This window comes from Ammospiza caudacuta, chromosome 3 (genome assembly GCF_027887145.1).
Source record: "Ammospiza caudacuta isolate bAmmCau1 chromosome 3, bAmmCau1.pri, whole genome shotgun sequence".
Lineage (NCBI taxonomy): Eukaryota > Metazoa > Chordata > Aves > Passeriformes > Passerellidae > Ammospiza > Ammospiza caudacuta.
This window is the reverse complement of record NC_080595.1, coordinates 72,503,015-72,786,979: the sequence shown is the minus strand read 5'-3', so window position 1 is coordinate 72,786,979 and position 283,965 is coordinate 72,503,015. Positions and strand designations below refer to the sequence as shown.

Sequence of the window (283,965 nt, the reverse complement as noted above, 5' to 3'; positions counted from 1 at the left end):
CCCCAAGTAACCTCTCAAGCCTGGTACAAACTCTGCCCAAGAGGCATTTGCAGAAAACAGGCTTCCTCCTGGCAAACCTGCCTTCACGTGGAGCAAAAGTGGAGAGGTTGTCCCCTTCACCTCCTGCCAACCTCTCTGGCCAGACCAAACTCAAAACCCCAAGGGAAAAGATTCAACTGGTGTGTTGCAACATCCTTCCTCTGTTTTTGCCAATCCTATTTCTCAGTCTGTTGGCTAAGGTCCAGGATAATATCTCAAGGAAACCCCAGTTCCATGGGGAAGAATAGGAGAGATGCAAACAGTTTTGAAAACACTTTTTTACATTATTTTGTAGTTTTGTGGGCATCTTAAATGAAATTCAACCACCCATGAAATGAAAATAACCCAAGGGAAAATGTTAGTAAAGGGCTTGCCAATATATCCCATGAGGACTACAACATGTTAAACATGCTGCTACTAAAAGGAACAGAGGTATAGATGCCAAAGTCTGGGTTTCGCTGGTTTGTCAGTAGGATTTAATTCAACTCAAACTTAGTGCCCATTGAGGGTGTCCAGTTCCCAGTTCCAGAAAAGTTTGACTTCTGAAGCTCTGCTTCTTGCAGTAGTCTCTGTAGGTTTGGGTCTCCACAGTTCTTATCTATAAAAATCCTGGCAGTTCATGGGGGAATGGTTTTCTAGCATTTTATTCCATCACATCTCTCAAGAATGTAGTGTAGGATTAAGGCAAATCTATGATATATTTCCAGAGCAGTTTGCATTTAGCAGTGCAATGTATGTGTATGTGCAATACTTACACAGGTACACCTTCCCCTAAAGGTGTGTGCTGGACAAAGGGCAGAAGCACAGGGCTCTCCCAGCCCTGCCACTGGAAGGAGCCCAGTGGGACAGACACAGGGACAGGGCTCCAGCAGCTGCATCCAGGGAAGGACAGCTTTCTGTGACACTGGCAGCTCAGGGACCTGCCGTGGAGCAAGCTGGGGACCATGGGCATGCAGGTCAGATGTAAAGGAGCAAACTGCTGGCATTAAAAGAGCTCCTGCTCTTTATTTGGCATCCAGAAAGGGCCTATGATACTGGGAGGGGTGGATCAGAGATCTGTGGAGCCCTACTTTTTCATGCTGATTGAAGGGGACTGCATTAATAGGGCTGCTGAATGTTGATAAGGGCTGCTATAGTGAGAGAAGCCAACTGATCTGATAAGACATGTATTTTTGTGTTATGTTTCCAGCCATTTAATAGCATTGGGTGGGGGTGGGGTGAACAGGAGCAAAAGTTGGGTTAAAAGATGTCCTTCATGTTAGAGAAACCTATTTGAACTTGCTTTCCTGTAGTTTAAATGGAAAACTGGGTTAAATTAGTTCTGATAAAGCACTAACTGCATGAATTATTGTTCATAGGCAGGAAAAGTGCAAATTTCTATCACTATTCTGCCCATGCATCCTTTTGGGTTTGGGGTGGTTTTTTATCACCCACAGGACAGTACTTGAAGCCTTTCCCAAATAATAGCATCAATTGCAAGAACCTGCATGTGAGGATTCTGCATTGCCACCAGCCCAGGGACAAGGATGCCAAATTTGCTTTCATTGTGGATGATTTGGTTAATCTTTTATTGAGTCCATGACAGGCTATTGAACTGTCTCGGACATGGCTTCTGTGTTTCAGAGACCCAAGGTGGTTTTTTACCCAGTCCCTCCCCTTTCCCTCTGACCCTGCAATTCCAGACAGTTTTCAAGGATGGCAGCTTTTGCTGACAGCCAGGACTTGTCGGGGCACAGAGTGGAGGGACTGGATTGCACTTGGACCAGAATGAAAGCTATTTCAAATGGTGCCACTCAACCCCCCAGGGCTGGGACCTCCCATCATTTCTGGGTGTGCAGGCTTGGAAGCCAGGAATTGGGCTTGGGAGCCAGGATTTGCCCTTGGAGCAGGCATGTCCCTTGATCCTCTGCCGTGGGGAGCAGACACCCAGTGAACCCATGTGCACTTCCCTGACCTCTGCCAGCACCCCTAACTGCTCTGCTAATGCCTTCCTGTGCAGACCAGGAAAGGGCAGCTTTTGCATGAAAACTCTCAGGAACTGGTGATTGCAGAGATCCTCAGTCCTGCTGTGCTTGACCAAGAACAGGCAATGGTTCCAAGAGCTGCTGTAGGAGTGTCTCACCTTGTACCACTTGCTTGTGTAGAAAACCAAGCTTGAACAAATCTTGAGCTGGCCTGAGTGCCTTTGGAGAAGATGAGATTCATTAATTTGTCTCCTGTTGCCTGGAGCCCTCAGGAGTGGGGTCTGGGTCTTTCCATGACCTTTCCCGAGCCTTACCTGAAGCACTTGAATGTGCTGGCAGCTGGAGTTTTTCCATCCAGAGGCTGTGGTAGTGTGGGCATGTGGCAGCACAGGTGAGGAGCACACAAAGGGCATTGCCAGAGGGAGAGGGAAGGGCACCATCTCTGAGCTCTGGTCTTCTCAATGAACCCCAGGACCCTCCATTAGAGGGCGGTGACCTGCTCCTGAAACTTCAGTGAAGCAGCTCCCTTTGTAGGACTCACCACCCTGCTCTGATGTATCTTGACCTACATTCAGATCTAGGTGTCCTGGTGGGTGCCTCATGGTGCCACATTTGTCTCTGGATGGGATCTGTCTCTGTCCCTGCAGACACCTCTGCCCTCTCAGCCTGCAGTTGAGGTATTTACATGATTTTTACAACAGTGCAGTGTGCTTGTAGAGGCAAGGCAATTTTTCCTCCTTGCAGAGGCAGTTCTGGGTCTTTCTGGCAGCTTTCTGTCTGGGCTCACAGGGTCATTAATGCTGTTAGTGGTTGTAAAATTACTGTACCCATTCCTAATATCAGTTGACTTTGGCCTTGAGAGACGGTGCTACCCTTTACACTTTAGCATTTCACAAAGACTTCAAATGCTGGCACAGAGGGCTGGGCATGAACTAATCTGGGCAGCAAGTTACAGGTTGCTTCACTTAAACTTTTCCACGTGTTGACTTCAGGATCATAGTTACTGTGTGACTCCACTGATGTAAATGGGAGAGTTCATTTTCCCCCTGCACTTGTGACTGAGCTTGAAAAATTAGTTCCTCTGAAAGCCAGTGTGTTTCAGCATTTGCTAAAGTGAACCTTTCCTTCCAGGCAAGTGGAGTACTGGGCTAAGGCTGAGCTTTGTGATTCAATCCTACAACTTGCAGCCACTCCTCACCCTTGGCATGAGGTCGAGGTGACACAAGGTACAGATCATTTCCTTCAAATAAAAAGCAACATGTTCTTCTAAGAAGGCCTGAAATATCCATGGTCCGAAAGCTCCTTCAGGAATATCATTCATGGTGCCTGTTTTGGGGTAGGGGTGTCAGGTAGACATATCCCATACATTTTAATCTGCACAACGTGCATGTTTCTTTCTATGATCCTTCACCCAGAACTGTATTTTAATGTTACAACTGAAGACACATATTTAATTATTGTGGTGCCTGTAAGAAACTCCAGGCTCCTCTGAAGTCCTCTGACAATGCAAAGTATTTCACAATGTATGCAGAGGTAATTTGCATGGAGAATCAATATGCTAATTATTGCTGATTGTTTTGGCGTGTTTCTTGGCTCTTTGTCCCAGGGTGTACAGCCATGTATGGTCCCAATTCCTCTGTGAGGTGTAAGATCTGCCTTGGCTCTGCCACAGTCACAGGACTTGCTAAAAGAGATGCAAACCAAAGAAGACTGGCACAGCTTGTACTGTCTTATCCAGTCTAGCTTCATTCTGTCAGGGAACAGCAATTAAATTAGATGAAGAAATTAGGGAGCTTTTGTCTAGCTGGTGAGTTAAATAAATATTGATTAAAATAAAATGATTGCTAAGCAGATGAGTCAAAATAACCACCATACCAATTCGTATGTTTATATAAAGCCAAGTGGTGAGGGAATACAAGTGTCAAATATAGGCCCAGAGATGTTCTCCTTCTTCATTTTATTTATTTCAAAGATGGTTGTGCTCTGACTCAGGGACCAGGAATAGTTGTGCCAGGCTCTGTGCTGCCTCAGAACACAAAGATGAACTTTGCCTCTTGGCTTTGTTGGCAGCCTGAGGCTCTTTGGCATGCTGGGACCAGGTACACAGGAGGAACATGAGAAACAGGAGGACACTGTGGAAACTGTACCAACACAGGGCACGCACAGCCTGTGCTGCACACCTTTGGGCCACTGAGTTTCTGACAGATAACACCGTGGTGGGGCTGTGAGCCACCCAGGACAGCAGCCCAAACTGTCCTGGGAGCTTGGGAAAAGCCTCCAGAAAACACCATGGCTCTCTGCTGGACCTGTTAGCTCCCAATTGCTGCACAGTAACCAATGGCTGAGCTACCCAGGAAGAATTTCAATGCAAACTTGGATTACACTTCCAGTTTTGAAGTGCTTGCTTTAGGGGCTGTGGATATGTGTGGGGCACAGGGAAGGCTGGTGGAGAGGTGCTGTGGGTTGGGATAAGCAGTCATAAGAGAAGAATGTGGCTCTTTCCACAGCCTTACTGTCCCTGGATGCAACAAAAACAGTGCAAAAGGGACAGGTGTGCGCCTGAGAGCTCCCTGCTGTCCAGGTGTTCACAGCACGAATGAGCGTGGCTGGACTTCCTGCATTTGCCCAAATGTCCACTGCAAACTTTCTGTGATCACTTTTTGTGATCTGACAGATCACTGCTGTTTCCCCTCACCTGGGAAGAAGGCTGCTGGGTCACTGTTTTGCCAGCCAGCTCTAAGTTGCTGAGCCAGCAGCACACAGTCAAGCCTGACACCCCACCTGACCCAAGTTTGCTCCCCAAACCCTGATACTCACCTGCCAAGGCACAGAATGGCTCTGACATCCACCCTGCATGCGTGTTCCCTGGGACACATGGATTTGTTGTGGATCCCACACCTGGGGGCCCAGGCCAGGGGCTGGTGGTGGGTGATGCTGAGTCAGTCTTGCACCTTCTCCATGCTTACTCCCCACCTCCAGCATGAGGAAAATAGTTATTTACTGTCTCTCTACTGCAAAAATAAAAAGCAAGAGCAGGGAAGGGTTTATAATATATTTATATTCACTAATAATTTTCAGGTATACTTTTTCTAAGTCTCTGTGACGAAGAGCTAGGAGAAAAATATTTGTAAATGGTGCTACACTGAACCTCAGGCAACCATCAAAGCTTTCTTTTCACAAGTACTTCTAGTTTTACTTTATCAAGGATTACAAGGGCTTTCTGAGGCTAACAACAAGCCTTTTAATTTGAGCAAGCACATCTTCGGGGGGGTTTTCTGCCAAAAGTTGAGAGATTGTATACATGCAGGGTGAAGCTAACCTAGCGATGATCTGCCCTGCTGCTGGCTAATCTCTATTTTTTTTTTTTTTTTGGTCTCTGATTTGTTTTGGGTTTGTTTTACTGGAAAATTTCAGGGCTACATTGCTACATTTGTTAGGCTCATGTTCTAACACTTCATATTTTTGCTCTACATGTCAGCTTTTAATTTTCAAATCGCCAGCTACTATCAGGTAACTGAGGTTGACAGAGGTCTCTTTCTTTAGCTGTAACTTAGGAAGCAGAGGAAGAGCAGAGACTATTGAGAAGTCCTGCTGGAAATTTGGCAGGGTGCTGTTGCTGCTTTACCTGCAGTGATGAAGCTGGACCCCCACAGCCTCTGGAAAGCAGCTCTGCCAGCGGGACACGTCCGGCAGCCACTCTCACAGGTGAGCACAAAGGCTCACAGAGCAGAAATGCCTCCGGGCCCCGGCGTGTCAATAGGTCTGCTCAGCTATGCCGAGTTTAGTCATGCATTTTAAGTTTCTTCCTGAACCGGGGTCTTAATTCTTGTGCCATTTTACTGCAACAAAGAGGTCAGATTATTTATAGGTCGGTCGCCTTTGTGTGCACGGAGCTAGCAATGCCTTCAGTGCTCCAATTCCTGGGACTCTTTTTCCCTCCGGCTCTTGAGTGCCGGCTATTCCCTAATAATGCAATAGCAGTAATTATCCTATCGCCGGCCCGCGCAGCGCCCTGCATTAGCGCCTGCCTTACCCAGGGCACAGCGGGGCTGGCAGCCAGGTAAAACCCCTGTAATTTACAGCTCATCACAGAAGCCAGCCAGCCCACGGTCTTCCTGTTTTGCAAAGAGACAGACTTATCACCCAGACGCTGCTGCGATGGGTGCACTGGGAAGGCAGGAAGATAAACTGGCGCACACGCAAGCTCTGCCCCCATCTCTGTTTGTGTTCTCTGTTGTTTCATCCAGGCATGCAGTCAAGCAAAATCATCATGGCTCGATGCAACCAGGAGACAATATTGATGTGTTTTTGCTTCCCAGTAGACCCATGACATTTCACAATGTAATTGCTGTTTCGAATCCGGCCGCTGAGTGCGGAGTGAGAGACGTGAAGCTGGCCATGCCAGGGTGGCTCTGCTAAGCCCTGGATTCACATGGGAACAGCTCAGATGTTTTATGTGACTGGTGCCCTACAGCACCCTATAGGGTGTGCTGTAGGATGCACGGACTGACTTCATTTCTTTAGTCCTTGTCCAGTTTGATGACCAGAGGAGCACCTCTGCTATGCACACAGGCTGAGGGAGTTGGGGTTGCTCAGTCTGGAGAAGCAAAGGCTCTGGGGAGACCTTACAGGACCTTCCAGTGCCTAAAAGGGGTTACAAGTGATCTTTTTCGAGGAGATGAAGTGAAAGGACACTGGGAAATGGCTTTAAACTGGAAGAGGACAGGTTTAGATTCGATATCAGGAAGAAATTATTCCCTATGAGGGTGGTGAGACACTGGAACAGGTTGCCCAGAGAAGTTATGGAAACCCCATCCCTGGAAGTGTTCAAGACCAGGCTGGATGGGGCTGTGAGCAGTCTGGTCTAGTGGAAGGTGTCCCTGGCCACGGCAGAGGGTTGGAACCAGATGATGTCTAAGGTCCCTTCCAGCCCAAACCATTCTATGATTCTATGAAATTCTACATGACAGCACTTGTGGTGTGTCTGCTCTTGTGAGGAGATGTTTTCTTTTACTGCTAGGCTGACACATCCAGCAGGATTTGGAGGACAGCAGTATTTGATGAGGACAGATGAAATTAGGAGCAGATTTTGAAAGAATCACTGTTGACATTTATCCCAACCTCATGCAGGCAAGGCCAGACAGTCCTTTGTGCAGAGGGCGCAAACACACACACATCTGCGCTGGGGAGAACAGTCAAGCAAAACCTTCGCCAATACCCTTTGGGCTTGGCCTGCTGCTGTTCTTCAGGTAGTGAATAGCATTTTCTGACATGTTAGATCACCTCAGGATGATAAGCAAAAATTTACTAGCAAAGAAGTTTGTGGCAATGTTTTGCTGAGTAGCTTTGGCACTTCTGAGAGTCTCATGGCCTCTGAAACTCAGCAGGAGCAAAGCTGCAGGGTCACAAGCACACTTTCTCTTGACTCCTTCAGCTGCTGTTCATGTTTTTGGCTGAGATAAAAACTCTTTTGGTAATTATTCATATCTTCGTTCAGTGCTTTGGCAACCTGAGGAGCCTCCATTACTCAATGATGCTTCAAACTAGCAATGGTAGGGCCCAGATACCCTTGGATTTGACAGCCAACAAACATCTTCATCAGTGAAGTCATACAAGGAGATGTTGTTTTGATGTGCAATTAAGCTACTAGAGATCTAGTCACAGAGCAGAGCTTTGAACTAAGTAGCTCTTGCTGTTTGAAGCAAATGGGGAGAATAAACACAAATATGTGTGAGTCTGAGGCTCAGTTTGCCAGCGGGCAGGCTGACAAGTGGGGCAATGTTCCTCAGCAAAGCTGACTCGAGTGGAGAAAGTGGAGGCTTCTGTTCAGGGAAGGCACAGACAGGGGTGTGGAGGTGAGGCATCCTGCACCCTGCCTGCTCATTCCACATGACTGAGATGCTCAGTTCTCTGGTTAATTCTGGAGAGCCTTGCAGAAAGAAGAATTTATCATTTAGAGGCCATAGAAAAATATAGAAAATATTTTCATATAGAAAAATAGCAAGTGTAACCATCAGAAGCAAACCTGGACTGAAACTTGCAAAGCATTCCAGAAAAAAAAATGGGAAAAACTTCTTCAATGTAAGAAAGGAAGAAAAACAAAGTCAGACTATTGTGCAGTAAATGAAATTAGGATAATTTAGGCATGGCCTGCAATCAAAGGAGTATTTTACCTCTGCTCTGGTTTAAGGAAGACAAATCCTAGGGGTAAAAGAAGACTGGTTAATGGGAACAGGGATATGGAAATAGAATTGTTACTGTGCTCAAAGAGCAGGCGGCGTTCCTCTCGGGAAGGCAGGTCATGCCTGTCCAGGAGTTCTGGAAAGACCAGCATGAGAGGTGGCACATCTACTAGCAACTGTTTTTATAGATCTGACAAGTCAGAAAGGGACCCCGTGACTTCAGGATATCCATTACAACGTGTTCAGTGGGGCAGGGTTAAAAAATAATCCAGTAACATCGGCGCCCTTGTACTTCTGACCTCGCTGGTATGCGGGGCCTTGGAACGTGCCTTGAAGGTTAATTAAAAATGCAAAGGCACATCAAAAATGGCATGAAATGCAACTAAAGGCACATCCTGCCAGACTAACCTGATGGTTCTCTTTGATAAAACAATTATTTTTCCAGACAGGTGATATCTGCCAGATTTCCTTTATCTAGACTACTTTAATGTATTTGCTATGATGTCAAGTGAGAAACCACTGATGTTGCTGGAGACAAAATAGATTATTAGAGAAATTGTGTTGTTGGTTAGAGGAGGAGACAACGAGTGCTGAGGCTGGAGATCTCAGGTTAGGAGAAGTTGTCTGTGAGAGTTCTTCAAACAGGAGTTTTGGGACCAATTTTGTTTCACTGTTTGCCTTAATGGCACGCTCCTGGCCCATGTGAGCACTGTGCTGATGAAATGTGCTGCACAAAGCCATGAGGCACTGCTGGCATGGAGGTGGTTTGCGGGTCAGGAGGATGAGCAGGGCACCTGGAGAATGGCTGCAATAAAAGGAGGGTGACATTCAAGTAAAAGACAAAGAGTCATGCAGGTGAAAACTGATGTCAGAGGTGGCTTTTGCTATTAACAGAGAGTGAATCGGTTGGGAAAAGAACTGAGGAGAAAGAAAAATCAGCATTAGATACTCACAGGGGAGTTGTGTGCTGCCATCTTGATTTTGATGTTGCACCTAATTCCAACTAAGAAGAGAAAGTATTAGTGCCCAGATCAACTCTCCTCCCTTCCTACCCCTCTTTTTGGGAAAGATGTACTCACAGCAGAGCAGCAGAGATCTGCAAGGGAGACCAGGAGACCAGAGACCCTCTTTTCCACTTCCATGGGGAGTTACTGGAGCACATGCATGTGGTGGTGGGGATGGAGTTTGGTGAAACAGGCACCCTCCTGCTGTATCCAAGTGCTCCCCACTCCAGCCTAAGGCCAGCCCCCAATTGTTGCCAGCCAGTAGCACATCCACATCTATTTTCTTTGGATTAGGGTCAAAAGCAGCCCCTGGAACAGGAAGCTTTAAGTGGGGATGGGGGATAGAGAAAAGCTCAGTGGTGCCTCCCAGTGCTTTGGTACCAAATGAACCTGGGAGTCACATTCCACTCCCTGTCCTGGAGCTGCCAGCTCTCCCACCCCCACTCCCTGGCAGCTGAGCTGTAGCATCAGGGGTCTGACTCCAACACTGGCATTCTGTGAGGAGCAGTTGCAGTGGCATGCAATTGCATTTGTTTTAATGTTTTTCCTTAAAGCTTGGAAAAGCAATGAAAAAATGAATAAAAACAACTGCCTGTCTGCATGATTCATAGCCAAAGCAACCAACTATATCTTGCTCTGCCTAGCAATTACCAGAGTTTTCATACATGTGTTGTGGAGAAGGGAATTTGCAGGAGGGCTCCAGGTGAAGCCTAACCAAACAGGTAGGAGCAGAACCTGACCCTCTGGCTATGCCTCAGGCCTGTCAGGTATGGAGCAACCTGGGTCTGGAAGCCACATTGCTGCCTTTGCTGGAGATGCACTGGGAGAGGGGCTCTTGTGGTGAGCTGCCAGAAACCACCCAGCAAGTGGCCAAGAGATGGTTTCCAGCCCAGGTTTGTTGCCCCAATACTCCGGTCAGCAAGGGCAGCAGAAGTGCTTGGGGCTGCAGGGCCTTTCACAGAGGGACTGCAAGGTCACATTCCAGAACTCCTTCAGCTCCTCTAGGAGCTAATATTGTCTCCATCACTGCTGCCTTTCTAAAGAGAAAGGCAAGAATGTGAGAGAAGAGTGAGACAGAGAAGAGCTGGGTGCTCATGCAAACCTGCAAGAATTAAAAGTGGTGGCTCCCAATGGTTGTATAAGAGCCACACGGCATTTGCAGCCTTGGCAAAGCGGTCGGGCAAGCTCCGGCTCCTCTCGTGAGAACAGTCAGGAGCAGAGCAGGACTCTCCCACCAGGGAGCCCTGGCAGGCTCTTGATTCACACGTTGGTGTTGAGAAGCTAAATCAAATGCAATTATTAAACTGATTATTCATATTCCATTCTGTTCGCTGTGGGAAGACACTCCTTTTGGGTTTATGGGCCATACAGATTGTCAGAGTGAATCTAATTAGCAAGAGACATCCAAATTGGAACAATGACTGGTAATTGTTAATGATGCCAGTGTATATTATACCAGCTCAAATGAAATCTTGGGTTGCAAGCAACACTGAAAGGCAAAAGAACATTTACAGTTGTGCATAAAACACTACAAATCCTTACCTTGCTGCTCTCAGACGTGGTTGAGCTGAGCTTCCACCTGTACAACAGCAGTGCTTTGTGAAATTATTCCCAGTCACCACCAAAATAGGAATGAATGAGCTGCAGAGCTTTGGTAGGAGAGGTGGTCTGTGTCTGGGCTGAAAGTGACCCCTTGCTTTGCTTTCACCACCACAAACCTCAGCTGCCTAGAGAGCTGATTTAAAAGAACAGGAGCCTTTACACTTGCACAGTCTCTGGATTGTGTCTCCAGCCTGGGGGTCGGAGCATCCTGGGCCGCCAGCTGTTGGTGCTGCTCTTGGCATGCCTCTCCAGCTCCACCAAGCAAATGCGGGGCAGGCCGCCATCCAAATATTTTGGATTCAGTTTGGATGGTGAATTGTGCAATACACACAGGCACACACACAAAACCTATTTTGTTGTTTCTGCCAAAACAGGTGGCAGAAACAACAGGAGGTGGGCATGTGGACCTTTCCAACGGTACAGCGAGCTGTGCATCTGAGTTTGCTGAAATTATCCGGTCCAGAGCCTGCATTTTGGTCAGCAGACCCCAAAGCAGAGTGCTGGGGACTGGCACTCTCACTCTGTGGGAACTGCCGTGCTTGTAGCAGTCGTGGATTTGGTCCAACACTGAGCCTCAGCTCCCACATGGGATGGCCCTGATCCCATGCCTTGCTTCTCACTTTCTAGCCCTGAAAATGTTTCAGATGGGTTTTCAGTTCAAGACCTACTTATTCCTCGATGTTTTCTGGGTAGGATGTGTTTGTAAGAAGTGAACTGTATAGAAATGTTGTGAAAGATGGTTTAAGCTGCAACATTCTGGTTTTCAGAGGTTAAACACAAGTCAGGTGTCTTTTTGGCTATGCTATAAATGTGTATGTGATGGGAAGCCTGGACAGTTGAAACAATTTTTACTTATTCATCTTTCCAAATGTGTGTGGGCAAGACAACATGGTACAGAAAAAAATGCAGACTCTCCCTTGCAGTATTTACATTTTCTGTGTCCTGAAAGATGGGAGAAATAACAGACAAGGGTAGGAAGGAAAGTATAAGGAATAACATGAGTGATAATTGTACGACCAGAGCATTGGATAAGGCTTCTGTGTCCTCTTCCAGATTGTGGAAGCTGGCTGATAAATATCCATTCATTCACATGGTGTCAGTGTTGGAGATGAAGTAGAACATTCAGCTAAAATGAAAATATTTTAGTTAAAAGAGGAAAAATGTTTATATTAGCAGTTGCAGGACTTGAATGAAAACAAATAAAAGAGCTGGAAAATCTAATTCAGATCCTTTTGTTTTAAATAGCATTAAAGAGAGGTCTGACATGGTTGGTGTCCCTTAAAATTTCAACAACACTTTTTTTTTAATATAAGTTTGGCAAAATTGTTAAAAACACAAAGAAAAGAAATATTTCTTCTGTGTGGTCCTCTTCCTAATGCAGATTTGATTCATCATAATGTGTCCACTGAATGGCACTCAGTTTTGCCATGCACACGTGAGACTGAAAATTTAAAACCTGTGAAAGTACACAGTACATTTAATATATTTTAAAGATTTTTGTTTGAGTTTTTTTTCCCAATGACTTTGCATAGAAGTTTTTCCATGTAACTAAAATCATACTTAGAAATGTATTTTTCAAAGCTAAGAATGTCATCATCACTTCAATTTTGCCTTAAAAATAATGATGAGATTTGAATTTTCTATGCTTTTATTTCTTCAGGATTATAAACAGTGATTTTTTATTTCTCTTTGCTATTGAGATATGTCAAGGAATTTCAAAGGCAAACAAAATTTTGCCATTGAAAGCAAATTTCTTACACTGTCAGGCAACCCTTGTTTTAGACATTAGGACTGAATTTTTATTTTGCAAATTATTCAAGTAAGAGAAAGCATAAAAAAACCCAACTCAGTTATATTCCAACTCAGTTGAACAAGGCACCGTGGAGCCTGAGCTAGTGTAAAAGCTGGTCCAATTACGAGCAGGGGGTTGTACCATAGGAGGGCTCCAGAGGTCCCTTCCAACCCAAATTATTCTATGTTGCTAAAATAAAATATTTTAATGTCACAATTTTTATTTTTCCTAGACTTACATGAATTTAGACTTCTTCCAGATTTGAAGACTTTTTTTTCTTTAAATCTAAACTAGGCTCAGAGTTCATTCATCTTGTCATGATTATCAGTTAAAATAAATAAATCTATTACCTTCAACTAGAGGGACAGAAAATAATTAAAAATTACAACAAGACCTCTTGGTATCACTTTAAGAAGAGTGAACAAATGCTCAAGAGGAATCTTCACAAGCTGTTTTGCTAATTCACTTACTGTGTAAGAAGGCATAACAGAACCAGCCAGACATCCTGGATCATATTATAACCCAGCTTTTTTCTGTAACAGCTTCAATGAACTAACAAAAACCTTACATCTTTATTGCCCCAAACCATTGCACTGCAGCTAACTGAAACTGCCTGGTGTTTTAAATGTACTTGCATGGAGAAATCTCTGTAATAGGAGTTTCTCACTGGATATTATCAATTGATGGAACATTTAAGTACAAAAAGAGGAGAAGTGTGGCAGAGCAGGTTGAGGTGTGCTCCCCAGTACAGAGCTGGGCTCTCCTCTTGCCCACACTTAGGGAACGCACCATTCCATGTATACAGTCCCCAGAGGAGTCAAGCAGGAGGCAAATCTTATTTATTCTAGAATCCATGAACCTGCATAAGTAGAAATGGTTTGCTTTGTTAAGCCATAGATCAATCTTCCAAGCCTGTTTCTTTTAGCATGGCTCCTGTGGGTTTTCAGGAGCTAGAACTATCCCACCTGTGACTGAGAGTGACTTAGAGTGACTGTTTCTGTGTCTCAGGCACAGAGAGCTCTTATCAGAAGATGAAAAGACAAAAACTGCAATAACATTTATTGATTAAATGGCCTCTTCATTTTTCTTTTGAATTCAACACTATCCCAAGATGTCATCCAGTGTTGGTGTCCACTACTCCTTTTGGTCCACATGACTTCTCAATTCATTTGCTCTCCTATGGGCTGAGGTTCTGTCTTGTCTACAAGTACAGAACCAGAGGAGGAATTAGCAGGAAGAGAAAAAAACAGCAGCTATCCAGACAGGATAGGAGAAGTTGTGTTCCCAGCCTGTGAACATGGAAACCTGAGGGAGATTTGTACCAGACCAGGATGAGCTATACAGCATCAAAATTCCACACAAGTCCTAACACCTAATGTCTACTGTTGGACATTTGTTCATCTCCTGAAAAACATTGGTTAAAAAACCCCACACCAATACATTTTAACTTCATCTCCCTAATCCCTAATTATAAAATGAGATTATCAAAGAACAAAGAATTTGCCCTACTGTCTTTATGATGTACAATTTACATACTACCCCATCCTCCCAGTACAGTAATTTTAAAGGGCACTAAAATATGATAATAACAAGTATTATGCTTGCTGATGTATTATGAAATGTATCCCATTAGTCACTTTATATCTGAAAGGCAGAAAAAATTTCAACCTAGCAACAGAAAGGCTTTTAGGATTTAAAAAAATATTTGGCAGGCAGTGGGTGTGTTAAACTATGCCAGGAGGAACCCAATTGGAGGTTTCTAGAGACAACAGGAGCATAAATAAGTTGCCATCCATGTCGCCCACCACAGAGCTGGAAGAAAATTCAAAGCTTTGTAACCTGAAGGAGCAAAAGAAAAGCAAAGGACAGCCTGGTGGCAGCTGTGGCCTGGCTCTGGGATCCTTGGGAGGAACTGCTGCCCTCCAAAGCCACAGAGAGAAACACAGCAGCAGAAATTCCAGCTCACCTGAGCCCCACTGTGCCATGCTCCTGCTCGTCTTGTGGGCCACAATAAAGATACCTCAGTTCCTTAGCTCAGAAGAACTGATCCACTACCAAAAATGCTCAATTAATGATGGTGCTGATGAGACAGATTGAGAGATTCTTGCCAACACTTCTTTTTTCCCTCCTACATAGGAAAATTGCTAGCACTAGAGATTTTACTGAAAAGCAGAGCAAGCAGAACGCTTCAATTTTGGACACAAAGTAAGCCAGGCAAAGGACAAGAATTCTTCCTGCTCTTTATTTATATCAGTAACTACCTAGAAAAGTTTGGGGTTTTTTTTTTGCTATCATCTCTAACTTATTCTGGAGCAGAAATGTCCTTGATTGGCCAGGCAAAGGCTTTTCCTGTGAGAAAAGCGTTTTAATCACACTAAAATTTTCATTCAATCCTTTTTTGTTTGGACAAGGAGCTCTTTCAGCAGCAGAGGAGCATGCAGCCAGCAAGACTCCCTCTATAGCTCAAGACTGACCTGCTAAAGAGAAAAAGGCAGCAAAATTTCATTTCCCAGGTGTGTCCCAGCTCAGGACCAGGCAGTTCAGAAGGGAGACAGGGAACTTGTCCAGGCTTTATTGAAGATAAAAAATATCCCCCTGCCTCAGCAGGACACATACCTCAGCCACACAGTGCTATATTCCCTAACGTCATCCTAAAGTGTGAAAAATTGCTTTTTCCACTTTTGAAGGCACACTGCTTTAATGTCTGAACACAGCAAGTAAAATGAGCAAAATGAGTATCAACTGTTGGAGAGCATCGAGAGGAGTACCACCAAGATGATTAGAGGGATGGAGCACCTCTCCTGTGAGGAAAGGCTAGAAGAATTGGGATTTTTCGGCCTGGAAGAGAAGGCCTTGGGATGACCCAGTTGTGACCTTCCATCACCTAAAAGGAGCCTACAGGAAAGATGGAGAGAGACTATTTACTAGAGAATGTAGTGGCAGGATAAGAGGGATTGGGTTTTAACTGCAGAGAATAAATTTAGGTTAGGTACTAGGAAGAAATTCTTTACTGTGAGGGTGGTGAAACACTGGAATAGATCTCCCAGAGAAACTGTGGATGCCCCGTTCTTCAAAGTGTTCAAGGACAGGCTGGAGGGAGATGGAAGCGATTTGGTGTGGCGGAAGGTGCCCCTGCCCACAGCAGGGGGGTTGGAACTAAATGACCTTCAAGGTCCCTTCCAACCCAAACCATTCTGTGGATTTGTGATTCTGTTGAATGAGCATAATGAATGCGTGTCGCCCCTCAGCCCTGGAGAGAGCTGGCCTAATCAAGGACACTCTTTCTGCTGCACACTGCAGGCCAGCAGAGGAAGGAGGCCTGAGAAAGGACAAGCTACACCTGCAGGAGTCAATGTTCCTGCTCTCGGTGGGAGGGGAAGTTGTTTGCCTTATTTCACTGGCAGTGAGTGACAGTATTTGTGCCAAATCTTTGGGAAAGGCTCTATGCTGCACAAGAGGGCAGCAGGGTTTCTGAACGGAGTGTTTCACAACACCGGCAAACAAAGAAACACTGTCTGTGCCTCTTGCAACCTGGCCCCCAAATGCCAAGCACAAGTGGCCTGGTGGCACCCCCATGGAGGATGCCAGTGAGCAAACAGAGCTGGGCAGGGGAAAGGGGCTGCTGCTGGTTATCTGAGGAGCCTTCAGATGCTTCCTTTCTCATTCCTACTTACTAGAGAGGCTGCTGGGACTGATAAACCTCTGCCTGGAGTGAAACCCTGCCCACCTTTTATGTTAAACAGAACCCACTTTACTCTAGTTTGGAGACAAGTGGTAAGCAGTAATTTGAGGATATCTAAAATGGTGTGCACTTCCCTTCTGTTCAGCCCAGCCTTTGTGCTCCCTATCATGAATGAGGTAGGGCAAACAGAGCCAGACAAAACACGGGCTGAAACCTGCCATCAGAGCTCGGCCCCATCACACAACCAGTGCCAGAGGCTGGAATTCGATCCTGGGAGAGCTAATAATAACAACGCACAGCAAAGAGCAGAGTACCTTGCTGCTGTTGCTGAAAGCGTGAAAAATACCATCCTAATTTAGAGACTTATTATGGCATATTATGGCAGGGCATGCCAACAAACGTGGAACAAGCTAGAAGTGCTATGCTATGGTATGTACTCTTATTGCAATAATAATAATAATGATAGTAATAAAAATACCTGCTGAAAATACAGTTTAAAAAAAGGAAAGGACATTCTGCTACTTATTCAACAATAAAGAGGAAAACTATGAAATCCACAAAATACTCTCTCTTTAAAGTGGGCAAAAATTAATTAAAATGAGCCAAGTAACTTTTCTGCTTCTGAAAGCCTGTTAAATGCACCCTTGGCCTGAAGAAAATTTCACACAAATTATTCTAATCTTTTTTAGATTTGTTTTTCATTATTGTTAATATATCCATTTTGTAAAATTTGATTCTTAAAACCAGTAAAGCTCACACTCAAAGAAACATAGGAACTTCAAACCCTGGTGGCATTTCATAGCTTTCATTTTACCTGTATTTGAGAAAAAAAACCTAAAAACTCTAAGACCTTGCTGTGAGCTCAGGTAGGAAGCAGGGCTTGCACACATGTCAGAGGCAGCAGCACATGTGCAGGACCCCTCAGTTTTCTAGGCTGGCTTCTTGTGCTGCTCCAGCTGGGAAAGCAGAGGGGGGCTGAAGGTCTGCTGTTGGGTTGAAGTAGGATCTCAGCTTCAGGCAGCCTGAAATTCCTTGCTCCTCACTGCCCTCGGCTCCCAGCAAACCAGCAACAGGACAGGTGGAGAAACTCAGGCACACCACGGGGTTCCTGTCCTTGGCCATCCCTCAGGGCCACCACCGGCACTCTGCACCAGGGCTCCCCAGTGCCAAGCTGCATTCAGGCTGCTCTGCTTTTTCGCAGCGTCTCCTATAAAGCCACTGTAGTACAGGAGCAGGCAGCACCACCAGCACTGTCAGAGCTTTCCACATGCACCCTGGGAGGTGACCTGCATTTCATTTAACAGCAGCTTATAATTAATTATTATCTGGGGTTTCTTAGTGAAATACCAGAAAAATCCTAAATTTGGTTGGAAAAAGATCAGCCTTTTCTGTTTGCAGTTACTTGCAGGAGAGATTATTCTCAGGAGTTATAAACCATTCTCCGGCAAGGAAGGAGTGTTTGGGATTTCCAGCATTAATGCTCCTAAGAAATCATTTGGCTGTCACCAACATTATGTAAATAGATGGTTCATGTTTATACTCTACAAAATGCATTTACAAGAAAAAGGCTGACTAATTCGGAGGTCAGCTTCTAACTCAAGGTTAGTGCTCAACAGTTTTCTTCCCCTGCCAAATAAAACCACTAAAGGCTAAATTAAAACCATGTGCTCTAACTTACCTTTATGTAGTTACTGATATAAAGAGGGTGGAAGCAATTTTGCTGTCAAATTTAATGCCTCTGTCTAAGGAGTGAAGTAAAACATCCTACAGTAGCTTTTGCACAAGGACACACATCAAGGGTGCCTGACCTAGAACGTGTGAAGTGCTTGAGTACATGAAAGCCACCTTTCAGTGACCTGTCACTGTTACAGACTGGAGGCTTTGTTTCCCAGGAATACATTGAAATAAATAGCAATTTAATGAACAAATCATCTTGCTACAGGGAAAAAAAAAAGATCAGCATGAAGACATTTGACCCATACTATATGGTAATATTGAGATGGTTGCCAAATTTCTGAAAACTACCAGCTTCCAAAGTTTGTACCAGCATTTTATTCTCCCTTCTAGGCATTTGTTTATTACAGCTTAAATGTTATACAGTCTTTGAAATTTCACTTAAAATTGAAATGAAAACTCAACTCCACTCCTTTTTATTACCTTCTTTGGTGTAATTAACACTTTAAATTCATCCATCACTTAAAACATTTTTCCTGGAGAGAGTGCTCACCTGAGGACTTGAGCCAAAAGTTGGTGATGCTGTCCAACTTCTGCCAGACTATAATAGGGTGTGATGTTTCTGTTCAGCCCCATGAACATGCTCCCAAATGGCTGAAGGACTGAGGTCTGTCTGGCCCCATCTCTCAATCCCTCTAAGAAACATTTGGCCCAGGACTGTGGATGTGTGTCAGGGTGACAAAAACCCAAGCAGATGTAGCGCTTGTTGAGCGGTGGGACTGAGGTGTGCAGAGCCAGCCTGCTCAGGAGCTGCCCAGCTCCTTGGCTTCTGAGCTATGGACCCTGCTTGGGGTCATGTTGCCTCTCCTACAGATCCCAAACACTTCTGGTACTAAGAGCTGCAAAAGAAAATCTTTGGTTTATGAATGTGGCATTCATGTTTAGATGTGGCATTCATTTGTAGAGCCAGCCAGCTCAGAAAGGTTTCTTTCTGGCAAAATTATTGTTGTTATCAGACTTTGGAGTATAAAAGACAAGTTGGATTATGAAATAAATTAAAAAATGTTTGCACTTCATGGCCTCAGTAAAAGCAACCACTTAGTTTGTATTACAGAAGTTTGCATCTGTTCCACGGCATCAAAAATGTCACCTGTCCAGAGCTCGAGTTTCCCACCCAGTCCAGTTGTTATGAAACACTCGCACATCACAGTGGCCAAGTGCATACCACAGACTACAGGTGCTGAAGGAAATACAAATCACAGCCAACTGCAGGATGTGTGTCCAATTCAGTGAAGGCCAGGAAATAAAGAACATCCATTTATTTAACTGCACTGGGCAGGGACAGCATGGGCATATGGTGGCTGAATGCAGGCCTGCGTTTGCTGTGCTTTCCCTGGGTCAGGAGGGCGCCTCTGCCCTCACAGCTCTGCAAGGGTCCCTGCAGCCCACAGGCAGGGCAAGGGTGGATGTGTCAAATGAGTCTCCCAGGGGCTGGTGGTTTGTGTTACCTGGAGATGCACCCTGCTCCAAATAGAAATAACAGGGATGGCTCCAGGTTCAAGGCACTGGCTCAGAATGTGAAACCATTACTGAATGCATTCAGAGCAAAACAAAGATCTCACAACTACTATGAGAAGTGCTGAGTACTCACCCTCTCAAAAAGATTTCTCAGATGTTGAACCTCACATGTCTCTGCTGAAGTCTTATTTCCCAAACCCTTGTCTCATTTCAGGCTTTATGTTCATATTGCACCTTTAAACCAAATGAAGCCTAAGTTTCTTTGCAAAACTGAACTATCACTGAATGTAAAAAGATCCATTTTCAATATGTGCCCAGACTAGATGTGGTGACACCAGAACTGCTGCTACAGTCATCTCATATGCAAATGATTTGTCTCTAGAAATGGTGACCACAAGCTTTTATTGTAGGCTCAGTACTGTCTGTAGGTCAAGCACAGCATCCAGGGGTGGGACCCAGCACTGAAGGGGAATAATCAGAGGATTAATTATCTAACATTGAGCCTACATAACTTTAATAATTCCCATTCCATTAATTCTGTACCCAGATTCTGACCATGACTGTAGTGGTAACATGCCTTCCATGAGGCAGGATATGCTGCCTGAAAAGAAAGAGCTTTAGGTTTTTGGATTAAGTGGAGAAAGGGTTTTGAGTGGATCAGCCAAGATAGCAATAATTGTTATGAGGCTTAACGTAGCTTGTGCAGAAAATATTTCTCAATTGCTTATGGTGGATTGTCAGATGTAGGAGCAGGCAAATTGAGCAGACTGTGAAAATAATCCTAGCATAGCTTCCAACAACAGAAGTTAAACTTTTTTGTTGCTAAGTAATGTGAAATTACAAAAAGCAGTAATACCAGTTGCTTCAGTACCAACAAAAGCAAAATATACTGTTAGCTGCAGTTATTCATTATACATTATCTGATTAAAAGAACCTGATAAGTAGCATTTTCCAAGGCTTGCCCTTAGATAAAATGATGTTTTGGCAGAAAAGGTCTTCTGTATTGACACATATTGCATACTGAGAAAACATTTTTAGAAACTTTACTGAAGAGATCATATTTTTCCTGCTGCTCACTAAAGACTCACATCATATTAAAACACTTCCAAAGGTTTTTCATTATTTGAACAGGGACTGATCAGTTAATTTTCTGAGCCATTTCAATATGGTGATGCAGTAGTGATAGAAATTAAAAAAAAAAAATAAAACAATAAACTAGATTACAACCAAATTATTTGTATTTCAATATTGTCCTTAGTTGCAGATGCCAGATTTAACTCTGGGGGATGCCACTTTCTAAAAATTTAATGAAAAATGAGAATGAATGATTGCTGCCAGCTAACTGTTGAAATCATATATATTGCATACATCCATAATAGATGATCATTTAATCTTCATTTAATCTTGAAGGTTATGCTTAGCTTTCAATCATTTAGGAGGTTTAATCATCTCTCCAAATGTCAGAATTACCAACCTTTGTCAAACTTCAATTTATGGGAGCGATAAGGCAAGCCTTCACTTGGCAGTTTATCTCTATACCCTAAACTTGAAAGATCTTAAAATGTTTTCCAGCTAATAGAAGTTATTTTTGTACAGTAGTTAAGAATTGCTCAATTGTAATTTAAAAAATTCCTTAAGGATGAGTTAGACGGTGATGAAGGAAAGACGTTTTTGGTGACTGAATACTCCTTATCTTCATCTCACACTGTACTAAAAGTTTGACTGCTCTAATTTTCAAGCTATCTAATCTTTTATGTGCTAAAGCATATGAAATCATGCATTATTAGAAGTATGAATTACAAGAAGAGTTCATTTATTTGGTGTTCTATATACCCTTTATCTAAAAGGTATTATGTGGTTAGAATTTTTTCATTTGGTAATATTCATTAAGTCTCAAACTCTTCTTTCAGAGAACAAAATTGCTTCAACCTGATTGAGATATTTTATCTGGGGAAAAGACTTACTTTCATACAAAATCCATTATCATCAGTAAATGTTTTGATGCTTGTATTGGATGTGAATCCTGTGTATAAGGGATGTTCTTTACTGGGAGATCCATTCAAGTGAGTGCACAGGCCTCAGGAGTCTCCCACTGGAAAACAGCCACATATTCTTCCTTCAGAAATGTGAGTTTTTCAATTTCTTAGAACATGTGGAATGTGTTATATTCCTTTCACTGTTGCATCTGAGGCATGAGTGACTATTTTCTTTGTATACACATAGCTGGAAAGAGTGCAGCAATCTATTAAAAGCAAATTTTATTTAACGTTGAGCTTTCAATTTACATTATTTTCATTGTAGAAGTAAGGAGTTTTATCACTTGATTTTTTGTAAAGATATGATTATAGCACTAAGACAATGCATATAATTTTACCAATAAAGTGAAGCTCATCAGAGTGGAATGCCACAGTTGAGAGAAGGGACATTTCCACCTTGAAGAAAATCAGATGATGCTTGAAAGGCAAAATAGAGTTTCCCTGAAATGTCCTTTAAAATAATATTCCTAATTCCTACCTGAAATGGTGGCCAACCTGCCCAAGAGAGATGCTTTCAGGACAGACGAACTGTTCTACAATGAAAACACAGTGTGAGCCTGCAGTTGTGCTTTTTAGTTTTGTCCTAGTACTTGGGGATGTTTTTTGTTTTCAAGTGTCACTAAATCTTTCTCCCTGCCCCTCTGCTGCAAGATTAATTATTTTCTGTACAAGGGCCCTTCTTTCAAAGTCCTCCATTATTCTGTTTTCACCATACTGGGGAACTTATCCAAGTCAACAGAAAGGCAGCCTTTATCACAGAGAGGCTGTTCATGAAGTGGATGGTTTCATATATTGCTGGGAGAGAATTGCCTTAACATCGCTTATTCACACTGCTATGCCAGGTGCATCCACTTACATGGCTCAAAATGCTGCTACCACCACATCCTCTGCTGCCAAGACCATTATGTGCTCCGAGTGATGGAGCAAGAGGCAGGACTTAGATCTTCTCTGCTGGGAAGCGGAGGCAGAGAGACCGATCTTTGTGTCTCAAAAGAAAAAAAAAATCTGCTGTAGGGAGCCTTTTAACTCGCTGTGTCTCTGCCACTGTGAGCGCTTCGGAAGATGGGGAGGAAAATAGCAGGAGTTTAGAACAAGATTCTGCTCTGCATCACTGCCCCAAGATACTGTAAAGAGGACAAAGGGAAACTGGGATATAAATAGAGAATGACATTTTCCTTGCATTGTCCACAATGAATACATTTGTACATGAACAAAATCGTTGGAACGAGTCAACATGCATGCCTGATGCTGAAGAAAAGCTTGTTTGTGCTTAGTACATTGAAGACATTGTTCGAAAATAGTTCATCCTTTTGTAAATATTGCCTCAGCATTGGTGCCAGGGTCACTGCTGCTTTGCGCTATCAGCTGAATAAGTATCAGTCATGCACATACTGCTGGGAGAAATTTTAATACGGGCACCAGATTTAAAAGCAGAAAATTATCCTCTTAAGGACTGTCCCCTTCATTTGTAGTTAATACTCCCTGCTTTACTCTTAGTCTTCTTTCTTCAAAACTTACACGATTTTCTCCCAACTAAAGGGTGTTTCATATGTGCCACCAGGAAGTAAAACTTGCCCCATCTCTCAGGCTCTGCTAATGTGTGTACAGAAAGCAGATTTCCCTTTCTGACAAAACCCTGGTAGGAGGAAACCTTGCCTTTGCTTTTCATCTGCAGTGAAACAACTACAGGAGATACAGGCAACACTCACTCCCTCCTCGTGCAAAGTGGCTGAGGTCAGCTGAGCGGCGCCACGATGGAGATCTTGGCTCTTCAGTTTGTTTGCTGTTTTCTGGAAAGACATTTATGTGGCAACAATCCTTTTCTTTTCTCCAGAAATTTTGAGAATCCAGCAAAACAAATACTTGTACCACATGCAAAACCAAATCTACGAAATTAATACAGTATGTTCTGTATCCAGTGAAAGCTTCCTTGTATCCCTATGTAGAGGGCAAATATGATGAACAAGATACATCTGTATTCATCCCCATACCCAGATTTTTTGGCAAGATAAACCAAAAGCTGAAACTACAAAGTATGTAGGACCCTCTAGCATTTCATGCTAGCAACAAATACAGCTATCCCTATGATAAAGTGAAATAGATGAGGGGAAAGTGAACTAGTGATTAAAAAAAAAAAAAGATCAATGGAAAAGCTGAAAATTATACCTCTAAAAAATTCTATGATGTCCAAGCAATTTTGAAAATGTTTCTCTGCCCTAAATAAGGTATAGTTCAATTTCAAATAAGATGTGGTTGGAGCTATTGTATCAGGCTTACACAGTGTCTGAATATAATGATGCCACACATCCTGAAGATTACTATACTCTGCCACTCTGTGCTTCTATCTCTATGGCCATGCCCCAGGGTTAAAAAGGTTCAAATCCTCCAGGCATCTAGATTTTGCAGGTGGAAGTGGGAGTTTCATTGGGCTGACAAAACAGGGCCATCACATGTGTTTTTCTTGCAGCCTAGTTAAGTTGTATTGTGCTCACCCACCCTCACCTGGGCAAAAGGGCCAGGCACTCAATCTGCTCCTGGCTGGTAGGACAGGGCTGAGGGGACACGAGTCCTGCTCTCTGCTGGCTTGCTTGAAGACAGTGCACAGCTTCTGAGAGAACCCTCTGGGAAGGATGGTGGTGTAGCCTGGAAGCTAGGGAGGCTGGAACTCTTTAAGGTGCTCTTCAACCTGACCCATTCTACAATTCTATGATACATGATCATCCCAGCAATCCCATTTTTTCAGGTCTGTGTGCTTTAGTTCAACAGCTGCTTTTATGCATTTGACCTCTGCCTGCATTTATGGCACAGAAGCTGTGCTCTTCTGGCTGCTCCCAGCTCAGACTTGTTCTGTTACTCCCTTGATTACAGCTCTGGTGGGTCTTTGCCATGTTATTGCCTTTTGTTTTTTGACATGTTATCACAATAATAAAGTTTTCACATTGTCCTGTCTCCTAAAAATGGTTGAAATAATCTAAAGATCAAGGAGGAATGTCCAAAGACTATACTAATTAATTAATCATTGGAAAATTTACTTCATATCTTGTATTAATGATTTTTTACAAATTACTCCAACATATGTCCCTTCAGGTTTTCTGATAAATACCTTAATGAAAGCAATTTTTATGTTTTCTAATTCAGGTCTGCTATCCAGGAGCAGTATGGAGATAGTGAAATACTAGATAATTTCCTGCAAAACTGTTGCACTTACTTGTTTGTCCAGAAGTAGTATCACAGCACACCCCAAACTAAAACATCCATATGCTTTCACACATGTAGGAGTCAACTAACAATAGTAAAAAGTATATAATTGAAAAAAATAAAGGCAGGCCACTAAAATTCATGGTTCTTTATTATTACTATTACTTAAACCATTTGTGGTCACTGCACAAGATGATAAATGGATTTTTTTTATTTTAGATTGGTTCTGTAGGTTTTAGAACTAAAATGTTGAGAAGACTGCTCAAAACCAACTACACTAGCCAAATTGCTTTTGTTTGAGCTCTGGACACCTTGAGCTCTCATTTCAGTGTAGCTCTCTGCACGTTTTCCAGCACTGCACTGGGTCTAGGATTCCATCCTTCCTCTCTCAATGGTTCAAAAATAATAAGAAAACCTAGTAGTGAAAGTAAAACAAAATCCTTTTGCACTTAAATTATGTTGACTAGAAATGTGAATTTAAATCAGAATCCATCTCTATAGCAATCACTGCAGTGATTAGCTTTTGTATATGATAGAATTTCACAGACTTTTTGAGTAAAATTTGTAAATTTTATTCAAATAAATTGGAGTTAAAAAGTTCCTTCGGCGCAGCAGAAAAAAGTTCAAAAAATTGCCATTGTAGAAGTGAGGACTGATTATTCACAGTGGACTGAGTAATCAAGGAGACAGTATATACCTATCTTAACTAGGTATATCTTACCTCCCTAATTGCATTTTGCAGTGGGTATAGAGCCTCAACCTTCTTCCGTATTTCTTATAAGCAGAATGGAAGTTTATCCATATCTTCATAGGACAGAACGATAGCAAAGACATTGCAATACAATGGAATTACTTCAAAATATTGCTTCTCTCAGTATTGAGTGGTTCCTTGATAACCATGAATATAAATATTCAGGAGGAAGTACTGTCAACAAAGGAACATCATATCTTGTGCCCTGGGAGTGATTTAAAGTAAGCAATTTTATTAATAGGATTCCGGCAGTAGCCTATACAAGGTTTTACCACTGTCTTTAGATGACACTCTGACATCACAAACACAATATATTATTAATTAAAATTTGCTTTTAGCATCCAGGTGTCCCACTTCAGACCAGGGACCTTTCCTCTAGGCACTGTAAAAATTCATTAGAAATGTGTCTCAAAAGATTAAGATGAGTATCTGGCTACATCTTGGCCTTGATTGCAAAAGAGAACTGTCAAGCATCTTAATAACATATTTACTGGTGCTCAATTAGATGCTAGAGAAAAAAATTGATCACCACACTTAAAAGTATTTGCTGCTGCCTTACAGCAGTGAAAAATGTTACTATTCATCATGCATATGGCAGAACCCTTGGCTTAACACCAGTTCCTCCAATCACCCTCCACACCTTATGGAGGAGCTGCCAAGTGCATCCAACCCTGCTTCTCCTCAGCTCGTTTTCCATGTGTCCCTGAGCAGCTGTGACAGGGAAGGCTGTTGAAGTCTGAGAACAAAAGCCCCCAAAAAATGATGCCCTTCTGTCCGTCTGCAGGTTAATGGATCCAATGGTCTCTCTTGCTTATCAATGATTTTTAGCATGACATTGAACAACTGCTTTACCTTTATCAGTAGATTTGATATATGAGGATAAAAGAGGGGAAGAGAGGTGCAAATGAGGGTCACACTATGATCAGACTATTCTACATACTCACCTTCATCAACCCTTATCATGTTACCAGTAGTGCCATAGCTATCTCCTCTTATGTTGAATTTTTTTACTTTTGGCTTTTCTGAAGGTGGGGGAGAAGCCTGTGAAGCAAACTATTGTTTCCTTTAGTGCAGTGGGTTTTGTTTGTTTGTCTGATACTGGCTTTCTAGCTTTGATTTTGCAATGTTTTTTAAACACAGGCGTTGCCATGCCTTTTTGCTAAAGGCAGACAGACCAAAGAAACACGTGCAGCACTTAGAAAGTGGTAGAAGAGTTTCACGCAGCACCACAATAATGAGATTTTTTTTTTTTTAAGATTTTGTTCCCTGTCCCTTTCTTTGCAATTCCTAATGTTTTGCATGCTTTTTGAACCACTGCCAAGCTATGCATTGATGTTTTTGTGGCAGCATTTATTGGAGCCCCACGAGGCTGCTCTGGAGGGGTAGGAGCCAGCCAAGATCCCTCTGTGTATCACAGGGCATTTATCCACAGCAAGGCTCATCTGCTGTTTTCTTGCTCAGTCACTCTGCTTTGTGGCCTTGTTCCTCATGCTCTCCTCATGCTGACAGTAATCTCTGTATTCTTGCCCCTTCACAGAACATTTCTGAGCATGCTGGTGAAGGGACTCTGCTACTGCACTCCCATCACCACAAGAAGTGACCATTTATTTCTGACCTTTGCTTCCTCTCTTTCCTGTGATGTTTGTCCACATGAGAGGCTGCCTCTTTGTCCATGCAGCTTAAGATTTTTGAGAGCCTCTGGTAAAAGATGTCAAATGTCTTTCTTTAATTCCTTTTAAGCGTGTTGACCAGATCTCCCGTCCACATGGAGGGATTTGTGAGGCATCTCCTCCCTCTGCAAAAGCTACCTGTTTCTTCCCCTGGGTCATGCTGGTTTTCTTCAAAATACTTTTTTGATACAGTTAATATGGTTTTATATATATATTTGGCCAGCTAGATGTCATTTTCTGGTTTCTCTATTTGGGCATAACTTCAGGTTTTTAAACGATGCTTTTAAACTTGTAGCAACCCTGACCAAGTTGGTTAGCTATGTTCACATTCTTTTTAAGACTTTATAAAAGCTCCAAGATATGATCAGGCCTGGGCTGGACTAGAAATGAAGTGTGAAAGTCTTGGAGGAGTAAATTGCAGGATTTAGAGGCTCTTTTATCTATGGTCTTCTCAGCTATATGCTGAAGACTCCATGAAAACCCACGTTTTCCTACTGTCTCTGTGAGTGAGCTTCTTCGGGAATCCTTTAGATAGAGGTGAAATGGCAAAAAAAAATTTTTGTTCTGGGTTTCTTTATTTCTGGGTGAGCAAACTTGGTCCTTGAATCCAAGCCCAAGAGCAGTCACCTCAACTAAGATTTCAGAAGTAAAGAAAGTTTAACAGGAGGAAAAATTGGGACTGCCCATCAAAAACTTGGATACAAGGATGCGTGGGATAAAACTGGGTAAATAGAAAAAAAAATATAAACACTACAAAGCTTTCCTAATAATAGATTATGGCACACTAGCCAGACATTTACAAAAAATGCACCAAATCCTATTTTCTACATCAAGGAAGTGAGCTGACCTAATCTGACTTTATTTCAGGAAAACATTTGTTAGTACGCTACTTGAAAAAAAATAAACTGAGGAAGATAGCAGTTGCTAAATTAACTCTAAATACGAATAAAAGCTTGCAAAGTAGTTTGGTAGGGAAAGTCTCAAGCTAGCAGAAAGTTTATAGTGAACTTCCTTAAAGAATGATCTCAGACAGATATTATTAGTTATTTTCACTGACTACTTTAAATTAGGAATGATCAACTGAGGATTCAAAGCTGGGGCACTGCCTGCACAAAGTGGGGCTGGAATATTCTATAACAACGGGCATGAGAGTCATTGTACATGATAAGCTTGACTCAGTACTCTGGAACTCTGCCTATGCCAAACTTAGGAAAAATTCTTCAGTATGGTATTTTCACTATAAAGACAAATCAAGTGGTCAAGTTTCTTAGTTGTTCTGCAGGCACAGAAGTAAAATATATAAAATAAAATTGCTATATAAAAACGCCACAATACAAAGGCCATGTAATCAGTTCTAAGGCAAGGCAAAAAGAAAAGAAAAAAAAAGAAAACAGATTTTTGCTTGTTTAATTAGAGACAGTCATGTTGTCAGCTAACTTCCACAAACACAACAACAAAAATCCTCCAGATTCTTCTATTAAAAAAGGCAAAGAAGAATATTCTTATTTTTAGATGTTATTCAAGAGTGCCACACAATCCATTCCTCCTTCAATTTCACAGGCATCACCTGTAAACTGGAGATTAACCTAAAAGATCAATAGAAACAATATAATGAGACACTAAGTCCATTCCTCTGTTGTTCCTGTAAAAATATTTCAGAATTTGGTCTCTTGCTCCCAGAGCTGTCAAATGAAGCCAGTGCAGAACAGCAAGTGAGAAGTGCTGTACAAACTCTGGAAGGCTTACCTGAGCTAACACACTATGATGTGCTGGAGTAACCTAATCCTAGAGACAGCTCTGTTCCATGAGCCAAGCCGGCTCCCCTGCAGTGCCCTGTGCTGCATCGTGTGCCTGTGCCAGCTCACGTCCATAGTCGTGCAAAGTGCAGAGATTCCCAAACAAATCTGGACATGCTGGAATTCAGGGGAAGCCCGTGGCTTGTATGAAAGTGATGACACCCTTTCATAAAAAAGCCTTTTGACACCCTTGTCATGCAATACCAGTATGATAGTGCAAAGGTCAAGGTCACAAGCTAGGAATGAAGAATGTTTGCTGTCATTATTCATGAAAAAGGATAAGTTGGGTGTTTCAGTCAATCCTTACAGCTTTTGAGATACAGAGAGCAGGTAGCTTCAATATTAAAATAAATATATTAAAAATCAAAATATTAGTTGTTTTGTATCCAGGAGGCATGGGAAGATATTAATGCCACCATAAGAGGCAGTGGCAACATCTCGTCTGGGTCACTGTGCTTACTTCTAACCCTGCAGATTAAAAGAGATTTCCTGCAAGTGGAGGTAAAAAGGAGGGTTAGAAGGACCATCAGTGAAAAGCACCCTTGTCTGTGACAGGCACGGCACAGCTGGTTTGGCTGAACTCAGGCCGAGCAGGTTTCGGCAGTAAACTGAAAAACTCAAGGGAGGACAGACAGGAACAGACTTTATATTTGGGTGAGAGAAATGCTCTTTAAACTAAAGTGAAGACCTTGCAGAATGTGAGAGGTTCAGCTGGTCACGATACACACGACCTGAAATCTTTAACCACACAGAGGAACAGAAAAAACAGAGGCAAGCTGGTGGCAGGGGTAGCTTCAAGATGGAGTCCAGTGTCTCTGCATGTTAAGTTGGAGAGTGCAACACAGCTGCCTGCGATAGAGAGGATCAAGCCCCACAGTAGAGGAGGTCTTCTCCAGCCCTGCCCACTTTGTCAAGGACAAAGCTGGCTATGAAAGCTCTGATTTCAAAACACGTATCAAATTTACCCATTTGTCACTGGCCAGTTTATCACCACCCTCTATCGTATATTCAATAGTGTTACACAAGAGTGTAAATTAATGTGAAGTGCAATACTCCTAATTATTACAGTTGGGGAGCAAATGGGGCCATGCATATGCAAATATCTAATTAGTCACATTGTGGTTGTCTGTCTGTGGAAATACCCTGTGTGACTATGAAATCATACTGCCTGCTTTGGCTTATACAATGATGTGTGTTGCTGCGACTCTTGCATAAGGAGAATTAGTCCTTCTGTTTTAATAATACTGCACCATTCTGCTCAATTCTGAGCCCTTAATCTTGCATCACAGTGAAACACTGTAACAGCAACACATAATTGTCTATTTTTCCAATTTTCTATTTTGTAAAATGCTAGTTCCTGACCTCTGCTGAATGTATACAGTGGCCTACCTTGACACAATATTAGATTAATCTTAACTAAAAAGAGTTTCAGTGCAGCTGTAATAGAAAAAAGAATATGACTTCACCTACCCAGGAATTTCAGGTTTCGGTCTTCTATTCTCAGAAGAATGTTATCGTTTCACTATGACACATTTGTAGTTTCGTGACTTCTGTTTGTTTTAGCCTGAGATGACCTTATTAGTTCCTTCTATCCCCTCCAGTTTTGGTGGGGTCCCAAGTGCCTCCTTAGTGGTATTGCAAAAGGAAATCCCCATAAACCACATAAATCCCTAAAAAAAGCTGATGGCAGAACGGAGCAGATCTCCGTTTGGGCAGGCAGCGTCCTCCCCTTGCGCAGCGCTGCCACGGGTGTCGATTGCAGCCCTGCAGAGACGGAGGATGGCACAGCAGCCCGCAGGCTCTGCTTGCTCTCCAGGACTGAAAGGACACCCTCATCTAGAGCACTTTGTCTGTATTTGCTCAATTTTAAGACACCTCTTTGCTGGGATTTCCAGGGCAACATCATCATTGTGGTGCTTCTGTAATTTACAGATAAAGGGTGACAGAAATGTGGTTTGGAGGACTCGGCACGATATAGGGTTATGTTCACTAAGGGTGGCAAGATATCTGCCTTTCTGCTCAATTTGTAGGGCTAACTGGTTTCTGAATTATCATTACTTTGAGGAGCGTCAGCAATGCATTGATTAAAAAAAATGTGTTTCTGTGGTTCTAAAAACACCTCTACCTTTTCTCCAGAATACAATAATTTCTTATCTTACTGCTTCTACACAGCAATTTAGATTCCTCCTAATTACTACCTAATTTTATGGTAAATTTCACCTCCTTCCCCCTCTCCCAAAATGCAGACATGTATATTCTTATGTACATACGCATACCTCATTAAAATTATTTCAGCCTAAGCGTGAATACTACGAACCAAAACTTTGGCATCCCCGCTACAGTGAAAGATGACTGCCACCTATGGGTAAGAGCTCACGTTAACATATTTAGATAAAATTTTAATATTATTCTTTTTAGTTAATTCAGTTTGTAATTATCTACCAGAACAGAGTTCTGATTCATTTGCTTATATTTTGTCAACAACCATCACTGAAAATCATCCTCTCAAAGTTAGGTGTTAAACCACCTCCCTTACAAAGGAGCATCAGCTTTACGAGTAAAAAAATGGGGTACGACGCTCTTATTTTTCTTTTTCTAAATAATGACTACATAGAAGTGCTCTAATTCCCTATCCCAAGAAAAAAGACTTATTGCTATGCAGCTAGGTACAGCATATTAGATAAAGCTGTATTGAATGACGACTATAAAGTTTAGCCGTCTCAAGGTTTTAATATTTTGCTTGCTGTTTCTTTTACTAAATACATACAACTAGCTTAGCTGTGCAGTTCCATGAAAATGTGTGCATAATCAGTAAGTCATAGTAATTTTCTTTTCAAAATTTTTCATTTTTCATAGTAAAATGAAAGCTAAGTGGGGGAAGGGAGGCAGTAGAAAAATGTATGTCCCGATTACGTAAGCCTCAATTTTTCTGATAATCAATCTGTGCAGCATTTACCTAGAAAACTCAAAAGAAAATACAGACTGGAAAGCCAAATTTATCATATCAAAAATACTTTTCTCCGATTCAGTTTTCAGGTATTTAAAAGCAAACAGCCTGACAATTCTGTATATCTGACTACCAAAGAGAAAAGCGCTCAATTACGGCTGCTATACTGTGGTAAGCTGCATTAAAACGGACATTACAACCTCTTTCTCAGAAATACCATACATAAAAATTGCTGGAAGTCTAGCAAATTGACGCATGTATTTCAGTTTGGGAAAAAATTCATTTTGCTCCGGTAAACAGAAGCTAATTGTAGTCATTATATTTCTCCCTTTCGGGGCTGGGACACAGTATTTCTGAAGGAAGAGAGTCGAACTTAACAAAAGAGAAAATGATATTAAAAGAGAGAGCAACTAATACAAACGAAGTCCAATACTGATTTTTTTAAAAATTAGTCTTTTAAAGTAATCTTAGTCCCGGGCCTTCTCATTCGTATTGTACTTTACTAAATATGATAATTGGCCTATCTAAAAAACCCAAAATCAATATTACACTAGTGCTTACCTCCTCCATTTGCACTAAATAAAACTAATACTAAACCTACATAATAAACTTGCAAAATACTGTAAAAGTGGTCAGTAAATGTTGCTCAAATATCTGAGGTTCACAGATCACCATTTCATGCTTGCTTTCCAACGGCGTCGGTACCCTTTATAATTTACATAATTCAGATGCAGTAAAATCTTTGTGCTTCACAGATAAAACCGTCTTCTAGGTAAAGTCACTGCTCCACAGTAACATAATAGTGGTGTATTTTCCTGATGTATTTTAGGCCAAAAATAGCATTCTTCAATTTACTTCCTTGTGTCCACTTTGGACTGTCACCGGTCCAGTAACACTTCCCTGTATTTTCAAACCACAGTTTAAACTTAAACCACTTAGTCTCCTTTGATGGGAACTTCATATCAGACAGAAATTACTCCTTAGCACGTTTGATGAATCCAGCTTAAAATAAAACATCAGAACTGCATGAACATCTGTGACAAATGACTTGTCTCAGTCATCCTGCTCCTTCTTATTTAATCTCCCACTGGAGTACAATTTCATAGGTACACTGTTTTACAGTGCAGACCTCCTCCCACGAACCTACTGCTTGCCAAAGGAATTTAAAAAAAATATTTTCCATGTGTCATACCAAAATCTGAAGTAGGAAAATGGAAATAAACAAATAAGCTAGTACCTCAAATTTACAAAAGCAACAAAAAGGTAAAGAAATGTAGAAATGCAATAAAGGATTGTTAAACTAATCGATCTGCTAATGGAATATGAAACAAACCCTCCTTTCCTGGTGACACATCGCTGAGTTACTACCGGTATATCACACAAGTAAAAAGAAGAGAAAATATTTTTAAGTATAGTCAGTATGACAAATTTTGAGATATTCCTATTTCAGTCTCTTTAAAACCATGGCCATCTTAAAAGACAGCATACTCGACAAGATCTCCATGATATTGGAAAACCCAGACAGGTTTTTCCTGATTTTTTTGCCGCCAATGATCTCTGTGTTTTACAGAGGGAAAAAAATTTCCACAAATCAGGCAGCATTCTTAATTCCCTGAAGTGCTTGCTGTTAATTTTATACCTTTACAGAATGACGAGTAAAATTCCACTTTCAAAGTAAAGAACTACAGAGCGTCATATCATAGCTTTACAAATTATACTTTCTGTTCTATATAGATGTCTTATCATTTTCACTTGAATGCTGCTTATACTGTATAACACAGATTTTACTTTAAATAATAGTACTTAATGCCTATATGCATTTTTTGTTACCTAACAGCTTTGCTAGATTGGTCATGGATTTTTTACTGTGCTATGTATTTTTTCAGTACTTAGTTATATGCCTGCATTCTCCAACAGACATTCAAAATATTACTGCATTCTGACCTATTCCACTGTTTTGACACTGAAGCGCATTAAGATACTCATAATGTGCTTATAGAGGCAACTAAACAAAAAAACAAGTTATGTTCTGATGCTCTGGAATGAACGGGACTTTATTCTAATGGGGGAAAACCTGTTTGTTTGTAATAACTTAGTTTGTAGCTGAAAAAGAGAGCAACACACCTGGAATCACCTCACTGAAAATTCCAGAAGGAACTTCACAAAAAGTCTGCAGTTACCTTGTTTTTTAAGTAACCATGCAGAGCTGACAGCTATTAGCAGCAGCAAGGACTTGCATAACGAGGACTTGAAGGAAGGCTTAGTACTATCCATGCCGGAGTGATTTAAAGAGAATGAAGGCACGTATTTCTTTATGATGCATTATGTAACAACAGAGAGGGCAATGTGAGGCATTAAAAAACTGCAGGACCCACACTTGATCTCATCCTTGTTATTTATCAGACAAATATTTAATAGTGCTTCTAGCAGAAGGCTTATGAAACACCAAGCACAGGAATGTTATCCGGTATAAAATAGTTTGAATGTTTTAGGTGACGTATTCTATGTTTTGTATGTCTTTATGAAAATGTAATAGGCTCTATAATTCATCTGCTTCAAACTTCTGCAATACATGCAATCTCAGATAAAAATGTCAAAATCAGTGATAGCTGGACCTTCTGGTTCACATTAGTGTGAAGAGAAAACTGCTGTTGAACTGACACATTGATAGATTACAAGTTCTGCTGAAGAATAGCTAAAAATGGTGATTCAATCTTGTCGCTACTATATAAGAAGAATAACAGAAGTGGTGATAATACTCATGATATCCTGTCTTTCATCAAAATCCTAAAGGGTATTGGTGCATTGAACACATTCTCTTCCTGAGAGCTTCTGGTTCCAAAAAAAATACCTGTGTAAGTAAATGAAACTAAATAGGCCTATTAAAAACCAGGATCACTTTGTGCCCTAAATTTATTTAAACATTGATCTAAATAGCAGATTGTAAAAAGACTTTTTTTTTCGGGGGGGGGGGGTCCTCTCTCTTTCTCTCTGTTTTGTTTTTTTTTTTTCCTTTTACAGTAGAGATGCTGGTCTTGTAATGACGAAATGGAGAGCTAGGAGGATTATGAAACACAAGGAACATGAAGGGCAAATCTGACTGAAAGAGAGGGAGAATATTATTCCAATTATTTAAAACTTCACTGGGTCTCTTTACTAACTTAAATCAATACAGGTCCCCAGAAATCTATATGGTAATAATACAGATGCATCCAAGATGCATGTAAGGTAATGCGGATCATCATCTTCTGTTAGGACAGTAAATAAAAACACTTGTATAATCATCTTTTCTGAACAGCTCCCTAATCTTTAGATATGCAAAAGAGAACTTTTAAATGAGGCACCTTAAGTGCTTCTGCTATTCTACCCCTGGTCCTCTGTTATCTGAAACTTGCGTGGTCATTAATGCTGAAGTGAAGTCAGGTTTAAACACTGACTTCTGTCCCTCAGTGCTTCATACTTCCCTGTGCTGCTGCAAATCACCATGGAAGGCTCAAGATGGAGGGAATGGGGCCTGGGTGGCTTGTGCCTTCCTCCCACAAAGATCACAAAATGCTCCCGGCGCTTACTTCCGACGCATCCAAGGAGTTCTGCAACAACAGAAGGGGAAACAAGGCTTCACAGTCCTCATCTTCCACTGACAGGAATAACAGGTAAGGAGAAGGAGGAAACAGAAACATGGGGGGAGGACGGGGGTAACGATTTCATCTTAGAGGCTCCCCTTTTCAAGGGGAAAGAAACCTTGACACAAACTTCATTATATCACAGAGATGTAGACAGGTAGGCACCTCAGATTCTGATAAGTCGGTGGGTTAGTTTCAGGGAGAGATTAGGCATTGATTTGATTTTTAGTTTTACATTTACCCGGGCCTCTACAGCAAGAATTTGCAGCTTCTCCTGCAATAATTAATGTTTCATGTTGCATAGGAATTTCTGATTACATAAAAAAATCCCCTCTCCAACAAAACTGTAACTTAAGCTGTGTTCTTAATTTGATGATGGATGGGGAAGAAAAGCAGCAAGGCAGAAAGTTTATCACCCTACACTAAAATGTAGGGAAAACCAGAAACCAAAATCAAATTTAAAAAAACCAAAAAGGTCTCAGCCTCGGTACGTGTTTTTCCTACAATTCTTATACATGCATTTGCCTTTTGAGTATGCAGGTCGACATCTTTAGGATATTCAAGCAATGCATTAACACACTGTAGATACGGGAAAGAAATAAGTCAGAAATATTTGTAGAGTGTGAAGCAGTAAACAGTAACCAAGAAGAAATGTTTTACGTAATGCTATCATGGCTTGACAGCTGAGTAGATTTATACCATGTTTTCCAGCTAGTAAGCTTGGAAACAAGTGAAATGGGTTAAATTTTCTGAGTTTGGAATGCAACTGATTTATGTTTGTTCCACAGTGCTACGCAGCTCTTAAATGCAGGAGCTCCTGCGGATGAAAGTCTGCTTTTAGGACAGGCCCCGCAGAGCCAGGCTGCGGCACGGCAGGGAGAAGCCCAGGTAATTCTGGCGGGGCAGGGGCTGGCGATGCAGGGCGCAGCAGGTACCCAGCCATCCTGCCAGCCCGCCTTACGTAAGGACTTCATTTTCGTCCTCCTGCATCTCGCCGCCGCGCAGGGCACGGCGGAGGAGGCTATTCCATCTCCCCGTGCAGCCCCATCCCCTGTGCCAGGCCCAATGACCGCATCCTCGCATGGTTTCATTTTTTAATTAATTTTTTTTCCTCCTCTCCAAACAGCACATCTACACAGTGGCGTTTACCTACTCGCTCGCGCCGTGGCTGCCACGCAGCCTATCTGGGCGGCCGGCTGGCACAGCCCGCGGTCACCGGAGCGATGCCGAAGAGGAAACTCCGGGTCCCTCTCCGGGCGAGGGGCGCGCTGCGGGCCGGCTCCGGGCGGGCAGCTCTCCCTCCTCGGCGGCGGCGGGTGTGCTCCGCTCTGCGGCCAGCGGCGGGCAGCGTCCATTGCAGCTCGGCGGGTCCGCGTCCGGAGTCCAGGGGCTCCGGCAGCCAGCGGGGAACCAGCCCCCGCTCCCCTAAACACCGCTGGCCAGGTGCGTTTATTGCTCATCCCGTCCTCTTCCCACAAATCCACCGTCTGCGGCCGCCGAGCGCCAGCGGCAGCCCGGCCGGCCCCCGAGTCACCACCGATCGCTCTCCCCTCTCGCTCTCGCTCTCTCTCTCTCTTTCCCTCTCGTTTCAAGCTCTCCCCGAGGAGGAAACAGCACGGCGGGGCCGCTCGTCCTGCATTTCACCGCCCGGGAGCCGCTGCCGCCGCCGCCGGAGCGCTCAAAACAAAGCGGAGAACAGTCACTTTCCACACTGTTCCCTTCCCTCCCCGCGCCGAGTAACGCGGCTGGCTAGGGGAGCTCGCCTACCAGGGATGAAAACCAAGGGGGGGCGAAGGCAGCAGAACCCACCCAGCCCGCCCGGAGCCCCCCGGCTGCTCCCCGTTCCCGGCGCATCCCGGCGCACCTGACAGCCCGCCGCGCGCGCTGTATTTCCCTCCCTTAGCGACAGGGGAGGCGCGCGCCGGCCGCGGCCCCGCCATTGGCGGAGCGCAGCGGCGCGGCGCGGCTATTGGCTGCGGCGGCGGCCAATGGGGCGCGCTGTATCCGGGCGGCAGCGGCTGCGGAGCTATTTAAATCCTGCCCGGTGATGTCAGCGTGGGCCGCGCGGGGGGAGCGGCGGCGCCCGCGCCTGTCAGGCCGCGTTAGGAGCAGCGCGGCCGCCGCCCCCCTCCCTCCCTCCGCAGGGAGCGGGGCGGGAGAGCCCGGCAGGGCCCGGCGCACCTGCACGGCCGGCCCCGCCTCACGGGACCCGCAGCGCCCCGCTGCCCTCCCCGCTGAGGTGCCGCGGTGTCGCTCCTGAAGGGTGCGGGTTAATCCCGGGGTGCCGGGTGCGCTCTCTGGTTGCGCGGGTGTCGCGCTAAGCCCTCGCTCGCGGGGAAAGCAGAAGGGCAACTCTTGGCGCTGAAAACACTTCTGCCAGCTGTTCGGGGCGAGGTACCCTCACTGTACTGCATCCGTACTCTGTGGCCTCGGTGACACTGAGCCCCTCAGCTCAGTGTCACTGAGGACATTGAGGGGCCGGAATGAGTCCAGAGAAGGGCAGTGAAGCTGGTGAAGGGTCTGGAGCACAAGTCCTGTGAGCAGCAGCTGAGGGAGCTGGGGGTGTTTAGCCTGGAGAAAAGGAGGCTCAGGGAGGCCTTACTGCTCTCTACAGCCACCTCTCAAGAGGGTGTGGGCAGATAGGGTCGGTCTCTTCTCCCAGGCAACCAGTGGCAAGACAGGAGGACACAGCCTCAAGCTGTGCCCGGGGAGGTTCAGACAGAGTGATGAATTTCTTCACAGAAGCAGTGATTAGACTTTGAAATGGACTGCTAAGGGACATGGTGGAATCACTGCCTCTGGAACTGTGATGGGAACTTACCCATGATGTGACCGAAATGCAGGCATCTCGCTTTTCACAAAGGTGTGTCATCCATGATGAGAACACACAGCTGCAGGATTTTCTCAGTTTGCAGATGGATGTGTGCTGTGACCATAGCTTCTTGGCCCATATAGCTACAGGCATTTTGGTTGCCCAAAAATGTGTGTTAAGCTATGTGGCTGCAGAAGGAGTTATGGTGAGGTGACAGGTGGAAGTGGTTCCCTAAAAGCAATTCTGTGGTATGGTTAAAGTAAACACAGAGGAGGTCACTGAATATTGTTGATGCCAAATATTTGTCATGAGGACATTAGGACCAAAGGCCAGGAGGAAGGAGGCTGTCCCTGAAAGCGTGTTTGTTTCTTTGCCGTGGCAGGGTATGGCAACAGAGGTAGGGGACAGCAGAAGGCTGATCATGGAGGTGGCTTCTGTGAGGTTAGGGATGGCATATCATAACTTGGGGTCCTCAAGATGAATCTGGTAGTTTAAGGACATTCTTCCACTGAGAGTCAGATGGAAGAATGCAAGAACCTCTTTCAGGAACTGACTCCATGTGCCCTTTCAGTCCCATTGGCATTTCCTTGTTTTCCCTATTTGGGAGGCTGCTTGGAATAAAGATTAACTCACTCCACTCAGTGTGTTGTTTATGTATTGTATTTGTCCATCAATGCCACCATACTCCAGATTTTGTGTGAGTTACCAGCAAGGTTCAGGAATAATATTTTTTGTTGTTTTGACTGCACTTTTGCCCCCTGGTTCCCAGCTCTGTTACTTCCAGGGTGACTTGGGGATGTGTTGCCTTCCTCTAAAATATCAAATTAGCATTAGCAAGAGATGAAAAGCTGGACAGAGGTGTTCATGATGGCCCTGCTCCTGACACATGCATGTTGCTCAAATGCTTAGAACTAGTGATGAGATCTGACTTGAGAAGAAATTTTTCTCTAATGTGGCCTGTTGCATTTGAGGTAAAAAAAAAAAAAAAAGGGTAATGGGAAGCATTCACCCCACTCAGCAAGATGGAATGTGGTTAATTTTGTAAGAGAAACTTGGGTATTATGGGGACAAGAACTTTTGGACAGAGGCTTCACCCTAGAGCAGTGTAAACCTTAAATCTGTTGGCAGGGGAGTGGGGTGGAAGAGGTTAATATATGTAGTGAAAGACAAATGTATATTCCTGAACTTCACAGCTATGGCATAAACTTACAGGGGCAGAAAGGAATGTGAAGAGTTCATCTCATCTATCCCATGATTTTACTTCCATAAAGCAGGATCCAGTCTCCCCATCTCTTTCCTGATAAATACCCAAATTATGCAAATATCTTTAGGGATGAAACTTGATAACCTCCCCGTGCATTTCTTTGAGAGCTCTGCTTTCCTTAGCTTAGGACAGTCTAGTTCTCTTTTTTATGACCCTGAAAGACTGCAGTCCCTGACTCTTCCTCACTTAGGTCCACACATCTGCTTAAGAAAGGTCGGAGAAAAAGGCCAGTAGTTATGTCAACATTTCCTCACGGTTTTATTTTTTTTTTCTTCCTAAACAAGTATGGTGAATTAACAGAATTAATGTCAGGTGAAATTTGCAGCCCTGGGAAAGTAGCACACGCTGCAGGGGAAGATGGATGGATGGTGATGAAATGATGACATCAGCTCTAAAGCAAAAGGTAGGGACAGCTGGGTGCAGCTCCACTGAAAAAAGGGAAAAAAAACCCTCAAAAATCAACCTGCAAATTTAAGCATGCTTGAGGAGAGGGATGCTGAATGATGAGCAATAGAATGCTATTGTAAATTATACTCACCAGGTATTACAGTGTGCAGCAGTACCTCAGCTTCAGAGTTTTGAAGGGTGTACAAAGATCACTGCTAGAGCTGGGTAAACACAGACATGGAGAAAGTAGGAGGCAAGTGAGTAGCTGAAGCTCAGATGAGGCAGAACTCATCTGGAAATCCTTCCCCAGTCTCGACACTGCTTCTTCCTGGCCAGTCTTTAGAAATCATTCCTGCTCCAGACCAGTGATACATAATGCTGTAGTTTTTCCTGTTAAGAACACATTCTGCAGAAGGGTCTATAACACGGTGTAGGATTCAGCTGAATTCAGGCTACAAGATGGGGTCACTGCAGTCCTCTGCTTTAAAACATCACCGATAAAAATCTTATTTTAAATGTTCTGGTCAGGACTAGTGAAGCTTTTCAATTTTTAAATGTGTTTTGTGTGGAAAATCCCTCTGTTAAATAATTAGCAAGTGCTCTGAGCATTACTGCATATTTTATATTTCATCTGCCTGGAAGAAATGGACAGTTCTGTTGCTATAGATTAACTGCAATTTATTTTGTAATACTCTGGCTGCTGGAAGAGAGAGACTTCTTATTTCTTCTTATTTCTTTTGCATCCAATTACTCAAGGAATGGAGCTGGACAGAAGAGGGGTTTAAACATACCTTTTCTTCTATTCCCAGTCCCAGGGGACATTCGAGTTTACAAAAAAAATCTGCACAAGCAGTAAATGTGAAAAACAGAGACTGAGTGGTTCAGCAGTACAAAGAATCCCAGTGCTGGATCTTATTTTCTTGGCAGGCATTGGCTAGGATGGCTTGTTTATTTTGCCTTTTACATAGCCTTATTCCACATTTTAGTGTAAATTTTCCTCAGGCAGAAAAAAAAAATCATTGCTGTTGCATGAATTAGTCTGAGGTACCAATGGACACTAATTGTGTTTAAAAGGAAGAATTCAGCATAAAAAGCTGTTCAGATTTAACCTTTTCCTCTCAGAAGTGGTGTTACAAACTATTCTCTTAATGGAATGAAGGATAAGATCACCTTTCAAGTAATTTTGATTATCAGATCCGTGTTCTGAGGCTCTTTGAATGGGAGGTTGTGTCAGAAGTGTGGCCCTGGCTCTGCTGTGGGCATTTCTGTACATCTCACTGCTGTTGCAGCCTTGGTGTGACAGAGTGGCAACTGTCACATCTCTTTTCCTAGAAAGTTGTTTTGTCCCATCTTCAAGACAAACTTTGAATTCTGAGATAATTTTATATCCCTAGCACTGCAATGGGCATCACCATTCCTGAAGGAAAAAGTGCTTCAATTTTCATGTGGGTTGGACCCAACAGCCCTCCTGGCAGTCTGTGGGAGCCTTTAGTCTGCCAGAAGATGCAGATGTGGGTTCCTCAGCCTGAAGGAATTGGTGTGGATTACAGAACACAGATGAATTTTGATTAAACCAATGTGCCTACAACACACAGAAGCTCTCTAAGAGTATAAGCGAACTTCCTAGTCTCCTCCCCTGGTGTAGCACCAATAGCTCAAGTCTCTAAGCAGACCTCTGCTTAATTTGACAGGCACTGCATGGGTGGCTGCTCCAGTTTGGTTGGTAAGCTGTGTTATACAAAAGTGATCACCTGTGTGTGCTGTCTCTGCACTGAGTACCACTGCAGCTCAGTCCTGCATGTTGCCCACATTAGTTTCTCCCGTGGTGTTGCCTGGTTAGCACTTGCAGCAAGCATCCTGTGAAGCCTTTAGAAAAGTCTCTTCCAGCTTGCTGGAACACACAGGATGCTGTTGACCATCATGGAGTATAGGGAATGTTTGCAGTGGTACTCAGTGGTCTGTCAAGGACCAGGTTCCGAGTCAGGCCAATGAGGACTGCAGGGAAGAATCAAGGGCTTGGATAAAACTAATCCTCCATTCTGGCCATCAGACTGGGGAAATGAATGTTTCCTTGCAGCCCTGCTGCAGCTTGTGCATTCTCTTCTGTCTCCAAAACACTGCTGAGACTGATGCCAATGAAAATAACAGGCAGAAACATTTTTAACATTTATGCTGCTCATTTGCAATTCAAGTATGGTGAACTCTTGTGTGCTGAAAAGCAGGGAGCAGAACAGAATGGACCAATCTGTTTATGAAGACTGCAGAAGTTATTTACCAGCTCTGAGATTTAGAGAATTGTTTTAATGTTATTGATCAGCATTTCCAAAATGGTGTGGAACTGTAGCTTTCCTGTTGTGATAAAACTGAATTACTACAATCTTGATGCTTTGTTAGTAGGTTGGCTCCACATATCAAAAGGCATGGGACACCAAAGAAGGCTGTAAGAATGTGTTCAAAATAAATTAAGGGGGAATTCTATGGTACAATGTTCGTAAAGAGGTGAAAAATTTTAATTTATTCTTTCACAAAACTTACCTCTATTGTATACAATAAAGTCTATTTTTAAGTATTGGCTTGTTTGAGCAACTACTTTTAGATTTGGGATGAAGTATAATGTGATATATCATGTCAGTGGGCATTATTAATCTCTGCATAATTTTCCATAAAGGGTATGAAACTTTAGAGAAATGTCCTTTTACAATCCCCTATAATGAAGGAGGAAGCTTGTCGGCTGATTTGCCCAGTATGTGGATTATTTTTGTTTTTAAGAGTTAGCTGTCACATTTCACTGTGGTCTTTCTTTTCCTCACAATCCTGAAAAATAGATTATTCAATCACTAGCATAAAATTTTAAGTCCATAGATGACTCTTGCAGTAAATACCAGTGTGACATTTAATATAAATTCTTGCCTAAAAATATCTGCAATAATCTTAGATCCTATAGGTATACATATGTATGTATTGGTACTACAGGATGATGTAGTTGGGGGTTGAGCACCATGTTCCAAAAAAGCAAAGCCATGTAAACTACTCATCACCTCTTCATCATCTGAGCATATGCAGACACCTACCATTTTTGTGACACTGTTTTAATCCTATGTGGAATGTCTTCATGAAGGCAGCTGCATTTTTAGCATACATGGAAGATTACCGAGCTCAGCACAGAGCTATTTCCAGTCAAGAATGCAAAACAGCAGAGATGGTTATTGTCCACTTCTTTCCTAATGGGCATATATTTAGAGGATAGAGGACTTGGTGAGGAAATCAGACTTTCAGCACCATCAGACAACAATTCCCACTTATTTCATGACAGATTTCATCCTAGTGGCATGAGTGGAATTGTGACGCATCCTCTTCCATGGTTTTCAGAGTTGATTTATAGTCTCTACCATGCTTGCACGGGACTGTTTTCCTTTCTATAACCACTCAAAATGCTATTCTCCACTAGTTTCTGTGGAATTTGAGGTTTGTAGTGAGGAAAGGGATAATTTTAACACAAGAACTGAAATTGTGTCTGACTCTTGAGTAGATAGAGAAGAATATCTCTGGTGCTATTTCCATATCTCTTTAATTTCTAAGATAAAAAATATATATCTATTCTCTGCTACCAGGTTCTCTTGCATCCTTTAAATAACTGCTCTGTTAGGAGCTTTAAAGCACACAGTGCTTTTCAATTCATTCAATTCAGCAGGAGGGAGAAGCATGCATCAAATTTAAGGACCCGAATGGAATCATCAGCCACTCACAAGGCAAGAAAGCATTTACAGCTTCTTGTCCTGGGCAATACAGAGCACTGAGAAGCTACTGGGTTAACTTGTCCCACCCAACACAGAGCAGAAGCCCCTGGAGTGAATCCAGCATTACTTAACTATGAGCTGTGTCCATGTGTTTGACTGGTGTGTTGTTTTGGTTTTGTTTTTCCACAGGAATCATAACTTGTTTGCACAAACAATCCCTCGTCCATAATGAATACACATACCAGGATTTATAACAGATAAATTAAATGAGATGTGCTCAGGGGACAGCAAAGCATGCAGTAGTAGAAAGGGAAAGAAGTACCCTTTTCATTCTGCCTGATAAGAATGATCACTCAGAGCAGGATATAATTTTAATTTCTAAGTTATCCAAATACCCACATCAAAAAAGGAAAACAAAGAGAAAGCAGGCCATTATGGGCACATTGGTATCACAAGTGCTTTGGTATCTTGCTCTTGTGTTGCATTCAATATCTGATTGTACAGCATACAGCACCAAAGCACACAGCATTTATAAAGATGTCATTAAAGAATATGACAGTCTAGGCTGCAGGAGGCAGAAAGAAAAAACCTGTTTCCACTTAATCATTTGTCTGAATCTTACATGACTTTTTCCAGGCCAAGAAAAACAAGGACTGTTAAACAAGTGGCAAGTGAGATGCTGCTCAAAGAGAGGGGTGCAAGTCTATATGGCATCATTAAAAAATGAGAGCCAAGAAGTTGTGATCTGCTGCAGACAGCTGAGGGCGTGTGTTACTCTTCAAATGAATTTAGGTAAATTTAATTTATCAGTAAATCAGCTATGATAAGATGCTGGAGAGGGATAACCAGGTTATAGGTGTGGGTGGGAATAATGAACCCAGCAAAACAAGCTGGTTGGGTATGTGGAGAAGTGCGTTGCTGGACCATCCTGTGAGATGCTTCTTCTAGCTGAAGTATCGTATATAAACTTGTGTCACATGCTGATGATCAGGCAGAATTCAAACGCTGAAAAGTCTGAGCTGTGGCAGTCTCTGGCTTTGTGTGATTGCCAAAAAACTCCAGCGTGGAACACTTGGTAGCATCTTAACCTCTTGTTTCTGCTTGTAATTATTACATGGTGCTGTTTCATGGCAATTTTGAGGTTATTTGAAGGACTCTGGAGAAGGGAGCCTGAATGGCATATGGCATTGGAATGGACCCAGAAACTGCTGGAAGATGCAAGAGGATTCACAGGGGAGAAGTGCAGAGGGCAATGGAGAGAAGGCAAAGTGAACAAGCATGGAGTGCAAAGAATGAACACAGAGGTACCATTATTTACCATTATGGTGTAGTTTAGGATGTTACCTAGGGCTGCTTGGACCTGTGGGAAGCTGAAGAGTGCTCCTTGCTTAGCATGGCAGACCTGCTTGTCTAATTATTTTATCTGTGGTATTTCTAGAATACAAGTCATGTGCAAGCTGTACTGCAATGGGGAGATAAGCAATAAAGGCAATTGATTGTCTGGATCTGCAGATGCTGATTCCTGAGGTCCCTCATAATCTGGTATGTGCCCAGCAGGAGAGGAGGAAGTGTAGCAAAGAAGAGTCATAATGCACTTGGTTCCATGGTTCAAACAGCTACAGCTGTCAAACAATAGTGGTTCTTGTTTTGGAGTTAGCTTGGGTTAAAACTCTTCAGGCCTACTTGCCTGGGGCAAGCCTCCAGGCTACAATGCTGTTAAGAATTCACAGCTTAAATCTCCTTGGCAGCAGTTGGCATTTTTCAGCTTTTGTGGCAGTGGAGCACATTCTTGGGAATGGTAAGGGAAATCTCAGGTGGTGTTTGGGAGACACCTGGGAGATACCTGTAAGGTTAGGGAGGAAATCTGTGAGAAGCCAGCAGTATGTCATGGGCCTGTGGTAGACCTGCAATGAAGGGCAGGCTTTGCTCAGTTTCTTTCCCTTTTCTCAATATGTTCTCATCTTTTCCTCCTCAGGTGTGGCTCCTCATTTTCTTGGGAGATTGGAGTTTCTGAAGCCCACAACTGTCTACTTCCCACCTTATAGCTGTCTTCGTCTATCAAGTCAATTGTACCATGAAAAAGCCTTCTTTGTGGCTTTTTCTGTAGCCTCTAATTCTTCTCTGCTGAAAAGAAGAGGATGCTGGTGTGGCTCCTGTTACAGAGCAAAGAGGAGGCAAAGGTTGAGTGGGGATTATTAAGGCCAGAACAGCAGGTTCTGTATCCCAAGGCACAGTGCCTTACAGTCTTCAGCTGCCCCTGCTGAGCTGACCACACTCAAGTAGTACAACTGATGTCAGAGGCTCACAGTTCAATCTTCATTATACTGCTATGTAGTTGTCAGGAATTAACTTTTGTTGGGTAAAGCATGATCAGGCACATCTTATTAACTAAACATGACTGGTAGCAGTAGCAGAACTGACCTAATACGAAAACACTTGCCCAGTGACTCAATGGGCAATCAAGCAACACTGGAATGAAGAATGAACCTACAACCAGTAAAAATCATCCAACCTGAATGGTGCTCTCCACCTCATGAAACTCATCTACCTCAACCTGAAGGGCAGTAACAGAGCACTACCTTCAGGAATATCTGGGACCAAGCCTGTGTAGCTGGAACCAGCACAATTAATGCTGCTCCTCCCATCTATTGACAATCTCTGGTCCTGTCAGCAAGGAGAGGTGAAGTAGAGATAGCCACTCTTCTGTAACTTTGTAGTGTCCTTTGCATTATTAATCACTCTTTCATAGAGATAATGAATAGTCACGCTCCTTCCCACATATCCAATTATTGCACAATAATTAATGTGCAATTCAGCTCATCCTGACCTAAACTGCAAGATGCTGAAGTCTCTTGAGTCTGCTTAAGACTGTCTTGGAGGTTTCTAAACCAGGATCAATTAATGGTAGGTATTTTCTGCATGCTCTCTGCAAACTCCTGCCCCAGTTCCTGCCCTTTGCCTTTGAGGTCTGTTTTCCAGTGCAGTGGTGGTCAGGCAGTGGTGGCTCTTGGATACATCAGGACCATAGCTCAGTGGAAAGAGTCCTGATGGACACACTAGCCTCTTTTGTCTCTACACCTTTGTGTCTAAGTAGAGGTTAGGTTTATATAGCTTTGCATCTACTTTAAATGTGCAACATCCACTTGCTAACTGGATGTGTATGGAAGGAATAAAGCATTTTCCTCTTCATTCCAGATCTGTTTTCAGCCAAACTAAAATCTTGTCCAGTTGATGTATCTACTTCATGGATAATGTCCACTGTCTCTCAGCAAAAATAAGCCACAGCCGTATGTGTTTCCTGCTAGTTAAACTGACTTAAATGACTAATCATCTCTTCATTCATGTATTGGCTTTGGTCTTCTCAGGGTCCTCATAACCATGCAGAGTGTAAAACTGGATGATTACTCCACAAAGTTATCCCTAAAATAGTTCAGTCTTCTTCAACAACAGAAAGTTACCTGGATTTTATTAATGAATTATGAGTTTCAGTGTTGGGAGAAGCTCTTTGTTCTCTTTCCTGGTTTTCAATGAAGCTGGTTCCTATCTTTGCTCAGAATGCTTCCATAGTGGCTTGTCTATTTGAGTTTCAACTCATGCTTCAAAATGCTTTCTTCTTCACTAGTCTGAAGTCTGAATAGTCCTTCACAAAATGGTTATGTAGGACATTTTAAATATTATCCTTCCAGACACTCTCCAAAGCTATCTGTCATGACAGGCCTGTTGTGGCTGGAATTAAGTTGCAGACATTCCAGGATTTACACTCATCAAATGTCTTAGGTTGCAAATGCAAGATGTGGCCAGGGGTGTGTATTCTATTGACATCTCTCAGAACCAGGTGGGTGGTTTACTTTATCTCTTCCACAACCTATCCTCCCTCGGGGAATATGTCTTCTGTTAGTGGGCCATTGAGGGTCACTGCATGACTGAAAAAATTGCATCATCCCATTGTGAGATGCTCTGTCCAGGGGGTGGAGCCAAACATTCCTACCTGGATATAATTAGAGATTTGGAATAGCTTTTGGAATTTCCTTTGGAAATCCAAAGGATTTCCTCTGGGAGTCCTTTTCCACTGGTTTCCCAGAGGAGCAGCCCTTTTTTCTACTGGATTTCCAGAGGAAGACCAAGCCCATCTACACCAGCACTGGACCTTCAGAGGAAAACTACACCCTTCTACAGAATCACTGCTTCAACAGAACCACATGCAACACTCCAGGAAGATTGCAGCCACCATTTAATCAGACTCCTACCAACACCCTGACCAACAAGGTGTCAAGTCATATTCTGTCAGTGTTGTTTTGTATTTCTGCTTTTTTAAAATTTTTTTCCTAATACAGAGCTGTTATTCCTACTCCCATATCTTTGCCTGAGAGCCCCTTAATTTCAAAATTATAATAATTCAGAGTGAGGGGATTTACATTTTCTATTTCAAGAGAGGCTCCTGCCTTCCTTAGCAGACATCTGTCTTTTCAAACCAAGACATCATAGTAGCTACTTCATAGATACCATCTCCTTCTACCTCTGCATCTACCTCTCCCTTTCCTAATAATTAAATTGCAAAATCTTTGTGACTGAGAATGTTGTCATGTTGCTCTCTATTTAGATGTCTATTACAATTGGCTCATCGTTCATGACTGGAATTCTTAGGTGGTAGTGAAATAAAAATTTAAAAAAATTAATTATGTATTCCTTCAAAAACACCATGTGTTTTAAGGGAATATTTTAGGATATTTGAATGGAATATTCCTGAAAATACAAAATGTCAGTGATTCAGGATTCTATCCATAACATGGTTTCTCTATCACTCCAATTGCCATGGAGTGCTTCTTTTTACCTTCTTTGTAAAGCCAATATTAAACACTTTTAGTGTTTATCTGGACTCTCACCACCAGACCATAAACTGGATCAACCTTCACTGTGGGAATGCAGTGATATTAGGACCGAGCAGTTTCAAAAGCTCAGCAACTGTGTATTCTTTTAGATACTTAAAGTAATAGATTTTCTAAGCTGTATAATCTCACCAGATTCTTAAAGGACACCATCTGTCTGTACCATCACAAAAGTCCAACTATGCCCTCCCCCTCCCAAAAAATGCAAGATGTTTTTTAATCATAAAATGTTGAATCTATTTTCACAATTCAAGAAATTTAACAATGTTTTTGAAGATGAAAGAGCACCAACAAAACTGAGAAATCAGATTGTGGGACTTTCCTCCCTAGACCTGATGGGAACAGAGAATTTGAACAATGCTTGTCCTCCTTTATTCCCTCGCCTCAGGAACACTGTTCTTCCTGTACTATGGACAAAAATCATATTACAGATCTCTCAATGTACTGTGGGAATAAGAGGGCAGGAAACAAAAGTTAAATATTTACAACTGACCAAATCCTGCTCTGTTTGTTTGTACCCATGACAGCAAAGGAGCCATTCTCTGAATGTTGTGTTCCTGGTCAGAGAGGCTTCCTATCCTCTCGGACACCATCACTCCATCTCCTTTCTCAACAGCACCATTAAATTGTGTGCTGGCATGGCATTCTGTGGAAATCCCTCATGCACATAAATGAGTGTAATGATAATGACAGCAAAGTGCCTCAAGCTGAAGTATCAGGATGCAGTTTCACAATTCGCCTACACTGCTCTCAGTCCATTTTGCCATATCCTTCCCCAGTGCCCCACACCTGCCAGCAGCAAAAGTGGTCCTACAATTACACACAGACTGATCAGCCACCCTATTTGGCAAAGCCAGCTGATTTTGGAGAGGGGAGAGTCTGTTTTGTGCTTAGGCAGGTCTCTTGCCCCCTACACAGCCCTCTGAGAGAGAGCACCAACACACAACAAGGGGGCAGGGGCAGGACGTAAGGGCATAAGGGCAGGACATAAGGTTGTCCATATCTTTAGCAGCAATGCAGATTACTTAAGTTGGTAAAATCTCCCATTAGAAAAGGCATTAGAACAGACTGGTAAAAAAGAATTTAGAAATTGCCAGGACTTGACAGTATCTATTCTTCAATTTCAGCATGGTTAAAATATGAAACTGCTCTATTGCTTTTTGTGGTGTATCACTTGAATTGGGTGCAGGAATTGAAGGTGAAGGGTTTGAGATATTTTTGGTAAGCATAGGCCAGCATGTCTGATTTCTGCACCAAGAAAATAAACTAAAACTGTAACCCAAACTAGAGCTAGTGTATACAGCGGGTGGATAGAATATGAAGAGTCAATATGGCTTTATCACAGGGAAGTTGTACTTCAAAAATCTATTCGAGTCCTTTATGCTGAGTGTATGAAAGTAAACAAGGACCTGAGAAGGGATTCAGTTAGGCTTTCAAAATACTGTTGACCAGGTCCCTCAGTAAAAGCTCATAAAAAAATAAGTTTGATAAAGCAAGAAACAAAATCTGTTGGTTATTAACTGTTTAAAAGCTGTGCTGCAATGGATAAAAATGCAAGTGTTTTCACAATAAAGATTTGTTACAATTTCACTGTTATTGGCTTTCATTACCCAGTGAAAAGATAAAGAATTCTATATAGTGATAAGCCTTACTGACTATAGGAAGTTCTTTAGGATACTAAAATCAAAAGCCAGCTGTAAGGTGTTGCAGGAGGACACCATGAATGAGAAAACAGCTAACAAAATTAGGTAAATTTTAGGTTAATTTTTTAATACAGACACATGGTTTCTAAACATCACTAACATTCAAGAAAGAGGCTATATAATAATTTTGACCAGTTTGATTAAAATAGTCACAGTTCAAAGGTAAACCATAAGGAAAGAAACTGAGATTAAGCAGGAAAACATTGTTAAAGCACTCTACTTTTCTCTATCTCATATTTTTCTAGGTTACAAGGAAGATCAAGAGGAATAATCAAAGGTGTGGAACATTTCCATCTGAGGAGATAGTAAATGAAAAGTAAACAGATCAAGATGTTTCTATTTGAAGAAAAGGTGATTGAGGGGATACTATGAAGGAAATCTATGAAATGGTGACTGGTATTAGGGCAGATAGAGAGCAATCACATTCTCACAATAAGAGAACTGAATGGGAGTCTATAAAATTGTCATTTGGCAGGTTCAAAACACAAGGAAGTAATTTTTTTTTCCATAAAATAGAATTGAATGTAGAATAAACTTGTTGTTATGGTAATAAAAATGAGAACGGGTTAAAAAAAGAATCAGAGCCCTCTTGGAGACAAACCTATTGAAGACTATTATGCAGTGATCTAGAAAGAAATCTCCAGCTTAGAATTGTTGGGAGCTACAGGATATACTCAGGAAAGAATTGTATGTCTAATGAGCTTTTCATAAGCATCCACAATTGGCCACTGTGGGGAAGAGGGAACTGAGCTACAAAGACCTCTGGTCTGTCCAAGTACAGACATTTTAACCTCTACTTTCCAAACACAGTAAATTACTTTAATGAGGCTTCTAATATCAGCCGCATAATGTGAGGTCAGCACAGGGAGGCAATATTTTAGATATTACATCTAACTCCATATTGCCTTGATTAACAGCTATGAAATATCCAAAGGGCATTATTCAGCATCATTCAAGTGGAACTGGTCTTATGCCATTGATGCAACAAACCTCTATATGAGACCAGAGCACATTCTCCTGGTAAACACCATGCCATATGTTTTTATCAGGCACTAATTTGGGGGAGAATTAATCTTTATAAAGTTATTATGTTAGAGTGTCCTAGTTATGTCAAAGTATAGAGCTGGGGGCTTCTTCATTTGTACAAATGTTGCTAAACCTTTAATTTCAGATTTTCATTCTGGTGGATAATAAAAAATGACTACTCACCAAACTTGGAGCATTAAATTGAGGCTGTGTTTTTGGCAGCTCATTGCAGAGGGATTAATATTACTGGAATAGCTTTGTTTCTCAGCAATACCTCCTTAAAAACAGCTTCCTCTGAACACATATTTCTCTTTTATTGAGAAAAGGAAATACAGTATTAGAAATCAATGTTTTTAAAGGGTAATTTAAAGAAATCTATCTTGGCAGATGCTGAAATATTTTCAATTTAAAACAAATAGTATTTCTGTCATCCAGTTGGATTTTTTAAATTAAACCATTACTCCTTGATAAGTTAATTACAAAACAGAAAGAGACTCAACCAATCTAAAAAAGCATATTGATGAAAGTATAGAGCACATGTCTAAAAGCTATTTTTACTGATTTATGGGTGAAATTTTACTTTTTATATGAAAAAACCTTGTCTCCAACGTCTTAAATCATAGGGAAAAATGCTCAATTTTTCACCCTATCACAACTAATGTTTTACATTGGTACACTGATGGACTATTGTTTTCCTGTGCTACCATCCATTATAAAAAGCGACAGCATCATAATTGAAATTATTTAAAATATGTTGCATTTAGATAATTCTTTACTTTGCTATAAATATGACTACAAAAGAAATGCTGCTACTGGAAATTGGTAGGATGAGCTACCAAAATGGAATTATTGCTCAGCAGGCCATATTCCTCTGAAGATAGGAAATGAAAAATATCAGAACTTCCTTTGAAATGCAGAAAGGTTAAAGGAATGGAAGGAACATTTTTTGTTGTGTCTGAGATGCAGAGAAGGGAAGCACAGAGTATGTTGCAACCATGGGTTGAAATGTCTCCAGGTCCATCAGCTGAATCCTGATCTCACCAAAATCCCTGACAAGTCTTTCAGCTGAGTGAAGTCACAATTTCACCCCAAAGATTTTGGGGTAAAAGGAAGTAAAACTCACAAAAAAAATTGCACAAAAAATTAGCTTCATAATCTCTGCCCATGGATGTCCCTGTAACTGTGATGCATGGCTGCATTTTGTTCTGCATTTTCCTACTGCTTCTTGCAGTAAGAACTTGCCAAGGTGCCAGTGGGAATCCTTCCGGATTAGTGCTGGGGTCTGAGCCAAGGCGTGGCAGGTATCAGTCTAAGAGCTTAACAAAATTAATAGTGGCAAGCCAGAACCCAAACTGAATGCCATCTATGAGTAATTTACCTGTACAGAAACTGTCCCACAGAGCTAACAGGTGTTGCTGTCCTAAAGTGAACGGGCAGATTTAGCATTTTCAGATACTGTAAAATTTTACAGAATTTCACAGAACTGGCTGGCTGGTGAAAAAGAACCTGACCAACTGCAGAACAATGGTAGAAATAACAAATCTGGGTTATGAGGGATTTTGTGTCCATGAAACTGTACAGTATCTGAAAAGGCTAAATTTGCTTGTCCACTTTGGGGCAGCAACATCTTGGGATAAGAAAATATTTGTCATATTATAAATACATTAAACAGTACTAGCCCTGGAATTGAACCTGGATGAACACTGCTGGTGACTGGTCACCAGCCAGTTTTAAGCACACCCCTTTAATAAAAATCCCTAGACTATTCAATACCAGGTGAAATCATAAGAAATTTTAACAGAAAAGTATTTGCAGAAGACTTCTATACTTCAAACACATAAAAGAAAAAAATAAAAAAGAGAAAGTATGGGACACAATAAAAACTCCAATTTTGAGTATATTGTCCACTGATAATTTTTAAAACCCAGAACTTTTGAAAAAACAGGCAATTTCTTTAATTACATGAGAAGTCTCCTTTATACAAGGCTTTTCATATCACTGCTCACATCAATACTATCTCAGAGATAACCGTAATCCATAAATTACAATACTGCTTGCTTTCCTAAATGTGGAGCAAAATTTAGGCAGACACTATGTCTTGTTTGTATATCTTCATCCCCTCCTTCTGATGAACAGCAATACAAGTACCACTGTAAAGTTTGTAACTTTATGCTGTTACATGCGACAAAGTAATGATCTTCACTCCTTCTATTTAAAGAGAAAACCTGTCAGGTGATGTTTGTTTTATCTTTACCTTACAAAGTGACATGGTCTAAGGACCCCTGAAGGACAGGCATGTCAGCTCTGCAGTTTTGATTTGGGATTGTTCCAGGTTAGATGACTTTTCAAATACCCCTAATTACCACTGTGGAACAGTTTGCATTTTGATATAAATTAAATCCCTGTCTGTAAGTGTGGACTTCTAATTTCCACAGAGGAAAAATAGAAGTCAGAAGTTCTATATGAAAAATAAACATAAGCTGCATTGAAAATTGGACTTTGGATCATTGTTCAATGGTTCACATTAACATGCATTAGGGAAGTTACTGTGAGCATGGTAGCAGCATTGTGAGTCCAGGTGCCAGTTCTGTCACTTGCTTGTGGCTTTTCAGAAGGAATTTCTTGTGTTGCTTCATGGTGCAGCAATGTGAAAGGTCAAGTGGGGAGTGTCATGGAAATTTTGTGTTAGGGACTGTGCCTGGCCTAGGAGAATGTGGCTGAGTCCATTATCAGGGATTTGACTCCTTCATTTATCACAGTTATTAATGTACCAGCTCAAAAGGTCAAGTGACTCACATGAGAATCTCACTTTTCATTTGAAGAAAAATGTGTCCTCAGCCTTGTGCTTATGGAGAAAAGATAAAAATGTAAATGTGCAAAGGCTTAAGAAGTAGAACGATACTTAAAAAAATCATTATAAGACACACTAAACATGAAGAGGTTTTGATCTGACGTTATGATCTGGGGGATGAATTCATGACTTTTGAGTCAGGGATAGGAAAGATTAAGACGGACAATAGAAAAAGGAGTAGAGCAATCTTCCAAAATACGCATTATTTAAAGAGCTATTCCCACATGTTTAAAACTTGAAATAATATTTTACTGTCTGCTGCTGTAGACTATGATCCTTCTGGCTGTTGTGTCACTTCAGTCAGCTGGAATTTTACTGACCAATCACTTGACATTTGTTGTTGCAAAGTAGATCCACAATAGCCACATCTGTCCATGCAGCACAGAATTGCTCTTCCACAAGGGCCTCAAGACCTGCTTCAGGGCTGGTGCCTCTCACCAATCAATTAAATACACTTATTTTTATTTTAAAAATGAACCCAGATTTTACATGAAATAGGGGAGAGCTGTGTGATGCAGTTTGCTGTGAGATAACTATCAATGGTCAGGCCTGAAGTAATGTTTTTAGAGTTTGTTCTATAGTGAAATGCTGGAACAAAAGGTGAGGTAGTTTAGTGAACTTTCAACTACTACAAAGAAGATCTAGTAGAAAGAAAAGAGGCTGAAGAACTCAACTGTGTGAGAACTCTTTGGGTAAAATTTTCACACTTGCCCCAACTCCAGCTTTTTGCAAGTGCCTAGTCTATTGGCACATCTCTAACTAGTCTGTTTCTGTAAGCATTCCTGCTCCATCTCTGAGTGTCCTGTCAAGAGCTTCTCACAGGCTTGATGATGGAAGCATGGGGTACAAGTCATGGTATCTTGCACAGTGAAGTGTTTTCGTATTAGCACTTGACATTGCTGGCTGAGTATGGAAGAGAGAACTTCTCTATCAAACTTGATGACTCCAAAATTCCCTTTTGATCAGCCAGAGGCTAGATTTTGAAGGGAAGGGCACAGCTGTTTCAAAAGTGAAGTTTAGTGGTTCTTCATAAATGCCTTCCATTTCACATCCTTTGATGTCAGGCAAAACCTCAATATCTCAGAAGTTTCCAAAAGTTGTTTACTAAAAATCACAAAATTAGAAAATTTTCCTTTAGTGATCATACATCCGTATTTTTCACTTTGAACTACTTCTATGTGGTTCAGCTTAATTTTTTTGGTTGATCTATCAGTTGCAGACTGATAACACCCTGGTGTCCAGTCATGGCCAGCTGGGTCTTAATAAGGTGAGATGATGTATAAATACACTTTGCAAAATGATGTTCTATCCCAGAGACAATTGTTGAAAACAATCCTAAAGACGATTGTAAACCTGAGAAAGGAAGAGGATTATCAGTCAATACACTACCATAAAACACAACAGACTGTCTTTAGCTTGGCAGAAAGTTACCTTTTGTCACATATTTGCAGCCTTAGGGTTGCAGCTGTACAATAAAAGATCCTTATTTGCTTCTTACATTTAATAATATTATTGTTCTACTTGCATCACAGCTGGAGAATGTTAGAAAGTATTTGGGAACCTACTGAACAAAACTCCTGCTTTTCCCTTGTGTGGGCTTGATCCAGGGGCAGTAAGTAGAGAGCTGAAAGGTAGAAAAGAATTCTCTGAAAAAGTTGTGTGATAAAAGAAGACAGCTAAGAGAAATACTGGAGCTTTTAAACCCCTCCCACTTAGCAATGCTGTTTCTTGCACCATCAGTTTCATCTGCTCCTCACATACTACCTATCCTACAAATACGTCTACCTTTCAGAATTACCCCAGCTTTGGATTGGAGGTAGCAGCAGCTGCAAGACCCCAGAGGGTGTGATTATCTGTCTCCTGTTGATTATGTTTAAACATATGCTAAACTGTAAAGGTCATTTTTCTAGCGTGACTCTGGAGTACACTTAATGATAGTTGTTACCAATTGACCTCCTGTACCTGATATAGATTAAACATCTTGGGCAGATTTTCATTGCTTGAATCTGTGCCAAATCCTTTTAATATGTGAAGGACTTGATCACTTTTAAACTGGTGATGTAGTACAAACAAGATTCAGTTTGATGCCAAGATGCCTGCTTGATTTTTGCAGTAAAGGAACAGAAATTCATAACCAGTATGGGAAGAGCAAAAGAAAATGTATCTGTGCAGATCTTTGTTGATAACCTAATCTGATTCCTCAGTACATCCTGCCTGGACAAGGTTGAGTGATGCTGCAGCAGCCAGCAGAACTACAGCCATGCTACCACATGTGATGAAAACACATTATCTGTGTCCATGGGTTATCATCAGAAGCATAAACCTCAGCTTTCAAAATAAGGGACATACTTCTTTAAGTATTCATATTGTGGAAATTAAAGCAAATTAGATCATGTTGTAGTGCTGGTTTTAGCAACTTTTACGTACTCTGCTTCCAGCATATTTAGACTTAGACACACCTGAAAAATCTCACTGAATCTACAGTATGGCTATTTTCAGGGGTTTCTTTCATGCTCCATTGGCTGTTAACATTTCACAGCATGTCACAACTGGCCATTCTGATTCTATTGAGTCTTGCTGAATGGGAATTTTTGTATCATTTAAGAGCAATTCATGGCACTGCCTATATTCTATATCACCTCCTTACAAATAGGGATGATGACAGGTGATGTCTCAAAAGATAAGTAATCTTCCACTACATACCCTCTGTCTACAGTGAGTTCTCTGGATGTTGTACATGAGGTTCACCAGGAAAATTCATCATGGCATGTTACCTACTTTATTTATCCATTCCACTTGATACACCTACTAAAAATAGCTGTTCTTAGATGAGTGAGTCTTGCCCTCTCACATGTGTCAGTCTGCAGGATCTAATTCTGTAGCTAATTTTACAAAACTGAAGAGTCATAAGATGAATGGGCTAAATGGGAAACTGTACCCTCCAGGAATATTTTGATGATTTAAAAATTTCTTAGGATACATGTCAATTAAAAGGAAAAAGGAACAGGAAGGATTCCATACACCCTTTCATGCTTATTTCCTCTTCTTCACTGTTGTTTCCCTTTTATTGTAAGCTTTCTGTCACTAAATCAATTTTGCCATTTTGTATATCTTTTGTTTTATCTCCTTGACTTTTGCATCTTTGTTGTGGTTTAATCTGGCAGGCAGATAACATCACACAGCCACTCACTCACTCACTCACTCACTCACTCACTCACTCACTCACTCACTCACTCACTCACGCGTCTTCCCTACCTCAGTGGGAATGTGGAGGAAGTTGCATAAGAAAAAAAAAAAAAATCATGGTCTGAGATAAAGACAGTTTCATAGGACAGAAAAAGAAAAAAAAATTTAAAAGAATATGCAAAACAAATGTTGCACAATGTAATTGCTCTCTACCGGCTGACTGATGCCCGGCCAGCTCCTGAGCTGCAGCCCCTGGCCACGTCTCCCCCTAGTTTATACACTGAGCATGACACTCTGTGGTGTAGAATGTTCCCTTTGCCAGTTCAGGTCACCTTGAGCAGTTGTGTCTCCTCCCAACCTCTTGTGCCCTCTGGCCTGCTTTCTGGTAGCCGTGGTGTGAGAAGCAGAAAAGGCCTTCCTTGACTTCATGTGGCAGCAACCAAAACATCCCCATGTTATCAACACCATTCTCATCCTAAATCCAAGCCACTGCACTGTGACAGTTACTAGGAAGAAAATCAACTTTATCCCAGCTGAAACTAGGGCAATGTTCTAAGTTACACTACTACTATGTGAGAAAATATTTCTACTTATTTCCAGGCATTCTCTGTATTTTTATTATTAATGACAATGAGATTGGCACCAAGTTCAGCATCAACCAATGGCTGATTAGTGGTCTTAGTATTTCTGATAAAAATGAGCAGATAACAGTCAAATTTTGAAGGACAGGGTAATGATTATAACATTTTGCACACATTTTGAGCTTTTGTTGATACTTTAAGTAGAGAAAGTAGATGGCTGAATTTAACAGCTTTTCACCACTAGAATGGTTTCCTTTACACCATGACTGGAAACTGCACTGACAGGAGACCACAGAAAAGCTTGCAAAACCTAAGCTTTAGGTTTAACATTGGCTTAACATTTAAGCCTGGTTTAACATTGACAATAAATGTCCTCTGCACTAAGACAGAAAGAATGGCACCAATTATGATTTGCTGAGCATAGGAACAAGGACAGAAGGAAAAACTAAGTCTTTCACCCAGTCTTTCTGTGCTCAGAGGCAGGTTGTAGAATGCAACAAATTATGAAAAACAGCAGCTGCAAAAATACTGAGCAGCCCAGCCTTTCTTCAGAGGCAGTGCTGAGCAGGTCAGCAAGGATGCAAACTGAGGTGGGTTTAGAACAAGTATGAAAAGAGTACATCTGCAACAGTCACAAGGTCGTGCAAATACCACTCAAGTATCCATGAATATTTGAACTGCAACTGCTGCCAGAAATTAAAGTAGTTTTTCTTTCAATGTAATTCTACAGGTAAAAATAAATTTTTGTACCGAGGATCGATCCCCACAGGAAAGTGTGTGTTCCAAAATTACAAAGAATGCCCTTTCCCATAGTTTATTTATCATGGAATAGAAGTGTCCACACAGGCAGCTTTACATTCATAATTATATTGTAAGATTTTTAGTGGTTCATTTTTTCAGTGAGTCAAGTCTTAAACTATTACTTGATGGAAAACCCCCCAGCCTTTGAGGAAAAACAGGAACAATATTGATATTGCTGTGCTCTGGAGACAGTACCCTTGTGTGCAAAATCCATTGTCCTCTTTGGGCAAATCTGTACCATCACACAAAGCACTGTCAGCAATGAAGCACTGTGATTAGCAATTTAGGAGAGAAATGTGATGCCATCAGAAAGGAACCCAAAGAAGCAACAAAGATGGTAGCCAGAAAATTATAAATCAGCAGTACTATTTCTAAAAATAATGGTTTCCAAACTTTTCCACAAGGCATTAACAGCTCTTTTAGGGATAATCTTTATTGCTTTGTAATGTACAAAGCAATAAACAGCTGCTGAGATTGATTAATAGCCAAAGCAAAGTTGAGGCATGTAATCAATCTAAAAAGCCATTTATTGTGAGTATACTACAAAGCAATAGAGATTATTGCTGTTGCACAACAAACCATAACAGAAAACACACACACAGACACACACAATCAAACAGTTGCTTTCTTTTCAAGGCTTGGAGTGCTATGCTGCCTTTTCCCTGAGTTTTTCTCCCTAACAAAGGCAGGCAACTGGCCTTACAGCAAACAATCTACTGGGAAAAGTAATGCTCTAAGAACTTCAGTGTTATCTAAAGGAGAAGTAATATTTATTCTTTTAGTTTTGTAGCTAGAAATACAAAATTCCACGGGTATTAATCTCGCCCTTGGTAGCAGTACTGTTACTGACTACTGAGAAAAACAAAAATTTAGCTTACCAGTCAAAAAATCATCTACTTCATGCAAATGCAGTGCTCTTTTAGAAATGAAGGCTATTTACTTTTATGGGGTATTTTTATGAATGGCTACTAAATCACTTCAGATTTTTTCAGAGTAACACTAAATAGAATAACGGGCTTTCAGCTCCAGTTATTTTCAGCAACTACCCCACCTCAATCTTTTAATGCAACTTTAGTACAGCTCTTAATATAGTTTGATTTTTACTTCCCTAGTCTTCCTGGGAGGCTGTTTCAGAATCTTATTTCTCTACTAGCTTTAAACTTTTTTAAAAATTGGCATTCTGATTTTTCCAGGAGAGATAATGCTCATTTGCTCCTGAGCATAAATAAAGTATAAATTGCTTTTTATCTTCTTTAAAGAGATGATATGAACAGAGTCTCTCACCCTTCCCTTGGGCAGAATAAACAAGCTGTGCCACTGTAGCTTTATGGCATGATAGGCTTGTCCCTGGATGAGTCTCACCACCCTCCTGGACACTCATCCCAGTCTCAGTCTCTCTCTCCTGAATGTGGATGCTCTAGATGGCACGGAGCTGCAGGGGGACTCCCAACACTGCCTCCTCCTGTGGAGTGACACACACTCACTACAGCTACTGGAAATATCTCACCCAGCAGACCCAAGGATCAAATTTGCCTTTTCCACATCCCCTTAACATTTGAAGCAAGTGGTTAACTTGCACTTCCAGGCACAACTCGCTTATTTCTGCTTCTGAACTGATGACCTTGCAGCTTATGACAGAAATTTGTATTAGTACAGAAGGGCACAAGCTTGCAATTTGCACTATTAAGTTTCAGTCCATTTTTATTACTCTAGTTTCTCAAGGTTATTCAGGTCTTCCTGTATCATATTGCCATCCCTTTCCTTATTAACTATGTCTCCCACTTCCGTGTCATCAGCAAATTTTATTAACAAACTCCATCTTCCTATTCTAAGGTAATGAATAAAAATATGACTGAAGAGGTATCCTTGAGGAACTCTTGGTAAAATACCACTCAAAGTCAGGTACCACAACAGTAGGAACTGAATTCTCCAATTTCACATTTACAGGAAATGCAATTCAGCTCAATGAAAGTTAATTCACTAGGGTCCTAGTGGATCTAACCTTTCCAAACGGTTATCTTCACAAATCTGAAACTATTTCATATCTGCAATTACCAAAAATTTAATAACACCTACTTAAAATAATAGAATAAGGATTTTCATAAATATGTGTACCTACTTCTTTACAGATACAAAAATTTGGAGTATAAGAATTGCACTCATGATGTACTGGTCCCTTTGGTTGTTTCTAAGCATTTGACTCTGGTAGTTAAAACAATGGCTTTAAAGCTGTTATTGCCTTAGCAGCCAATTTTGCCATTTATCCAGCCTTATATTTAATTTTTATTACCTTTGTACTATTCCTGCAAGTCACAACTTCCCTGAAGAAGATGATTCCAAACTTGAGATGACATTCTCCATGAATTCCTTTTCTCTGTGGTTCTGAAATTTCAAATTTCCTCTTTCAGGAAATGCTGGACCTACATTCATGACATTCATGACATTCTTAGCCCTTCTTTACTTTTTATCTTTTTTTTTCTTTTGTTCCTGCTGATATTTGCAAAGGGATTGTCACTGAAGTACAGGACCTTTTGTCAAAAATTTTGGAGGAAATTCCCACTTGCAGCAGCCAAACTGAAGTTCTTACCTATCTCAGCTGTGTCTAACCCTACACCTGTGCTCAGGAGGCATCCCAAGGCTGTGCACACCACTGCTGCTGCTGCTGGCCTTGTTTGAGCTAGAAAGTTCTAGTGGCAGAAGTTCTGCTGGCATGTGCCACTGACACAGCTGTTTTGGCAGGATGGGTTCACATCTGGCTATTTTTTGAAGATGCCCTTTGTCCTCAGATCATCAGGCTTTTATCAGCAAGAGAAATCTGGTGGGAGGTTAACTCAGAGTACCTTGTGCCACATTTTGTAGATTGCTTTCTGGTAATTCTTTGCAGCATGTTGTGGAGTTGCACTGTGTACTGTGAGGTACAATGTCCCATCCTAAAGTCTGAGTAAATATTGGGTCAGATTTAAAAATGCTTTTCTATCTTGTACAATAAAGTATTTTTATATATGTTGTTTCTTCATATTGCAGATTTTTCAGTGCCAGAACCCCAGACTGCATCCAACAGCAGAGCTCTCTTGCTCATTTAAGACAGATGAAAGAATTCTTTTATATCCAGAGAGGAGCTTAAAATATTGGGTACTGTGGGCAAGTGGGACATAGAGACAAAGAATGATAGCTAACTATTTGCTGTGAGTATTTGCTGAACTACAAGAACAAATTGTAGTTTTGAGACACACTGTAAACATTCTATGAGGGAAAATTTCAGGGTTGGATGTAAAGTTTGTGTTATCCTCACAGCACATTCACTCTGTGTTAAGGGATGCTTAAAGCAAAGACAGTGGGGAAATAGGTGGTGCCAGCATTCTGGAAAGCTGTGCCAGTCTGGGCATTTTGGCATTATTTGAGGTGCTCAGACTCCAGTAAGATTCACAAAATTAACTATTTCCTGCTGCACAATCTTTTCATGCTGGGTAATGTAGTGGAAATCAGAGATGAACTTGATACAATGAGCTTTGCTGATTGTGGTGGAACAGCAAATAAGGTTTATGTCCAATTTGGTCCCATCTTATTTTGAATACATAAAATAAAAGCAGTGCTTCTCAGTGGTGATCTCTCTGGAGAGTATTTTATATCAATGCTGTTTGTGAGAAAGCCCATGCTTTCCTTCCCATCTATACTGTTGTCAGTAATAGAGCTACAAAGCCAACCCTGGCAGCAAAGACAAGGCAGATTTGCCTGGCAAGGTGTTTGTGAAAACAAAACCACTGTAACTGGACAAAAATAACACCAACCCACAAATCTTTAATTTATCAGTCTCCTGCAAAACACATGAAGGGTCTCATAGGGTCCCTCAATTTCAACGGAGTTTCATCCTGTTTCCTGAATTCAACACAGGGGCAGTGGCAGTGTTTTGTATGTTTCCATAACATTTCCAGATATTAGAGACAAGTGGATTCCTTAGAGGAGCTATCACACATGTAGAATATACAGATGGATGGAAAACATATAGAGCTTAGGGACCATATGTAGGCATGGAACCTGCTGGGTATGTGCATAACCACACGTGTAAGGCAAGTTCCAAACAATGAGTGTGGCATGCTATGGACCTGCAGCACCTGTGGCCTGCATGCAGCCTCTGTATACATGGAAACAGGCTGAGAGAGTTGGGGTTGTTCAGCCAGTAGAAGAGAAGGCTCTGGGGAGACCTTATAGCACTTTCCAGTACCTAAAGAGGGCTACAAGAAATCTGGAGAGGGTCTTTTTACAAGGGTATATAGAGACAGGATAAGGGGGAATGGCTTTAAACTGGAAGAGGACAGGTTTAGATTAGATATCAGGAAGAAATTCTTTGCTGTGAGGGTGGTGAGACACAGGTTGCTCAGAGAAGTTGTGGGTGCCCCATCCCTGGGAGTGATCAAGGCCAGGCTGGATGGGGCTTGGAGCAATCTGGTCTAGTGGAAGGTGTCCCTGCCCATTGCAGGGACTTGGAACTAGATGATCTTTAAGGTCCTTTCCAACCCAAACCATCCTATGATCCTATGATTTTTTGAACTTTGGCTGGAAACTAATATTTCAGCAATCTTAACATGCCCTCCCATCAGATACAGTTTGACAGGAGAATCTGTTTGGAGGAAAGGCAAGGAATGCTGCTGTAGGTACCTTGAGAAAGCAAGTAAGTTCACCATGTTAATGCACCAGCTCTATTCAGTCAATCCTCTTACTCATTTAGCTCCTTAATGGGTTCTGTGTCTCAACAGTTTTGACTTTATCCACATCTCTGTGCCCAAAAATCCCTTCCAATTTAGTCAGTTCTTGGTATTCTTCACCACAGGCTTCTGTGAATTTTAAGTGCAGTGTCTGAGCTCAGTATGCCCCATAATGAATGTACAGCCATTGGAAGTTGTGCACAACAAAATGCTCATAAAAGAAACACTAAACTTAAGGTTGTGTCTTCTGAGAAAAAAAAAAAGCGCTTTCTTTTTCACCTTTCACTGGTTCTTAACTTGCTCTTTAGGCTGTACATTGGATTGCAACCTTCAATGACTTTCACATTTTCCTTCCAAATTTATTTATTCATCAAGAAAGGCTGTTTCTCCAATATTTCTTCCTGCCTGGCCCAAAGAAATTTGGGTCTTAAATTGACAAGGAGCACCCTTAGTCGTGGGGAGTTCTGTTTGTCTAGCTGTTTCAAAAGGCAGAGTAGAGGAAAATCAAGCATTTCACTAACATGCCAGGGATTTCCAGTCACTGGCAGAGGCAGTAGAAATATCAGGAAATCAATGAAAGCAATCACTGATGTAGGGACAATTGCATAGTGGGTGTGCAGCTGGTAGATTGCTCACAGTGCTTAGTTAGCTGGTACAAGAAGTCTTTGCATGCTGTGTGTCAGCACAAACAGGGGTACAACTGAAGTGTATTTCACTTGGGAAGCTGGTGTTAACTTCACTGGGAAATCTCAGCTTTTCACTGGAGGGTTGAGCACTGAGCATGGAGGCAACCAATTGCTGCTCAGAGAGAAGGGTAAGGGGCAGAGTTTGTAGGATGCAGTGGTCAAACCACACTAAGCAATGCAAGGTAGAGAGTGATCATGGCATTTTCCAAAATCTAAATTTTCAGCCAAATCTGAATAAGAATTTAAGAAATTTTTAAAGATGTACATCTATCACAGAATATTTAGGGTTTGAAAAAAAATCTCTGGAGATCATCTAGTCCAACCCTCTTGCTCAAAGCAGTTAACTAAAGAAGGTCCTTCAGGGACTTTTTCAATAAAATTTTTAATATCACCAAAGATGGAAACCATACAAGCTCTATGAACAACCTGTTTTAGTGTTTAAGATATTTAGAGATAACCATTCTCATCACAGGAATATGTTCAATGATTAAATGGAGTTCCATATATTTCAATTTGTGCCTTCTTTCTCTTGTTCTTTCACTGTGCACCACCAAGAAGTCTGTCTCCATCTTCTTTGCACCCTTCCTTCAGAAACACACAGATAAGTTCCCACCAGAGCCTCCTCTTCTCCAGGCTGAACAGTCCCAGCTCTCTCAGCCTTTTCTCATGCTAAAGATGCTTCATTCCCTTAGTCACCTTAGTGGCCCTTCTCCAGACTCCCGTATGTCCCTGTTGTACTGGGGACACCATGACTGGACCCAGTGCTGCAGCTGTGGCCTCACTGGTGCTGCACAGAAGGAAAGGATCACTTTTGTCTATCTCCTGGCAGTGCTTTTCCTAATGCAGCCCAAGAGGCTGTTGGCCCCCTCTGCAGCAAGTGGCACATTGCTGGTTCAACTTTTGTCAGCTGGCATCCCCAGGTCCTTTTCTGCCAAGCTCCTTTCCATCTAGCTGGTCCCCAACATGTACTGGTGCATGGGGTTATTCCTCTTGAGGTGCAGGACTTCACATTTCCCTTTGTTTTGCTTCTTGAGATCCCCCTTGGCCCAGTTCTCCAGCTTGTTTGGGTCCCTCTGAATGGCAGCACAACCATCTGATGTACCAGTCACTCCATCCAGTTTTATATCATCTGTAAACTTGCCAAGGGCGCACCCTGAGGATGAGTGGTCCCCAGCTGCATTTTGTGTGGCCAATCTCAACCCTTTGAGCCCTGCAGTTCTGCCAAATTTAGGTTCAGCTCCATATCCATCTTAATAGCCCATGCTTCATCAGTTTGTCTGTCAGGGTGTAATGGGAGACAATGAAAAGCCTTACTTAAGATAAACAGCATACACAGCTCTCCCTTTATCCACCAACTAATCATCCCATCATACACCCAGCACTCTTTCCTGTGACAGATTTCCCTGCTGCATGGAATGGAGGTCTTCATAAACTTGCTTTATTAAGACTTATTAGGCCACTTGATATAGGAGTTGCTTCTAACTGCTATAAAATGAACAGCTCCACCTGCCTTTGTAATGATCTACAAGTGATACAAAACATTGAGCTTATTTAACAGCACATACCAGATGGTTTATGCAAGGTTGAATATGACAGGAAGATTTTTGTCCAGATTGGGGGTGGAGGTGTTTTATTTTGAAAAAGAGGAAAGAAATACAGATAAATGGGGGCTGCATTGCCTCTTATGTCGCTCAAATTGCACTGGAGGCTGCTTTTACAGGTCAGCAGCTAGAAGCAGCAAATGTGGTCAGTGAACACTCGGCGGGTAAAGTGCTTAACACTGTTAACTAATTCTGAATTGCACTGAAATACAGGCTTGGTATGTTTGGATATTCAGGTAAGTTTCATCTCTAGACAGATTTAAGTTAGCCAGAACAAAACCTGAGACTGGATACCAGCACAAAATCCCTTTCATGATTTTCAAATCAAACAAATTTTTTTTTAAAAAGCAATTTGAATGAATATGACATAACTGAATATTTCCCATTGAATATGTTTTCATTAGTGAGGCAGAAATGTTCAGAACACATTGCTTTTATCTTGGCAATCACTTCACCAATACTAGCTACCTAGACCTCAACTTATAGGCTTTGATGATATTTCCATCCTAAAGCACTGTTACTGCAAACAAGATTTAATTATGTACCTGCATTTAAAAGAGGTGCTGAGAGAGTTCCTTCAATAAAAAGCACAGGATGGAAAGGATTTAAGTGAGAAAGTTATAACAATTGATACATAGCAGAGAGATCACAAAAGAAATATTTGCTATAATTGCCAAAACTCAGAAAATGAATAAAATTTAACTCTTCAATTTGATGACCTAGAAAATAGAGAGGAGAAATAATGTGCATATGAAAAGGATTAAAGAAGAAGCCAAGAAAGGAGGCTTAGTGGGTTTAACTGGGCGGATTTAAAAAATTTTTAAAGAATGATAACGGTAAAAAGAAATTCAAACTGGCTTTAGCAGGAAACAGATCTACACAATTTTCTGTGAAACTTCCCTTGTATTATTTCAATAAAAGAAAGGTTCAGAACAAAGTAACAGAAAATGAGCTAACTGTGAATGATCTGAAAATAGCATACATACATGCACGCACACACATTCTTTTGGCTTTTAAAGAAGAATATACAGAGAAAAGCGGGTACAATAATAACAAGGTTTTCATTACTTCTGAGGTATTGAACTTGGCTGCCAAAGAAAGAGGACTAGATGCCTAATAATTAGAGATAAAGTAGAAGCTAGCAGAGATAATGGCATGTGTTATGTAAACCAGGTAGCATTACACACGGAGATCTTTTTACTGCTATCATAATGCCTGTCAGAATCAAAAAACTGGAAGAGGGTATTTTCCTAGAAGAGAGTGGCATAACAAAGCTTATCATAAAAATCAGAAAGACAAATTAAATTTAAAACATCCACAAGGTTCTTATGTAGCAAACATGAAAAAGTAAAAGTTACGTTAGCAAGTGATTAGTAATAGGAACTTCAAGCTAGTAAGAGATTTATAGATATTTACATATAAATATATATATTGAGGATGAATTTATTTGGGGAGTGCTTTCAGATATATCTGAAGTATATAATAAAGGAACAAAGGAAGCAGTTTGGTCAGATGGAGCTGTATTTGTTGTGTTTTTCTATTATTCGCAGAGGTAACAACTACCCTCCTGCAGCAGTTTTTAGATAAATTTCAAAATGCATTCAGAGATAGTGAACAAAGGCAGTCACAAGCAACCCACTTGCCACAAAAGGCCTGTCTTTGCTGTTATTACATGTCTGGAGATTTTCTGATACAGGCTGTGATCACATTACTTATTGCAATAGCAGGAGGCTGCGGGGAGCTGTTCAGGAAGCGTCTGGTTCACGTGGCCAACATATCCAAACCTGGAGGTGGATGCATTTTTGTTGAGACCTTGGCAGGAGGCAGCCTGGGGAAGTCACTGCAAGTGACTCCTTTGTGCCACTCCCACAAAGCCATCCGGCCTGTGGGACCCATGTGTGTGAAGCTCTGCTACAGCCAATGTGAAAATGTCCATCCTTTGGCCTTCCAGGGAACAGGAGGCAAGCCAGAGATGTGACAGCACTTCTGCCCTGCCAGGGAACCACTAATGTGAGCAATCCAACCTTCCCTGCCTGACCAGAGTGACCCAGGCACAGGACAGCAGTTTGTGGCTGCTGCTACACCATGTCTGTGACCCTGTTTTTTTACTTTGGAAAACTTTTAATGTCTCAATTTACGACCAGCAAATCTGAGCTCAGAGAGAAGGTATTACAATGATGCTGACACCCAAAGAGTCAGAAATAGCCAGCAATTCACCCAGAGAGTTACAGAGAATGAGAAGAGGGTTGGGAAACAGTCTTGCCTTATCAGTGAAACAGGCATCATAGCTTTACAGGACTGACCCTGAACAGAGGCTCACCGGGGCTTTTATCCAACAGTCTGGGGTTATCCTGTGAGTGTTCACCTCCTGCTGTGTCACCTGTCAGTCTATTGTCACTTGCTGTGTCTTTTGTCACCTGTCTGGCCACAGGTCCCCTGCCCTTTATAATGCAAGGACTCAGTGCCAGTTCACAGCCTCTTGATTCCAGCCATGGTGGAGACTCAACCACCACTGGCCACCAACTCCAGAATCCCACCAACTCAAAAGAAGAGAAAGATTGAGCATGAGGACTAATTAGCATAAGAAGCAAGAAAATCGTTAAACCAATAAAGGTTAAATACCAACAGGAGAATTTTTCAATGAACTGTGATTTGCTTGCTAAAATGTATATTTAGTGTAATTGAAATGGACTGCCTATGGCAGTGGTGAAGTCACTGACCCTAGGAGTAGTTTAAGGAAAGACAGGACATGACACTTAGTGCCACGGTCTAGTTGGCATGGTGATGTTCAGTCATAGGTTGGACTCGATGATCTCAGAAGTCTTTTCCAAGTCAACCGATTCTGTGATTCTGTAAATTTTTGAGAATCTGAGTTGATTTGTGTAACACTTTCACCTTGCACCCTGCACAGAACAAAAAACACCTCCTGTCTAAACCGGGCCCCGTGTCTGTGTTTAGCGTCCCTAAATTGGCAACAACAGCAGGTCACCCCAGTAACTTCTGCCAGCCGCGCCCTGGCTTGTGCCAGCCGCCACCACGCTGTCCATGAACGCGGGCCAGCACTGCCCACGGGGACAGCTCTGCATCAGGAACGCAGAGTGCTGCGGGACAGCGCCGCGGCAGGAGGGGCACGCCATCCTTGGGATACGTGCACGCCATCCCTGAGATCGGGGCTCGCCATCCCTGGGATCCGGGCACGCCATCCCCGGGATCCGAGCACGCCATCCCCGGGATCCGAGCACGCCATCCCTGGGATCTGAGCTCGCCATCCCTGGGATCTGAGCTCGCCATCCCTGGGATCTGGGCTCGCCATCCCTGGGATCTGAGCTCGCCATCCCTGGGATCTGGTCTCGCCATCCCTGGGATCTGGTCTCGCCATCCCTGGGATCTGCGCTCGCCATCCCTGCCCGGCAGCGGCCGCGCCGCGCACGCGCCCGCAGGTGCTGGCGCGTGCGCCCCGGGGTGCCCGGGCGGCCCCGCGTACGGTTGCTATGGGAACGGCGGGCGGCCGAGCGAGGCTGGGCCCTGCGGAGGCGCCGGCGGGTCCCGACCGAGTCCCCCGGGCAGCGCCCGGTGCCCCCGCCGGCCGTAGCGCTCGTCCCTGGGGGTGCCGCCTGGCCGGGCGGGGGCGAAGGGCCGGACTGTGCGGTAAGTCGGGCGGGAGGCTTTGAAAAGCGGCCCGAGACTGGTAATCCCCGTGCCGCTTCCCGGCAGCTTTGCCGTGCTCGGGAGGGAGGCGCGACTGCCGGGTGTGGGTTGGGACAGCGTTTACTCCACAGGTGCTGCTTATTTGGGGGCTTCCTCTGGGACGTGTTGTCCCACGGCTGCCCTGGAAACCTCACTCCGCTGAGAACTCATCTCTCTTAATTTCGTTCTTTTTTCTCTTTGATAGCGATTTCTCTGCGTCAAAATTTCGCCGGTGTGAAAGTGCATCAGTTGTGATTGGTAAGTTTCTGTTAATGAGAGCTATGTCTAATATTAGCTGTTGTTTACATCTGAAAGGAGGGTGTAGTGAGGTGGGGCCCAGCTCTTCTACCCTGCCTGCAGTGAAAGGACAGGAGGAAATGGCCTTAAGCTGAGACGGGGAGATGCAGATTAGGTATTAGAAAAAGAAAATTCACTGTAAGGATGGCCATGCACTGGAATAGGTTGACCAGGAAGGTGATGGAGTCACCAGCCTTGGGCGTGTTTAGGAGGATCTGGCAGTAGTTGATGGGGTTATGGGGGTTACAGGGGCAGTGCAGGGTTGGCTTTGGACTTGATGATTTTAAAGGCCTCTTCCAACCTCAGTGATTCTGGGACTTTTACTAAACCTGTACCTGTGTGCTAACTGTTGTAGAGATTTGCTGGGGCAGACAGAACATGGATTTGGATGTCAGAGAGCAGAATGTTCATAGCCTGAATACAGGGCTTTTCCTCACTGTACTTAGTGATTGCAAATACACCCACTCTGCACCCTAGCAATTAAAGGACACTGGTCTTGAGATGGAAGAGAATGGCAGAGGCAGTGTGAGATGGCAGAGCCAATGTGGTGCCATATCTGATGTAGTCAGCCATGCTTCTCAAATCTTGATTGAACTGAGATAAGAGCTGTGACAGTACAGCTGTCTCACTTCTGGACAATGCTGGGACTAATGTGTGGATCCTGTACTGCTCTCTACTGCTTAAAAATCTTCCTGTGCAGCAAAGACCAGACTTCTGGAGTAAACAACTGGGGAATAAAGACAAGAGCCCAAGTATGGCTTTTCAGACACTGCTGTGGACACTCTCCTACCTCCCAGCAGAGAGTCAGAGAGGAGCTCTTCACTTGTGCAAATTAAAGGCTACTTGGGAAATGGTGACAGTAGTGAGGGACAAGATCTGTGTGTACCAGTGATGCTGTCCCCATTGACGCTGCAGTCTTCCCTCTATCTGTTTCCTGCTGGGACTGGGGAGCAAAATTACAGAATCACAGAATGTGCTGAGTTGGAAGGGACTCTCAAGGATCATGAAGTCCAGCTCCTGGCCCTGCACAGGACCATTGCCATCTGTATCAGACATAAGGTCTACAGAGAAGACCTTCTAAAAATTCTGGCTCCCAGTAGCTGGGGGAATGGGGAATGATAGCCTACCTTGCTTTTCCCAGTGTGAACTGACTGTAGAAGTTTTTCTAAACAGACAGGTGCAGTGGAACTCCTTACTCCTTACTGTTTTTTTAATCACTGTTTTATTAATTGTAATAGAGGGAAGAGTAAGGAGCATAGAGAACAAAATTCAGTCACAGTGAAAACAAGTAATATATTAGTATTAATATATTACTTGTATTAAGTTAATATTAAAAACACTGATACTCTCAGGCTTTTGATCTGTTCCTGAGTTTTTTTCAATTACGCATCATTTAGTGAAAGAGTTGGTGCAGTTCTCCTTACCCAGTTTTACATTGGGTGTGCAACAATGACAGACACTACCAGAATGGGCAAGCTCTCAAAGAAAGAAGAAGCAGCTGAAAAAGTTAGACTGCAGAACAGTAAGAATTGAACTAAGAAACTAAGAATATAAGATTATTTTTTACTCCATAGTTTAGAAATAACCCAGATGATGGTGTCTGATCTACTGTCAGTTCATTGTCATAAACTGTGTAAGAGAATAGAAGTTACCAGATGGTCTGAGTCACAGTGCAGAAACATATTTTTGTTTTTAGGTAAGTTTGAAAGCAGAAGAGGAATTTTGCATGGTGTAAGACTCACGATGAGTTTGCTGTAAAATGACAAGGATGATACCTACAGAGAACTGCACCATGATAGTGATGGTTGTGGGTACAGGGCGTGATGGAGCAAGTCTGTCACTGCCCACTGCATTTCCCAGAAACTACAGCAGGACAGAATGCTGATTGGAAGTTTGGGTTTATAACTTACATTAGTGTTGTCTTTCTTTGCCTGTGCTTGGGGTTGGGGAGTCGCTTCTTTCAGAGGAAAAAAATGGATTGCCTGTTCTTCTTTGTCTCTGCTTATCAGTTGCTGATAACTGTGCTTCAGTTACTGATAATGATGCCTCTGACATATTAGTAAGCTGCCCTTTATAAGCTCAATAATATCAGGTTTTTCCTAAGTTGGAAAAACCTGTCTCTTTGCAGCATATTGTTGAATTCCTGTTTTGGCTGTGGTGTTTCACAAGTAACCAAGTGTCAAGAAACAGATTTTCTATGGAATTGTAGAGGACCACATTTGGCCCATGAAGCACAATGATGTATTTTAGCATCCTGTAAAAAAAACGACGGTAGATCCTCCATGACAGATGCTTTCTGGTTTTCAGTATTTTTCTACAGAACTGAAGAATAGAGAGAAAATGCATTATCAGTGGACTTTATTTCCCACTATTTCAGCACTGTCTAGGATTTACTGTGGTAGCATAACCAGTGATGAATTAATAGTTTGTAATTTAAAACTAACATAATACTTTGTGCCATTCACATATATTTTCCAGTGTTCTTCCTGTGCAGTACTTTGCAGAGGAATGCAAGCTTCAAAGACTGAAAACAGAAGAAAAGCAGAACCATTCTACTGGCTGTCAGTGGCAAAGCCTAGGACCAGTTCTGAGATTGTAAATGAAGCCAGAGATGCTCTACAAACAGTAAAAACTCCAAGACCATTCACACCTACAGATGAACAAAGGAAAGTTTCTGGGTCTCAATCCTCACGTTGTCCTCAAAATAGACGCCCTGTACTTTTTAGGTACTGTGGCTTTAAGATGTTTTTAAATATCCTTTAGCAGCAAGAGATTTGATTCTCTAATTATGCTTCCGGTGGTTATTTTCCCTGTGTTAATCTGTATTCCTAATCACATCCTTTGCCTTCTTCTAATGATCTTTACTGTTGGTGTTAATCTACATTTCAGGAAGTTTCTCTGGATTAGGGCTACCAGAGGCAGTCACTACACTAGTTTTTTATGTGCAGAATAGCATAAGAAAATAGTCTGTTACTTACCTTTTCTTGAGACAATTGAATGCTTTTAATTGAGATAGTCTTCAGCTTTTTTCCTAGAATGTGTGAAAGCTTGCTTGTTTCCTATAACCAATGTGCTAGATTTTTTTTCAGAGCCTTTTGTGATCTTTTAAATGTGAAATTTTAGGTCCTGCAGTTTGAAATGCTCATTTTCAAACAAAGTTTTACTAGCTCAAAATTATTTCTAGGTGGAGTTTTGTTACCATGATGTGCTCTTGTCACTTTTCCTTTCTTCCCTTTCCCCATATTCATTGGCAAAGGGAAGAAGCATGCAATTAAAAAAAACAGCTGATCATACATCTCTGGATCTGTTTTATTCTAACTGTGTTTCATTTCTTCATTAGTCTTGATACATCCAGTTCTGATTCATCTGAATCAAGACCGAATTCTGGTGTTCGTCTAAGTCCACTGACTCATGTAAGTACTCTGGAAATAACTCCTGCAGTACTGATATAAAATTATGTGTCTTGGTAGTGTTAGGAAAACACATGGTTTAAAGACATTTGGGAAAAGTGGAGGCTTGTTGTAACATTAGTCTGAGACTTTTTAAGTCAGTTCTCCTCCAAAAGAAACTGGAAAATAATTTAAACTACTTACATATTGCCGTTTTGCTTTATGATTCAAAGTGACATTAACAAGAATTGGAGGACTGATACTTGAGTCAGCTTTCTTTCAGTGTAAGTTTACTAAAATAGGTGAAGTTCATGAGCATGAACATGTGCCAGCAGTGTGCCCTGGCTTTAGGAAAGTGATTGATGGTATCTGGGGCTGCATTAGGAGGAGTGTTGGCAGCAGCTTGAGGGAAATGATCCTTCCCCTCTACTCAACACTGTTGAGGCCACACCTGGAGTGCTGTATGCAGTTCTGGGCTCCACAGTATGAGAAAGACATGGAGCAACTGGAGAGAATCTGATGAATGGCCCCAAAGGCAATGAAGGGACAGGGAGAGGTGAGAATGTTCAGCCTGGAGAAGACCAAGGGAGGACCTTATTCATGGATGTAAATACCTGAAGTGTGGGTGCAAAGAGGATGAGACCAGCCTCTTTGCAGTGACTGGACCAGAGGCAGAGGGCACAAACTGGGACACAGGAGGTTTCCTCTGAACCTCAGGAAACAGTTTTCCCGCTGTGAAGTGACGAGGCCTTGGCATAGGTTGCTCAGAGATCTTCAAAAGCTTCTTGGGCATGGTCCTGGGCAACTGAGGTTAGGTGGCTGTAGTTGAGTACAGGGCTTGGACCTCCAGAGGTCCTTTCTTCCCTCATCTATTCTGTGGTTCTGTGAATAGTAATTTGAAGGGAGCTAGGTTGCTTTTTATTTGGCTTACATTTCTATAAAATGTCATGATTGTAGTTTTATTTCTAAACAGATAGAGGTCCTTTAAGAACCACTTTTCTCCCTCTGTGAAAGCTGTGAATTGTTTTCAATTTATAAGTGTATCTGCTCTTTCACAGTTTTTTTTTATATTTGGTCTTTAAATATAAGATAAAGTCACGACTATTTGTTTAGTACCAAAGATAACAGAGCTTGCTATAGCAATTAAGTGTGCTTGCTGAATACATTGCTTTTTCCAGACAGAAACCTTTAGGAAATTCTTTAGGAAATTAGAGGAAATAACCAAGAAAATTTATATTTAGTAATTTGGATAAGGGGTTGTATTTACATGAATCAAGTTTAAAAATTCTGAGCATACTTCTATTTAGATTAAGTATATCTACATTTGGATTTAAGAACTGTTTGGATTTAACTGGTGTTAAATTTTTATGTGTTTTGTCAGAGTGGAAAAAAAATTAGAGTAAACTACAGACCCATGCAAAACCTGCTTTTTTTTTTTTTGCTTTATCAATGGATATAAGTTAATACACTGTAAATTAAGAGTCCATATTAATTATGATGGTTGTAAGTAGTCAGTCTCACCTGCTGGCTCTTTAATACTATGGAGAGCTCTGAAGTATTGGCTGGAGACTTTTTAGTGGATTCTTTATTTTAAGGAAATTGGTATTGATATTAGAGGTCAGTACTTTATGTAGGTCAGGGGCACAACAAGTGCTTGACACTAGAGATTCAGGGACTTGTTCACCTCCTCTAAGATGCAAGACACTGACATAAAACTAGGACTTTCATGTTTCTGGATCTGCATGATTTGTCTCAGTGTGACAGAAAGTAGTACATGTGATGTGAACATATTTGGAGTGCTTTGGAGATACTGTTTTAATGTTCAAAAGCAAATCAAAGAACAGATGTATCTCTAGAATTGTTAGCAATAGTCATTGGCACAATATTTTCTTTGATAAATAAGCTTGCTGCAGATGTAGTCCTTACGAGGACTAAATAATCCTGAGTTCTACTCAAGCTAGGTTTTGTTTTCTGCACTCCTGAATGTTGGCTTTCTGTGATAATAATGGTATAGATATCTGGTTTGTTTGGTGGAATGGTATCAGTAGATTCAGGATATGAAAATTTCTTAATGAGCAAGCCAGTGTAACTTCTGCTTTATTTTGAACTTAGCCCTTTGTTGGAAGTTGTGTGGGTTTGGTTTTTTTTATTTTTTACTTAAATGAAAATTAAATTATCTGTGCTTTTGTTTAAAAGTCTTCTTTATTTTTGTCACAGAAACCAGTAGTAATCATTTCTGAAAAAAAAGATGAAGTTTCTTCTGTTTTCCATCCAACACCTCCTGCTGATGCTGCAGAGCTTAGAAAAGTCAGCAGAGCTTGCAAAGGCTTATTTAGAGCAACTTCTCTGAAAAATTTATTTTCTGCTAAGGTGGTTCCTCTGGATCAGAGTAAGAATGTTTTGATACATACTATTTGCTATAAAGATTACTGCATGATGGGTTTTAATATTGGTAATTACACGAATTATTAATACATTAAAGGATTTGTGTGTCCTTTCAGTGTGAATTCTGGAAGTATTTAAATGGGTTTAAGGCAGTTTTGAAACTCTGGTTTCCCAAAATGATGCTGGCATGCACTACTGAAAATGAGTTGAAAACTGCTCAGGTGCCTCTTCTTCCTGTAGGTTTCCAAGTAATGGAATTTTACTGAAAGTTGTCATCAGTGAGTAAAATTAACCTTAAATGCTGATATGCTTGAAGAGATAATGAGATGCCATCATGTAAGGAGATTCCCTGATGGATTATTGAGCCTAAAAGGAGGAATAAAAAGGAATTATATGTCTTGACAGGCCTCCAACTGCATCGTATTTGTTGTTATGAGTTTCATTAGTGTAGGTTTAATAAAGTTCACCAAATGTGGGATTTAAAAGTAATTTTCCTGAAGATGGGAAATGGCGTCTTGGCTTCATGCATGTTGGCTTATAATGAAGTGTGCTGGGACTTTGTCTTTATTTCAGAAGATTGATTTATAATGACAGTTCTTACATTGTCCAGAATTGTTACTTTTCATTATAAACTGAATATTTCACTTTTTACGTACTAAAGTTTACTTCATTTTTATGTATTTATTCTATAAATATACCTTTATATAATGTGTCACTTCATATAGCCTTAATAAGCTGATGTTACTAATTGAAGAAGTTGAGAAGCTGGTGTATTTGTAACCTGCCTTGGACTCTTCCCTTTTGGTATCATGCAAATGTTATGTGAGGGGTTTTATTTGTGGAGGTTCTTCTTGTATGTACATAGAAGCTACAGGATTAACAGCTATCTTTTTCCTGAGTTCCTTCATAATATTCAGCTCCTGAAATACAATGACTTTTTTTCACCAGGTACAATCCACCTATTTGCAAAAGGGAAATCATGGAGATGAAATATTAAAACTTCAAACACAACCCCAAAAGACTTTAAGAAATACTGTTCATAAGAAGACACTGACTACCTTACTCCTAATAGTCTTAAGCTTTCTCAGCTTTTAAATTGATACAAGCAAATTTTGATAATGTAACACGACAAGCAGCAATTAATAACACTTGAACATAATGTGTTCTCTTTGACTGTTTCAGATGAAATGAAACTTGATTTTGAAGAGCCAGCTATGATGATGAATAGTCTTGACAGAAGTAATAATAACTGCTTAGCAGAACAAAAGTTGTACACATCATTTAATGATGAGAGTAGACAATTAATTTGTAATGAACATACCAGCAGATCAGGAAGTGAAGACTCCATGGAAGGGACACCAGGAAACTTTTCACTTCAGCTGCAAGGAGAAAGGTCAGCATTGGTCAAGTATGGTAATGTGCATCTTCCAGGATACTCAATTGTGCAATATCAAAATGCTTAAAATTAATGGTATCTGATGATAACATTACATGTGCTTCAAAATGAAACTGTGTTTAGATTATTAGAAAAATTTACGTTTCTTCTTTTAGGAAGTTTCGACATTCAAAAGACTAATTTGTAAAATCTTGGTGGTAGAAATTTATTTGATATGATTGTTTGATCATTAACATTTCAAAACCAAGTCTTCTAGTCACGGTTTGTAAAATCCTCAAGTTTAAATTTAATGTGCTTGCTTTTTTAGTTTACTCCTGTTGTTTTAAGGTGCTATGCCATCTTCACTTAGCTTGACAGATGAGTAGAGCCATGCTTTCAGTTCAGATATGTGATCATACACCAAAACCAGGCTAAAACTCTTTAGCAATAGAAGCAGAATTTTTTTTGTGACTTTTAATTTTTAGTTCTTTTTTTTTTTTTGCATGACCAAGTAGGTGTAAGGGATTAATGAGACTCACATGCCTGCAGTCTGTTTTTACTGGACCTGGAATATCATATCCATTCTTTAATTCATAATCAACTATTTTGTTTTTCTTTTCATTTAGATGTGAATTCTTGCACAGGGAGCAGTAGCCCTGTGGCACTGTGGGTAGTTGGTGTATCAGTTGCTGCATTAGCAGTCACATGAACAGCTGTTTTGTGCTAATAACATTGACAGATCTGGCAGTCTCAGCAACAAAGAATGAAAAACACTTTATTTTCAAAACACATCCTTGTAAAACTTGTTCACTATTAAAAAGACATATTTGCCAGTACGTATCTTCTTTCTAGCATGTTTGTATGTTTAGGGAAAAGCTATTTCTCTGGATATTCTTAAGCACCTTTGATATTAAGACTCTGTTCTTAATTTTATAAAATGAAAGGCTTTTCATTTACTAACTTGATGATAGCACTGAATAGTTTAAGAGAATGTTGTCCATTGAGGCTCTTACAGTAAATGATGCATAACAGAGCTATCATAGGACTCCTTTATATTAAACTGTAAGCAGGATTTTAAAAAAAGACAGATTCTAAAAGAATGAAGATTTGTTGTAGCAAAGAAAAAACTCCATGAGTGTGGAGGAAGAATGAGAAAATAAGAGTAGAGATGAAAAATGTTAGTGAAAAAAAAGAAAAGTTAAGGACCAAAGAGAATACTTTACTGCAATATAATTTTCTTTCTTTAAAATCAGTGATCTAATAACTTCTTAGATAAAGACTAGTTGGATTATCATACTACATCAATTACTGTAGTTGAATTTTATTTAATAAAGGTGTGGCGTGAAGTACTTCAGTGTTGCAGTGGAGATGGATAGTTGCTTTTGTGGAATATGCATCCTGCTGTTCAGTTCTGCTTTCTGTTTGGGTTGCTGTTTTGGTTGATGGTGTCCAAATGCCTCTGACAGGAAAGAGTCAGTTGATACTTTTGCTAATTCAAAAGAATCACTTTCTTTCTCAGTCATAATTTTAAAACTTGCATGTATAATTGAACAGCTAACCCATTAGGCATGCTTCCTGTCTGTTCAAAATTGTACACTTCTCCTTCTAAGAACAAGAGCTCTGCAAATTTTTGGTTTTGCATTTTTGTTACTGATGCTTTTTGCAACCATGAGTCTCATACATCAGTTAAATTAGATCTCAAATTACTGGCCTTAACATAATACAAAAAATTGCTTTCCGGTATTGTTCTGACTAGTTCTCTCCAAAATGGTAGAAAAATATAACATTCCTCCATCTGTCTGTGTTGGATGCAAGATGTGTGTTTTTAAATAGCCCATTTTTACCTCTCCTGTGAGTCCTTTTCTGTGTACTCAAGTCAGAGCTGGTTTTTGCCAATGCTTAGGAAGTGAAGCTTCCTGACACCATTTAGGTGCTCATTTGGCTTAGAGCACCATGTATATCTGCAGTGCTGCAAGATGCACAAGTATAATACAAAATGCTTTCCCTTTAGCCACAGACAAAGGTCTCTCATCTGGATCAGCCCAAGCAGTTCAGGCCATCATGTGATGGGATGGGTGTGGATAATCTCAGCTGCTCTCATACATTTTATCTTCTTGCTAAGACCAAAGAGCACATTGGTCCAGTGTTTGTGTATGATACTCCACAAGTCAGGCAGACCTTGTTCTGTGTGCTTGGGTGAGTTCAGAGATGTCATTCTTCATCTGACGTGGCAGTTGAAAGGTACCACAAACCTCGCCTTCCGTATAGTTTGTTGAGTTTGGTCTTCATGATAGTTGTATGTAAAAGGCTCCAGAACCATAGAGGGGCCATTGCAGTGAGAGATTTGGCATTCTTTCTCAGTAGAACATGTTTATTAGATGATTGTAAGGTTAGATTGCATCTGGTTCTGTATCATAAATACTTGAGGTATCTTGTATAGGGTTACAAGGTATTTTCTATTTAAAGTACATCGCATTCAGGAGTAACAGGATGAAAGCTTAAAGGAATGTCAAATCTTTTATTATCTAGTGTCCTGTCATTTTCTATATGAAGCAGGTGTCAGCCTCAATTCTGTATTGCAGTGACTTAAAACCCTTAAAGGAATTAAGCAAGGGGATTGTAGATGTAGTACACTTCATACAGGGGGAAGCATGGGTATCCTACTCCCCTTTCCCTACAGTTCCTGTACATGTCCTGAAATAACTTTCCTGATTAAACCTTTTTTCTGCTAATGAGGAAACAGTAGAGCATGACAAAATAGCATGGCAGATTCCTGCCATTAGTGCTATTATATTTATTTTAAAGACAAGGGAGGTATTCTATTCCAGCAAGAGACTTGATCACTTTCTGTCTCACATTCTTTTGTTGTCCCACAGACTGAAGAACAGAATAAGCAGTGTTAATGAAATCACAACTGCCTTGTAAAGGTACTGGGGGAAAAAAAGAAAATGACCTTTTGAGGGAAAAAGCCATTTGCCATTTTGTTTGCAATACTGTTTTCCGAATAACATTCCAGATGTAATAGAATAGGTATATTAATTGAAGCAGATTGAATTTATTGACATGTTGCCTCAGGAAAGCTAGGAACAATTTCTGGCAATCATAAGGAAGCTCAGTTTTGTTTACATCTTCCTCTAACCATTGTGCCTTGCCATCTATTGTGATTGCTATAAAAGTGAAATTTCTAAAATGTTTTCTGCATTCATATATTTCAAGAGAAGTGTCAACAGGGATGGCAGATTTGCTGATGAAGAGCAACAGTTTCCTGGGTGTGAAAGAATGATGATTTTTTTTTTTCTACTCCAATTTCTCAATATTCTGAAAGCTTAGATGTCATTCCAGAACTTCTTAAAAGCAGAGGTGCCTTGGGTGAGGAAGAGTTGGGAGGCAAACAGTTCATTCCCAAGTGGCTTGTTCTTTTTTAATAAGCGAGTTTTATAAAGAGCTACAAAAGGATTAGCAGGTACTGTAAAGGAGATATACTGTGCTCTGTTTTCTCTCACCATTTCTCTCTTTATTGAATGCCTGTTTTACAGTATCCTTGAAATATATTCTTCTTCCATGAGAATAGTTTCTCCTTCTTGTGCTTTTTTTAGAGTTTTGGAATATTTCAATAGAAAATGATAAAAGCAAAGGATTAAATGATAAAGTGAATCATATATTCATAGAATAGGGTGGGTCGGAGGGACCGCTGGAAATTACTTCTCTCTGGTTGCTTAAACTACCTTCACATCTGTGCTCAAAATATACATTCTTTTTCTCCTCAAAGAAGAGGATTTCCACAGAGGAGAGAAATTTTTTTTCTTGAGGGAAACACCCATTCTGTTTTGTTCTGGATTATGTTTCTGAAATGATATGGTGTGGCTATTGGTTTGAAGTATGGTGTAGCTGACTCTCCAGATTTTTTTCAGTATTTTTATATTTTTATATTTTTTAAAATTATGTATATTGACAACTTTTGGAATTCTCATAAAGACAGGGAAACAGGAAATCAACATGCTCCCAATTAATCTTTATCTATTGCTGCCTCAGTTCCACTGCCTATTTGGATAACTGATTTTGAGTGGTGGGAAATCCTTCATAGGTGAAGCTTTCTACAATGTTTTCCAGATTGTGACACCTACCCTTTCAAGAAGGTGCCTGGTTTGGTATAGGGTTAAGGGATACTGAGAGAACACTGGGGAAGAAGAATTCTTTATTTCTGAACATGTTACAGACTTCTAAAGAAAAGGGCAAGAGGTAACTTTTATCTCTAGTCTCTTAGATCACGAAAGAGACAGTGAAGTTTAGGCCCCTTTTTACCCTGTACTCTAAAGAGTCTTTCCACTCTAGCACTTAGATTCAGGTCAATATAATTGGTCTCCAGATCTGGGAGATCTAGGTCTTGAGAGTCCTTAATACCAATTGAATTGCAATTCTGGAATGGGAAAGTGTGCCATGCAAAGGGTAGAGAAGAAATGTCAGTTCAGTCTAGGTAGACCTGTAGTAACAATGGATTTAAATTTATTTTCTGTTTAGAAATGCAGTGTGTATTCAAGATTCAAGTTAGGAAGATGATGAGGGTGTGGTTTTCAGACTCAAATATATTTAGGCTAATGTTGTAGATATTTTTTATGGTTAGAATTAGACTGTCAGTTGTCTGGTTGCCTAAAGATACTCTGCCCAAATAGATACTGTTAATATTTTCAATATTAGACAGAATATGCAAAGACTATGAAGAATAAAAAGGATAAGGATTGAAGTTTTTCATCAACCTTGATTATTATTTAAGTCATACTGTTTAACATGTGCATGAGGTTCTCCATCAACAGCCTGGGTAAATAAGAAATGCTGTATTTTTTATCGCTGGAGTTGTCATAAGAAATGAGTGAGCTATTCCCATGATTGTGTTTACAGGATTGTTATTTACTCATCTTTAGGATGACTCAGAGAGTTGGTCTATTTGTCAATATATTTTTACAAATTATGTTGTCTTTCTACTAGTTATATTTTCTCATATCAGTGGTATCAGTTATGCACTTGATTATAGTTTTCACTCCCTTTGTTTCTTTCATTTTCTTGTTATGTTCCTTATAACCCTCTGCAGTTCCTGAAATAATTTCAGGACATCTATATTACCAGGTTTTAAATTATTTTCATGCTTTTGAGAAGTTTTGTGGATGAGAAGTAAAACTGACTCAAATTGTGTGTAATTGGCTTAATACTTTATTTTATATCTCTTTTAGCTGTCTGCCAGTAATTTTGTCTCCATTGTTTTTTTGAAAAAGAAAATAGTATTTAAAAATTGAGCTATTATACTGGTTTTTTTTTTTTTTCTTTGAGGCTTATTTCCAGATTCTGTTTATCTGTCTTGTTTGTCCCTCAGATGACATCACAGAATGGAAGATTCTGTGGTAACTGAGTAAAATAGGGACAGATTCTCTTAAGTGGCTCAGTGAAGGTCAATTCTTTGTCTAAAAGGATAGAGTGCTTTTCAAGTGCTAAGTTATGGTCAGGAAGGAATCAGTTAGTTTGCAATAAAAAACATATTCCTTACTATTCAAATAATGAAAGGCAATACCAGAAACTAATTCTGATGTCCTTCTGGCAACATGAAATATCTGGATAGTATAATGAAATTGGAATAAAGGGATTAATGAGAAATGCAAATGTTAATTGGTGTGTGGAAAAATTAATTTCTGTGAGAGTAAATGAAAAAACTAAATACTAATTTTTCTCATTTTGCCAAAAGCTAAAAACACTTCCTACTAGTTGCTTTGGCAAAAATACTGGAATGTTGTTTATACTTCCTTTCAAAGTCTACAGGGCAATGTCTTGTTGTTAACATCAGTAATTTTGGTTTAGAGTTAGAGCTCTAGTTTCTTGATCACTAAACACGTACAGCAGTGGAATCATGGTAGCAGGGGATTGTGTTCTGAAACAGTGGCTCCAGAACTTTAGCACAAAAGCATTGTGTAAATGAACCTGCTCTGAGAAGATCCATAGCAGTTTCACTTGCTGCAGCTCCACATCTGACTCCTCCCCTTCTTCACCTTGGGCCCCTTGCACCGCTTTGTCCCTTGCTGCTGACTCAGGATTTGCTCCATTGTCCTTAGTACCCTAATTCCCAGGATCACCATTAGCTCCTTTAACTTTCCCTGGAGCTGCTGTTGTTCTTTTGGAGACAGCTGCTGAGATAGGCTGTGCCCTGATAAACTTGCTCTAGAGCCCTACGTATCTTTGCATGGTGCTCCACAGTGCTCCTGCCAAGAGATCTCTTGGGCTGTTCATGAGACCACAGTTCTGAATAATTTTTTTTAAAGTGCTGACAGTCAGTAGGTAAAGAACCCATTGGCTGATATACCAGAGGGTTGTCCAGAGGAGCCTCAGCAGGCTGGAGAAATGGTTTGACAGGAACATGATGCAGTTTAACAAAGACAAGTGCAAAGTCCTGCATCTGGGCATGAACAACCCCGGGCACTGTTATATACTGGGAGCGATCCAGCTGGGAGGCAGCTTTGCAGAAAAACACCTAGAGGTCCTGATGTACAAGTTCAGGATAAAAGCTCAGGATGGGAGAGACCTCAGAAGATGATCTGGCCTGATCTTTTGTGGAAAAGAGAGTAGATGAGATTTTCCAGCAAGCTGTTCATTTGTGTCTTGAAAACCTCCACTACACCTTTGCTGCTGGGACCAGCTCCAGGCTCCCCAATGCAATAGAGATGTTGAAATTACTGGAGGGAATCCAGCTGCTAAAATGTGAAGGAATCTTTTGTATAAGGAAAGGCTGAGAGATCTGGAACTGTTTACCGTGGAGAAGAGAAGGCTTGGCAGGAGTTTTTATCAAGATCATTCAATACATGGAGGGAGGGTTAGGGTGCATTGTAGCACCATCATTGACTGTGGGACAAGAGCTCTTCTCCCCCATGGCAAGCACTCAAAACAGGAAAAACTATTTACCTGTGATGGTTCTTTTTAAGGATTTATTGGTTGTATATACTTCCACAACACCTCCTTCCAGCTTTTCCCTATGTAGTCCATACAGAATTGTGAAACTTCGGTTGAAAGAGAAGCACTCAGCTGCTTAAATAGCCAAATGATCTTTACCAATATAAGGCATGCCATCCTGGACAGTGCTAGCAATAAACCCAGATTACAGTGTAAATGTGTAGTCACACTCTGAATATACAGGTGAGTAAAATCTCAAATAACATTATTTCTAAATGGCCTGTCTGTTTATGGATTATCCAGTCATGGGAACCAAATTCTGAACGAGTCTGGAAGAACACCTTTGTGCCTAGTAGTCATTTTGATACATCTGGCTTGCCTGGATGGGCCCCCAAAATCTGCTTAGCATTGCTTGAAATCTGTTCTTCCTTACACTTAGTAAAATGTCTTGATTTTTGGGTGTAGATACACCATGTCTGGCTTTCCAATGCACACAATGTATGTTGGTAAAATGAGATGTTCAGTGCTTGCATTTATGTATAAACAGTCTGCATCTGCTGCAGTGCCTGCACTGTTTTTAGAGCTTTGTGAAAAGTTAGAAGTTGCTCTCCTAGACTTTTGCAGACCTGAAAACATTGATATGTCATGGATCCAAAATAATTTTGTAAAAATTTCAGCCACATTTTTGGCTTTTAAATAAACTAGAAAAAGGAATTTTGTGGGAGCTGAAGGGGATGTAATGAAGGAAAATACAGTGGGGAGAAACTGAATGACTCTGAGGAGAAAGTGGAAGAAAAAAGATTTGTTTACCTTATCAAAATAAAGACCAAATATAAAAGGGCTCTAAGGTTAAACAAACTATCTGGAGCTTAGATTTGCTTCTGAGGAAGTAACTTGAAGATAAGAATGGTGGTTCTATAGATATAGAAAGGGCTCTGCAGTTACAGATGTGTAGAAATCATGTACCCATAATTAGAGTTTTTCGGCTTAATAAAAAGGGCATGTTTAAAAATGGAAAAGAAATCTGTTTCCAGACATCAGATTGTGTCTACAGTCTAGGGTTTTCTTACAGCATTTACTCAGGGCATGCTATGCACAGTCTGTGTGTTAGTAGCTCTATGCCTTTTTAAGAATCTGTTCAGGTTCTAGTTTACATGGGATATTCCCAATTCCTGTCTCTACTTTAGGAGAGAGTCCATAGATCTATTTTGCATGGGTACAAAAGGAGAGGCTCATAACATCTGGATGAGCAAACTTGTGTGAGGCCTTGGCACTTGCAGAAGGAGATACTATGGTGCTTATGATGTTTTCCATCCCTGCTGTCCTAATTTTTTTCTCATTCCCCTTTATTCCTGCTCTTCCCTTTGAAAAGTAACCTGTATATTTTTCATTCTTTATTACGCTATCTCAATTACTGTGCTCCTCTGTTCTTCTCCCACTTTGTTATCTAGTTTTGCCTCCCAAAGCTGTGAGGATATATAAGATGTTACAGGATGCTTTGAGGAGGATACAGGATACTGTGAGGAGAGGGTAATGTCAAGAGGGAATGTCTTGAAGCTGGACAATTCAGAAAAGATGGTCATGTTCTCTTTTTGTTCTAGTTGAGCTTTGCTACCTTGCTGACCACAGGTGCTTGATAGATACAATTCTGTAGAGAAGCATTAACTTGTTAGTGTTAGACCATATGTCCTTCTTAACTGGTAACTAAATAATCAGGGGTACCAGCCATACATCTCTACCAATAATTAATTAAACAAAGGAGTGAGCCTCTGGCTTGGTGTCTATCTCCAGTGTCATAGGTTATATCAATACAATGAAACTATTTTTAATTACCTTCCTATTTTTAATACACACAGGTAGTCTGCTTATCTGTGCCCTGTGCTCAGGCATTTGTCAAGGAAAATATCACCTTTCCTGGGCCAAAATTGTAGCAGGGGTGATGGTAAGGGTCTAAATCTGTGGGATAGTGTGAGACAAAATTCAGGCCCAATGCCTGGATTTTGGGTAGGGAGGTAGTCAGATTCTCAGATGTTTAAGGTGCAGTATGAGGAAGGAGCCTAAGCACTGTTCCTTCATTGGGACCTTACTTTCACATTTGTGATTCAAACCTTGCTGTTGTGTGCAGCTTCTTTGGAGATTACTAGTTCAATTCTTTGCCTCTGGGATATAGTTCATAGAAATGTAGTTTTCCCTGGAATACCATGGAAGGGTGAGAGTTTGCAGGTGTACTATAAGCAAGAGGCTCAAGGCAAGAACAAGCAAGTAAATTTCTAAACATGCAGAATTGCTTCATAAATGCAACTTTCACTTAATTATCCATTCTTTCACCAGAGGAAAATACTGAACACGTGTTGGGTCTGAGCAGTGGGCTGCTGCTGAGCAGCACTCCACAGCATCAGTCCTGTCTCTCCAACTGCAGCCTGGCACCGGTAGGCTTAGGGTGGGCAAGGTGTTTTGCGGGGACATAACCAGGACAGCTAGACAAAAGGGATTCCATAGTGTATGATGTCTGCTCAGCAGTGAAAGTTAAGACAAAAGAAGTGAGGGGGTGTTTATTATTATGAGGTTTGTCCTCCAGAGCAATCAGTGCATGCTCAAGCCCTACTTCCTTGGAAATGGCTGGACATTGCTTTTGGTGGGAAGTTGAGCATAAATCTTTTGTTTTTCTTTCCTTCTGCAAGTGGCCTTTGCTTTTGTTTTATTAAACTGTTTTTGTCTTGGCCCGTGGGTTTTTCGCCATCTTGTTTCTACCCTTGGTCCTGCTGAGGGGGGGAGTGAAAAGAGTGGTGTGATTGGGCACCTGACATCTGTCCTAGGTCAACCCACCTCACCACACTACTCCAGTACTGGCTCACTATCTTTTTGGAAGTCCTCACACTCTGTGTACATTTAAGAGAGCAGTGTTCTTCATTGATGCTACTATTATTTCTTTTATATGAGAAGGACAAAAATGATCCAGTTGCCAAGTTCCTTTTCTTCTGTAAATCATCAGAGCCTCTGTCAGTTGATTTCTTGATGAGGCCCTTATCAGACGATCAGATTTCTGCCAATTGACTTTGTTTCCAAGGCAACCACTCTCTTGACAAGCCAATTCCCTTCAATAGTAGGTGACTTATTTTTTATAATAGGTTGATCATATTTTAACTGCATTGTTCTTAATAAGGTACTTCTATTTAAATTTCAATCCTAAATGAAAATGCAAAGATAACAAACCAAAAGGCTGTGTAACTAAAATGAAGTTGACAGAGTGGTAAAGACACGTAAAGGGATTTTATAATCTCTCACCGAATTCCTAAATTGTACATATTCCCTAAAGATAAGCCTGCCCATGAACCATTCCCAATTATATAGGTATTCAGTGTATTCATTTTCTGAAAATAATGGAAGTTTGGGTGACTTATGAGGATGTTTCCCAAAAGCATACATGGTTCTACTGCTGGTATTCACAGAACAATTTGCTTTCCTACTAATTTAAGTCTCTAAACTGGTGATACTGGTGTTGATACTGGTGTTTAAAAAACAACAGATTCCAGCCCAACTTCTTTTCATGCACAATTGACATGATCTTACTCTACATCTCACACATGTGGTGTTTCTCTCTGGTAAGTTAACTCATCCTTTGCTTCAGTGGCTTTTTATATTAATTTGCTTTTGCTTCCAACAAAACTCATAGGATTGTCTTTGTTGAGTTTCTTGGATTCACCCTGGATTTACCTTTTCAGGGAAGAGGCACAGAGAGGATATAGTTACAAAACACTTTCTCTGAGGAAAGCAAATTCTAACATCTGTATTCATATAGGCATGTAGTATCATCATGCCTACACACACAATTCTGAAGGTACTGATTTCTGAAGGTAGCTATGTTTACTATACGGTGACTGAAGTTTTTCTCTTGCTTATCTAGTATGTTTTCAAGTTGTAGTCTTGATTTCACAGATGGCTGAAACTTGTAGAAATGTTTCTGAAACTTTTAAAGTTTGTAGGACCAGGCATTCACAGAAATGGAATCAAATTTTTATTTCTACCAATACATTGAACTGTCTGTAATGTGTGCACTAAGCTCCTTCTTTCTTAGACATGTCAGACAATTTTAGAGACGCAAACACTTGCCTTTTGTATTTTATAAAGTAGTACTTCCTCAGAGGAGTAGAAATTGCTATATGTGAGTTGAAATAATTTCAAGATAGTTTGTGTAAGCATTTGGATTTTGGAGCACTTAAATCCTCATGCTGTAAAAATAAAGCACTGTTCATTCTTAGCCATAATGAAGCAACTGGTCCTCTGTGATGTGATTGCTTGGGAAATTTCTCACTGACCACAGTGAGCTATCCAGTCCTTTTTGCAGGGAACTGATCTTGCAAGAGCTTTGTCTTTTATTTTGTCTCCATCTGCTGATAGGATAACTTACATCTTCTGTCTGGACTGACAGACAGGATTTAGGCACCAATCCAGCAAACTACTTAAACAACAGTTTAGTTTTAAGCCTTAGAATAACTAAATTACTTGGTTAAAAAAAAATGAAGTAACATTGCTAGCACACTACTGTCATCTTTAGAATGGAGTTCGGGAGATTAGGTTATATTGGTACATGAACTTTAAATGGAATAAGAAGTGTTAAATTAAACATACATTGAGAATAGAAAACATAGATTAAGACTTTCCTCTTTAGTACAGGAGAAAAGATTCCAGTTTGATAGCAGGGAGTCTACATCTTGTATATTTCTTTTAGATCAGTGCTGCTTGAGTGTGTAGCTAGGCAAACTATTTATTTATAATAAATAAATAAATTTATTATAGATGTATGTAGTAGTTTCCTCTGTCCAAAGAAAGACTGACCATAAAATCAGCAGGAATTATGGCATTACTTTGTAAAACAATAGAAATGGCAACATACCTGTTGTTGTACTGACAGAACTAGTAATCACTACACAGTTATCAATAATTCACTGGCACACCCAGAAATTCTAATATATGCTTTAAAGGTGTTTGTTTCTTTGAAAGATCTTCTCGTTAAATATTATAAAAGCAATAATCCTGTCAGAAAAAAAAAAAACTGTCCTTGTGAATGGATGAACTTATATTTTTAAGGTAATTGAGTTTTATATTAATTTAATGAAGCTGATGGTAAAATAGAAATCGTCTCTTTCTGAATTTAGTTTGGTTCATCTTTCATTTTATTGAGCTAGCAGAAGTGCTTCGTTTTTGTGTTCCATAATGGTGACCTCTTGTGGTGTGAATATGTCAGTATTTCTGAAGGAGCTTTCTGTAATACATATGGGCGGAGGTTGTATTTACATGTAACTTTTAATGAACAGCTAACTTACTAACTTAGTAAAATAACATCATCTTTTCCAATTAGTTATTAATATGCATAACTCAATGCATGTGAAAGAGCAAGCATTTTGAGCACAATTTTCTGGTAATGCTTTTGTGTGTTCATACTGCATCTTTTAGTGACCAGATAGAAGAGCCTGGCAAAAAGTCATCACAGCTGAGGACTTCAGGCCAGAAGAGAAGAGTAACAGGTACAAGGGATTTCATCTCCATTCAAAAAATGTGAAATGCAGTCAAATAGAATTAATGTAATTCTTGTGATTTGCCAGTTTTGTTCTTTATTATTCACTGAACAATATTTTTTGGTTTTCTAGATATATTGGATTTTCTTACTGTTCTTAGTGAAGAGAAACAATATTCAAGAGATCTTCACTCTAAATATCTCTTGGTATTTTCTATTTGCTTTTCCCATATCTAGGCTTAAGAATCTGCCAATCCATTAATACCTTATTTGCCCATCACTTTTTGTAATCTGTCACAGTTGCACAGAAACTAATAAAATTATGCCAGCCTGTATTATCTGAAGAAACAGATTTTGGATTGCTCTGTAGGGATGTATTTTGCTAATTTTACATAACAGACTTTAATAATATTTCCTCATAGCTGGCGCATTTCATACATCACAAGTGCATATTTGAGAGTCTGGTATGGAAACCTGAACTTTCTACTGTGCTGTTATTGTGCTTTATTACTATTTTTCTGGAAATGAGAAATTCTATTATTCTAGATCATTCTGGCAAAAGGTGTACTGTGCTCTGCTCTTATTTCTTTCTGAGGAGCAGAGAGTAATTACCATGTCATGCAAGTTAGTACACTTACAAGCCTTTTAATTTGTTTGTGCTATTTTACTGGTGTTACTGAAAATATAAAGTGTGTTTTTAGGATTGTTTCTTTTTAAGTCTACATTTTTAACATTATGTAGCTTCCTTAGTTTGTGCCTGCTTCATCTTTTGTCCCACAGTAAAGAAGGGGATGGCACCAAGAATTCTCCATCATTTCTTCTCTACAATGGGATTCTGGGTGGAGTGTTCACTTACAAATTATTTCTATTTTCTGATATGAATTGTGTTTATGCTTTGACATTTTAGACAGGAGGTAGACTGTTTTAATATTGATCTATTCGTGGCCACTCAGTATTCAGTGCAAAGGCTAAACATTATAAGTCAGGCAGTACTCAGCTTTTCAAAGCTCAGTGTTGCTAAGGCTCTTGTATTTACATGCTAAAAACAGCAACCAATAAATGTAGACTGATTAGTGATTTTTTTTTTGACCAGAATGCAAAGCAGCAGTTAAGACCTATGAAAAACGGAGACAACCAACTTGAAATTGCTGCATTTTTTTGCCTTGACTATTTTTTCTGTTGAATTGTGGTTTGCTCTGTTAGAAAGTTCTGGACAGCTTCTGCAATATTTTAAATGTAGCTAGTACCCTAACTTTTCATCAGCAGCTTAAAAAATCTCCGAGGACTGAGACACGATTTAGTAATGTTGCTTTACTTTAGAGTCGTGTATTGTCTTGTCATTCTCACTTGTTTAGTAAAAGCTGATTATCTTCTTTTTTATTTAGGTATAAGAGATAATTAAATTTAGATATAAGGGATACCTTATTTAGATATAAGGTATAATTATTTTTTTTAATTATGCCATTATGACTTTCAGTTTGCTGTATTCTTCTGATGAACAAGTGAAGCAGAGCAGTACAAAAAAGCATCTGTTCTTTTCATTCTGAACTGAAAATTAAATGGATTTGGTAATTTTTTTTAAAGTGAGAAGTTTGTCTCTATCTGCAAATGCATGCCCCAAGTTTTCTATTTCTTGACTAATGAAGTTAAGTATATGTGTAGTTAAAAAGTCAGTTCCATCTTTCAGTTTAGGAGAGGAAGCTACAGATAGAAAATAAAAGAAATAATTGAGTCAACATGTGGGTTTTGTGGCAGGAAGGAAGTGTGCACACTACTGTAGTGTTCTTATTTCAGCTGTACTTTTACATTATCCAGAGCAGAATTTTCACTTCATTGCAAACACTGCATAGTGTTTTATGAATTATGCCACTCATCAATTTAAATAAGATGGTCAGCTCATTTGATCTTGAAAATAAAAATGCCATGCAAAATAATAAGAAGAATAATATTTGCTAATAATATGCACTTTTATATATAATATGTATATATCAAATATAGTGTATTACTTTTTAATCTTTTGAAATAGGTATATTTGATAGATTAATTGTGTGTAAGATGTAGGTAGACAGTTAATATAGACCAAACAACTAGTCTTTTGGTTATTTTCTAAAGAGCAAGTTTTTAAAATACGAAGTTTTAAATTGTTTTACTGTTCCAAGTAATGCCAGTAGGCAGTCACTGTTTTAAGGTCTGAGATACTGTTCTTGTGATGCAAACCTCTTATTATTGGTGTTCTCAGGTAGTATAGTAGTTTTTGTGTTCCTTCATATTTCTGTTAGGAATTCACATTGTCCTTTAAATGCAAGAGCTAGTAATGAACAACAGGAGACATTTTCAGACAAATCCATGACTTAAAGAAATGTGTATAATCCAGTCTTAATGGCTTTCTTATTTAGTAGAGTTGTGTGGCTTTTATTTCCCTATTTAAAAAACCTCAAAGTAAAAACAAATCAACAAACCAGACCCTGTTTTTATAACAACTTTGCTTGCCTGCAAGATAAAGAGCTTAACCCAATATTGAACTCCAAACATATGCCTACATGCACCCTGTAAGCAACTGTTAGATCCTTGACATCTTGAGTTTCACAGAAGCTCTGGCTCTCTATCTGTAGTGGCCCAATGGCCAAGGCCAGAATTTTGTCTCTTCACAAAGTACTAGGTGGAGGTGTAAAGGATGTTCAGCATGTCAGAATAATTCCCACTGCTACTGCATCCATATGAAAGTGAATCCTTGATTTCATTTTTTAATAAACTGTGTTTTCACCATCTTCCTTGTCCAATCTGAAAACAGATCCATGCTCCCAGTCTTGTTCCCAGAAAAATTCTAGTCCACTGGTTTTCAGGTCTGCCAACTTTTGCCTTGATGTCTGTGATACAATTTTTTTGGTATTTTCTTTTTGAAGCCAAGTAAAAAAAGCTTAAATATTTTTTAAAACTCCCTTTGTGAAGTAAACAAGGTTTCTGATAATGGAAAGTAGCTTTTCCTGAGTCACAGGGGTATTTGGCTGAGAGCAGCCAAGAACAGTGGGAGTTGGTTTTCTTCAAGATTTCTGACATGTTTTTTTGGAGGCAAAATATCTTTCACATATCTGTAGTTTACTACTCATTTCAGGGGTTGCCGTGTTACAAACTGCTGAATGCAATGAAGAATAGGAATAAACATACATTTTATAAAAGTTTAGTCTTGAAGTTTGCAAAACTAATTGCATGAAGTAGTTAGAATTGCTAACAGGATGTAATAACTAACAGGACTTTTTCCTGACTGACCAGTCAGTTAATCAAGCTTAGTGTTATATCATGCATATGTACTAGATAAAATTCTGCAATCCTAGAGGATTGTCTCTAATATACATTTATTTTGAACAAATAATAAGCTGTCACGTGAACACAGAGCTGAGAAGTAGTAGGACACTTTGATGTTTAGGTAGTCATTACCCTCCAATTCAGTGATCAAATGAACCATTAATGTCAGCAAACAAAAGCTTTACAATACAGCTTTACTTATCAAACCACTTATCCATCTAGTTTTGTTTGAAATGTTCGTTTTTGAGAACATGTAAATAGAAAGAAAATCTTTAATTCATAGAATAACCCAGAATATAGCTAAATGTGACATTTTTAGATTTTTTTCTGACTAATGAATAAAGTATTTGTAGTTATTTATTATTGTAGAAAATGAAACCTTCACTGAATGTGTGCTTTTGTTTTGAATGTATTTTGAAGGCTTAACAGATGAAACAAGAATAAATGAATGGGAAGAGGAAGATTTCTTTTGGCATACAAGGATTCTACCAATTCTGCGTGAAATGGAAAAAAGTGGGTAACACTGCTCTGAAAGGGTGTTTTCTGTACTGCTTCTTGCAGGAAGCATGGGACTCATTTTTGTTTACTACAAAATAATAACAGTAATTGGAGTATGTGGCCTTTTATGCTTCCATATGTTCAGTGACTTCACAGTGTAAAACTGGCCTGGGCAGTCTAGGTGGCCCTGCTTGAGCACAGGGGTTGTACCAGATGACTTTCAGAGGTCATTTCTAACTTCACCCATTCTGTGATCCTGTAAAAAACCCCAGAACTGGTTTAGTGTGAACCTTGTCGGATTAATTACCTTATTTTAGACAACATAGCTCTGCAAGCTTAGCAGTCAGCGTTGAGCTAATAATTTTAAGAATAAGTACTGCACAATTCACTGCTTTAACCATAGACTGTATTGAAGGTCTCAATCCATTTTAAAAAACTAAGGAAATCTTAATGAAAATTTCCACTTGTGATTAAAGTGTTAGATGTGCCAGAAAAGTATGTAATGAGTCAGAATACTGAAGCAAAATTGAGTAAATTAAGTATAGTTTGAAAGGTTAAACTCTGGAATCTATTTTGCATTGAAAAAGTTGTTCAGTTGCCTTCTGTAGACACTGTATTTATTTGAATGATGAGAATATAGAAAGTAGATTTGTTTTTACAAGTAATTCTGTTTTACAGGATCTTTAGCAGTGTTTGTGATAGCATGATACAGGTTAGAACTTTTTTTGCACAATTTTACAGATGTTCATGAGTATGAAACACCTGTACACTGCTAAGCGATTCCCAATATTTGTAATTGTTTTAAAAAGACAGGATTCTCATTCCCACGTCTGTCACTGATGTATAGAAAACAGTGATCAGGAAATTTGAAAACAACTATGTAACTTCACATTTTCCTTGCTTAATGCCAAGATTGTCAAATATCAGCCACTGAGTTACAGTCTTGCATGGTGAGGTGTTCTTTATTTGTAAGCAAAATAAAATTTAGAGGTAAAATCTAATCATGTCTTTCCCTTGTCATGAATGTAGCTAAGGAAAATCGTTTTCATGCCCCTGTTCCTCAGTCTTCACTTGATTTGGTTAGTGTATTGGGGTTTTTCTAGCTTTTATAAGAACCTGATTATGGCCTATTTTATCTAATAATAGATGACATTATCTAATGATACCTTCTCACCAGCTGATTGAATGTAGTACTACATATATATACATTCAGACCTGAGTTTTGCTACTTCTTGAATATTAACACAAATTGTAACTGAATTGCATCATTGCCTCCTGCAACTGTGTGATATATTGCTTTCTTTAGACTGTTTACTGCATAATTCTTATGAATATTAGAATTCCATAATTGAGATGCTTTGAGTGGGTCTGTTGGTAATTTAATATTTTTTAATTTTGTATACAGTCATTTGCTTTGTACCTTTTAGCTAATTCCCTGCACATGAACCTAGGTCACATTTATTTCATATATTAATAGAGAAGCCTTTTTCTTCACCTTCCTGATGCAGAAGTATTTGCAGAAGCCTTTCCATGCAAAAATAAATCTGGAATCAACCTGGAACTTATTTATTGCCTAAATTCTTCTGAATATGATGTGCTTGAGTTGTTTATAATGTGACAAAAAAAATCCCTAAAGTCTCTTTTTCTAGAGGAACAAATAATTAATTTTGTTACCTTCCAATACTCAGGAGGTTAAGCTTTAAAATGCCCCATGGGATGAGTGATGAATAATTTTTGTTGTTAATTTTGATGAAATGGAGTGTAAGACCTTTCAGTTTTGGTTCCTTGCCACTCCTGTTTAACAGCTTACTGAAGCAGAGCATTTAGAACCATGCTAAATTTTGTGAAATTTTCTTCATGATGGGAGTAGAAATGGAATAGTCATTGCTGTTCCTTGAGTGTGATGATTGCAAATTGAGAGCTTCCAGGCACTTCTCATTCTGAGAGATCAGTCCTTGAATCTGCCTACAGGGTAGGGGCCTCAGACATGTTTCATCGAAAGTGCTTTGCCTCCTTGAATATGACTTTATTTCAGCTGTGAAGTGCACCCTGAGTAAATGCAGAGATTATACTGCCAGTTCATGTGGATTTACATGGGGCTTTGTAAGTCTCACCTTATGGACTTGGCAAATGTAAGAAAATCTTTAAAAAAATCTAACTTCAATTTTAAAAATAGACAAGACTTCTCCTTTTCTCTGTAAACATATTCATGATTCCATTGTGTTGAGATGCAGTTTTTGCAATTCTGTTTTATTTTTGTATATTTTAAACAGAGTCTCAGGGACTTGAGTGAGGAACTAGATCAGTTTTTTGTCAATAGGATAACATTCCACTCAAATATGTCTTGCCCCTCTACATTAAAGAGTTCTAGCAAGTTTTTACATTCACTTTTTTTAATCCCAGCAAGGTTTGACATATAAAGTCAGGTATATGGGGAGAAAAATGCTCATTAATGACCCCTTTTACACATCTAATGTTCGGTGGAGTGCTCTAAAGAATGTTCTCAGAGACACAGTTTCCTGGTAGAAATTTGGTCAATCTGATTATTAAGCATCAAAGATGAATTTCATTTTAGCTGTAGGTATTATTTTGGCTAAATGATTTCTCAGCTTGAGTCTCCTTTTTTTGACAAAGCAGAATAAAATTATTTCTGGGTATCACATTAGCGTGTGAAGACATTTATTTGGTGTCTCATTTTTGTTGTTGTGCAACCTGTTACTTATTTTGTTCTTCTGTGTCTTCATGTATTGAGATGCTCTGGATAAAGTGGCACTGATAATTAGGTTTTTTTTCTCTCCTTTCCTACACCCTTCAAGGAGAAGACAATATAGAACACCTTTGTCTAGCTTGTACCAAGCTCCATCAAGCATTGGGTGATGGAAATATGCTTGGAAAAAGATTTAAAAGAAGAAACATCCTTCTGAAGACGTTATATAAACTTGTAGACATTGATTCAGATCCACTTTCCCTGAAGCTGGCAAAGATTATTCTGGCTGTAAGTGTTTTGAAATGCTCTTTGGTAAAATGCAAAGCTCAAAATCATGAATTGCAACTTGCATTTAATTTTTCATTTCATACTTGTAAACTGTGTCTAAACTAACTCTTTCCTAAGTACAGTTTGCTTCCTCAGGGATACTAGTCAGCTGTCCATCTACATCAGCACTTGTAGCTTATTTTCTGTAGAGAAGTTACATCTGGGGGAGGAAGGAGGGGCACAAAATAGAATAGTTGGTGTATGGTGGCAGGAATATTGTATAGGCATGGAAAAGACACAGTGTTCTAAACTGGGGTACATGTGCAGGGATTTAAAAAACCCAATGATTATAAAATGTACACATGGAAATGAGGCTTTGTTTTTGAATAATATCTTGATCTTGTTCTGAAAATACCAAAGTGGAGGGGTTTTTTTTTGAAGGTGAGTGAATGTAAATAATCTTTTGCATTAATATTTCTGGTTAAAACTCTCAATTAAATGTTGTGCTTCAGAACTTTTGTTCTGCAAAGCATGTATGGACAGTCACTGGTGGAAGGATGCCCACTAACATTGTGTTGTAGGCATGTGGGTAATGCGTATGTGTGTTGAGGGAGTCGTGTTCTCCTATAAGGCAGTGTAAGTTATGTTATTGAGAAGATACACTTACATACTCAGATACCACAGAGATGTTAAGTGGTATTTATTAAAAAGAAAGGTTCCTTTACAGACATTTTTCTGTGTAATCTTCCAAAAAGCATGAACCTAGAAGAAATTATCCTTAAAGTGTAGAGAAAAGGAAGAGAGATGTCATTGTATTTTTGCCACCCTTCCTTCCCTTTCACAGTCTCTCATCATAAGATAATGTTTTCTGATAGCTGAGAGTAAATTTCACTGTGACATGTACTGTTGTACTGGAGGTCTTTGTTGGTAGGGCTATAGATGCCAAACCACTGATTTCCATACAGAATTACTTTATAACGGAATTGTAGAAAAAAATCCTGCAAGTTATTGATATACTACCTGTTTATATTAATACATTAAAAGTTTAAAACTGTTATTTTAAAGCCAGCACAGTTTGCTAAATAGAGTTTAAAATACCTGAGTTTCAGGTTATTTCAGTTTCCTTTAATTCTGCATATATCTTCAGTTTGTTTTAATGTATTGTTAGGATTTAAGCTCTAATTTAATAGTTCTGTGAGAGTACAAGTGTGCCATGGTGTCTGAACTTGTAGAATGTTAGATGTGTTTTTGTATGCAGATCTTAGTTGTGATTTTATGTCTTTCAATTTCTTTGCAGATGAAAGTAGATGGAAAAAATCTTGTTAGTGTTTGCAAGCTAGCATTTAAAATTTGTAGGAATGAAAACAATTATTTCATCATTCAAAATGATACATTGTTGGGTATGTATTCTTATCTTTAAGGTGGATGTTGAAATTCAACAGTTAACGTTGTTTGTCTTTGAAAAAACATTTTCAGAATTAAAAATTCTGAAGAAAGACTAAAAATTGCCTGCCTAGGTCAAACTGATGGTTGGTCTAGTCCAGTATTCTGTGTCTAAGTAGTGATGAGGATGAGGAATGCTGTTTAGGTGGAGCACAGGAGCCTGTGTGTTTTCTGTGATCTGTTTACCCAGCACTACTCCAGCATCCAGAACTTTTCTGTTCTGTTAGGGACATTGGAAGGTGCATCCCTGCCTAATCCCTTTTTAGTTTCTGTGTCTTTTGTTCATTCGTTTGCCTTTTTGGATTTTCTGATTCTGTCTCCCTCTATGATGTCATGGAACAATTTCCAGAAATTCTCTGTGTGCTATTTTAAATCTATACATTTTTCTTTATCCCCCTGCTTGTAGTTTTTCAGGATTTATAAGAGTTTGTACAGTCAGTTTACCTTTCACCTTGAGGATTTTTTAAAAGGCAGTCTTATCACATATCTCTGTCTTCTTCTTTTCAAGATTGAGGCATCTCAGCCTCTTAGGTCTTTGAGCAGATATTGTGTCATTCAGTTGTTTTAGAAGTCCTTCTCTGTACCTTCTCAAACTCCAGTGGATCCTTCTTGAGATTTATGGAACAAAACTATCTATAGAATTCAAGCTGTGTCTGCACCAAATTTATAGAAATGAGATAATACTGACTGTGGTGTTGGCCATCATCAGAGAGGGTCTTGAGAATAGTCATTGGTTTTCTTACAGTTTTTTATAGCTGCTGCTTCACATTGAGCCAAAGGTTTTGCAGAACTGTCAGCAATGTCTCTAAGATATTTTGTGTTTTTAACAGTGTTTGTCATGCACACTCACCCGCCCTTTGCAAATATGAGAAATATGAACAAAATGAAAGTGTGCAAATGATACTCAGTATTGATTGAAAGTCATTCCTTTCGTTAAAACCTTAGTGTGTTTTATCAGTGTAGGCCTTGATCTTGCAAGCAGTTATTACATCTGTATTGGTTAAGGCATGTATGTATATTTTCTTAAATAGTTGAGAGTGTTCATGGTCTTAAAGTTTAGCACACAGTTGTCAGAAATGAAGACATGCCTTTCAGGTGGCAAGGAAAGGACTGACAGGAAACAGAACAGGATTGACTTTGGATACAGAAAAGTACAGTTTTGTAGAGATCAGCATCATACACAGCATTTGAACAAGTTGCATTTTTCTCTCATTTCCATCCTCATTCACTTTTCTTTCACTTGCTCTTCTTTCCCTGTATTTTAAAAACTAGTGAAGGAAAGAGCATTGGTAGGTGTTGTTTTATTTGTTTATTCACTCTTTGTGTTTTGGACCCACCTTGTCCCAGAAGAAGATGTGACCCTGGCCTATCATCTTCCCAGATCTCTGTTACAGTCACTGGGTTATAGATTCAATTTTTTTTTCCTCTTCTGTCCTTGTGAACTGTTTATGTGCAGTACAGCAGGTCCAGTAGAAGAAATAAGTTAATCCTTCATCCCAGAATAGACAACTACTGTTCAAGACCCTGTTTGAAACTGTGCAAAGCAGGAACCTGAAACTGAGTTCTCACATTGCCACAACCCAAGTGATGTAATTGGTGAGGGTGGGAGTTTGGACAAGAACCTAGAGTGTGTACTTCATTCATATATATATGTGTATATATATATATATATATATACATACATATATACACACACACCATTTCCTACAGCTTCAGTTTAATGATATAGGAAAATGTTTTTATTCAACTGGAACCGAATAGGAAGCAGAAATAAATAAATAAATATATCTTTGAATCAGTTATTAGAAGTTTAAAAGTATAATGTTGGTTAGGATTGCTCATTTGTTTAAGATACCCCACTAAATTCAGAATGTCTCAGTTTGACTGCAAAAGATACCTTGACCATGTGTTAACTGTAAATTTGAACATTTCAGATGTCTGACAGTGGTTGCACAAAGCAAAACTTCTATGTCAACTTTACCTACATAAAAAGTAAATCTAAAAAGACTATGAACAGATTTCAAATGTGAGAGTTGAATTGTGCCTTTTAGTGCTCGGTTTGAGATGCTTTAAGACATTTGATTTTTAGTGAAGTAGTGGGAAGTACACAAAATTCCAGGCACACACAATCACTTTTGCAAATCTTGACTGAGAATTTCAATGATTCCTGCTATGTGTTTACAGCTTACATTGGTTCTTGAAGTCTAGGAGAACAAAAGTCAGGCCCATTCTCTCATTCATCAATAATTATTTCTTGGTTTCAGTCCAAATATCCAATTTTTCTAGCCCACTTATTAGAAATGTAAGAGTTCAATCTGAGGGTGTTTTCCAGTTGCTAATCTCTTTAATGACTTGATTGTATCAGATATAAATTTTAATATTAGACTTTCTGAATGATGATTTTCCTTTTAGATTATTTGTTGCAGGTTCTGTGGAATGAAGATCTACAAACAAACCATGAAGCTCTCATCTATTGCATGGCAGCTCTAAAAGTCATGTCTGAAAAGGAAGCACTCCGTTTAAAAATGGTCAGCAAAGGAGCTATTAAAATGTTTCTGGAATTAATGAAGCAGATTAATAACATAAAAGAACATGACACATGTTTCTCCAAGCTGGGCCTCTTATTAGTCCAGGTTAGCATTTACTTTTATTTCTAAAAGTATGTACTTCAAGGACAAATTAAAAATTTAATTAGAGGAGATAAGCTAACCCTGTGTGCTACTGACAGAGTTGTACCTATATTTCAATAGACTTATTTTTAAGAAGTTAAATGAAGTTGTTCAGGACCTAATGTAATTACCACAGATGTTTGTGTGTAGTCAGTTTTAAAGGCTTTAGAAATTCTGAAGTTAATAGAAATATTTTTATACCTAATAAACCAGTTTCTCATTACTACTTTATTGTGCTGACAATATTCTGGATACTGTAGTAAACAGATAAAAATATATTCTCTATCTAAATTCTTGAAACTGAAATAGTAAATACAAGCTGGTTCTGCAATACTCTAGGAGATTAGAAAAATCTTTTTTATTACAAAAACAACACATTTTATTACAAGAATAATGCATTTTAAAAATGTGTAGGGAAATGCAGCTGTGTTTCTTTGACAAAATGTTTTTGAAGAACTGTAATATAAGGAAAAAGTCGTTGCAAAACCAAACACTTTTTGAATCTTTTGAAGGCAGCAGGCTCAAAACTATTTTCAAATACAAAGCACCTTGATAAATGGTGGCTATGGAAACTAATCCTTGTCCCTAAAACTTTTTAAACCCATGTATTTTAGAAACACTGTGGGATGGATATTGTATTTACCAGGGATTTGCCAGATAGATTCCTGGCTTTTGTTTGGAAGTTACTGACATAATGTTTAGCAAGTGGTTGAATTGTGAACTTTCAGGTACTTCATAGGAAAATACATTGGATAATTTTCTGAGGTAGCTTTTGCACTGGGTTTGTCAGCTAATTATGCCAGATTTCTTTAATTCACTACTAAATTATAAGCACAGGATTTTATACTTCTTGAAATTATATGAGAAAACAGATAGCCTACATCATCACATTACTGTTGGTGATTTTTGTCTGATTTTTAAAATCTTAGTAATAAAACTAATCAGTTTATTTCCAGGATTTTGACTATCTGCCTGATATTCCTTACAATTTTGCAGGAATGTTTTTCTTCCATTATTTGCCTGGGATAAATTTAGGGTTTTTTAATCAAGGGTTTAATTTGCAAATATCTAAAAGGAAAATGTTGTATTTTATGCTTTCTTTAAAAAATCCTCCATATCTCTGCTTTTTTCAGTACAAATGGAAGTATAGCAAAACTCCTTTTGTACTGTTTGAATAGACTGGCTGTTTCTAAGAAGTTCTTGAGTGTTTTGTGGAGAGGTCAGTACTGACAGCTGTCTCTTATTGAGATTGCTCTTTCACTTGTTTGTGTTCTCTTCTATAATAGTACAGATACTTCAGTTTTCTTCCTCTTGGGAGAAAAGTAGTGATTCCTACTTCTATGGAATTCCTGTGTGACTTTCTCATATTGGTTCCTTCAACAAATCCATGTGCGCTACTTCCTTCAAGTGAGTTATTTGGTCAGTCATCACAGACAGATGAACGAGTAGTTCTGTTTTAGGGATGGTTGAGGAAAGTTTCTTCTGTGATCCATGTCTTCAGAATAAAGTTTTCATAGCATACTGCATCTTGTAGCAACAGATCAAATAGCCAGTGATGTACAGGAAAAATGCCTTCAGTTATAGAAAGCAAACTATATTGGAGGAGAAAAACACTTTGAATAGTCACAGTGGTCTCTGAAGGAAGTTCTGCTATCTCTTAACCTTGGTAACTGAAGTATCCCATTTAGTTGGAACCAGCTCTTCATTCTTTATAATTGCACAATCACCAGATGGCAGTGTTATACATAATCTTGCTAGATCCTTTTTGTGGGAATAAAGTCCCTATCTGGTTTCTTCATTCTTCCACAATGTTTTTTTTGTAGAAGTCATACAATACCAGAATAAAAATGTTAGTAATATTTTTTTTCCCTTAATAGAGGGCATGAAATCAGGGTCAACTTTGATTAATTTTATGTTGCTTAACCTAAAAGTCTGTTAATATTTATACAAAATACAGTAATGCTTACTCAAAACCTAAGATTTTTAAAGAGTCGCTGTAAAGATGTAATAAGTATTCCCTGTTCCTTAATTGAAAATCACTTAAATGTCTTCTCCTTTTAAAATAGCATTTGTCAGCAGTTAAATTTTCTGTTTGGGTGAATTTGATCTTTCATATGGCAACATAAGGTTTAGGACTGGTGGGGGTTGCTAAAGATAATTGTTATGCATTTCTCCCTGAAACATGGAGTCTGCTTGAAGCAATCACAGCATCTCTAGAATTCAGCTGCTGTCTGGCTAGCTTCTATTACTTTTCAAACTCTTCGAGTTTCAGTTGCACATTAAGTGTGTTTTATGGATATATACTTCTGTGAAGTGCTGAATGCTGTTTTCTTGCACATTTAAGTGTATATGTTATTTTGCATTGCTTTTCCTTTCCAATCTGTCCTTGTCTAAAGGTTGCTCTTGATAGAATTTACTGCTTGAGGATTTTGAACCATCTAACTGTATCAAGCATTGAAAAATCTTACTCTCTTTTTGGAGACCTCTGTACCATCATCTATTGAATTTTTTCCTCATTATCCAATATGTAAGTCTCTTTGCTGCAGTGAAAGCTCTTGTCTGCATTTGAACAACACTTTTAATATGTGGCTTATCCTTAATTTCCTTTATTGTGTCAATTGAAGCTTAGCCAGAATTCAAAAAATATCATCCTAGGCTGACTGAACATCTTGTATGTAAGCACTGAACGGAGTCACCTGTCTCTATTCCATATGACAAGAATTTTTCTAACACAACTTTTGAAAAGTAAAGTATTTGATGAGAATATATTTATTAAAATGTATCTCCAGTATTGTGTTGATTTTTGAAGCATCATGATGTGAGAAGGAATATGCATCTGGAAATTTCTTTTGCAGTTGTTCAGTTAAAATAATAAAAAGTCCCAGGTGTCTTCTTAAAATATGAGTGATATGAAGCAAATGGCTTCTGTAGGTTCAGATTCTCTGTATTATGAATATAATATAAATTGCATTTTTAGTGCTGAAGTTAAATCCATTCACATACTTTTTTCCCTCTATGCCTTGCTTCTCCATTTTGACATGTTGCACCTCCAGTTGCTCCATTACAGACCATCATGGGGTTGCTGAAGATTTGTTCTCTGCTGTCAGATTTGTTGAAGTAGGACAGCAAATTTGGCAGCTGCTGGAGAATGGACAGAATATGCATAGAGTCCTATGTGCAAAAGCTGAAACACAACATCTTAACCTGTTCTTTGTCAAGAGTTTTTCTTTAAAATTAGCAATTACATATCATTGGATAAGCAATCCAATTTACTGATAAATTGCTTAATTTCCAGAGTTTTTTGTGATAAGAAACAATTTGAACAGATAGTTTTTGTGCCTTATCAAACTCCATTCAAAACCAAATTGAAATTAATAACTTCACTCTGAATAAGAAAACTTTGAAGAATTCCCATATCCGCATAAGATTGAATGACTTCATATTCATTTTGTAGTAAATTCTGGATTAGATCAAAATTAACTTAAATGTCATGGCCTGTCTGACCTTGTCATATGAATGCTCTTGCCTTGGAAGAGAATCAAAATATTTCAAAATATTCAATAGGTGATGCATTTGGTCATCTACCAGAGTTAGATTATGCTATAAGGTCCTTGAAATAGAGCAGTATAATCTGAAAATATTTTGGTTTCTTCAAATAGACCTGAGCACTTAAGCTTTTCATTTTTATTTTGTTCATACAGTGGATTTCTTTTATCATTATTAACTTTTAATTTTTTAATTGGATAAATCTGATTGTGTGTTTGCCGTTTGCAGTTATCATCAAAGTATATATTATATTTTCAATATTTAAATATAAAGATTTATTGAAGAATTATGCAAAAATTCCTTTAAACATCCACAGAATTTCACCTAATTCCCTTGGTACGTGGCTGTATACATGCAAAATCTTAAAGCATGAAAGATCTTGTGTCCCTCACAGAATGAGGTTACATGCAGGCAAGGACCGGTGTCAGTCTTGCATTTTGTTATCCCAAACACACCGTCTTGCTGCCTGCACGTTTCCTGTGTTATTTATTGTTATACCTAGCTGCAGAATGTTAACAGGCGCGCAGCCTGCCATAGGTGCTGTTACTGAGATGAGCTCTGTGCTGTGCCAGTGGTTAATGAGTGTCCCACCCCCGTGTGCAGCTGACGGCCACTCTGCGCATCCTGGCCAGCTGCGCCCAGGCGCGCCGCCAGCTCATCCCCAGCGCTGCCGTCCCCCAGCTCTGCGTGGCGCTGGAGCAGCGCAGCGGCGACAAGGACCTGTGCATCTGGATTGTCAGCGTCCTCAGGTACGGGAACACAGCTCTGTGCGCTGGCACGTCCCCCTCCCTCCAAGGAGGCAGGACCAAGCGCTGACATTGGAAGATTTACGTTGAACTCTCTTTTAAAAAACTCTTTTAATGACAATATTTTTAAATGATATTGTATGTTAATTGTGTCTCTATTAATGCTTACAGAATTGTGTAATTGTAGCCATACAGACTTGGATTCATCATCCCCATGAAAAATATTTTGTTGTATTGTGTCATTGTTTGATCCCACTGATTTTGATTGAGTTTTTTAAAGTGACGTTTCTTGTATTTTAAAGCTGTATAAATTATTAGGTATTTATTAATCCTGATTTAGGCCACTTTCACTTTTAATGAGAGATATTACACAAGGAACTGTGTATTGTGAAATAAAATACACAAGAGGGAAAATGTGACCAGTATTCATTGTTTTGAGCAATTACAGAGTGTTTGAGGAGATTAATCCCTGGGATCAGGGCTTGAGTGTGCAGATGGAAGTGCTGAAAGAATCTCAGTTTTATGAGCAGCCAACGGCTGCTTCCCGAGTTGTGCTTTTTAGAGGGAGAACAGTGTGAGTTAGTCACCACAAAGATCATTTTGTAGTCTGAATAGTTTCTCAGTCAAAAGTCTTCAGTTACCAAGCATCAGCTTGCAGTATTCAGTGCAAGATGGGCTTGCAAACAATGTAAGGATTTGGAAGAAGTTGTGAAATCAGCTGTTGGTAATTTCAGGAATAATGGGATTATAAGTGCAATTTATGAATGATGTGCTGGATGAAGTATTTGCCATTGCTGCTTTGTTACTGCACTGAGTCATGTTGCCTGTGGCTTTATGTTCAATGAGATTTTATTACAGATTTCTCCTCCTGTTCAGATGCTCCAAATTATGCATCACCTTCTCCTCTCTGGATGAGGTTGAGTTGTGCTTTGAACAGTGACAACATAAGGGGCTGGCACTCCTTCCTCCCCACAGCTGAAACCAGGCAAATCTGCTCCTTTGCTGTTTGTGCTATCTGTAAAGCATGTGAATGGCTTCCCCAGTTCCATGCTACCTTGTTCACATCTGTCTCTAGTTTTGTTCCTAAAATCGAGCTCTTGCAGTGATTATAGCACTTTGAGCATACTTAGTTCTTCTGAGGAGGGAGCATTTCTTTTACTTGGAAAATGCCATGAAAGGTGGGATAATGAGTTTGTAATTAGGTGTAATTGATACTTACACTGTAATTCTGATAAGGACATTTACTTGGTATAGAATTCAATACGGAGAAAAAATAACTTACCTTACTTAAAATGTCCTGCTGCTTCAATTTTTTTCCTCAAGATTAGAACTACATGATCCAAGAATACAAATTAGCCATATAAATCAATTTCATTAGCTTCCTGGAAATTGCAGTCACAAAAAAAAAAAAAAAAATATATATATATACACTATGCAGGAAAGAGCTCAGATTTTAATTTTGTTTTGTCTTCTAGTAATACAGAATGATTAATGTCTCAATCAACTTTGGGCAACTTTTTCATAGAGAATGTGTTCAATCTATTCAGATTATTCATTCAATAAGACTGTAAATCTTCCTGTAATAAGTTGTAATTGAGCATCAACACAGATCTTTTGTGGTTTTGACTACATAAGAAGTAAGATGTTATCCTAGCTTGTTCTGTTATTGCATTTTTATGGTGTGACCAAAGCATGTCCAGTTCCCTGTTCTGGCAATGGGCAAGGTGAGCAGTGTAGGACTGGAGCAGCTGTTAGGAAATGTGCAGAGATAAGTCCTGCCTGCAAGGAGGCAGTCTCTGTATTTGCTGGTGAGATGTGTCTCTTAGCACTGTTGCTGGGCTCTGCTAGATGAGCACTAGGAAGGGACCTCACATTTCCTCTCGTCTGACTTCGCACATCATCTTGAAATTCCAATTCTCCCCTTTAGCCCTAAGAAGTGCTGGTGTTAGCATACTGTGCCCATATGGCAAGCAGGTTGGGAAGCTCCTTATGTTTGCTTCTTCCACTAATGCACTGTGCCAAGGATAGCTGGGCTTCTGTTGTGCTCTTATATAACTGCACATGCCTCTGCTAGAAGTCAGAGTACTGGCATTCACTTCATTTGTTGGAAAATACAGCTCTGAGAATCAAAAGTGACTTTCTAAAAAATGTTTTGTGGAAAAAAGTTCTTTCGTTCATTTATTTTTTTTTCTTTATAGCAAACTTTCTACCTACAATGACTTCTGTGCAGCTTTAGCAGACTGCTCCAGATGTTACATTGTATTTTTAGCCCTGCTAAACAAATACCAGAAGCAGCAGGTCAGTTTTTCATCTCTTGATTTTTATATATTAATCCTCTGATGTGTCTGTGTATTATTGTGTATAAGCTTGTTTTCAGTGTACTACTTTTATGCATTTACCAAATAAAAATTTTAAATGGTTGACAGCATTTCTAAATAGTAAATAATTGTAATGAAATAATTTAGATTAGAAATTCAAAGCAATACAGTGGACAGTTGATTAACTTGTCTGTCCATGTGTAGAAACAGTCCTTTGAGTACCTATTTTTTTCCTAGTTTTAAGAAATATTTTTTAAAGCAAAAATCTATTTGAATATTTAATTGTTGGAAATTGCTGGGCTTTCTCCTGTCCTCCTCAGCTGCAAAAGAAGTGTGACTTTTCTAGAGCTAAGCAATGTGAAAGCAGAGGAAAATATGTTCCTTGCTGTCATGTAAAAAGGGGAGATTTACTCAACCCCTTTGTGTTTAATTAGTCTGTCAGAGCCCCAGGAAAGCCGTGACCCTTGTGCCCAACCAATCTATCAGTGTCGCATGATGGGACCCTTCACTAAGCAGTCCCACTGGATCAGTTCCACTCATTTATTCAGTGTCACACACCTAGCAGAGGAACCTTCTCCTCCTTTACCCACTCTGGGCAGAGGGCAGTGCCCTTGGAGGACTGCATTAACAGTTTGCAGACTGACACTCTTCATTAATAGAATTGTGAAAGGTTAAGGTTTGAGACTTGCCAGTGATAGTAACAGACTGCAAAAAACATATTCAAATCAATATACTAATTTAAAGCAATGTACTAACAAGCTCTATATAATAATGATAATGATAACGATGATGATGATAATAATAATAATAATAATAATGAGACAATCATTCAGCATATAGAGATCACATTTCTTACACAGTAGGCGTCCCTATGACAGAGAAGACAGATTCAGCTTGTCGACTAATCCCAGAAGTTACAGTGGAGTCTTCCCCCATTTCTCCCCATTCTTAACTCATTTTTATACTATTTCTTTATGTTTAGGTGGAACTTGAGTAGCTTTGGTCATACCTCTTAGTCAGTGAGAAGTGATTGTACTGGGGGGTGGATATCTCAGGATAGTACCCAAGATAATCTTGGGATGGGGACATGCATTAGTCCAAGTAGAATGATTTCACAATAGTTGCTGATTTAAGAGCAGGACATTTTCCTTTATCTCCCTTGGTTTTCAGCTGCTGTGAGGCTTATCAACTAGAAGGTACCACTGAGTTCCCTCCTCTGCAAGGGTTTCAACACAGTGCCTGGCCATGATGTCTCCACTCTGCTCCACCCTCTGTTGGGTCCCCATTAGTGTGTGGGAGGTCAGATATGCTGACCATATTTCATCCAGGCAGTACAACTGTGTTTTTCCCTGTCAGTTCCATACCATTATCTTTTTAACTGTAGTCATCTTCCCATCTTATGTAACTGCATAAGATATCAAAATGTATCTCTCCTTTACCAGAGAAAACCACATGCCTGGAATACTGCATTTGGGATGTTCATGCAGACATAAATGTTTAGACTTTGTCAAAATGCCTTGTATCATGAAGTCAAATTCTGAGTATAGTTGCTGCCAACTTTATTAGAACTCCAGGGGTGTTGCTGTATTATCCTGCTGTATCACAGTGATCTTTCTTACATTTACTGAAGATAAAACTCAGAGCTCGGTGCAGGATCCCAGTCTTAGAGATTGATACATTGGTAAGAGTGGAGTGCCCTGTGTAGGGCAAATTACTCAGCCCTATTGCCAGGTAAGTTTTAAGAAGAAAATAATTTTTATCTCAAGCATAGATGTTCAAATGTGGAACAAGGTTTCAAAACAGAGAATATTGAATTACATTAAGATCCATCTTAAAAGTAAGGAACTTTCTTGGCTGGTCAGCATCTAAACTAGTTTGAGATAATTTAGTTATCCTGTTCAGTTTATCCCAGGGTTAGTAATTCTTGGGGATTTGTTGGAAGGAGGTCTTTTGGGTTGCTATCATTGAAGGGAATTAATGAAGGTAGCTGGATTGGCTATACTGAACAATATTCTTTCTCTTACCAAATACAAAAATAATTTGTTCCTTTCCTGTTTACCAGCATCCTTGTTTTCTATGATAATGCACATGGAAGAGGAACAAAGATTAAGTTGTTTCTCTTCTAAATATCTGCTGTAGCATATCTGATTATTTCTAGGTTCAGACTGCTCTTGCATAGCTTTGTCTTCACAGACACTTTAGTAAAATACTATGTAAATGCTATGTAAATAACATGAAAAATGTCAAAGGCATTATATTTTCCTAGATTTATAGTTGTTCTTCCTTGTGACCATTGAATTAAAAACTCAACAAATTATGGAACCGAGATTAAGGATCTTTAATTAAGTAAACTTAATCTGTCATGTTAAGGGTAGCTTTTCTAGGTTCCCGAGATAATGGCTTTGTGTCATAATGAATTGTAGGTTCATATCTACCTCAAATTGTTTGTTATTTAGTATTCATAATTTAGCTTCTCTTTTGGCTATTATGTGGTCCTAAAATACATCTTTCTTCACAAGGTTAGCATTGCATTTTGTGTTAAATTGTCGGTTGTTTTATCAAAATACAAACGAGTAAAGAAGTACCTTGTGTATTAGAAAAAACCTTAGCTATTACATTGTGTTGATTATATATGCAATGTCTTCAGAATAATTATGTCTTACTGCAGTTTTGAAACAAACATACAATTGTAAGTTGTCAGCTTAGTGAAGCCCTGCAGAAACAAGAAGAACATAGATAATGTAATGCACCACTTTTTCTGTAGTATGTAATAAACACTTGAGCTGTGTGGAGTGCAAATGTTTTTCCTGAGGTTTAGTTGGCACTGTTCATCTTTTTTTTTTAATGTTGACAGCTAATGAGTTACAGTATGAGCTGGTGTGTGTTGAAAATAAGTGAAGTAACAACAGTGTGAGTAAAATTGTCTACTGTGGGAAGAATCAAAGAGAAGGAAAAATCATCATTATAAAAGCATGAAAAATCTTCAGGACTAAAAAGTGATATGTGAAAACAGGACGTGTGTGTATGTGTGTTTCTGAGTTTTCAGGTTGCAGATTTTGTAGGATCAGGCTTTTTGCTGGCAGTCATAGCAGTAAGAAACACAGGGGAAAAAGTAGAGGAAAACTGGCATTCAGACTTTCTCAAGGGCTGTCATAATTGTGACTTTAAAGATAATTATTAAGTACTGTGAAAGTAAAAATGGGAGTGCTGGAAATAGGCATAATGACTTGCACCCATACCACACACTGAATTCCACAGTTGCAACCCAAATAGTCTCTGTTCTTTGCCCCACACTGCAGTTATAACTGTTTTCCCTTTTTTTCTCAGCTCATTTTCTCTCTTGGGTGAAGGAGTCAGAAGAAATGAAAGAGTAATGATTCAAGTCTATGAGGCAGACTTTTGGGGAATTTGAGTTGGCAGGACTTGGTAATACCATGTGTCACAGTCTTAGGTGGGGAATACAGAAGACTGGAAAAGCTGAATCTTCAGGGCAGGACTGGGGAAGTCAATTGGGCTTTTACACACATCTGAAGTATGCATTCATGGTTGGCTTTGGATCTTACTTGTGTGGAGTAACAAAAAAAATCCTTGGTGGTTGCCACATGCTGTCAAAACTGTCAGAAGTGTTTGTGTAATTTCTCTGTCTCACAGGATAAGCTTTGAATGATTCTGCTTCTAGTCAGCATCGTAGACTTTTGCCCATCTCAAGAAATCTTCTAGCAGGGTTCTGCTCCACTTCCCCACATCATTATCATCTCTAAGCTTTCCAGATAAGCTGCATCAAGAGTGACTTTCTCAGGCTGTGGTTAATATCACAAGTCACAAGCAGGCCGTGCTTTTGGAACAGAGACATTGCCTAATAGGACGGTAGCTTCTGTCAATAAGTCAGGCACGACCTGAGCTTAGGTGGCATTTTGGGGCCCTGCCAGCTTCTGTGTCAGGTTTTATCAGTTAGGAGTCTGCTTTCAATCCTAAGAGTACAAACACAGGGTGTGATACTAAAATTTGTATAGGAGCAGTCTTATGCCTGTTGTATAGAAAGGTCCCCTTACACCTTGGTGTTCCTTATTTTGAAATTGGGAAGCATTTTTTTAAGAATCTGACATCACTGGATGCAGTAATTGCCTATTCAGCAAAATGATAATTACATTGGATCACATGAGCAGTTCATCCAGTCTGCTCTTGATACTCAGCAATGGTGAGATTCAGATGTCTGGAGAACAGTAAAAATGGAGCAGGCTTTTATGATGCTTCCTGTGTGTACTTACCAAACCCCCAACTCTTTCCAGTTTGGAAACACCCTCAGCCAGCTGTGTATGAAATAAACCTCAGCTGACTTCTTTTCTATGAAATTCTACAGTTTCTCTTCTACCCCATATAAACTTTTAATGTCTTACAGATCCATTGACGAGGAGTTGTATAGCAAACAATTCCTTTTGCCTATTTTGAATTTTGCCTTTACTGTCTTTATTTGATGCCTTCTGGTTATTGTATTGCAAATGTGGTAAAGCACACTGTTCATTTCACACCTCCCTTGATTTTCTAAGTGTTTATCCTACTCTCTTCAAGTTACCTCTTTTCCATGCTGAGGAGTCCTTGCTTACATAGCCCTTTCTGATAGAGAGACTGTTCCATGCCATGGTGTATCCACGTTGCTTTTCTCATAACATTTTCCAATCCTGATTCCTGTCTCTTTTTTTGAAAGGAGGAAACCAGAACACAGCACTTAAGATGTGGCTATATTGTAGATATATGTGCCTGCATAAATTTATTTCCCAATAATTCCCAATACTTTATTTGCTTTCTTGATCTGTGTTCATTAAACTCTGTCATTAACTCTGAGATTGCTCTGTAGGTAGATATGGTTGGTTTAAAAGCTGTAATTTTATACAGAAAGATATGTTTGCCTTGTTCTTTTCCATAGATCCTTTAATGTGTAAATTAATGCATTTAAATTTCATCTGCCATTTTATTACCAACTGACTACAATTCTTTTTCAGCTTTTCAGTCGACCTTCATCTTATGTACTTTGAATATCATGGTGAAATCAGTACATTCTTCCATATCACATATCCATATGTTTTACATCCTCTAATCATTCATTTATACCAGGACATTCTCCCTTACAGCATGACTCCTTAGTTTCACTAGGATTTTTGTGAGTGACTTTGTTAAGTCTCCTGGAAAGTCACATGGGAGATATCAGATGGGTCTTTTTTATGCATGTTTGTTAATCCCTTCAAAGAACTCAGTAAATGCATAAGGAAGAAATTAGAAGTCTTAAAGCTGATTGTGTCCACTCGTTTTTTCGTTCTTTTTTTTTTTTTTAATGGTCTCTTCTAATTTATCTGGTCCAGACACCAGACTTTATTCTCACTTGGAATCTTTTCATGTTTGTTACCGTTATAGGAGGTTGCATAGTGCTGTTAGTAATTAAGCTATTTAATTAATTATTTCTTTTAGAACTGTTGGATAATTATCCAGTCTTAGTGATTGGTTACTCTTTGTTTTGTCAGTTTGTTCCTTAAAGTTGTTTGTGATTGCTTCACTTTTGGACAGATGGCTCTGATGAGCCTTCCCTGGAGAATGCTGTCTCATTGAGATCTCCCAGTTGCTTCTAGAGTGGGCATGAATCAATGCAAAGAACTCATTTAGCTTCTCTGCAATTACATTTTCTTCTCTCAGTGCTCCTATTTTATCCTGATCATCAATTAGTTCTTCACATTTTGGCAAACTTCCTAGTCCTGATGCATTCGAAAAGATTTGTTATTATTTTTGCATCTCTTGCATCAGCTTGAAGAACTGCACTTATTTTCAATTATAATTTGCACACTGCTTTACCTGGTTGATTTAGCAATCAGTTTGTCAGAAACAATTTATTGAATGAAGAGATGTTGCCTTGTCATCCTCTGTAAGGACTTGTCCACATTTATCAGGTTCACTGATAAATGCCTGGGTGCCCAGCTTCCTTCCCGAATGCATCTACCAGTTAGCAGCTCCCAAATCAGCTTATTGTCTTCTGTGAGCCAGCAGGCTTTTGCTTGTGAGACTTGCTCTTGTCTCCCCCAAAGACAAAACCTTGTTTCAGGGCTGTTGAATGTCCTCTTTGCTCTTGGGAGTGCTGCTGTGGGGAAGGTTGTCACAGGTGAGGCCTCTAACTGCAGGGAATTTTCCCACTGTGTTTCTGGCTTTATTGATTGGGCAAAGGCTTATCTGCATGTGGTGATGCCTGCTCTTCCTGGCTAGTGTTTTGGCTGCTTTATGGATAACTCTGTGATGAGCTCCAAGAACCCACCATCTGTCTGTTTCAGTCACTCATAGAACATAAGTCGTGTAGTGCCCAAAAGCAACCTCAGGCTCTTCCTTACACAGTGTAGTGCTGCACCTGTGTTTAGTCAGGTACACATTTGCCTTTTAAATACTTTGAGAGTGTTATTGATGCTCTGTTCAGTGCCGTCACATTCTTCTGAGATTCCAAAGGGCTTTTTTATTAACGTTGTACTGGGGGCAATGGTGTGTTCCTGTGTCTACTGCTTGCTTCTAAATAAATGGTTATCCAGTGCTGTCCCAAGTGTTCTTTGTGTTTTGGTTACTCCCTTTTTCTCTGTGTCATCCCTCATTTGGGCTGAGGACAGCTGTTTGTGTGACAGCACCATACATCGTGTCAGAGAACTGACCCAGCTTCCAATAACCATGAAGCTGAAAAAAGAACCCCAATCCTTTCCTGGTTATTATCTGCATTGCTTTCCTGTCTAGTTTGTTGAACAGCCATACAAATGCTTCCTTGATCCCAAATACTGAGGCAGCAATGTGGGAGAAGAAAGAAACTGTGTATGGAAAGGAGATTGAGTGCTGTTATGCCACTGCTTGTGCTGAAATGCTCGTCAAGGTAACCCCACAAAGAACTTGCATTGATAATGTGGTTCTTTTCTCCTACATGTACCAGTACATATTTTCAGTTGGATTCCTCCTCAGTGTAGCCCAACATTGTAATACTGCCTAGGACAATTTTAAAAAGGAAATTGATCAGTAATGTAATTGATCACTAAAGAACAAAAGAATACAAGACTCTTCTCCAGTATTTTGTGTGTGTACTTGCATATTTGTTACTGATCAGTCATTCTCTCTGAATTTCCTTCTGTTTCCAAGAAGGAAGTAGCAATTCTAGGATAGATATTCTGACAACTCTGAAGGAATTTCCCTGCTCATAAAGGTGAATAACTACAGAAGGTCACTCTTTCCCTACAGTATGATTTCTGACAGTGTGCTGAGCTGAAAAGTGTATGTGCATCTTCCTAAAGCTTTCATTTTTTGGGGTTTTTTGTTTGTTTTTTCTTTTGTTTGGTTTTTTGTGGGTTTTTTGGGGTTTTTTGGCTGGAAGAAAAAGCAAAAATGTTAAGAAAAGTGCAGAATATTTGATCTGTACACTGAGTGTAAAATTATCAGAAATGCAGTGTTCAGAGTTTGTAATGAACCAGTTGGCATGTATCATATAGAAACCTGCTGTTCTGGTGTATCAAAATATCAAAAGATACAAGTGAGTGTATGTAATTACTAGATAGATAAACAATAAAATATCAATAATAATAATACTGCTTGGTGAGACACACTGCTATGAAAATATGTTATTGTAATTTTTGTTTTAACTTCTGTAAATGATGCTGAAAGCTTGGGAACACCTCAGAAAAAGCTACAAGAATTACTAGAGTTAAAATGCTCCAAGGAAATTAATTTATCCATGACAAAGGTCAGACCATTAGCAAGCTGCCTATTAATGGAATCTGCACAAGGAAAACATTTCTGTTAGAAGACCAGTCTTTAATCTAGGAAAAAAAAAGAGCTGATAAGAAATATCGGCTAAAGTTGTTCAAATTTAAATTAGTAATAAGAATAAAGATTTTAACAAGAGAGATCAGCAGTCATTGGAGCAATACCATGGAGGATATGGTTTTCAAATTTTTTTTATTAAGTTAATTTCTGAAATACTGTTCTTTTAGAGAGCCTACACAGCTTTTCATCAAATATTGTTCTGGTAACAATGTGCTTCCTTTTCTTCTTTTCCTTTTCCTGGTGTCCACAAACAAACCTAAGCAAAAGTTCTTGATAGCTGAAATTCACTAAGTGTAGATGAACCCTTTTCTGAAAAGTTTAGCTGAACAGATCAGATTTTGGGATGTAGAAATTACTGAGTAGGGTCCTATGGTGTGGATACAGTATAATTGCATTTTACTAATGGTCTCTCCTTCTTCTCAAATGCATTAATATTTGGGGGGGAAGGAGGGTCTCTTCACTGACAAGGTACTCCCTGCTGTCCCTGTGGCAAAACTTCTCTCTGCTCCTTGTTTCACAGTACTTAGTCAGGAGGTTCTCTATTTGGTTTTGATATTTCCAGTGTGTTCTACACCACTGCCCTCTGCCCCTTTTTTTAATTATTTAAATTGAGTTTCATATTGTGACAGCTGTTGTTTCTGTGGTTGAACAGAATTTTTTCTAGCTAGAATGTCACTTCAAGATGAATATTTACTGTATTTGGAAGAGATTAGCTCTGGCTTAGTATAACTACATTAATTTTGCCTATAAGTAGATTATTAAACTCCCACGTTTTCTTTCCAAGGTGCATAATAAAGCAGAAATACAAATTTGGAAGTAAAGTGTAAATTAGATTTGAATGAGAAGCAGGGCAGGTGGTAGAATTTTGACTAACTCCACTGAAATTTGGGTAACATGGAAAGCAGATTTCATTTGCAGCTGATGATTCAGTAGGAACTCAGCTGCTGGCATCTGACCTTTTGTTTTGTACTATCCCCCTCATTCTGAAGGCCCGGATAAAGTAACAGCAGGTACTTGGCCAGCATTCACAGGTTCTAGATTAGACTGCCCTTCCTTGTTGATCTTGTTTTAGTTAGAAACTACTGACCTGATTTACTTTCCTTCCTTCCTGATAAGATGTGTGTACAGGCTGTACCTGTGCTCATCATGCTTACACTGAAGGCAGGTGTACTTTATTGCCAGGATAAACTCTTGTCAGGTTCTGTGACTCAGCAGGTCCATGGGGTACCTTTGCTGCTAGGGCAGGGCAAGGAAGAGAGTTTTAGAAGTAGATAAGCCAAGAAACCTTTCATATCCGTGATGATCAAGTGTATATGTGTCAGTTGCCAGAAGAATAAGAGTTACATGTTGATGGAGTATGTGGTGCCATTACCACCTCAAAACCCAAAATATCACAGTTTCTTCACAGATAGGAAGCAAATAGAAAGATCTTCTCAAGCTTTTCTTGATTTGTTTGTTCAAATTTATTTATGTAGGTGAAGCTGTGTGCTCTAATATATAGCCTTCCACTCAGGTTTTAGTACACTCTGTGTTCATCATGTCTCACATGAATGCCTCACTATAAAAAGATGAAATAACTGAGTGTAATTCCTATATTTAATCTAGTTTGTCTTTAGTGCAATACATGTTTAAACTTCCATATGATAGAAATTGATCTGATAAATTTATTTTTTCTGTAAGTATGAAAGAATGTCTGAAATTCCATGTGTAGTTAATGCTCCAGACGTGGAAATGAACAGTAATCTCATTTATTATATTGAGTTTTTGCTACACAAAGGCCCATGGGCCTTGCACAGGTTTAGTCTTGCAAGCAGTTTCAAAATATCGTGTAGTTCTGCATGTATCTTTTTACACAGCCATTCTAAGATGCTGCTTCTTGCTCTTGCAGTCCTTACCCATGAGCATTTAAAGAAATATAGCCAAAAATAATACAAATCCTTGAGCATTGTACTACTCAGGAGAAGTTGTACTGCTTTCCTCTTTGTCCTTGCTTGTTAAATTTTCACTGAGAGATAATGCAGCTTTGGTACTATTCTATTAAAGCCGGATGTGCTTAGCTAAAAAAGAAGTATTTTATAAGTTTGTTTTCCTGGGCTGTAGGTGGAAAGCACAGCTGAGATCACACTTCTCAAAATATCAGTTGATTGCTGTGTGGTACCTGTTTGTCTCTTTCCTGATTGGGCAGAGCTGTTGCTGGGCTGATACCATTTTGACCAAAATTAGAAAGTCAATATAAACGAGTCAAACTAGATTGCCTGCTTTTTTCAGTTCTCTCTTCTGATTCATCAGTTGTTTGCTTCAAATTTTTACAGCCTTTGTGAGTTGGGTGTTGTGCCAGCAAAGGTGAAAGCTCTTAGTGGTTAGTCATTAAGAATATTCATAAAAAATTGTCGTGATGACATTTAGAGCCTAAGAAAAAATGTGATGCCTAGTTAAAAAAAAAGTGGAAGTGGGTCCTACAGAGTGATATTATTAAATACATGAATGTGAAAACCATTTCCTCACATAGGAGACTGCTGCTTCTCATGTTCAGACATAGCACTCATCTTCCTGAGAGGATGTTATTGCCAGTGTCTTGTGGCAGAGGCTTAGGACCTGAAACTTACTGATGAAGGCAGGTATCAAAGGAGGAGTTGCTGCCTAAACATCTTTTTTACTTCAGTATTAGCTTGTTTAACAAGTTAGACTGAGCCTGGTTAACTTATGTTGCTAATACCAGGGAGGGTTAGAATATGTGTAAATGTAATGATGATATTTGAACAAAAACAGTGGAATAATTGTTCAGTAAAATTCTAGGTTAGTGCAAGTACAGCAGGTTAGCAGCTAAAGGCAGATGTTTCTCATACTTGAAGAAATGCTGTTACTTTACCTGCACCATTAAGCTAAAGCTACAGACTCCTTTTAAAATGAGTAGATTTTGATGCAAGTGACAGAGGGAGATGTTTGAAGTAGTTTAAACCTGAGTTACTTTAGACTTTCAGAATTTTTTTTTTTTCTTGTCACATACTGGTGGGTAATAAACAGGCAGGGATGTTGTTGAATTGCCATTCAGTTAGGATCCTCTAGTCTTGCCACTAAAAGGTTGTATCTCAGAATGTACAAAATGAAGGTCAGGCTAGAAAGTGCTTTAGGAGAGCAACTTGCTTAAATCATGAGATCTCAAGATACCTTACAAAAATAGAAAGTAGGTCTCATTCAACAATGATAAAAGTAAAAGGGTAGGAAGAGCATTTAAAATCAGAAGAAAACCCCAGCAGAGCACAATGTGAGGTGCAACTACAAAGGGACATAAAAAGAAACAAAACTTTTTATAGTAAATTGAGAAGACAGCAAGGAAATAATTTCTCTGGTGTTCAGAAGAAGCTGAGCATTACTGGCAGGTACTGTGGATAGTTAAGTGTGAAATGCCTTTTTTTTTTTGCTTCTTTTTCTGAAAGGGTTATGTATGACCAAATGAATAATCTCTACTTTAGCCTGGAGTCTTTTGTCACTGAAAAACAAACTGAAGCATATTAAATGTCATCAAACCAGCTGATTCAATTTACCTTTTGGTGTTTAAAAGGGGATCTCAGTCTCTGAGATTCTTGAAAAGTTATGAAGAATTTCAAGGTTGTAGGGTGCCTGTTTTTAAAAAGAGAAAGAGAAGGAACTGAGAAATGACAGACCAGTGAATTTAAATTGTATTTCTGGTAAAAATTAGGAACAAATAAGTCAGCTATCTGTAAGCAGTTAGAATGAACAACAAAATGAATAAAACCTAATTTGGATTTAACAGTAACAAATCAAGGGGAAAGAGTTTAACTTCTAAAATGGTTACCAGGCCTAGAAAAGGAAAGGTTGTGGTCTCTTCCTGTCACAGCTGAAACTTTCTTACTTGAAAGATAGTAAATTCTGCTGATTTTTCTGATTATTCTAATTATATAAAGTGTGGTCTAAGATGTTTTAAGATTACTGTGGGCTTGGTAAAAATAGATGACCTTTCCTAAGTATATTGCATTAGTAATTACTCCAGGGGTATCTAGTTCTGTCAGATGTTTTTGATTTCTTCTGTAAATCAAGTTTTGAAAATTGGTAGCATAAAAAGTTATTTATAGCTACTGTGTTTGGCATTCCTTCAGTTGTTCTGGATGTGCTGTTATCAGAATTGGGAAGCAAATTAAGTATTGTCTTCTTTTTAAGCAGCTGCCACCTTCTGCTGTTGTCCATGTAACGTGGTTTGTTTATTTATTTTGTTATAGGATTTGGTTATCCGTATCATCTTCATTCTTGGGAATTTAACAGCAAGGAATGACCAGTCCCGGGAGCAATTTTTTAAAGAAAAAGGAAGTGTTAACACCTTGACATCATTATTCCAAACCTACTATGAACTTGATTTGAATGCACCGACATGGCATCATGATAGAAAAGGAAAAAGCCAACCAAAGTATCCTTCAGAAGCAGAAGATGTTCTGATAAAACTGATCAGAGTGCTGGCCAACCTCTCCATTCACCCTAGAGTAGGTGCAGCTCTGGCAGCTGCCCATCCTCTTGTAGGATTACTTGTTACAGTACTAGGTAATAACATTTATGTTGTGCTTGTTATCTTTGTTCAGCCTGTAAGGAGAGTTTAAGACTTTCCATTGCAAAGAAACCCCAAAGTCAATTGGCTGACATTCATAAACTGTTTTATGTAGGAGGCCTGTTTGAGAAGCATTGCTGCTTTGGTACTGACTTTTCAGTATCTGGGGAAAGATGTTGTAGAAGTCTTTAATTCAGGGATCAGATTTGCAGATAGGATCATTAAAGATAAGAAAACAAATTTTATTTTAAACACATCTCACTGAGAGTTAATATATAAGGAAAGTTTGTTCTTATCAGGTGCTATATAGGTGTGTTTGGTGGTGGTTTGTTTTTTTTAAAGGTTTGTATTTTTTGTGACTGTTTTGGATTGTTCCTGTTCTCTGCACCCATAACTTTCAGCTTCTGTAAAGAATTTTCTCTTACTTTTTTCCTTCTTTTTCAGTCTTCCAGCCTTTTATCTCTTTCAGATGGAAGAGTGTCTCCTTCCAAATGGAGGATTAGGACTGCAGTTCCTTTACCACTTACTGATCCCCTTGTAAATCTGATTACAGACTAGGGCTGGTCTGTTTGGCCCATAACAGTTTAACTGTGACAAGATACATGTTAAACAGCTCAGTATATTTTACTGTGTAATAAGAACATTAAATATTATGTTAAGGTAATCAACCTGATTGTACACTGTCTTAGCAGTCATGAGGGATGAGACGAGTCAGACGCACAACTTGGTTCTGTCTCATGGGTTGAAAATGTCTTAATGATTTTGTAAGTGCTTTTGACCTTCAGAGCTTCTCTCTGCTACCCTCTCCTCTTCTTGAGCACTTTATCAGTCTGTTTACTACAAAATGTTCTGTCTCCCTATGAACTTACCCCTCTTTTATTTCCTTCACTCTTGGCTTCTGTGGCCAGAGACCTCGGACAAATAAGTCTTTCAGACTTTTTTGCATGTTAACATTCTGTCAGGAAATCTAAGAGAAAAGTCTTTCAAATATTGTCGAAGGGTTTTTTAACCATTTTTTCTCCATGTCTATCACACAGCCCTGTTTCTGCATGTGGACTCAGTGCCATCTTAAAACAGCAAAGAGGATTTGTCGAATGTCTTAACTAACTAAATTTTAAACTATTTTGCCTAAGTCACAATGATTTCTCTAAATTAATAATGGGGAAGAATGGTTTTGTATTGCCATTTTTGGATCAGGTGTTCCTGTTAGCTTCTGCCATGTTACTCAACAACAGAAGGTTTGACTGAAGTAGTGGCCACATAAACTATTATTCACTTTCCTTCTGGGATCTAATGCACTGCAAAATTAGACACATGTGTGTGTTTATCTACATATGCCTATGTTTTGGGTTTTTTTACTCTCAGAATACAAGTCAGTTGATGATTGTGAAGAGTTGGTCATCAATGCTGCAACAGCAATCAACAATTTGTCCTACTACCAAGTGGAGAATTCTGCAGTTCAGGAGAAGCAGCTACACATTGCTGAAAGTAAGGACTTTTAAACAAGTACTTTTTGTACAGCTTTTTGAAAGCAGAAACATTTTGACACAACAGAAAGACACATAACATTTTGTGGTATTATCTTGCAGGAGTATAAAGTTCATAGGGCTAAATTCTTTCAATAATGATTTCCCATTTTTCTTGAAAACACTATGACTTATATGAAAATAGTTGGGTTGTTCACAAAACCCCTTCTTTTCTTCCACAAAGGAATTTGCTGTATTGTTTTCTGTTGAGCAATTTTTGCCAGATTTTTTCAAAATCCATATACCTGAGCCAAAATAATCATGTTGCTTTTTCCTTCTAATCACAGTATGGCAAGAGGGTTTTTTCTTCTTGATAAAAACATACTTTCTATACCTGTAAAATCAGATTTGTGTCTGTTTCTGGCTTGTAAATCCATTGGCAATATTATATTACTCACTTGATTATAATCACTCACTTGATTATAATCACTCAATATTATATTGAGTGATTCTCTCCCCTCTTGACATAGTGGTCAATAATCAGTTATGTGTAGGAACTGCACTGACTTCTGAGACTATTGTGTAATGTTGTACAAAAGGTAGAGAGGTTGTGTCTTGCACATCTCTCTATCTCAATAGACCAGACGCTGGGGAGAGACAGAACCTGAAGTTCACACAACAGGTAAAATGAGGAATAGGAAAGGATATCCTGGCTGTCAGCCCAGTGCCTGGACTGGTAGACATCATTTTCTCTGTAGGTGACATTTCTGCTGTTCTGTCACAGCTCATTTTATCACCTGTAAGCCAGCTGCCTCTTGTTGCTGGTTGAAAACATATTACTTCTGTCCTGTGTGTTGGCATATGGAGCCAGTCCCATCACCTTCCTGAACTGAGGAAAGAGGAAACCTTTTGATACAGGATCAACAGGCTTTCTGCTGCTGCAGGCATTTTGAGAATGCTTCCTGTTTGATATGAGTGGTGGAAAAAATCCCTTCAGATGTCTTTTTAAGACAAATTCAAGATGTGTTCAGTATTGCAACATCCAGAGGCAGAAGTAATGAGGACAAAGCCAACCTCCCTTCTATATTTCTTTATCTATCATATGAAGGGCTAAGGGTTGACTTATTTGAGTCCTCTGTGTGATGGACTGATTTTAGTGTTTTGCTTTGTATTCACAGAAGACTGATAAATGTAACTTCTGTAACATCACTCTCTGCCGTGCACCGAAATCTTCCATGATTGTAGCTCTTCCTAGGAAGTGCTGAAGGTCTCACTCCTGCTGCTGAAGCACACACTGATCATATGTGAAATTGCTAAGCAGAAAAGCAGCAAGGAAGTGAATGTATCAGATTGGGACAATATTAAGTAGCTGTTGAGAGAAAATGTGTTAGCTTGTTATAGCAGCACTAAGAGAAAACAGAGCTAATGTCAGAAAATAATTTCATCCCACCATAATACCATCTGTTCCGGATCTAAATCAATTCTCTTATATATTACATTATTATATTATTTTTTTTAAATTATGCCTTCCTGGATTTTCATGAGCTCACTCAAAACTGCATAGCAAAACTGGCTCCCCTTATTACAGCTGTGCTTAGACTGTCTCCATAACTCCTCGTTTGTTCCTTGCACTTAGTCCCATATTGGAGCTCTTTGTTTTATCTTTGAAGCCATATGCAATTTTGTTCTTGTTCTACCATCAGCTCACCCCCTTTGCTGCCACCAGACAGACAACTGCTCTCATTTTTTAGATTTATAGCTGTTGCTGTTTTCATTCTGATATTCATTGATAAAAAAGAGCTATATATTTGTGATTTATAATTTTTATTTAATTTCTCTGCAAACCAACAGTGCTTTTAAAGCTGTTAATGAGTGACAATATGGATGCAGTTGTGGAGGCTGTCAGAGTCTTTGGCAATCTTTCCCAACATCATGAGATCCGTGACTTCATCATGCAGAAAAAGAGTGAGTTACTTTTGTGTTTGTAGGAGTTCTATTTTTGAATGTCCACGGTTCTAAAAAGAAAAAGTTGTTAATAAGCTGTCTCAGTTAAAGGGTAGAATCAATCTTCCCTGATGTTTTGCAAATTAGGCAAACATTAGAATCCAATAATAGCCATTATAAATACCATTTCGTTTCAGTTTCATTAAAATGGAAATATTGGAGTAGGAAAAATATGCCATGGTACTTTCACAAAGGTAGATATTACAAAAACTCTGTTTTTCCTGAAGTTTCAAATTTGAAATTTCCCTTTACTCAAATAGCTTTTCAGATCCTGCAGGTTAGTAGTGATATGATATAAAATTAAAATCCAATTAAAATCTTATTTAGGTTCATAAGCTCAGATTTTTGATTCCCACATTTGACAGCTTGTTAGCACTTTTTACCATGTGGCTTGGATTTGTCTGCCTCAGCAAAGACCTCCTGTTTGCCTCGGGGTGAAGTAGGGTACAAGTCTTCTCAAGTCCTTTTGCTTTGTGTAGCTGAAGAGCTTTGGGGAAAATGGCAACTCCTTGCTATCCACAGAAGGTGTCATCAGCTTAGACACCACTTCATTGTAATTTTTTTCTCTCTGCCTCTTGGTGCTGAAAGTGAGGTGATCATGTCACAATATGCAACTCTTTATTCCAAGGGTGGCACATCACCATAAATGAAGGGAGAAGTGACTCTTAGGAGCTGGTTCCTGGTGAACAGTCTCAGTCAAAGGACTAAATTTTCCAGCTGGAGAGACAGTGGTGTTGGTGTGCCAAGCTCAGGAATTGCAGAGGGGCTTGCTCTCAGAGAGGCCAGCCCAGCTCCCACTCCCAGGCTGGGGCTGGCTGCACAGCTCTGCAGTCAGTGCCAGCAGCTGGGGATGCTGCTCCCACTGGAGCCCCAGGCTGGATCACAGGGGAAAGAACTTCCCTTTCTGAGTGCCAGATGCCAAATCCTTGCAGTTTCTGCTGACTCTGGGATGGAGACGGAGGTGATAATTTCAAGTAATAAGCTTCAATTCAGTTTGGTCAACTTCTGATGGGATTTCCACATTTCTTTGGTGTATTTTTATTACTAGAATTTCTGGTTTGTTGTTTTGAAGGAACTGGTGTTCAGCGTATGTTGCTCTGTCATGTGCCTCCTCTACAAATATCACAGTAATACGCTACAAGGGTGAATTTTTGGATAGGGTATCCTGCATTTCACTGCTTTCTAATAAGTGTGTTGTAATGCCACTTGTATGGTAAATCCATCTTCCTGGTAATATTGTTTCCTTTTTACAATCCAGTATACAAGTTTGTGATTGCTTTGCTCGATTCCAAGGACCGAGAGGTCTGTTTTCCTGCCTGTGGAGTTCTCCTCAATCTCACAGTAGATGAGAACAAACGAGCTTTTCTCATGGAAGAAGGAGGAATTGGAAAGTAAGTTCCTGATTGTGCTTGAGAAAAGGTAATTTTGAGTAGTTTGGCCAAAAAGTTTTAATTGGATGTTTTTTTTCTGGGGCCAGTAGCTGTAATAAAGATGCCAGCATAATAGATACTTAGTATCTAAAGTTCTGTGAGAACCAGCCTTTCGTAAGGGTCAAACCCTGCAGAAAAGTCTCCCAAAGACCTTCTGTGATGTACACAGCAGAGGGTACCATAGAAGAAAGCAACTAAAGCCTGGCTTTGCAGCAGCTGCTTGAGCTTGGCTTAACTGGGTCCTAGGTGGGCTGCAGTGAACAGCAGGGTGAGTGTGTGTCTGCGGCAGGTGTGAAGGTACTTCAGGAAATTATAAACCAGATGGTCCCTTGCAATTTTTGTAACCACTTGGTTCTGTAGGGAAACCTACCTGATGTAGCCATGCTCTGGGTCTCCTCTCTCTGGGACTTACGAGTTAAGGGCACTGTAACATTGTAAGGGATATTAGACCTTGAAAAAGCACCGTGGATGCAATGCTTGTGGCTTTGATGTTCAGATAATAGCGGATCCAGCTTAATTGGAGCAACATGAAAGATCATGTTCCTGTGCTTGTAAAGCAGTTGGTGCAGCCCACAGTTATGAAACAATATGTCTCACTTTGAAATGCTTTCCTGTTCATACATCATATAATTACTTTGTTATACACTGTAAGCAATGCATAGTCTTCTCGTCCTTCCTTCCTTCCCACGTTCTAGTTAACTTACAATATAAAGCTGGAAAAGGAGAATAAAAAGAAGTTGCTGGCAAATTGAATAATGAATGTGAGAAATTTCTATAATATAGAATATTCTGTAGCCTATAGAGCCATACAAATTCAGAATTTTCTATACTGTGTCTGAAAATTTGTGAGGGAAGGAACAAAAAGCAGCAGCAGCCTGGAATGAATCTAGATAATTTGGAAGTGATTGTTAAGGAGATCATCCTGACAGTGCCGAAGCAGGTCTGATTTTTTTGGAACTGAGGTTATTGTACCAATATATAGTGGCCCAAAGAAAATAGGGAATTAGTCTTTTCAGAGAGTTACATTTAAAAAAAATTAGTGCAAGTTCTTTTGGCTTTTCATTAGATGCCTCCTGTTGTTCCACAATGACTGCCTTCAGAGAGGAGGAAAAAAGCAAACCTCTTTTTGGGTGGTCTTCAATGACTGGTAATTCCAGCCATACCTGAATGTAGTAGTTATCCTTACTATTCAGCAGATTATAAATCTCTCTGTGAAGTGGAGAAGTGAGGAACCCCTTAGAGGGGTTCCTAAGGCTGGAGAACAGCACTGAAAGGTTTCTGTCGTTTAAGGGACACCTTAGTAAAACAAGCATTTCTGAGAGTAAATGCAAGAGTGGGTGAGATCAGCAAAATTGTGAGACTTCACTGAATGTGAAAGGTAATTCTTTGATCATGGAAATAGCAGATTCCTTTGGATTTGTTTTTTTGGTGAGATGATCTGATGTGTAGTAAGATGGATATTCTGACTGAAGCTTTTTCTGCATTCCCACCACCTTTTCCAGATGAATCATTGGTGCCTGATAAAGTTTGGCTTGGTTTGCAATCTCTGCTTTAGTGGTAGTCACAGATTTGGGACAGTCACATACTGTAATGAAATTTGATGGAACTTTAGTGTCTTTGAAATGGTTACATTTGCAAAGTATGTGAGTGAAATTGGTCATTTGGGTTAGAAAGTTACGGAGGATGGACAGCTGCAGGCAGGCACACACGTGTATGTGCTGCAGACAAAAGGCATGTCCACATCCTTGGGGAACTACAGTTAATGAAAAGGGGGAAGTTGCTGAGGAAGAAAGTAGCATCTGATGTTTATTAACGTAGAATTTTCCTGCAAACTTCCATAGAGCTTGCTCACATTTCTAGACTGCCAGATTTTGAAGAGCTCAGGAGTAAATTCCATGGAACAACCACTGGTTTTGTTTGGTACCAACAGGTTGATTGACTGCTTACAAGACTTTGGGCCAGCAGACTGGCAGCTCTCGTGTTTGATCTGCAAAACCCTGTGGAACTACAGCGAGAACATGGCAAGCACAGCCTCCTGCTTTGGAGGGAGCACCAACACCCTGCTGATGCTGCTCACAGCACTTCTGGGTGAGACTCCCAGCCTTGGGCTTTTTTCCTCAATAAAAGACACAGAAGGAGCAGAATCAATGCAGGATTAGTTTGGGTGGGAAGTCTGTCCTGCAGCTTTCAGTGGCTGGCCGGTGTGGTCCCTGTGCAGCACACACTGGGCTCCTTGGGGATCGTGGCATTTCTGGGGTGCAGCGGGCTGACTTTCCTGCCTGGCCACCTTTCTTGTTTCTCCATGGTCTCCTTGTGGGCAAGGACAACATCCTGACAATTTCTCATCTGTTCCCTAAGGCCAGGAAAGGTGTGCTCATTGCTTCACAAGGCTGAAAGGTTAATGTAAGGACCTTGATTTGCTTACCCAGTGGGATCTTTTCATCCGGGCATTTACTTTTGCTTCAAATTTTACATAGTTCAGTGCTGTGTAATAGTCCTGTAGTCGGTATGTGTAATTTTCCTCTAGTTTTTGAGCACTGCTTTGCTTGTGATTTTATTTTGGGTAGATCACTTGCAATTATCTTTAAAAAAATCTTTAAAATATTAATCAAATTGAAGGAAACTAACTATATGTGATATGATTTTAATTGGAAATTGATTAAAGATATATACTTACTGTTAGACCCAGACAGCACATGAGATCTCACAGTCTCTTTCATTGTAGACAATCAGAAAAGTGGGTGGATTTGTGAGGATTTTTTTTCCAGTTACAGCAGAATTACTGATATTCACTGCTGCAATAGTTCCTTGTATTACATTCTTTGCTATGGTGGACTTTATCTTAATGTGTGCAGTAATTCCATCTATTTATCTGAAAATAGCAGTGTTTCAAGGTTATTGCTGCACTTTTCAACATTCTGCAAGACATTGCAAACTTTGCAGCCACAATAATGCTTGAATTTTCTGGCACACATATAGAGGTATATATCCTTGTTTAAGAAAGTACATGCTTATGTTTTCCTCTGCATTTAACACTCCTTATTGAAGCAATTGATTTGACTACAAAGTCCAGGCTGGATAGCAGTTGTAACTCTCAGTGAACAGTATAACTTTGATCAACTGGAAGTTTGTGTACAATTGCAATTGCAGTTACAGTTGTGATTGCAATGCTGCTGTAATGGTAATTGATTAGGAACAGGTTAGAATTAAATCAGAAGGCCAGTCATTCTTCACACTGTAGTAAGAAGAGGAGCTGTAGAAAAAGCACATCTTATTCACTGGATCTGGTTCCTCTGTGTGCAGAGAGCCAACAAATCTTAGTAATAGCAGCTGGTTGATATTGTCCTGCATCTTCCTCCTCCCATTGTGTCCAGTAACAGCCTTGAACCGTCATTGCTCTGATTCTATCATTCAGGAAGCAGGAGGCAACTGCTGACAGCCAGTGAACTGTACTTGAGCGTCAGCACACCCTCAGGAAGCGGAAAAAGTGGAGCATGGCACAGCAGACACCTCTCTTCACCTGCTGTGCTTGGCCTCCTCCCCTTTATTTTCCCCTTCCCCATCTGACACAGGATGACAAAAGATACAAGGAAGCAAAAGGGAATGGAAGTGGCCTGGAAAGCTGTTGTGCCCAAGAGAAAGGCTGGACAAAGGGCACTATTTGTTTTTCTTTTTCCCCGCCTGATGCCAGCAGCCTGGGATGCAGTGGCCCTGCTTTCCAATGGCACTTGTCATTCACCTTCTTTCAGCTGCTTGACTTTCATGTCACTCTGCTGGCTCAGAGCTCCTGGAGGCTGCTGTTCCCAGGCCCCTGGCAGCAGCTTTGCCTTGGCCCAGGCCCTCACAGGCAGCGATGGAGATGAGCTTCTGTCTTGAGAACATTCTTCTGTTTGGTCATTCACTGAAAATAAAGTTTCTCCCTCTCCCTCCAGACTTTTTCTTGTGCTGACTTTTACCTCCACTATCAATTCCAGGAGGTTATTTTGGAATCTCAGTCCATGTGAACTCTTACCTGACATGACAGAGCTTCCAGGGCTGCCAGCCCCTGTCTTGCCAGTGTTTGAAGGATGGGCAGCCCTTGCAGACTGCAGGAGTCTGCACTCCAGTTTCCCTCACAGTATGCAGGCCCACTGTGTTTGTCTTGTTCCTGGGCTTGCAGCCAGCACATATGCTCTTTGGCCAGGACCCAATATTGCTGGTTTTTGAGGAGAGTCGTGGGAAAATTAAATTATCTGAGGATGCACAGCTTGCATGTGGAACACTGATCCTCGCTGATCCACAGCGTTACTCACGTTCTACTTTGGGAAATTTACTGCTGCAGTCCAACACTTCAGCTTTGAACTGCTTCTGACCCTTGTTCTTGTAGGCTGGAATTCTCGACCTCAGTGATTCCATAAATACTCAGTCGACTTCTGGGGAGCACAGCTGTCTAATAAAAGGGAGAAATGCCTCTCAGTCTGTGTTTGAACAGAGTTAATTTGGGTAGAAAAAAGCAGGAGTAGGCAAGGCAATTCTCCTTGAAAACAAATCCCATAATCCCTTATTTTCCACTTCAGGGTCTCTGGCTTCTCTGCTGCTGAGAGTGATTTTAGGTATGTTGGGTTACTGTTACATTGACAGGACAAGAACTAATGGGCACAGGTTGCAATAAGACAAAATTCCAATTAAGCATTAGGAAAAGAGATTTCCATTGTAGCAGGAGTTAAGCACTGGAACAGGCTGCTGCCCTAGGTGTTCAGTACTCAACACAGACTAGAGCAAGCTGATACATGGTGACTCTGCTCCAGAGGTTTTTTCCAACCTAAATTATCCTGTGACATCATCAAATACAGATTTGATGTCAGAGGCTGGATTTTATCTCTGATTAAAGCTTTCTTCCTGCAGAAATATGATATCTTTCTTGAAAGAATGGGTGTTCTTTTCCTCTTTATTTTATTAGGAAAGACTCTAAATGTCATCTCCTTACGTAGAACCCCTTTTGGAATCTTTCTCACCATCAGCCTCTGTTTAATTTTGGTAGTTGCCGTGTAGTGGCACAGGAGCCACTTGTCTGCAGTTGCTGGTAGCTTTGTGTGAGCTGGAAATGACACACAGGAATGTCATTTTCCCCTTCATACCTGTCTCAGCTCAGGCCATCTGATCTGCACAGGCACCTTGGCTTGCTTTTGGATGGGAGTAACTGCTGTTGGAGCATCTCATTTCTACATAAAGTTTGATTCAAAATGTGGGTAACTGAAGTTTCTCTTTAGCCCCAAGTTGCTTTTACCTGCTGTGACTGTGCAATTAGCTCCCTTACAGAGTTGTTTATTCAACACATTGTGAATCTGGTGCTTTTCCATAGTGTAGGCCAAAGATTAAGTATTGCCCATTTGGAGCAGGATTCTACCTTCATATTAGGTTTGTTTGTGGCCTAAATCCTGTCAAATATCCTTCTGTTAAACTCTGTGAAAACATTCAGCATTATCAGTTGTGTTTGTGGATTCCTGATTCAGGAGAATGCTTCTGGTTGCAGACTGATTTGTATTTTCTCTAAGAGTTTGTCTCTTTGCCACATCCAATGCTAAGCAAAATGGAGGGGGAAAAAATGACCGATGACTTCCTTTCATTCCTAACATTGTCTTTAATAAGGACTGTCCTGTTGTTTTATTTTTGAAATCTGTGAGGAAGGGAGGGCATCAGTAAATCCAGTAACCAGTGTGGTTCAAGTTCCTTCATTGTGAGAGTAGATAGAGTTTGAAAGAGTCTCCAGATTAGCAGAGCAATTTGGGACAGGAAAAACATAGTTGTAGTTAGATGAATGGATTGCTTACCTCAGCAAAATTGCTGTGGGCAGTATTAAACCCTGGGTACTTTCCAGACTGACAGTCACAATAAATGATCAATCTCAGAGACACCCGTGAGGTGTGAGAATAAAAGAACTTGCAGTACCATTTTCACTCTTTACCATCCTTTCTTTTCAAGTAAATCTAAGACTCTCAGACAGTGATGCTTAACTTATCTCAAGAGCAGTTGTTTTTAAGCCATCAGCATACACAGCTGCTAAGCTGCATGTGTCACAAAATATGTAGTTGAATGTATTTTTATTTGGAACTGATGACAGTATTTCCTTGATTACAGATGAAGAGGTAGAGTTGGAGTGCAGCCTTGACAAAGATATAAAGGACTGCCAAAGAGTATATTGGGAAAGAGAGTTCAAACCCGTGGCAGCAAAACTTCTTGACAGAATTCAAAGCCATCACTCTTCCAGCTGAGTCTATCACTCCATTTTAATCAGTCGGGGTGTTTTTATCAGGTAAACCGTATATTTCTAATATACCTGTACATTGCCAGTAGTAAGCTTGTTGGAGAGCATGACTATTCTAAAAAAAAGTCAGAAAAGCCTGGCATTTATATGGATGCTGTCTTCTGAAGAGCTTGTATGAAATCTTTGCGTGTGTAATTACTTTTTACAATATACCTGAGCTGATGAAGCAGCTGTTCAGTGTGACTTGTCTAGTAATTGCATTGTTTCTTCACTGGAAAAATATTTGCTGAACGTCTAATTTTTAAAAAGTAAGTTATGAGTGAGTACTTGGGCCTCTGTGGTACCAAAAATGTTGTGCAAACAAATGTTGTGTGACAGGAGCCACATCTCACCTACAGACTTTGACACACTTTTACCTTAAGGAGCTTCTGTGACAGAGTAACCTGGTGCTGGTGGGGCATTGTCCTGTGCTCCTTCATGACCCTCACTCTTCAGATCAAGCACTGTTGGTGGTCTGGGAAAGTCACTCCCTTTTCCTTCTGACACTGGGGGGTAGGGTCTAGGGTATCCCAGCTAACCCAGCTGCTGCCTTGGTGCTGGTGGGATGTAGGCCCAGCTGCGCTGGTCTTTCTGGGATTGGGACTTCCCATCTTTAGGCAAAGCACCCGTATCCCTGATGTAAGAGAAGATTTTACCTTCTTCAGTTGGTCCCACACTCCCAGGAGCTGCCTGTGTGCCTCTACTTCTCAGACTTCTTGGCCAGCTGTCTCCCCTGAACCTGTGTCTCCATCTGTGGGACCATAACAGCCTCTTTCTCCCTGTTCCCCCTGCCTGCTGCTGCCTTGTTTATTGCTCAGTTTCATCCTTCCAGCACGTAAAAGTCCCTGTAGCCCATGGATTAGCGCAGCAGGCGCATTGCCGGCCTCGAGCGTTCCCAGCCCAGTTGGCCACAGGGAGCTGCACAGCCCTGACCCATTTCTCTCTCTGCTGACCTCAGATTACTGGGAATGAACAGCTGGGCAGGGGCTGCCAGGCTCCTGCTCCCGTGGGCCAGCAGCATCGCCCTGGGCCCTGCAGCACCAGCAGCTCCAGCCTGGCAGTGCTGTGAGAGGCTGGAGAAATTTGTTGGGAGGCAGGGATTCATAGCTCCTCCCTCAGTGGCACTGCTCTCTCTGCCTTTGGCAGTGCCCAGACCTCTGCTTCCAGGGGAGGAGAGAGAGGCTGGGAAGTAGCACCATGGTAGAAGGGCAGCAAGACTTCTTTCCTAGTTTAGTTCCCTGCTTTTATGGGGCAGGAAAGGGAGATTTCATGGTCCAGGTTTTGGGAGTGGTGAGGAGGAAAGTTCAGTGCAAGTGATAAAATTTCCTCCATTCTTTGTGTCTCAGCTGTTCAGGTGTTACTTGTGCCCAGCAAGGCTCAGCCCTGCTTTGGGAGCTTGTGTGGTGGTGGCCTCTGTCACGGAGGCTGAGCCACAGGAGAGAAGTGCTCGGCATTCCGTGTGGTTTGGCTCCAACAACAGCTCTGCTCAGTTCAAAAATATCTCAATTATCATCATCCCTTCTTTTACCATTTTAATTTTAGCTGAAGTTGAAGGGAAGATAAATGGTTTCAATGTCCCATTTGTTTCTGGGAGAGAAGAATGGATTTGCTTTGAGAGAGTATTAAAGAAAGGATGCTGGGTAAGTAGTCCCTGTGGGGAAGAAGCTGGAGGCATTTGTTCCTGGCATTTGTGTCACAGCAAGGCAGGCAAACATCCGGCTGTGCAGGGCAGGGTGGGGGCACTGGCAAAGGCCCCTGTGGCTAAGCCTTGTCAGGAGGACTAATCAGAATTGACAAGGGCTGAATCTCTGTCAGAAGGCAGCTGATACTGATGGCTGGCTCAAGTCAAGGTGGTGTTTGGGCAATTAAGATTTGTTCAAATACAACACTAATTATTGTCCTGCTAATTATGTCAGTTCCTGCTAATCAAACTGTAACCAGGAGCCTGAAGTACTGTGTCTGCAGCTGGGCAGAGCTGGGGGTCCTGGGGCAGCCACCATGTGTGAGCTCTGGCCTTTGCACAGGAAGAGGCACATTCACAGGAGCTGGATTGAGAAGAGAGGGTGGCACAGGACTCTTGAGCACCCCGCCTGTCTAGCTATACCAGCCTCTGTCTTTCTCTGAAGAAAAATCTGTGAGTAGTAAGAAGCAGCCCCAGAATGCTGGATTTCAGGTGTGTTCTTATGGCACTGTTTACCATTTGGGTATCTCTGCCACAGACCTCAGTGCAGCAGCTCTCTGGTGTCCAGGAGCCGATTCCTGTTCTCCCTTGGGAAGAGCTGCCAGCACCACAGCTGAGAGGCTGCTGCACTTCACAGCCACGGGCTGAGGCTCTCCTGGAGCTGCCCAGGAGTACTGGGCAGGGAGTTGGGATTGCCTGCAGGTTGTGTCTTCTTCTCTGATGGCAGCTGTGACCAGATGAAGCCACTCACACACAGATCCACTGCAGTGTTTACTGCTTGAAAAGTGAGAGGCACTTGGATGTGGCTGGAGAGCATAGGATGGAAATGGCCAGTTTAGGTTTCTTGGAGAAATTCAGGTCTACCTTTGACCTCAGAAAGCACCTGGAGACTCAAGCGCTGCAGGAACTGTTCACAGACTGGAAAGGCACAGCTCAGCTGTACAATGCCCTTAAGACAGGAAAGTTTTGCTCTGTTTTTGGAACATTAAAAATCCTGTATTTTCAGTTAAGAGGAAGCACCAGATGCTTCCTGTTAGTCACGTTTTTTGACAGTTTATTAATCTTTCTCCCCTAGATCTTTTTAGATATTTTAGCTTCTTGGACTGTAAACTTAAAACTGTTCTCAGAAGGTTCTGTAGAAAAAGAAACCAGTCTGAGCTGAGACCTAGGCCAGAGGACAGAAATTAAACTGCTTATGGGCTTGGGAAAATCCATTTCACGGAATCACAGAAAATCATAGAATCGGCTGAGTTGGAAAGGACCCATCAGCACAATCGAGTCCCACTCCTGGCCCTGCACCAGACACCCCAAGAATCACACCTTGTGCCTGAGATAGCTTGGTCCAAATGGGTGAAAATATCAGCAGTACAGAAGAGGTGTTCCAACTACAGTTAGTGAAGCTCTAGCTCTGTTTTTAAACTTTCCCTCCCACCATTTCAGACTCACTTAAAAAATTCATGGCTCATGCTTTTGACTGTTTGCTTAGTTACTGTTTCAAACATTTTAAATGGTCTTACAACCAGTAAGAACAGAAGCTTAAAGTTAAACCACACAGAAACGCCAAGAGAAAAAGTTGTTACCTTTATTTCAAAAATACCAGTAATACTGACAAATTTAAAAAGCAATTCACACTCATACAAAAGTATTCATGTGTTCTCCAAAACCACTGTATATTAAACGTCAGCATTTTAATCACGTTTTGATTTACTAAAAATAGATGTTTTTTAGCCTAGTTATTTAAGCACTGCAAAAATCATTAAGACCAGCGTTGGGCATGTAATACAGTAGGACTGTTTGGCAGTCTAGAACAACATTCCCACACCTTTTCCTAGCTCCTTCTTGGTTCATCCATGAAAAGGAGGACAAGAAGCTACTTGACACTTTATGTAGGTAGATCTCTAAGAAGCTTTGAGGACTCCAGTCCCCTTCTTTCCATAGGAAGACCATTGCACTTTGGAGCTCATGAAATAATGCTGAACAAACATCCTGTTTTTAAGGCTAAACTAGTTGAGAAAATTGACTGCTATCTTTCAAATTATCAGTGTGGACAGAAGAGGTTTAGTTCTGATTAAACAGGGAATCTAAATAACAAGGCTTTTTTGAAACCACACACAATAAAGGCTCAGACAATAGCAGTGCTCACTTTCACTTCTAGCTCAACTGGAACAGCCTGGGTCTGTTCACTCCACCTGCACAAATAGCAGCATCAAGATTTTCTAGAATTATTCTCGTAGGGAAAGCAAATGCCATCAAGTCCCAGTTCTTTTCACACTCCGACTCCTGCAGTATTTGCCTTAACACAAGATCTATGTATCTATGGTTTGCTATATTGCCACAAGTTCAGAGAATGTCCTGGGCTGTCTAAAGCCAAAATACCATGAGCAGGCAGCACTTCTGCACAACCCTGTCTGTCAACTGCCAAGCGTTCGCTGCCCAGCGGCAGCAATGATATTCCAAACATGGAAATAGCTGAAACTAAAGGAGTTATGGCACAATGGGCATCTTAACTTATAGCTACTGTTGGTCCTGAGGCTTCGTATCTTCCTCTGCCATACTGCAGCTGCAGAACATTCCAACGTCGACAGGCAGCCAGAGACATCAGGTCATATAGCGAGTAATAGCTCTCAGAGCATAAAGTAGTTCGGCTTGCATCCGAGCTTCTACCAGAAGCAAATTTACATGGACCTGCAGGGAGAGAAGTTCTGCTTTAGCACCGAGCTCGCCGCCACGCCTGCAGCCACAGGAAGCCTGGGGGCTGTGGGCACTGTGCTGTGCAGCAGCAGCAGGGAGCACTGCCCGTGTCACAGCCAGACCTCGCTGTGGAGCTCACTGAGGGGGGCAGAGGAACCAGTGCCACACCCTGTGGCACTGTGGCACAGCGTGGCACTGGCCCCTGGGCACACTTATGTAGGGCCAGGGCCATAGGAAGAGGAAATCATCCTTTAGCAGACCAGCTGGTTTAGCTGGAAATAACAGACAAGCTTTCAAGCACACAAGCCCTTCCTTCTCCGGCAGCACAATATGCCCAGCTTGTTCAGTTTCAGTGAGGCTAATGATTAAAGGCAGAAGGGCAGTGAGTACCCGTGGAGCAGAGGGAGGTGATAGCAAAGGCAGAGGTGATAAGGACATTTGTCCCTGGGGACTGAGAGAGAAACACACAGGCGGCTTCCACCTGAACAACACAGAGTGGTTGGCCAAGGTGAAGCATCAGAAAAACTCTCAAGTGTGATAAACCCTCTATCTCTACTGACACACAGGTGTTCAGTAGCTACTGGAGCTAAGAATTTTAGTTCCCCACATAATCTCCTCAGTGCCTTTATTGCATTTCTTTGAGGATGAAATCAGAAACTTGTGGGGGGAAGGGTGTGAAAGTATTTTTTCACTGACAGCAGGTTGCTGTGCGTTTGCTCTGGCATGTAAGGGCTGTGTGTGGTTTCATTTGCATGATCTCTGTGAGAATGTGTGGTTATTGCATTCAGTGACACATATGTGAATGAGTCTTGGCTTTGGATGGCTATAGAGATGCAGAGTTCTGGGCTTTAAAGAAGGATTTGTGTGCTTGGAAAGCTCATGTATCACAGTCAGTCTAACCAAAGCATAGGCAGTGTTTTACTTGAACATTAAATCATTGTAGTTATAGGACCCTTCTTTAAGTGGTTTATCAAGAACTAGAGCCTTTAATGATATGAGCATTAATGATTTCTGCATCTTTATGTTTCAGCATTGACTTTAAGTGAGGCCAAGAAATACCTTTTCAAAGAAAAACTGAAGGACATAAACTTAATGGATTCAATATCTGGGAGTTAACAGCAGGAAATAGGACTGGGAGGTGTAATTCAGGCTGTAACCCAGCAGCAGAGCTTTTAGGCTTTGGTAAAAAAACTCTTTTGGGGCTATCCATGCCAGAAGGACCAGGGGACTGCAAAGACCCTGGGCCAGCCAGAGAGCTGTTCCAAGTCTGCTGCCAAGGGACGAATGGACTGTGCACCACTTTGCTGCCTCTCTGGGATACAGGCAGTACTGATGCAGTTGAGGTGAAGCTGTACCATTGTCATGTCTAACCCCTTGTACTGCTCAGAACTTGCCCAGGCTATGTCAGCTGTTTCCCAGCACACAGGCAGGAGGAAAGGGGAGATTATTTCAGCCCAGGAACACGACACTTCCCAGTGACTTGACTGTGAGCAGAACCCCAGGAGCAGCAGCTAAAGCTTAAGCTGTGGCTGTCAGGGAGACACTGATGTGGGGCTGTCCCTCAGCACACACACCAACTGTACCTTCTCAGAGTGTTCAAACTGTCTCCAGAAGCTATCATACATTCTTTTTGTGGTCTTTTCAGGAGTGCAAACCACAGTCTTGATATAAACTTTAAAGCTGCGGTCCAACAACTGATTGATTTCACCATAGTCATAATCATCGTATCTGTTTGGAATTGAAAGAAAAACACTTTCATTTTCAAGCAGCAGTTATTTCACTTGCATTGTTTCTAAGTTCCTATGGCAAAACAAATTATTGGGTAAGTGTAGCACTAGTGCCCCTTCCCCATAAACAAAAATATGTTTAGAAATACATGCATGATTACTTAATAAATTGTTCTGGTTCAACCTGAGAAAGAAAAACCAATGTGTTTAGAATAAAAAGAGTAAAACTGACCTTATTCCAAACATACAATGAATATAGTTCCAAATAGCTCGTCTTAACATTGAGGTATCCACATCTTTGTGCATGGCCATTGTGTTGTAAGTCAGATTATAAGCAATATGGAACTTCTCATCAAGTAGTTGTCCCACATCTGGATAAAGACGATTAACCAAGGAATAGCCATGATCTTCCCAGGAATAATCCTTAGAATAAGTAAAAATGCAGAATGAAGTATTTCAGAAATAAACTTGTGAAGAACCAGTTTTAGTACAGTAAAGATCCCAGGGCAGATAATCCACTGGGGGTAGGGGTTGTTCATTTGCTGGCTTAATTTAAGCCTCACCCACAGGGCAGTGAGAGCACACCCCTTTCCAGGTTTGGTATCTGGCACAGGCTGTTCCCTGAGCCCCCTGATGGCAGCCCCAGCCTCTTACCTGAACACGAAAGGTGGGCACGTGCATTCCGTGTCGGGAGAAGTCTTTGTAACCATAGCTGGTGTCCTCAAAGTGCCGAGACACATCTCTTGTTGCTGCAGATTCTTCATCTTCTGTTAATGGCAAACAGAATTGCACACAATTTATAGAACAAATTGGAAGTGTATGAGAAGAACTCCTGCAGAAGAATGGGTCTCTGTGCTTTTTAATCAAACGCATTTTCACTGGATTAGCCGTATTAAGATCCTCTGGTACAGTTCTGTGACTGCAGCTATGGTGTTCAGAGGCAACTCCATGAAAAACACTCAGGTTTTTCCTTACAGACGAACATTTTTTTCTCTCTTCTCTTGTACTGCACCCTATCCCCTGAATCTAGGGGATGTTTTCCCCCTAACTCAAAAGTCTGTAAAAATGTCAGGGGAAAAACTGGTTTGAAACAGAGAGCTTATTAAAAGAGAGACTTCTGAGACTCCCATGTCAAGTGTGTCTTAGAGGAAATTGTATTGAAGAGGCCATTACAAGCCTAAATTTGTAATAGATTGTCTTTCAGTCATCTGAAAAGTAACGTTTCATACACTTAAATAGCAAAGCATGTCAAGTGTCTTGATTTTAGAACATCTTGCAAGATGCTTAAATCTCCTGTGAAATTTCTAAAACTTTCAAAAGAGAGATTCCATTTCTTCTGGAGATTTCTATTAAACACAATTTTGGTCAGCCTGTTATGGTGTGTCTGCAAGCAGACAGAAATCTTGGCACTACTTTGCTTTTAAGTGTTCCTGGAAGAAAACAAGGCATCTCTAATACTGATTCCTTCAAAGAAATGGTAATGTTTGTGTACATCTAATAGCATTTCTTTCCCCTTTTGCAGGAGTATTTCTTCAAATAATTTGGAAAAGTCTTAATAAATACATACAATAAATACAGACTACATCTGCACTACCTGAAGAGCACACAAACATGCTTTCTCTCTTCTCTCTTTCAAAACGTGTGGCCATCTCTTCTTGGCTGGCTTCCTCTTCATCTCTGCACTCCTGCAGCTGCTTCATCTTCTCCATAAGAGCTTCAACTTCACAGACAGACTCTGTGGACTAAAAAGAAGAGAAAGATATTTCATTTTCATGCAACAGGAACTGACAATGATGGCAGTAATTGCCAAGCCAGAAAGTTTAAACACAACTGAAGTCTTTTACATCTTTAAATAAAGATTTTTCAAGGAACACAGTTTTTGAAAGAAACCTGTACTGACACAATGGTTTACATTTAGTCGTCATCTTTTCTCAATTAGACCCCTGGTATTTTTAGCATGATTTAAAAATCACAGCATTTTGGAACTAGTTGTTCTCATGCTAAAATTACTTACTCTTAGTTTAAATGTTCAGCAACTGAAAAACAAGGAGCTGTAACAGAAATTTTGATAGAGGAAGTAACCAGTATTTACCACCCAACAGTATTTTTCTCCTCCTCTGCTCACAGAGAAGAAACACTGAAGGAAAAAGGAAGGGTGACTATAAATGCAGATTTAACGAAGCCTCAAAAGAAAGCCAGTGCAAGATAATCGTCTTTCACAACAGCTGTTTTAACACCTCAAGAATTCAGTAATTGATCTTGTAAACATTCATCATCACCAGAGTAAAATTAATTTATACAGTTCTGCCCCTTTCCTCCATGCCTTTTGCAGTTTGGTCCTTCAGAGAGCCAGCAAGCTTCATCAAACAAATTTAAATGCCACCCACACCACTGCAGTAAAATATCACAGGCAAGATCTTGCAGTGAGAACATCCTCATGGCTGTTCTTAAACCAACACTTAGTTCACATCATTCTTTTCACCAAGGGAAAACAAGTCCAGATCAGCATAACTGCTGCAGGCAGGAGAGGGTGTTTTAAAGAGAGTGACAAAGTTGTGAATGATCTGTTAAAAATGATCCTTTGTGTGATGCATGACAAACACCTCAAGGCAAAAAAGTCTGAGAGCCTAGACTCAAAGGAAAAGTCAATTTCCCACTGCACAGATGAAAAAAGCATTCCTGGCCACTGCTGCTCAGGACACGTGTCATGAACTAGTTGAGGCTGGGACTCATCTCAGTTCACCTTTATGAATGACAGGCAGAAAAAAATGACAACAGAGACTGTGTCTGTTTCCCTTTGGTAGCTTTCCCCAGCTTCCAAGTATCATTTCAGCTCCTCCTAAATGCATTTTTTCAATACCCACATCTGGATTAGGCTCATCAATCCCACTCTCAAAAGAATAAAAAGAAACAGGCACCCTCCACTTATTAAGTTTACAAAGACATAACTACTGTTGGAAGAGACTGTTAGTTCAGACAGACACTTACTGGAATGCTTGCAGCTGGGCTGGCATGGATATCATCCACCCCGTGGTAACCATTTGTTATATCACAGATGCAATAGTTACTGACAGAGGGGGGCCTGAAGGTGTGACCCCCTTCACAGTCGATCTCTGGGCTGATCCCACAGCCAAACGTGAAGGAAGCAAGGGAGTGGTAGTGTGTAAGGAGAACGACTGCATGGATCAGCTCTGCCAGGGACCAGCTGTTCTCTTCTGTCTTCAGGAGTTGCTTTAAAAATAATGCAAGACAGAAATACTAAAGTCATTCATTTGACCCCACCTTAATGCAGTTTATCAACACATTTCTTTGTCAGGTGAAATTACTTTTGTAACATCTAAACATGCTTCCTGACTCTGCTGCCATTAGTGTGCTCAGTGACCTGCCAGACACAGACCTGCATGGTTATGCCACAGAGGACACAACTTGTCTCCCCTCTGTCCCTGGGCAATTGAATAAGTTGGGATTTCTTTTTTTGCACCATGTGGTTTCTGTCGAGGCCATACTGACTTGCATTGAAATTTCACACCACTGATGAAGATGCAACCACAACTGTTGCATGTTTGTTCAAATGGTCTTTACAGCATCAGAAAACCCAGGCAAGTCCTTGCAGATCAGCAGTGTAAAAACCTGGCACAGGCTCCCTCCATCTTGTCCCTGTGGGTGGAATGCTCTAGATTTGACAAGAAGCTTCAAACCCCAACTTCCCCTTCAGGCAGGAAAGTGTGGGAGGTTTGGGGCCTTCTGGCAGAGCGTGCGCCCTCCCCGTCCTGCCCCAGCTGGACCTGCCACCACCTCTCACCAGGCCAGGCAGCACAGAGGAAGTCCCAGCACCCATGTGCTCCTTGCTACGGGCACAGAGGAGAGCAGAAGGGCTGGAAGAAGCAACTCTTTGGTGGTTTGTTGGTGCTGCAGTCCTGGCTGTCCTGTGCCACCACCACCCCCTGGGCAGCTCTGCCAGCCTGCTCTCTCTCCATCCCACCTGAAAACACAGCAGCAGCAAGCCAGACAAAATGTGGTGGCTGGTGTTCCGTCTAACCTCTGGCAGCAACTCAAACACCCAGGGGTTCTGGCTACTGAGAGCACATAGCTTGAGGAGGGAGGTGCACACATGAGCACACTGTCATTGCTCCAACAGAATTCCAGCATGACAGAGAAATTTCAGGGTGTTGTAAATGAAATTTGTTACTCATTTAAGAGCAGTTATGATCCTGTTTTACATAACAGGGCACAAGTGATACTAGATCATGCAGTGATGTAGCACTGAAATCCAAGTCATTGGATTTCAGAACATCTTTCACCCTGTCTGGCTCTGAATCCAAGAATCTGGGATTGCTTTACTGAAAAAAGGGAACATTCACATTACTCTGTGAAGGACCTACCTCAATATGTTCCTTGGTGATAAGCCAGGGTCGGTGAGCCAATATTTTGTTCAGTTCTCCTAAATTTTGCAATTTTTGAGGTGCATTTTCCAGACCATTCAACCATTTAGGGTCTCCACCAACATGAAGAAAGTCATTCACGTGGAGGTTAACAAGGTAAGAGCACTGATGTCGTGCTGCAGCCTAAAAAGGAAAAGAGTGTGATACAGAAAACAATTACAGAAAGTTAGTACTTTATGACAAATACCATAAGGCATCATTTCCTCAAAATGTCCAAGAATAAGACTTGCACTGATCAAAGACTCAAGTAAAAAGTTTTCTGAAATTAACACATCAGCTTGTTTTGATTATTGTTCTCACAACATAAATATCCCTTGTTTATACACACCATCGTTATGCTGGCTACAGGTGCAACATGCCTATACCCAGGGAGAAATACAGGAATGGATTTGTTGCATGTCCTGAAGCAAGTAATCCATACTGCATCCTACACCCCAGGGGGAAGAAGCTGTCTCTAGCTGCATCTTTACCAGCAACAATCGAAAGCACGTTTCAGATTGCATATGGCAAGAGAAACTACAGGCAGCTTCTCAGCAAAGAAAAGCTCAGTATCATTTACTCCAACAATTTCTATATCAAATAAAGATACAGCCCAAAACCTTAATTCAACTTCAGCAAGCAAAGATCATTGAACTGGCAGATTGAGAATTAGAAATCAACCACTTTTGGCAGAAAACTCACTCAGAATTTACATATTCAGAAATGCACAATGGGACCAACTATTGAGTTAGGAGAAGTGTTTGTGACAGGACACAGATATGAAAACAAGCTCTCTTGAGAAACAGTTTCTGAGATACTAAGGATGCCAATAACAAACAATTATCTCATTTCTATAGCATGCTTTTCCCCTTTTTCTCACAGTCCTACCATATCTATGAACATAAAGTGCCGATCTTCTGAAACCATCTGTAAAGCAGACAGCAACAAACCTCCTCTGCTTTTCCCTTTCCAGCTAGAAACTGCAGAACACAGCAGCAGCTGCTGGGGCAGGCTGGGGCTGGGTGCGTACCATGATGCCGATGTAGTGCCGGTAGTGCAGCGGGAGCGGGCCGTCCATCTGCAGCAGATAGTGCTGAGTTTTGAGAAAGCTTTCCAGATACTGCGGGTGGAAAACCATCACCAAGGTGACGTTGTCCAGCCGGCCCAGCGTGGCAAAAGACTCTGCAAACAGCGTGTGCATTGCGGCGTCCTCCTTCCCCACCTGAATTGTCTGATCGGAGAGAAGCAGCAGTGAGCAATATTGTCCCAGTTCCACCAATAAAATAGCAAATAGATACATTACCACAGCACCCAGAGGCCCCAAGTGAAAGGAATTATACTATAAAACTATTAATGGCATTAAATCAGTGCACATAAGGCACATTAAATCCCTGTAATACCTCTCATTTAGGAGATCACAAGTGGTTATACCAGCAAAAGGAGATTTTTGGCTTTAGTCTCTCTCTAATACAATGCTGACTTCTCATTTTTAACTGCCTCACCTTCACTTTCTTGAATACCCCAGGTTGATCTTAGTTAATTATAACTAAAAGCTACTTGAATCATCACTTTTACTACGGGAAAAAGAGGGAAAGAAGCAAAAAGCTGGCAAAGAGAGAAAAAAACAGGAAATTAAAAAAAGACTAAAATTCCTAGAAAACCACAGGCATATTACTAACTTTTCCTCTACTCCAAATTCTCTTACCAGACAATCAGGAGATAAGCAGCAGAAATGCTCATCCAAAGCACTCTGAACCTTCTCAGATTCTTCAGAGTGGTAGAGGCGGCTCAAGAAAAAGCAATCCCAGAGCAGAGGGGCAGGTACCTTGTGGACCAGTAGGAAATTACATCCGGATGTTCACAAGGAAACAGTATTGGGTTTCTCTCATACTAGATAGCAGCATGGGAGGGGTCATAACTATTCCAAAGCTCCCCAAGGCTCTCACTGTTCTGTACACTAGAACTGTGGCCAAAGTCTGAGGACTGAATGTGATATCACTCCTGAAAATGTTTTGCAGATCAGCAGCTGTCCTGAAACCACTGTGGGCTACTACTATAAAATGATGTTCCTTAAAAGCATAAAGTTCACTATGTACTTGAAAACACTACCACACCTCCTTCTCAGGGATGAATCTGCTTGGTCCGTGTCCCAGTGGTCTAGGAATTCTTATTCCAAGTTCCTAGAAAAGAAAAGTACACCACCTCAGCATTTAGTTATAAACAGCTTTTCAGCTGTGGTTGCAAGAAAGAAAAGAGTTCTCCATTCAGAGCTGGGCTTATTTGGGTACTTGTGGTACTCTTGCACGGGCACTTTTACTAGTACTGTTTGTACAAATGCAAATCATTTTTTATACAAGTGCTTTATAATTAGCTGTGCTTGTTTACAGCACACCGCCCCACTCCAGCAAAAAAAGTTCAGCAACAAAGGCCCTGTCAACCAAAGAAAACACACACAAATTTATATGCATGCACACACACACACACAAACACACTACAGGCTGGTTCACAGAAAATTCTGCATAAAGCATATTTTGGCAGGGTGTCCAGGACAAGGAGTTCCGAACATGCTGGCTGCTATGTGGTTATGCCACTGATACAAAACGAGGCTGCTGTGTGTGTGTACATCCGCAGCTCGCCAGCACACAACACCCTGTGCATCTGTCAGGAAATGAAACAGCTGTAACCCTAATCAGATTTCTTCTTCCCAACCTCAAAGAGCACTTAAACTGCTCAAAGTACCTGATCTACATTTGCATCTGCTTTCTTTTCAAGATAGGATAAAAAGCTATTCACATTTGCAGGGAAGGAAGGAGGGAGGGGAATTTGCTCCATCAGAACAGCAGCAACCACATCCTTGCACCCGCTTGCGTGGATGTGTTGCCTTGCAGGGAAGGTGGAGGCTGGATAACCCTGGCAGTTCACTACCTGTCCTCTCCTTCAGCCAGATGCAGCTTTCTGACAGGCCTATGGCCCCCTGGGCCTTTGCTGCAGCCAAGGAGCAAACACATGGAAGACTTGGGTGCATTTGTGTCCTGCCCATGAACACCGTTCCCTTTGGAAGGGAGGGAGCCATGTGTTCCAGGGCAGTCTCTGTAGCACAGAGCAGCCCCCTGAGAAGGCACAGCAGGTTCCAGGTACCAGAGCAGGACATGGCCTCACCCCACACTTCCACACATGCCCCCCATGCCATCGCTGCCATCGCTCCTCTGCCGTGTGCGTGGCACTCTGCAAACCAGCTCTCCAGAGGGGATTACTCCCCACTGAGCAGCTTGGCTTCCCCAGGAAAGATGGGAGCCCTGCCAGTTGATGGCATGGCATTCTTACAGATGGAGACCTGGGATTAAAGCTGAGGATGGAGCTGAGTGCTAAACACCAGGCATTATATAAACTAATAGTTTGGGCTCTTTATCTGTGCCCTCTTTTCCAACCACCTTTTAGAACACATGTATTGCCTCTGTTCCATAGCCAAACCCACCCGTTTTGTGACCATACCAACTTCCCAAGCAGGTTTAGATTAATAAATACCAAGCACTGAGCCAGTTCAGGCCACACAGAGCAGAGGGGCACCTTCAGCTGGTCCAGGCCTCTGAGCAGATGATGCTCCAAGAGCTGCCTGCCAAATGCAGTTGTTAACTTTGCCACATTTTCCCCACATAGGTAAAGGCTGTTAAAATGTGCAATACTGGCTGCACTTTTTTTCTCTTTAGCTGAGGTTTCTATTTGCACAAGTTTCACTGTACAAGAAGCAATTTTATTAATCAGTTACTGTTTCCTGAACTTTCCCCTAAGATTAAAAAACAACTTCAGAGAGCTGGAAACAATGACTGCAGACACAAGTGGCAACTGCCAAACTCTTTGGACTCTGACAGTCTCCTTAAATCCCAAAATCAGATACCTTCATTTCTCAAGTTTTACTTGGATAAAGTAAGATCAAAGGGCATCTCTTACAAATAGTCTTTTCACTTTTTCCCCTCAGTGTCAATTTTTCCTGCTATGGGTCCCAACACACACAAGCAAATTTTGCCTGTCAGCCAAGCAATGCCACTTGTAGCATGGAATTTATCAACATCTCTGTTTAAAACTTCAGCAGAGCTTCTTATTTTGGCTATAACTACACTCGAAAAACATAGCCAAACAACAGCAAGCAAAAAGATCATTTAAATTGTCAACAGGATTTAATTTAGCAGATGTCTGCAGTTTGCCAGATCAAGCCCTCCAAGACAAATACCTTGAAGTTTAATTCTTGAACAACTGTTTTTCAGTTTTTCCTTTTCCCAGAACAGTTAGAGGCAGGAAAAAAACCCCAAACCCAGATTTAAGAACCTGAGATCAGCAGACTGCTAGTGTATTTTGCTTCACAATCTAAAATACATCACAATCAATACATTTCTGTTTATTAAAGCATACAGAGGTCAGGCTTACAATTACACAGCACGTAACAGGTTATATTACTCAACCATCCAAACCCTGGCTACAAAGTGACTTAAGAGGTTTTTTTTTAATGATTAAATGAGTTGCTTTGTTTTCCATTAGGAGAGGCATCATCCCCCTGATATCATGGCACCAGCCTAGTACTTGAGAAGCTTGGGGTCAAGGCTCTGTTGTGACAGAGATGTAACAAAGGATCTGTGAAGATGAGCCTGTTTCCTGTCTGCAAAACGGGGGTTTCTTCCAGAGGGTGCTGAGAACAGAAGCAACTTGCCATGAGGTGCATGCTTAACACAGTCACGAGAGCTGTGTAAAACCTGACCCTTCAGAAGCCTTTTGAAAACTTGTTCTTCAGTTACAAGCTATGGCATACCTTTCAAAAGCTATTTTCCTCTCCTTTTAGGAAGCAGCATTTAATCAAATTCTTCTAGTACTTCCAGCATCCCAGCACTTCAAATACTTGATTACACAGTAATAGTTCTCCAAACAGTCCTAGTGAATTTCTCCTTTGTCCTGAACATATTTCTATGCTTCACAATACCCTTCTCTAAACCTCCATCTTCCAAATACACTCAAGTCAGGGAGCAACACTCTCCCTCTCAAAGGCAAGACCTGCATCCTGAGCAGACACACCACTACATCTCTCTCCTGCACATTTCTCTTAAAGCACCATCTCACCTGGAGCACCAACAAGCACTTGGTGAAGCAGTTGCGTCTAGGACAAGCAGCAGCTAGAAGAAAGCCTGTATTTCTTTTGGTTATTCCAAAAGTATAAACAACTTTCATGCGATTCCAGACTACGGAATTGCACACCAAAGTGACCTACTTAGTGACACATTCTCTGCATCAAACTTCTCTTGGCTCCTTTCCTCCTGTTTGCCAACCTCACCACACCACACCATTTTCATTCAGTCTAGAAACTCTGCAGCTGAATACAGCTCAAAGCTCAGCAGAAAGCCAACCACAACTGAGGCTTTAGGTGCAAATAAATAATAACAATAACAATAATGATGATGGTGATGCATCAGACGCACTCCATCTTCAAAGCCAGAACATAAAACTCAGGTGGCTGCAAAGCTGAGCACCAAGGGTGAAACACCCAGAAGCTCAAGGTAATGGAAGGAGGTGGGCCTTGCAGGATGGCAATTCACTCCACTGCTCATCTTCCACACATACCTTGACAGAAAAGCAAGACTTTAGCCATGTAAGTGCTGCATTGCTGCATGGACAGAGACAACTGTGAAAAACACTGAAAAGCCTCCTCTTTCCCCTTTATGTAATGTAACTCCATTTCTGTACAGTCACTATTATTATTTCCATGGGAACTTAGGTCACCAGGTACCCATCATTTCTCAATCTACACATCCCTCACCATTGCCATATCAGCCCAGCATCACATCTCATGCATTTAGATAATGCAAGATTCCTGTGAGGTAGGACAAGTACATTATCTCCAATCTAGGAGAAAAAAATCCCTCAGAAATGGAAAAGCTACACATCTTAGAGAAGCTGATACAGAAGACTGGTGGCTTGAGCTGAGATCTCTGAAGTCACAGGCTAATGCCCTAACTATCAGACTGTGTGCCTGTTCAGAGACTTCTCAGCCAGGAAATGCTTTATGCAAATTTACACCAAGAAACAGCACAGCAGAGCTGAGACAGAAAAGTTAATGAGACAACTCTGCAAGCTTAATTATATACTTCCCAGTCACCACTTACTCTCACCAGTCTGGCTCAATTAGCACATCCAACTCCACAAGGACGACTAGACCAAAAAGCCCATACTGCCTGCACATACATGCTCAAGGAAGTCAACTCTAAAGTGTAAATGTGTAAATTCACACAATGTAGAGCTTTTCTGTATCTTACAGCTGTTGATCCAGCCCAACTTTTAGGTAGCTTTTTAAAGCTTCTTGACAGGAACATCATTCCTGTCAAATTTATGAAAAATCCTGAGATTAAAAAGTTGAACTGCAATAATGTAGAAGAGGTTTGTAAACACTAACAGTACAACACACATTACTTCTGCTAGCAAGAGAACATCATCTGCTTTGGTTCTGAATCTCTTAAAACAAAAATGAAAAAAAAAAAAAAAAAAAAAAAACCAAAAAAAAAAAAAACAAAAAAAGAAAAGTCACAGTTTAAGCAGACACACAGTATCAGAAATTTCACCTAGAAACACTGAAAACAGAACTAAGCTACAAGCCAGGTCACAGAGCCTCTGGAACAGGAACAGCTATCTAACCTAAGCTACAGTTCTTCCTCCATTGTGTGCCTAAAATGCTTTTTCAGATCCTTGTTGGTCTCTCACTACTGGCTCCTTGCAGCTAGAGCTATGCCCCTCATCACAAAAGCTCTCCCAGAACTCCATGGTAGTTTTATCCAACGAATCTGGGACTGTTACCAAACTGCTAATTTTCAGTCATTCAGGACTGATGAGCTATGATCCACAATGCTCACTCAGACTGCTTCCCTGGTGCTAGCACACTGAGTCATTTTGCTCCCCTCAAGTACAGTCAGTACCACTATCAAGTCTACCAGATTCATATCTACCAGAAAGACTGACTTATTTACGTACTTACTTAGGCCTTCTCCCTCTAAACAGGGAACATTTTATCATAGATAAGCCACAGGTGAAGTAAAATTGTAATTATCAATTTACTTCACTAAACTACATTTGAATTAACATCTTTATCTGAATCATCTATGTCTTGATTAAGCACTAAGTGCTGCTAGATTCAAACAAAATTATATGAAAATCACACCCATAATACAATATAAAACAATCTAATGTAATGAACCAGAGAAGGAAAATGAAATTGAGGTGAATTTTTGAGGTAATATTTTTTCTAGATAATCAGTCATCATTTTACATAATCTAAGTGGTTTCCTACCCAAGCTTAGAGTTAAGAAAGGCACAATGAGCTGTGAGTTAAAAACTCTTCAACACAATTTCCTGGTGGGATTAACTCCTCCAGCATGCCTGTGCTGAAAATTCAACTCAGTATAATATGATGAGCATTTGAAGCATGGCCATTAAAAATACCCATTTAGGGCTTTATAAGCTTATGGGATGAAATGCCTCTAAGCATACAAGTGTCCAAGAAGGTTGTGCAGCATTTCCAAGGGAGACTTAGACACTTACCAGTCTAAGAGGCTTCATGTGCTCCCGCTGCTGCGCTCACTGTGAACTGTCTGGTTCCTACTTCCCCTTTGGAGGCCACTGACAGCAAAACCTCACTGCTGGTGACACTGAGGCTACAAGCACAGTTTCCTTGTTTAGGACCTTAACAACAAGGACTGGCACAACTGGCCCCACAGGACAAGCTGTCCCCAAGCTGATACACACTCAGCTTAAAAACTGTATTTTCAGTTCTGCTAAACGCAGTAGCTACTGTAGTTTCCATACTGGTCAGAAAACTTGTAGGAAGGGGACAATTAAGAACAAAGAGTGGTGATTAAGTATATTTCTTTTCCTACACACAGAGAAATCCTACATCTTTTCTAAGTGTGGGGCTATGCAGAGCTGGCCATTTTTCCTATTTTACTTTTTTAACTTAATCCTGAAGTAGCTGCAATTGTTGTGGCTTTCCCAAACAAACTATGATTCACATTAAAATGACAGGAAAAAAATTATCCTAGAAATGCTCATGTACTTTAAATTTTTGCAGTGGTTACATTTGCTGGGTACATTCAGACTGCCATTCAGCTGAAGCAACAGACATGTCTCCACTTGTACGGATTTAAAGAACTGGGAACAAGTACTCCCCCTCTGTTACAAAGCGCTTTGTTACACAGACCTACCACTCTTCACTGGAATTAGAGCATGGCAAATGCTGAACTGTTCCTCTTTCATATAAGGTATGTTATTCTTACATGAATTTAATTTCATTATAATTTCTCTGAACGTCTCAAAGTCCTTAGAAATAACCCATTTTAAAAACATCCCCATCTACTTTATGTGACTTGATTCAAGACAGAAATCAAGGCAAGGGAGAGTGTGTCCAAGATCACACACCTTGTTCACAATGGCAGGAATGACAGCAAAGCCCAGACTCCACTGTCTCCATCTCTAGCACCTCTTCTCTGGTCATTTCTAGGACTGAGCAGTACAAGCAGGTCCAGCTGCAGTAGTCTCAAGGTGGCTGCCTATGTGCTACCTACTCTTACTCAGCATTAGCAGCTCTTCCTGCAGTGGTTTTGTGACACAACTGCCTGGAGTCCACAACCCCATTTACTTTTGATATGAGCTCACTGAAACTGAGGCTGAGTTTCAATGATTAGTGCCTAGCTTTTTTAATATGGCACTTCTGTAGTGAGACAGAAAGCATTAAAGGGCAAAGGATTTTGAATGAATGCTTGCAATTTCCCTGCTGTAAACACTATTTAAATACCAATAAATTGGTGACATAGAAGGAAACAGTCTAAATGTGACAGTAACCCTTTGCATTACATAGACTGTACTGCTGGATTATGTCAAAGCAAAGCATATATCCATATATATGTATCCATATGTATCCATGAAGTACTGGGTTACTCTAAATCAGAAAAATACAAAACAGGCTCTGCCGCAACCTACACCACTTCTGAGGAGTTAAAATTTTCCTTTAAAAGAAGAATCTTAACGTGATGAGATTAAGAAATTTACAAGAGAGATCCAAAACAGCAGGTTTATTCCTTTCTAAATAATGCTCTTGACTTGCATTTGTTTATAATTACAGCCCGCTCTTCTCCATGAGAAATACAAGACCAGCCTTACTGTTTCAAAAGGATAATCCATATCTATGCAAGAACCACGTAAACGCCGGGCAATTCCGAGGCAAAAGCCACCTGGACGAGCCCGAGAACTCTGCAGAGGTTCCCGGCTGCCGCACACCCCAGCGGAACAGAGCCCTCCTGGGAGCATCTGCGCTGTCACCGCGGGCAGCAGCTGCTCATCCCGCGGCTGAACGGGACCTGCGAACCCCCGAACGACGCCCTCCGGGCGGGGAGCCCGCAGGCAAACGCCGCTGCTGCCTCCTCAGCCCCGCGGCTGATCCGCAGGAGCTGCCCGGACCCCGCCCCCCTTCCAGCAGGGATTTCTCTGGCGATGCGCCCGAACAGAGACCCCCCCCCCAACCCCGGCCAGCCGCGAGTACCTGGTGCTGCCGGCCCGGCCTGGCCACCATCCGGCCGGTGCTACGGGGCTGGCCCGGGCTCGCCGCGCTCGCAGCCCCGCTGGGCTCTGCCCCAGCGCCGCCGGGGCGGTGCCAGCCCCGGCCCGCCCGCCCGGCGCAGGGGCGGAGCGGCGGCCGCGGCGCTGCCCCGCCGGGACCGGCGCTCACCGCGACCCCGCCGTTGCTCCCTGTGCCCGGGAGCGGCACCAAATGCCCCGGGCGGCGGCACAAGAGGCGGCAGCCCCGGCCAGTCCACCCCGGCCCGGCAGGACAGCCCCCGTCCAGTCCAGCCCCGGCCCCGGACTGCTCGGCTCCGTTCCGCTCTCCTTCCCGGCCTAGAGACGCTCCTCGGACGATACTTTCCGCCCCCCTCTCCTGTTTCTGATGCAAGAGTTTCTACCTTGTCTTTAAGAAACAAAATAGTTACGGCTTTTAAACCGAGCAATCGCAAGAGGTTCACATTTTGCAGATATTTGTGTGACTAAGTGCGCTGCTGCTGCTGCAGAAATCTGGCCTCCTGCCTATTCCCAAGATCATAACAGTCCTGGGCAAACATATGTTTTGCAATCGTATCAGCAAAACACTCAGCCTTTGTTTGCAGCAGGCTGTGCTGCGCCTGCCGACCCCCCAGGACTGTAAACTCTGCCAGATGCCTTGCATCTCCCACCTCTTTTGGTCTGGGATTTTATGTCATCAGTTATTTCAAAAGAAACAAGTCACTGAGCTGGCCCATGTGATTTTTACTTCTTTTTTCTTTCACAACATTATAAGATCCATAAAGCTACATTCTGTTAGTTAGTTTTACTTCAAATAATTCGAATTAAAATAAAATATAATAGACCCCAAGAGGAGATCTTCTGTTGCAGTTTTCATGGGAGAAGGGCCAGGACAGCTCTGAACCCGTGAACATACTCACCTGGGGGAGGAAGGCTCCTGCCTACAGTTCCGGCTGTGTGGTTTTGAGCTGTACCAGGTTATCTTAACAACCAAGCAGGGAAATTCCATGAAACTGAACTTTACACTTCTGTTAAATGTAAAACTGAATACTGCAAAATTGCACACAAGCTGTTCCTGTTATCAAACCTAGCAGCTAAATGCAGAAAACACTGAGGACGGTGCTGTCAGGGGAACATGGCAACATGACACAAGGCAGCACTTCTGCACATCTCTAATTCTGGAGCCTTCAAGGCTTTCTTTCCTCTCCAGTTTTCAAATACCACCAAACCTTTGGGTTGTGCAATTAATGCTGGAGAACCAAGGGATACTCTACTGCTGAAGGCTTAGTAGCAGTTACAAGGTTAATTTACCTAGAGATGCCAAACTACCACAGCTCCATCCTTAATTGGAGCCTTGGCTTGAAGCTGCTCAGTTTCTCCAGGAGAAACTGAGTGTCCTCACCTACTTGCACTTTATAAAATGCTCAAGAGAAGCATGGAGAAAGAATAATGCAATACTGGCAGAGAAGATTACACTTTGTGAGCTAATAATATAAACTAATGAAGAACAGTGTTTAATTCCCACTGCTTACTTCCTTACTTCAGGCCAAGGTATAACAAAAAGGTGGCATGGGCTCCTCTTCCAACACACACAGAGAACTGGCTTGCACTCAGAAAAACTATTGAAAGGGAGAGAAATTACCTGAAAGGTGAAATGCAAGAAGATGCCTCACCATAGGAAACCTCCCTGGATGACAAACAAATGGCCATCTCCTTCAGTGAATTTGTTAATACCCTTGCAAGAAAGGGTGGGGGAGGAGGGGCAGAACTCCCTCACATCCAAAGTGGTTTTGTGCCACTGCCTGGGTATTTGTGAGGAAGCCTGTTTATATTAACAGTTGTTCCTATACAAAGAACCTTGGCAGATACAGATTCTTTTCTGGCATCGTCCAAGGGAAATTCTCTCTCTTCAAACAACCAACTCAACAACAGAAGGTAGGAAATTGTATCGTGTTCTCCGCTTTCTCTGTCAGGAGAGATGGAGGCAGTGACAGCATGTCAGAAAAACTGTGTACAAAGGGGAAGAGGAAGTTGCACAGCCACAGCAAACAAGTAATAATGGACTTAAAAGCTCTCCCATATGGCCAGAGTACACAAGCCCTGCTCCGGCCCCAGGTATGCCTCTGCCTTAGCAGAATCCCATCACTCAGCTTGCTGCAAGCCCTTTCTCCACCCCAGCCCTCACACAAGTGTTTCCAAAGTGCAGCTCCTCCAAACTGAAGAGCCCACACAAACCTGAGCCCCCTGCTCATCTATAAATCAGTACACAATTGCAGACTGAAATTATTTGTGTTTGTGACCTAGTATGACCAATTACATGAGCAATTTCATAAGAGAATATGGCACAGAGCTCACTTGGGTACTGAGGAGTGCAAACCACAGTGCAGCTGGAGAACAAGGGGACAGATCCATGGTTTGGTTTGCATAACTGGAGTGTTCCCCTGGGGAAACACAACAGTGTGTTTGACCATGGATCAGTGCAAGTAAACAGATCCAGTGAAACGCTCCTACGGGAAAACACATGTTTAACATTAAAATATCAATAGATACCGAGTTCCTTTCACCCAGAAAGTGTGCATGAGATATACTCGAAGCAAACACCACCTACAGCATGGAAGCACACTCCTTCACAGCAAGCATATCCATAGACATTGGCATTTAACATCTGTGCACTCTAAGTTATCAGAAATGCAATTTTTCCTTATTGCTACATTTAAAGAAAAGCCCTGGGCAAGCTAAAATGAGACCAACCAGCTACAGTGTGAAAAACCTAATACTGTAAACAAAAATGTCTGCACTTTGCTGCTTTAAGTTGAAACAGTTCTGTTTCAGCCCAATAGGGCAACTTTTTGAGTCAAGTTCAGCACAAACATATGACTCCAAAGAACTGGCAAACCTAGATCTTAAATTCTTTCCACAGAAAAGCCATCCAGTCAGGAGCACTTGAAATGCCAGTTATTGCAATGCCTTGGACAGCAAATTAGTATCTTGGAGGATGATCAGATGATTCTTTCCCTGGAACATTTACAAGTAAAACCAGGTAATGCTTTGGGGCTCTGAGCTGATTTGTATTAGTTTTAACTCCACCTAATATGGTGAAGTCACCAGGTGTTTTAGCAATGACTAAGCAGCCCCACACTGGCCACTATGAACATTTCTCTGTAGATTCCTCTCATTCCTTGCTGTCCACAGCCACTTTTCATAACTAATTTCATATGTGTCTATTAATCTCTTCTATCCCTTGATTAGACATTGTTATTTCTCAAACATCAAAAGTCTTTATCATGATAACAATGTAGCACAGGAATCAAACCATCTATTACAGTGATGAAAGAATTTAAATTAAATAGAAGAACGTACCATTGTAGCATGCAAGTAAAAAAAAATATGGCCAGTATTTGAAAGCCATTCCTCTTGATTTAACCTTAATCTGATTGATTAAAAAAAAAATCATTCTATTATTAGAATTGTTACACAGTTCTAGGGAGGAGAATAAACTGTATTCTTTGCACAATCTAAATTCTTGCTGTATGTGTCAAAAAGGATCAACCCTTTAGGAATGTCACTACACCTGATACTTTTACAATAATAACAAAACCAAGTTGTTTATTAGAATGGAGGGCTGGCAATTGGCCACATCAGGAGGTAAGTTTAGACCAAGATACAGAAGGTTTCCTTTTGTAGTCTTTAGGATTGTAAGGTTGGCTAAGACCGAACATTTTACCCTATCCATACATTAGATGTATTGTCTTTTCTCCAAACCTTATCTGTCCTCAAAATGCTGTTTTTCTATTTCTAGACCCTGCTTAAATGTTGTTTTCTAAATGGCCTCATCTTAAGCATTAATGGGCAAACAACTTGCAAGTGATCATGCAAGTTGTGAGCAATTATAAATCAGGTCATCCATTCCTAACCCACTGTATTTCCCAGCAAAGAGACCATCTTTTCTCTCAGAGCTGCTAGAAGCTGTGAGACTCCTTTGTTTCACCTGAGCTGTTATCACAATTGACTGATTTGAACTCAACAAGCTGCAAGAACTTCAGTGGTTTTATTTGTTTCCTGAACTATGTGGTTCATCCCTTAGGACTCTTACTGTCCCCAAAGAATCCTTCTTCTGGTAATTTCTACCTTTAAGATATCTACAGCTCACTCCCACCTCTAAACCACAAGTTGTTTTGCTTTTAATGTCAGCACAGCTTATCCAAATTTAACATTCTGTTATTAGGTAGCAGAAGTACAAAGTTTAATTTAGGGAGCTATAAGAAGTTTAGATCTTGAGATTATTCATGCTTTGGCAAGGACACAAAAACAGAAATATGGTTTCTAAGAATACTGTAAATAGGTAGATTAAAGATGCATATCTAAAGCTGAGAAGATTGAGAGTGTTTTACCAGATTATCCTTCCCCTTTTTTATGAGGGTACACAGCCCTTCCTAGGGCTGATAGGAGCAGCTGACCTATTGAAGTTGTTTGTCTGGCTGGCTGTGGGTTCTGCTGATGCTGCTCTGAGGTGGCCCCAGACTCACACACCACATAAGAATACTCAGGTCAACAATTGCCCCCAGATTCAACTCTCCCAAAATCCAAGTCTGTGTCAGCTAGTTTCAAAGCTGACCTTGGTATCTCAGAGGTAACTTCAGAACTTTTGATGGCTAGAGGCTGTATAGAGAGGGGATTGGCTGTCCAGCTGCAGATTGTCACCACTCCCTGGGGAATGGAACATCTGTAGGCTGCCAGTCACTCTACAGTCTCTCAGTACTAAATAAGCATTAAGGTTAAACAAAACTAGTTTAACCTTAATAAAAGAGTATATTTGGAGTTCAGACAAGAAAAATAAAACTTAGCTCACAGCTGTCTAGAACTGGTTTGGCCTAAATAAGTCACCTCTCTTTCCTTTAGTAGCAGACTGCTGGGTCACACCAATGCCAAACATATTTCACAGCTCCTTGGAGTTGGGACACATTCTACCATCTTATACTGATGTCCCTTCTCCCCAGGATGAATACTGAAAAGTGATGAATATGATGACCCTTAGGAACTTCCTGCAGCTCCTAATCCTCATGGTTGATTGAGACAATTCAGTACCTTACTTGCTATGCTGCCTGGAATGCTGTCTGACCCTGCCTCACCACTGTCATGTGAAGAGGCTCCTGGAAGGACTGTCCTGCAGGGATGGAAGTGTCCCTATCACTCACTGAGCAATCAACTGCCAACGAACCTTCTACACAATGCAAACATATGTCTTCAAAGCAAGGGAAGGCCAGCTGAATCATCTCTATGAGTTTAAGGCTTCTGTTTGTTGTTTTTATTTTTAACTGCATGTAACCTCAGAAATCATCTTTATATAAAAATATAAGAAAAAAACAGTGAAATGCATCTCATTTCAGATAGAATTAAGACACAACAGCAAGCACATGGGGAGAAGGAAAAAGCATTTAGGAGTACTGGAGTGTTACACTTGGCTTACTGGAATTGGCTGAGACCATGACAGCAAGTGTCCCAGAGCTGCACTGCTGTGAGGTTACAGTGAGTGTGCAGGAAATGCTGTGCAAGTGTCCTGTAAAGAAGTTGCATCTAAAACCTGCTCTCATATTCTGGAGCATACAGACATGCAACCCAGAAGTGAATCTTACTAGAAGCTTTTTTGCCATCGATACTCCTAGGGGCTTGACTGTTCTTTTAGAAAATTGCTTCATACTGTGACCTGAGGCTCAGGCCTGATTTGATTCTGCAGGTACAACATACAAAAACCTTACTTTTGCAGGGCCTTCACTAAGAAAAAAAAATAGACATTTATAAAATGCTTTGTTAAGAAACCAATTCAACCCTTAATCTCATATATATTCACACTGCATTCAAAAACAAAGATATTTTTGTGTGTTTTCCTTTTTGTGTGTTTTGCTTTGTTTTGTTTTGTTTTTTTTAAATAAATTCAGTGCTTTCCCCACAAAACCACAAATAACAAGAATGGAATATGACAAAATGTCATGCCATTTAGTGTACCTTAAGACTCAGCTATTTCTCTGTAGCTTGATTTTAAAATGAGATGAATAAAGTGAAATAGTACTAAACTAATAATGTCAATTACTGCTAGAGATTCAGGAACCCTTCTGTCAGTAACTGTACTTGGGGGAACAGTTTTGTGGCTTCTTGCACTTGCCACTTTCAGGGACATGCTCAGAGTGCCTAAGAGCAGCAGCCAGGAAGAAAAAAGAAAAATCAGTTTTTTTTTATTTTCAGTTTTCACAGTCTAGCTGTGTCCCACATAATGTCTATTTTTTTTTTTTTTTTTTTTTGAGTCTGGGAATTCTGGAGAAACATCACAGTTTTTTATTAGGAAAAAAATCCAAATAACCATATATTCCCTTTGCACTGTCTGTAATGACCTATCTTGTCAGGAGGGTTGCAAGTTCCTTTACTAAATCTCTCTCCTAATATGTGGAGCCATGTACAATACTATCATATAAGATTTATCAAGTCCTTTAGAACAGTATCTTGGCAAAAAGTTAAGCACAAAAGTAAACAGCATCATCATAGAAGAGCAAAACCCACATCACTGATTTAATGATAGCCATTAAGAAAACAGATCATCCTCTAGGTACTACTCAACAACTGATTGTTATAAATTAAGGAGATAATATCAGATCTGTTTCTTTTTGCTTTTGCACTCAGAGACAAACCCATTAAGACCTCTGCATGAGGAGAATCATAAAAATACCCAGATGAATTATATATTTCTTGTCATTTTTGGCAATTTTTATTGGTGTTTTGTTTAAATTCAGACAGGACTGCGATCTTCATTATTCCCATTATCAGAAGACATGGCTAAGATTTTTGAAACAAAGCATTTTTTGGCCTTTGCTTTCTAAATCAGAAGAACTGACAAAAGCTTTGCTTTCCTGCTGATACAAACCCTAAAAGATCTGGCCTGTCTCCTGCTCAGGAATCAATAGCATTTCCTGCAGTGGGTCTTACTGTGTTGCCACTTGCAGCAATATGTCATTCCTTTATCTCACAGCGAGTTAAGAGGTCACTGACACTCGCTGGGGGTGCACAGCAGGGAGCAGAAGCCTCCCAGCCCATGAGGAGCAACCCCTGCCCTGTGAGCAGCGCTGGCCAACACCCGCTCTGCTGAGCCCCAGCAAACTGCGGTGCCTCTGCCAACACGTGCTTCAAGGACACGGTACACGTGCGTCTGGTTAACAGCACAGCTTCTGCATCCTCCTAAATCCTGGAGAGCTTCAGAGCTTGGAGAGCTCCCTCAAGGCCCCTGGGACAAACTGGCCTGGCACCAAGCTCCTGTGGGCCTCCTACTGCCACTGCCACCTTGGCACTTTTCCACTGGCCACAAAGGCCTTGGGTCCCTGCAGGACAACTCTAAAGTCACAGGAGATTTCTGCAACTGAGCTGCTCAGGATCTGAATAAACCCACATACTCTTCTGGACTTTGTAACATTGCTGTCTGCAATGCTGTCATCTAAACCATGCAACTATTAATACCTTCCCCCATCTACCTTCTCAAAAGCATATTTTGTAGAGCAACTAAGTCAAAACAGGCTTGAAACCAATTCTAACACTTTCTGTTCAAATACTGTTAAGTTTGTTTGTTTTTTTGGGTTTTTTTTTTAAAGTTAACCACAGTACTGGAACTTAGCCTTCAATCCACTGTTTGTTACAATCATAATTTTAAATCAACTACTGGCTGTTGTGAGAGATGAAAAGCCACCTACCACTGCCTACCTGCCTAGTTTCTCTACAGCATTTTAAACTCATTATAGATTCTGTCAAAGTCTTAGAGAAGGCCAGCACCGACTATGTAGCCCCTCAGATTCCCACATGCTGAAACCACACACAAAATACATACAGCAGATGTGCTGTAGGAGACACAATGCTCTCAGATTTCCTTACCAAAAGAAGAATCTTATAATCAAGTATCTTGTAATCAAGCTACCACTGAAGCCTGATTAATAGCAATTTTCAAATATAAAGTAAGTAAATGAAAATGCACACATACCATACTAAACATACACAATTTTACTAAGATAGGATTAAAATAAGATCTGATAAATCTGGATGTGAAGCTATAAACATTTAAACACCTTCTCATTTTGTCAGTGAAGATACAAATCCATACCTGACCCTCTGCTCCTCACCAGCGTGACAACTGTACTCTGGATGCTCAGCAGGGCTTCCAAATCAGCAAAACAGAGCAGAAAACTCAGGCAGAACTGGACCATATTTTCACTACTGATGAATGACCACTGAAGCCTGTAAACTAAAATGTTAGCAAAAAATTCTGGTTCATTTGCTAATTTGCCTATATTACTAACAACAGCAGAGGTGATGACTTCTCTTTATCAGGGTGTGTTTGTCATCTTCCTGAGATGTCCTTCTCTTGAGAGAGACTATCACAAAAATAATTCTATTATTTTTGTAAATGTAAATTTCATTCAAGTAAAAAATTATAACTTAATGTGAAGTATGACTTGAAATAAAGTCATCTGTCCCATCACACTCCTCTGAAACTGGTAGGGTGAGACTAAACCAAATTTGGATTGTAGCAAACAAGGGCCAGAGGCCAACTCTTCAGAGCTGCAGCAAATAAGGAATTACTTGGCAAAGCATAGGTCTGGAGATGTCAAAGATCACTGCACAATGGCTAAAACATACAAGACTGAGACAAGTTCCAGAGAAATCATTTTGGTGAGCCTAGACCAGGGGGTCACAGAGAAACCAGAGTCAGGATTGGCATTAGGATTTGAACCCCCACTGACTAGCAGGGCAGAATTCAGGGTTTGGGCTAAGGAATGAGAGAGAACTCTTTAGCATCATCTCTCTAGATTCAAACTTAAGCCTAGCGGGAGTCATTTTGCTAAGGCAAGGTGTTTGCACAAGCCAGCAGCTGAAGTGTAGAACTCATACTAACCAGAAAGAGAGGTTCAAATGTGGCAAGTGAGAGGGCTGCCTGAGTAACCTCTTGTAACAACAAGATTCTTTGCTCTGAAGGAATAGATAAATAAAACCCCGTGTACCTGAATTCACACTGCAATATCATCTATATTTTTTCTTCTACATGCAAGGGCCACATTTTCTACAATGAATTCTTTCTCAGGGCTATAGAACAATAATGCAGCATTACACACACAGGCAGGCACTTTCTTAATAACTGTCCTGCTCTAATTATTTTGTTGAAATACAATCAAGACGTTGATGGAAGGGAGTGTTTTAAACTGGAGTCACTTGAGAATTCAGGTTGTTTCTGGCAACACATTGCCCTGGCTGAAGGAAATGGTCGTGTACAAGAAACCAAAATTAATCATCTGACCAAGCCTAAGCTGACCTGAACAGGAGAGAAAGATAACCCCCATAGAAGCTTGTACAGCCAGTATGTTAGGAGTGAAGGACTTTGCCCCGTTTCACATGATACAGCAACTGGACAAATTCTCCTAACGGCTCTGAACCTCAAACACAGGCTGCTCTGAAAGCAGAGAGAAGAAGAAATTAGCTAGAGGCAAGCTGGGGAGCTGGTTTGCAGGGAGAAACTCCATAAAAGAAATGACAGGGTAGGTTTAGAATGTTTCTGCATGGCAATGTGGGCACAGCCCAGGTGGGCAGCATAGATAATGCTAAATGAACAAATTTGAATTTTAATTTCATGAAAGAACATGAAATGTAACGGCAGTGCATCCAGGACCATTTTAATTTACTGAGTACTGCCAGTGACCTCCCAAGTATAGTTTGTGTAACAGGTCCAAATCTGCTCCAAAAACATCAGACACCTGTGTGTATGCATGCAGCCATCATTTTACAGACTGTCACCAGCTATCAAAAGCCCCAAATGACCAAATTCCTTTTTTCCCTTGCCTATGCCATCTTCCAGGAGGGGAAGGGATGGCAGGGGTGGAAGGGACAGGAATGTGTGTGGGTAATGGCAGCTCTATTTATGAAGTCCTAAAAACAGACTAGCTCTCTGCATGGGTACTCACTGATGAAAAAAACCAACACACAACTGCCTGCTTTGCCTCATAACAAGACAGACGTTCACATAAAACAAAACACACATTTAGATTTTTGGCTCAGTATACTTGTCTCTGAATTGTTGCTCTGCATATCAACAAATGATCCTTTGTTTTGAAAAAGCCTTACCAGCCAGAAGTTTCCCAAGAGAGGGACATCCTCAGGCACTGACAGGCCTGCCTGGTAATAAGTAACCAGCATGTATGGGGTAGATGGCACAAATCCAGGCCTGAGTACAGAGGAATCACAAGAATACCGGCCAAGAGAGAGTTTAAGTTAAGAAGGTATCTGGGTACAAGAATGACAGAAAAGCACTGGACACAGTTATCCTACAAACCTGCTATGCTGCCTTGCGTGCCAACTTGTTGACATTTATGTGGCTATTAAAAAAATGAGAAAACAACCACAAACAAGTCACTATGCAGAACTTTTTTCTAAAAGTACAATGTTAAGGAACATTGGACACAGAAGTATCCAAGCCAGTCTTAAAGCAATCAGCCTCACATTGAGAGTTACTGGCAAACAATTCTCAGTCAACAGTAGCTAAAAACATTCAATCCCAAGCACCTAGAGCATGGGAAAGACTGCAATCTATTAAAAGTCAGGAATATCAAAAAGCTGCAGTAGAAACAGAAGTCAGGACTTGGCAAGTAAATGCCTTTTCCACTCCTTTTTAGACAAACTTCCTTGATGGAAGTTGTCCATTTTAAAGGAATTGAATTTTGCATTTGAGTATCCTATTAAATTCTTAACTATGTATGGTTAAAACCTTTTTATAACATACAAGAATATAGTAACTGTTTCTGTCATGAAGTTTGTTGACAGACTAGAGCAACAGCACTTAACATTATAGTAAATAAAGCCTCTAAAGGCAAATTTCTTTCTTTTTTTTTTTTTTTTTTTTGTTAACTAGCAAAGTATCAACTAAATGTTATTGGCATTTATCCTGCTATTTTGGCCACTATCACTATCAGATTTGAAGGAATACAGCTGCACCCATTTTTCCCATATGTTTTATACCAGTGTCTTCCTAAATGTTTTCTTCCTCTCACCATATAAAACTTCCACCAACTGTTGGAGAAGCTCCCCAGCTGCATTTGACTCTAATATGAACTTCCTCATCAGACTGTCTACAACCTTTAGCCCATGTTCCCAGTAGTCTCAGGGGGCAAAGGGAGTGGGTAGTTGCTCAGAAAGCTTGTAACTAACAGAACATTGTGAAAGGAACATGAAGGGAACTAGAGTCAACAAATTTGATTTGAAGATTTTAAGCAAAGTGCCTGAAGAGACAGCACATATTTTTAGTCTGGTAACAACCTCAGCCATTACATAAGTGTATTTGTACATCACCCTGAAAAGCCTACGGTCCCTGTGGTAGAAGGATGCTTGACCTCCACGGTTTGCTGCTTACAAACAACAGTTTACATCAAGCAAAGTGTTCCATCTTAGATGCCCTTGAACCAATTTGAAAACTTATTAAAGCAGCATTGCAATTATTTGAAAAGTGGAGAACAACGCAGAAAAAAAAGCTTCAAAGGTTTTCAATTAACTTCCAAGTGGCATTTCCAAGAATCGGCACGCCTGTTCCATACTGTGAAATAGTTTTCCAACTGTTTCCTTTGCCCAGTATTTTTCCAAACTGACTAGCACAGCCAAGCACAGCTAGGCAACTCAGAAGAGAGCACAGTGAAAGATATTTCAGAAGAACCCTGGGTTCATGACCTATTTTATGTAATGGAAATATGCTTAAATATGATTCTAATGTAGATATAAGAACTCTTCACACTGAGATGACATCGACCTATGTGGCTCTCTTATGCGCCAGTAAGGTTTGTACATCACGTTCTTCCCTGATAGAGGCCCCTTCAACAAAATGGGGCTCAACATTCAGAACACAAAAGTTAGTTTTCTGCTGCTTTATTGTTTTCAATCTCTCCTGACCCTACTGCTTCCCAAACTAGCTCAGCTTTTCAACTAGGAGCTAAAGCAACGTACTAAGGTTTTAGGACAATGCCCCAAAACCAAAGCAGCCCCCCAGTGTTCCTCTAAACTTCCACCTGCAAAGACTTTCTTTCACATGGAAGAGACTCATCTCTGTTCTGCTATAGATTGCTGCTATTAAAAAAAAAAAAAAAAATCTAGCTCTGCAAGAGCTCATTATTACTTTGCTGATGTCTCTTTATCAAAGCCATTTGAAGATTGAAAATATCTGGTCTGCCCCAGGGAAAACAAAGTCCAGGAGAATTTATCTAAATTTGAGCTTGTTATGAAGCTGAAACTTGCACAAGTTCAATAAATACAGGCTTTGTCTCAGCTATCTGTGGTTGTATGACACCACAACTTACTTCTGCCTTGGAAGAACTGGGAAGGTAGAAGTTGAAAACTCTCCATGTAGACATGTAGAAGTAGAAGAAAACAGGCTGCACTGCTCCCCAGGGCATGACAGCTGAATCCACTGATGATTAAGGACAGGGGAGACAGCAAAGCCAGAAAAGGCAGTTTGTGGACATGAAGGATGGCAAACCAGAGGCTTAGGCAGGGACAGCAAGAATGAGCATCCAGAACCAAGGACTCCGAGGGAATGGCATCCCTGTACTTGTTTGGCTTAGGGACAGCCAGCCCCCCTTAGTATGGGGACTCACCCAGGACAGGAGCCTTGTAAATTGCTGTGTAAGTCTATCAGGAACTAGTGGAAACCATCTCTCTCAGACTAAAAGCGGCTTTTAGGGGGTGAGATTTGGTGATTAAACTTCATTGAAGTTTCAAACAGTGGAAGTTTAAGATAGGGCAGGGACTTCATGGAAAACATGGGTTTACCTGAGTCTGTGACCAAAATGCAACCAAATCCTTCCCAATGGTCTGAGAGCTTTGCTGTATAATCTGTTTAAATGGATTCAATTTGTAGAATTGAACTTGCAAGTTTTATTATTAAGCACAGCTGCTAGCAAACAGAAACACACAAATCTGATGTGAAAATAAAATGGTAGCCTATCTATTCCTTCCACTGTGGCTACTCTATTTGTTTTCTCTCTTTAGACAAACACTCACCCAAACTTGGGACAATTCCAGCTGGTTACATCAGCAGTTTATTCAGCAGTAGTTACAGACAAAAACTAGCCTTCATATTACTCTATGGATTTTATTACAATTCCCTTCTAAAATCTGCAGCATTTGCAACAATCTTTATGTTAACCTGCATGTTATTAAATCTATAGCATCTGAAAAAGAAAATTCAGATGCTTTTATTTTTCATCTTCAGAACAAATAAGTCAGAGTTCCACAGAGCATCTAATTATCACAGAGATTTTCATAGACATCAAAATATCATCGACTTTGCAATTAACACTACAGGCCAGTGACGAATGATGCAGGAGTACCTCTTAACACAATTTAACAAAACCAGTCAAGTCCCAGAGCAAAGAGGGATTCAAAGCCTTTCAGATGACAGGAAATAGTGGCCAGCTGGCAAGAGATTTAATGAATACAATAGCATTCAGCAGCAACTTGAAAACTGTCTGCTTTGGTAAGGCCGAGTTATTAAAGAAATCTCCATTTATAAACAGTGTTGATGGGATTTAAACAGCCTGTGTAAGAAGGATTAAAAGTCAATTGAAAAGTCTGTACAGATAAGAAAGCAAAAAGAAACTGTGCCCTTGAATTCTGTACATAGTGATTAACCTTATCTCTGTCTCCTGGCGCTCAGCAGGGGTAAAACAGGCTGCCTTATGCTGGTGAGGTGGGCTTTGCATTAGGGTTATTTATTGCTTGTACAGTGCTTTGAGCTCTACTGTCCCTTCACTCTCCTCCTCTCTGTTTTTCTAAAGTGTATACTAAAAATCACCTTTTGCCATCCCACCAGTTACATTTAGCAGATACAAAAGAGACACATAAATTGCAAGAGTCTTTCCAGGCATGCTATAATGATTAGGTTTTTCCTTCCTTTATGTAATTGATGATCTTGCTATTCTCTGTTAGACTTTTATAACTGTACACTTTCAATATAAACCAGTGTAAATATTGACAATGGAGATTGGCAAGTGGGGATTTCTGGAAGAAGGAGGAGGGAGATGAGAACTTGTTTTTAAGAGGTTTTTTTCCTCTTGCCTTCAGAATATCCTGTAATATTCTGCTTTACCCAAGAGTTATTATGGCTCTTAATTTATGCATCACTTCTTAGAACAAGACAACAGAAAGGAACACAAAACTAGTTCTTTTCAGTCCTTAATCCCTCCCCTATCCTTTCTCATCTTCTCATCCCATCCAAAATCCAGCCTATTCTGGTAACAGAAGTTGCCTATTTCTGACGTGCCTTTTGTAAAACGGCCAAAGCCAAAGAGCATTTAAGGTGAAAATGTACAATGCCACATCTTGTCTTGGTTTCCCTTGCCTGTAACATAGCCTAACATTTGATTTGCTTCCTTTGCTCTTGTCCAGGATACAATAAGAGCTTTATGAAAAAGCTCTGTAAGAATCTGGGCCATTGGTTTGAACAAGGGCTGTTTAGCCATGACACAGCAGCAAAGAGAGCTGCTCCACACGCTGCTCTGGAAGCAGCAGTGCCCTTTCAGTGCAGGGCTCTTTGCAGGAGTGCAGTGCATTGACAGCACAGCTGGGCAGCTCCTGGAACCCAGGTTATCTCCTGGCAGTCCTTCACCTCATTGTGCCAGCCTGTCAGAGCTAGTTCAGGTGTGTCCAACACTGCACCACAAACATGATGTAAACATATTCCAATTACTTATCTGTGACATTTATCAGCCTATGTTTTTATCCAAGGCATTGCAGAAACCATTACATAAACATAACCAGAATATTACTTGCAGAAGGGGAAAGCTATTCCACTGGGAAGTAATATTTAAGAAACAAACAAACAAGCCACAGATACTTATGATTACATTGCCTCCATACAAATCTGGGGTGGAAATGAAGAACATCAACGTACAATTGCCCTAGGGAAATTCAATGAACATATATTCAATCAGCTGTGTTTGTATAAAGCTGTATAAAAATCCTGTAGAAAATACATTTTTTCGTTCAATAAGTATGCTTTTATGTCCTTAGACATTATATCCTTAGATATCCTTATCCTTATATTCTTATAGAGTAAGAAGTCTATTGTCACTCAAAACACATGTGTGACTATTCATTTTGCAGCAATGTTTTCATGGTCCAGTCCTTACTCTGGATGACATACCCAGGTAGTCCTCATTGAGGATATAGAAATAAACTTAGCAAACCAATCCCTCCTAAAAGCTCATCACCCTTTTATGTAGTTCCTACTGAAAAAAGCAGGGTTTCTTGGTACTTTCTTCCATTTAGGCTGCAAAGACAGCATAGGTAAGATAGCCAGGTCTCCCTATTTGTTAGGTTTCCTACCATCTTACTATGACACTAAAAAGGATTGGATTGCTATTCCATGAGAGCTGTGAAAGATGAGGTGAACCTTAAAAACTGAAAAAACACCTTGCATCTAAAAGTAGCCAGGCAGCTGCCTCATTGAAACACCAAGAGTATCAGTCACAGTTCCCCTGCCTCAATGCACGTACCTAAGAGGACTATGGTCTAAAAACATGCAGTTTGTCTCCTTTGCTGTAACCTCATGATGTTATTTGGGCATTTATGAATAGCCAGATCTCGGTGCAGATGAGCTGCTAATAACATGGCAAAGCAAGTGATCTCACCTAGGCAGCTTGTGTAAACACAGCTCAGCCACAGAAATATGACAAGCTTCTGACATGCTTAAGGTTATTCCATGAAGAGTATTTATTCTGTTGCCTAGAAACACATAAATAGGGCTTCTGGGGGTTCCCCTCCAATTTTTCATGAAGAAAATTTAGACCAAAAATTCCTTCAAAGAAAGGGGGTTTCCTATGGTAGTAATTTAGCATACTGTATTCTGAAGGTTAACTTTTCTAAACAGCATTTCCAAATCCAGCAATCTTCCTTTCTGAACACCTATTTCCATTAGGAAGTATTCTGCTGTTATAGCCAAGAACTGATGGCACTTTCAGTGGCCTATTTGAACAAATGCACACTGCTGGAATTAAGACTACTTCTCCCCATGAATGCATTTTGGAAAACTACTTTTTAAAGCATCCTGGACATAACAGTGAAACTGAATTTAAATTCTGAAAGATAAAAAAGTCCAAACCCTTTGAAAGAAGCTATAAATATCTGTTACCTTCTTGCTTAAATCAATAGATATTATTTTACATGTTGGCAGATTGGCAGGAAAATACTCTTTGGTTATTCACAAGGTCTACCATTAAAAACCAAGAATGGGTAGATTCAACTGTCTCATGAAGAAACAGCTAAACCTCAGTTCTGTCCAGATTAGAAGAGGGTAAATCCTATTTACCACCATTTAATCTCCTCTATACTACATCTTCCATTATTAATACTTAAAAACAGAATTCTATTTCATATGCAGCATTGTTAAAGAACAGAAATTCCATCAGAGTAAATATGAAGTTCACTCTATATGAAATTTCTGGTTTGCAAAATATTTACCAAAGAATCCTGTAAGAAAAGAAAGTTTATTTTTATATAAGGTATTTCATTATATCAACTAAAGCAGTTGGAAAACTACAGGGGGCAAGCTCTACTTCAGATCAGGCTTAGAAGCTTATCTACTTTTATCAATTGTATGAGCTCATCTAAGAAAAGCAAGCACCTCTCCCTACAAGTCTGATTTGCTGTTACAAAAGCTACAACACTATTTTTATTCAAAAAGAAAGACCAAGTTTAGAATGTTTGCTAAATGTTTTTAGTTGGTTTTTCCCCTCCCCATCAAACCAGCAAATAATTCTTTCCTTGAAAGCTCCACTGCGGCAAATACCAGAGTGGGAGAAGAAATAGTGGTCAGACAATTTCTTTTAGAGATATACACTCTGCATTAAGTGGGATTTCAAAGAAAAATGGTATGATAAGGAGGTTTAGCCAACAGCTTTGGCTAAACAGTCAAAGTTTTTTTACCGCAACTTTGTAAAATGAGCAGGTATTTATTTTCAATATACAGTTATTGAACTCTGCCTGGCTTATCTGATGGGTGCAAAATCTGATGGACAAATGACAGAAAATTATTACATATTCTTCAATGTTTTAATCTTCATAATCATGAAGAGAAAAACACCTTGAAATTTGAAAATTTGTACAGCACACCATGCAGAATATTTCAGAAATAGTCAAAGGAAATTACAAAAGTATCCCAGCTGTAGAAAAAGGACAGATGGGACCCCTGAAAGCCTACTTGAGACCAACCTCCTGTTTCAGCACAATCAACTGCAGCTTTGTCATCCTGACAGATGTTTGCCTAACCTGACAGAAGTGCCATGAGTCCTTAAGTAAAGGAGTGCTTAAGTAGCCTTATTATTAAGAACTATATTTTACCTGGTACCATTATCTGAATGAATCTGTGAACATAGAATGACTTTTCAGTTATAAAAAAAAAAGCTTCTATTACTGCTGAATAATTTAACACACCACCAGTTCTCAAAGAACATATTGCTAAGAAAGACTTTTATTATGTTCCTGCAGTGTGACTCAGCTGCTCAATTGTCTTTTCATCCAGATATAAAGCAAAACAAACTCAAGTCTAGAAGCAAAGAGCATCAAATATAATGCATGACAGAATGGAAGTGACAACAGGTATTTCAACTTCAGTGTAGCTCACAGCATTGTTGTTCTTTGTTGTTCTCAATTCTTTTATGGCTTCAGTGGATTTGTGACGGAGAAATAGAGGGACAAGGATAAAGAATTGGGTGATTTAAAATTGCTAAGGAACAACTGTTTTGTGATAAACTTTTCAGAGAAGGGGAATGAAGCTCCTAGGAAGAGCAGCAGTACACAATCTTACTGCACCTTAGAACAATGCTTTGCAGAGGATGGGGGATTAAGAGAGGTCTATTCCTACTCTATTATAAAACTGGTTGCAGTACACCATTAGCAAAGGCTGGTTCAAAAGGCTTAGATCTCATCTCTATTCAACCCTACTTTTGCACCCGCTCTTGCTGACTTTTGAGAATTTCTTGTCCTTCTCCAGCAGCCCCACTATTAGTTACTCTGTCAGGGAGAGATTACTTCTTCAGAGACAGATAAGTAATGACCTTGGACAGAAAGTTTGTCACTTCATCTTTGAAGATGGGGACAAAATGTTCTACTTGTTCTGTGCAACCCTTGTTACTGAAGAAAACAAGTAGTGGATGATGTACTGCTGTCTCCTCCAGACTGAACAAGCCAAGTGATCTCAGCTCCTCATAAGGCTTCCTCAGCAGACCTCTCACCATCCTCATGGCCCTCCTCTGGATGGTCTCTAATAGCTTCATATCCTCCTTGCACTGTGGTGCCCAAAACTGCACACAGGACTCGAGGTGAGGCTGCACCAGCACAGAGTAAAGTGGGACAATCCCCTGCCTTGCCTGGCTGGCCCAGGGAGAGGTTCCTCTCTGAGCTTCCTTAGCAGTGGCTTAAGTTCAGCTGGAACTTTCCACCTGCACTCTCTTCTATTGTTTCTTTCAGTGGTAATTTACTACAATTATATCCCCATTCCCTGCTCACACGAACTCTGCCAACAGAAAACAAGCCTGTCCTACATCCTGGAAGGCCCATATATTTTTTTTCCTCACACAACAGATGTCATCACATCAAAGAACAGTGATGATTATCAGCAAGCCTCTCAAAGCACACACAAAGGCAAACAAAACCACACAGCTGTTTAATAAGTCTTGTTGAGGATCCTCAGTATGCTTACAAAAATTCACACAAAAGCAGGACCAATGACCCTCCATGCAAGGCTTCTCCCAGATGCATGATGGTCAGGTTTTTAAAATGAATCCCAGGTGATAACAAGAAGGAACACATGGAAACTCTTTTCAAGTTTTCACAGGTAGAGGTGAAGCAGAAGTATGGAACTCCAAGACCCCAGCCAGTGTAAGATGGAGGTAATGGCTGGATAACAATAGGTCTGTACAGGAGTTTTACTCAGTCAATGTGAAGGGATATTTCTAACACTACTACAAAGGAGATTCAGGGTAGAAGGGAAAAGGGCTCAAGGATATTTTAAATGTATGTGACTACAAAAATCAATCCTACAGGAAAAAAAGGAGGAAACAATGCTGTGCAGCTGTAGAAGACAGTGGTGTAGCTGACAGGAGGACCTTTCTCTCCACTGGAGCCTTGGGCTACCCCAATTTGTGAACATTTGCACATGTGTGCATAGAATGGCACTGTAAAGACAGGGAAAGAGGATGGCTGGAAAACTGTAGGTCTCTTAATACTCCATGTCCCTTTTTTTTTATCCTACATTTAACCTAGGACTCCCTGACTCCTTTCAAGAACTCTTAAAAGAAAAACATTTTGCCTGTAGTCATGCATACAAGCCATATTTCCACCTTTATTTGTCAATCAGTGCTAGGTTTTCTTCTATGTTAAACTGGCTTCTTATTCATTATTGAGGCAATGATCAGGCACTCCAGTCTGTATGGAATAATTTCCTATGAAAAGTCTTAGACACTTTTTCCTACTTTAAAAAAAACTTACAATCTCATTGGAGAGCAGCAAAAAGAAAACATCATGCTGGAGCAATTACCACAGTGGAAGCAGTCGATTATGATGTCTGGGAACTGTCACAATATAATAACAATAAATTAATACCTGGGAAAAAGACTAAACCCCACTGTTTATTGAATTATAATATGAATTACTATAGCAATCCATGAAGGAAAAAGAGGCTACATATGTGATCAAATTCAATGTGAAACCCCTCTCTACAAATATCTGATACTTATCATTTATTATTGTAATCTTTAAATAATTGATCTTATTTACTCAAGCACTGTACTTTCTGAAACTGAAAGCTTACCTTACCATCAAGAGAGGCAATTCTTTTCCTACAGTTGACATCTCAAAGAGTTCTCTTCTGCTTAAAAATGTAGTTGGGCTCCATCTGCATTATTTGTTTGCCCTTGCACTATATCTGAATGATTCTATAGGAAATATACTTAAGTCCACAAAGCTTTTCAAAAACCAGTTTTCTACAGTTGTAGAGCTGAGCTTGCAAATTCCTCCAGGTCCAAAAGTCTAAAGTGCACCTCTACAGACTGTCAGTGCAAGAAGGTGTCTGAACATAAGCCAGCTTCAGTGCAGAACCCACACAACTCTGACACTGTTTTCACCATTTCAGAGCTAATAAACTCTGCCTCTTAGAATGAGAAACAGGTCTAATACTTCCTGGAAGACATTCAACCATAATGAAGGTCAAGTTATATCCCAGATGCATACCTGTAATTTCACTCTGTTCACGTCATTAACGACCATACAAAACTAGAAATGGTATCAGATTTCAAGCAGCTAAAATGGCTTTGCTGATGCTGCTCAATCCTGGACAATTCATTCTTACTCTACAGGGGAGTTCAATGACCTAACAGGATTCAAAAGCAGTGAGCATTCCTGCAGATATGCTCAGCAGATAGCTATGCTGTGAGAGGAGACAAGATCTGTTGAGAAGGCAGTCTTTCCATGGCCTTAGCTATATGCAGTATTTGCAGGTAAACTGCTACTGTTTATTAAAATGGGTTTGGTTAAACTGCCACAAGCTATGTCCATGCATTTTAAACACTGTTTACAAATGGCTTAAACAAGAGAGAGATAAAACCAAATTAAAAAGAAGCTTTTATAACCCAGTGTACATTTATTTACATCAAGACTCAAACCAGCTTGAACTTTAATGATGGTTATGTATGGAACAGCATTTGCAAAACAGACTACTGACAAAACTATGCAAACATTGCTCTTGCAGTACTGTCAAGTCAGCTTGGGAACAGCTACTGCTGTGGTTTCCTTGTGAAAGTGTAAGCACCTTAGGATCTGATAAGAGACACAGTAGGAGTGTATTATAATAAAGACAGAATGTCAGTTCCAATTCTTCATCCTCATAAAGTCACTAGGGTAACAAAGGCCCCATATCACATAGGTGCAAGTAATTCTGGGCTTTAAACATGAAAACTACAGGTATGAAGCTTAAGTAGTTGCACTTGATGATATCTATCAATACTTGCTGAGCCAAGTAAAACTTCAAACTCTGTCCCTTCTCACTTCAGAAAAGAAATTTATGAAAAGCTTAGCTTCCTAAATAGCAAATTTAAATATGCATAATCCAAATATCTGTGTGTTGTTTACTTGTAATTCAAAATTAGCATACAGTTCTGTATAACTGGACTCCAAAGATTCTGCTGGATTACTGATGTCAGTTTATTGTTGAAATGCTAATTTCAAACAATGAATATAAATGAGTTTCTTTTCTGTCCTCTCCCAGGATTCATTCAGCCATTACCTGGACATCCAAAAACGCTATATATTGAAGAAACAGCCTCCTTTATTTCTCAAATATGCTAGTACACCTTCTAAACCAGAATTTTTACCTGAACTGTAGTAATGGTTTCAGAGAGATGTGTAATCAAAGCATGAAGGGGAAATGGCTCTCTCTGCTTCAGGTATCTTCAGGTACAAAGAGGAGATTATAGAATTGACAAATCGTAAATCTCAAAAACAAAGAAACCTGACTGTTGTATAGTCTGTGTGATGAGAGCTCAAACCAGTAAATTTTGGTATACTCTGCAATTAATCTTTGGACATACCTCCTATGAGAAATACTTATCTAATAAAAATATTTTAATGCATATACTTTTTCAAAACATCAGTTGGAGACAATGAATTCAAAACAACCAATGGAGACATTGCTCAATTGTGCTCTAGCACAAAAGTTTTAATAGATCTGCAGTAGTCTTTAAAGGAGCCAAGAAAGCCTGTGTGATGTGCTGCTCTTCCCCCTTCAAAAAATGGGAGAGGTAAAGGAAGTCTTATTTGACAAGCTTAGAAATTTAGGTTTGTTTACCCGAGACTCTGGAGAACTAGCACAGCTACACTGCAATTTTCAGCAAGTTCAGCTCTGGCCATAAATTACAGTGGATACAGCCCAGCAGGCATGACTCATTCCTTTTGCAATTGTGCTTTAACATCTAAAAGGCCCTGCACATCAGCCTGTTTCCAGGAATATTATCTTTTTTGTACACTTGCCTAATGATGACAAGTAGAATTCCAGGCTTTTGTTTTTGCTCAGATCCCACCTCCCAAGACCTGATGTGCCCAGCTGTGTCAAAGGCATGTGAGTACAAGTGGCCCCATTTTACGTGTCAGCCTTGTTGACAAGCGCTTTCCTCGAGACTCTTTGGTCCTCTGGTCCAGTGCTAGGCCACAGGATTTCACTACTAGACAACAATACTCATCTGGTCAAGCAAAAGGAGAGAATTACAATAAAGACTGGCTATAAAAGGATTTAATTCTGGATGAGAAGGGAATTTCCAGAAAATGAGTGAGGAAGGAACCACTGGTAGGCTTCACTCATCTTTTGTTAAGAAAAGATACATACTTTTTTACTTAGTAAACAGAAACGCATTGCAAAGATTAGAGGCAAAATACAAAGTGATATCTCAAAAACTTAAATTTACAGTGTTATTGATAGTTTAAATTAACATGATGCAATCATTCCTTTATAACGGAACTTTTATACTCACTTCGAACATTCCTCTTCATTTTCAACTTAATCAGACAAAAATTGTCAAAATCTACTACCAAGAAAAGCAGATTTTCAAAACCTGAAATTTCAAGATTTGCCTTCTTAAATGTGCCTGCATAAACAAAAAAAATCTAAATCATTAATTATCTTGAAAGATTTCTGCAATTCATCTGATTCTAAAATTGCTTTAGTAAACAGTTCAAAGCCTTTTGATAAATACAGGGACTACTACACTATTTAAATGCTAGTCATAAATTGGCAAGACTTTTTTCCAAAAAGTGTCTAAAAGGCCGTATTTCAGAAATCTGTTTTTTAAGTTTTTGTGTTAACCATAATGAAATCTGTGAGCATGTGTGAATAAAAGATGTAATTTCTTAAATAAAAGGATTTTCCTGACAAGGAAACCGGACCTGGCTACAAAAGCCATGGTTGACTTCCTGCTCTTTCATTGGACCTAAATAATATTTCAAGGCAAAGAAAAAAAGGGTGGACATTTCTACTTCTCCAGGAAAACTCATCAAACATCCAAATAAAGAATTTAAGTATGAAGGTAAAGGTTATCTGATAATATCTTAGAAATCCTTGTCTGGATCTTCTGTCCATATTCCACTTAGAAGCAATATTATCCTGACTTGCTTATTGTGTTTTGTCTATATTGATAATAGTCAAAAATAACTTGAATTATTTGGTACAGCTTCTATTTTAACTAGCATATGCAATTAAAACCTAACAGGGTGTTGTAACACAGGCAAACAAGGTCATATGGCTGTATCATGGAACAGAGACTTTCACAGCCCTGAAAGAAAAAAAATTGTCAAAACTTCAGAATTTCAGCATCTATTAAAACCAAAAATTTGAAATTCAGGGATAATATGAGAATGGAAAATAACAAAAAGGCAATATAACAAAACCATCTGAATTTCCTTTTTTAACCCTCAGAGCTCAACATCAACACAGAAGACAGAAAATCAGTCTAGACAGAAGAAGCCTAGCCAATTAAAAAAATACTTATATTTCACCTTAAATATATACAGAATTGACTGAAATGGCTAGTGTTGTTTTCAAGATTTTATAGAGGATGGGCAAAGTACCAAAAACTAGAGAACCAAGAAACAATGCTTTCATTTAAAGAAGGAAACAAAAAAGGAACCAGTTCAGCCAGCTGAATTTCAATTCCTAAAAAAAAAAGGGGGTTGGGAATTGGCAAAGCAGTTTCTAAGTGCCTAGGCAATATGTGATAGAGTAAAAGGCAAAATTCAGTTTGACAGATTCTGAAACCTTTCTAGCTTGCCTCCCTCAACAGATAATAGGTTGGAACAAGGGAAGGCATATGCTGCTGGTAGTCTTTAAAATAGTCAGATAAACTTCTCGTACACAGACTAGATATAGTAATTGTTTCTTCCCTGGGGCATCTCAACAGACCTAACAGCTCTCTTCAGCACCTTCCCTACCTTCCCTGTTCTGTGGTTCTGTGAAAACACATTTTAATTTAGCTATCCCACACATAAGGACAAAGAAAATAATCAACACACTTGGGAAAGCAATTTGGAAAGCGCTATCTCCAGAAAGAACATTGGGAACAGCAGCTTGGGCTTCACTGTGTATTTCTTACTGTGGTTCAGCTGCCTAGAAGGTTAATTTGAGCTAAAATATATAAAAGTAGAAATATCAAGTAAAAAAAACCAACCCCCTTTCCTGCAAACACAATGGCAATCTGATTGTTTATGATGATTTTCCTGGTGTCAGAATTTACTTGAAAATACTAGAAAGATTTTTAAGGCTCCTGTTGATTTGGTAAAGAAAGGGGAACCTCTCAGTACACACCTTAAAAACCTCACTATAGGCAAATTAACAGAAGCTGAGAGATGACTTGATATTTTTGCATATACACATATATATTTTTACATATACACACACCTTTAAGACTCATTAAGATCTCTAAGAAGAAAAAAAATATTAGGGAAAAAAATTAAGATTTTTTTTTCAAATTCATAAATTAACTCACAGAAAACCACAATGAATAGAACTTGAGAAAACTCAAAGAACCCTATGGAAAGGGCTTGCCAAATAAATTTACAAGATTCTGTAAATGTGTCTTACAGGGGTACCACTTTCTAGCAGCAAGAAGATTACTCTGAAATCTCTTACTACAGAAAATGGACACCATTGCTTCAATTTCAAAGTAAATTTAGATACCTTTCAGAAACTTAACTTATATTCAACTTCTGGGAGAGAAACAAAACTCTGAGCTACATACACAAGAGTGAATCAGAACATCACAATTCTTTAACCTGGCCTAGAAGTCTGTATACTTCCTTCTCTCAGCTTCTGTGAGATACTTCCTAGTCTGTGCATTTTGCATCAGGAGGGACTCAAGATAAAAGTGCCCTGATGAAAAGACAGGAAGAATATTAAGGTACCTGAGAAAAGGTACCTCAAAGGCAACAGTCATATAAAAATAACTTCTTAGATTCCACAGAGTAAGAAAGGAGCTTTAAGACTTGGCCAGTGGAAAACTCAAAGGACTCTATGGAAAGGAAAGATGCAAGGAGAAAAATCAACATATCAGAAGGAAGACGACTATCATCATCTGTGATAGCTATCCATCAGGGAAGAAATGGTGAGCTGCCTCTTGAAAAGGCTCTGGGCTGGAAATATGTGTGAGAGAAATAAAACTCATCTGCTCCCATAGCCTGGGCTGCCTGATATGTTTCAAGTTAATAGTACCTCAGGCTTTCTGCTGTCCCTCCATAGGCTCAGACTTGCCTGACAAAGCAGTTCCAAAGTCAGGGACATTACAAAATTCAAGCATTTTATTGTTATTGCTGTACTGATTAATCCATGTCTAAACCTACCCTGTACATTACATACAGTCTTTGTTTACATTTTATTACTGTACAAGTTGTTCCAAATGAATCTTTCCCTTCCCTACAGTAACAACCAGGAAAAAAAAATTTCCAGTAATACATTATGTTTCCAAGTGTGGTAATTGTCATAACAATTTAACCTCCAGTCCATCCTAACAACCACTGCTAGAACAAATTCTCCCTTTGGCCACCAATGCATCAAGTCTCACTCCAAAATACTGTCAAGGCTGCTACTGGATGCTCAGCAGAAGACTTCAGCAATGTAACTAATTCATGCTACCCGTCTGCTAAGAAAATGTAATACTGCCAGCTCAGGCAGGATATTTTCTATGACAGTAAAATAGCGTATTTGACATATTTATAACTTTCAACTCCCAGGCTTAAAGTCTCAATATTTCAATCACAATGCTGTCCCAAATAAATAGTAATAATGAAATTTTGTATGTCAGAGTAAATTGTAAAGTAGTTGGAAAACAGAACTTAACTTAAATATAATTAGGTGTTTGTGGGGTTTTTTATTTAATTAATACATTAATGTAAAAAAGATTCTTTAAAATTTAATAATGAGAAAGATTTATTCTGTACCAACACATACAGGATTCCAGAGGAGCCCAAACTAGATATTGACTCTGAACAGGAGAACCTTAAGACATTTTTGCTGTTTTGGAAAACATGACAGAATATGTTAAGTTAAAAGAAATACAAAATATACTCTATATCCTCAGATCAGTATATTAGATAAATAAGTACATTAAACATTTCCTAGGACTTTCAGATCATAATGAATCATTGAATGGTTGACTGAACAGTACGTCCAGCACCCATTGAATAGAGGGTGATATGGAAAGGTGCCCTTTAAAAAACAGTCCTAGAGCAGCTCAGTACTCAAGTCCTCCTTCTGCCTGAATAAAATTTTGAGTTCCTGGGACAGAAAGATAAAGCCTTGTTCTACATGATGTGGAAACAACAGAACACGTGAGAATTGAGATATAGGAAGAAATATACATGTATCAAGGATATGCAGGGAAGAAGCAATTACAATATAGCACTCATTACAGACTTGAATAATGAGCAGGAAAACATCATCAGCAAAGCATACAAGAAAAGGGCAGGCTATGTTAAAGCTCTTCTGGAGCTGAGCCATCTAACAAACACGGGAAACATTCTGAGAGATAAAATGCTCCACAAAGTGTACTGAGACAAAGTGTTTGTTTAGGGGATGGGGTATTTTTTTTTCAGTATTGTAAGGTAGCTTTGGCTCCTCTTTGCAATGTTGGGTACTTTATAGTTGCTTTAACATCTGGCCACTTAATATTATGATATTTTAAAACTTCTAAGATTATCAAAACATGTAAAATATTATTTTAAATGTCCATAACACTAGAATTAAACTTCATATGTCTTATAAACAGTACTTCCTGTGCAGAAGAAGAACACAGCATCACTAAAGCAAAAGCCTAAATGACGGTACAGCCCATTACATTAAAACAGAAGCACTCTCTATTTTCAAGAACTGCATTTAATGTAGATATTTAACATTAGTTCATATTTATTGAGCTCAAATTAAATGTTGTAAACATTTTTGTTTGGTTTTAAGCCAGAAATGAAACCTGACATTCTTTCTTATTTATTACCAGGGGACACATTAGCAGCAGTACCTCCTTACTGAGCTAGGCTGTACATATATTAAAAGAAAGCATCTGTCAGCTGAACAAGGAAGCCAGGAGTTGTCTGTTTTGGTCAATACTTTTCAATTTCCACATGAAAGCTAAGAACATGTGCAACTACCTAGGAAAAACAACTCTAAACTTGGCAAAACACACAGGGTATAGGTTTATTTTTTACCAATATCAACAGTGTATAATTGTTTCTTAGTGAAACTATCTTAACCAGCCAGTAGAAAAATTCCAGGGAGATTAAATACTCAGTCCTCCAGAATCAGATTTGAATTTTCTACTTAACATCAAATTCATGATGTGATGCTGTTATTCTGGGAAGCAAACTAACATTATCTTTTTTTCCATGCCCTGAATCCATGGGCAAAGAAACAGTACTAATAGGTTTGTTTTTTAATTGCTGGTACAAAACTATTCAGTCAACCATTTATTGATTCATAAGGCTCTGAAAGTCCCAGGAAATGTTTAACATCTTTATTTTATGATTTCCATATGTAAATCAGAAATTAGAATAGGTCTTAATTACAAATTAAATTTCCCTTCCTCCCCCCATGATGAAGAGATACAGTACAGAGCTTTCACTGTAGGATAAAGTTGATGAAAGTGATTAAAATAGAACTTGCTGTGCAGTTATTCAGAACCACACTCTTGCTTTCTGCAGTTTCAGCACTTCCAGAACGTGGAGGAAAGCATAAATAGACTACAACAATGAAACAGAGCTCCACCAGAGATCTGAGACAATGTGTGCAAACACAGGAACTTCCCTTTTTCAACTCTTGGTAGTCCCTGATTCACAGAATATCCTGTATCAAAAAGTTCAGATGATATGAAGTTGGACACAGGAAAGGGGTAAATTTGTCGTTGACTGAAATTTGAGTTTATATTCTCAGAATTTAACTGGACAGTGACTGTGGTGAGGATTGCATTGTCTATGCAGTTAAAAAGAATGTCAACACTCAGAGGAAGAATTCAGGTTGCACGAATGATTTTGAACACAAACAGCACCTGCATAAACTCCCACTAAGCTTCAAGCCTGCAAACTTTGGCACTGTGGCATAATGCTGCTGGTGCCCCAGAGTGCAGGGATAACCTTACCCACAAGCAGAAGTTTCTTTACACTTAGCAGACTCTTAGAGTTCAGAAATTTCAGTGAACTGTAACAGTAATTTCCATGGGCTAACTGTAATATTTCCCCCCCACCCCACAACTCCAAGGAAAGGGAAAATCTACCACGTCTACACGACCAGACTGCAGATTTGAAGATAGAGCCAGTTTTACCCTTACACCTCCACTCTCACTACTGATCTGACAGCTTCCTCCAACTCCTAAGCAATGCCTGCAACTGCTGCAAAGTTTTTAGAGGCTTGTAACTGCACAAAGATAAATACTTCTTTTTAACACTTATAGGCTTGACAAATCTGAGTAGTAGCCATGGGAAAAAAGAAAATTCCTCTTGTGTAGTTCAAGTGCTCCTGTCAAATATCAAAAGATCTGCTTCAAAACAAAAATTAGACTCTCCCAAAGAAAAGGTCATAACAATCCTTTCCAAGGAAATGTCAGGGCATATCTATGCAGGTTTTGCACAAGGTAATGTCTCAGTAATGCAAACCAACATTAGTTTAGAAAGATATATGGGTAGGGTATAGCTATAAAACTCTCAAATTAAGTCATAGTAATGACAAGACAAAAGCACTTCTATTGCTGCAGTTTATAGCTGTGGATACAATGGAGAATAGTTTACAGTGTGGAAATTTTAGACTGACAGAAATGTTTCTGAGTAGTAGCATTATGAGACAGAAAAAAAGAAATATTGAAAACTCTGCAAATAAGCAAAAATACTGAAACTCATCTTGATATAGGATGATTTCCATAATCCATTTGATCTATAAACCAACAAACCAAAACTATTGACCCATGCACTTCTTCCTCCCAAACCAAACCATATTCAGTGTCTTATCCAGCTCTGATTTAATACCTCAAGCATTAGATCAGTCACTCTTACATATATTTACTTTGTGGCATTTCATTCTTTTCCTTCAGTTGTTCAATACAGAGAGGTTACATACACCTGTCTGCAGAAGTAAAGACAGAGAGGAGGGGGTTTAAGCTATAATATCTGGAGCCTTTACAATGATTGAAAAAAACTGTTTATATGTTTTTGTCTTAGTTTCCATTTGAAGCAGAATGGTATAACTGAATCCAATCCCTCTGCGTGGAAGGCAATTATTTATCAGCTTCCTTTTGGCAAAGAATTCTTTCACCTCTTATTTTAAAGCACTGAGGGTACCAAGGTGTTTCCTGCTCAGCCATTTATCACAGCAGGCTTATAATTTATTTTAACAAGAAACACAAGATAAAAAGGATATCACAGAAGTGCAATGCCCCACAGTAAAGGGAATGCATTTCTAATAGGCACCAAGACAGGTTTCTAATGCTGAAGATTCTCCTACGAAAGCAAGCACTGTTAATCCCTGTTGAGTCAGAGCATTGCACAGACTGCTGATGTATTCAGGAATTACTGCCCCCTGCTCATTGCCCCCAGTTAGACTGTCCACTGTATTATGAACAATTGGCATGTAACACCAGAGATTACTACCAGCTGCATATGCACACAAACCATTCCTATGCACACATGTACAAACACTCTGCACCATGCCATTAAAACACCACATTTCTTTTGTCAGGTCTCACTTTCTCAGAGGTGTGCACATGCTGTTCCAAAACCTAGTCTGAACAAATGAACACTTTAACCTCCATTTCTAGATTAACATTTTCCATTGTGAGGAACAATTAGCACCAGCTGATGGAGCTATTACTTTGGTTGAGTTTTGAAATCGGTACAAAGTTCACTGTAAGTCTGAAGTCACTAAAGACTTGACTTTTTTTTTTGCCAACAAGAGAGATGTTCCTACTTCCTCCAGGAAACATACAAGTAAATTCCAGAATTCATTAAATGTTTGTGCTCTGCCTATTCCCCGAGCTGCACGATAGATCCTGGACAAGCGAGCATAATTGAAGTTAAACATTTCCAGCATTCAATAATAAAATTTTGACCTTTATCATCTGAAAGAAATTATTTTTTTTTTAAAAACTTCACTTTTCCTTTAATATTTAGAAGAAGAAACTTGCACACAGGGGGATTTTGAAATTTTTCCTCTTAAATTTATCTTTATTATTTGTAAACTCCTGCATCCTCTCAGCACAAGGAACTAATCAGTTCTTCTCTAAGCTTTTCCATTTCCCAAGCCAAACATCTGCACTTGCCTTCCCCCATCTGCTGTTCTTGTGTTGAGTTAGTTTACCACCTCAATCCCAACTTCCTTTTCAGTTTCACTGAACAATAGATTGGTGCTCCCCTCAATGATGTTGCCTTGTGTCTTTTCTATCATTCCATCTTTCCCCTTCACTAACCTGAGGTGATAACAAGACACACCACTAGCAAAAGCTTGTTTCCTTTGTTTTAAAAGAGAAATTTATTTCATTTTATTCTCAGTATTCTCCATGCTAGTTTTTCCAAGATTAACGTACACAAAAACAGTAAGAACAATGCAAAGACAAGCCAAGAGCAAGACCTCATATATATATATATATATTTTTTTTTTTACACACACACACTTGTTATAAAGCAGACTAGGAAGAAGGCCATTTAAAAGCAACACAAACACATTCCTACAAGCCACTGTAGCTATTGTTAAACATTTACTTGGTTTTGCCTGTGTGCAGTGTTACCCAATAGGCCATCTCCATTGTATTTAATAAAGTAAGTGTGATGAGATGCTGCAATAGCCAAAGTTGTCAATTCACCACACATTTTAGTCACATATGTGTTGTCCAGGTTATACAAAACTGTAAATGCAAGAATCTTAAATGAAAAATAAAGCAAATCGTGAATCCTACAGGCTGAAGAGCCTGAGGGCAGTAAACAAAAGCTTACAGACTATTTCTGTAAGTCTCACTGTTTTGGGAGTTGCTAGGAGCCAGAAATGGATCAGCAGATCAGACTGAGGAACTGAATTTTCCCAATTGCAGATTCAGCAGCTTCAACACCAAACCACCCCACCATTTATCATATTGATCTACATTAAAGACCTAAAAGAATTTTCTTAAACTACAGTAAAATAAATCTAAATAATTTCTGATATCCTGGCAACTAACATACATGAGCAAACTCCAAAGTGTATTTCTCGGGAATTTTTTGTTATTGTTGGAGTGGTGTACGAGCAACTGGAACTGCAAATCTCATGCCAACAGTTAATTCCATATTGACTTGACTCACACAATGATCTTAAACCATTTCAACACAGATTTTTAGTTATGTTTTCTGTAGGATCCTCTTTTGCCATTACCAGCACATCGGTGCTTTACAGCAATATGCAAAGTATCATGAAATTGAGTTAATAGGAATCCATATTTCTCTCTAACCCTTTTTTCAGGAAGAGGAATACTACATGTAATATTTTCTTTTAACTTTTGATTATTTTTTTTTAATTAGAAGCAGCAAGCTCAATGTGTTCTTTTTACACTTACAGTGGAAAAGAACAGTTGGGAATGTCCTTGAACATACTTGTTTCCCCATGGGCATTTAGTTCATAACCTAGGAACACTCACCTTCAAAATAAATAACTGTATGCTTCCAAAGTCCCCACTACATTTTCAATCACAGTCTTGGTTTGAGTCTTTTGCCATCTAAGGACGCCTTTAACAAAGCTAAGCCTTGTACTTCTTTTAAGTATTGGAAAGAACTGGTGATCTGACAAAATCCAGGACTACTTTACAAATTGAAAAGAACAAAATTACAAAGTTTAGTTGTTAAAACCAGAGATGTGACAGTTTAGGTCACTGTGAGGTGACAGGCTCTCTGAATAAACAATAAACACACCAACACTAAACTCTTTCCTTTCAGTATCTCTAGATATCTATCACCCACTGTTTCTAAACTGCTAAAAGTAACTTCTTACTTTACTGATTTGTCCAAGAATTGTAAAATGTTATTTGAGTAACACAATCACGTATGCAGATAAATACTGGTCTAGACTTTTTGAGTTGGAGAGGCAAACAGAAGCCAAATCTCCTAGCAATTCCTTAAAATATAATTTTGACATTTTTTACTTCACCATTCCTCTTTTTATTTATAATCCTCCACACATGAGGAGGACTCAAAACATTGAGGGAAACAGTTCTCCTGAACAGCCACAGGTATCCCAGCCACTCTGGGCTTTGCTTTTTGTTGCCCACTTCTCATTTCACGTATGTTAAGCAGAAGACTAAGAAAAAGCAGCCACTAACAACCCTCCTTGGGACACCTTCAGCCTGTGGAACAGGTGCTTCACTCTCTGCCTCCTCATTTACATCTTTGACACTTGGCCTTCTTCTTTCTACTTGCAAGTGCAATCCTCTCCCAACAGCATGGGTCCCGGTGTTTTTGAGGGAGGGATACTCTTATTTTTGGGACAAAGGCACAGTCATCCCCTTGGTTAGCGCTAACAATAAGAGCAACCAGTACCAGAGGCCCAGAAAACAGGGTAAGGCAGATGTCTCACAGCCCCCTTGCCTTGTTAAGGCACTCCCTGCCTGCCTCCAGCAACCTCCAGTGCCTCTGGCACTCAGAGAGAGCCAGAGCTGAGCAGCACATTTTAACATCCTTCCACAAACCTCTCCCAGTTTCTGTGCAGTTGTCTGAACCAGCATAGGCTACCAGGAGACATACTGGCTACAGAAACAAGGTTTCAAAGGTTAGCTGTGCCTTATTTAAGAAAAATAATAAAAAAAGAAGTGATTTCATTTTGCTTGCAAACTACCACCCAACAAAGATATTGAAAGCCTTTTATTCTTTCATATAGGGTGGAAAGAGCACTGTTCCCATTCTCTAATAGGAATTACAATTTTCTAATGTGAATGGACAGCTCTATTGTAATTCCATTGTTTTCTGAATAGCAAGCATATAGAGCACAGCCTGTAAAATAAGAATTTGCTTCCCCTTACATGCATATCTTGCAGTTGTCAGTCAGAAATGTCATCTGCTATCCAATCACACTTTTTGAAGCTCTCTGCTACCAGCTTCCCATTTTACCAACCAACTTAGTATCAGCAAATACTTTAAGGAGGTTAAGAGACTGTCAATTAAGATAACAAAACAAGAACTCTAAAAATTGCTTCACTAGCTCTATTATGCCTATGGAGAAAGGGAAAAGATGCATCTTCTTTTTCCACAAACAGGACTAAACAGAAGCAACATTTATGTAAAGGGAAGAGCACAGTTCAACATTTTCATAAGCAATATACAAGACTCCAATAATATAATGATGAAACTCCCTTTCAAATTTAGACCTGAAAGCACAGGTTCATCCTTCAGTCTCACTAAGTCTCAGGATATGCAAACAATGCTGGTAAGCCAAAGAAACCCTAAATTGTTGTATCAGCCCTAAAGCACAGATATAAAAGGTTATTTTCAGGACTTCCTACAGCATACAAAAGGGAAGCAGCCAGAGAAAGCCTTTCTCAAAGCAAGTCTTCAGAAGTCTCTGCAGCACTGAAAAGATTCCCTCCTTCACACAGCTCCCTTAATTACCCTAATTTGAAAATATTCAAATTAGCAGCTAGAAAGTGAGCATAAAAGGAATGAGGCTGCTAGCTCTCCCATTCTTATCCAACAGGAAGAAAGTTTTCCTTAGAGGAAATGTTACTTTTGCTGTTATCTACCTGATAACTAACAAAAAAAAATCTAGAAGTCAACAATATACCATTACCATACCACTCCTCCATTTGCAGCTGTGGAATTCCATAATTTTTTTTAAAGTTTCTGAGGAAGGCTTTTCTCTGTCACTTTCCTGGGTTAAGATTTTAAACAAACAATTAAAAAGATTTGTGTATTAGTAAATTGAAAGTTATCTTTTGCTGGTAATTCCTCCATAAGTGCATGTGTTATTTCCTCCTCACTTTGCTCCAAAGAGCAAGGAATTTTAATAGGATAATGTGAAAGCTTATAAAACCATCACTGAGGCTGCAAAGATTTAAGAAGGGAATGTTTAATTTAAATTCAGCAACACCAATAAGGTATCACAGCTGGTCTTTTAAAAATCTCAACAGTTAATTCTGTATAGATCATGAAAATAAATGCATTTTCAAAAGCTGATTGGCAATTTAAATATTACTGACTACTGCCTTTATCCATATTTAAATATAACAGAAGCGATTCCAATTATTCAGGGAGAAGGGGAAAAACTGAACTTGGGTTTTAAGAGCTTTCTGTTAGTCAGCCTCTCTTGCCTTTAATCTTCTTTCTCATCTATTTCCATTCTCATTCTTCTCTGTATCTTTGCCTTCTCTGAAGGCAATTACTCCTACAGTCAATATTCCTGTTTGGTGCTGGCCCAAATCCTTGCTACTTGATAACAAGTTCCTGCTTCACAAACTAGCCTATCACAACCCTCTGCTTCCGTATGCATCCCATGTGAACCACAACAAAAGTCATATGTGTTTTCCATATCATTTTCTACCTTTTTTTTTGAGAGAGAGAGGAAGTAGGTTAATGAGTTCTGATGTATTCAGTTATGCCAGATACTTACTCAGCTGGAACATTCACTGCAGATGATCAAATCACTCATTCAATTGCAGTCTGGAGTTATTTTACATAGGGCATCAAAACAGTTTAAGTCCTTAACTTAAAAAAAAAGAAATTCCAAGAAAATTGCAGATATATTTAAATTCATTAATACAATAGAAAAAGAAACTCACTAAAACATGATCAGAAATAGCAACTTGATATTTACAAAAATAATGAAAGACAGTACTGCAATTGTAAACATTTTACTGAGCAGACATAAAAACAGCTTTAGAAGAACAACTGCCTTTAGTATGAGCTGAGGTCAATACATTATAAAATGTGAAAACACCTTTCAGCTCTAGCTAAGATGCAAGGAAGTTCTTGAATATGATATATAGCAACCCAAAAAATGCAAATAACAGATCTAGACAACTCGCACAGGCACAATTTTCTCAGGAGAAAATGAGGAAAAAACAAAAAAACCACCACCAAATAAAACCCCAAAAACTTGAATTCATTCCACCCATCTAAAGTACTACATTTGTTCCAAAGAGGTTAACTGTGTTTGTTCTGGCTTATTTAGATATTAAATGCAAGATAAAAGATCTCTAGGCAAAATGTAAAAGATTGTATCTTATTTTTGGGAAATAAACAGACTCCAGAGGTGTGTTCCCGCCCAGCCAATCCCGAGGCTGTTGTGCAGCTCTGCCACCTCTCAGAGCCCAATCACAGCCATGAAGGGAAACTCGTTTTGCAGTTTGTCTCGGCCGTGCTGATGATGAATGGCTGCTTCAGGGGAAGAGATCAAGCTGTGCGGTAAATCTTCGCATTTGTTCCATCTGCTTTTCTATTTTAAACAGCTGCAGTGATCACCCTGGCAGCCTACATTAAGTACATGTGAATTTCATAAGAGAAAACATTTCTGTAAGTGAAAACATGACCTGGGGAGGACAAACCTTTCTCAAACTGAACACTGCAACTTCTGCAAACAGCTGCAGAAATTTACTATAATTTTGTATCTGCCTTTCAGAAAAGATATGGCATAATCATAGCTCAATTTTACAGCTTTTACAACGTCTGCTTTGCAGCCATAGCTGGTTTGAAGATTATGTTCTCCACCTTCTGTCCTCCTGCCTAGCTCCACTTTGCAATACAACTTGTAAGATGGCAGAAGAAGTAATATGCAAACAGAGTATGATTATTAAAATATGCAACTTGCATATACAAAAGCCTAACCTGTAAGTCTTACTTATCTTGTAACTGTGCTGAGGTTGTACTAATGTAAGGTATGCCAATCGAGCCTGGCTCCAAAGGTCACCATTTTATAGGAATGCTTTCAATAAAGCCCATTACTGATTTTAAGCCAAAAAGACTGGTACATACTGAGACAAGCCATGGGTTTGGGTGTTTTTTTTTCCCTTTGGTTATAAACACCAATTCTTGACTGGTCAGATTCCAGGGTGGCCAAATGCTGCTTTCACTTTGTGTTGTTCTTTGTCTCCTGACATACTGTGCAGCACTGCTGTGTTCTGCTAAACAGCTTCCTCACCTCTCAAAGCTAGCTACATTTCAAATGCCAGCAAAACAAACTTCAGTGCCTTGATAAGAATATCTACCCTACCCCCAAACTGAAATGTTTTCGGAGTCTAAGGAAGGAGAATGCTAGTACATGCATCTACGTGTGCTAGACTATAACATCGTTGTTTTTCTATTACTGTTTCTCTCTCCCACCTTAAATTCAGTTTCTTTGAAAGTTTGAATATGTTTAGCCACTTCTGAATTAAAGAAAACGAAAAGTGAAGTGAAATGGCAATAAAATGAAATTGCAGATGGCAGTACTATAGGTTGCCTTTTCAAAGTCTCACAAGAAATTACACCATCTCTTAGATAGTTTCCACCATATTCTATCTATGGATAATTTTCTTCACATGAATATGTCATGCTATAGGAGTTTTCTAAAGTACAATCCTATATAAAAGTTAGCAGAAAATATTTCAGCTTCAACTAAATATACTTCTATAAATACATCCTATCAGCTTTTCCCATAACTCAAAACTGCTGTGAAGTTCCATGAGCATTATTTCATTTTACAGATAAGCAGACTGAAATGGGGCTCTAACTCCTCCAAGATCACACAGCAAATCAGAGAGTGGCAAGGCCAGGAATAGCACTCATCTCTCAGGCCATTCCTAGAACTGTTAAGCCCATTTCAATATTGCTGAAGCAGGAGAAGGTACATTTTGGGGAGAAATGCCAGAGGAGGATTTCTTAGTAAGGAGTCAGAGAGAACACTCATGTGCCAAGTTCTTGAGAGATCAAAGTCTCGATTATATTTCTGTTCCCTCCTTGCAATAAGACAACTTGTTGAAAGTGCCTTTCAACAGCAGGACACATGAATGTGAATGCAACACCAAGTTGGCAAAGACTTTAGAAGTTAAGATTTGATCTTAAAGGCTAACTACAGTATCTTTTGATTAGCAGAATTTAAAGCTGACATGTTTATACATTCAATGTATAACTTTGCAAATACAATGACCGAACAACAAAATAAGCACAATTCCAGTGTTAATCTCTTAGGAAGAAATCAAAATAATTTGAGAACTGTCTGTATAGTTTCTATTATTTCATAAGTTTCATTTTAAAGATTTTAATATTTTAAAAAGTTTTAAGGCTATTAGAGACACTTAGCACCTTTAAGGAGAATTCAAGGAAAGGAATTATAATTTTCTGTATTCAGACAGACCTAAAGTAGACATTTTGAATATTATTCTAATGGTAGCACAATATATGATTAAGCCATGCTACCAAGGTGCTTTCTTTTGGGTCACCAGTAAGGACTGGAAAAATTGTGCAAAAAGTCTCTGCACAACCAGCATGAAAAAAACAGGTCAAACTAACAAAACAAAACCCCGAATAAAGCAAAAAGATTCTACTTCACTTACCTGCTTTCAGCAGTATCTTAGATTTATGCAGATAATCCTAAATTATCACACTCTGTCAAGGAGCTGGAACACTAAATTGTGAGCTCCCTCAGGCTGACAGTTTTTCTTTCATTTGGGATTTCAAGCAGGTGAACTTTGTTTGCTTTATTTCCTCACCTCCCCACCCCCTTGTCCTGCCTCAGCAGTCCTTTCTTCTGGTATGCTCCCGTGCGTCAGCAGGATGCGTCCCTGCAGCCCCGATGCTGCATGATGCAAGAATGTGCAGTCTGCTATTGATACAGTCCCAGCGAGGTATGTGCCTGATGGGCACACAAACTTGGGCAGATCCTGTCCGTACAGTCAGTACAGAAATCAATACCTTTATGTAGTAAGCACTAGTGGAAGTGAACAGATCTTTAAAAACAAAGTTTTGATTTCATGATGCAACATGAAATTTGGCATCATGTGACACAGTAGGAAAATAGTAAGATGATGGCAAAGTAGGAAGCAAGAGCAATGAGATGACGATGACAGAACAGGGAAGGGAAAAGCTGAAAAGAGTTCAGTTTAGGATGCACTGACTAAGGTAGCCATCAAGTCATCAGAGACGAATATGATCTATGCCCAGACAGCTGAGACAGAAAATGGAATCTGAAATTCAGAGACCAGAGATGGTCTACCTCAAAGAAAATTAATAGGGAAAATATTGATGAGTTTGATAGTGCAGAGTAAATGTAAAAAAAAGCTGCAACAATAATACCCTGCACATTTAATTAACATGAACATAGAGAATTTGCACAAAAACACTAGAGTCAAAATTTTTATTAGCCTGGGACTAAAGACATTTATCGAATGGATTTTACCATTCATGTTGCTTTCATTTTAAATTCTGCCAGTGTAATATTTGCAAGTTCCGCTCTTTCCTTACAATCCCTGGCTGTAAAGCTTAGTGAAGTGACTGGCTGCTAACTGCCAAGTATTCTTGTGCCTTAGCAGGATATAGGCACTTCATTCCAATAGCATGATTATATTTGGCAGTTGACACAAAACAGGCATTAGGGTTATGATTCAACAATCTAATGCTGAATGAACTTTTATCTCCCTAACATTTGAAAATCAGACTATTAAAAGGTTAAAACAGGCAAAAAGTTTTTTTCTACAGAAATCTTTATATTTCACAGGGCACTTTTCAAGGACAAGAACACTAAACAAGTAGCCAGAGGTGCATAAATTCCAAAGCAATATTTATTGTTTTACTATTAGCTACGCTTTCTCCTAATACCTCTCTCTACTGCCCCATGTAAACACTCACACACAGCTCTTACTGAAAAATACTGCTTGCCTTGAAAATATTCTCAAATATTCATGTTCTCACACCCTTCATAGAGCACAGAATTTTCCTTCCCCAGAGTAGTGAAGGGGAGATAACACTGAATGAGCACCAGAAAATTATTCCTAACTTCACAAGCTACTGTGTTGCTCTCCCTCATCAACCTGTACTTCTCTCTTCCCCACTCCAGAAACGGTAACTAGACTTCCTCTCTTGTTTCAGCTCCGTCTCCAGAGAAGCAAGCAAGCAGCACCCTTTACAACCCCTGCTCTGCCCTGAGCACTGCTCCCAGCACTGCTGCACAAAGCTGTAAGCAGTAAGTACAAAAGCCTCTGTCCTCCAACAGGCTGGTATCTTGAGCCAGAGGTGCAATCAGCTAGACTGGCATCTGCTGATGCCCCCATCTCAAATTCTTCTACTCCAAGAAGGATGAAAATTAATCACTAGAAGAAATGGTTGCATTTGAGCTTGGACTGTGTCCTCATTCCATAAAAACCTAATGTCAGCACTTGTTTTCCCCTTCACCTTATAGAGTGGTCCCTCCAAAAGGTAATAAGTAAAACTCAAAAACTTGGACAATGTAAATTGTAGGTGCTCAATGCTATTCCTGGACTCTGGTTAAGTACAGATCTAACTACACTCACTAACACCTCTATTAATCACCCCTTTCCAAACCAACTGGGTCTAGTAATGCATAAAGGGTCCAAAAGAAGCAAGTCACTGTGGGATAGATTAAATTAATAAATGTCCACCACTTAGGCTGGGGATATTCCCAGATTTCCAACAGGGAGAAATCAAGCAGACCATTACACAAGCAAAGCCTTACCAGCTTCCATTTGGCACAAACTGCTATTTTCCCTGGTTCCACACCCAAAGTATAATGATCTACAATAGAAGGGCTGACTCCATCTTTTAAAGGACATTGATAACTTAAGGTTAAAAGGAAAAATTATGGGGGTTTGTTTTCCTTTGGTTTGTTGCTTGTTTCTCTATTTGATATTTTGAAGATTAAAACTTCACAGAAGAGGGAAGGAATCGCCAAAAAGGAAGTCTGCTAACCTGACAATGGGCCAGCCTTTGGTTTTATGCTAGCTATTCCAGAAACAACTACGAACCAAACAAAAAAACCCCAGACTATTTTGAAGTTCCATATTTATAACTCTAGGCTTCTGATGTTCATAAAAGCTTTTACAACTAGGAGGTCACTAAACAGTCACCCCAGGTATCGTATAACTCATTCATGTCACTTGGGGAAGGTAGGGAGAAAACTATTAGCCCAGTCTTGTGGGAAAACAGGGAAGAACTGGCCATCATCAGCCACCTTCTTTAATCTACTGCCAATAGATAAAACCAATAATTGTCTACAGCACCACTTGATGTTTGGCATTTGCTACATTTCCTTCCTGTCCAAAATCCTTTAAGAAGTTTTGAAGATGCTGGAATATATGTTTTAGCATGCAGGCATGCTTTAACGAGGCAGGAAAAGTAAACATTTATAAGAGCTGCTATCATAATAACTTCACACAACTTCAAACAATCAATTTACCACCATTTTGTGAGTTAAATCTTGTCACTTCAGTCTCAGCAACTGACAGCATGCTCCCCATTTGATGTGTTTTACATAGCAAGTCAGACAAGTAAGTTTTTATAGATGAGCCACTCCAAAGTTAACGGTAATTTAGTTCACATGCAATCAGGGGAAGTTACCCTCAAATCAGAAGGCCTGAGTTTGAAGGGAAATGTTAGCATATATCTTTTAAGTTCACTCAGGGGCTCTTCAGAGTGCAGACTTTCATGGTACTGTTCATGAAACCTCTGGCATTTCACAATGCCCATGGCCATCCACTCTGCACAAGATTCAACTGCACACATATCTATGTTTGAAAAAAGGTCTGTTAAACAGAGTAGAAGCATAGTGTCACTAAAGAGACATGTATTTCATCTCCTATTGTTTGATATAATTAGGAGATGGGGAAATAAAAAAGCCTCTGCACATTTAATATATGCTATTATGTCATTTAGTTGCATGTTTGCTTGAGGCTTACTTCATTTGGCTGAATATAAACTTGGAAGAACTTCAGGTTCTTTTTATGCTAATGATCTAGTTCCTGCATAATACAGTCAAATGAAAAAGCTTGTCGTGGGAAAATTTAAATAGCAACAAGAATACACAGTTCTCTTCAAGAAGAATTTCAACTTCAGCCTCTGTTAAACTCAACCCAGTGTACAATACTTGTTGACACTGTTTTGCTCTTCCTCCAGACTGTCCTGCTGATTCTGTAACCCTGTTCCAGCCACTAAGCTGCAGTAGTGTAGGTTACTCACATCTCACTGCACTTGGATTTTGAAAGCAACTTGCAAATCCAGTAGAGACCAATTATTTTCTTTCTAGGTGCCAAACTGTTCTATGAAGTTTTATACACCCATTGATATTTCAAAGAACTGTTCTTCTTTTCCCTTAATGGGAACTTCTAGATGCAAACATTTTTCTCTGAAATGAAAGATAAATAGAAAACTCAAAAAAAATACCAAGAGACACCCAGTTTTGGTTCAAACCTCCACCAAGAGGTGGCAGTCACTTATAAAGGAATAATGGACCTACAGTGCCCTCACGTGTGAGGTGATATGAATTAGAAGAAGTCTGGAGATCTAGAAAAGGAGAGAAAAGTTCTCAAACCTTCAGGAAGGACCCTCACTGAAGAAAACAATGTTTTCCAGTACGCGGGGATAACTACCCTCATGCATTAGGACAGACTGAGTACTATAAACATGTGCAAGAAACAAATGACAAAATATCTCCACTTTCAACTGCCTTTTTAGATGCTTGTGAGCTGAAAGTTTCATGTGCTTTCTCACCACAGGAACATAATAAAGGCAGTTTAGTTATCTAGTGTAGAAGCCACTAAATAGTATTTCAACGAAGTACCACCTTAGTGGAAGGTCAAATTTACAAATAGAATAAACACTGTGCAGACAAGTCCAACGATGTTGAAGACAACATTTCTTCAAGTGTCTTAGCAAAGATCACACTTCATTCTATTACCCAGGAACACAAAAGTTATCTTTTCTACAGTTACACAGAAATTAAGGAGGGTAATGCACCTTAACTAGCATTCACAAAACCTGTAGGTCAAGTTGGAAGTCACCTAAGTTAACCAACAGGAAGCACCAAAGACAGGAGTGCCTTATCTCATCTCTCACTGTGCTAGAGCTTTCTGCCCACCACAGAAAGGCAACTGCATCTATTCACAACCACAACCTCAAGCCGAGACTGGTGCTCTCACCAATGAGATCACTTAAGCAAGACAGAGGCCAAGTCCCAGTCATTAATGGGCCCAAGGTGACTTCACCTCCTCTCTAAATAAAGTTAAGCTGTTTAATGATGGCGACACAGCCAGCACTTCCAACTGCATTAGTCCTGCTTTACATGCAATTCTTAGCTTGTTCACAGGCCTGGAAATGAGAGCAAAAGCTATTTCAATTCTCTCATCTTGGGAGCCCAGATTGTAAGGGGCCTGACTTTGAACCACCTCAGGGAGAAAAGGTGCTGAACCCAGAGCCCTCACTCTTTGGCAATGTTCTAACCACTAAGCTATTTCTCAGGAGTAGGGGTAGCTCTGGTTTGTTTTGTGCAAAGCCCATCTGATAGGTCTTCAGTAAACATGCTCCAAGAACACCATGTTCTGCAAGCCCTGAGAGGAGATAGAAGGAAACATTTAACCTCTGGATCCACAATGAGCTTACTTGAGCACAGGCGTGGAACTACTGCCCACTTCCAGACCTGAAACAGCCTTAAGCATGGCTGAGTACCTGTTGAGGTTCTGCCTAGATGCTCACTAACTTTGGCTAAAGGGTCAGAAGGATCCTGAGCTTTTAAGCCCTGAGTCGGGTTATAAACACAAGCTTCCTGAACTCAGCTCCTGTCTTTAGACTCCGTCATTGTCTTTCAGCGACTCAGTGAAAACCAGAATCTTTTTCTTGACAAATAATTATAACACAGGACAGAGGAACCCCCATGTTGGTGGCTATAAGTGCAGAAATCTGAAGTTATCTTATTCCATTTAAAACAAACAAACAAATCCCCAAAACCCAACCAAGCAAAAAAAAAAAAAAAAACAAAAAAAAAAACCCACAAAACCAAAAAAAACCCCCCAAAACAAACAAAAAACCACCAGCTGTACTATAAAAACATTAGGTTTGAAAAGAAAAGCATTCTGATGCTAGCAACTACCAGAAGTTGAGTCTACCTACATTATTTCAACTTTCAATTTTTACGTTTTTGTTCTACTGTAGGGAGAACATTTTCCTGTTAGGGTTACTTTTTCCTATAGTGCCATCTGTTGCAGAACCTCACCTCTTTTATTGTTATTGTGAACAATGTATCAATGATAAAGAAGCGACAAACTTGTCAATGAAAATACTGTAAGCTTTGTCACAATCATGACCTAAACGTATCCCAAGTGGCTGAACTACCATTCCCCTGTAGGAGGCTGGAGGAAACAGTAACAAAGTGTAAGAAACAGTAGAGTACAGCACCTGAAAATACCTCCAAGATACAAGCTAACCCTTTCAGTTGCATACAAATAGTAAGGGAGTTAAAGAATTTGAAGAGTATTTGGATCTAAGAGACCACAAGCTCCAGCCTTTTTCTTTCACTAAAAATACCACCTATGTTCTGATGCATTAGACAGTAGTAAGTAGGAAATCTCTGGGGACACAAGCAGTCTGTTGGGTCATTGCTACAGCCAGGGCTGAATTAAGTAGAACACCTTTCCCACTGGATGAGGCCTTGCCATACAGCAGGATAAAAGCTAAAATGCAGCTAGGAAGTTTAAACATGCAGGGTCCCTCTGAGCACACACCAGCAACTCCTGTGCACCACAGTCACACAGCAAAGAATGTATTGCTTCTAGCTAGTGAGGACTGACAAAAAATTATATTTTCCACTGTCTCTCTTTATAGTGGATAATTAAGAGCATTTAAACAGATTTTAGCCTTGACAATGCAGTAGTTTTACTCTCTTGGAATAAAGAAAAAAAAAAGGCAAATAGCAACACTGTCACACAACACATTATTTTACTTAAGATAATACAGTGCAGTAGAAAAAAAATATTTAATTCCAGAGATAGCTTAAACATATTTATTGGTTAATTTTGTTCAACAGGAATTAAAAAGTCCTAAAACCTTAAATGTCACCCCTCTCTTCCCACCTAGAATCTACTCTTTTGTTGAATCTGTTCTTAGAAAAACTGATTATGGCCATTGTTTTCACTTAGTACCCCTGTTAGTATTTTCTGGTTAGACTGGGGAAAGTCAGTGCCACGGCCAGCAACAGAAGAAACCATCATACATACTCAGGACTGATTTCCTTCACAAACCTCAGCTTTTTGACCCCAGCTCTTTCAGTTATTAAAACATCACTGTAGTTGGGTAGGGGATTTTTTTCTGTTGTTGTTTTGGCTTTGGGTTGTTTTTTTTTAATACGTGGGAGTGTATGCCTCCTGTGTTCAGATGTGGTGACATTGTGCAGTGAGTGCATTTTTCCTTCTTTCAGTTTTGTTTCTTTGAAATACATATTGATGCCACAGCTTCATTAACAGTACAAAGGTAATATTAGGGAAGTTTCAGTTGGAGATAAATGCCTTACAAAACTGAAATAGTGACGATCATGAATTAAAATAGAAATAGGCATGAAACTTGAATATAGTGGTGAATATTCATAATTAATATATAAGGTGCTGATGCACCTACTATAATAAACTTCTTATTCATTAATATTTTTCTTCTCCCTTTCCTATGACTGTGTCAATCATCACTGCTTTAAGTCAGTTATTATTACATTGTATCTAAAGAAAACTAGCAAGATATCATGACCAACAAAAAAAACCCTAAAAATATGCTCCATCTCAAGAAGTTTTCATGTTACTGTTCTGCAAACAGAAATAGCATGAGATAAAAGGGACATTTTAGTTTCATTTTTCAAGAGTTTTAGAATAATACACCTTCATTTATATTGATGGCACTTCAAACAAATCAAAAACTGGCAACAAAACATGAGACATGAAGTCTCCCCCAAGTGTTCCTTCAAATTCATTACATCTTCCTGGAGCAGGTGCACCAGCATAAGTTCATTCCATGAGGAATTCTGTGAAGCACGTACAAGTGAGGAATGTCTATTTACTGCTGTGGTAACTGGCACACCTGGTAGCCCACACTGAGCCAATTTAGTCCTGAAAATACTGCAGCTGCATTCATGACATTGCATTTAACCTCCCAGGCCCTGCTGAAAGATACACCACACAAATAAACAGAGACACTGTGTTTCCAGGCTCCATATGGCCCATCCAAAAGTTGCTTCCTGCATCTCTCTACTCACAGTGTGACTTCTCAGATTAAGAGACAAGTGTGAGTGTCAGCTTGGCACAGTGATCACACTTATGGCCACTGGAACTCAGGGAAACCTGACACCTGTAAGAGGAGACACATGATTGTTCGTAACAAATGGAAGAACTAAGAGAGTTTTGAAACAGAATCCTGCAGCAACATTTCAAGATGCTTCTGGCCAGACCAACCAGCACAGGGGCCTCAACCCTGCAAGCACATGCATGCTTCACTCCACCACACAGGAGCAGCCATTCTGGCAATTTAGGGCTGCTCCCAAGAATAACAGGCAGATGGGACTTTTTTCAGGATAATGTCTGTGGTACACTACAATTTTAATGAAGTACCTGCTGGTTTATTTTTAATCTATAGCTTTTAGATCATGTGATGGTATTAATGTAAGTACTCTCAGTAAAGCAGTTCCCTCTAAATGTGACAGGAAGTGCCCAAAATACTACTGCTAAGACAATAAATACTTCAGAAGAAAATCAAGGAAAAAAAACAACCAAATCCTACCACAACCATCTAATTAAACAGATGTGTTTAATATAATAGTAAATTTAACCTGAATAAAGAAAAATGTTTTCCTCTTGTGGTACAAAACCAAATTGTGTCCTATTTCTGTAGCACAACACACTTTCCCCCTCTTCAAAAAGAAGATCCCAGAAGCTGAACTTTAAAAAAGCCATGCAAACATGTATTTAATCCTAGATTTCTGAAGGCAACATATTTAGAAGTGTTCTAAAAAGAAAGAGAAGATAAATACTTAATGATTTGATTGGAGAAATTATTTTAGCATTTTCAGTCTTCACCAAAATTCTTGTTGAACTCACCTCATTAATCTAACTGGATTACCATTACTCAGGTTAAATTCTTCACCCACCTTACAAGGCCTTCAAAGCTTTCACACTACTTTGGCTTTAATATTAAGCAGTTTTGGACTGAGGTAAATAAATTTCACAGCATCTGGAAAAAATGTGGTTTTCTCCTAACTTGATGGAATTTTAAGATCTCAGGTATTTATTTCTCAATGTGACATCTTGTCAATAAAAATGATTTTAAGGGCCAAGTTAAGTTTTGAGATGAGGCAGAGCAAGTTTCAAATTCCAGTTCAGTACAGATCCCACTCACACTTGAATGAGATAATGATACACCCAAGGTAAATGCTCTAAGATTTTTACAACTTTAAATGAAAACATGAAACTCCTAATGCTTGAGAAGATCTACTTTGTCTGTTCAACTGCGTTCACAAGCCACTTACCTGAGAGAGGCAAACCAGAGAGTGCAATGTGAGACCTTCATGCTCATAGTTTTTGGCTATCCTACAGGTATTTTTCTTGCTGTTCTTCATGGGACTTTCATTATTACCCAGGAAGCCTTTTCTTGCAAGCACTTTGTCAAAAGCAGCACATTTTCACAAAAATGAGGGTTTTTTGAGACATCAATCAACTTTGTAACAACCAAATAAACACTGATATTCTGGCAAATTCTAAATTTCACTCTCAAGAAAACACACCAACGAACTAGTTCCAATATTGTGGTGTGTTGATGGTGGCTGCATGCCAGGTCTCTACCAAAGCTGCTCTATCTCTCCCGTCTTCAGCTAGTCAGGGAGACAGAATGTAATAAAAGAAATATAATAAAAGCCTTACTTGGCTCCCAAGTAGGCCAAGGTAAGGACAGAGAGAGATCACTCACTCAGCAGTTACCATCACAGGCAAAACATACTTAATTTGGGGAAATGAATTTAAATTATCAATAAATCATAGTAAGATAATGAGAAATAAACCCAAAATTTCAAGCATCTTATCCCCCCCCCCCCCCCCAACCCCACTTTCTTCCTGGGCTTAACTTCCCTCACAATTTTTTCTACTTGCTCTTCCCTAGCAATGCAGGGGAACAGGGAATGGGGTTGTGGTCAGATACATTGTCTCTGGCTGTTCCCTCCTCCCCAGCTCCAGGGGTCTCTCCCCACAGGAGGCAGTTCTCCATGAACTTCTCCAAAGTGCATCCTTCCTCAAGGCTGCAATTCTTCTTGAACTGCTCCAGCTTGGGGTGGAGCCATTCAGGAACGGACTGATCCAGCATGGATCCCCCTCAGGGTCACAAATCCTGCCAGCAAAACCTCTACAGCTCCATTCTCCACAGGGCCACAGGAGCTGCCAGGAGCCTGCTACAGCACAGGCTGCCAGACTTCCTCAGGCATCCACCTGCTCTGGTGTGGGATCCTCCACACCCTGTAGGTGGAGATCTGCTCCACCACAGACCTCCACCAGGACATCCCGCCTCATCATGGTCAGGACCATGGGCTGCAATGGAATCTCAGCTCCAGCCCCTAAAACACCACTTCCTCCTCCTTCTTCACTGCCCTTGTCTGCAGAGCTGTTTCTCTCACATATCCCTCCCTTCTCTCACTCCAGCTGCTATTACCCAGGGCTTTTTCCCCTTTCCTAGAAGACATTATCCCAGAGGTACCACCACTGCCACTGATGGGCTTGGCCTTGGCCAGTGACAGGCCCAAACTGGAGCCAAATGGACATTTGGGAAATTTTCAGCAGCTTCTCACAGGAGTCACCCCTGTAGCTGCCATGAAACCAAAATCTTGGCATGCAAACCAAATACAAATACAGAGCCAAGGGAGTAAAAAAATAAAATCCATTTTTTATTAAATAATCTGCCACACACATTTCCTGGACTTGATCTCCACTACAAGAGAGAAATAAAAAAGATTGCTTTAAGAGCTTTCTAGAAATTTAGAATTTGCATCAATAATGAGAGCATTCTCTTTAGGATGCTCTCCTGCAGATGATGCCAGATTTCCAAATCAACTCTGTGAAGAGTCATGATCCCATCTAGTTACATGAAGATAAGCAACTGCCACAAGGACATAATAGCAGCTTCTCTTCTATATTTTCTTACGGTAGCAGAACATTGTTGCAACAGAATATTATACAGCATGCTGCTTCAATTCCTTATCATTCCATAACATTCAGAATTGTTAAGAACTCAAATAACTTCTTCAAAAAAGTTTCCCCTTGCCATTTCGAAGTCTCAGGGTTCCAGACTTCTCAGAGAGCTCAATATTCAGAAACAGAAACTATGTAAGTGGTATCACACTATTTTGAAAAGAAAGTAGTTTACAGACTTTATTATCCATGTAAAGACTGTCTTAGTCTGTTGGAGATGGAGAGCTTTATTTCAATGAGCATCAGAATCTATCGTTGTACCAGATAAAGGAATCTAGTCTCAAATTAGGCTATTAAATTGTATTATCCCTGGCTTCTATTACATACAGAAGGAGAAGATATTTCATATGATACTATCCCTAGGAAAACCACTTCATTCTATTTCAAAATTATGCTTGGCTTCAGAATTTAGAGTTAGTTCTTTGTTAGATTGCCTCTTATATTGTATATTCATAATAAAAACTTACAGCACATCCTCTTTCCAGTTTGATTTCCACTTATATTTCTTAGCAGTTTTAGACAACAAAGGAGCTCAATGCTTTTTACCACTCCTGTCTAGTTGGAAACAAATGAATTCAAGTAGTACTGTAGCAGGATACTCTACCCCTAAAGTGGTCAAGCAACTTGGACAATGTCCTGTTTGCACAGCCATCAGTGGTGGCCTGAGCTCAGGCCATGGGCTGGTTTTGGTGTTGAACTACACTAAACCCCAGTTCAGTATCCTGATAGTGAGGCAAAGATTTGGCAGACAAGCTGCTAAGCTGACCTGGCAGACATGGGACTGGCAGTCGGTCACTGATACTATCAAAGCCCAGTCCACTTTCATAAGGTAAGGTTTCTCTAGCATATTCCCTCTTGACACTCCTCAAGGTTAGGAGAGAGACCTGCCCACGAGCATTGGTAGGGTGAGTTACATCCACTTTATTTAATTATTCCTTCCTGCAAGCTTTACTATAATTGCTTTGCAATAGTGCCCTGTTCTATCCTATACATACACTGCCAGCAGTTCTAGCTTTTATACTGTACAGGAAAGAACACTGGGGCTAAGATTGGATCCAGCCACACCTGGACCTCTCCCTGAGAAGGAGTTTAGAAAGGGGTTCCTTTCAGAACCTCGTGGTTCAGCAGCAGGACTTGTCACTTGCCACCCTCAACAAGTACACAGAGCAAATGTTCAGAAGATTAGTATTCATTTTTCTGCTGAAGTTTGGAATACACATGATGATAGACATGTATGTTTGTTTCTGTTACAGAATCAAGAAGGTGTCTCCTTACAGCTGTCTAAAACAGCTAGATACAAAAAGAAAAATTTCACACCAGATCATCACACAGGACAGAACCAGACAGGTTATATTAGTAAAGTATAACCTGGGATAAGTTTGCACTAAAACCAGAGACTTTCAACAAAACTTCAAGCTTTAGGCCCCCCATGCCAGCATCCTGACACAAACTCTGAGATTATATCGTCAAAGACATTTTACTCCTCAAAAGGCAAATGCTTATTCATGAAGTTATTGTTAAACAGGGAATTTGTGAGTCCGAGTGAGTGTGCAACTAGAGAAATTTTCCGTTTCCCAACACAATCAAGAAGGGGTTTAGAAGATAGTATTAAAATCTGATTTTATTCTGTGTAAAATGCATCTTCCCAAGTATTTTTTAGCAACTGCTTTTTTGAAGGAACAGTGAGCAAGTCATTTAGCTTCCATGTGAGATTGCCATCAGAACTTTGCAATTGCCTTAGCATGTTTTTATGCACCTGCATGAAGATTGATTACCACTGGAAATGACTTTTGAGGCACGTGGCTACCCTACCCCAGAGCTCTGACAGCCAAGAACTGCACCTGCCCCCAAAACATGTGGATGTGTGACACCCTGCACCACAGACCTGGGCTCTGAGAGGAGGAACACAGGGGGAAGCCACATATAAAGGAAGCACAGCTTACCAGTACAAAATTAATTTCTGCATCATGAAGCAGCCATATTTTCCACTGCCCTTAGGAGTAATGATCTGCACACTAAATTCAGAGTGTATAAAAGCAGCACTTTTCCCAAATCTTCTATCACTATACACAAACATACCAAAAACTACAAAAAACCACAGAACAGTCTATGCTTCAATCCCAGGTATTCATTTAATGTATAAGCTACAAACAGTTAACTACTACCTTTAGAATCTAAAATTAAGATTTTTACATTGCACATTACAAATGGTATCTTCTGCATTAAAAAACAGCTTTCATTCCTAGTGAAACCTTACTCAAAACCTTGAATCCTTTAACAAAAAGGCCTGACACTGAATAATGAAAAAAAGAAGCAACATTTGACATTTCCAATTTACACATACTCTTCTGACAGATTATAGACAATATCAGCCAAGCAGAGTTGCCATGTTCTGAATAGCAAGAAAAGCAGAACACTACCAGCCAAGATACCAATATGCCTTCTAAAAGCCAGACAAAAGCATTTCTTTTCCATTTGGCTTATTTTCCTGCCTCGTGGAACAGAACAGTAGCAATAAAAATGTCAGAATTAAGCTTCTCTTACAGAACACTATTTATACATCAATTTCTAGGTAAATATAAGCAACCATTACAAACATAACTCTCAAAACCAAAATGTAACCTAGGTGAAGTTATAAGGTTTCCAAAACCTTTTCTGTAACACAAGTAGGAAGGACAGAATGGACACAAAGGAAGTTACAGCAACTATCAAAAGCATATCCTGGTAAGGCCTTATCTCTCAAATGGTGAGCTCCAGAAAACGTTTTGTGCACAGCAGTTGCCAAATATTTAGTACTGTTAAAGGGACGTAAGCTTGCACTCAGCACTAACTTGAAATTCACAGAAATAGAAAGTTTTTCCTAAACTTTTTCCTTTCTTTGGTCTTTCTTCTACATGGTTATCAATGTGAAACTAGTTTAAAACTAAAATTTAAATAAATGGAAAATCCAAACAAACGGTTTAATCTGAGTGGAATGTGCTGTTGGCAAACAGGCTGCATTTAAAGCTAAAAGTTTTGTAGTACCAGAACACCAGCAACAGGCTCAGCAACAAGCTGCAATGGAAAAAACATCTTTCAGAAAAGAGGTGTTTCTCCTCCTCCCAGAAACAAACACCATCCCCTCTCCCTCAAAAAAAAGAAAACAAAAGAAAAAAAAATGCACACAGGAAAGGCTTCAGAACTTTAAATAAGTTTGCGTTTTCAGGTTTATTCCTCCTTTGAATAAAAGTCACATTATTCCATGTTTACTCTCTGGGAGTTAAGAAATCCGTCACAAAAATATTTGTTACAGAAGAAAACCATTTAAAAACAATTCAATACCAATCAACAATATCCCAGGGAGAGAAATTTGGTGAAGAGGTGATTACATCTTGAGTCTCAAAGCTCAGGCCCACAAAGCCAGTCAGCTGTTTAGGCAGACAAAGACTTGCCAGGAAAGAGCTGCAACTAAGAAAACTTTATTACTGACTCCAGAAGGCATAGCATAGTGAAAAAAGTTACAATTTTAAACTAATTTACAGGGAAAAAAATAAAAAACGTGTTTTCAGAAGCAGTTTTCAGTGCTTTTCTACAGTACAGTGCCTGAATTGAAAGTAAGTTCTTGCAGTTGCACAGAAGGGACACATTATCAGATTACATAAGCAGCATCACCTCTATTTTTAAAATACCAGCCCAGTATATTTTTGGGTAATATTCTTGCACTAGAACACAGCACTGGGTGATACTTTTAACCCAAAATTACATGAAAGAACTAACTTTGTTTCTACATAAAGCTGAAGTAAGAAAAATGGTAAATTGTTTACTAGGTTTAAATAGAACTAAACCAGTTCACCTTCCAAAACCAACTTTTGGCAGTAATTTAACCTAAGCTTTCCAGAAAAAAAAAAAAAAAGACAAGACAAAGGGAAAGGGAAAGAAAAAAAAGTCAAAGTCACTGAAAACAACAAAAAGGCAGTAAACAAGAAAAAATGCCAACACTTAACTTTTTGGGCTTAATTGATTTATGTAGCTTCAAGTGAAGATTTCCATGTTTCCACGATTTCTGGAGAGAAACCTAAGCTTTTCCCACTCTCCAATCCCCATTAAACTGTAAACAATTTACTGGAATAGAAAACCATACTGACAGCAAACCATATTTTTGGAAATTTAAACACTCGGTATCCACAGGAAAATATAATCAAGCTTTCAAAACCTTTTTTTCTGCCCCACAATGGTATATTCAGTACTTTTCCACTATGTTTATTTTAAAAGGAGAAACCCTGACCTGAAGAAAAAGTCAAGAGTAAGATGACAAAACAGCAAGTATTTCTTCAGCGCTCACTTTGCACTTGTCACAGTAAAACAGCGTCATTTTCTTTAAAGTACTATGCTTTGGTCAGGCTAACAGAAGATACATTATTTTACATAATCTAGAAATCCATACTTTGTCTTTACTTAATATTGGATGCTAATTTACAAAAGACTGCAAAATCTTAGAGCTTTTCCCTTTGCTTGAACACCTCCTCAAGATACATAACATTTCCCCATTTTTGAGCAAAAATCAGCCAAATGTATGCCAAAAGCCCAATATGAGGACAGTTATTTACTAATAAACAGGACAAACAAATTCTATTATAAAACCTCCCCAAAATATAAATAAATTGACTTTTTGGAAACTTAGAGCAGATCTTCTAGGAAAATCAGTGCAGAGAAGGGAACGATCACTGCTACCCATACACTATTAGAATCAGAGCAAGAAAAACAATTTTAGATAGAGACACTAGAACATGAGTGTAGACTGGAAAGGATCATATCCAGTTATGAGTTGAAATGAACAGCCAACCTCTAAAATTACCTCTAGAAAGAGAAGCAGAATCAAAAGAAAGTTTCAAAAAAATCTAAAAAAAGCATTCATGTGACTTAGTGACTGCTAGATCAGGAGAACAGATGCTGCTATTTACAAAATGCATTCAAGCTGAAGCATTTCTGGTTCCTACAGATCTCTAGGTATTAACTCCTATTAAAAAAAAAAAGAAAAAAGACAGGGAACAAATATTTTTGAACTAAGCCACCAATGTACATCCTATAATTGCTTACCTCATTACTAAACAGCAAGAGATAAGGAAACATTTCTGTTTGATTTCTTGAGTTTTAAAGTACTTCAATGCAGTAAAAAAATAAATATCAACCAAGATATTACCAGAAGTGTGCTTCATGCAAATAAAATTTGTAGTTATGATGTCCTGAAAATCAATGCAGCAAAATCACAAATTTACAGATAATTTCCAACAATTATAAGGAAAAGCTGACTAAGCAAAGCTCATTTCCATACACAAAGAGCCACATATCATTAGCATGGGAAATTATGGAAAGGCTCAAACACAGAAACAGCATTAGAAGTGCCCCAGATGCCCTACTTGGCATCACTTTGAGAACCTCCACTGTTTTCAAGCAACTCCTTATTCCAACCAAAGACATTCCCAAGGTCAGCAATTCTGGAGTTGACAAGCTCAGCAAGAGAAAATTTTCCTTCATCTCTCTCAACAGACTGAAGCCTTAAGAAAGAAGGCAAGTAGGCTGAAGCAGGGAAGAGTCAGATAAGGCCATCTGAGTTTTATTGAGCATTTAAGTCTTGGAGAAATATTTTCACATGCCTGCTCAGAATATTCCCTGACATGTCAAGATTAATTCTTCTCCATTAACATCAGCCTGACCCCACACATGTGATACAGACCCATCATCAGAACATGTTTACAATAATACTGCAGAGGCAGCAGATGCCATAAATAAGACTGATCATTTTAAAGCATCATGTCATTACTTCAGCATTCTCTCTCAATTTGACAAAAGCAAGAGTATTAAACACCACCAAAAAGCCCATAACAGACAGATGTTTCTAAACTAGTGATCTGGTAAAGCACCATGTGGATTTTGAAGGGAGCACCCTACAATGAATAATTAGACCCATTCCATCCAGTATCTGGAAGAGACAGAACATGCTTTTGCTATGAAGTGAACTTACAAAAAAAGATGTTTTAATTCACTGTATAGAAGAGTACTGTGGGAAACAGGAACTGATTTGGGTATTGGCATTGTGCAGAGGGACTAGTCAGCTTCCAGACGGATCAGATTCGCCAGCACCAGTGAGGATAACATATTTAAATTCTTAAGCTTGAATAGACTATAAATTTCAACTGAGACACCTTTCTAGGGTGGCTCACCAACAGTAAGAATCACAGGGGAACATCCCTATCATGCAGCAGGACACAGTCAAATTAACTTGGACAAAAATCCTAAACCTAACAGATCTGCCTAGCTAGAGATCTCAATGTTCACTAAAGAAAACTACTAGTCTTGTACAGGAAGGCTAAAAAAGACTTTAGACCAAGTTATAAAGTCATTTTTCAAAGATTACCCCCAAGAAGATTAAAGATTTGGAAAGTTAGGCAGTCTTCCATAACACCACTGATCAGGATAAACCATTTGGGAGCAATGAGCATAATTTTCACCCTTATTACTCTTAACAAGTGTGCACCATAGAGCTCAAACACAAAGCAAAGAGTGAATTCTTTTGTGAATTCACATTGCTAGAACAAATACAGCAATGAAACAGAAAAGTAACTCCTATTTTATCCTCTGTGGATGCACACAGGGGAATCACTACCTCCTCTCCTGGCAGAGGCTTTATTTGTCCCACCACAGTGGCAGAGGACACAATGTCTGCTTTGGCTATGACCAGCAATCTTCCCATCCTTTCTGGATGCCCATTTAATTTAAATGACACAAGTATTTTGCCAGGCTTTGGAAAGGAAGGATATTCCCTTCTATGTCCTCTGCCAAGCATGCATAGATCCCAATCAGTCACTCAAGGTTTTAAGACAGGAAAATTTATTTGGCTGCTCACGTGACCCTTCTCTTCTGTGCCCTAACAGCCCTCAGCAAACTCTGGAATTCTGATACATTTATCCACTAAAGCAGCAGGCCTGAGAAAACAAAGAGATAATCAACACCACCCTGATGCTTTTATGTATGAGACAGGTTTCAGACCACAGGTTTGAGCACTGTTTGTCAGGTAAATACATTCCTGAAGATCAAAGGGAAAGGACTTAGATGGCTCTTGAAGTCCCTCCAAGCAGTTACCAATACAAAAGACAGAAAAAGAAGCTGGAAGGAAAAATCATCCAGCTAGCAATGCTCTCCCTTTCCCAGGGAGAGATCAAGTAAGCACCTCACTCCTGCCTGACGTTTAAGAACAGTTTAGATCTAAAGATGAACATGACTGGCTAAGTCTGTCCTAATACTGACATCTTCCCCAAATGTCCAATCCAAGTCTTTCTGGAATTTAGATCCATTGTTCATTCATTCTAGCTCATGTTTTTTTTTGTTTTTGCAGCAGGATTTTCATCCCTTTTCATCACACTTCTTTTTGAATATATTCTCTTAAGCCTCCTTTTAGCTGACCACACCACCACTAAGTACTTCAAACCTTCTTCACAAAAAAACTCCAAAGGACTAGAAGATATTCTACAAACTCACATTAAATATTAAAGTAATTTTAAATTATATGATTGCTCTCCAGTTTTCTTACTCTCCCTCCCAGCTCGTAATCCATTCAACAAGCCATAAATATTTGTTAATCAAGCCTTTGCTGGACTGGACCTCGTAGAGACTGTACCAAGTACTTGTTACCTGACCTCACCTGCCTTCTGGGGATGGTTGTCCAGCTAATTTTACTCACTAAGGTGCAGTTTATAGATCACAATTCCCCAGCTTGTTAATAAGGCTATCATGTGAACATTGAGGACTCCAGTATATCAATCTATTAATATAATAAAATCTCTCTGCACCACAAGGCCTGTTACTCCATCACAGAAACAGTAGCAATGCTGGATTTAAAAGAATTTATCCTGGCTAAGTCTGCTTTGGCTGTTGCTCAACTTCTTTTCCTAGGCACTAAAAATGTGTTTCAACACTGGTCCAGTATTTTTTCTTTGAGCTACAGTTAAAATCCATCAGCTTCCTCTTCATCCCATCCCATTTAGCCCACACTGAAGAGGCATGCACCAATTAATCTGAGTCTGCTACTTCCCTCCACTATCTTGAAATTACAATCCACTACATGAGATCACTTCAGCTAGCTGCTTTTTTAAGCACCCTGGAATTAATTTCACCAGGCCCTACCAGATTTAAAATTTGTTGCTTATCCAAGCAACCTACAGGTTTTCCCTCCAGCCTAGGAAGGTACTATTTATGCTTTTATGGCTACTGACTACACAGACCGGATTAACCGTTTCAGAAAACATTTCAATCACCTCAGCATTATCTGTTAATCCACTAATCTGTGCATCTTTTGCTTTCTTCCAATATTCATTTTAGCCATGCCTCCTTATGTTTTTGACCATCCTAACTTTATTCATACATCTTTGTGTACTTTCTATGTTTCCTTTGTTTACATCAATGAAAAGATCAACAGAGAGCAGAGTTATTTTTTCATTACTAATTTTCCCCTTCAATGCAAGTGTTTGGTATCACTAGACTACTTTTCAAAGAGGTAGAGATTGTTTTTTTCTTCCTTGTACTTGCCCCCAGTCAAGCTCTGTGTGCTATATTCTCTGCTTTTTGACACTTATGGGTTTTTATGCTGTTGTCATCTGTTATCCTATGTAGACTAGAATCTTGTTGCACCAGCAGAACCCGCCCTCCATCTATGTATCCTCTTTGTTTATGAAGAGAATGAATTTACACACCCAGCATGTCCTGGCTGAGTTTTCTCCACTGAATGGTTACAAGAGATTTTAATTATCAAATCTCATCCTTTCAGTGATTCTTCTCCAGCTATGGACAGCCACCTTGTATTGATATCCCACTGCTACATTACTGATTGATCCACCAGAGGCTGGCAGAAGACTGTCCATGAGCATGTGTTCAGACATTCCCCTGCTGTTCTTTCCCAATATATTTGTGCTGGTGTGCGGACACCCAGCGCACCGGCAGGAGTGACGCACTACTCCGCAAGGTCACAGGCACTGTGCTATAAATACATGCAAAACACCCCATCAGCAAGAACTTCCCAAGAACCTAGGGATACATCTTGGGGGCTTTACCTCAAAAACCATTCATCAAACATTTATAAATGCAAGCATTGAAACTGCTTTCACTTGGTTAAAGCATTGCGATTGAAATACGTTTAAAGCACTTCTTAAATTACCCATGGAGGTCAAGGTGGCTTTAGGAACAGGCTTTTGTTAATAAAAGCAAAAATTAGAAAAAAGGGAACTCATTTGTTGCCATTATCTTTATAATAACCCTTACAAAAACAACTCATTTATTCTAAATGGGAAAACCTATGTATTCTCTCAGGTAAAAAAGTATATGTTATTATACATATAAAGACATAGAGCCTACAATGAGAAAACTCATTATCCTGAACATAAGTCAAATCAACAGGCATTTATGTTAAGCAATAATTAATTCTACAGATTCTGATACAAGCGATATTATTTATTAATAATATCATTATTAATGCTATTTATTAATAGCAAAAAAGAAAGCTGCACACTTAGTACCCCACCATACATCAGAGGAATTTTTATCCTGGGGAAAGAAACCCCCAAACATAACAAAGGCAGGCTTAGAGGGATGCCATGCTGAGACAGGCTGCTGCCCAGCCTGCAGCTTGCACCAGCCATACAATGCATTCTACCAACCTGCTCCAGACACAAAGCTGCAAAATCACCAGGAGCACCAGCTGCTCAGGCCTAAATTTGCTGACTGCCCCACCAGGCAAGAGGGCACTAACTCAAAGAAAGAAATAGCAATCAGTCCACATGGAAAATTCTAATCTTTGATGTCCTCACTGATTTATGCTGGAAGCAAATCTGAAAGATAAAAAATGCACATTTTGCAGTTATCCATAGTGAGGCAGCTGGGGAGGGCAGGAATAAAAAGACCTATATGAGTCCAGGCTCAGAGTTGTAGTCTGGGATGGACCATCCCACAGGAGAGAGAATGAGGGGAGCCCCAGTTCACAGGACAACTCCTGGGTTCAAAGTTGCCTCTCCTGCCCTGGGCTCCATGCCATTTAATAACTTTGGACAGCATTATTGTACATATTGCTGTGGACTTCAGTATTGGTTCAGAGCCCAAAACAGGGAGATAAAGTAACACAAGTGCTGATGCTGTTCTGAATGGGATTTCACATTTTTAGTAACTAACCTATGGAAGTACTGCTGAAAGCCACAAGTTCTATGGGGTGGTAATATTTAATTTAATAGTTTGCTCTATCTGCCATCTTCACTGCAGAGAACTGAATAATATTATTCTTGGTGATTAAACAACAGAAAACCATTTCATGCCTGGCAATAGCCCTCAGCACCCAAAACAGAACACCTGCACTGGATTATTTCTCCAACAAATGTTTGTTGGATGCAAAGATTACAATGAAAATTTTCATTTATAAGTACAGACACAAGACTTAAGATTTGCCACTCTATATTGATAAAATACAGAATATTTCTCTCTTAGATCTATGCTCCTGAAAAGGAAAATATACAAAAGCAGCTTTTAAAAATTTTCTTAAAATAATGTTGTATTGGACTTTATTTTGCTTAACTTATTGGTAAACTTTTACTGCACCTTGTGTGTACAGCTGGTTTCACAGCTATTAAACTTTTGACACCTATGTTTATTAATCAAACCAGCAAGGACCATAGCATTTGAACTTGCATTTGCTGCATGAAGACAGACATTCTCTGCCAGAACTTTTTGGCTTGGTTAAAAAAAAAAAAAAGAAGCTAGTAACAAAGTTTCTAAACCACACTAAAACTTGAACAGACCAGTAACTTCAAATACATAAAAACATAAAAGGGAGTCATCCGGTCCTGTAGTCTGACCTCACCCCAAAATCTAGGTGAGAGATCACCAGCTGTTTGGCCTTCGAATAGACTGGTATTTTGAACCTGACAAAAACAAGTCTTCCCTTAGCAGTCTCTTGCAGTAACTCATCATTCTCACTGGTAACAGACTCACTTCTCATAGGAACCTTTAACAGGGAAGATGCCAGATGAAGTTTTCAGCTCAATATTCAAGTTTGGGGCGGTTGGTCATTTCACAGGCTTCAATTTTTAACTTAGACCATGCTTCAAGCTTTTCACTTAGACCACGTGGAACCATCAGCTTTGAGAAAAACCCCACACACAGCCTAAACTGGGTACAATAAGATACACTGTATTGATCACACACTGCACACTAATAAGAAGTTAGACAAAACAAACAGAAACTCTTTCAGCTCCAATTACTCAAACCCGGAATGTATTTCTATATATATAATAACATAAAATGTTATTTATGTTATACACATTTATGCATATCATGTAAAAATTATTATATCTATAGTACTTTCATTTATTATTATTATTTTTCCATGGATGTCTCTACATTGAACCTGTTAAAGTTCAGGGAGAAAAAGCACAGCAGTGAGAAGCAGGCAGCTATCTCCAAGCCCAGCTCCCTGTATTCACTTGTGATTAAAAGAAATCCCCGAATTTCCTTTTCCTACTCAGCTTTAGCAGTGCTGCTGGACCCATTGATACAAGAATTCTGAGATCTGTGCAAAAACTTGAGGTGAGCAAGACAATCGCAATGCAAGTAACTATAATTAGACTGCAAGAGTGGAAGAGTACAAAGTAACATTTATTTTTGTTAGCATTAGATCAGTAAATGTAATCCTCCATTGGCTAGGCTGCCTATGATGCCTTTGAAAAAAAAAAAAAGTTTGGATCCTATCGATGCCAGTGGAAAAACTATTTACCAATAAACAAGAAGGGCATTCTGACAGGCTCTGCCTTAACAACAAGCTCACATGGCTTGTAAAAGCTCCAAGACTTCCCACTTATATTTTCAATTGGCAACACTAATATCAATACCCAAATCCTTCCTGCTTCTCTGTTGAAGTTAACAGGGTAATACCACGGCACTGACCATACAGACTGAAACTAGAGCGTTAAAGTTGTCATTTTAATGCTTGCTTGGGGATGCCCCAACTTTCCAGCCATTCATTGCCAAATCCTCTATGGTGAATTCCACTGAGAGACTTCGTGCTTTTTCACGGAATAGTTAAGGCTGGAAGGGACCTCTGGAGATCATCTAGTCCAACCTCACTGCCAAGGCAGGATCACCGAGAGCAGGTGACACAGGAACATATCCAGGTGGTTTTTGAGCGTCTACAGTGAGATATTCCCCCTCCCTCCCCGCGCTGCCTTTCAATAACGCTTTTCCAAGTGGGGAAGCACTTAGCACGTATTAATTGCAGGAATAAATCTGTCAGGGTGGATCAGACGCCCACCTCGGGGCACAGATGAACCCTGAGGGCGCTCTGCGTGGGCCGGGGCCGGGAGAGCCCGCGGGCCGGTCCCAAAGCCGAAGGGGCGGCGTGCCCCGCTCACCTGCACCCCTCCGAGGATCGCCTCGCTCTTCTCCCTCACGTCGGGGAAGGGGCACCGCTTGGACAGCATGAGCAGGCGGGCCAGCGCCTCGCCCAGCCCGTCCCGGGCGGCGGGCACCGGCAGCCCGTCGGCGGCCGCCCCGGAGGCGACGCTCTCAGCGCGGCGGAGCACGGCTTGCCCGATGGTGTCCAGGGCGGCGGCGCGGGCGGCAGCGTCCCGGCTGCACAGCCCGTCCCAGCGCACCTCGCCCTCCCGCTCCTCCATGGGGCCGCCCGGCCGCAGCTCCCCCGCCGCAGCCGCCGCCTCCTCCTCCTCAGCAGCCCCGGCGCGGCCGCCCCATGGCGGGCTCCCGGCAGCCGCCAGCCCGCCCACACAGACGACGACGAGTACGGCCGCGGCGAGCGCAGAGCCCGCTGCCCGCGCCGCATGGGGGGCAGCGCGGGCCGGTGCCCCCGACAGCCGCCGCCGCCCTCCCGCGCCGGGGCTGCCGAGCGAGCGGCGCCGCTGCGGCTTCGCCTTTCCCGGCGGGGAGAGGGGCGGCCACCACCCCGCGGCGCCGGCGGCTCCTCCTCCCTGCCCCGGGCATGGAGGGAAGGGGCGGCCCCGGCCCTGCCTCTCCCGGGGCGGCCCCTCAGCCCTCCCCGCCGGGGCCGCCACCGACCCCCGGCAGTCCCCTCACGCGGGGTTGGGGGGAAATAGCCCCACCCATCACGGGGAGCCTGCGTGACAGACCGCCGCTCAGCCAATCGTCTTTCAGCGCTCCCACCCAGGGGGCCCAATCGCGACGGGGAGCGGCAGTTCCGGAAGGGGCTGCTGGGATATGTAGTCCGGCCAAAGGGCCGTCCTGCGGCCCTCGCGCGGGAGGACTACGTGTCCCGGCAGGCAGCGCGGCGCGCGGCCCGGGTCCTGCCGGGGAAGGGGGCGCGCCCGCAGGGATGCGCGCACGGTATTCCCGCACGGTATTCCCGCCGGTATTCCCGTCAGCCTCTTTCATAGGGGTCTGGGGGGATTTTCCCATCCGTCGCAGCGGGTTATGGAGCGCCCATGGCGGGCGGCACCCGGGGGTGAAGCAATCCTGGGATGTATCCTAAGTAAGCGCGTCAGCGGGAGCGGAAGATCTGTCGGTGCTAAGGAAACAGTCCCGTCATCACTTGGGATAAAGGAGGGATGGGGGGAGGGCAGGGAAATCCCCGGAATATTCACATTGAGCAACAGTTCCGCGGTGTTTTTATCCGAATTAATCCCGGGGGATTGTTTAAAATCCCAGTTGTGCAGGGGCTGATGAAGCCGGAGAAGAGAAGGCTCGGGGGGAATGTTACCCGCGTGTAAATCCGGACATTTAAATGTGCCCAGAGGGAAGGTGCGCTGAGGATGGAGCCAGGGTGGTCTCGGTGGTGCCCAGTGACGGTATCAGAGGCAAGGGACTCAAACTGAAACACAGGAGCTGCCCTCTGAACATCGGGAAGCGCATTTTTTACTGTGAGGTTGGCCAGGGAAGTCGTGGGCTTGCTGTCCTTGGGGACATTCAAAAGCCGCCTGGACCCGGGGCAGCCCGGGCAGCTGTCTCTAGGTGGCCCTGCTTGAGAGGGGGGGTTGGACCAGATGCTCTCCAGAGGTCCCTGCCAAACTCAGCCGTTCTGTGATTAAGTGCAATCTGCCACTGAAGAGGTTGGTATTGCTGTTTCCCTTGCTTTTCCTGCAGGGAAAAAAAAAAAAAAAAAAAGAAAAAGAAAAAAAGGGTGCTGTTTATGATAAATTTTAATTTTCAGCCAAGTCAGTTCCTTGATCCAGTTCACCTCTTGGCAGAGAAGAGGAGAAGAAAACAAGGGCAGAACTGTTTGCAGATGTCACACTGAAGCAATCATGAAACTAAAATTTTGAGTGCACAGAAAGGCAAAAGAATACTTGGGAGTAAATTAGAAACAGGACATTGAGCATACATAGGATCTTGCATAATTATTTTTTGCTTCTCACATACACATTTCCCACTCTAAAATTCAGATCGTTCTGCATTTACCTTTAGTCAAAACTGAAGGTAAATGCAAAATGAGCTACTCTTATGCCACAAAAAGACAGAGAAACCACTTCTGAGTCCAGGAACAGAGCCTGGGCTGGCTCACCAACACCATCCATCATCAGCACTCTTCTCTGTAAAGAATCTGATTTCTTCACCTGCCATCCCTTTGTTTTCTGGAACAGTTTCTTTAAAACTTGCATTTACCTGTGCCTTTTGAGGCAAGGCCAGTCTGTTTTTTCCCATAAAATCCCTTCTGCATGGAGGCTGCCTTGCCATTGTTCAGGAGGGTGGACAGGCCTGGGCTGCTTCACGCAGCTGCTTCCTCCAGGCCCTTGGCACCCTGGTGAACAATGTGTCTGCTGAAATCAGCACTACCTGTCATAAATGTGAGTCGTGACTTCTCTAAGCACTCCAGGCCTCTACCCACCATAAGTGATGGGTTCAAAGAAAATACTTCTCCCAGTGCTTTTTATGTTGTTGGAGGGCTTTTTTGTTTGTTTCTTCTGTTTTTTACATTAGCTACCACTTCATCTTCCAATCCCATTCTGTTGTCACTTGTTTTGGTGTCCCATTTTCCTGTGAATGGGCATGCCACATCTGTTTGCTTTATTTCTATCTAGATTTTGATCTCCAGAAGTTGGCTAGATCTTACTTTTCCCATCATGAGTTGTTGGGTGTCTCTGACAATGACAATATACATCCAAGATCAGAAGAGTGAACCAGAATCAGAGCTGGAGCTTTGGTGTTTTAGACTTTGGTACAGCTATATTCACACACTGAATGCCAAGATTGATTGAAAGTCACAGCACTGCCTTTTATCTTTTAGAAGCTGTTTTTTCCACTGGCTCCAAATGAACTCTGGCTACAGGAAACAGATTGTGAAACTGGCTCCAAGGCCTAAACTTCAGATTTCAGCCCTTTGTTTTATAGATTTTAATGTAGTACTTAGGGAATAGCCATGAGGATGGCTTTATTTTTTTTCCAAACCAAATCTCTGCAGTTTTCTGATACCAGGTCAGGCTTCTTTATGCACTGTAAGACATTGTGGAAATCAAGGTCAAAGGCTACCAGTGGAATTAATCAGAGCCCAAAGTTAGGGGAAAGTGTTTGTTTGATTTGCGTGTTCACGGACTGCAGTTATTATGCTTGTTTTTGATCCCTACAGAATGGATAAGAGAGAGGCGGAATTATGAAGGAAACAATCTGGCAACTCATCCAGAATTACAGCAGTTGAGTTTTCAAAATGATAAGCTGAAGAAAAACAAATTTGTGGCTGTTTTAAACCTCAGTATTTCCTTCCTTCATGATTTATCAACTTCCTTTTTTTTTTAACTAGATAAGGACTTCTATAGCCATATGCAGATGACATCCAACAGCAAAATTATTTTTGAAAATACAATATCTAGTAATTGTATTCATGTTCTTTCTAAGATATAAGATCTAAAATATATTATCTTTACTTTTAAAAGTTCATTCCAGTTTCTGTATGTCACAAAAGAACACTTTACTTGAGAATGCATTTAGTCAAAAACTGGAGAGCTAATAATAACACAGTAAAACTTGTGCAGTCTAGAAGGAACTGCTTTTTAAATTAAATTCCTTCAACTGTTTTCCTTTACACCTGGTTTTCTTAAGTCTTACTTCATTCCAATTGCTAAATACCTAGGATGGGATGACTCTTCAAAAAGTTCACCCTCCCTTTTTAGATCTATGGTTTGGCATGTTGCCACAATAAGTGGCACTCCAGATTAAAATGCATTTTTCTTCACATCTACCTTCTGAGAAAACAAAGTTCTGTGTCTCCTCTTTTGCAAAGAGATACCAAAAAGCCAGAGGCTACTACTCTACTGCCTTTGAACCCAGGCTCAAGTTTGGTGTCAAGTCCAAACCATTCTGTTTGGGAGGAGATCTGATCTTTTTTTGCTTCTGAGCATGTGTTTGTACATCTAATGTGTTCTGCCCTAGTATGTGTTGCAGGCTACATTTGCACCAAACCCTGCCATCCTGTCTCCTTAGAGGTCACAAATATAGCAGGGATGGGTAAATTAGACACCAGCTTCTTCCTAGGAGACCAAATCTTCCATGCAGAAAGTCTGTAGAATAGTTTATGGAGAGTGGGTTACTTTGGGAAGAGCTGGGCTATCAACTAGATCTGTGCCAGAACTATTTAAACTCTACAGCCACCTAAAGTCCTGCTGGATGTTGCCAAGTCTCTGACTATACTCTACTTAACTGTATAAATGTCACCTGAAACACTGAGGACCAGGAAAACAATATGGGTAAACTAAAAGTGCTGTTCTGAAAAACTCCTCTGAGCAGCCACCCGAACTCTTCTTAATCTGTTTCTGGACAGAAGTGTTTGGAATTGCCCCAAACTGGGCACTTTGAAAGCTGTCTCCTCTTTGTTCCTGTTTGTGGTCTGGGAAGTAGGTGGAGCAGCTCTAAGAGAGGTCCTGGTGAGTGGAACCTCTCCAAGCCCAACAAGTCAGGATCTTCTGTGGTAGGCACAGTTGGCTTCAGAGCCTGGCAGAATTTGGTAGAGTGCTCACCTCCAGTAGTGTAATCCAGGGATTGAAGAATTGCCTTTTAGCTCAAAGGCATTTCCATCAACACCTCCTAACTACCAGGAGAGAGTCCCAGCTACTCAGGAGGATTGCAAAATGGAAGGGAAGCATTCATCACCTCACTTGGTGAATTTGTGCCCTACTGGAAAGGATAGCAAATAAGTGGCACTGGTATGAAGTTGGAGGAAGGAGACACAGGGATCTGTATGCACTTATTCCTGGTTTCTGATAACTTTTCCCAGGCCAGCGCTGTTTTGTTATCCAGGAACTATTTACTGCAGAAATATATAAATTAACCCCAGGACCCTGTTTTGATGATTGAACTAGATGAGAGAGAGACCTCCAGGTTTTACTCTTTGGCCTCAGCTGCCTTGTCCTTGTTCAAGCCTCACATGCTTTTTGGAGCAGGGTCATAACTTCAAATGAAGAGGTGGTGACTCCCTGTTTCCTTCCTGCTCTTCCTCCTCCCAGTCTAGCATGGTGGTCAGGGATGAGGCATGAATGCTCCCCAGGAACTCCCACTTCCTGGCCAATGCTCTCACCCCTGGGCAGCAGCACAGAGAAGGTGGACACTGTTTCCTCCAGCTGCACTTTAAAAGAAAAGGAACATTGCTCATTGGGAATTTTATATCTGCTGACAGCCCAAAAGGCCCTTTAAGCATCTTTGGCAGGCTGTTAACACCGACCTTGGTGTTTTCCAGCAGTAACACAAAGAAAAATGCTGTGACCAGCAGCCACATGAACTCACAGTCACAGACCAGAAAAGCTACAGGGACTCTATTCATTGTTTTAAAGAACAGGTTTTGGCACTCACTGCCAGAAGAGGACTCCAAATTCTGAGTCCAAAGAAGATAAAGGTGCCAAGCACTAGGGTGGGACTTCACCCACGTCTGTGTTCATAGAGTTTCCTCACCCTGAAACAAAGCTCTTGTTAGCTCCTCACTGAGTGTGCTGCTTGTTTTGGATCTATACCTGCATTTCTTTCTCATGCAGGGAATGTAAGCCTGTCATTACCACACTCAGCCCCGCGGCTGAAAGGCTCATGTATCCTGAAACATCAGTCCCTTATTAGTCCCAACCCTCTGATTTATTAAGGTCACACAGGATGACAAGAATTGAAGTCAAGAACCTGGAGATCCACTAAATTTCCTTGCATTCAGAAACAGCATATAATTAATAGGGAAGAAATGCCTACTAAAAACTTTATAATCAGTTGAAGTTATTTTCTGCCTGAGACATTGCACAGGATTTGTAACATCTTACTCAGATTTGATTTATCTGTATCTCCAAAGCCATGCAAGTTTAAATATACAGGTTATATGAAACAAGTAATGCCTTTGACAGTTTTAAGTTTCCCCAGGCAACTCAGGGCAGTAGTGATAAAACCATTCCTACATTTTTGAATACTCATTATACCATATGATATGCAAACTATTTGGCATTATTACCTAGAATATTGTGCCTGTTCAGGATGTGCAATGTGAATGTTAGAATTGCTATGATTATTCTGGGTCATATAAACAGGTGATATTTTAAAAAACCATTCTTCAACAAAATAGGTCTCCAAAATAAGATTGAAGAGTTACTCAAGGAGTTGCTTTCATTTTTTCTGCATATTAAAAGGCAACTATTTCAGACAAAATATGTTTTTGGGAATAATTTCTTGCCTGGAGTGAAACTTATCTTTTCCTTTTCCTTGCTAACTTTTTTTTTCCTCATTCTGTTTCTCAGGCTGCCTGATGTACAAATGCAGAATGGAGTTTTTGTTCCTTGCCAGGTGCCTAGCTATTGGCAGCACAGGAATATATGAAAAAATGTAGGCAGGATAGTTGGTAAAAAGAGACAAATCCTACGAATAATTGCCTTCTTTGTGTTTCTCTGCTCATCCATGTCAAGCTTTTGTGGTTATGTCTAAAATCTACCTCCTACTCCATCTTCAGGCTAGGTTAGAGGATAGTGGATGAAGAGGCTGACACTTTCCCTGAGAAAGTATTGGTAAAAACAGAAGTTTACTTTAAAAATAAATTCCAAGGCAGCAGTGGGGACACAATCTGTGTTTTTCATCTGCCTAGAGGGCAAGTTGCAACGTTCAAAACCATCTTTCAATGGTACCATTAAATATTTGAGACATAAAAGGTGAAAATTATCCTGCAGTAAAAGTGTTTACTGTGAATGAGTCAACACCTGCAATAATCATCCCCTACCTTCTTACATTTCTTCACCATGATTGTCATTTCAACCCACCCTTATACTTGCCCTGCCCTACCCTAATGTGCCTTTTCCTTTTTGCGTTTGCCTTTCTAATATCTAATTATTCTGCCTGTGCACAGATACAGTCTTTTATACTGGAGTCAGTTACCCTTGAAAACCTTCCCTTTACATAGCAGCAAACCTTCCTTTTTTTTTCCCAAGGGTATATAGCCAAATCCAGTAATTTCTTCCGGCCTTCCAATCTATCAGGACACACCAAACTAAAGAAACTACACATGGAAGACTGTGATGGAATCAGCTGGAAATAACAGAGGACAGAAAAAGTAGCCTTTTGCATTCTTCATGTAGAGTATGAAGAGAACACCTTCAATTTCCACATCAGTTAGTATACTAAGGACAAGCAGCATCTCTGAATTTTAAGTATAAAGTGAATAAACTTGATTGTTAATTGTGATGGGGGGGGGGGAATGGGTATTTTTACTTTGAAAAAAATCCTAGCTTTTTGTGCTAGAAGAGGGAGTAAGATAAAAGGAATACCAAATGGCAAAGGGCAAGGAACAAAGCTATAGGATAATGTAAATACAATAAAGAGAGAGGAGATGAGGGACAAACCCAAATGTAACAGAAGGTAAATGAAAGAAGAGGAACAGAACTGTGGGTGAAGTGAGGAAGTGCATTAGTGATCATTTATGGTATTTGAGTTTTGTTTGATGCTTATTAAAAAAGGTTATGTTTAATTACTTTGGACTGATTAAAGATATAAATGTAATTATTTTGATAGCACTGTATTACAGGGTAAATGTTTTCATGCTAAGATAGCAATTATTTCTAGGTAGGAATTTACAGTCTTGCTCCCCTAAAGTTCAGTTATCATCTGCACATGAAGCAATTTACACCAACTGGATTTCCCCACCAAAGGTTGATTGTGAGTGTATCGTGTGCGTTTGGATGAAGGCCCAGTTGGATGTGGAACTTGGTCTGCTGTGCTCATTGAAGAAAACAGCAAAACTCTAATAATATTTTGACCCAAGTTTGCATGCTTGATACACTGCCAGGTTAGAATCTATTCCCAAAAAAATTGTTAAAAAATCACAGTTTTTTTCTCCACTAGGTTGTTTCTTTGCCTTGCTCACAAAGTACTCATGTAACGCTTAGAAGTGAAATGCTGACACAATGAAAGTCTTAGGAGTTTTGGACATTTGTTGAGTTGTTTGTGGTTTGGGTTTTTTTTTTTTAAATTAAAATACCAGGTTTTATCCTGCTTGACAGTACATATGGTATCATGAGAAAACAGAGAATGCCATTTCTTTTCCTTTTCTTCCAAGAATGAAAAACACTGATTGTATGAAAGTCCTGCATAACATTGGTATTCAGGAACGGATGGGCTTTGCTACAGTAATATCAAAGAAGAGACTGGAAATTTAACCTTTATGTATCCAATTCTGAGCCTGCCAGTGTGTATCCTGCAGTTTGTGCAACAAACTGCCTCCCATGGGTTTGGCTGTGTCAGTTTTTCAAAACATTCCCAGGTTCCTTTATTTCTCTAATAAATTTTTGCCATTTGCTCTGAACTTACTTAAAGTGGAACTTCACAAAAGTTTAAAAAAATGTTGAAATGCTTTATTGATTCTGTGAGGTTTCACTTCTTATTAGTTTTGCAGCTGCCACCATTTTGTGCCTAGTTCACTTTTATTATGAGAGGCATGGGAGTATCAGCTGCTTAGATATGTCCTGAGCATTGCCATGTGTTTCAGGCTGATTAAAGTGGTTGTGTCAGGATGCTAGAGACTGGGTGTTCCCAAAACAACAATGCAGTTTGCCCACAACATTATTTATTTCTTTTTTTCCCTCTGTGGAAGGGCTGTTCTTTGTCTGCTGGGAATAAGGCTGAGTGTTGCAGCATAGCTAGTACAGCTGACCAAGCTTTTCTCACAGTTCTCAAAGGAAAGTGAAAGGGGAAAAAATACACCAGTTTGGATTGTGTCACAAAAATGGCTTCTCACATAATCATTAGCCAGCAAGACTTGGCTCAAGTAGACAAGGCAGCAGCCAGAATTTTGGGAGCTTCTTGGTATTGCCTGTGTTGGTGCAGTTCTTTACAATTTCTCTTATGTCAGATAAACACTGGATCAGTCTTTGGTTCATCTAAGACTTTGTTTTCACTTATCAAAAAAACCACTATAAATTGTGCATGCCTGTTAGGTCAGGGCAGAAAATAGATTTGTATTTCTTTCTGAAAAATGCTTTGATCTGCTTTTTCTTTTTCCTATTTGAAGGTGTTCTGACAGCATTTCTTTCTTTGGTTCTAAAAGGTTGCCCTCACAGCAATTTGAATGAACCAGTGTCCCTGTGAGATGGCAAACATCAGAGAATTTAGTGGAAGTATCCCTTACATTATCACTTTATTCATTTAGTGTGTCTTTTTGGAGACTGTTAAGCCAGCTTTATTCCCTGAGTCTGTTTTTGTTTACATGTGGAAAAGGCTTTTCCATATGCTGCTTTACAACATGAGACATAGTTGTATGTGTGGCAAAATGTTTCTGGGCTTTTCACTTGAGGAGACATTTTTTTGAAACTTTGTAGTGCAGTGTGTTGCATTGGAAGGGAAACAAACAGAGGAGGGGAGGAGGATGATGAAGAAGTCATAAGTGGTCTTTCTGTAACACTTGGGATTTCAGTTGTGTTCAGTAATTCTTCACTGTCAGTATACTTGCTTGGGCCAGACAGCAGTAACTAAAATGTCAATTGATTTTTACAGCAACCCAGTCCAGTACTCTGGCATTTACTGCAGGCCATATTCAGCAAAAGTAAATAGAAATGGTATAAAGGTAAATGGTATTAGTACTTGGATTACTCTGATGAAATGGGAAGTTCTCTGTTTGTCTTAAGGTACCAAACTCCAGTTTGCTTGCTCTTTTCTGAGGCATGAATGTCACATGTACAGGGATGGACCTGCTGGTGGGATTGCTCCCCAGCGTACTTTGTGCAAGCTCACTCTCAGCCTGCATGTGGTGCTGAGCCAAGAGGCAGAAGTGGTCCCACTGGAGGAACCAGCCCTTCTCATGCTCACAAACCCAGGCCTGAGCACTCCAGCTGCAGCAAGGCAAGAGGTGGGCAGAGTATTTGCATTAATGCCATGCTGTCACAGAGCTAATGTGTTGTGCCTGGCATCATGCACCGTGCACAGGGTTGCAGCTGTGTGGCACAGAGCTCCGTGAGCCTCCTAGCTTGGACCTGGAGAAAAACATAGCTGGCTTGCCCAGACTGATATTTAATCACAAAATATTCCAAGTTGGAAGGCACCCATGGTAAGCTCATGGGGCAAAACAGCTACCCCATGCTTGATGCAGCCAGTGTTGGAACCAGTTACTTTGTATTTCTGGGTAAAGTAACACCGGGTGTCTGAGCATCCACAACACAGGCTGTGCCATTTCCTGTTAAAAAGCCCAAAGGGCCAGTGCTGACTCCAGATATGACCTGCACAACACAAGTGCTTTGCCCTGCTCACCGCAGCAGTGTAGGCTGCTGGGGTGGGAGTGAGGCATTTCTTCCTTCTTCCCCTCCCCTCTGCATGTAACTGGGGTATTTTGTCAGCCTCTGTTTAATATGCATACTTCTCTCTTGGCTCTTGCCCAAACTCAAAGGAGTGCACTGCTTTCCTCAACCAAGGGCTTGTCTAAACAACAATATTCTGGCTGCTTTAACGAGCGTTGTTCAAGTGCTAAATCCCCCTAAGCCTTGTGGAGTTACATTAGTACAAACATTGCTGTTTGGGAAGCAATATCTGCTTTAAAGCACCTCTCTAGGGCTGTGTACCAGGTGTCCATGGCAGCAGCACCATGGAATAAGAGAGTGGTTTAAGCTTGCTGCATAAGATTTTTTAAAAAGAAAACCTGGTTGTGATGTTTTTATAGAAGCTTAAATACTTGGGGGCAAAAAAGTTGTGGTAGGACAGTTGACATTCAAGCATACGTCAAACTACTTAATTATTTCCTGATATGTTTCTTGTTGCAGTGGGCTGGAAGTGGCTGGAAGGATGTTTAGTGATGCCTTGCTGGTGTAGAGTGACCTGGTCCTTTTCCTGGCATGCATCTCCTTGCCTGAGGTCTGCAGTGTTGTATACACATTCCTCCCGTGAGTTTGGTTGCTATAAACTCTATTTACCTGCTGAGATATTAGCACTTGCCCACACCAGAGCACCTCTACCACAGTAATTATGCTGACACAGCCTCAGAGCACTATAGCAACCATGCCCTCAGCTGCTGCACTCAGTGTCTGAGGAAGCTGTGGTAAAGCAAGGCGTCCCTAACTGTGTCTGCAGCAGAGTCTCTGCAAACACAGGTGTCTCAGTCCTGTGGTGTTTTCTTTCACACCCTTTGCTGAGCCTGTGCTCTTAGGAGCAGCCTGGGGAGCTCCCCCCTCCAGCTGGAGCGTGTTTATTTTCATATTAAACTTGTGGGGTTTTTGTGCTGAAGCCCACACCGGATTAGCTGAATCACCACCACCAGGCAGGTGAGCTGGCCTCTTCTCTTTCACTTCCCTTTGGTTTCACTTGCAGAACTAAAGGGGTTTTATTTCCCTTTCTGCTAAAAAGGTTTCCCCACGCCCCCTCACCTTTGTATTACTGAGCTTGTCCACAAACTCTCAAATATTCTGCTTCTTTATTCCCTCCTTTTTTCATTATTTGCTTCGGATGACTGCCCTCCTTACAAGTGTCCACAGACCCATCTCCTTGGAAACAACAGAAATTGTTTATGAGAAAGTATTAAGGAAAGTAATTGATGTGTAGCTGTGCAGGCATGCAGGGGAGCCATGTTCCACTGGAGGATGTTGGAAAAGTGAGTCTCCACTTATGCTGACTGCCACAAGGTTGGATGGTGGAAGCAAAAACCACCTTCTTCCTCTGCTGTTTCCAAAGTTGCCTTTTATTCACAGTGGTAGTAGGAAACTCCTTGCCTGTCCATATGCTTATTCTTCTGGACTTTTTTTTTTGCTGGTCTTTTTCATCACCAGTGTGAAGGGGTTGAATAGCAGCAGGAAAATTTTTAAGTCTTGCTGATCTCTTATTTTCTGGAACTCCATGCTGATGCACTGTGCCATGCCAGGGCCATCTCCTCTCTTGTCTTGGCCCTGACCACCTCTGTGGCCACAGGACTTTCTCATCCACGTTCTGAGGTTTCTGCTGCTCCCTGCTTTATGCCTTTTACTGCCATTGCCCCTTGTACTGTTGGACATGGTTGATAGAGCTGGCCAGATATCTCAGGATGGTCTTTCCCAGTCCTTCAGGACAGAGGTAGGGAGCCCTGTAAGCAGCTTTTGTGGCCATAAATGTGGTGGGGTCACCAGATGGGGCCTCTTCCAAGTAATGGTGGGATACGTAGCTGTCTGCTGCTGCCTACCCAGTGCCAAGAGCTTGTGGCCCGGCCTTGAGTAGGATGGCAGCAGGGCCCCATGGAGAAGTCTTTGGAAAAGACCTGTGGCACAAGGGTGGCCCAGATCAACTCCCTTTTTGGGAACAGAGGGGCCCCTCTGAATGGTGTGACCTCCGGGGTGTTAACACACAAAAGTGGTGATGGTCAGGTCAAGCAAGCCCTGGTGAAGAGGTGCTCATGTGAACGTCTCTGTAATGACAGTTTGGAGGAAGAAAGAAGGATTTCTGCTTGCCTTCAGTTTAGTGCATACCTTGAAGAGGCAGTGTGACTGGAAGATTATTTTTAATCTCAGCTGTAAGAGCTGTAAATGCTCCTAGAAACTTTTTTTGTAATTGAAAAATTTTCCCTTGTTTGCCACTCAGTATGAATGGCTTCTGGGGTGTGCTTCATCAGCAGGCCTTAGTCTTGGTCTCTTTTTTCCTCTTTCTACCTCCTTTGGGTGATTTTCTTGGTACTAACATCTGTAAATAGCCTTACCTGAGCAGGAAGACTGTTCCAGTTGCATGCCTTGTATTTTATACAGAAGTGATCCAACAATCATAATTGTTATATCACTGAACCTTGAAATAAGCTGTTTTTCTATTAGCTGAAGCTGTATAGACTCTTTGCTTCTTACACTGTGTCAAGTGAAATGCTTGGTACTACTTTGATAGGTCACTGTAGGATGGTTTCAAACTTGCTTTAACTTCCTAGAGGTTGTATTAGCCTAAGGCATTTTCTGCACATTTCACTGTCCCACATCTTGAGTATCAAGAAAAATTTCTGTTTGAGAGGGTGTGAACTGTCTCCAAATGTGCTTCTCATAAAACTAAGAATGTGAAAGGGTGTAACAGAAAGGGAGTGAAGAAACAGGACTTAATACATGTGCCTGATAATGGAGATAATACTGGAGATATTGTATATTAAATATCCTCCTGTTATCTCAACACTAAATGTGGAGAACTGTGTCTTTATTTTGGAATAAAGGTACATTATTTATCATATGTAATTTGGTTTTACATCCAAAAAGATGGGAAGAGGAGCATGAAGGAGGCTGCAAATGGAAATAGGCTGTAATACCAGAATGTTTGCTCTGCAGGGAGCACTTAGAGTCAAAACATTGAAGTCTATAAAACAGTTAGTAGAAAATGCTCTTGATACTTGGGTTTTTAAAGGACAAAAATCAGCATAAGTTATTAGAAAGCACCTAGAAAAATCTTGGAAAATTTTGGTTGGTCAAAGGAAGCTGTTTTTTAGTGTTATGAAAGACATTGTTTTGGAATTGCATTAAAAGACAGGATTCTTCTGGTGGGGTGTGGGTATAATTATTGTTGATGTTGTTGTTATTACAACTATTATTATTATTTTGGTGTACATGATCTGGTTTGATATAAACAGAGCCAGGAACAGCCCAGTGACATACTTCTGAAAAAGAGTGTCTTTTAAAGAAATAATGTCATTAAATGTCTCTCTTTCTACAGGCTATGGATTCTGAATCAAAGAACAGTTTCATAGGAAGCTTTCTTCAGCCACCAGACTGGAGGCTTCCTGCATCCTTTGTTTATATGGAATCAAAGAAGTTGGCAGCTGCTGCTGCTGACAGGCCTTCTCTCCCAAATAACCAAGGTATAGCCAAAATATGTCCTTAAAACAGTCTTTTTAATTGTTCCATGTGAAACCTCTTGAGCAAACTCCCCATCCTATTTGACTGAGTTCAATGACTTGCTGCAGTTATCAGTCTGACATTAAGACAGGATGTATATGTGTCCTGAGGGAGTAGTCTCCCTGAAGTCATATGTCTAGAATGGAAACCTCTGCAAATCTTCTAACATCCTTGTAAACTTTGGCTTTGAAATTTGTTTAACTTAAAATTGTCAGACTTCCTCTGAAAGCAAAGGAGCATGCTTCAAACTCAGTAGATGGAGTTCATGACTTCAAATACAGTAAAAAAAAAGATCATTAGTATGGTACAGTGACCTGAAACTGGCTTTGTGTGGTGCTATTTGACTCCTTACAGCTTAAAATCACTTCTAAGGGGGCTTTTTTGGTTGTTTTTTTTATTGTTTTGGTTTGGGTTTTTTTGGGTTTTGGGGGTTTTTTTGCATGGTATATTTCCTTGGGAGAACTTTTGAACAATTCAGACTCTCAGAAAAGTTAGCAGCATGAAAGTTAGTCCCTATGAAATATGGTTGTCATGTGCCTTAATGGGTGACTGCTCTCAGGAGCTCACAAGGGAAATGCTCAGTGGCTTAACATATCTGGAGAGCCTGGGGAATATTAAGGATACCCACACTTGGACTTACTATCATGGAGAACTTTGCTACCTTGCACAGACATAACCCATGAGTGTGCATGTGATCATTGTTCTTCACCTGAAAAATCTGTGATTCCTGTAGTAATCTTATTTCATACAGAGTTTGGGCCTTTTTGGATTACAGTGATCAGTTTAGTGCTGTGTAGCTAAGTGGTTAAGGAAATGTTTGGCATGACAATAGAAAGATGGAAAGGGTGGTCCCACTTCATCCTTCTGTTTTCTGTTTTTTTCTTTTTGGTTTGAGTTTTTGTTCGATGTTTGCTTGGTTTTTGCTGTTTTGTGGTTTGGTTTGGTGTTTGTTTTTAATAGATCAGTGATAATATGGTGAAGGTTGTTACGGAGGTAGCAATGTTTGATGGTATTCTTTTGATGAGAGAGTTTGGAATAGAGAAACTGTCAATTACAAAATGTCAGAAAATCAGCTTGACTTGTTGCAGGACATGTCTTAAACTTCCACAGGTGTGTTTGCTTTATGGAGAGCTAGCAGACTTTTTCTTGTAGCTGAAATTGCAGCTTTTATTTTTGGTATAATTTGACACATACGGATTTGAGGCTGAAAGCAAAAGCTTCCAGACTTGTTTCCATGGTTTGAAGAATCATCAAATACAAGATACTAGATGTTGAAACATTACCTTTCGAAACAATAAAGTATTTAACAATATATCCTTTGCTAAATTGTCCTTTGTATCTAATTTCTCCCCCTGTTCTGAGCATGTTTTCTCTTTTTAATCTGTCCATACCAGTTGCCTTACACCAAAACTTATGACCTCACTTGGATACCTGTGTTCTCTGCTTCTATTTAAAAAGAAGGCCCAGGGTTTATTATATTCTATTTGCCATTATTTCTTTGTGCTTGCTGCCATTTGGGGTGAAAATAGTTTTGCCTATTGGGCCAGAGCTTCATACCTCAGTTATGCAGGAAACACATCCATTTTCTCCCATATGTGTTCTGCATATGTTTGTGTACAGCAGGGGAATATTGTTAATTTTGGGAGTGATGCTAATAAGAAAATTTAGGTAGTATATTGTAATGTGAAGTGTTTTCTAATAATGATAATCTTCATCAAAATAGGAACTGTAACTTAGGGTAGCTGTTGTGTTGTTTACTAGCTGTAGTGGCAGCCCTGAGAGCTCTGCAAGAAAAGATCCACCGCCTAGAGCTGGAGAAGTCACAGGCTGAAGATAAACTGTGCAGCCTCTCCAGAGCAGCTGCTCAGTACAAGAAGGTCTTAGAGCACAAATCCTACCAGAAGGATGAAGCATATCAAGAGCTGATGCAACAGAGGAGAGGTATTTCTTTGGAGTGATAAGGTGTAGCCACAGCAACCCTAAAACTGTATAATCCAGGGAATGTTTTGTTTTGAAAAACTGCTTATTAGTGCAGCCCCCTTTCGTTTTTTGCTTCAAAACTGAGCAGGGACAGGAGCTTGATAATTGTGGATAAAGTTGAGATATTTTTGACATATATCAACCGAGTATTGCATAAGCCATGAAGCAATTTTAAATACTTAGCATGTTTCAGGTGGTATGTTTAACTCCTACAATAAGCAAGCAGCTGCTTACATAACACTGCTAACTTGAGAAAAGATAGGAGAAGAGAAGATTCTCCTCTCTCAGATTCTGGTTAGGTATCTGCTGATACAAATCAAAGTAACTACAGTGCTCATGCCTTTGGAATTCAAATTAGAGACTAGCTTTGAAAAAACATTTTGATTCTCATGTCTTATATATAAAATACATTTTAACCTCATTACTTGTTCAGACTAACAAAACTGTTCTTGCCTGATTTGAAGACAGAGAATTCCCCAATGATATGGCAGTCTGGCTAAATGTGTAGCTCCCTTTGCTCTACTGAATGTCTTGTTTCTCTCTGTAGATTCAAATGCAGTACAATCCCGCTGCTCCCTGCTGGAGAAACAGCTGGATTACATGAGAAAGATGGTTTCCAGTGCAGAACTGGAAAAGAAGATGATTTTAGAACAACAGGTGAAGCCCTTTATCATAGTAACAAAGTAGTGACATAGTTCAAAAGTATAGAAATGTGTAAGACATGAAGTTTTTTGTGGTCATTGTTTTTCCTCAGCTCTGCTCAGGCTGCTAGCAAACAGGAGCAATTTAGTGTATGGTTGATGACAACCATTCAATGGAGTGCATGAAAAGCTCCCTGGGTGGAACTCCTAATGAGCAAAGCCATGCTAATACTTGCACACTTGGTAGACAAAAAAGCTGCTGGAAGCTTAAGTCGTCTTTGTCTGCCTGGTATTTTTCATCACTTTGCAATTTAAAAAATACGGAATTTAAAGTAATTAAACACCTTTATTCTAGTGTGGGGTGGTTTGGTGGTTTTTTTTTGCTGTCTGAAACAATTTCAATCAGTTGCCAGCTCCATTCTTGCTTATTTTTTCCAGGCTCAGCTTCAGAAAGAGGAAGATCAGAACCAGTTGGAACTGCATGCAAAACTTGAAAAGCTTGAAATGCTAGAAAAAGAGTATCTTAAAATTACTGCTACTCAGAGAATTACTGAAGTAAGCATGCATGGAATGACAGTCTGAAAGTCATTTGGTATCATTTTATGGCATACTATTAACAGTACTAAGTTTTGCAAAAGTTGTCTCTGTTAAAGCATACCTGACTGGATGCCACCTCGGTTTTGTGTGCATGAGTCTTTTTTCAGTCTGGGCTTTAAAAATTCCTAAAGTCCAGTTTTATCCCCACATTACAGTTGTGAGCTCCTCCAGACTTCTGATTCAACATTCAAATTGAAGTGGGACTAATCATTCTTGCCTTCAAATTCAGGACAAGATCAAACACTTAGAAGAAAAGCTGTGTAAAGAAGAGCATCAGCATAAGCTAATACAAGATAAAACTGCTCAGGTAGACTGAAAAGATTTTATTTTATCTTCTTTTTTAGTACTGAAGAAAGCTATTCCCTCTGGTCAAAATGCCCTTCTCATTATATTACATTTTAACTCCTTGTATTTAGTACCCAGACAGAACTCCTGAAATACTACCTAGATCAGTTATAAGCTGTATATTAGAAAGTTTGCCAAGTGTGTGGTATATCTCAATGAAGAAAGATTCTACTTGGCTTTGCATTAGTGATACAGTTCATCAGCCTCAACACTGCCCTAAGTGATCCAGGTAGAAAATTAATTTCTAGAAAATCTGTAACTGAATCAGGTTAACTTAATTTTCAGTAACTTGAAAGTGATCATATATGAAACCATACATATCAAGTGAGGCTGGTTATTATGTTTGCTTTCCTCCCTTTCTTAAGATCTGTAGAAATCTAATACATAGAGCTCTACTTGGAAAAACCTTAATCAGTGATATGTTGTTCATCAAATGAGATCTTTTGTAATTCATTATTCTGTGAAGCCATAATCAGTTTGTTGGGTCAGCATCCATCTGAGAGAGGAGTATTTGCCAAAGAGAGCAAAATGATGAAACCTTTTGTTAAAGGAGCAAAGTGGTCATTTTCCAAACCTCACTTTGTGCATTAGTACCAGCCAGCTTGAAAAAGAGACCAGTTGTGGGGGAATTTCCTTAGGGTGAGGTGGGGGCTGCAGTGCTGAAGAGTAATATTGGAATAATGTAAGCAAGATGGATGCCTTAGTTTAATTCATCACTGCTGTCAGCTCTTATACCTCATCCAAGGATGATGGGCTTTCATCAACACAGGAAGCTTTAAATAACATGCAAATTTGTAGCCCAGATGTCTGACCACCTCCAGAATCCAACAGAATGACACAGTTGAAAACTTGTAGGTTTTTTGGTTTCTTGCTTAGACTGCATGCAGAGATTTTATTTTCTGAGAAACATGGTAAGGATGACTCTCCCAGAGCAAATAGTCTAAACATTTGGTCAAGAAACTACTTAGATGCCATAAACTGAGTCCTAAAGTCATGTTAGTACTATCTTAATACACTGCAGGATGGGTTGAGGTCTGTTGGATCTGGGCTGGGAAGCACAGGGTTCACTTCCTCACTTCCTCTTGATGACAGAAAAGCTAGAATATTCTCACTTTGGTGGTGGACCTCCAGCATTGTTTAGCTGCAGCTGTAACACATGCCAAAACAAAGTCCTTGTCCTGTGTTTAATTGGGGATGATTATCATCCTGTTTATCATGGGCCTTGGTAGCAACTTTGAACCACCAAGCAGTATGAGGATTGTCCAGCAGGTTTGACCTCAATGTAACACAGACAGGCTTAGTTCTCTCTGTCCCCAGATTGTAGGAGCCAAATGTTCATATAATTTGGATTTTATGATCACATCCTCAGCATGTGGCAGGATTGGCTTATCTCAGTTGCTGGTTGTCACAGTGGAAAAATACAGCTGCTGCTGCTGCAGCTGAATATGAAAATGAGGAATACTAAGATAGAGCTGCAAGATCTGCCTGATACCCTGCCTTCCTTGTAATCTGTTCAGCTTTAAGTGTAGCTTATGCCTTCCAAGCAGGACAATTAATAGTGCCCTTAATTGGTTCTTATCCATGCATGAACGAGAGAATTAATTAAACCTTGCTATTTCATACTTCTAATATTACATTAAATGGCTGCTTTTTTTTTTTTTTTTTTTTTTTTTGCTTATTTACACAGCTTCAAACAGGATTTGATATAAACAGAATTTTGATGTCTTCAGTAACATCTCAACATGAACCTGAAAAGGAAAATGGGAAGAACAAAAAACCTAGGAAGGTAATGTGGAAATTTTTATTAACATACTGTTGCTGATAGCATCTGACTTGTACAGAGACTGGAATTTGTGAAAAATGGTGATGTAAGAGGCACTTGATTCATCTGCTGCACTTTACTCCACTTCCAAAGTGACAAACAGTGCTAAATAACTCTTTTTTCCCTCTTTTTTTTTCTTTTCTTCATTAATTAAAATGGTACTGGGGTGATACGACATCACTTGAAAATCTTCCCTTGTCAGCTTGACAATTACCTCTGTTGAAGTCTTGCTGCCATCCGCCATGTCCTCTCTTAGCTTCCTTTCAGTTTATCTGGCAAAATTACTTTCCAAAGGAGTTTTAGCTCAGCATTTTAAAGTGGTGTGTTTTGGGGGGATTACAGAAATCAAGAGAATTTGTTTTGCAACACATTACAGATCAGTCAAAATTTTGCAACTGTGGTTTTAAAAACATAAGTCAATAAGGTTCAATTACTTTCATGTTAGCCTAATTGTTAAACAATCTCCTACATGCATATGGCATAAAATTTATTTGTGTCAGCTATTGGAAAGTCTTATTTGTTACACATACAGGAGGAAATTTTTTTTTATACCAGAAGAAAACTGAGGTGATGCATTTCACTGTGTATTTACTTGAATTTTGCTTCCTAAAAAAAAGTTTAAGATTGTACTCTTGAGACAGCAGATTGGAATTTTTTGGCTTATATTTTCTTATGGCAGAGAAATCCTACAATGAAGAAAATGCAGCTTCCACCATTACACGTAAAGGCTGGCGAACTACCTTTTGTGGCTGGGAAGGTAGGTGAAAACCACGGCTGTCACTGAAGTGACATCTTTGGTTTGAGTAAGGCTGTGTGGTTGTTGATTACTTCTGTAAGCCACTGATCATTCTTCTTTAAGTCTGCCAGCTCCAGCCATTCTGTCAGCGCAAACGTACAAAGCGTGCTGCACATTATGAAGCATCGCAATCCGTGTATCTCATCACGAGGACAAGGAGGAGCCACAGCTGGGATTTCAGGGCACAGTGCACTTTCAAAATCTGTATCCTTTTGTTCCACATCACCCACTGCCACCAGGAGCTTTTCAGACCTTCTGTTGGCCTTTCAAGACGAGCTGGGCAAAATGAGCTCGTGAGTACCCATGGCTGGTGTTGTGAGTAAACGTGACTTCAGCAGCAGCCCTGAGAAGTGACAGGGTGCTGTAATTGAGCCTAGCCTGTTTTAGCTATAGGACTGCTTGTTGACAGAATGACCTGAGCAGGCTTGACTAGTAGGATTTTTCTCATTCAAAAAATTCTTTCTGTCCTGGTGTTTCACTGCTCTTGTTTTTCTGCTTCCACATTCTGTATTTAAAAAAGCAGCAAATAAAAAGCCTTTCAAACCTGTGCTTTTTAGACATTTTAAACATATTCTGAGATATACAGAGTAAACCAAAACTTTTCTTCTGGAGAAGGCTGAAAAGGTGCTGATAGTAGGCCTGCAGGATGCAGTCAGTCTGGGTGGTGCAATGGATTAGTAGAGCTCTGGCATGAACAGTCCTGTCACAACATCTCTCTTGTTCCTTTGTAATCACTGCGTGTTCTTTCTTTCCCCGTGTACCTCCCGGGTCCTTGTGCTGAGTCAGTCTGATGCTCGTACCCTTTGCTTGTTGATAGCAGGAGAACTTGCTGGTCCTGTAAGGGGGTTGTGAAAGAGGAATGGTCTCCTGCCAGAAATTGGGCAGGGTGTAGAAGAAGCTAACCCTTCAGATGGGAGTGTATGTATCTTTCTAGCCATGCAAGTAAATGTGGATTACAGCCTGTTGTGTTCTTAGGCATCTTCCCATTAATGCAGGCTTGTGGGACTGTGGGCCAAAGCTCTAGCTGGTCATAGCAGACATGTCATGATGAGCTGTGGTTTGAACAGGGGAGGAGCATGTGCTGATTAAACCAGTTAAGATGTTGACGCTGATTTGAAATCCTTGATGTGGTAAAATTTAAACTGGCAAGCAATCTAACGTTCAAAAAGCAATGTCTAGCTTACTCATGGCAGTTAAGGACAGGCTTTTTTTTTAATAGCAACAACCAGTTGTTTCAATTAAACTGTCAAGGACAAGCAGTTACTCAGAAGTCAGAATAGAAGCTCTGACCTTTGTAAAGGGATTATTTATCTAAGAGGGGTGTCTCTGGCTTCAACCTGTTCAGGTATCTGAATATTGAGATCTATACAATTTCTTTTACTTAATCTGGTTATTTTAATTAAGCAGCCCACTTTGCTGTAAATCTTTCTGAGTATAATATTTTAATTTGAATAATTTGTCAGGAAAATTGTAACTTGAGTGTACTAGTTTAAAAAATACTTTCATGTATTACACTAAGCCTTCAAAGTCTGCACTAAATTGGCAGGAAGTGAAAATGTTGTACTGCATAGCTGCTGTTCATTTTCAAAAATCTCATTTTGCACACTATTACATATGTAGTTGCTATGCCTGTGGGAAGAAGGAGAAGTAAGATGGACATCAGCTGAAAATTTGGAATGAGAAAATCAGACTCACAGGAAACCTTTTCCCTTTCTCATGTTAATATATTCCAGATTAATGTGTATTGTGTGAGAGTGGAAATAATGCTAAATTTCTGTACTCTGCACAAAATGGCTAGGAACTCCTGCAGGAAGAAATCCTAGAGACTGTATCATTAGATTGCCATTCTTGTCTTTAATAGTGAGCATCAGGAACTTCTGAAGCAGATACAGGAAACTCAAGACTCCCAAGCTCATGAAGACCTGGAACAGGAACTGGATTGCCTTGTAAAACAAATGGAGATGAAAGGAAAACAAATATCCAAGCTGAAAAAGCATCAGGCTACTGTAAGAATGAAATGTAAACTCTCTAGCTACTAACATTTTTGTTGAAAGGCTGCCACAACTCTGCCTCCTGTTGTCATCAGCTAGAATGTCACTGGAATGTTTCAAGCCAAGATGTTCCAGTATGGGTGATTATAATTAGACTGCTGGCTCATATTTTTGAACCTCCAGTTTCTTCATTGGATCAAGAAAAAGTGCTTACAACTGGCAGTTAGGAATGTATGCTGGTGGGAAAGCTTCCTGCCCTGTGGCAGTTCTGCAGTACAGAGCTGGGTTGCACTGTCTGTCACTTCTGCTCACTGTGTTAAGACAAACTGTTGAAATTTCATTTCTTTATATCCTGTCCCTCAGGGGAATGAGAAAATAGAAGCTGTAATTCCTGTACCGACTGGATTAAATGTCTTTTATATTACTGAAACATTGAAGCTTTTTTGTTAACTAGTCTGTTGACCAGAGGTTCTCTAAAATCATAGCTGGGCAAGTCTTTCAGTTTTGTTTAACCTTTAAACTGCCCTCATTCTGTCAGTTTTTAGTTTAGAGCCATAGATAGCAACTTTTGATACATGCCCATATAAAATCCCTCTTCTGTAGTTGAACAGCCTAACTCTTTTGTAGCAATTTGGTTTGGGCATATGATTAAACATTCAATCCATAGTTCTGTCTGATTGTTTGTGGTTTTTTCATCTTACGTTTCAAGATAAATACTTGCCTGAGAACTTTGCTTTTACAGGAAATAAAACAAAACTCAGCACGAGCCCTTATGAAAAGAGGAGAATATAGTTGATTTAAATCTGTCCAGTTTTATTTATATTCATTTTTGATTGATTTTACTCACTTAAACTTTTTATTGTCCATGTAATTGCAAGCATAGAGGTGCTTTATGTCATAGCAGATGTGTCACACTTGCATGTTAGCAGTATGGACAATGGGCATTGACTGCTGAGTCCTCACTGCCTCTCTTGGCAATGTCAGCTGGTTTTTTTGATAAAACTCTTATGTTCTTGAAGACCCAACAATTATGGTGTTACTCCTTGCCTCAAAATCTTGCTGTCTTCATCCTCAGGAACCTAAGACACTGGGTAACAACTGCACCTTAGTTTCTTTCTTTTGCATACCTTTATGGCCACAGTTAGCCTTTGTTTTGGGATGATGAAGAGTAGCACATACAATGTGGTGCAACCTTGTTGTCATCTTTGCCTCTTACCAATGTGCAGATCTTCTGGCAAGTCCTCTCTGCTCTGGTACAGCCTGGTCAGAGCACATTCCTTAGGGTCCTGCTGTAAATAGTAGTGTCTGTATGATTACTGTCCTGGTTATCAATACAGGCCATTCCTCTAATTCCTTGGGCCTATTTTTTTTCCTAGTGCTTTTGAACACAGACATTTCCATTTGTATTTTGTACAGATCAATCTTAATATTTCTAATGCATATTTCTTTTTCTAGAACCTGCCATACTAAAAGTGTCATGCTAATCTCTGTGTTTCACAGTTAATAATATGCTCTAGAATGCAATTAAAGTTAATTATTTTTAGAAATGGACTTAAAGCCTAAATTGGCATTTGGAATGCTTCCAGCCTAATTTTATCTTTGGGAAGTGACCTTTTCATGCCAAGTGCAAGTCAAGACTCATTATTCAACATTTTAAAAAACATTCTTTAGCAATTAACCCTATTTATTCTGTTTTCCATTTTTGTTAAGGAGGCTTCAAAAAGCTGCTTAGATCCAGTAACTGATAATTAACAGTATACATTTTAGAGGTTTATTGGTTGTTTGGTTTTTTTATTAGGGTAGTACTATCTGAAATGAAAATAAACTGTTGTAAATAGAGATTATTAAGAGAAGGTATTCCAGCTGTCTCAAGCAAGCATTTTTATGTTAGGGAGTGATGGGATTCAACAACCCATGGATGAGGTCAGTTTTCTGTGGTGGATTCTTTATGGGCAATGTCAGCTTTCTGTTACAGTGAGACAACTGTGCAGGGTTACTAAGTTTAAACTTTTCTCCTTTTTTTCTAATGTGTCTTAGTCATCTGTAGTTTGGAGATCAGTAGAAGTCCAGTCACCTCTACAGCTGTGGGTCTTTGGAGTATGCAACATGGTAATTAGTATTTTTTTTTCTCTAGGTGCAGAAATTAAAGAGAAAAACTCAGAACTTGAAGCAAGGGGCAACTCATGTCAAACTAAAGTGTGGTGAACAAAAGGAAGCAAAGGAGATTGCAGTCACTGTGAAGGAAAGTATGTCTAAACCTTTTCCTGGGCAGAAGAGCAGAAGTTCTCTTCAGCTGCTAAAAGCTGTGAGGAAACTTCAGCTATCTCTGAAAAAAGATGATGTCATCTGAGAAGAATAGTTCTGAAATTTGTTATGTTAGAAGTTTTTGAAGTTGTCTGACATCTAGTAAAATTTTAGTTGTACAAAATACCTCTTAAAAATAAACTGGATACAGTAGACTTGTACATGCTAAACTGCCTACTCTCTAGTAGGTCAGTTTGTCCACCTTAGCATTAACTTTCATGTAGTGTAGCTGTAACTCAACTACACTTTCTTGTGATAAAGTGTTTTAATGGGCTAATGAAATGTTATTGTTTGTTAATTTGTCAAATAAACTTTTATACTTTTTTTACACTTAAAATAGTTTGTGATCTTTGGTGTCCTATTTCCTCGCTGCCAAGGGGATATTTAGAGCTTGCTTTTCCAGAATGACTTGTGCTAGTCCTTCTGCATGCTTAAAGCTGCTTAGACCAAATTCAAAGCATGGTATTTTTTCATGGTGCAGATCGATTTTCTGAGATAGTTTTATGCATTTCTGGATACTGGAATTACTGATACTGGTAAGGATAGGGTATATAAATCTCTCTGTACCTTGACCTGGTATTTTTGTTGACTACAGAATCCTGGGCAGAGGGTATTATTTTGCAGCTGGAGAAGCAGGGCTCTAGTTCTCCTCTTGGGCAGAAGCTGTGGTGGAGGGCTGCAACTTTGGGTCTGTCAACCAAGTACGGGATGGGGCAGTCTTTAAACGATGGCAGCATTGAATAGTCAGTCTTCAAAATGTGTGTGCTAGCAGAGGCTGTCCAGTCCCAGAAAAAAAATTAGTGTTTGCCCTTCTGTGAGGTGAGTGGCTGGAGGGAAAGGGAAACAGTTGAACCTGGTCCTGCTGCTGACTGGGCATTTTTCATCTCTGCCTGCTTCAGAGAGGGACCAGGAGCCGAAAAAGCTGTCTTGCTCAGACCCAGGAGCTGGGATTTGAGAGGGGGAAAAAAAGAAATAGATAATACATGAGCTTACGTTGGCTGACTGATTACATCACTTGTATCTAAACTCAAAAGATTTAAATACATTTTAATAATTCTTTTCTGTTTTTTTCTTTCTGAAGCTTTTATTTCTGTAATGTGTGTGTTTTCACACATCAAAGCAAAGTAGATGCATTCCAGCATTGGCTGAGAGATCCAAACCAGGTACAAAGAAAGTGTATCCCAAACCAGTTTTCTTGCTTGAAGAAAGGCATAAAATTGGTTTTCAGATTGTATCTTGGGAGGGAGGGGTAGGGTAGGAGGTCAGGTTATATATTTATCTATTAGCATATTCACAGTTTGAGGCAGTCGTCAGTCATGTAAATAAGTCTTCAGAAGAAGAAAGAAATATCTGTCAGAGAATAATTGTCTAGAAGCTGCATTGGGAAGGTAAGCTTGTGCACAACTGTGGTGAAGTTCAGCTCCATGAGAATTAGGCAGATCACAGTGAATTTTGCTGGGATCGAATGCTTCATGTCTTTATGCTCCAAAAATGTTCTGGCCTAGAACTCCATAAACATACATTTGGAGAAAGCACAGTGGTCAGAGCAGGCTTCTTCACAAGAACAGTATGTTTTTGGCTTAGTAAGTGCTTACTCTATTCGTTTGCAAATCCTTGTTTTGATTTATATCCTGCATGTTTTTGTTCGTCTTCTCAGATGAAACTGTATATATCTCTTTTTTTATTCATCGCTTGGATCTAGCTCTGCGAGGCAGCAGACAAAAACACACAGTGATCTCAAAAAAAAGACTTATGAGTTATTTACTTGAGGTCTGGGTTCTTTTGCACTGAGTTATGCAAAATTGCGACAACAGGTTTTATTGGCATTTGAAACAAGGTTATATTTAATGGTTAGATATCAAGGAAAGCAAAAAAAAGATGTAGGTCAAACAGTGAGATTAAAAATACAGACCAACAAATTGCATCCAACAATAGTTCACTTTCCTATCGCTAATGTATGCTAGCACAATTTAATGGCTAGTTACTTGAGCCTGCTGGAAAGTCTTTGTCCTAGTACAAAAGATGTTCAGTTTGAGCATGTGTGTTACAATCTTCTAACTAGCAAAGCTGGAGCCTGGACATAGCTATAAATCCAGTGTGTTCTGGGAATAGAAGCTGGCAAAAACACTCAGAGCTAAATAATCAGGGCAGGATCTTGCTGGGATTTGGATACTGGCTAACGTAACCAAGTGCAGATGTTTATGTGGACTGAAATACATTCCCAGAATAAGAATATTGTACAAACACATTATGATTTTATAGCAGGAAAAAAATCCAAGGAAATGATGATAATACAACAAGCACTCTTATTTTTGATGAAGCACGTCTCTGCTTGCCTGTACTGAAGTGACTCTACTGTGTCCCCTGCTGGGGCCCATTGAAGCTTCTGCAACTTGCTTGGGTTGTGGCTCTGGTGCTTATCTGAAAGTCTCCATGGGCTCCCATGTGAGTGCCAAAGTCTGCCTTAGATGAGAGGAGAAGGGAGAAGAAAGCATTTCTGAAAGTGTTACTCTGAAGGAACAGCCGAAACAGGTCAGATTAATCTTATCCCAAATGCCTGGTCATTAGTTTTACAGCCATTATCTGTGTTATTTTTATCTGAACTCCACATAGTGGCATAATTTCTTTTCTCATGGTTCCTTCTTATTTATACAGCTAAAGAACTGCCTGCTCTTTGCTCTCCTTAGCAACTTTTAATTTAGCTGGTGTTTCTTGCTTTAGTTTGAACTTCCCAGCCCTGACTTTAGCTGCACCAGTGCTTTTTTTGGGGGGTTACAATTATGTCAATTGTTCAATTTTGAGGCCTGAATACACTCATGGGAGCCAGGAATACCAGCTTTTTCATTGTATGTTTACCACAGAATTATGGCAGAAATTGAATGGAATGTCAAAACATAAACTGAATTAATTTCATGTTGTATATTGTAAGCAAAACTTTAGATCTCCCAGGCAAGTCAAGTGTGTCCTTAGAGTGAAGAGGAAGCAGCTTCAAACATAATGCTGCAATGTATAAACAGAGTGGTTACATAGGAGACTTTCCTTGGCAATGATGCAAACAAAGCTAAGATGATGTGTCCAAGTTTGGCATTACACTTCAAGGAGGATATAGACTACTGGGAGAATATGTGGAGGTAAACAGAGGTGAAGAACTCTTGACTAAGACACTTGAGACAAAAAAGAAAGGAACTGGATTTATGCCTCCACTCTATTTTCTCTAGGTTATAAATCTTAAGAAACATAGGACAATGCTGTAAAGGTGAAGGGAAAAAAGTTCTGTTTGCATTTATGCATAGGACATATAATAGTGGGCTAAAAACCAAGCTTTCCAAAGACAGTGTAAGCTAAACACTGACATCTAGGCTAGGAGGTTGTTGACCATCTGTAATGGCCATCCATTTTTAAAAACAGAATAAACAAATACCTTTAGGGAACAGATTTACTTTTTCCTGCCCAACAGCAATGAAAGTAGTAGATGGATTGTAAAACCCATTCTGGTCCTACCTCTTTAGGACTCTGAAGTGTTCCAGCAGTTTGCCATGTTTTGCTTTTGGATGAGATCTAGGGGGCCTTTTTTAATGGTCCAGCTTTTCACCTGTGGTTTTAATTTTCATGCATTCATTTTTCTCAAATAGATAAAAATTATGTAGTGTATGCTTCTTGTAAGTATAGTGATCATAGAACCTTAGACTATCTCAGGATGGAAGCGAACCATAAGAACCAAAGATTCTAATTCCCTGCTCCTTGCAGGACTACCTAAAGCTAAAGCAAATGGCCAAGAGTGTCATCCAGATGCTCCTTGAACTCAGGCAGGTTTGGTGCCATGACCATTTCCCTGGGAGCTCAGTCCAATGACAGACCACCCTCTGGGTGAAGAGTCTTTTCCTAGTGACCAGTGTTGATACATAAGAATTAAAAACCAGTTCTCCTCCAAAAGTTTTCTCAGCTCCCCCTTCTGTGACACAGGCATACTAGGAAGGTTACAGAATTGTGAAGGATGCTTGTCAAGAAACTCCACTGCATAGCTGTGCATTGTAATATGTATTTATAGGATTGACAAGTATCCAGATGGACTTTTTAAAGGCTTTCACAAAAAAAAAAAAAAAAAAAAAAAAAAAAAAAAAAAAAAAAAAAAAAGAGGTGGAAGACAAGAAATTGCCAAAGTCTTCTAATTAAATAAATTCTGCTGTTTTAGTACAGTCTTTTCATATCATTAAACTTGCTTACTCATAAATTCACCATCTGAGCTGTGTTGAGCTTGACAAATATTTGGATTATACTAGCTTGTGTGTAGCATCCTGTTGAACATTTGTTTCCCCTATTGTTCTGCTGGAATTCCAAAGGATACATCTTGTTTCAGAAAAGAAAGAAAGGGAGGTAATACTGAAGAAAGGCTTATGGGCAGGTAGATAAAATGCACAGTGGTTTACAAAAAAAATTCTTAGATCTGCCAAGAAATTACTGAAAATTAAAATCAGATAAAGTAATATGATTTTTGAAATCTGGGCCTGTAAAGGCAGAATAGGAGGGGTCATAATGCTGTTTTCACTGTAGTAACACAGCATGACCTTTCTTTCATCTGAGTAGTACTCTGAACCTGGTTCTGCAGCATTTATTTATGTGACAACTCCCAGTTAAATCGAATGCCTAATAATTCTTTCTGCATTTGCCACTTTGGTTTTTTGTTTGTTTGTTTGGGTTTTTTTTGTTTTTTTTTTTTTTTTTTTTTTTTTTTTTTTTTTTTTTTCTTTTGCATGTGTCAGAAGCTAATGTCCTGTTATTCGGGCTGCTGTCATGCAGAGGGAGTTAGAGAGCTGGAAATAGCTCCGAGAAGGGAGCACACGACAGCACTGCTGCTGCTCCAGGTCGGGCTTCTGCTGGCTGCGAGGACCCAGGAGCTTTCCTGGCCCAGCAGGTTGCACTGTGCACATTTGAAAGTAAAACCAATATGAAACTCCTTCCTGAAAACAGGCATGAAAATGCCAGCATTTGCAGTACCATTGCACAAAATGAAAATTTTCTCTTCTTCTATTTCTCAAAAAGATGGGAATCTATGCCAGACCAAATGGGCTGGGCCAAGGTTCTTTTAATTCCCTGAAGTTTCTGTGCTGTTCTAGTACATCTATGTTGCAGGTTAGTTTTATTTTCAGTTTTTAAGTGGGTTTCAAATTTCTAGGTTCAGTGATCCGAATTTGAATTCTGCCATTTTCTGGTATGAACTGTTTTGGTTATTTAATACCTGTAAGACTTCCACTGGGTGAACTTAAGGGAAGTACACTTCATGAATAAGTCTAACAGCACAGTGGTCTTTGATGGCTGATTAGCTGTTGCGTCAGTGTTACTCTCCAATGCTAATGATGATATATATGCTCTTTAAGTTTTTTATTATGTCAAGATGCTATTGTTTTTGAATGTGTGATTTGCTGGTTATTTCTGGTTTTATTCCAGTTTTTTGCAGAAAGAATTACTCAGCTAGTCCAGAGTAAATATTTGCACATCCTAAGATGGAAGAGATTTTGTACACACGGCAGTGTTATTAGACTGTTTTATCCCCTTTATCAGGAGGGAACCAAACCTAGGATCTGTCATGCATGCATCTAGCGCAGCAGCTGTTCGTGAAAAACAGTGTGTCAGCAATGGCTTTTTTCCCACCCAAATAAAAAGCTATTAACATTGAGGGTAATTTGTCTCTAGACTTTCCCTCTCAGCTGTCTCCTTATGATCAGAATTAGCTGCTCAGCAAGATTCACTATTGAGACTGAAACTCCCTTTTCCTCATTGGGTTGGAAATAACATTTGTAAGCACTTCGGAAGAAAATAAACCATTGAGATTACTCTCAGGCTAGGATTCTTCGTGCAGTAGGAATGCAATGGCTTCTAGCTAACACAGGAAGAAGATTCAGAAATGCAAAAGTCTCTCTATTATATATGTAAGCAGAAGCAATTCAGTCACATCAAGCAGGAACACAGCAATGCAGTTCAGAGGGCTGCAAGGATTTCAGTGGCAAGGAAAAGTTCCTGACAGGAAAGAAAAATCCAGTGAATGTCATGATTCAGGAAGATTCACACCTAGTGTGATTCACACCTACAGTATGTCACCTACACTCTCTGAAAGTAGTTTTCTCCAGGTAAGATGGGCATCCTTTGAACAATGAAGTGTAATTATGAAGCATTTTAAAAAGTAAACAGAGGGAAATAAAATTCAATGTGAGAAATCTATAGGTTTATAAATAATGAGCTAGGCTGTATATATGTGACTTTCAATTTCTTTTAGCAGATTGATTTTACTGCAAAGAAAATGTTGCAGTGATAAAAATTATTTAGGTAATTAATGAGCTCCCTGAATGCAATGTAGGTACTGTTGAGCTGCTTGAATTTGAGGAGATCTGGGATGAGAAGGAGAAATCTTGGAAAGACTTTTCTGTGTTATCAGTGTGATGGTGTTTAGATAGAGCAGGACACTGCTGGGGACTGAGACATCTCAGTGAGGCCTGCAAGCTTGGGGAGTATTTGTTTAAGCATCACCTTTTGAAAATAGTTTTGAATACTTCCTTATTTATCCAATTTCTTCAATAATTTTATTTTATCAGTGCTATGTGTCATTGACTTCTGCAATTATATATAATTGATAGCTAGAGTTTTGTTTTTTCTCTTTTGTGTTTCATTTTCTTACTGAATTTGCTACTGAACAGTTTATATGCTTTCTAAATGACTAAAAAAATAATTGGTAAGTTCTTAACTCCAGTTCTCCAGCATTTGCCTATTTCTCATAGAATCAATGTGATTGATGAGAAATATCCTGATGTGGTTCAAGACAATTGGGAAAAAATAAGAAGTGCTTTAGACAGGAATTCAGATATTTTTAATACTGATATGCTTCCTGTTCAAGAATTTAAAGAAGAAATTGTGAAGAATTATCAGCTTTCCTTTAAAACCACAGTCCTACAGATAATGCATTTGTTTATATGTATTTTCTGAGAAAGGTCAATACTGCAAACATTGCCGTCCTTGGTTTGTATTCTTGAGAAATCTGGAGTGTGACTTTTAAAGTCAGCAGGAATCCTGGAAATCTGGTGCTCAGATTCCAGAGTCTGGAGCCCTGAATCTGCAGCGGTCGCTCCTCTGGCCTTGCTGTGTCTTGGACTGCAGAAACAGGCAGTTCAGAAGGATATTTGTGGGATCAACTTGATGGAGAAGCCAAGATATTGTCTCAATTATGCCAAACCCTGAAACTCATCCTTCCAATCTTCTGCAGCAATATTATTTAAAATATTTCTGTGGGTGGCCTGGTTCTGGATAAACTAAGAGAAGAAGGCTCTTGTTTAAAGACTTATGCTGAAGTATCTATAGGAATCTCTAGATTTTCATTCTAAACTGTCTGCTTATGATCAGAATTAGCTGCTCAGCAAGACTCACTACTGGGATTGGGTATCTAGGAGTATCTGCTTGTGGTTATTCTCAAGTTCTCTTTCCTTTTGAAGGAAGGGAGGAAATTGTTTACATAGAATTACTCATGTGAGTGGTACTTAGCCAGCAAAGCAGCATTCTTGCTGCAGAGTGTTTAAAACCTAGGATGTAACCTATGCTGCTACAGAGTAGGAACAGTGTGGAACTGTAGCAGTTCAAAGGATTAGAAAAGTATAACCCTTCTCTTCTGGGAACTAGGCAGGTTTATGCCTCGTCCTTGCAGGTGAGGAGTGGGCTGCCCAGGGTGGAGGAAAAAAAAGGAAAAGGTGCTGTGACTTGTCCTCCCTGTCTCTCCACCAAAAATCTCTAGTGGATATACCCGTGGATTGGCACAGGGGAGGAAGGCACAGCCCTTGGCCCAAATGGGACTGTCCAAGCAGTGACAATGGATTGGGACAGTGCTGAGGAAAATACAGCTTTACCAAGGGCAGACAAGGGGTCTGTAGCATTTAGTCAGTCGCTCTGACTGCTCTAACTGGTGGTGCTGGTGGCACTTTTCACTCCTTAACCCAAAGGAGTTCCATGGTGGGGAGACACAGCTGCACTGCCCCAGGAGTATGGCACTACCCTGACAGGAAGAGCAGGGTTAAACTCTGTCCCAAATACAGCCTTTTGAACCTGCCACATTTCTCTTATATTAGCAGGATAGGAGAGATGATCCATGATCTTGGATAAAATGGGCTAATAATGTACAGAGAAGGGAGCAAGACCTACAATATTACAAAGTTCATCTGAGCCACTCTGTGGAATAGACCCTTATTAGTATTAAAAGTAACTCAGATGTGCTCTGGATCATTTTGATCTTCAGTATCTGCTTATCTAATATTTGAGGAACAGTTTCATCTTACCATCACAAGTGTCATTCATCTGTTCTCAAGATCTGAGGATCATAGATGAAACAACAGAATGATTAGACAAGACATTAAAAACAAAGCTGAAATAAAGCATGGGACAAAAACACAGATGGCCCTGCATTGATTAAACAATGAGATAAAAAATATATTACATGTAGTTCCAGTAAACCCCAAGAGTTATACTGAATTTTAGCAAACTCTATCTTACCTGTTGGGATCATTGCACACATAAGCAATACTCACCAATACTGGATAAAGACGAATCAGCTGATACTCATGTAGACTTTCAAAGGTCTCTGGAAAAATAGTAGCAGAAGAAGTGTTTGTTATGGTTTGGCCTAAGACAAAAAGCAAGCAAGCAAGCAACCAACCAAACCCCCCGTGTTAAATATACCCATCAAAGAGCTGAGAAAAGGGAAGAAAATATGACAAAACTTACAGTAACACAGTAATTTTGGCTCTTCAAGGATGAAGTGATACTGGTATCCTTCAAGTGATACTGGTATCCTTCAAAGTCTTGAGCCAGCCTGTGGTGATGTAAAGAACAAGGAGAAAAGAGTTTTCTTCTAAAAATGGTTGTTGTGATGCCAACAGACTCTTCAACACTGATACCAGGCCAGACTCAGCCATCCCCTGGACACTCTTGTTTCAGAAGCTGGCCATAGCAGCATTGTGCCAGAATCAGATACCAGAGCAGTGATAACCCTGAAATAGTAACATACTTGAAGTTCTCATGGCATGTGAAGATTTGGGAGGTGTGTGTGTGAGAAGAATGTTGTACACGCCTGAGCAGGACTCTGTTCAGGCAGAAGGATCTGTTAGCTGATGTCCTTTTCTAGAGGACAGGCACTCCTCCAAGGACTGTCGAGGTGCCTTGACCTCCAACAGCTGTTTGTCTTTTGGGATCTGGCAGAAGGCCCTTTCTTAAAAGAAATATGAAAATAATAAAAATCAACACAACATGGGTTTTTCCTGCCATAATATTCTATTCTCTGACATACTTCTGCTTCAGGATAAAAACCCCAGGGAATTAAGTCATGAGGTGGATGAAAAGTAAAGGGCAATTTAGGGACAGCAGGGACAACATTGCTTTCAGACATCTTGCACTCACGTTGCCTAAAGTGTTGATGTTCTTCAGCTGGTCTGATTATGGTTTTTTTGCAGTCCTACCACAAGGAAAATGGTTTCACTCTGCGCTGGGACAACACTGAAACCAAGGAGCTGAAACCTCAGTTCCAGCTTCTGCTTTCTCCCTTTGATATTGACTATAACCTTAAGAATCTCAGTAACTCACTGATGAGATTGGACCCCCTTTCCCTGGTAACTGAAATGTACTTCCCAATGGTAAAGAAAAAAAAGTTTAAAAAGGTCTTTGAAAGCATGGAAGAAAGTCCCATTTTATTATGAGTCAGTGTTTTGCATCATGGAAAATAAGATTGTGTTATTTTTGCTCTTGACAGGAAGCAGCAGAAAGGCTCAACTCACACCCACTAAGCTCTAATAGCTGCTCACATTCATATTTTCAGTATCTTGGTTCTGAGGCTGTGTCTTTGTTCTCTCAGATCTCACTAGCGTTTGCTGTGCATTTTCTCGAGTTTTCCTGCCTTTGTTTGGTGTCTCCCTGAGCTGTGGTCCTTCCACTAGAGGTCGGCTGCAGCACACCATCACCCAGAAACTCGCCAGCCTCCACAGTTCTCGGAATACCAGCAGGAATGAGTTTCATTTTTATTGTCACCCAAAAGGCAAAACCAAACGAAAATCTCCACAGTGTGCCCAGAGTCCAAAAAAGTTGTGTAGCTGTTAAACAGAAAAAACAGACTGCTTTTAAATGCATGACTTGCCTTACAAACTGCACCTTGAATGAACAGCTGAAAAGGACAAAGGTTTGATTGCATAAACTGATCTGTAACACTTTCCTCAAATTAGCATTTGAGCTATCAGAGATAAGCACAGGCAGACGTGTTTACCCACCTAGGCAAGGATGTTCACTGTCTTCATTGTAAGCTGCCTTAGTTTGTGGTTTTAGTTTTTGAACAGGACTTTCAAAGTATACCTTCTGGGTAATGCTATTCTTACCAAAGCCATTGATAAGAAATTTACTATTAACTTTGGTTGAAAGACAGTGGTTTTGAAAATCCTGGTTTTTTATTTGGAGGGTCATTGTATCTGCTGGAAAAGAAAAGAAACACAGAACAAGAATGTCTCCTTTGTCCCTCTACCACTCCACTTATTTTCATTTCTTTTTTTGTTCTCTTTGGCTGATAATATGCAGTGTTGCTTTACTCTAGGATTTCATATCCAGCTTAGGAAATTTATATCAGTACCATCTCCTTTTGTGCTTTAGGTTCTGCAAAACTTTAGAAGCATCTTCTGCAAACAGCAAACAATGAAAACATTTCTAGCTTATGATGCAGGGGTTTCTCAGTCAGGGAGCTGGGGCATGCTAGATACTGCCAAGATTTTGGAAAAGAGAAATTCTAGGATTCCTTACAGAAAGGTAATAATGAGAAACTTGCCTTTTTCAGTTGTGTTAATCCTAACTAGTCTTCTAGTTTTCTAGGATGTACCAAGATACATTTCAGTGATTAAAGTCTAAAATGTTTATTTTGACAAATGGAATGATGATTTTTTTAAAAATTCAGGCCTTATCAAACTACAATACTTCTGTACAGCCAAGAAGTCCTATTCATATCTGCTGAAAATACAAACTGAATGTGTTGCTCTTGCTTTACTATGTATTGCCTCCTATATAAAAACATTTAGCAATATTCCTAAGTTTTGTGCTTACTTTTATGTCAACCCGATTAATCCTAAAGTAGATCCCTGGCAGCAAAAGCTTTTGATGGAACTGCAACAATAGAAAAAAGGAGATAAACTGATAGACCTTCCTTCTAAATCTGTAGAGGTAATATAAGTGATTAAAGTAATTTCATTTGTAGCTATTTTAATTTATTTATTGGACACTTCCAGGGAAATTGAAATCTCTAGAGAAAGGTTGCCTCAGGTTTATGTATCATATTCTTATGCTTGGATTCATAAAGATGCATTACTAAGGTGCTATGGAGATATTTTCCCCCCTCTTTTCCAGTTCAGGAATTTCAAAATGCAGCTCAAACTCTTGCATAAATATTCAAAAACTCTGAAGTTCACCCAAGTCAAGTCAAAATCAGCCCTGGAATTTGTGTCAAAAGGATTGCTCAGAACAGCTCTTTTTGTTATGTGACCAAGGTTCAGACCTGTGCTCAAAAGACAAGGAAAGATGCTTTAATAATAAGGTACAAATTGGTGGGGCACAATGTGTCCCAGGGAGTGGCTACTGAGTGTCTCTATTTTAGTTCTGGCTTCCCAGGTTCTCTTGACTATGTGATATAATGCCATTTTGGGACATTTGGAGGATGTGCTACCTGCTACCCAGCCTCCTTGGAAAAATGGCAATGTGTCTTCAGAGATCAGGTGTCTTTTGCATCTGCAGGGAGCAGGAGGCACCTCTAACACCTCTCATTCATTTGTCCTAATTGCATTTTATTCACTGTGTGTACCCTTCAATCTGACCTGCACCTGCCCAGCAAGAGCTGCTCATTCACCCTGCTGCAGATGCTTGAACGAGATGTGGGGTATGACAGCTGGTCAAGTGTGCTGGGGTTTTGCCACATTATCCCAGTGAAATTGGAGCAGGTCTGGTATCCTCATCTGTAAAACTGGTAAAACAGGTGTGTTCTGCCTCCAAAACAAGAGGAAAACTAATGCAGTTGAGATGGTGAACTGCTACAATAGACATGGATCTGTATCAATATCTCATCCAGTGACACTGATATGGTGTCAGAACATGAGGTTACTGCCTCTCATCCCCTGGGTGAGCCTGAAGCACTGTGAAAGCATGAGCACCTTGTAGCTCTTCTCCCAGTTCTACATAAAATAGATACCTTCTCTGAAGCTATGGAGTTGTGCCTCTATGTGCCCTTTTCTATCAACAATCACATTCCTGACAAATGGAAAGTTCTTGGTATGCTCTTTCTTCTTTTATCACTTGTGTGGTGATATGGTGATATTCTTCTTTTATCACTTGTGTCTCCAGCTCATGTGAGGCTGTTTCAACCCATAAATGTTGCTGAGCTCCTAAGTTTTCTATTCCCAAAGAATAGAAAACTGCATTCTATCCAAATACTTCTGTGCTCAGGCTTGAAAATCCCTGCTGTCTAGAAAGGGGGTAGTGGGCTTGTCAAAGAGCAGCAGATGATGCTGTGGATGTGTTCGAGTTGTGGGCAAGCTTTCCTTTGGGACCCTTGTTGGCTGCTAACTGTTTAGTAGAGAAGCAGTAAAGGATCAGAAATTGTTGACTCCCAACCAGTAAGAAAGTGAATAAAGTAAATAGTTGGGAAAGTAATGGAAATGTAATTTCCGTAGAGTTTGATATCTAATTTGCATTTTTATTAAAGGCTTCTAGGTCCCCTGCCCCCTCCTTTTTATTTTTTTTTCTCCTGTGTTAAGCAAGGTTCCATTTGTTCAAAACAGATGACAAAGAGTCTTATGAAACTCCTGTTCTTAATATCCCTGCAATTCCTATAATGCTTTGCTAGAAGTTGTATCAAGAAAATTTTATGGATACTATAACTGCTAAAACATGACTATGTTCTTCATATTATACTTCTGACAGAAGAGGCAATTTAAAAGACTCCTGCAAGGTGAAACATGTGTTTTTAAAATTACATTTGTACTATCATTAATTTTATTTAACCTAGGGTTTGGCAGTACTCTGTATATTAATATTCTCACTGGTTCCTATTTAACATTCATTATTCCTTTTGTGGGCCTCACAAAGCATTTGAGACAGGACTTGTCTTAAATTGCAGAACTCAGAAACTGGATATGTAGGCTTTACAGCAGAATTTTAACTAATGTAACAGGATGATTTTGATTATACTCTTAGAAAGATTGTATGTTTATAGCCTTAAAAAAAATAGGACAGAAATAAGTTTTCTTTTATGATCCCTCTTTTCAGACCTTTTCCCCATGCCAGACACTTCACAAAGAAACCATTCTTTCAAATCTTGCTACAGCAGGTAGTTTTTCTGGAAAGCTTGGGTACAAGCCATCATCACTAACAGAAGTAAAACTGGCTTTGCTGCTCACTGAGACAGTGAAAAAAAATCTTTCTCTTTGTTTTGTCTGTAGTGATTTGCTCTCCAAATATGGTATGTTTGATTTTGATCATCACTCCTTAAGGATGAGGGGTAACAGGAAATGAGAGAGGTAATCCCTCCCCTCTACAAATCTTAGGAAAAAAACACTTTCACATTCCTTCCAATCTGGTGTACTTCCTCCATATGCTATAACAGGCAAATCCATTTTACATTTTCACCTTGGAGAGGGGGCAGCAGAGAACTTTCTCAAATTAAGGAGAAGCAGTCAGGAGCAGTGCTGCAGAGGCCAGATGCTCTAAATTGATCTTGACTCACTGCGGGATGGGGTCTGGTGTGCTGACTCACTGGCCTTGTGAATCTTTTGTCTGTATTTGGTGTGAGAGTGATGGAGGATCCCCAGCAACATGCAGCAGCAGTGTTTGAAACACATCCTGTGTGGTCAAATTCTACCACTTCTTTTCACACCACTGAACAGCAGAGCTACGGTCATGTTTGGGGGAAAGCTCCACCAGATACTTAGAAGGGTAGAAATTACGGATAATGGACAATTAACACTCCCAGCAGGCATTTGTAAGCTTTGAGAGAGGGCTTCTGTTACAGATTTCTGTTTGGACACCAGCTTTCCCCTTTTTCCAAATTCAGTCCCTGCTACTGCTGCTAATCAGGAGCTGCCCAGCTGCAGTGTACGGTGGTGTGCCAAGGTGTCCTCTGCTCCTTGTGCTCACCAGCTCCAGTGCAGCACAAGCAGTGTGAAACTGCACCTCTGTAAAAACAACATGGGCATGTGCCTGCAGCAGGGCTCAGGAGTGGATTTGGCCATGAGAAGTGTGCCCTGGTATTTACTGAAGGGTAATGGTCTTAGGGAATGGGTTAGATGTGTGTATGAGGGAAGGGGAGGAAGGACTGCGGCGTGACCTGGTTGCTAGGAGCCATCCAGCAGCTGAGCACCTGGGGACCTGAGAGCAAATGCCTGCTTTGTGCAGGGCAGGTGTGGTAGCAAGTTCCTCCTCTGAAGGAGGAAGTGGCATCTGTGGACATTGCCTCAGAGAGGCTCAGAAGCTGCAAGAAATCCCCACGTTTTGTAGAGGGGGAGAAAAAGCCCAAATGGCCTCACTGTGGGGGTGGTGAATGAAAAGTAGGACCTACTTCTCTGGTATCTGGGGAAGTTACAGTATCTGTGTGGCAAGTTCTATGACATCCTCTGAATGTGAAGCTATCCCTTTGATGCTTTTATTCCATGTTTCTTTATTGTTCTTTGGACTCAGAAGCCCTTCACAACTGCTGCATTTTGCACAGAAGTGTTACATCTCAGAATTTTTTGTATCTACAGCCCAATCTTCAATTTGGCTTACTCTACCCATGCCTGCACCAGTTGGCCCTGGTAGCAAGGTAGAAAAAACTGAAAAATCTCTTTACTTTGCTGATTTTTTTTTGAAGAGGAAGGGTCTCAGACACTGGAGCTGAGGCAGCCCTAATATTCACGAGAAGATCTTGAGCCCATGCGCTTGGCCAGCATCAAGCATGGCAGTCATACAGGAGTAAGGGAAAGGGAACAGAAAAAGAAAGAGAGCATTTAGTCTCATTCCCTTTTTCCTGCTGATTAATCTGTCCCAAGCTTGATACCAACTCTGTGTTTAAAAATACAACCACATTTTTTGTCAGGAAATTTCCCACCTGCAAAAAATACTGCAGGTCTTCCTACCTCAGGCTGACCTAGACCAGGAAATATTCAATTCCTAAATGAAAACTTCAGAAAAAACTTCCAAACCTCAATTGAGTTGACTCTGCAAGCACCATGAAAATTAATGATGAAAAGAAAGGAAAAAAAAGGAAAGAAAACAGGCTTGTCCAGTGCATCCTTTGTCAAGTGCACTAAATCCACAATTGGGAAAGAGTAGCTGATTGAGGGCAATGCAAAGAACATGACTGATTTAAATTTTAAAATAGTCTAGTCATCAAGGTTACTGAAGAACTAGAATTATATCCTCCACAAAGAAAAAAAAAAAAGTGCTGCCCAGGTTTCTCTCTTTTAAAATAAAACTTTAGCTGCTAGCCAAAAATGTGCCATCATTTTTTTCCACATGTCACTCACGTTTTTCAGACAGCACTGTCTGTTGTTTTGGATTGAAAATTTTAAATGGAAATGCTTCATCCCATGCTTAGTCCATATACTTACCCTGACACTTAACAGAGATGCACAATTAATGCTATTGATTCAGGAAAACATATTTTAATACTATTTGACCTCATGCTGTTTTATGTAATAGAGATGGCAGGATCTAGAGTTTCTCAGATTTAAGAAATTAGACCTTTAGAGTCAATGAGAACAGGATGAGTGAGGATGATCATACTAAGACAGAGAAACTGGTTCACAGATAATCTGTAATTGCAAGGATTATGTAATGAATTCATTGCTTGACAATTTGTCATCAAGATTTGCTTGGCTTGAAGGAATTCTTGGAGACAATACACTCATGATTTCTACTTGCAAATTTACAGAACTGCCAACGTAGTCCTAAGTTTATCTGTGCCATTTTTATTAGAAGCTTTGTTAGAATGTGTCATGTTGAGCAGGATAAATTTGACAAGCACCCATTTGTAAAGATACATTAACAGGATTTTCTGGAATCAGAAAAAACCAAGGCCAAGATTAATGCTTAACCTTTAGCACACTGAAAAGAATTCCAATTTACTGCATTCAAATAATTTTGGCTAGAGAAGATATAAGAATTTTTCTTATGTACTTGATTTTCTGAGACAATGGAACAGATAATGCCAAGTAAATCACTGTCCATAATGTCCCACAATTAATAAATACTGCATGGCTCACAGTGATCTTCTCACATACACTGGTACTAATGCCAGTTTAATTCCATTGATAGTGGTGGAGTAACTCCTCATGTTTGTGAGAAAGCCTTGGAATTGATACCAAGGCAGGTGTAGCTGTTTTCTTGCTTGCTGTTCTTCTGCTATTCTTCTACTGTAGTGTTGAGTGTGCTCAAAAGCAGTGAGGAAAAAATCTCAAATCAAGTATTTAATTTCATTTTACAGAATGTTTGATAGAGCATTTAATATAAGCTTGTTTTGGGATTGTTGTGTGTATGTCACAGTAAAACTTTCCTACAGTGTAGTTCGATGTTATTTCTTTGTTCCACACTATGATTTTACCCCATGCTGCTCCTGTGATCTGCTGGAGCCCAGAAATTAGTTTTGCTTTTATGTCTGGAGGAATGAGGAGGAACTAGGAGGTCAGACATGTCACTAGGCATAGCTGTGCTGAGGTTTTAGTGAAACAGATGTTCTGAATTTCTTTGGAAAATTCCCTTTTTCTGTCCCTTGCCACAGTCTTGTCTTTGAAACAGGGACAGTGCTTTCATATGGCCCAAGGACAAACCACAAAGGACTGAAAAGGAATAAAATATTGTAAAGTTATATGCTGTGATAATTTCACTGCCAGATAGATCATGAATTTTGTCCAGTATGGAACTTCCTTCCCTTTTCTTTTTATTATTATAAAATCTATGCAGAAAACTGGTTTTGTATATATAGTTAATAAAGCCCAAAAGAAGGAAAAGCAATTATATCAACATATTAAGAGAAGCAGTAGTGCCATCCTTTTTCACTATTCCATACTGCAGATTTCCATGACTTTCAGTCCTGTAGGCAGCACCAGTCTTCTTTTAGACAACAGACACAGCCAAACTATTTGCTTTGCAGAGGTTCAGAAATCTTCTTGAATAGTAAAAAATGTAATTACATTTCTCCTGTCAGGGAAAAGGTATAGCTATAAAGGCAGCTTGCAGCTGCTTGGGCTAGAAGGTGACACAGCTCCTGCCCACAGGGAGCATGTGGTGAGGAGAAGAGCCTACTTGTCCCATCTTCTCTTATGTGCCCTGAGGAGTCTGTGAGCTAATGCTTAAAAAAATTGACATAAAATCTGCAGAGATCAGACTTATTTTTTTTAAGAGGGCCATCCAACTGAAAATGCACCTGCTCACTTATTCCATCAAGTGTGCCTGAGGATCCTTAAGTATTTTAGGTCCGTGGAGACAAGCCTGACCATCAGTGCTGCTGGGCACTCCTTAAAGGCTGGTTGCCTGAATCCCAGCACAGAAGATGCTGCCAAAGGAGGCACTGGGGTTTTTGGTGACCTGAGTTCCTAGCCACATGTTCAGTACACACCAAGGTGAGGTACCACCCAAGTCTTCCAAAGCATGTTCTTCCCCAGGAGTACCCTATCCAGTGCTCTGGATCTCTCCATGCCAGCTGTGTTCTGATCAATTGCTGGATGATCTGAGGGATTCAGGGTAACCCATTCCTCAGAACCTATGTCTTGCCCTTACCAGCAAAAACTTGTATTTACCAGTGGTCTGTAACAAACCTGAGAAACTTCAGGCATGTAGAAGAACAATGTCAATAATGACTGCCAGATAAACATTCACTTAGATATGTGCTGCTGGCTGTGCTTAAACTACAACCTTTTTAAGTCTGGGACTATCATACTACATAGATATTCCCAAAAATCTGAGGCATTCTGCAATTTATGGAAACATTTGTTTAAGTAACTCCTAATGACTTCTAAAATCTACTATTAGATTTAGGTAGACCTTAGGACTTACTGGTTTTTAATCTTGAATGAAGGCATGTGGCCAAAGTGAGATAATTTGTACATTTACTTCACAGATTTGAAAAAATAACTCCAAACATAATTCCTAAGGCTTATCAAACAAGTTTCCATTTTTTTTTTGTGGGATACCCCAAACAATTGATATCTCATCCGGATATTAGGGGTTTGATGTGAGATATATAGTATTTTGTCTTTTGAGCTGTAGAACTTGTGCCACTTAACACTCATCCCAAAGTTCTCATGTAGAAAGCCTGAAGAAGCATGAGAGGATTCTAAAAGGAGTTTTTTCAGCATTTTGAACTCATATTTATTTCTTATTTACTGGAAACTTGTTTGTGTGTTTTTCTCCATAGAAACATAGAAGTAAAGACCAATGCAGAGGAACTGTGGCTATAACCAAAAAGGAAGTAGGCTTCCAGCCCCCATTTTTTGCTTGTGTAAGACTTCAAACATTCCATCCACCCCCCCCCCCCCAGAAAATAACAAAACAAAACAACCCCCCAAACCCCCCCAAAAACAGCAAAAAACCCAACAAAACAAACAAACCAAACAAACCAAGCAAACCCTCAAATAAACAACAACAACAAAAAATCAAATAACCAAACACAAAAAACCCCACACCACCCTCATCCGGAAACATGAAAAATCCTAAACTTCTTTGAAAATAAACAAAGTGTGGGGGACAGACATGGAATTGGTGATATTTTATGTTTATTTTTATTTCTAATATGATCACATTTATCCTTTAAAAATATAATCAGTAAAATTCCTAAATGAAAGCTACGTGGCACTAGAAAATGACATTCTTCCACTAAAGAAATGTTGAACAGAGTGCTCCATCTTCAAATTTTCAAGTCAGAAAAAGTAATTTGAAAACTTTTTCTTTCCAATGGGAGGTGTCAGCTTTCCAGGGAGCAGGCACTGCGACAAATCTCCTGAATTCTAGATAATATACATTTGTTTTCATTCCTCTTTTCTTCAGTGGCATAAGAAATGATGCAAAGATCAGTTCTGACCTTCCAAGTAGGCAATCTCTGTACTGGAGATTAGATGTGAAATACTTCAGAGAGCCCTTGCAATGAGAGAGACATTATTGCACAGGGGCCCGTCTTTCCCCTGGACTAATACATGGATATGGATATATACTCTTGAACTTTAACTGAAGCCTAGATAAATATTTACTAAGCTGATTACAGTTTATTTGGCAGTGAATTTAGAAGCAGAGGCAGCAGTATTTCCTTAACAACAGTCTCTAATATGTTTTGTTTGTTTTGGGTTTTTTTAATATACTGCACAGACTGTCCTTCAAGAACTAGAACAACAAGAAAGTCAATTTACTGGCAACCTACTTGAGACCTACCTAACATGTAGGTAGCATTTGCCATAAACACAAAATGTATGGCATGGTTTCTTAACTACATTATCATTTAATCAATGCTCATAATTGGAGTACCTGTGTTACGAATCCCTCCACACTGTAAGCTGTGAGCCAGTGTGACAATTCAGGACATATTCTATCTGAAACTGAGACTGAGTCAGCATTGCACCCTCCCTAGAATGCTGGGATGATCAGAGGTGTGGGATACACTGACAGAAGGCCCTGCAAACCAGTGAATTACATTAAAACCATTTTTTATTCCACTCTGAGATTCAGCCTGTAAGAAAGTAGATAAGATATACGTTGGTGTGTAAGTGTTGCTTTATAACCCAAAAAGGATTTATTAGGGCCCAGTAAGCCTGAGCAGAATGAGAGGAGAAAATCCAAAACCTGCAGCAAAAAACCATCACACAAATATCCAGTTACTTGCTTTGCTGCTAAGATACATAACTGGGCATTAACATTTTGTATAGGCATAAATAGTACTTAAGGGGCTTGGGTAGTTTATTTAAAATATGACTCTCAAAACAAGAACAACAGAGAGAAGATTTCATTTCTTCTTCTGTTTTGTTTTGGTTTTTTTAGTAAAATGTCTCTAGTTTTGTAGTCACGTACCCCTTTTGCAAAGTGCAGTAGTCTTGACTGAGATGTTTAGGACTAAGAGCAGGAATCGCCAGAAAAAAAGAGTCAAGATCTTGAAAATGGAGATATTTCAATGAATGTTCTCCATAAGGTGGTTTAAAAACACAATCAAAAACCTCTTCTATCTGCTATAGTAAAGTCAGCCCAGAATTTGCTCAGTTATTTACCTCAATCAAGTGCATTTAATTCTTCTATTAAGGGCTTTGATGTAACCTTTAGCAAACTCTGCGCACCATCATTAAGAGCAGTGAAACAGATAGTGTGTTCAGAAGAACAAGGGAAGAACAGAGTGCCGAGAATTGTATGAGAAAAAGGAAGGGAATCTGACCAGGCTGATCCAACATGATGTTCAAATGAGGTGAACATTTTTCAGGGGTACCTCATAAACTTTATAGTAAATAATGAATTCAGCATAGGCCTGTGAAGCTGGCAAGCTGTTCTTCCCAGCACGTTTAAATTTGACTAAGATTTCAATGACTAAGGCAAATAACTTTTCCTTTTCTCCATCCTTTCTTTGAATGGAATTGGAGACACCTGGGAAGCAGTGGAGATCCTGTCAAGGCAGATGTTAGGACAGACAGTGGAAAGAGGCAGTCTGCAGTACATTGTGCATCATTATTTGGCACTGAAGGGAGAATAAAGGTGCATTGCACAACAGGAAATAGCAAAACCAGGACCTTGCATTTGCTTGCTAGATTCTTACATGGAGAACCATTAAAAAATTTCCATGGTTATACACTTATACCAAGTGCTTGTTTATACTGGAAGATTAACTTCAGGAATTATACACCAGTGATGTATGTGTGTAATTCTCTTTGTGGCATTCCTGGTAAAGAAACATAATCTTTTGAAAATGAACACCACTTCTGCTGACTGCAGTACTGGATTCTTGCCTGGGGTGTTACCAGCCTAACTAATGACTCACTGCCAAGGTAGACAATTCTCTCTTGAACATGCTGATGCGTTTTTTAGAAAAAAATGTCATTGTTAAACTAATCTACTGAACAAGTTCTGATGTCACAGCAATTTGGGACACCAGTCAAGGAGTGTTCCTTTTAATTAGGGCTAAAGTTCTTTTGTTGTATGAGCTTATCTTCAAATCTTGCAAGAGGAACTTAGCCAGGATGACTTAAAAAATATGTTGACATTGAATATCAGAATTTAAGACTTTTTTCAAACTTTAGCTAAATTAGATAAAAGAAGAAAAGTTCTACCTTAGTTCAAGAGCTAATATTTCGCTTTTTAATGCCTTCTTGGTGCTTTTTTGTGAATTTATATGACCGAAGGAAAAACTAGGCACAATAAAAAATTTGTATAGTATGTCTTACTCTGTGATAATATAAATGAAGCCACAGTGTAAAAAAGTAGTATTTTGGTGGTATTTTATTTAGTTGTTTTCTGCTAGTGACAAAACACCGTGTTCTGAGGCCAGATCCACTCTTAGTTTGAATATACAGGATTGAAATCTGTGCAGAGCTGGCTGCTGTTTCCTGGGTGTCTCTTTTTCACGGCAGAGGTCCACAGCACTCAGTTCATGGAGTTTGCAGAGGTGGAAAACCATGACAACTCTCACACTAGTGAGGATGGATATATTCACACACAGGACCAGTGATGGTTTTACATAATATATGATGTGAATATAGAGGACTGAAAGGAGATTGGGAACAGCTGCTGCTTGTGACCAGCCAGTATATCAAAAAAGATAAACATAAGGTACCCACAGGTCCAAAAGACCTATGTTAGGTTTGCTCTTCTCAAGGTAGGCCAAGTCCAGGACTTGAATTGTTGCTGTACTTCTGCAAGACTATGTGCTGACTCTGTTTCTGGGACCTTTCTTTATCCTTCTAGTTAGTTAGGTGATGAATGTTCCACAAAGACCTAACTGAACATGAGGAATTGGTTGTCACATATTGTTAATGTCACAGTTTTGTACTTTTTCAGGGTCAGAGACAACAAAGTCACCCTGGAAGGAATAATAACAGAGAAGGGGCACTTACTGATGTAGTTCAGTAATATAATGAGCAAGCACATCTTTTAGCACAGAGAGTTGTAAAAGAAAAATATTAATTTTTTTTCTGAATATCTTTAATTAATGTACTGAATTTCTTTTTCCACAGAACTATATTTAACTTCCTACGATTTTAAGTTTTTCTCAGTTGTAAATTAAAATCCACAAATTATTTCATGTTCCAGACTTTGTTTTTCTTAAACAGTAAGATCTGAGTAAAGTCAGACTATTACAGATTTCTAAATAAGACCAGCTCTACTTCTAGAAGGGTGAGGAGGAAGAAGCTTGGAAACCCCATGGCTGATTTTTAACTCTGCAGCTCTAAACTTTTCAGACTCACTCTACTTGATTTATAATTTATTGTCAAAAATAGCTCTAATTTAGATAGCAATACAACCAAGAAAACAAAAGCATCTGTTCTTTAAGGATTTCTCATGGACTGATAGCATTGAAACATTTGTAGTGTTGTTTTTTCCTCCTTTCACAGTAATTTTTAAATTATGAAGACTGACTTTTTTGATACTAAACTACCTGAAAAGAAAGTCTACCCCCTTGATCCACTCTCTGTCCCTATACCTCTTATTAAAATTTATTTTTGAGCAGTCTGTGCTGCTTTTCATTGATCTGAGTGAGAAGTGAAACGATGAAGATGATACCAACAGGATTTGGTATGTAAACAATTAAGCTTTTCTTCATTTTCCTCTCCTAGTTTTCTTGTGTTTTCACTAGCTTTATGTTTCTTGATGTGTGTCTTTTGAAGCTGAACCTCACAAAGAATATTTGTTAAATGATGATGGAAGAGATATGTTTACACCAAATGGCTGCTGAGCTTGCTCCATTTCTTGTAGAATACTCTGGGGTGCGCCAAAGCTTATGGAACTTGAAATAATTTCCTGGCCTGGGGTTCCCTGCAAGCAAAAACCACAACCCTGTGCTATAAATAAACCAAATTACCACAAGCCCTGGGACTGTAGGCATGTGGAAATCCCTGTGATACTGACATCTGCTTGTTTTCTCCATTTTTGGTTTGTCTTAGCCAACGTAACTTGTGAGCAATTCAGTGGCAGTAAGCCAATCCTTGGCTGGGTACACGCCTCTGTGTATCAATGTGCTATGCTGCATGACCTCTGGAACTGTGAAACTGCTCTCTTGGAAAAAAAAATCAGGTACAGATGATTTTTGGTCTGAAAACAGTGATTTGCAATCAGTTTGCTTTGGATTGCATAAGATTCCCTTTCAATGTTTCCTGTTGTGCATACACATGTATGCTAGAGCCATCAGCTACATATATTCTATAAATATCACTCTATATTTACTATATATTTATTTTCTTCATTGGTATTTAATCTGAGAAAACATGCCACACTTTATTAAATAGTTACGAAAAACAATGAACAAACCGACACTAAAACGTGTATTAAGCAATGTGTAGCCCTGTTATTCACTAGGGCTGCTGCATATCCTTGGGGCTCTCCCCTTCCTCTCTAGAAATCCAGAGATGGGGCTGTATTTTACCATGGCCCAGGGAAGCATAAAGGGTTTCTGCCCAGAGACTTCAGTGTTGAAAGCTGAAGACTGCAGAAATTTATTGGAATGGACCCAGAGAAGCTTGGAAGGGTATTTCTGCCCAGGGGACTCAGCAGTCTCAAGGACAATAATGTGAGGGTCAGGACGTGGAAAGGGGCAGATAAACCACTTCAGAAGCAGGGAGAAATGGCACTAATTGAGGTCATCTTCACACACTTGAATTGTTTTGTTCTCAGTCCTGGAACAACACAGGGCAGCTCTCAAAATAGGAATAGCAGAGGGTGTTATGGAATCTCCTGGGTACCCTTGAGGAGGCTCTAAATAGAAAACCTTTTAAAACTAAAAGTATGTAGTTTAGGAAATCTCCTAAGGCCACTCTCCTGTTTACATGGGTGTTACAGAGCTATGTAAAAGACTGTCTAATTGCCTAGTTCACTAAGCTTCTGCCCTCATCCCAACAGACTTCACTTTCCAGGGCTGTATAATCATCCTACCTCTGTGAATCTAACTTTCATTTTAATCATGGCTCTTCTATACAAGGAAACTTGATTTATTTTAAAAAGAAAAAACTCCAGCTAGAGAAAAATGAAATCTCAACAGCAACAATACAGTAATTCTCTTCCAAAAGCATTAAAGGGTATATTCTGGAATTGCTCCCACAACCCAGCTATCTAGGCAGGATTAAATGTACAGATGTGCTGTAGCTGGAGGTCTCACTTTTAGCTGAAATTTTAGCTAGCTTTCTTTCCATCTGGGACAGAGTTCATGCAGAAGAATTAGGAAACAAAAGCACTTTGTCCAGCAGCTTAGCTTAGCCAATACAAAACTTGCCATCGGTATATTGCTCAAGCACTCTCCTAGCTTCCTCAAAACAGTTCAGGTCAGGCAGGTCTAAGTCAGAGAAACTGAGTGCTGAAATCTGCATTCTCAGCAACCAGGTCACCCTAAGCCTTTCTGCATCTTCCTTTTTCAGAATCCTTTGGTTTCAGTATGGAAAGTAACACGAATGCTTTTCTGCTTAAGTGTAATGCAAAAGAGTCAGATCTAGATCATTGCATAGAGGCATTACTGGTATGTCCAGAAGGAAGAGCACTAGTTCATCTTTTCAATCTCCTAATTAACATTTGACCAAAAGGTATTACAATACTTTTAAAAAAACTCTTAAGAGTTCACACATGCCGTTGTTTTTGGAACATTTATTTTTCTGACTTAGGCTGTGGGCATTTGTAATTAAAATTTTTATTTAAAAGGAACTTAACAGCTATTCTTGATAGAGGAACCTAAAAAGGACTTGAGTCTTTGTGCATCTTTAATTACACCTTCGTTTAATTTGGAGTTTCTCCAAAACTATAAAGTAACAGTGACAGTCTTTGCCAAATGTGGTAATGGGAAGTCTTGGAAGAGTCAACAGGTTTCAGGCTAAGGGAAATGGAGCTCTTCAGATAGATGAAAATAGATTAGTTGTCAAAAGAAGCAGTTGTTTTTAAACCAGTTGTCAAAAGAAGCAGGTGTTTTTAAAGCAGTACACCGCCTGTAACTTTTTAAAAAGAAAAACGTGTATCATAAAAATCTTCCTGTTTCAGTAGAAAAAAACCAAAAGTTAACTTTGCAAGATTTGGAAGAAATTTCTCCCATGAGTGATTTATTCTATGTTCTGTTCTTGAGCCTTCTGATGAAGCATTCAATAATATCCCGTACCATAAATGTGATGCTACACCAGGTTACTGGTGGTTTGATACAGGCAGCAACCTCCATGTTCAGAAATCTCTCCCCCCAAAAAAAGAATATTTGGGCAAATAAACATTTCAAAATGTGCTTCTGACTGTCTCTTCAGCTTTTAAAAGTTTACTTTGAGGTTTATCAGAATGCTTTGGACTCAGAGGAAAGATTCACTTTGGCCTGAGCAATGATTGACATCATGCATGAACATCCAGGGCTTGACCTTGAGCTTCAGTGTATGTGAATGCCTACAAAGATGAACATATGTGTTTGCAACTTCATCCCACTGCTGAGGGACATAGCAAACCAACAAGTAGGTTGAATTTACAAAGTAGCCATCTCGGGCAAGTAGATGAAATCCATAATGGGAAATTTTGATTAAAGCCTGCATGGATTTACAGTGTTAAGATGAATCAGTACTAATCTAAAAATGAAGTCATGGATGTTTTGTAAATAAAAGGCCTGAAGCTCAAGAGCGGTAAGATATCATTTCCTCATCATAAAAAAAAAAACATTGGAAAGATTGCTGAGCTTCTTATGTCATGTAAAACCCCCATCTGCTACTGTTTGAGACAACCAGAAATAGTATTTGAGAGGCATGGAAGGTAAATAAAATTAGAATCTAATATTTTTCTGTAATGCAGTGGATAAGGGACTAGTCATGTTTAGAGTAAGAGAGAAGAGATTTTAAAGAGAATATAAACAAAGCTTGTACTTTGTAGTGCACTTTGAAAAATTTCAGATAGCTGGGAATTCCTATACTAATAATTAAAGCACAGCATTTCAAATCCTTACATTTTTCTTCAGGTTTAAAAATCTGCCTCAGCTTTCTGCTGTATCCTGTCACAGGGTATTTCCTTTCTCTGGGCTTTGATTTCTGCAGGTTGGGAAGCTTGATTAGCTAACTTTTGTAACATGGCTTTGAGTCCACAGATGGCAGTTGGGAGTTTGGTACAAGAGGCACTTGTTGTGCTGCTGTTGCCACCAGTGCTTCCACATTACTAGCAATAAAAATAAAATGTTGCCAGCATGAATGGATCTCAAATTTTGTTCTGAAACAATATGAAAGACTCAAAATAATTTTAGTATGAATGATTCATCTAGAGTGGGTACATAGATAACTGACATGAGTTTTCATGTCAGTTATCTATGTACCCACTCTAGATGAATCATATACATATACATATATATATACATATATATGTATATGTATATATACATATATATTGTATATACATATATATATATATGTAATTTTATAACTTCAATTAAATAAAGAATAGTTGATTTTTGCCTTGATTTCTAGATATATGTGAATTTTGTTGGCCGACATCACTGTGTTTATTAGTAAGTTTTATGTAGAGGCCCAGAGGGAATATATCCACATGACTTTTTTGCTTCTACAAGCTTCCTCCACATCTGATAGAGCCAATGTCAAGCAGCTCCAAGATGGACCCACTGCTGGTCAGTGCTGAGTCCCTCAGTTACAGTAGTAGTGCATCTGGAATAACAGATTTAGGGAGGGAGGGAAAAACCTGTGCAACAGCAATTATAGCCAGAGTGAGAAGCGAGAAAAAACAGCCCTGCAGACACCAAGGTCAGTGCAGAAGGAGGAGCTGCTCCAGGCAGAGATTCCCCCACAGCCCCTGGTGCAGACCATGGGGAGGCAGCTGTGCCCCTGCAGCCCATGGAGGTCCATGGTGGAGCATAGATCCACCTGCAGCCCCTGGAGGAACCCACACCAGAGCAGGCTGATGCCTGGAAGAGGCTGGAAGCCTGTGCTGGAGCAGGCTCCTGGCAGGACCTATGGCCTCATGGAGAGAGGGGCCCCCACTGACACGGGTTTGCTGGCAGGACTTGTGAGCCTGTGGGGGGACCCATGCTGGAGCAATTTGAGAAGAACTGCAGCCTGGGGAAAGGACTTGGCTTGGAGAAGTTTGTGGAGGACTGTCTCCTGTGGGAGGGACCCCATGCAGGGGAAGAGCATGAGGAGTGTTGCCACTGAAGAGGAAGGCGCGCCAAAGACCTGTGAGGAACTCATTGCAGCTCCCGGTCCCTGTCCCCTTGCTGCTTGTAGGGGGAGTTAGAGATAATCAGGAATGGAGTAGAGCCTAGGAAGAAGGAAGGGGTGGGAGGAAGCAGTTTTAAGATTTGGTGTTTTTTTTATTACCCTACTCTGATTTTTAATGTCAATGCATTAATGTTCCCCAAGTCAGGTCTGTTTTGCCCATGACAGTAACTGGTGAGATCTTTCCTGGTTCCTATCTCTCCCTATGAGAATGTTATTATATCATCTCTCTCCTGCCCTGCTGAGGAATGGAGTGATAGAGCAACTTCATGGGCATCCAACCACCACATTGACTGTAAAAAATTTAGGACCCAACACCCAAAAGTAAGACTGTTTGAAAAAATTGCAGTCTTATGGTGAATCAAGCAATAGAGAAAAAGTCTCATGCTGTTTACATGCTCAGAAAATAAAAGGAGAAAAAGTGACTCCTCCCCTGCCAGCTTTACACTGTCCTTTCATGACAATGGATTTGGTAATTGCATCTTGCAGTGCACTGGGGCATTACTATTCCTATGGGTACAGAATATTAAACAGTAATGATAGAATTACTGAGGTTAGCCTGGCCTCAGGGTCACTGCATCAGCATTTTGACCGGGTGGTACAACTTTCCCTGCCCTTTGGCCCCAGCCCCTTACCCCTCTGAGTTCAGCTGCCCAACTGGATGTGTGTGCACTGTGATTTCACATCTGGAACCCACCCACCACACGCCTGCCCCTCGCTCCCCATCCCGCAGCTGTGCAACGCTGTGGGCCATACAGAGCAGCCCCAGAGCAGCTGATACACAGCCAGAAGCCAAGAGCTCCTCGCCTCAGGTCCCTTCTGGATTCCTGCCCCTGTCTTGAGCCCCGTGCCATATTCCTCTCCCCACAGACCCTGTGATTTTGTGTTGGTTATCTGAGGGTTTATTTCCCAGTGCAGTCAGTTTTAATGGGCAGGCAAAATCATAGTATATGTGACAACGTGGCTAATAAACCATGTCAGCTAACAAAAGAGAATTTTAAACATTTTCTGTTTTCATTAGCAAATGAGACTGCTTAGATGTGTTCCAATATAATTATGTTTATTATGGCTTCAGTTCTATTTTCATATTTGATGTTTGATATCTGATGTGCACTAAAGCACTGCAGTTTATTCTTGCAAATGAACCCATTGTAAGGTTTCTTATGTAGAAAATTAATAAAATACCTATTTGTTCTTTCTTTTTTTTTGTTGGTTTTAAGTTCTACTTTGAGGAACATTTCTTTAGCTGGAGTTTCACCCTTCTCTTAGTTTGCACTAAACTGCACTCAATACCCAAAGTTCTTGAGTGTGTCTACCAGGAATTTCACAGCATCTACAGACCAAAAACAGACAACAAATGAAGTAATCTAGAAAAATAAGTACTGCAGCAAATAGTTGATAAGTGGCTAACTATGGAAAACCCAGAAGCTTTCTAGAGTTCTTGAATTCCAAAGGACATAAGTTCCGTTTTGCTTATGTTAGTATTAACTCTTTCAAGTCAAATGCCCCAGTGTGATCTTGCTAGTTCAATTACAATTCCTGGTTAAATTCTAGCTATGTGATCCTTAATTTATTTATCTGTTGCTTAAAATTGGTGAATATACATTCTATCCACCCTTAAAACAAGATTTTTTTCCTGCAAATGACCACAGAAAGGTAGAACTTTTGACCTCATAGTGGCAGGAAGTAGAAACAATCAGCTTAATGAGAAGGGAAATACACATGTTTAATACTGATGTGAGGTCATGATAAGTCTCCAGATTTTTTGCTTGTGTGTGTGGGTACAGTCTGCAAAGAAAAAAAAAAGACTTGACATTAAAGCAAATATTGTTATAGTTGAAGCAAATTATTACTATAATATCTACCATTTCCTGGTGTAGGACTCCAAATGTGGTTGGGTATAATTTTGATAAATGCTAATTATTGTGAATGAAATTACTGACGTTGGATGTCTCTAGCAGGTCGGGGTTTTTTTAATTAGTCAGCTTAGTTGTTTCTTGCTACTTCTGTCCTCACTGGAAACAGGAAAGATGCTGTTCTCCTTGTAGTAGCTCTGTGAAGAAGGGTGTAAAGATGAGCTTCCTGTCCCACCCATCCAGAGTCACAGAGCTACAAAAGCACATTGTAGAGGGGACAGAATAAAGTTGAACAGCTTCTGACACTGAACTTTGGGCTGCTGTCTTTCCAAACTCTTCCTTTTTAGTATAGCCGTGAAGGTCTGGGGAATGGCTGGTGTTGAAATCAAAACATTTATTACGAATAACTGCATGGCCGTGTTCACATTTTCCTATGACCTGTGACTCATTGGTCACAAGTGGCAAAGTGTGAAGCCACTCAGCCATAGCAGTGGCCACATCTGCTGTGATCCAGGTGGCCCAGTTGTACAGGCTGGGATGGGCAGAGAGAAGGAGCATCTTTCTGTGCACAGAGTCAGGATTCCTGACACCACTTCCACAGCACAACACATCATGGACTGCTGTCTTTTCAGCTTCCACATGACCAATCTGCAGATTTTGAAATTTTTTTGTTTTCTGGGATTTCTGTTCTTTTGGAGGCTTCCATCATCAGTAAAAAAGGGCTTCAGCTCTGCAGACCATAAGTGTTTGCTGTCCCCATTTTGGGAGCACCATAGGTACACTGGTGCATGTGCTGGGATCTGCACGGTCTTTGGAGGAGGAATGGCCTCAGCTGGTAATAAGGGAACCAGGTTACAGAGGTATTTATACTTTAGAGAGGTATATACAGAGGAAAGCCTACTGAATTTTGATTCAAAAGGTAAATATTTTGCATTAGATATAAAAAATAGATAAAATAACATTTGTTATGGATAAAATAAGCTTTGAGCAAAGCCAGGTTTATAGATTCAATGTCTTTTACCTTCAAAGCAAAAGACAAAATGTCAACATATTTTTAGGGGCCAGAATAGGTCAGAGTGGGCACAATTCTGGCCTTGCATGACTGGCAAGTCAGAAACAAATCCAGTCACAATTTAGGATTTATTTTTGAATGATTCTCTAAAGTATTTAAAGGCCTTTGTTATCTGTATATAAATTATTTCTCTGTTTCCTTTTTTATTATCCCTTTGTTAGCACTTATTTGATGGGTATTGAGAGAAGACCTGTGTTGGTGCAAGATGTTGCTTTGTCACTATTAGAGATGGAAGCAGAGGAAGAGAAAAAGTCAGGCAAAGGAAAACACTTCTTTATCCTGGATTCCTTCTCCACTCTCCTGGACCTTGTCTCACTCTGCCATTGGCTGATGAAGGTGGTAACAGAGAAGGCATGGTTAGCTAGGTTAGTGCTGGTTTAGCTGAGGTGATTTCAGAGAGGTGCAGTTTGTAAGGGAAAAAAAAATGACTTCTTTTAAATAGGCCACCGACTATAGTTGGAAAAAAATGCAGAGAGAAGGAGAGTGCCTGCATTTTTGTTGTGGGAGCTGTTTGCCTGCATGTGGAGATGGGGAAATAGGTTTAATTCCAAAAGTTAAGGCCATGATGCTCCTCAAAAAGGAGCTCCTTGGCAGTAGAAACTCTCTCCCAGTGAAAATACCAAAATTCTGTCAAAAGGAGCAGGCAGAATTCACTAATCAAAAAACCACAAAGATGCACCTTTCTGCTGGGTTTTATGCACTTAAATATTTTAACAGCCTTTTTATGAGAGGTAGTGCAATATAAGAAGAGGGACACAGAAAGTGCAAGTTTTGTTCACCACCAGAGGTAGGAAAATATCAAAATTGCTCTAGCTCAGCTGATCTTCACAGTGATAATGAAATAAGATAGGCAAGGGAAGTCAGTGTCATTTATGGAGTTATCAGCTGGAGGAGATGACAATTTGTACAGGAAGACAAAGAAGATAAGGACTGAAGTAACGGGGAGACTACAAAGGGAAATGTTGAACTGCTGTCTTGGAGGCAGGTTATTGGTGAAAATTCTTCTTGCTCAGCTCCATACTGCTTGACACTTTTATTAATGATGTCAGTAGAAAACATAAGGAAGTGTTATTAAATCCAGGACATTGCAGTGCTGGCAGATAAAACTGATATGGAAAATAAATGGAATACCTTGCAGGAAGAACTCACAGTTCTAAGGATTAGAGCAGTAGAGAGGAGATAAGCATCAATAACACAAATCTTAAAGTTATGAATAATAATAGAAAATTCTCCTGTGGGCTTTGAGCTTATTACTTGGAAAAAACAGAGGAGAAGAAAGAACTGGGTGTAGAGCTAACCATGTAAACTGCCAACATATCACAACTGTGATGGGCAGGAAAGCCATTATTCTTTACTGTGAGTCAGGCAATGAGTTTATAGATAGAGGGAAATTGATGCCTGTATGTGGTTCTGGTAAGGTCTTACCTGCATTACTATGTATAATTTGGAGATTTGTGTTCAGGTAAGATCAATTCAGCCTGGAGTGGGGGCAAAGATGATATACTGGCATGCTGGGGGCAAAATACAGGACACATTTTACAAAAGCAAATGAAATTGATTGGCTTGTTTATCCTAGCAAAAATGAAGGCTGAGAGAAGATAAGATTTTTCTCCATAAATACACCAGAAAGATAAGCACTGGGAATGGAAGGAAGCTATTAAACTAAAGGCCAATTTTGGCAGCAGAACAAATGGATCTAATCACTGTGAATAAATTTAATCTTGAAATTAATAGGGGATTTCTAAGAAACAGACAACTAAATTCTGGAAGGGAAAGAGCAAACAGTAGAAAACTAACAGTTTTAAAGTGGGGTTGGATTTATTTATGGAAAGGATTTGTGGGATGTGATTGCTTGCAATAGCAAAGTTGGGTGTGTAGGATAGATATTATTTCAGTCACAATTTTTTTTTCTTAATCCTTTCTCTAACTTTCCTCTTAAAAATTCAAAGTCTGTATCAAAAAGTCAGCAGCATTTATTTTCAGCAGTTGAAAACCTAGACATCTTTAAGATATGTGAGCCATGACCACTCAACTTAGTTTGATGGAAAATCTAATTTTCTGTCACAACTCTTTTTCACTGAAAGAAGAACTTCTTGAACTATAATCTGATATATGGAACTTTCTTGACCAAACTAACAAACAGGTTAATATACTTCAGCAAAAAAATTCCATGAAGCAAGGAGGTCTCTTTTCTTGGGTGTTTTTGTTTCTTGTCTGGATACTCAGCTTTCTAATAAAACAGAAATTCTAGTTAAGCTACTGCTGGTTGAGCTTTTCCTTCAATTATACACATGCATATGTACAAACACAAATATTTTCTGGTAATTAATAGGGAGTAAGCTTGCATTGAAACTTTTCACTTGCCTTTTTTTCATGAAACTTATAGGAACTTAGTATCATGAAAAATTTGTCTCTGTATATCAGATTTCATTAATACTCACCAATTTCTATAAAAGTCATCTGGAGCAGACAGATGGGCAGTCCAGATCACTGCCTGGCTGCATTTCTTTTGGAAGAGGACTAAGAGGACATATCTGAGGGGCTTACTTACAAATCCCTGAGAAATAGCAGTAAATTGTCATTTTCCAGTATGAGAATGGAGTGGAAAGTTATGACAGAAAGTAAGATCTCAGATGCATATGTAAGACCAGTAAGCATAACATTATCTTCATTTCAGAGAAGATAGTTAAGCCTGTCTAAATATTAATATAAACCTATACAGCTTATTTAATGTGGTACTTGGAGGTGAGGTTTTTACATCTTCTTTTGATGTTATGAAATTCACAGTTCATTACAGTATGAACTGGTAGAGGCTAGATTCAGACTGAAACATCAGAAAGGTTAGTGATCTCTTTTCCTGTTATGCAGTGTTAAATGTAGCTAATTTATGGATTCCTCTATCTCATAAAATAGCTTTTGTCAGACCTGTCAGAATTACTGCCATTACTTGATTGTCTCTCCACTCCTGGAGGGGAAGGTCATTTCCAGTTAAAAGTACACATGTATATTGTACATACTGTTCCTTCCAGCCCCCATAGCTCCTCTTTGTTCCTCAGTGTTTCCCCAGTTCTCAGTTTCTCAGTATTTCTTTTCTACTATTTGATGACAAGGGACATCCTTTGGCAGAACAATAGAGCTAGACAGTGCAGCTCTAGTCAAATTCTGCTTCTTTTTGGTTTTGTTTGACAAAGTCACCTTTTAAATATATTTTATTATTTTCTATTTTTCCCCTTTACATGATAACAACAAGCTGACATGTGTGCTGATGGCTGTCCTGTACAGGTTCTTTATATGTCTATACTGGTTAATTGTGAGCAATATTTATAATAATAACACTGAGCTCTTTGTTTTAAGATCCTAGACTTCATTTTGGCTGTGCCCCATATGATTCTTTATTCACGCACATGGTGCCTTTCATGTATTATTTTGTCTCCTCTCCTTTTCTTTACTTTGTAGGCAGGGAATGACACCTGATTTTAAAAGATTAAGAGCTATGTTTTCTAGGTCCTGTTTGTGTTTTTATCACATTCTCACAACATAGATTCTCTGTGACCAGATTGTTTGACTGATAAAACACCTTATGTGATGTTAGGAGGAAGCAAGGCAGTATTTTACTCCTTTGCACTCTGTACCGAAAAGTCAAAGCCTTTTCTTCTGACATCTTCTTACACTATATGAGATGAAGCATCACAGACCAGATCAATATTTCTGTGGTCTTGCATCTGAAGGAGTGCAGTGATGGATCTCTAGGGAGGGAATAGTAAAAGCAGAATAGTGCCCAGCTTCTGGCGCTTGGTGCTTTAGAAGTTTCCTGAGCTAGTGGTTGCATCCAGACCATGTGTTTACCATCTGCTGATGCACTGCCCTCATAATTCATTAGATGGGGGAGGTTGTGTTAGGGTTATGTCATACTGCAACTATCTAGAATAAATGTTTCTTAAGTTGTGAAATCTCTATTTTAATGGTAATAATGTGTATGAGCTCTACTTGTCTGTTTAGGTTTCCTCTCTGGCAATCAGTCCTCTGCCCAGTTTTTAGTCTAAAATAATGTTATTAATCTCTGCCAAAGGCTATCCCTTCTAAATAAAACAGTTAGCCTATTTCCCTTTGTTTTCCCTTACAGGCTTTCAAGTAGCTGCCCTTTGGGAGTGCTGTCTGTGTCAACTGAATGGGCAATCCTGAGCCACCATCAGCTATCTGGGTACAACACGTGTTTGCTTTGTATCCATCACACCATTTCAGATGCCCAGAAATATTTTAAGCTCAATGCAGGGGTCTCACTGAAGTGAATGTGATGGAGGCAGATTTCTAGATGTGAATCGTTTACAGCTGAAGGAAAGTTAATTTTTCAAATGCATCCATGTGGTTTTGGTTTTAGCTTATATAAGGCACTTGCAGTGGAAGAAGGTTTGGGGGAGTTCCATTTGTCCATTAATGAATCATTCTAAAGTCAACCACAAAACATCATGAGAACATATTCTTTTTCTTACAAAACTCCTTTGAAAACAAAAACATCATCCTAATATCACTAAATTAAGGACTAGAGTGATCAATTCCATTATTGTTGTTAATCTAAAGGGGGAAAGAAATAAAAAGTGTTTCTGAATTTGTTACAATTTTCCTTTTATTCTCAGTTTGGCTTCTTTCTGTCATACTCCATGTTGATAAATATTTTTGCTTTTATTGCAGATATTTTCCATGTAGCTTACCAATAAGCATTCAAGAAAATGACAGTCATATTGGAAAGTTTTGTGTCTGCACAAATGATCATAAGGCAGGAGAATGATTTATTTTGCAGAATAAGCAAAAATATGTGTATTAAATTATGAAAGGAGATTACTTTAGTCTTCAATGTTGTTTTTTTTTTTGCATACTTAATCCTTCCCTCTTTGCACAGGTGTATATAAAACAGTATCACAGACTGGCAGGCCATGGACATTTGTTCTTTAAAGCTTTCCACAAGGCCTCTTTCTTGCCATCAATTCAGTCATGACTTGTACTTAGCAGCATGGTGGCATGCAATTAAAAATTTACCAAGGAAAAGGAAATAGGTTTAATTTGGTATCTATTCCTTTCCCAACCTGTTTGCACTTGGCTGCAGTCTCTAGCACTCTGCTCTACCGAGTAGAACTGAGCATACAACTCACTAAACACAAATGAATGAAATGTTTCCTTGGTCTCTACATTTAGTCATGTTTCAATGATAACAATGCATACAAATATAACAGAATGCCCTCCCTTATTCCTCCTTTCTTTAGTTAAACTGCTGAAGTACTACAAAACAGAGAGCAGTTTATGTAAAGTGAGCAGAAGAGGAAATGCCTAACACATTGTTTTCCCTTTCCTTAGCTCTTGTGTCTATCTGGAATAAAGAAGATGTAATTTATCCTGGCCTGTCAGGTCATTCAGAAAAATGCTTTTTGGCAGACATTCAGCAAGCCTCCTTGTGTAACTGAATCCAGCCTCCCCATATCCTGGACAGAAAGGATGGCAGCATTTTCTTCCTCACGCTGCCCTAGTAATAATGGGGTTTGTCAGACTTAGCCCACAGAGTGTATCTGTTAATTTTGTTTATAATCAGTTGGGTGGCAGTACTGCACAATACTTGGAACAGCATCACTGATGACTGCAGAACCGTAGTGGGTGTGTATTAGCAGATGACATAAAAATAAATGGTGTCACATCAGTGATTTATTCAAAGTCTATGAGTTAGGTTAGCAATGAAGCATAGCTAAAAATACACAAGAGAGGACTGATGGAGGTTGGAGATGATTTGTGTTCAAAAGGCACCATGAAATCTTAAAGCCTGTGATATGCAAAAGGCTAGCAATCACAACCTGACCTTGAAATATGCATTCTTCTGGCATGGTGAAACCATGAATTCCCACTACTTTCATTTGTCCTGTCTTCCAAAAAGAAAAGTATGATCAATGCTATTTGCAATGGGAAATCTCCATGTCAGTTTGATTCCATAATGTTGGTTCAAAAGCTACCTTCTAGGGTTATAGGGTTACCAACATTACTCTTCCTCATATATGGTTTTCCTTTGTTTTTTTTTTTAACATCCTGTATTTAATGCATGGTGTCCAGGAGCTGCCCTTGCTTTATACATGCCAAGTTTTTGTAGGGCTCTATGCAGCATTATCTTGCACAGCTGCTGTGTCTCTTCCAGAGACAGCTGCCTTACAGTGGTGAGCTGAGTGATCTCATGTGCAATATAGAATTCATAAGCAAAGAGAGATTCTCTGGGGCTTGCTGTGCCTCCTTTGTGCTTATACTGACATCCCTTTCTATGATCCTTTGTACACTTCTTCTATCTCCCCTCAGCTCCCTCTTGCATCCCTGATGCACTCTGTGCTCAATCCCTCACCACCAGGGAGTATCCTCAGCCCATTCCTGAGTGTAGGAAGTGCCCATGGTTTGCTCTCTAGTCAGGCAAGAAACACACTGTGTTTTGCAGCAGGTCTGTAGCTGTGCATGTGCTGACTGCCTGGCTGTGTTGCTGGGAACCCAGCTGGCTGCTGCCTCCTGAGAGCTGAGCAAGCCAAACAAAACAGCCAGGGATCAAACCCTCCTTGCCTTTTCCATGAGCAGGGAGTTCTCCTCACTAGCTGAATGCTGATTTTGCAAAACTGGAAGGAACTTTTTACCCCTGAGACCTCTGTTCTTATGTCAAATGTATTTAAAATTGGTCAGCGGGTTCAAAAGTTGTTGGAGATGAACCAGCTAAGGGAATGAGGCTAAACCATTTCCTCTGTGACACACCACTAGTATTTTTCTGAGTTTAAAAATGAAAAATAGATGTTATCATGACACTCCATTGTCTCATTTTGGGTCACTCAAAGCTGTAGTGTAAAGAGAGGAGGGAAAGATGCCACATGCACTGCAGCTGTGACTGGCAAGCTTCAGAGCATGAATTGCTGTTTCTAGAGCAGTGTCCTACACACTGTCTTTCCTTAAATTAGAGATGATTGTAAAGGAAATTCTAGGGTCATTACTGCCCCCAGAGACTGTCAACTGCAACAGAACAGACTTGTTCCACTACTACATGGCTTGCATCCTGTCCCAGGACAGTGATTCTGCACTATATGGATGAGTTCCACTGGCCCATATAAACTGATACCCTGACAATTCCCCAGAAAAAAAAGCCTAGTGCTGTGTAGTCAGAGCTGCCTGCTCACTGCTGAGCAGGAACCTTCACAGCGCTGAAATGCAACTTTTGGCAGCACATAGCCCATGTCCCTGGAGGATGCTGCACTCTGCAGCTACTTGGTGGGCACCCAGGCATTGAGACCAGCTGTGCAGCCTCCTTGGGCCAGCCAGGGTCTGCTTCATCCAACAGACTACTTTCCATTCCCTCTTACAGACATGTCTCCATTTTTAATCAGATCCTGCAGCACTGAAGTCTTCAAGGGGAACTGAGCAACTGGTTGAAAAGAACTGATCTTCCAAAGATGTGGAACTTGCTACTGTCTAAATGTGGAATAGTTTATTTGCCACAGAATGGCAGCAACTGTCTTTTTCATTCTCAGATGTCTCCTCACCTCTGTAAATTATTTAGTGGCTGCTGCATCCATTCTAAATCAGTTTTTGCTGATTTACTGTCAGTGGACATTAGCTAACTTATCAAACTCACATACAGGAGAGAATCAATACAACCAACAGAGGCAGTGATAAGGTGGTCATGCATCTGTTATTCGAGTAATATGTAAAACTGGAACAAATCTCATTAAACCTCCTTACATAGGAAAAGGAGATGGATACAGGATGTCACATGCTGTGTCTGCACTGAGGCACCTGCTGGTGCCATGAGTGGTATGGTTGCCCACCCAAAATAGGGCAAGGTTTGTGGTGATTCCCTTCAGCCTGTGTGAAGGAAAGCTGTTTGTGTGATGCCAAGGGAGCTGTGTGCTCTGCAGCACTTGCCAGGGCCTGGCTGGTTGATAGCCAAGACACATGGGCTGTGCCATGAAGGGCACAGGCTTAACCAGGCCAGACTCAGTAAGTTCAGTGCAGTAAGTCCTCATGACGACCAGTTTGTTTGATGGTGGCCTAGGACCTTCAGAATGATGAAATTCCCTATATTTGAAACCTCAGTGCTTTATTATATAGCTTTAGCTATAGTAGTTACAGCTTTACTATATTGCCTTTGTTCATAGGCTGAACTATTTCTCAGGAAGACACTGCTCATGTCTGCCCATTTACTCCTCAGGCAATTGCTGACTCTTGATTTTTAATATGTTTTATATTCCTTATGCTCAGAAGAATTGTTCTCTGGGCAATAAATCAATTTTCCACAACAGAGCCAAAGGTAGACCTATCTGCAAGCTGCCACTAACCCAAGTCAAGTTAGTACTTAAGAGAAGGAAGTCAATCCTCAAAAACATGGCTTTTTTTCCTTCTTTGATCTTTCCCTTTCCTGCTATACATGCAAAAATAGTTCTCCTTGATCCACAGCAGAATTAGTGTGATTTTTTAGCATTCCTGGACTTCAGAGTGCCTGTGACACTTTTGAAATATGACTTACACTGTTTGGAAAACTACCATTTGTTCCTATTTGAAAATTAGGATTATTTTTATATAAATATGCAAAACTTTCTGAAGCTCCATCATACCAAGATCCAATGGGACTTACATAGGAGTTTTGAGGGGATGAGTGTAGTTTTTTGCATTTGTGGGCAGGCAAACTGATTTTCCAGACAAGTAATCTAGAAAAACAATTATTTGTACATATTTGAAAAATGTGACTACCTGTAAATATTCACATTTTATTTGTGGCTGATTGAATGTTGAGAATGTAGTTTGAGTTATAAATAGGGTGCTGCCTCTAAGTTGGCTGCTGCTACAGTTTCATTATGCCTGTCCTCAATGAGAAATGTTTTTCTTTGGTGACTTTCAGTAATCCCAGTGAATTATTATAGCATAAAACCAGAGTAAACAAAAACACACAGAATTTCAAATCTGCAATGGTTTAGTAGGAAGAGCTACCAGTCTTTATGACAGCAAGCACACAATTGATGTTCATGATATTTTAGGAATGACAAGTTTAACAAGTCAGAGCAGTTCAGCAGATGAAAGAAATTTAAAAATTCTGGGAGTGAAATAGAGGATTGGCTGCTTTTATGGCATTCAAGACCAGGTTTATGGGCTTTGGGCAACCTTGTTTAGTGGACAATGTTCCTGCCCATGGCAGGGCTGTGTAATCTCTAAGGGCCCTTCCAACCAAAGCCATTCTATGATTCTATACGACTCTGGTTTCACATTAAAACCTACGGAGAAAACCTTTTGTTAACTAAAGGAGAAAATCCAGATACCTCTCAGGAGCTTCTAAGCATCATCAAGTTTACAATTGAAAACACTGTAAAATTTTGACAAATAATAAGTGAGCCAGAATAAGGCCACTATATATGATTTTTCTCCTCCTGTAGAACAGAGCTTGGTCTCAATAGTTTTATGCCTACTTACTCCCTCCTGGCTTTTACATGGGGTACTGTGTACTAACAAGGTACTGGCAAGACAAAGATATATTTTTTAATATTATTCAGTGCTGATTAGCTGGAAACTGATCACAGAACTCTGTGTGCTAATTGAACCACCTGGTTTGAAGATACAAATAAAAGGGCATTCAATGTGTCTAGTTTGGCCCAGGCAGACTCGTGGTTCCTATTACTACCTTAATGTCAGTATGAAGAGGTTTTTTGGGGTTTTTTGGTTTGTCGTTATTTCTTTCACCATATATTATGCTTGCACTGAAATTAAAAACACATAAACTATGTGACTTTCTCCAGAACTCATCTAATCTTTGACAGCTGATCCACAAGGCCCTGTGTATTTATACCTGTGATATATAAGGAATCAGTAAAATGGATGATGTTGGAGAAGTTACCTAAAGAAGTTGAGTGGTTCAGTAGTAGATTGTCAGCTCACCTTTCAAAAGCTGACTTCTCAGCTCCCATGCTTTTCTTCCCTCTTTAGCCTTCCAGAGGCTTTCATTTACCTTCAGACCCCAAGACAGGATGCTGAATGTTTTCACTCAAAAGAGAGGAGCACTGGGCAGCAGGCTGCAAAGCCCTCTGAGTACATCAGTACACCCCCAAGTGATTTTGAGAGGGACTTTTGGGTTTTGGCACATGGGTGAAGTGGCAGCTTTGAGTTAGCATTTGTACTTTCCCAGTGGTTACTTTAAGGGGAAGGGTAAGCCAGTGGCAGGTGTGGAAATTCCAGCAGAGAGGAGGAGGCTGGGATGTGGCCAGGTGTCCAGACAGTGGCCTGGCTCCTTCCTCTGCTGCACAGTCTCCCCGTGGTCCCCCATGGGAATTCCTGCAAGGCTCATGATGGATGGAGAGGGGCATGGAAAACAGCAGCAGTCCACAGGCACAGGGCTGATAAAGGCTGTGAATGCCAATGAACGTTGCTCTTAAATTATTTCCAGCCTAGGTGTGGACATCAATTCTGGCTGTAGCTCTGCTGATGGGGGCATAACTGCTCTGGGCTTTTGCATACTAAGTGTCCAACAGTGGTTCTAGCTAGAGAGGGACACTTTGTGACAAAGACTCCTCTAATAAATATTTCTATAAATATTTTAATTTTAGAAGAAGATGTGATAGTTATTAAAAAATAACAAATGTAAATATACAGTTATGGCTATAGATTATGTCTTTTGCAAATTCTTATTTATCCAGTGTCTAAAGGTGAGAACATAAAACCTCTATTAAACTGCTTGTGATTCTGAATCTCGTCCTGTGTTACAGATTAGGCACAGCCTTTAAGAATTTACCAGGTAGTGGAATCAAACTTCTTTTACACAACTCCCTAATGCTTATTCTGTTTTGAAAATAAATTATTAAGCATAAATTATTAAGCTTAATGTACTCCAAAAGTTCTTGCCATCTCAGTAAGCTTTGTGAGTGCACAAGGAAATATCTGCAAGCCACAGGCTCTTTTGGGGAAATACTACAGAATTTGTGAACAAAACTGTATGAACTAGACTTCAGTAAAAAAAATTTTAGCTGTCTACAGGGCCTGGCATACTGGTTGAAATGGTTTTTAATGTTTAACCTCCTTAAGATTTTGGAGTTTCATAGTTCAGATGTTTGTAATACTGTACATAGTCTAGAGGGGTTTTTAAAATTATATTAATAGAAAATGTTGCAAGTGTTTTGGTTTTGCTAGATTCAGAATGCATGTAAGTCCTACATGTTGGTAAGAAGAAAATATTGTCTCTTTATAGGGTAAAGTTCTGAAACTCAAAAGAAGAATTATTGTTGAATATTAAGTATATTCATAAGTAAGTATATCTGATATAGATGTTTGCTGTACATCTAATAAATGTTTAATATAGGCCTAGTACAGCCATTTCCATACAAATGTATCACAATTTAAACCTAACTCTTGTTCTGAGGTCACCTTTTCATGTGCACAGTATGAACTTACAGACTCTTTATTCAGAATATTATGAATATACCTGTAAGCTATTTTGCAAGGTGAGGAAAAGAACATTTTCAGTGGTTTAGTGGGATAACATACAGGTAGTACAAGCCATGCTGAAGAGTAGGAAATATGCCCCTTGGTTTCTTTATGAGAAGAAAGGATTGATGGTGGGATGCTAAGCAACAACACCAACACTTTTTTGGTACTTCAGCGAAATACCAGATAAACATCATTGATATGAGTGATAAATTGTAGTGGAAATAATGTGCAGTAGACCAGAGAATGAATGAGTGGGATGTGCTATCCCATGAATTCAATATAGCTTGTAAAACAATTTGTGAGAAAACATAAGTTCAAACAGAGTTGGACTTGATTTTATTTTTTTAATTCTGTGTTCATATGTAAATGTTCAGTATTTATTGGTTTTATTCCCAGATAAGTTTATGTTTCTGAGACCTTTCTCTTGCACACAGTATCTTGAGATTGAGCACAAATGGCAATAAAGAAGAAATTAAAACCAGAAATGGGCTTTTTCTAGTCTATTTTCACTGAGAAACAGACCACACTTGGCATAACCCCACAGCCTAGTTTATGTGTGTCCTTTCTACTGGGTGTGCAGCCTGTGGTGAAGCCACCTAGAAGTTCAAGTTCCACTCTGTCTAAAGGCAGGGCAAGAACACGGCATGTGGGCAGCATCCAGGTGCCATTTCATATGCCCAGGTATGGAAAGGTGCATCTGAAAGGTGTAGCCTTGGGAAACACCTCGGCAAGGAGAGTGCTGTGAGCAGGACAGCTGCTCCAGGAAGCTGTTTTGCAAACAGTGTGGGTCTGTGTCACGCTGCAGGTGCAGACTGCCTGCATCCCAGGTAACAGTGGGGGGGTAAGGCCACACTGAGGGGACCCCAGGAAGTTTGCAGCCTGGGGTTGGAGTAGAGTTTCAGCTGATGATGCAGTGAAATCTGACTCAGGGTCACACTCACTGCAATTAACTCGTCATCTCACTCAGCTCCTTCCTGCTTCTGCTGCTTTATTGTAACTTAAGTATCAACAGCTACCACTAAGTGACTACTGTGTTAATCTGTGGATTTTTTTAAAGCACTGTAAAGACACATGTAAGGTGAAAAGCATTAAATCTAAAATTTGTCTTAGCTCTTAAATGCCACCTTCACAATTTTTATCATGCTGGTCATCACAATACAGAGGAAGCATAGCTTGTAAATTTGGCTGTAGAAGATGCCAAGAATGTCCATACAGAAAGAAGTTAAAAAAAGGTAGAGTTTATCTGGGCTTATCTGACGCTCTGCACAAAATTACATATACATACTTAGGCTGTGTCATTGTATGTCCCAGCATGCCCTGAGAGGCCAGATCATTGGGCACCACTATAGCCTAAGAAGCCTCTTAGATGACGTCCCTGTCATCAGAGAAAAACCCTGCAGCTAATGCCAGGTTTGCATTACGTTTGCAAAAGTGTTCCTGGGGGGGCCAGAGTCCTCAACCAGTGCAGGTTGCTAAGTAAAGGTAAACACATGTCTGTAAAGGGAGTGATAGTCTGAAAGTGCCTTGAGCTGTGTGTTCTGCCAGTCTTCAGGCAATTTTTGGTGGATGGAGAATGTGCACAGTCTCCTGCAAAAGCCAGCACATAGAGAAAGAAAATGTTCAAAATGTTCTTGCTTCTAATCCCAGCACAATGTGTATGGGAAAAGCAAACAGATAATCTCATTTTCAGGATGTAAATCCACTTCTTTAATGATTAAGCTTAGGTAGTTAGGGTGTTTACTCTTTAAATTTTATTTATTTAAGATTTAAATGAAACCTGTTAATAAGCTGCAGATATGTGACTTGTTGGAAGTTAAGAAAGGAGAGAAAGAGCACACAGCAGCTTAGGAGATGACCCTGTATCAACTGCTCCTTTGAGAAAGCACAATTTTTGTGACTTTGACCATGTCACAAGGATCTCCTTCCTCAAAACTTGTGTCTAGCAAGGCGTGCCCTCCTGCTGACTCCTGTGTGACTGTTAGCACCAGCAGACAGATGGGTTTAGAAACAGCCCCACAGCACACTGGTTTTGTTTTTGGTCATCTTGTTCCCCAGCAATAGAGAGACTCAGCAGGAAACACAGGAAAGCACGTGTTAAGATTCAGGCAGAAGTTTGTGTTGAGACTGGAAGCTGTAGTTACAAGCCCAGCAAACTGTGAAAGTTGAGAAGGTGCTTGTCAGCCCTCCCCTGCTGTTTAACTGCACACCAGCTGCAGACATGTGAAGCTACACCAGTTTGGGGTAGCTCTTATCTGGCTGGTAGTGCTGGAAAGTAGCCCCATCACAGGCTTATTGTACAGGCTTTGTTTCCTTCCTTTATCTGCCTAGCTTTGTTGGGTGTTGTCTAAGCAGCTGTATTTTTGTCTCAGACTGTCCTGATAAGCTTTTAAGATTCATAGTATTTTATGTATTATCATTAAAAGTTGCATGCAGGCCATTCATAGCACATTTACTCTTAGATTTAGAAAGAGTTTTCTCTGGAAATAAGAGAAAAGATAATAGCAATAAGAGAAGAGATAATAGTAATCCTAGAGCAGATTATTTTAGTAGACTTAAGTTTCAAGGTCCTGCTGCCTTCACCTCAGATTGTTTCAGTCTGTGGCTTCGGGAGTCTCAGTGTCCTCCTACCCTGAACTCATTTGGGAATTAGGACCAAGAGTGTGGCGGCTTGCCAAAGTAACTCTTGATAGTCATCGTAGTTTATCAGCAAGGACTGAATCAAACATGCTTTATTTATACCAAGGAGCTGAGTTCAGCTGCAGAACCTATCCACCTGCAGCTCATGACATGCACTTCCTGATACTCTTGGACTCACAAGGATTTTGAGTAAAGAATAAAGCCATGGTGCATTTCAGGAGCATTCATCTTGTGGCAGAGAAGGCATTCCAGACCACTGACTCTGCTAGGATGATCAAGGCAGAGATCTGCAAGTCCTAATGCTGTGCACCCTTATCAGATACTGGTTTGTGCCTCTTGAACCTGTAACTTGTTGGCAGCAAGAAAATATTTCAGTAGCCTGTAATATTTTGTAGATTTCTACTATTACACTTCTTCAAGGAAGTTAATGTTTAACTTACAGACGTTACACATTGTCCTTTTACACTTTAAAATGAAACATCCAAGAAACAGACACATCCTAGAAAAGGTGTGTATACATATGAATGCCTTTTTATTTCTTTAATAGCACTGATTTTTTTAAAGTTGCTGTTCTTCTCCTGTGCATTGACACTTGCTTGTGTCTCTCCATCAGCTTGTGGCCCAGCCACACTCAATTTCCTATCACTTGATATGCTGCTTTTCTGTGCTTCAGATGCAAAGGATGCTGAGATCAAAATCTCACCTACTGAAGGGAGGCAGATGCGAGGGTGTCCAGAGAGCAGTGGGGACAGCTGCAGCATGGCAGCTGGGGATGGCTTCAGTATGGGTTTCAGGGACCCCTGCAGCCTGGGGACCACAGCAGCACACCTTTTGCACCTGTGTCAACCTGCACTGCACAGGCTGCCACAGAAACTGGCACTCGTGCAAGAAAGGCAGCTGCAAGTTGCTGGAGAAAAGGTTTTAATTAAGAACTGCTCCTGCCCTTTCCACTCCTCTGGTCTTTTTTTCACCCCTGCTTTATCAGTTAATGTTTCATTATCTGTTTTTTTTAACCAAAGCCAAGAAGCACCTTGTAGACAACAACTGCCAATTAGTTATAATGAAAGCAGAAATTTAACTTCCAGCTTGCCTGCATTTGGAGGGCTATAACAGGAGTTAATTCAATTGCTTTCTTATCTTCTGAACTCTTCTTGCTACATGCATTTCTGATTGCCAGGTGCTTCTGGGGTGAGCAGGCCCTGTCTTTCCTGTCTCTCTCTCCCTTCTTCCCTCTGATAAGGAGCTGCAGCTAGGTGGATGGATGGATGGATGGATGGATGGATGGATGGATGGATGGATGGATGGATGGATGGATGGATGGATGGATGGATGGATGGATGGAACAAATGAGTGAATGAATGAACAAATGAGCTACCAACTACTGACTCTAGGGGAGACCAGAAGACAGTTATAATGTAGATCTTTCTGGAAATATAAATATGCATTTCCATAAGACTAAAATTAATTCGTGTTAATAGGAACTGTTTGAGAATAGCCCATCTCACTCTAGTCACCTGTATCTGAGAAGATTCCCCTGATCATCAAGAGGTGCTTCAAAGGGATTACTTGTTTTGTGTCCTGGAAGACCCTCTTTTTCTCCCCAGGGATTCAGGGGAGATGCTGACATTGCCAAAATCTGTGTTTGGTCAAGTGAATCCTCTTACTTTCCTGATTTTGCCGTCTTCACGTTATGTAGAGTTGAGCTGCAGCAGGATGAAGGAAAGACTGTGGATAGTAGTCTGCATCCACCCTTACTGGCTTACCTAGGCCCTGAGTGTCTCTGAGTGAAAGGCAGAAGCACTGGGTGCAGCAGAAATGTTACCTTACAGAAGACAGGAAAGGAGTCCCACAGCAACTGCTGTCTTAAAAGTAGATGTTGGAAGCAGGATGAAAGAGGACAATGTAGAACTGTGGATTTAGTGCAGTGGTGTTCTTGACTTTTTCTTTGTTCCAAGATTTGGCATATGAAACTATGCCAAAGCTCTTTTGCTGTACATATTTTAGAAGTACTAGTCACTCTGTGAGCATGACAAAGTATGTTGGGGGAGGGGCTAGGGTCTGGGGTTTTTTCTTCATATAATATGGAAAATCCATTTTATTTGGGATTAAACTGTGTTTAGCTGTTTCTTGGGAAATGGTACTGCAAGTCTTTCTCCTATTTCTGGGCTGATTTAGAAGCAGTGAGATGTTCTTTTCTCTCTGAGGAAGTCAGGTGCCACATCATAGGAAAGTGACAAGGTGTTGGGAGTCCTCTGCAAACATGGCTACAGCAAAGCCACCCTTACTGTCCTGCAGTGAGGTGAAGAAGAACAGCACTTGTGACAGGCAGCTCACAGTCCCTGACCACCAAAATCAGTGAAGCTGACACACATCTGGACACTGTATATGCCTCTGCCCTGGGAGGAAACCCTGCTTGCCCTGCCTGCTCTCACTCTGCTGGTATCATTTACGGGTTGTGATGTAAAGCAGAGGAAATGGGGAGTGTGAATACCAACCTCACCCCGAAAAGGATCTGGTTTCCTCAGGTACGGTTTGAGCTTATCATGCTTATCATTCTTGTGCAAAAGTTCGTAGGTCACAGCTGGTTAAACAAACCCTGCCTAATCATAATTTCTGTGCTTACAACACAGAGTACTTAACCTTTCATTACTCCTTTCCACCCAAATCAAAGGTCTAATTTTATGCATTCAGATTTACTTTGTTCTTTTTTCAGCGTATAAAGGAAAAAGGAAGACATTAAAACCCTGGGAAACTCACTTCAAAAAAACCTGAACTTAATCTCTAAGGTTAACTGCTGTCTCTTATTTCATTTAGTACATTATTAGAATGTACTAACTGCATATTGTACTTCACCTACATGTATATGAAGATGAGAAATGGCATATTGTATATAAAAACAGGATAATGCATTTTTCATGTAATAAATTATTCTCCTCACATCTTCTAGCAAAAAAGTGGGCTGCCTACTTGCACATCACATTTTAAAATAATGATGCAGATTTTTAATTGCATTGTGTTTCAATTGCATTTTCCTGCCTGTGTTCTGTCCCAGCCAGCAAAAGCACATTCCTGGAGGAAGAGACCCTGAATGCCCTCAGTGCAGCAGCTCACATACTTGCTTTATATATTAGATGCTTTAAGAAAGTTTCTTCCAAATGTCATTCAAGTTCAGCAGTTTTGAAGATCTAACCCTTACCTTGTACTCTACACATCATAGCTAAATCATGTTATGTCTAAAATACACTTGCTTCAAATCTGAGAGACAAATCTTATGTTCAAGTAAAAGTTTAACTAAAATAGAACCAAAAACCAGGATTTCTGGGAAGTGACAGGCACAAAGAAGCCTCAAAACACTATATACATCTAACTCCATGCAGTTACTCCTTCTAATCTCAAACATGCTCCACTAAGTATGGGCACACATTCCTGAACTTGTGGATAATGACTCACACTAACAAACTGCTGGTCATGTACAAAACACTTCAAGAGAAGGTCAGTATGAATGCTAACAGAGAATTTGTGTTAGACACTAAGTCATCCACGGCTTTTCACAGGCATTACAATATGGCTTGCAACTGGACACGGGGGAAACAATTACAGTGACAATGTGAATGCACTCAGTGTGAGCCACAGATGAAGGGTTTTGATGCAGCTACGAAAGGCATGCCAAAGGAAGCACAGCACTGCTCTAACACAGCTCCCTCCACACCTTTCTCCTTGGCACCAGCCAGGTCATGGCCACCTCAACTTGAAACAAAGGCTGCATTTACTGCTCTGCTTAGGGTTAGGGTTAAGAAACCCACAAAGCCTAGAGCTCCAGGGACACTGGAACTTCAAAATGCATGCCAAGTGCAGCACGGCACTGCCCCAACATTCCTCCGTCCACACCTTTCTCCTTGGCATCAGCCATGGGCTGGCCACCTCAGCATCAGCTCATGCTCCTTTTACTTCTCCACTTAGGGTTAGTGTTATGCTTAGGTTTGGTCTTAGGGATTGATTTATGCTTTAAGAAAACCACAAAGACTA

General features: G+C 40.1%; 3 protein-coding genes across 9 annotated transcripts; 2 read left to right on the top strand and 1 right to left on the bottom strand.

Moving 5' to 3' along the window:
* The first annotated feature begins 69,196 nt into the window (after positions 1 to 69,196).
* Positions 69,197 to 138,274, top strand: ARMC2 (armadillo repeat containing 2). Of its 3 annotated transcripts, XM_058801124.1 has the most exons (21): positions 69,197 to 69,350; positions 69,595 to 69,647; positions 72,165 to 72,412; positions 73,027 to 73,099; positions 75,293 to 75,464; positions 76,643 to 76,853; positions 89,217 to 89,287; positions 93,001 to 93,093; positions 95,895 to 96,073; positions 97,350 to 97,452; positions 99,908 to 100,128; positions 104,314 to 104,459; positions 106,655 to 106,754; positions 118,843 to 119,158; positions 120,528 to 120,650; positions 122,480 to 122,593; positions 123,891 to 124,023; positions 125,993 to 126,150; positions 130,180 to 130,354; positions 131,888 to 131,985; positions 137,967 to 138,274. In XM_058801124.1, the coding sequence occupies exons 3-19, from the start codon at positions 72,195 to 72,197 to the stop codon at positions 130,311 to 130,313; spliced, it is 2,565 nt and encodes an 854-aa protein (XP_058657107.1). In that variant the 5' UTR covers positions 69,197 to 69,350; positions 69,595 to 69,647; positions 72,165 to 72,194; the 3' UTR covers positions 130,314 to 130,354; positions 131,888 to 131,985; positions 137,967 to 138,274. The 3 variants fall into 3 exon arrangements, with proteins under 3 accessions (XP_058657107.1, XP_058657105.1, XP_058657106.1); XM_058801122.1 differs by lacking the exons at positions 104,314 to 104,459; positions 106,655 to 106,754; XM_058801123.1 differs by lacking the exons at positions 104,314 to 104,459; positions 106,655 to 106,754; positions 131,888 to 131,985.
* Positions 133,586 to 211,537, bottom strand: SESN1 (sestrin 1). Of its 3 annotated transcripts, none has more exons than XM_058801125.1 (10): positions 211,136 to 211,537; positions 142,980 to 143,045; positions 141,896 to 142,096; positions 140,827 to 141,009; positions 139,433 to 139,675; positions 138,039 to 138,186; positions 137,099 to 137,211; positions 136,677 to 136,867; positions 136,301 to 136,445; positions 133,586 to 134,711 (listed from the first exon to the last, which is right to left on the bottom strand). In XM_058801125.1, the coding sequence occupies exons 1-10, from the start codon at positions 211,397 to 211,399 to the stop codon at positions 134,625 to 134,627; spliced, it is 1,641 nt and encodes a 546-aa protein (XP_058657108.1). In that variant the 5' UTR covers positions 211,400 to 211,537; the 3' UTR covers positions 133,586 to 134,624. The 3 variants fall into 3 exon arrangements, with proteins under 3 accessions (XP_058657108.1, XP_058657109.1, XP_058657110.1); XM_058801126.1 differs by lacking the exon at positions 211,136 to 211,537 and adding an exon at positions 150,431 to 150,541; XM_058801127.1 differs by lacking the exons at positions 142,980 to 143,045; positions 211,136 to 211,537 and adding an exon at positions 142,571 to 142,909.
* Positions 211,538 to 212,113: 576 nt separating this feature from the next.
* Positions 212,114 to 235,745, top strand: CEP57L1 (centrosomal protein 57 like 1). Of its 3 annotated transcripts, none has more exons than XM_058802273.1 (11): positions 212,114 to 212,226; positions 224,820 to 224,964; positions 226,763 to 226,942; positions 227,529 to 227,638; positions 228,061 to 228,177; positions 228,449 to 228,526; positions 230,252 to 230,350; positions 231,066 to 231,143; positions 231,246 to 231,386; positions 233,054 to 233,188; positions 235,308 to 235,745. In XM_058802273.1, exons 2-11 carry the CDS (start codon positions 224,823 to 224,825, stop codon positions 235,521 to 235,523), a joined length of 1,296 nt encoding a protein of 431 aa, XP_058658256.1. In that variant the 5' UTR covers positions 212,114 to 212,226; positions 224,820 to 224,822; the 3' UTR covers positions 235,524 to 235,745. The 3 variants fall into 3 exon arrangements, with proteins under 3 accessions (XP_058658256.1, XP_058658254.1, XP_058658255.1); XM_058802271.1 differs by having other exon boundaries at positions 231,246 to 231,475; positions 233,044 to 233,188; XM_058802272.1 differs by lacking the exon at positions 228,449 to 228,526 and having other exon boundaries at positions 231,246 to 231,475; positions 233,044 to 233,188.
* Positions 235,746 to 283,965: the final 48,220 nt, after the last annotated feature.

What these genes read in the sequence shown, in the direction of transcription:
- SESN1 (XM_058801125.1), bottom strand. Translation starts at nt 211,399, where the DNA reads ATGGAGGAGCGGGAGGGCGAGGTGCGCTGGGACGGGCTGTGCAGCCGG. An exon ending in GCCCAGCTGCAAGCATTCCA is followed by an intron (nt 138,187 to 139,432) that starts GTAAGTGTCTGT and finishes TCTTCTTTTTAG; the next exon opens with TCCACAGAGTCTGTCTGTGA. An exon ending in CATGTTTGTGTGCTCTTCAG is followed by an intron (nt 137,212 to 138,038) that starts GTAGTGCAGATG and finishes TGCCATTAACAG; the next exon opens with AAGATGAAGAATCTGCAGCA.
- ARMC2 (XM_058801124.1), top strand. Translation starts at nt 72,195, where the DNA reads ATGCAAGCTTCAAAGACTGAAAACAGAAGAAAAGCAGAACCATTCTAC. An exon ending in GGTGGTTCCTCTGGATCAGA is followed by an intron (nt 75,465 to 76,642) that starts GTAAGAATGTTT and finishes TGACTGTTTCAG; the next exon opens with ATGAAATGAAACTTGATTTT. An exon ending in GAAGAAGGAGGAATTGGAAA is followed by an intron (nt 124,024 to 125,992) that starts GTAAGTTCCTGA and finishes TGGTACCAACAG; the next exon opens with GTTGATTGACTGCTTACAAG.
- CEP57L1 (XM_058802271.1), top strand. Translation starts at nt 224,823, where the DNA reads ATGGATTCTGAATCAAAGAACAGTTTCATAGGAAGCTTTCTTCAGCCA. An exon ending in AGAACAAAAAACCTAGGAAG is followed by an intron (nt 230,351 to 231,065) that starts GTAATGTGGAAA and finishes TTCTTATGGCAG; the next exon opens with AGAAATCCTACAATGAAGAA. An exon ending in GAGCTGGGCAAAATGAGCTC is followed by an intron (nt 231,476 to 233,043) that starts GTGAGTACCCAT and finishes TGTCTTTAATAG; the next exon opens with TGAGCATCAGGAACTTCTGA.